Genomic DNA, 209,721 nt, shown 5'->3' on the forward strand with positions numbered 1-209,721 from the left:
GTAGTGGAGTCCCTATCATGCACGCATGAAAAATATCCTCATAGATAATATTAGACGAAATCGAAGACTGTTATTTAAAAATCAATCTTGTTTCACTATTAATACAATCTTGCTAAAATTAAATTAACATTAATGATCGCCATGTTTTACCTAACAATATAAGAATAGGCAGTGAAAAACTGCTAATAACATCAATTTATCATTGACCAATATTGGATTCGGATATAATTAGGGGCTTAAATGATTTGTGTTCCCATTTTGTTTACCCGGTGGACCAGGTTTCAATATAGATCTATAAATATAATTTTGTGCTGGTAATGCAACGTTTAATAAGGCGACAATTTTAATGTACCTTCAAATGATCTTTTAAGTATAGCATAACGAATATATCTCTACAAAATAACACGTATTTTTGTTTAACTGTGACATTCTAATCTTACAAAAATATAATTTTATAGCGATTTTCGTAGTAACACTTGGCAAAAACACTTATTCACAATGCTATTTAAATCAATCCAGCATTTGCTATTTCGTTATTAGGTACAGCAGTAATTTATTTCTCTCCATTGAAATGACTGCCTTACAAAAGTGTATTACTTAAGGACAAAACGAAGGTTAAAAGTTGAGACCTTAAATAACCATTAATTAATGGCCAATAGTTATATCATTAATAATACATACCCACTGTAAACCGATACAAATAAATAAAAAAGTCTATTGTGTACTTTCTTTGTACCCTATTTAAATAATTACTATTTTCGAAGAATTACTGGTAATCCTGAAATTCAAAGCCAGATAGAGAATTAAGCCAAGCTCATCCAAATAGCATCACGTGGAATAGCATTTTCACGAAACGGAATAATCCAGGTACGGCCGCCGCCCATATGCATTTAAAATGCAATCGAGTTATGCGCCGTCGGATTCGATTTTGGTATATCCGCACGTTTCAAATATAATTTCATTCGACATTGTCACGGATCGAATGAAATGACTGTTACATTGTCGAGTTGTAAATTGATGTGCTATTTCCATGCATATATTAAATTTCCAATTTGGTGCTGGTAGGATATATTTTATATCCCGGATAGCCACCGTACACAAGGTATTAAAACCCTTCATATTAGCCCACGTGTGTTGCGTTCCGGGATTGTGTATAGCCGGTTCTAACAGGCCGGCATAATTATATCAACTGCTGGGGGGTAATCATTTCTCGTCATTCGACATTCTATTGGACCCCACTCCATTTACTATCAGATGAAGTGGAATCATTTTCCCGTACACGTATAGTAAAACTTTGTTTTATAGAAAACATCGCTTGCCGTTTAGATGGCATTTACAGAATATTATTTTGATGGTGATCATTGGCATTATAGATACACTGTAGGACATTCAAATAAACACACAGTCCTATAAACATAAAACAACTTGATAACGCTAAATCTTCATGACCAGTTTAAGTAGACCCCTCGGTTTCTATGTTCTTGGGATAAGTGCGTTTTATTCCAACTAGTGTTGTTAAGACCGTTTCCACGCACGATTAGGCACGATTTATAGCGATGCCTCAATGCAGGAAATAAATTGATAACGTTGTTTGTTTTGATTTACAAGCATATTAACGGGAAGCTTGTCATTTATAAGGATACAAAAACAACCCTTGTTTTGGCTTACCAAATACGATTACATGAGCTATCTGAAAATTGTCTTTAAAAAAATTATCTAAAGTATATTTCGCAATGGTAACTATTTTACATTTACCAGTAGTTAACTAGTCGATTTTAAGATCATAAGACGATGAATATCCATTTTATTTATTGCACTAAAGTTGGTAATTATCCATGTTTTCACATTTAGTTTGGTAAGTTGCAAGTCATTCTCTTTGAAGACAATTAAATTCAACATAATTTGTAACACCATAATATTATCAAAAAACGCCATTTTGTATTATCGTATTCAAGGGAATCCCTAACGTAATGTTAATATAGTCGCCAAAACAGGAAAAGGTGATATTTATATTCTAACTGCGAACAGTATAAAAACAGTTATTTACATAATTTTACATTCTAACCACATATTTAAAAGAGTTAACGACCGAGTACTGAATTACCTCAAAAATGGCCGCCACGAATGAAGTCCACGAAAAACAAATATGGCGGTCCAAAGAGGCTTATTACCGAGATTATCCGAGTGGAATGGGATACGCTCGCACACTCCTGGACTCAGGCCAGGGCAACTGATTTAAGTGGCTATGCGTACATGCCTATAGTTTATTAATTGACCAGTTTGCTTTGAGCTTGCATATTTGTCGGGTTTCACTGATAAAGGGCTTTATTGTTTTTGTTTTTTTTGGCACGATGATACTTTTTGGCTGAATGGTTTTCGATTGGAAACGATTCACTTATAAATTTTATTCCTAATTTAAAATGTTCATAGCTATATAAGTTTAATTGTTAGTTAGTAATAATAATTATAATTATTCTTATACATTGTTTACGTATCATAAGTGTAACTTTGTTCGCCTGCGGGATAAATAAAGTATTTTATTTTATTATATTAATATGCAATTTATGCCATATAAATCACAAAGTTTATATAAATTAAGTCTCTTAAAGTATGTTTTTTTGCTTTCGTAATAATATCTATTATATTCACTCCCTTGTTTTCTGATGTTAAAAACAAATACTTATTTAAACTATCATAGTCCAATTTACATACGCAAAACAATTCGCCGAGCATGTTTGAGCAACAGTTGTTCAAAAATGGCAATCGTCGATCATCGTTAGTTCCGCCCGAAGACAGTCGAGAGTTGTGCATGCCATGCAAATGTCCCCTTTATACTCCCGAATGTTATTGGCGACTGCATCACAAGTGAATTGGTCTAACGCTCCGTGGATTTGCTGGAGTTTTTGGCGTAGATTTTTGACAGTTACTTCATTGTAGTGATAATTTTATGCTATTTAAGATGTTGTTTCATGTTTTTCTTTGTTTAAAGCATAGTTATTCTTTCTAACACGCCATTTGTTACCAAAACGGATGTTTAGTAAAACTTTGTACTTAATAAAAAGGGAAAGGTCGAGGGCAGAAGACCCAGAGGTCGAAAACCGAAGAGATGGTCGTACCAGATCCCCATCCGTATCGCCCTTCATCAGGCGACGGATTGAATCAACTGAAAACAGATTTCGAAACGCAGGAGCCCTCAGTAATGAGGGAACGATTAATAAGAAGAACATAATAAACCTAAGTTATTAGATATTTTGAATGATAGTGTTACGCACCTAATAACGACTTCATTGTAAGTATAGTAACATATAGATACATTATACATATGCCTTTTAAATATTCAGTGCTAACTAATAACACGACTTTATCATTTAATACATAGCCTTTATAACTATTATACAAGTTATATTAAAAACAAGTCAAATAATAAAAATATTTCTAAAAATGTCCAGAAAATTATCATAAGCCTATTCTAACATTCTACCCAGTTTATCGTTTAGTTTTGCCTGACACGCTTTCATATATTATTATGTAAAAAAGTATTGATACAGAAAGTAGGTCATGTTATATGAGGAAACGGGGTATACCTAACGGCGTTATATTCTAGCCGTTACAGGAACTATCTTGTGTGGAAGTGAATTTTGTGTTCGACAGAAATTGTTCAATTTCGAAGGATCGGAGCATTTTATTATCGTTGGATTACATTTTAAATTGTCGATTCAGATTGCTCTTTAAGGATTTGATGTTTATTCTTTGAGATATAGTAAGGACTTTATATTTTAAATCATTTTAAATTTTGTGTCTTACATAGATAGCTCTTAGTAATAATAATTATTTATGAATGTTTAAACTAATGTTTTTTTAACACTTTCTTTTTGAAGTAATTCAAGGTTGTTTATCAATGATCGGTCGATCTGAAATTTATATACCTTAGAATTCTATATTAGAATTTCGAAGATATGTAAAGTCTGGTAACCCGCACTAGCCCAGCGTGGTGCCGGCCCTTGCCCACCAGTGGTACATTATAAACGCGGTTAGTATTATTATAAATCAACGAGTACGATAAAATCATAAGATTAATCATTAATTTAATCAAATCATTTATATTACATATTAAGTCCGAGAAAATAGTCTTGGATGAACGCGCCGAACGTATTGCATCAAACTACACTAAAGACGAATAATAATATCTGTAGGCGAATGGTACCCTAATTATTAATACCGAACGTATTGCATCGAACGTTACTACTACACCAAAGGTGTAGGATTCACAAGGCCAATGATAGCTTAACTATTGAATAAATTGATCAGTCAATCAGCCTTTCGCCGTTCACTGCTGAACGTAGGCCTCCCCAAGTGAGTTCCAACCCCGTCTTAAGCACCCTGCATCTATTCACTACCTACCGCCTTTTTCAAGTTGTCGGTCTATCGTGCAGCAGAGTGTCCTACCTAATCTAATCTAAATAATAAAATAAATTATCTTAACTATTATTAATATAAATTATACACAATTACAAGCCCTGTTTGGTGATATTGTTAATAACTTCGCTATGAGACAATGTTGTTACAGAGTGACTGTTTGTTATTTCAATTATAGCGTTTATTGCAAAAACAAACAATCACTACGCGATATCTTCAAATATTCATAATTTATTACTTAGTTCTTGTTGATTGTACGAATTGTAAGTTAGAGCGCTTCCTGATCGCGTGATAAAAATAAATAAATATAATGCTCTATATATCACGTAGGCGAGCATAGTTGCGGTTATAAGTCAAGGTACATGAGAATATTTAATTATTTAATAATTTAATAAAATCGATGGCTCCTACGTATATAATCGTATCCCACAATTTTGCTGTTTTCACTTTTTTGTGTTTTCTAAATGAACTAGATGAGTTCCATAAACTGTGTAAATTTGAAAGTCAAATATTGAAAATTAAGTATTTTAGATTTCCGTTTTCTATCGTATGTTGTTTTTGCATGCGACGTAACTGATCGTATTTACTTTGGCCACATTTTACGGGGGAGAAGGGTCAAGCGTCGCGCGTCGTATGTATCATTTACCGTTCGATACGTTGAGCATACGCATGTTCGAACCTAAAATATTAGTTTAACTCGATGTGAGCATTATTGATTGGTTCTACTAGAAATATGTAATTACATATTTCTACCTATCAAGAAATATTCACGAACACAAAAACTCTGTGTTATTTGCTTGAGGATTGGTTTAAAATGACGACAATGTTTGTAACGTTGTAAATAAAAATGAAGAGGATCATTGCATTTCAAACAATTACACTGAAAACAGGCTATTGGGTAAGTCTTTTGAATTATATTTGTAATATTTACGCAGTTTATTATAAAATACAATTTTTAGTAATGCTTATTAATCAAATTAAGTAAGAATATGGTTAGTAGCACATACGATTATGTACGTTGTTTTTGTTTTAAAATTATATCGCATGTAACACATATTTTTTTACGTCGATCATTATCGAAAGTTATTTATCGTATCTAATACATGCAATATTTTACTTAGTTCGCACAAAAGTGTTTACTATCGTATTTATAACTTAATATAATTTACGTCGCTCTATCTCTTATCGTAACTATCAATACAATAGTATACATGGAACTCAACAAAAATAATGCTGTCTTATGTCAGTTTTTTAATGTTTCAGTCTCTCCGTTACCAGCCAGAGCCGACCTTATTGAAATTTTAGCCCTTTCTGAACTCTTGGGCGAAGATTTTGAAAGTATATCATCAACATTAACGACTTTAACTACTTGTGATATTATCTATGAGGTTATTTAAAAATTCGGTATTATTATTATTATTTTACTATTCATGGATTTTGCATGGTGATTGTTTTTCCCCATACAAAGTAAATGAGATGAATCATGTAAATTTTCTTGATTTTAAGTTGATGCTACAAGATAAAAATTGGTGAAAAATTTTGCAGAGTAATACTGTTCAGTGGTCTAAGATTAAAGAATTAAAACTACTAGCCCTAATATCATTCTACATAAATATGACTGATGAACAGAAGTATATGACAATTGTTGATACCATAATTCTACCCATAGGGGTAGAGAGAGACTATGGATTGCCATTTTGAAAGATGCTGACATACTTCTCTCGCTTTCTCCACCTTCATCAATCTTTTCATGACTTCCCGCCGGTTCCGGGTACTTTTGACCTGACCTATACTAAGAATGTCAGATATCTGACATTCAAAGGTACGGTGCGGTCGACCCCTATCAGCTCTTCCATCCACATTCGCCTTATAGACCGTCTTTGTCAGTCTCTTATCATCCATTCTCTTCAAATGCCCAAACCACCTTAGACTGTATGAAAATTGTGACGAAAATGAATACCCGGCGTCGACAACAAAACAACGTTTCTGTAAATCCAATTTACTACAATTCATTGGCCATACTTAAGCGAAAAAAATGATTTGATTAGTCTTTGTACTAGTGGTGTCATTTTAAAAATTCACCACAGTTTTTACAAAGGCCTTTCATTAGAACCTTCATTCTCTCGATATCGAAAGAGAGACTTATGAGAAGGATTCAGAATAAGACATCATTATATTCTCAAACCGTTATAGAAGATACCGATTGTTCCTTATGACGGTTACGAGATCTCTTTTATTCTTGATTTTAAGATTATCTTAAGTACAGTAAATCATGTGATACTAATCCTTGACACTTAAAATGATCTATGTAATTATTATTTAATTTTTATTTTACACTTTATATACGTAAAATGTGTAAAGGGCATTCTTTACCAGTTAACCTTTGTGTGATGGAGTCATGAAGGCAATAAAGATAAGTGTAAAAAATAAAATATGGGATGAATAAAAATTGTTAAAAATAATAAAATAAATGTTAAATGTTAAAAATGTTATAAATAAAAATATAACTACACGGACATACATATGTTAGGCAACAGCAGTAGAACCTTAGCTTTGGATGCAAAACGATTCGTGGTCGTCCTAATATCGAGTGAGAGTGCATTCCGGAGAAAAATGGATTGATTTGCAAAGAAAGAGGTGAGTAAAGTCGAAACTGTGAGAGGGACACTTAACTAGAAGATGAGGAGCGAAGGTTTTTATTATGAGTACTACTTAGGTACTGGAATTGAGAAGGTAATTAGGAAGGAGACTTGGGATGTGAAAGTATAGAGAAAGTATAGTGAGTGCCCGCAAAGAACGGCGTTGACGTATGGGCAGCCATTTCAACTGTGAGCGGTAGGAAGACACATGGCCATATTTACGGAGATTCAAAATGAATCGAATGCAGTTATTCCGGAGGCAGTCAAGTTCATTGAATTAGTCTGCATTCAAATCAAAATAGCACGCATCACCGTAGTCAATTATAGAAAAGATAACGGATTACACAAGCATTGCCTTAGTTTTGCTATGGAGAAAGTTTTTCAAACGATAAAGAGCACGCAGAGTACTCATAACTTACTGGCAAAAAGAGTTTATTATGTTATGTTTTTTATATGATATTCAATAAGCTTTTAAATGATTTTAGATAGCCATTATTACTACTTTCACGGGTTAATGTTCTTCATGAAAGTTACCTACTAAATCTTTCCCATAACGACTGTTAAAACCTAATTAATAAAAAGATTATTACATAAATTCTGATGCTCAATTATAATACTGCCAATCTATACATAATAAATATCTAGTATATAAATTAAACTTTTATATCTAGATGTCATTGTGATTCTAGAAAATTAAGGGTAATGAATGGGTCACTTTGTTTATTTAAGATAACATTTAGTTCCTTGTGGCATGTACGTAGATAAAAAAATTACCTATACATTGGTTACATACATTTCAACTTGTATACCCAGAAAAAAACGAGAAATTGTGTGTTCATTTCATAATTATCTTTCGCTATTTATTAGTGTATAAGAATAGGACCCACCTAAATACTTTATAATAAATATAACTTAAGGTAAAATTTACTGTTTTTATTTAAACCTATTTTAACTATTAAACTATTATATTAAAAATCCGGCTTATTTAATATAATATTATAATATAAATACATTTTTGATCACCTAATCATCACATACACTAATCAAGTAAGTTTACAATGTACGCAGTTAATTATGGCATGTATGTGTTACGTCTTAATTTTACTTTAATAAGATCATTGTATACTACCGTAACTTTTATATACGATATTTCTATTAAAATTTAAGCAGGCGTAAAAAAATCGTAAGTAGCACTTACTATTTTTACCATATGCATTTCCGACAGAAATCATCGTAACTGCAATATTTAAAAACTACAAATAATTAATATTTTATTCCTACTCTATATTGTGCCTCCCTAGATCATCTATGCATAGATTAAATTTCAAAATAAAAGGGTTAAAATTAACGATACGGTGCAAGAAAACACCTTTAAAGCTCTGTCCTGAAAAAAGTGCAAAACAAACATACGATTATATACGTAGGAGCCATCGAAATGTCTGTAGTTTATTTACCTCATTGGGTGATTTATTTAATTAAAAATGGATGCCAAATGAGAATGTTTTAATTTTAGAGTGTGAGAAATTATATAAAATACTAAAGGGGTTCCATAATATTGTTTCAAATTGAAACAATATTATGGAAGTACTCACATCTATATCTATGTATTTAGGTATGTATAGTTCATCATTTTTATATTTTCTTATTTCGTTTTTATATCCTAACTCGAGAAAGTAAGTAACGTAGTCTAAATAGAATGTCAAATACGGAAATATATTTTTTCAACAATCATAGTAATGCTGCCATACCTATATCCCATTCCAAAGTTCATTCCATCAAATATCCACGCATTATGTAACGATGATTCCTTGAAATAACCTCACTTGAAAATCCAAATGGTTTTGACAAATGCTTAGTGCCCATCTTTAATTCTTGATTTCACGAAGAGAAATGAGATTTCATTAGGCTATCCACACAAATGAGTTTTGGGAATGCTCCGCATTGCCACTGTGCCGTTGAATTCTTTATGCGCTAGACAAAAATATTGTAGGCCGTCCTACCGCTATTTTCAATAAACAATCCCGAGCATCTACGGTTTTTATAGAAAAAGACATTTGTATAAAAACCGTAGATGATTATCTAAATTGGATATTTTTTTACATGCTTACAAATTTATTTATTTATTTATGCATATATTATAACACCATAACAGTTAATATTAATGCGATGTTACACATATTTAATCTTAACAATTGATTTCAATACATCTATGAGCCATTTCTGTGAATTCTGACAGGTTACTTATAAATATATCCAAGCTCTGGAATAAAAATATGACTTAAATTGCTAGATTTTTAAAATCGGATCAAAGACTATTGATTTGGATTGTTAAAAAATCTCTTATTTAATAATTATAATTTTTGTTTTTCTTTTATTAAGGTAGAAATAATTAAAGCCCCCAAAAAATCCTTGACGCGTTAGTTAAAAACCTATTTTTAATATTTTCGATAATCAGTTGGACTTTACTAATGATGCCATGAAATTAATTTAAAAATATTTTTTAGGTTAATAAATATTTTTTTTTGTAAACGGTTTTTCCGATAAATGAACCTTTTGATAAATGAAACTTTTTATAGTATTGCAGTCGAACATTCTATAGGCCGCTCGGATAACTTCGACGATGTAAAAGCTTTTGATTCGAAAAGTATTCATGCATTCGTTTAATAGCGAAGCATTGGCCTATTGGGATACGTTCGGTGTAAAGTCAGAATATATTCTGTAAAAGCTGTATTTAAAAACTGGTTTATACACGAACTGTTACTGGTTAGAGCAAGCTCAACATACAGACTCATTTTGATATTGCGTTCATAAATGAAACCACACACTCGTCTTCACCTCTGCTAATATTGTGCCAAAAATCCAAAAACTCCAAAAAAGTATTCCCAATCATACTTTGTGATTTTTTGATTGTTTTGTAGTTTAGTACGAATATAACGTGTGCATGAGTGTATTTCTGATTGAAAGTATGATGTTACAGCTGCGGTGATGGCGTGTAATATTAAGATAATTTTTATTGATATTTATTTTGTTCGGAACTTATATTTTTCATCTACAGTTCGAATAATTTATTTTAGTGTTATTTTTAAGACGATAAGTATGTGGTTTCATTTCGTAAGGCAATGATAAAATAACCCTGTATTTTGTATCCAACTTGCGAGCACCGATTTAGCTGGTGGTAAAATATTTGTATCCGCCCGGATAGCGACAACCGTACACATGGTATAACCCGACGTAGTGGCCCACATAATTGTGTCAACTAGGACAAATCATCTCTCGTCTATCGATATTCTATATAGTACCCTCTCCTTATATCATGAGAGCCCGTACAAAAACGTGGACTTAGTGAAAAATTTTGTGGCTCTTTCCGGGAGTCGAGTTTTAAGGTCAGATAGGCGTATAATAGAGAGGTCAATTCTGTACATGAAATATATTTCCAAAATAACTATCAGGGGGTGATTAGGGATCGATACTGATGCCAAAAATGCAATTAGTAAAATTTTTGTCTGTCTGTCTGTCTGTATAACCGTTATAGAAACAAAAACTACTCGACGGATTTTAACGAAACTTGGTACAATTATTTGTCATACTCCTGTGCTGGTTATAGTATACTTTTCATCACGCTACAATTAATAGGAGCAGAGCAGTGAAGGGAAATGTTGGGAAAACGGGAGAAGTTACTCCATTTTTAAGCTTCCGTCGCGTGTGCAACCTTAATGGTTAAAGCTACACAGAAATCATGTATGACGGAAATGTTCTCCTTAAAATTATGTAAAAATATCCCACGACAGCATATGTCTATCTTTTATGGTTGACTCACAATAACACGTGTAACTCCCGATAGCTTAGCAGTTCGAAGCTTTCTCATTATATTTGTCTACTCTTACGTTTATAACACTCTCAGTCATCCCTAATTAAAAAGTTAACATTATTAAATATTCCATAAAAAAGAATCATAGAAATCGGTATAGAAACACCAAAGTTATACATGAAATACGCTAATAATAAGCCATCATGCGTGAATACTGAATCATGCTATAAGGATTAAACACAACATCACGCATTTTATCCCCGAAGGGGTATGCAGAGGCGTAACCATGGCACCCACTTTTCGCCAAGTGTGTTCCGTCCCATGATGTGATAGGGGGCGAGCCTATCGCCATATCGGGCACAAATTCCAGACTCCGGGCTGATACTGACCAGAAAAACCCAAATATCACTTTGCCCGACCCGGGATTCGAACCCAGGACCTCAGAGCGCTGCCTTACCGCGCATGCAGTACAACTACGCCACCGAGGCAGCTATAAGGATTATTTTTGTATATATATAAGGTCGCGAACGCACAGGCAGGCGGTTTGCTTGGCACCTAGAGGCTAGCGAATCACCTAGCGAGTAGCTTCGTAAAACGAAGATTCTCGAACGTTCGCGACCGGCTCCATTTTTGAAGTCCGAAATCCACGCGGGCGAAGCTGCGGGCGGAAGCTAGTATATAAATAAGTAATGACTAAAGCGTGTATACTAAAAGTAATAATTATTAAAAAGCAAAATAAATTACTTCATTAAATGCTCTACATATTAAGGTTTTGAACAATGTTTTAATTATAATAATGAACAAATATTCCACGTAAGTTTTTTCCGCTTAAATAAATGTACGTTAAAGAGTTGAGAACTCGGCTAATGAAATTTATTTTAATGTAATAAGTACATTTTATAAATTGAGTACTGCCAGTGGTAATTTACCGCTTCAAGCGTTTAAATCACTATCTCGCGTTTTTTAATTTTATACGTTACTCGTTTAAGATAAAAGTCTAAATCGTTTGCGTTGAGTATTTAATGTATAATAATTGGTGGTGTTCACGGCTTCACTCGTGTGAGAAGAATTTTCTGTTACAAAAGTCACTATATCTACGTTGCCTGTGCTATATTTTTAAGAAATTTTATTATGAAATTCCATAACTTCTGATGAAAGCAAATTTCCGGGATAAAGGTAGCCTATACATTAATGCAGGACATGGTTTACCCGTGTGTCAATTTCATCCAAATCCATTAAGCATTTTATGTGTTAACTTTTTTATTTATATATATTATCAGCTTATTATAATTCCATCAGTCGTAATCCCATTACATTGCCGGGCTATATCCGCTCCACGTTTAGCACCAAACTTCACGTTGCGGTCTACGATCCAAAGATAGGAATAGGTGGTGCTACTTAACACGTTCACTGCGGCTGCGCTAGATTAAAACTTACTGCCAGTGCTGTACAAGTCACATACTTCCCGTATCAAGAATGCCTGATATGCGTTATACGTCTATTTTCCCGTACATAGTCCTGATTTCAAACCCCCACAGAGACATGGAGAGTCCACAGCTGATTTTTTTGCTGTACCAATTAATAGATTACATCCTTGTGTATACACAGCTGCAGTCGCACGGGGTTCTAAGTAATATCTTAAAAGTTACAGGTATTTTTGGAAATGGTTGATTTTACGGGAAAATACTTGTCGTGGCGCATACAACAGTCATATTGCTAGGGATGGGGTGCAATAAGTAAAAAATAACTAAAAAAAAGTAACAGTACAGGTTACCATACCATGAAATAATATAAGCTTTAATAATTCTTTACATAAAATCCTGCATAATCACGACTAATAGAAACTTTTGAGATCTAATTCAGTTATGAATATAACTTTTACTGAAGCCTAAAAGCATAGTGGTAGGAATGCTTAAAATATTTATGAATAAAAAAATATAACGTTTCTTTTAACAATATTAAGTTATGTAAAGTTTTCTCCATAACAAAAGATATCGTAATTATTTATTTGACACAACAATCAACAGAAAAAATGTAACTGAAAAAATAACAATACAGTTGCTACCACATTAATAGGACTTTTGTGCATTATGAAATCAAATGTAGATGGTTTGGGATTCGGTAAACTGAAACCAGTACTCCGCACAATAATGTTTCTAGCTTCTTTACCTCCTGTCTTTACACCTTTCCCGATAATAAGTTTTTTACGTGAACGTTTCATTGTTTATGTACAATTTACCTACTTAGGCGTGACGAATAAAATATTGCGTTCTGTAAAAATGTATTAACTGGGCACAGCACTACGACTAACTTAAGAAGAAAATTACCTTTCTGTGCGTTACGAAAAAATAATTCCCGTACATTTTTATTCGTAAATTTTAATATATTTCAAGCAAGGACACCGGCAATATAGGCGTCTCTTCTTTACGTGTACGAATACTTGAAAAAATCACCCCCGCACGGAGTGCAAAACAAGGGCAACTAGCTGCCGCACAGAGCAGAACTCAATTACAACCAAATACTTCCCGTAACGCAGTGAACGTGTTAATCAAAACAAAGATTACTCCATGTGCAGGGGATCATGACTCTCAGCGACGAGGAAAACGATGCGAGAAGGAGAATCAGCTCATTACACGAGGAAGCTGATATCAATTATGCCAAGATCACGGCTTGATGTTAGATTGAACGCGTTAGCATATTGGGATATGACTCATTCCAGATGAGTCATATCCCAATTCATCCCATATAACTGTACTATAGAGTATAATCATTACCCGCATAAATAATCATTTTCATAATAAAACCATCTGTCATGCATAAAATGTCAAATGCATAATGAAGCCGTTACTAATTGAAGTCAGAATTCGCTTCATTGAATTCTCGGTGTTTGCAATGCGCAGTCCCAAGGCGCTGTAAACTCGACAGCGGATCGACTCGTGCCAGAGGTAAACCGTTTAACTGTATCTGAATGTACAGACGTAATATAATTACAGTGGACGTAAGTGGCCAGGGGTAGAACTAAGTTTAGTTATCCTGCGATTGTCGTCCTTTCGTTGTAGTGTTGTGAAACTAAAATACTTTTAGTAAACGTATTTTTATTTTGATTGGCTTCAAATTTTTGGTTTTACGAACCAAAAACGTCATTGAAAAATGATACCCCCGTCTACCCGTGAAAAGGGGAAGCGTGATGTTATGTCATCCATCCGGAGTGACGGAACATTTTGTAATAAGTAGGTTCATGTTATAATTGCAAAATTACGTTAAATTGGAATTTGAAAAAAGTTTGAGTACAGTTAAATAGTTACATTCATAGGCTGTTAAAATTATCGCCCTTATTTCACTGTGTTTGGATAAAACCAGGTTCAGGTGACTTTCAATCTTATCTCTTTGGTATAAAATCTACGTTAAAAGCCAAAACTTAAAGTGATTCAATTATATCGTCTTTATACGTCGCTAAAGCTCAGTTTCGAAAAGCAATGTGTTCGAGCTTCGCAAAATGCCAATTACTACACGGCTCGCCTATTGAAACCCTTGTACTGATTTTAGTGTAACCATTCGTTAGAGTTTGCAGCTGGTTTTAGAGTCCCGTAGCGAAAAGGTTGAATGTAAATTGTAGCACAATATTTTAGTTGTTGGTTTCAATTTGTTTTTAAAAAAAATGTTATGAATGACTTCTTTGATAAATAACTTGATATTTTGGACGTAAATTATTTTTAATTCCCATAGAAAATATAAAAGATAATTTAAACATTCAGAAAAGTACTTGGAATTATTGGCTTGCGTAGGTAAGGAACCTTTAGTTCAAATTTCTTTCGCACCGGCCAATTTTTCCAATTATGCAGCGTTAGGAACGTAAAATAAATTGCACGGTTTGAAAGCACGGCTGCCAGTTTTTTTACCGAGTGAAAGTTCCATTTCGGCAACAAAAAGTATTCGCACGAAGTTTTCGATTCAGTTTGTTAAACAACAAATTGTTTTGACTGACACTGACGGTTCGACTGGGTTGCGCGTGTTTTTTTTATCTCTAAAACGCTTTGGGACGGGAAACGTAGTTTGTTTTAATGGAACATCCGTATGCTTTCAAGTGCAAGGGATTTTGCTGACAACTTGTTTTCTCTTTGCGAAATAACCTCATATATTATTTAAAAAAAATGCTTACAATTTCAAAATATTTTCATTATAATATCATATATTGTTTTATTTGTATGTTGAGCAAAGTATACTGTGTAAAACGACTTTCCGACGACGAATTTCCCCTGAACAATTGCTATATTTGTATAATATAGTTTACTTGATAGTAATTAATAAGTATTAACTTTTCCGTAGTGGATTATCGGATTTTATGCTTATGACGACATTTAATATACATATAGTAGTATCAGGCGTTTCACGTCGAGCACCACTCGAGTCCAGCTGACTTCTCTATTTATACGTCTAGTGCCTGTGCTTATTGAATAAAATCGAATTAATGGGATGTAACATGCGACTTTATATTTTATTTTTACCTTCGCGTATGTATAATTTCGAGGGTGTATGAAGTCTACCAATTCGCAGTAGGCCAGCGTGGTGGACTAAGGCCTAAACCCTCTCAGTAGTAGAGGAGGACCGTGTCCAATAGTGGGATAGTATATAATATAGGGCTGATATTATATTATTATTATATGTAGGTTTCACGTTTACGATAAATAAGTCAAGGAAAACTAAATATCGGGAGCCACTATTTGTATCCATATTTTCAAATAACAAGCTGATAATTATTGCGCGGTTACGCTCCAAATATAATTGCAAGTTGTCATCCACATCACTATAAGGCAACCTTTTCCTAAACATCCACTTATCCTTACCACTGGCGAAGGGCTACGAACTACGACTATTTTTCGAAAGGTAACGCGAGGCAAAAAGAAATTGCCTTAGTTAACATATCGCGACCAATTTAGCAGAAAACAAAAACTAAGACAAACTTCAATGAACCTAAAAGGGAAGCCGATAGGAATCGGATTGTATGAACGCTACGCCACTGACCCATACTATGTTTATGGTTGCATTTAGTCCTCATATAATAATAATAATATCAGCCCTGTATAATATACTTGCCCAGTGCTGAGTACGGGCCCCCTCTACTACTGAGAGGGATTAGGCCTTATTCCACCACGCTGGCCTAGTGCGGATTGATGGGCTTCACACACCTTCGAAATTCCTATAGAAAACCTCTCAGATGTACAGGTTTCCTCACTATGTTTTCCTTCACCGTTGAAGCGAACGATAAATTCACAAAGAATACACACATGATTTTAGAAAAGTCAGAGGTGTGTGCTCTTGGGGTTTGAACCTGCGGACATTCGTCTTGGCAGTCCGTTCCACACCCAACTAGGCCATCGCCACTTACGTCCTTAACGTCTTCTAAATTCTAAAGATTACACTAACATTTATCATTGTTATGTTCAGCGACAGAGTATACAAAATATTCAAATTCATGCTTAACAACTCGGCCGTAGTCACGTTCGGCTAATCGCGGCTTCTTGTTGAGTCGCTCTCGAGTTTTGTCGACTTCGCAACTTGGACGTCGCGAGCTCTCGCTGTGTCTGAGACCACTTCGTGATACTGAAAATGATTATGAATTCGTGACGGCCATTGTTATGTATAAAGGCTTTGACACCTCATTGATCTGGTGGGAGCGTACTTATGTTGTGGAATTTAAGTAATACTCAACCCATTGAGGAAAAATAATTTACCTGTTTTTTTCTTAATAACCTTAGTTTTGGATTAATTAAGTAGGTGATACTACAGTAGACTTTTTTATTATTATTTAAAGGTGAGTGAGTCTTGAGCGCAATATTGTAAATATAAAGAAATATAGATGAAAAGTTATACTGTGTTTGCTATACTGTAGTATTAAAGTAACAAACAAACCATGAATAAATTTTAATTAAATTACCGATCTTCCTTCGACTTCAATAAACATTTATGTCAACTTTTTATGTTTATATGTAATAACCTCAGTTTGCCCCGTGACCATGAAGGCTACAAAGTCTTGGAAATGTAGGGAGAAAATTATAAAATTAAATTCCCTATAAATCCAAAAACTACTTTTATTTCTATGCCCAATATTCGCGTAAACATGGTAAATCATTAATCCTCAACGATACTATAGATAATATATTTTAATGAACTAATATGTTTAGTATTAAGAATATATGAGTTATTAAAAATAATAATTGCTTTCTTCAATTGCAAAATGATTTTAAACATTATTTAAAAACTGAGGTTTTTCCAAGACTATTGAGGTTAATATGTTTTTGATTATATCGCTATATATAAAAACTAATGAAATGTAACGTGTAGAGCTTAACTCTATATTAGAATTTCTTGCTCGCTTCTAGAATACTTTAAATTTAATACAGTACTAATAGCACACTAATAGTTTGAATATACTGGCTTAAAAATTTCTATGTTACATTAAAATTAGCATCGTAATAATACCGTAGTGTTACTGGCCAATATACACATAATTCTTAAGCATTTTTTTTTCATAGTTTTTATTTGAACAAATTTGTATAAAATATATGGAAAAGCAATGGCGTTTAATTCTAAGTCTCTTTATGAACAAAAAAGAGAACATATACTGTATTCCTATGTATTAAAAGATTTGATATTATGAACATATTTGTGCATTAAATAAATAATTCATTCAATATATAAAAGTTATATTCTTTTACAAATGTAACATCAGCGTATTATTAACTAAAATTAGTACGTGTAGCATGCATTACCATATCCACGTGCATATAATGATGATTTTGTACAGTCAGCCACAAAAGTAGTTGAAAAAATGAAAAACTTTAAAACGCTCCTACATATCAATTTCAGAGGAAATGTTCTTTTTTATTTATCTGAAATAAAGTAAATGCTTTGAAGTTAAGTGAAGAAATATGCTTGTTGATACGGGCACAAAAGTTTAAAGGAAATTATGAAGTCCACCTACGTGCGTATAAAGATGGTTCTCTCCATTTCTAGAAATTTTATTGACTTTATTGCAACAAAAGAACACAGAAATAATAACATGAATAATTACATAAACAATAATCGTTATATCTCAGTTAAGCATTAAAATAATTGTCAGCGGTTCCTAAACTAGGCTATGTCTGTATCTTGGGATACCTACAAAAATACAATTATTTTATTATCGAGCAATACCTATATAAATAGACATGTATAATGTATTCAATATATTTGTGTAGGTGTACCAGTAAATGTACAATGATTTTCAGGCCATTAAATTCTAAAAGCAAATAGCTCTGCGCACTGGCTCATATATCCGGTGATGTTACAAAGGCCATCTGTTGGTAACAGCCGCTGTCATCGTGGGAAGCAGCGGTTTTGTAACCTAACGATTATTGAACATTGTTGGCGTTCGGTTACTGTACTTGATTAAGAAGTGAGGTTAATAATAAATTTATGCACACTTACCAGAAATTGTATTAACGATATTCGAATGAGATTATTTCTAACAAATATTAACATTTTAGTAAATATATTGTGATCTTTGCTGTTGCTTTAAAAGTCATACTTTTGTAAAATGAAATAAAGTTTAGGGCTGTTAAAGAAAAAAAAATATGACGAATCGTTTCAAAGCGAATAAAATTCCGCGAACTAAATATGCTGAAAAAATTGCTTTAATTCCGAGGAACGTTTCCCTTTCAAAGTTTTTATAAATATCTTTTTTATTATGAACTTGATTACGGCCAGCCGGATACGTTGAGTTAAAAAATAAGCTGTACTTGTTTTAACACCGTTTAGTTGGAGATGTGCCAGGGAACAAACCGACTATCGCTGTTGTGGTTATGTAGTACTAAATTAGAGCCTTTATAGTCAAGCAACAATTTGATTATTTTAATCTATAAAATACGCGGTTTTCTCTTTTGGACAGACCTGATAACGGTTGAGAATTTAGATGAAGTCGCTTTTAACAGCTCTGGAAATCTTTGGAGGCCTTTGTTCACCAGTGATTCTATGGCCGATGATTATAAAAATATGTGCCTATGTGTTGCCAGTGCCTCGGTGGCGTTGTTGTACTACATGCGCGGTTCGGTGCCGCTCTGAGGTCCTGGGTTCGAATCCCGGGCCGGGCAGTGATTTTTGGGTTTTTCTGCTCTGTATTAGCCCGAAGTCGGGAATTAGTGGCCGGTATGGCGACAGCCTGCCCCCCCCCCCCCCTATCACGATATAGGATGAAACACATTTGGCGAAAAGTGCGTGCTCTGGTTGCGCCTCTTTATACACCTTTGGAGATAAATGCGAGATGTGTGTGTGTAGTTTTGTCAGTATGTATTTAAAACAATTATTTTGTACATATATTGAATTCGCAATTACTGTACTGACTATCCTTCAAAAATGTTATTCGTTAATGTTGAGCCAACAGAGTGACCAAAACAAACTATTAAGGTTCTCTTAGCACACACGCTGTAACATTAAGATGTGGAGTACACTGCCAGGTCGCGTGACCCTTCCGCCCTACGAAATAAGGTCTACTTAGCGAAATGTAAAGAAGCAATTAAGCGTCGCATACTCATGACTACCGCCAGATAAAAGAGACATTTTCGTTTTTTACCCTCAAGATTCTTTTAAGCGGCCAGTATTTTTGGGACCGTGCTACAGTACTCGGCAGTTAATACATCGAGATGTATAAAAGAACCTGCAAGTCAGCAATAAAATGTAACATATATATTTTTTTTATACGAGCAAAGCAAAGTGAGCCCTGGTAAGTGGAGTGGGGTCCAATAGAATGTCGCCTCACGAGAGGTGATGACCCCTGAGCAGTCGACACAATTGTGCTGGCCTGTTGAAACCGGATATACACAGGCTTATTCCGAAACGCGACACATTTACGTGGGCCACTATGGCGGGTTTTAACACTGCGCAAGGTGGTCTATCCGGGCGGATATAAAATATATCCTACCACCAGTAATATTAGATGAATCTCTATGAAATTAAAGCTTACTTATTATGATCAAACCTAATGTATCCACTGCCAAATTCTATACAGGGGTCAGTCATCTATTAGCTCATGTTTAATACCTATGACATTGGGAGTTGAACCAATATACCTAGACCTCTAGATTTATTATGTAATTTCGCAAGACGTATCCTTCATTACTTTTTAATTCGCTGCTCGAAGGTGAATGGCGGTCTTGCGACGGCATTTGTGTAGCTAATGTATTATTTCAAGTAATAATGGAGTACATTCTTGCATGTAAATTGCTTTTGAATTTGACTGCTACGTATAGAATTTGAATAAGGTTGTATAACGGATTATCACATGTGATTTACATATAAAAAAAATTCTACCATCAAAGGTGACAATATTTTTATATTTATTTTTAACCTATGCCTGATTTCAATACTTGTTTAATATATAAAATTCTATCGTTAATATATATTTGTAAAATAGATTTGTTCTTTGTCATTAATGATTTAGAAATTTCGTTTTGTGCTACCAACTAGGTAGCACAAACTAATTCAAAACCACCTACGTATAATTTTGTACCCTTCATAATATTTTTTCTTGAATCTAAAATAGAGTCTCCCGCCGCGTTTGTCTGAACGAGATAAACTTAAAAACTACCAAACGGATTTCAATGAAAATTGGTATGGAGATAGTTTGGGTCCCTGGGCCTATTATGGACCAGTGGCGAAAGGTGAGATTTTCCGAAAGGTAACCCGACACAATATATTGGTGTTAATATGCATAAATGCAGCCTACAAATTGTTCTAATGATTATAATTGGATTCTATATAAATTCTACATAAAGGGAAGCCGACAGGAATCGAGTTATATGGACTCTTCACCACTGCTATGGACATAAGTTATTTTTAATCCTGGGAAAATATATAGCGGGACTTTTATCTTGGAAAATCTTTCACTTTTATGGCTGACTGAAAGATGAAAATTGTTATAAACGTGCATGTTACGGCAGCATTATAAATGATTGCAATTTGCTTCCTAATGTCACAACCAAGCGTTTGCAAATGAAATCAGTGGTTTTCATTCGTTTTTTTTGTCTTAATTAAATGCATTTCGTTGGCTCACTTAATTATATATATTATATAATTTGCTTCTATATCTTTTTCAGTAAAAATCCTAATAATCCCAAAGAATAAATAAATGGACAACAATGGTATTTTATAATTTATATCAGCATGAAAATTTTAAATCTAATTTGTCCAACATAAATGAAAATTAACAAAGGACCTTGTAACAATGAACCAGCGATTTTTATTTCATGCTTTTATAGTTTAGGACATAAACTCGGCGCTAATTATTTTTATGTCGCCAAAGCTAATTAGAATATATATTACAACACCAACACAGAAATGATAATCATGTTTGAAAATGGCATAGAATTATATTATATCGAACAGAAGAAAACATAATTCACATTTTCTAACAAGTGACAACCCTATCTCACAAAAAAGCGCCAAATCTGGCACATACTAGCCTGTAGTGATAAAACTAAACACGGGTTAAACATCGCAACGGGACCGCAACTTGTAGCGGTGCCAAGACATTGCAGCAACTTAACACCACAAGATTTGGCTCTCATTGGGGCCATTTTAAAATGTCCTTACTGTTTAACACTATGTTATGAGTTTCTATTGGAGTTAGGGTTGAGCGAACTTTTGTTTTGGATATATTTTTTTGTTAAGGTACACTTTGTAGATATTTTATTCAATCTTTGTCATATATAGAGTTTTATTCGTGTGATAAGAGGACATATTATTTGTTTCAATAAATTAAATATTGCATTTAAAGTGCATCCCATTTATGTCTACGTTTTTTAGATATTACGAGTCATTGCATTGTGTCATAATTTACGTCTAATTGTTTTATTACATTTATTTATTTTCATACATAATTTCACTGAACAAAATGTTAAGCTGATTACGTAGGCATACATTCAAATTAATTGAAGTTAACGCTGTCAAATAGCACTTGGAACAACGACTTAATATGGCACTTGCGGATAAATTCTGTTCTTGACTTGTTCAATAATTTGAATTATATTTCTGCAATTATACTTGTAATTAATTTAACACTATAATGCATCAAATAATTGCAACTGTATGCTCATGTAAATAATATTGAAAGTCAACCAATAAAGGAATGTGGGCGAAAATGAACCTACACGTTAAAATAAATAAAATATTTTTTTTGTTTAACAAAAATGATGTTGTATTCTTACGAACTAAAAATCCCTAAATATACTTATAGACTTTTCATTCGACCATAAGATTATTCTTATTATTATTGCAAGGGTTACCGGCTTCACAACTAATCACATAGCTATTTTAAATATTTTATGTTCGCCAAATTATACCATTGTCGGTGTTCGTGACGAAAATTATTCGTGTTTCCGTCATTTCTACCTAATGGCAACCAGGGGTACTTTATTAACTCACTCGACAGTCATACGGAAAGTTTTTTTAATATATTATTATAATTCAACACGCTCACGTGTTTTGCTAATTGCAAAAATGCAGTTATTTTATTTTTTCTGTTAGTTATCAAGCGAATGCTAAAGTTTAAATTGTTTTATAGTGCTTTTTGCTAGCTTAGAGGTGCGTAAGTTTAGTTTTTCTATTGAGTATCGAGATATATATTTTATTGAAAAAAAAAACATGCTTTATTCACACTTCACAAAAATGTATAAAAGTTTTGTTTAACATATTTTATGTATTGATAATTTAGAACGTAATTTTTTAATAAAATATCAACACAATTTTAAAACTAACGTCTAACTCGTAATAGAAACAACTTATTCGGACAAAGTAAACTTTTCAGAAACTTAAAGAAGTTTTTGCGCACTTTTTACCTGCATGTACTTTTAAAACTTTAACTTAGAGGGAAATAATATTTCAGAATTTGGCCGTGCCCTTTATCGAGAGTATACATCCACTTAATAACTAAATTCGTAAAAATATCAAGGACATAGCCAAAAGTCCGTAACGCGGAATGAAAATCGAATTTCGCGTGATCGTACCCTTTAAGACATTGATACCGTCTGCTTTAACCAAAACTGACATAAAACATGCCGATTTGTTCCAAATGGACGTGCAAAATCAGCGTACGGCGACTATTTATGTGGCGTGCAGTTCGATCGTGGCGAAGCAAGGCGCGGAGGAAACGTCAGAAAAATCGAATTTCCATGCCGGCAGTCGACGTTCAGGCGGCGCGGCGCTAACATCGCGCACACAGCGCCCGCGCGCGCCCACGCCACCCGTGCACTGTCGCACGCCGCGCTCGTCGCTCGCCGCGCTAGCCGCCATCCGGCTGCATTCGCCTTCCAAATTCAAAAGTTCAAAAACGCGCCATCACTTTTTAAAAACTGCCAGTTTTGTGTTTTGTGAATTAAAATAAAAGTACACATGGTGGGCTAATTAAGGGATTATGGGTTTGGCAACGGCCGTCCCGATCGCGGGTCAGCTTGTTATACATAAATTCGTGCTTTCTTCGTTATAAGGTGACGTCATTATCGCGCTCGATTACCGAGGTGTAATTAAAATGTTTTAATTAAAAAATAGTTGCATTGTCTCACACGGCAAGTGGTAATGTCTTAGCATAGAATATAATCGAAAGAATAACGGCCTTCGAGTGTTATTGATTATTAAATGTAGAATTCTTGCGATGACTATAAAGTAAAATACTAATGATATGTATCATTTATGTACGATCACTTTGCATATCACTCCATTGTGGCGATCACTACAGGTACAGTGACTTAAGTTTCATTAAATAGAGTTTAAGTTATTTTAAATAGATTCTAGAAAGGAATAAGATTCATTTTTCTTCTAACAAACAATATGTTGGTAGTTTTAAAGTATATCAACACAATAGTCGCCTCAACAAAGAGATTGTATAGCTTCACGTTGCTACTAAAACTAGGCGTTTCGCCATCTATATCTAGATAGCATTATAATAAATTGCCCTCATTGCGTATGTCGACTATTCATAACAAAAAACTACTATCCACTTAGCGTTCTGCCAAAACTGTTGAATATCACATAAATTTATATTATTGCCAATCCATTTCATTGTCTCATATCCTCCTCTAAATAAAGTTATTGAAAGTAACGTTAACAAATATATTAAATTCGTAATAAACTTTTTATTTACGTTTCTGGCCGGTAAAACAAAAATATTTTTTGTACCAAAACTTAATTTACTTTTAAAACTGAAAATGAGTTTTGTTTTATTTAAATTCCTTCTTCGTGGATTTTAATAAAAATTGCAGATGAGAGAAAAAAATACTGGCCACTGTAAGTTGTCCGCTTCCACAAGTATTTAAATAGAAAAAATAAATAAAAGAATGGACTGGGCGTATGCAATTTTGCATTTGAGTGCATCAACATTGTCCCGGTACAAAAGCTTGAAGTTTTTGTCTTGTTTTGGACAATAAACAACTTCTTTTTAATCTGACTACATTCGCCATTTTTTATTCTTTTCATATTTAAAAAAGACTTTTAATTCAAGTTGAAATTCTTGAAGGTGGGTAAATTTAAAAACAATGTATATTGCTCGTTAATAATTTCTATTATTGAATTATATAAAACACAATCAAATTCTAGAAGTGTTACAAATTTCGAAGTGTTACGTATCTCTTTCATATTGATGTATATTTATTTATTAAAAATATTTTACTGTTGTGTCATAGATCAATTTCATCAATATACCGTGTTCACAATAAATAAATAATACATCAAAATACAAAAAATCACATCCATAGTCTTAGTAACATCACGACAGTCTCTAGAGGGTTAGAAATTACGGAGAAAGTTTTGGCCAAAATATTTTCGGGTCACATAAATATTTATCTTAGTGTTGAGATCAGATATATATTTGATGTTTGATTTCTTACCAACTCTTCTTTCCTTAAAGACTATCTGAAGAAGTGTCATTATTTATTCAGAGTCCCTAGTCGCAGTATACATATTACACATGCATTTGTTTTTATTATTTTACTTAAACTATTAAATTGACACATTCTTGAATTCGTTATATAAAAAAAAACAATAAAGCAAGAGTGCGCGGGCACTATGACCAATAAATGAAAGGTAGTGTTAATTCATTCTGAACTAAATTAAATTGCGTTCTGCTGTTTTATTTTCCATATCGTTCATAAAATGAAAACAGAGATAATGTCGTGATAATATGTAAGGCACCGTCACGAATTCGCTGCATCGCGTTTTACAAAACAATTTATTTATTAAATCAATATGGCGGCCTGTTACTCAAACAGCTCTTTTTCCCGCGCTTAGTTTGTCTATGGATTGAATTTTTATTTTTCCAACTTTAGGTCATTTGAATTTCGAACAATATCGGACTGCTATATTTTATAAAAAAAGATATACACTTATATTTTTCTGTTATTTTAGCATGATTATATTGTCATCATGATTTGTATTTTTCTGTCCTTATCCCTTATATTGTGAGATGAGCCTGACTCTCGTTTTATAATTTGACCCCATGATGATCTACTTCTGGGCTAGAAAATGTATACTAAATATTGATGGAACTGAGAACCCTAAACCTGCCAATCCACAGTTTGAATACGCTACCTTTAAACCAAAGAAACATCCATAATCCGAACAATAGTATAGTAAAGTCAATCAAAAAATTCTTAAGCTCATTCTAATAGAAAAGATTTTAAGAATCATACAGAATCCTCTACGTACACACAGTTACAAAAGTAGCTGAACAAATTAAAAACTTCAAAACGCTTCTACACGTTGACTAGAATTGAAATATTAGTTTTTCTTTATCGAAAATAAACAAATCCCTTTAAAGTTTATTTTAGTAAATAAAAAACGATTGTTGATAAGGACAAAAAGATTAGAGGCGATTCTAAATTTTGAATTTGTTCAAGTACTTTTGTGACTGACTGTACAAACTCACAAACATACATATTCTATATGTTTGCAATATTGCGTAGCGTTTGTAATATGCATGAAATCGATACGAGTTAAACAAACTTAACATTCACTCGCACTTTGTATTCAAACCTGTTTTATTAAAGTAATGTGCATAAATATTCAATGTTCAAATTTGTATAAAAATAATTATTTAGAAACCATTTGGATGTATTTATTTTGTATATTTTCTACTTATATGGCTTTATTAAAATTTTTACTATTACAGAGCCTATTTTCTTAATGTGTTATTTACATTGTCAGAGTTTATAATTTAAGATGCGTTTTTATTTGTATATAAATGGTTGATGGCGTAGTTGTATTACTGTAAGTCTGTAATGCTGAGGTCTTGGATTCAAACTCCGGATCGAGAAAGTGATATTGGGTTTTCCATCAGTATCAACCCGTAGTCTAGAATTTGTGCACGATATGGCAATAGGCTTGCGCCCTATCACATCATGGGACGAAATACGTACGGCAAAAAGTAAGTGCACCTCTGTAAGTGCCTACCTATCCCTTCGGATATGAAAGGCGTGTAAATATAAATTACTAGTTTTTTAAATTCAGTTGCGACAATTGTCAAAATAAAAGCAGCTTTTGTTCATTTATTGGATTTAACCATACTCCCGGGCAAATATGAAAGTCGGATTTAATTTAACAGTGAAAACATAATAAGAAAATATAGGCCCCTAGTCACGGGCCATACGATTGCTTAATACTATATCTCAGAACTTGGATATATTTATATGTAACCTGTCAGAATTCACTGAAATGGCTTATAAATGTACTGAAATAAATTGCTAAAATTAAATCTGTATAACATCGCATTAGTTTCAACTGTTATGGTGTTATAATATATGTATAAATAAATAAATAAAAAAAAATAACAGAGTTATTTATACACTCATATTAATATATTTAGTGACTGTCAAGGGCTGATTTTATTTAAAATTCTTGTCATTGAGGAATGTGTAATCAGAATGTAATCCGTTGCTAGATTTACTGGTAGACGGCGTATTCGCAGTATGTCACTAATAAATGTAAAGATCTCGAATATGCTTGGGTGCAGCTGTAAATTTTAATTAGTTTTAATTAACTGCAATTGGCTGCACCTAGTTTTAGCTAAACCTAATTAGGTTTTAAGTTTGATGTAATATTGAGTCTATATAACCATAGAAATACTTACTTATAAATAATATAAACCTATTACTTCATTAAAGATATTTGTATTGTGTATACCTAATGGTGTTTCGAAATAAAACAAATAGAAGTTACTGAAGAAATCCAAAAATTCAAATTATCTATAAGGTCAGGGGTCTGTAGTGTATGTACTTAGTATATAGATTATGTAATGCATAGAATTAAGTTAGTATAATGTGCAGACAAATAAAGAGCCTTAAACCAACAAGTCACAATATATATTCATCCTACATTACAGGGCCCTATTCCGTCTATACGGGTGAATCCGTCTTTTTGCAAATTACAGGCGTTTTATTCGAAGAACGACATTGATAGCCGTTTAGATAACAGAGTCAAAAATCCACTATTTACTTACACGGTTATCAAAGCTCTCCTTCTATTAGAACGCTCATAATTGCAAAAAGACGGATATACCCCCATAGACGGAATAACCCCCCCTTGACCGTACACCTTAATTTTAATAGAAACGTTAATTTTGCTTTGATTATGATAGAGCAAAGTCGTTAGAGTTCATTTTAGAGAAAAACATTTTTGGTTGCTACGGGCAAATAATATAGAGGCCATTTGAAGTTTTGCATTTGTTGAGCAACTTTTGTGGCTTTTACAATGCCCATTCTAGCATTAAATTAGGCTTTAAATACATATAAAATAGAGTGATTTCATTAAAATATAGTGTAATAATGTCGACAAATGTACAATATATTAATAAAATCGCGATACATCATAGTTACAAGTTTATATCTTGTTTCAATTAATGTTATACTTAGTCATTGGAAAATATCCCCGCTCGCCGTTCATGCAGATTTAATTCTTTTAAGAGCATAACACCTATACTAATTAGCAATGGCAACAGCAAGCTTTTCGTGTTTCTCTGAAGGTTTTAAGTTATCAGATTCATTGTCTTCAATGTTACCGACAGTTTAAAACAATGGAGAATTATTACATTTGAATTTTTCGGTTTTAAAAAGCGTAAACATTTTCTGATGAGCCTCACGTGTTTTTGATTACGTATCAGTTCAATGTATATCTAATACTAAGTAGCATTAGGCATAGATTGCCTCGGTAGCGTACTTGTATTGCATGCGTGGTACGACTACCGCGCTTGGGCCTCAGGTTTGAATACCGTATCGGGCAGTGATAATGAATTTTCTGTTCATCATCAGCCTAGAATAATGGCAATAGGTCGGCCTACGTGAGTACAGGACCTAACATAGCTGCTAAAATGAGCGTGTCTTACATCTCTACCTACTCCTAAAAAGGGCTTGATGTTATGTACATTAGCCTACTGCAAAGTCTAATATATGTAAAGGTACTAGGCATTGTTCATTCAGCCTTGAAGAACATTATCAAATAACTGATAATTATAGTGATTTAATGTAGCGCAAGCGCACTGCACCAGCACTTAGTTAATCAAAGTTCTGGGTGTCACTGCAGTTGTTTGTGAAGGCGTGGCGTTCACTATCAAGAGAATGACCTGCTTATTATTTAGTAAAACTTTTGTATATTCTGGGACGGGCGAAATTAGGATGTGATACCTGCCTACCCCTGGTAGGAAAAATGGTGTGGAACTATATAGCATATAGCAATATGCATATATTAATTAACAGTATGTTCTCCGAATTGCCATCAGTGTTATTCTGAGGCGCAACTAGTGTGCTCATAGTTCGCTCAGCTTGTATCCGTACGATGTGGCAAAACTTTATAATGTTTATTTATTTATTATTTATACATATCGACGCTTCAAAAGGCAATGATGTCTAAGCGACAATCAGTAATTTTTTGAGTAAAGTGCTTTAAAGTATTGATTTTAATATTTAAATTCATAAAAATTCAAATAAAATGTTGTGTTCTTTGTATTTTATAAAGATATCTTTATCTAGACCATATGGTCGAATGATATTAAAATTGTCCTAGACCTACAGAACCTAGAACAAATGTCGCAGAAGAAAATGGCTATTCAAAATATTTATATAATTCATTGTCGGTATATTTGTCACTTAGATGAGATTGCCTTTCAAGTGTCGATATATAACACCAAAACATTTGAATCAATGTTTTACAGATAAAGTACATAGGTTGATTAATTAATTAATTTAAAAATATTAATTTTAAAAATAGGTTCCAATACACCCGTGGGTTATGTTTGTGAATTTCCGCAGGTTACAAACAAATATATTTGTTCTGCAATACAATGTTGAGCAATCCTAAGGCCCGTGACAAGGGCGCAAACCTCAGGGCATTTGTTCGTAGTGTTATAGAGTATAAATATAATTGCATAAATTCGTAAAAACCAAGCGCAAAAAAAATTTTTTTTTCTGACAAATATTTGTGCCCAACCTGGAATCACACGGAACGTAACCCACTGTCGCTAGATTATCCGACGTATTTTAATTATATTCAAGGTTGTAAATGCATCAACTGGTCAAAATGTTTTATTATGCCATTTATTTTCTGAACGCTGAACGGTGGAACCTTCAAAAAAATTAATAAAAACGTTCTGATATTGTTTATAATTAATTAAATTTCATTTTCGTGTCATGTCTCTGCGGGGCTGCGCTTTTGATTAATGGCTCATTTGCCTCGGTCGAGTTCCACAAAGTTATCATTGCAATGTTTTACAATGCTAAATGGTGACTTAATAATAGTGGTGGAAGGGTTAAACTCAAATGCACAGAAATCATGAAATATTTGGATAATTTTTCTTGTAGACCGTAGTATGCATTGCTAACAGATTAACATATTTAAATTAATAATTATTTATGGACCATTAGACATGTTGGTGTTTAAAAATTAACGGCATCTTTTATGCACTATGCATGGAAATGAGTTTGGAATCAATACCATATTAGAAGTGGATAAAAGCTGGTGTAATTTAATGTATTCATTCTGTCCGACATCAAAATGGTACATTAAAATTTGAATGTAATCAATAAATAAAATTATAATCAGTCATTAACTAAATTAGTATTTTTGGCTATGAAATAAAAAAAATAGAAGCCAAGGAAGAAGGCACGAATTCCAGATTCCGGGTTGATGCTAAATAAAAAAGTGAATATCACTTTGACCGACACGATGATCGAACCACCTCAGCACTGCAGTATGCAGGATTCCTCAGGATGTATTCCTTCACCTTTAAAGCAAGCGATAATTCACAAAGAATACACACATAATTTTAGAAAAGTTAGAGGTGTGTGCCCTTAGTTTTTGAATCTATGGAGATTCGTCTCGGCAGTATATTATGGGATAGGTCCGTTATAGGTTGTTAGTTATACGATCATCATATTTGAATTCAGTCAATTATTACACACATATCAAACTGCGTAACACCGGCTAATCTCAGGACTTGACTTCTTTATATATTATAAAATAAAGTACTACAACCGTGTCTTTATGTATGAACGCAAAAAAAACAGAATTAATTTTCATACAGTGTCCACAAATAGGCGGGGTGATTCAAGAAAGTTTATGTGTATAATTCATAAATATTTTGTACGACAAATCAAAATGTAGTAGTCTCCTATACATGCAAAGTTGAGGTTGATAGCTAGTATAATAATAGTATGTTTAAAATGTATATTAATAAAGCGAAAGAGTTTGTTTCTTATTATATTTAAGAATGTATTCCAATAAGGCTGAAGAGTTTCTTTGTTTGAATGCGCTGATCTCAGGAACTACTATACCGAATTTGTTTTTTTTACTAGTAGGAAGCTACATTACTCTTGAGTGCTATAGCTTACTTTATATTCCGGGAAAATATAAAGCGAGATTTTTATCCCGGAAAAACTTTTTCACGCGGGCGGAGACGCGAGCAAAAACTCTCGGTAATATGCACCTTAGTATACCCTAATGTCGTTTTTATTTTCTAAAGCTAACGTATATTTACTACAATTTAAAAATGGTAAAATATATATCAACTTACTCTAACACATTTGTAACCTTACATTAACACTATCTCTATATTTTCATGGCAGTGAAGTGATTATTAAAATCTCGTTAGCACACGTTTTCCGTACTTAAATCGGGGCAGTATATTTATTTTTGAAGTATACCGATTTTTCATATCTATTTTTCCCTGATTAATATTTCATCACTCGATAATATATCTTTTTTAAGTTATATTACACGTCACATGTGGTAATTACATTTTGGGGTTTTATCTATTAATAAATTAATTGCGGTTGTTTTTGCAATCGGCAGTTTTAGTTTCACTTCCTGAATGGTATAACAGTGGCGAAAGTAATATAACTGGATTCCTGTCGCCTTTTATGTAAATTTATGTAGAATCTAATTATTATTATAAGGATTTGACCGCATTCATGGGCCCATGCCCAAAAGTGACCCCACTGCACCTGATAGTAAGGGGTGTGGGGTCCAATAGAATGTCGACTGACGAGAGATGATTCTCTCTCGGCAGTCGACACAATTGTGCTGGCCTGTTGGAACCGGATATACACAAACTGATCCTGGATCGTGAGGTATGGGGGATAAATTATAAAAAAATACAATATTATAGTTAGGAGATGTAAGTATTCAGATACTTACCAACTGGGATACATTCCACCACAACAGTGCAGATAAAATCTAGATCAGGATATGCCAGTAAATGCTTGACGCTGATTTTCATCGAGACCCTAGAGCAAAATCAACCAAAAAACACAGAATATGAGAAAACATCTAATGTATCAGAATGTGTAGTCCAATACCAATGCTTTATAGTTCAAAATTCGACTGGTGTTATAATTGTTAATGAGGGTGACGTTGCTTTCCATTAGACGAGCGATTTTATTTTTAATAACAAAATTTATATTATTTTTATTATGTATTAATAAATCACAATAGGTATTCGTTAATTATACTGAAAATATTTCGTCTATTTGACTTTAGGAATGTGTGTTGTTTTATGTGTTTGTGTGGGATCAGAAATACCATTTGTCTGTAATAGTCACAAATTACAAGGCGCGCTCGGATAGCGTGCGGTTAAATTATAATTTCTTTCGATATAAGTGTTGAAATGTTTTCTTTAGAAACTCCTATTATAATACAGAATGCCATGACTGAAATAACGATTACAACAGAAAAGTATGTTTGACATTTGAATAAAGTACGTTTGCGAGGTTTTCAAGACTCGAAAGAGTACTTAGTTTTGAATATTAATATCAGTGCGGCGATTCGATGAAGTTGTTCACCGATTTAATGTCAAAAAATGTCGAACCGTTTTCTATTTTACCAAATCGAATAGTATACGTCTAACTAAAAATAATATTCCTTTTATGATGCTATATAAATATTTAAATTTGCATACGGTAGTGTCCTATGAACGAAGAAGCACGTCACACTACAGGATTTGAAAATGATACACTTTTTTTTATAATATTCCTGAATCCTTTCTTAGCATTCCTTAAATAAATAAATCGAAGAAAAAATGTATAATTAATTTATTTACTAAAGCAAATACGTGAACAATGAAAATCCTATATCCGAATATTAACAATCACTGGAAGAAATTGTATTTATCTAAATTGCTAAAAATGACCATAAAAACCAAAGTAAATTTTTATAAAGGTAAAATAAAATTCACAAAATAATAAAGAAAGAAAAAACGATTTATTAGTAACTACTAACAAGTTGCATCACAAATATAGAACATAAACAAAAAAATTATCATAAAAAAAAAAATTGCTGGTCGCGGCTGCGACTGGTCGGTGTCCTCTCAGCATAATGTGAAACCAGAACAAATATGAATTATATGATACAGGAATATAAACGGCGTCGACCACGAGCGATAACAGTTTTCAAGGAACACTAGAAAACTAGATCAAAGCACTAGAAACTCGCAATAATAGCCTGCGGTTCAACCCTTCGCATAATACAGCTTGGGAGCATAATAGGCTTACGGACTCCTTGTGAGGACCAGATACTAAAATCATGGCGTGTATAATCCCAATTGATCTTCTTTTTCGGTCCAGATGCCTTTACCCTAATATAATTGAATATGCAATTTCGCAATAGGGCACATGACTGAAAATAGAAAAGTTTAGGATATGAAAAAAAAAATACTAAAGTAGTGAAAAAATGTGATTTATTTTTGGGTTCAATTAGCAATAAAAAAATACTGAATTTTTGTTGTTATTTCTTATATTATATATACGTTGCTAGATAATTTATATTTGTGACGTTTGTCCTTTTCGAAATTGCATATTCAATTAGACCAGGTATTATATGTTGAACCTAATTTATGTGATATGCAATATAAATGCAATGTTGTAAATATTTCTGGTCATCATAACCTCAGTCCTCATTAAATATAATTAGAGTGCGATGAATCGGAACATTTGCAATTACTCATTTCATACTTTAGCAGGCTTTAATTAGTTATAAATATGACCGTAATTGCATTATAAATTTGGAAATACATTTTCAAAAATTATAACCGTTCCAAACCATTGACCGCTGAATAATTAAACGCGTACTCATTTAGCTCAGTGCAGGCAAAATAAACAAGCAAAGTCCACACTAAATGTGCTGCAATCGACCGGAAACACATAAATGTTAAATCAGATACAGGGTGGGTTATTTTTAAAATTCAATACGTATGCACAGCCCGGCAACGCAATCCCGTATTAATATCGGCAACAATATCGGCTAGGGCCGAGGGATCCTCGCTTATTGCACTTGAAATTCGAGATGTTTTCGTACGTGAATTTAAATTTAAACATTTTGTAGTAATCGTATTAAATAAAGTAAGAATTCTATCATCAATTCGTAATTGATTTTGTTTAAACAAATTCGAAAATGATTTTTTTTATAAATCTACTGAAATATGTATTAATATTTACCTACCACTAAAAAATATGTTGCCTGTATTAAAAATAATACGGTTTACTATAGATAATTCTAGATTATGCAACGCTGGCAAAGATATGTCATTAAAGAAAATATGATCCATTATATCGATCAGTGGTATATTTAGCTATCACGCTATGACAACACACTGGGGAGCAATGGCGAAGGGTGAAGTTTTTCAAAAGGTAACCAGAGGTAAAAAAATTGCATATCGCGGCCAATTTAAGAGAAAACAAAGACTAAGACACACGTAAATAAACCTAAAAGGGAAGTCGGAAGGTATCGGGTTGTGTGGACGCTTCGCCACTGCTGGGGAGTATGCCTCTCATATACAATCATACGTTAGGTAAAATCGCATTATCTATTTCTCTCGCTAAGCAACAGGGTGTATCGTTGTTACAATTGAGGTGTTAGTAGCGTGTGTTTTTATGAGAGTTAAAATTGTATATTTTGGCTATTGGAGATCCGTGCCACGCAGTGGTTTTTAATTCAAGTCTTTTAGTTCTAATTTCGTCTATCGCAGGGCTAGTGTCGACACTACATAAAATTGAAAAAATATCTACGAAAATTAATTTCAACGGCAACTATTTGTACATTAATTTGTCATGCGATGCAGCGAACTTAATTATACATATGTAAGGGATATCAGGTAAAATATTAACCGCGTTAATTTTTGTTCAATAATTGCAATTATTTCTTAACTTTTACCACGTATAGTAGAGTAATATAGTTCACACTATTGACGGAATAATAACAATTAGAATAAATTAAAAGCGGCGATAGCCTAATTGGTTGTGGAACGGACTGCGAGACGAATGTCTGCAGGTTCAAAACCCAAGGGCACACACTTCTGACTTTTATAAAATTATGTGTGTATTCTTTGTGAATTATCGCTTGCTTTAACGGTGAAGGAAAACATTGTGAGGAAACCTGCACACCTGAGAAGTATCTCTATAGGAATTTCGAAGATGTGTGAAGTTTACCAATCCGCACTAGGCCAGCGTGGTGGACTAAGGCTTAATCCCTCTCAAGTAGTAGAGGAGGCCCGAGCCCAGCAGTGGGACAGTGTATAATATAGGGCTGATATTATTATTATATTATTATTTATCTACGAAAATTAACTCTAACGGCAACGTTTTTGTACACTAATTTGTCATGCGATGCAGCGAACTTAATTATACATATATATATATATATATATATATATATATATATATATATATATATATATATATATATATATATATATATATATATATATATATATATATATATATATATCTATATATATAAAAATGAATTGCTGTTCGTTAGTCTCGCTAAAACTCGAGAACGGCTGAACGGATTTATCTTATCTTGGTCTTGAATTATTCGTGGAGGTCTAGGGAAGGTTTAAAAGGTGAGAAATATTCGAATAATTGCCGGGAAAATCTTCAAAACAGCATTTTTCTATTTCCCATACAAACGTTTTCTAACTAATACGTAGAGTCAATTTGAGCTTTATTGCTATTGTATAAAGTTCACTGTTGTCTAAGCAATGTAGGTGTGTTCCTAACATCAAAGCAGTGTGCGTTGGAGCACAGAATATAATAATGTAATGTCGCGTTCTGAAACTCAACAAAAGTGATATCGCGGACCCGACTAAATTGAACAGTCACAAAATTTAATATATCATTAGTTATTTGGTTGGCTTCACGATATTATTTCTTTTGTTTTACTTTAAAATGCATGTTTTCGTTATGGACAATTTTTGAGCTACTTTTGCATATCTATACTTATAATAAATCTGTAGAGAGGTCAATTCTGTACATGAAATATATTTCCAAAATAACTGGGGGTGATTAGGGATCGATACTGATGCCAAAAATGCAATTAGTAAAATTTTTGTCTGTCTGTATAACCGTTATAGAAACAAAAACTACTCGACGGATTTTAACTTAACTTGGTACAATTATTTTTCATACTCCTGAGCTGGTTATAGTATACTTTTCATCACGCTACAATTAATAGGAGCATAGCAGTGATAGAAAATGTTGGGAAAACGGGAGAAGTTACTCCATTTTTAAGCTTCCGTCATTTCGTGTGCAACCTTAATGGTTAAAAGTTCCTTCGATTTCACCCAGGATCCCATCATCAGACCCTGACCGGACAATCGGACCACCTGCATACCACCATAAATTAAAAAAACATCCCGACAAATTGAGCACCTTCTCCATTTTTGAAACCCGAAATCCACGCGGGCGAAGCTGCGGGCGGAAGCTAGTATTATATATATATATATATATATATAAGGGATATCAAATAAAACATTAACCGCGTTAATTTTTGTTTAAAAATTGCTGTCATTTCATAACTTTTACCTTGTATAGTAGAGTATTAACATAGTTCTCAATATTCACAGAATAATAACAATTAGACGATTTTTTTTGCAGCACTTAAAACCTTATTACACCAACCTTGATCTTTCTACTCGTATACCAAAATAAACGCGACACAAAAAGTGTTGTAACCGTCAAATTGACGTCTATAAAGGCAGATGTCCACGGGTAAGAGTGACGTCATTTGAAACCGTTTAGCCGTTTAACCTATTTCTGCGGTCACGCATTTGCCCGGCCCTCGGTAGCCCCTTCGCTAATCTATGTCTCCAATATTTATTTCGCATTTGATGGCGTTAAATAGTTCTTAAATTGACGATTTTCTATATGCAAAATATCAGCTGATTTAAACAGGCATCTTTGTATCCATAATTTTCTAACTTTTGTTCCAAATTTAAAATGTCTAGATGTTTAATCTATGCTCATATAAAAAATACTCAAATAAAATAAACCCAATAAATCGATACGATTTATGCTGAATAAAACTGCTGCTCAATACTGACCAATTAAAAATCGTTTTGTTGTGCAAAACGTGATTAAAATAACAAATAAAATCTAAAATGGACGTAAAATACACTTAGGTTGAACAATGGAAACATGTAGAGCCGCCATTGTTCCCTGTCGCAATCGCTATGAGAGACAATGGGGACAAACTCTGGCATTTATTTATTAAAACTGTTTCAAACAGTTGGTTTTCAAATTGGAGTTTAGGTGCAGCGAGTGAACGAGGGATTAGGAGAAAAGTTTGCGGGTTTGATTCTAGTATCGGTAGGATTATTGTAAATAAAAGTTTCAGCTGCTTAAAGTCAAAGTTTATTATTAGTTTTAATACTCATCATATAACTGCTATTAACTGAATGTTCTAGAAATCATCTTTTGAATATGGAGTGACAATAAAGTCTCTTATGTTTTCGGCAGAATACGCGATTAATTCACAAACCCTTAATATGAGAAGAAAAGCCAGAAATTCCTCAATTTCAATTATTACAATAAGAAATAATATTATTCGAACGTTACTAAACCAAACAGGCTACATAAAACGGTAAATAATAGTTTCTCTATACAATATACATACCCAAATTTATATTCTTTTGCCGCACCATACGGTACGTATTATGAAACAAGAAACTACTTTGGAACATTACAGTACCTCCCATAAACATAAATACCAGTATCTACAATCGTAACGGCCTCAATAACAATCTACGGCTCAACAGACAGCTATTGTGTGGCCCGTAGCAACCGTAGCACCGTAGCACTGCTACGATTGTGCTACACCGCACAAATTCGCTCTATTTTATTGATGTAGCAACAGTGCTGTAGACATTATTTGATCAATTATAATGTTCATATATTGTGTTATTTTGATTAGCTGTGACTTGATTTGACAAAAGTATAATATCTTCTTAATTTTGTTTATTTTGCAATTATATTTAATTAATAATAATAATCTCCTTTTTAGGTATAAAATTGAAAGTTTTTGTTCACTCAATGCTTTGTAATTCCACATTCAATGTTTATTTTATTTACTACACATTGTTCTCATAAAATACCAAATATTTTTTAAGTGTCTTGTTTGAACCTAATTAAGATTAATAAAATTTCCATCATACCATCACACGTAATGACTAATACATAAAAGCTAAACTTTCATTTATTTTAATTTATTCTCGTAGTTTCAATGGTTCGTAGCTGCACGATATTCCTTTGTTATCGGTCGATCTAAACGTTCTTTGAACTTTTGCCGACCTCAGAATGTTGCTATAAACCAATTCTGAATTCCATTCCTGTTCCTAAACATAAAAGTAATATGAAAATTGCTTCACTTATTGAGTCTTACGCAACTACGTTTTGTAACCGATTTTACTTCCTTGTCTTTATTACAGGCAGCGGTGGGAGGATTTATAGGGAACATTTTGAAATACTGCTTATTGTGATCTTTATTGTGTAATTATAATTATTAATTTATAAATTACTAAACAATAAATTCTCATAATGCGACCAAATATTAGTTTTTTTTGTATAGTTAGTCTTATCTAAATTATATAAAAGTGTAGAGCTGGTGAAATGTGAGTAACCTACTTATCAGTGGCGAAGAGTGAAATTTTCCGAAAGGTAACCCGACATATAGGTACTAATATGTATCAATACGGTCTGCGAAGCGTTTTAATGATAAATAGATTGTACATAAAATACGAAAGTGAAGCTGGTAAGAATCGTGTTATATGGCCTCTGCCACTGCTTCTCATAAGGGGTTCCTTTTTCAGCGCTACTGATAAAAAGCATGATGATTTGCAATGGCGAATAGTTCATATAACACGATTCCTATCGGCTTCCCTTTCGTAATTTATTTAAAATCATGTTATTAGGACGATTTGCAGACCACATTCGTGCATATTAGTATATAATGATTTCTTATGTTTGCGCGAATGTTAGACATTGATATTAAACTAATTTTCGGATTCTATAGCGGTTTTTTGGATTTTATTTTTCTCCTGACGTTTCGAAGACTTTGCAGCCTTCATGGTCACCGGGGGGACTGAGGTGTTGTTTATCCGTAAAGTCAAAGTTACAATATCTACCTACATTTTACAATTATACAACTTTAAAAAAAAAACGTAGTGAAAAAAATAAAATACTAAAAACCGCGATAGAATCCGAAAATTAGTTTAATTTCAATATTAGTATATGTTTATGTAGTGTGGGGTTCGCTTTCGGAATGTTTTACCTTTCGCCATTGGTATATGAGTATATCCGTATAAATTCAGTACGAATTAGTAAACAAAGAACACTGCGTTCGGTGTCCATTAAAACTAATCCCATTTATTAATACCGCAGATAATCCGCGAGCGATCACAATACACAAAAACCCATTAGCTTATAGTGCGGTTTATACGGATTTTCTAATTTTCACGCGTACATAGAACCTTTCTTGTCTTAATGAGGGTTGAATAATATCTATGTATGCGTTAAGGTGAATATTGCAAGCAGTAATTTATACTAGTTTCTGCTTGCGGCTTCGTTTATCTAAAAGTACGTCCCGTGAAAAATTTTGCCTATAGTTCTGAGGCATAATGTAGCGTCCTTCTTTGCTCTCACTTATCTGAAATTATTTTCTAACTAGCTTCCGTCCGCAGCTTCGCCCGCGTGGATTTCGGACTTCAAAAATGGAGGAGGTGCTCAATTTGTCGGGATGTTTTTTTAATGTATGGTGGTATGCAGGTGGTCCGATTGTCCGGTCAGGGTCTGATGATGGGATCCTGGTGAAATTGAAGGAACTTTTAACCAATAAGGTTGCACACGCGACGGAAGCTTAAAAAATGGAGTACTAGGTAACGTAGGTGTTTCCTGAACGGTCAGATGCAGGGATCAAATTCTAAACTCCAGGAAACAGCTACGTTGAACGCTTAACCCACTTGCGAGTGAGCTGCGATGCCCTCATTACACCATGTAGAGTCTAAAGTAATGTTAATGTTGATTCTGAACTCTCTAATTTGTTTTCCAGTAGCAATTTCCACTACATTTACAATTCTCTTTTTTACAAACACCTCACTTTAAACGTAATGACATGGTTATATAAAATCATTGTAATTGCGGTAACATCGATCGGAGTAAGGTAGAGTCGGAAAATGTGGCATAAAGTTGTATTTTTATGCAATATTTTAAACTTTATTTCTTTATTTACTTCAATATTACCAAATAATCAAAATATCCAAACATAACTTTGGGTATATCACAAAATAAAAATAAATAAAATACTTTATTTATCACGTAGGCGAACAAAGTTGCACTTATGATACGTCAAAACAAAGCATAAGAATAATAATTATTATTTCTAAACAACTATTAAAATTACTTATATAACTATGGACATTTTAAATTAGGGATAAAATTTATAATAAAGACAAGGTACAAACCGAAGTAACCAACTTGGGCTGGCAAGTAGGGGGAAATAGAAGGGTAACGCGTCGCGATCCTCACCGGCGAGGACATGAGTCTGAACCTAGCTAACCAACCAGCCCTTCACTAGCTACCTAAGTGATGACACAGAAGCGAATAGTCCATATAACCCCGATTCCTTTTCGTAACTTACATAGGAACGATTTGTAAACCGCATTTATTCATATTAAGTGTACCTATATGTTGTATTGGATTGTCTTTCCGAAAATGTCATCCTCGCCACTGATAAATCATGGTGGTTCATGGTCTCTAGCTTAGAAATTCCCGCAAGCAAACATAATTAAGTAATCTGACACATGTAACGCAAATAGTAGTAACTCATTTACACTCAGTATCGATGTCCCGGGTCACGTGTCATCTGAATGTTAAATTAGGGATAATCCCGGAGGCATTGTACAAGATTCTGTAAACTCTAGTTCGTCATTAATTTAGATTGGCGGTTACTCGACGCAACGACTAATTATAGTCTCGGAGCTCGGGTACCTTCATTTATTCTTTACCGATAAATAGTTTTTAGTATTGATAATGAACAGGATTAATAGATTAGAAGAAGTGGACTTGACTACTTTGATTATTATGTCGAGAAATGGTTCGTTTATTAGGTGCCAGACTTAAAATTTACAAGCGCTGATTAAGAGACAAGAGAAGATAATATGGAGAACAAAGGTCTTACTTTGGAAATTTTGACGTTTAGGTTACATAGAGGAAATTGACATGTTATAACGTAAAGTATAGTAAATAACAAAGAAATATTTGGTTGCGCAGGCAGGCTGGCAGAAGAGAGTCTATGTCACGCCGCGACGATTCTTATTCTCTCTGCACTACGTGCACCGTAGTCAAAAATTGATCAAAATTGTGTTCTGTGATGATTGCGAATATGTTATAGGTAATGTTTAATACTGTAAAAATAAAGTTCGCATGTTTTAAGATAATTAACTACTTATTCAGAAATCCAAAAAATAAGTTCAGATCTTCAATGAAATTAGTATAATTTAATAGCAGAATGTTTCAGATTTTTCTTTTTAATTAGTAGTTCTGGTATTCGTGTCTAGGCGTTGTACAAATTTTAATAAAAACTATAGTAACAGTATATTACCAAGTTAACTCAAAGTTGATTGAACGGCTTGTTTGTGAAATAAATATCTAGAAAATTATTTATTTTAAAAACATTTGTTCCGATGAACTATTATAAACACCTAACGAATACGGCCCACATTAACTTATTATAAAATTAAGCGATTAACCTTAAGGTCAAAGTACGTTGCTTTAAATTACTATTGTTTTTCAACTTAGCATGTAAAAAAATATTTTTGAGATATATCTGATTCCATAAATTATGTTTAATAAATGGAATCGATCTATATAAAGGTATTAATTAGCTTGCAGCTCTACCTGCGCGTGTCATCGCGTTATAAGAGTATCACTATTTATTCGAGATATAAAATCTACGTGTTGATCTAGGACTTAGTTTACTTGTGAACCAAACTTATTCTAAAGTCATGCAGTAGTTCTCTCTTTTTATAATCAATATTCTTCAAAGAGTTTAGAATTCATAATTATTAGTAGTATTAAGAAGTTAATGGTAATAACTCTCCCCCTAGTACATGGGAAGTAACATGGCTGGCGAAAAGTGGTTCTGACCGTTGACGTATATTCTATAGATACGTACGTCCGTATAAAATATTTGTTCATCAATCTAGAGTTAGAACTAATGTCCGATGCAGCGCTAAAACATCAATCGTCATCTAACCAAACTTTTTAAAACATGCAGTGCTATAGCGCTGTAAATAGAGTATAAGTAAAATGGCAACCAAAACGTCATTGTTATAACCTATTTATTCACTTGAATAACAAATAATTGTACTTAATTTAATAATATTTTTTATTTACATCCAGGTTTACACTTAGACTTAAGTTCTTAAATTATCTATTATATTTTTAAATTATGACGCTGTAAATGTTGAAACCATACTAATGTCACGTGTATGGATTGCAGTACAGTTGAGCCGAACACAGTGAGCGTTCGGAACGTCAGTATATAGTACATTTATATCGATAGGTTCCAACACTATCTCTGCCTATCCCCGAAAAAGGAAAGGCGGGACGCCTATTCATGTGAAGTAGGATTCTCGATAACGAAACCTACAACTTAACTAACTCCTGGAGCGAGTCGCTGCTTCGATTGTTTATTCCATTAAACTTATATGGTAGTTCTAACGCAGCGCTAGTTTCAATTTGGTTAGAGTTTGAATTACACTTCACGTACTTACTTACGTGGACTTTAGATGGCTTGCTAACACTACTTAAACTTGAAGTACGAGCTTCTATTAAAGTATTTTGGTATGTGCGAAGTAAATTGCCTAAATTGCATATACTTAGACGATCCGTGATACCAAGCATTAATGTGACAGCACTTTACTTACATTTTGAAAAACATTGTGGCCAGTGTAATTACTTGATATCTATTGATTCGGGATAACGAGCAGAGTTAAGTGACACGCACATTGAGCAATAATGAGACTTATTAGCTAGTAAATATGAACTATACCGTGTGCGTATTTAAGTATGTTTTTAACTCGTATCGCGTGTATAAACGTACCTACCGCTGGGTCGACAATAATTTAATTAATTAAATACAGAACTGGTCCTTCATATTTCTTCATTTTCGATAATTTTAATATTTCATTCATTAACATATTAATTAATATTGTTTATTATATTTCTCTTGGAAAATCTTCGATACAAATGTTGAGAAAACATATTATCCCCTAGTAATATATTGGCTATGTTAAGTCGTCTAGATTCGGATTAATTGACACCTTCTGCGAGATGCCAACATTGGTCGACTCGACTGACTCGTATAAAGACACCTACATCTTATTGCATACCTTTATCACTTACACAAATATATTCTAGATAAAAAATATATTTATAAACATTCAAAAACTTATTCCATTTCTGAACATAATAATATTATGTGTGGTGAGGAATGGTGTATGGTGAATGTAATAATAATAATATCTGTAATTATTTGGGTCATACTAATTTTGATTATGACCTAAATGAACTTCATCTAAATGTGGTTACATCATGTAGCCTGTTTGTCAAGAAACTGCTTTACTACAGGATGGTGATTTTATTCAATATTAACATGCTTGACTGCCGGTAGGCAACAGCTGGACTAAGCCCTTCATATTGCTATAGTTTATTGGATGGATGGATTGGATGTTGGTTACAATCAGACGGGGCACTTGGTCATTTGCCTCCTACGGCGTTAAAAAAAAAACTTTTTTTTTTATGCGTGAACGGCAAAGAAACCCCACTGCACCTGATGGTAAGTGGAGTGGGGTCCAGTAGAATGTCGACTGACGAGAGATTACCCCTCGGCAGTCGATACAATTGTGCCGGCCTGTTGGAACAGGATACACCGGCTGCTCCCGGAACGCGACACATTTATATGGGCCACTATAGGATTTAACAACCTGTGTACGGTGGTCACTATCCACGATATAAAATATATTTTATTACCGAGCTTTATTGATAGCTATTATTGAGTAGGGAGGGTATTCATAAGGTAGTTTAAGCATTCCAAATTTTCTATGTTTGACAGTATGTATGTTGTAGGTGTGCGTGAGTAAGGCACGGATGCGGTGGATGGTGGGTGCGGCGCGCGCCTCTCGCGGCGAGTGCGGCCGCGGCCCGCCCGCCCGTGCGCCCGCCCGCTAGCAGATGCGCCGCGGTAGGTGAGCGGTGCGCGGCGGCGGTGCATGTACGCGGCGGCGGGCGGCGCGTCGCTCGCGGGCCGTAAGGTGAGACTGCTTTAATCTTTTACATCATGATAGTTATATCATCAGAAGTTGAATTATGTCGTGATTATAATCAATAATGTTATAATTCGGGATCCTATGCCTATTTGGAATCGCGCAATAAATGTTTTTCATGCATGTTGCGAAATGGTTTTGCCTAAGTTTTTATGAGCGATTCATGAGAGAAATAATTCAACTTTTTAAAATTCATAATGACCCAAATGAGTAAACATGGTGTTTGTTTGTGTGCAGGCGCGCCAGCACGGCCGCCAGCCCGCGCCGCCGAGCCCGCGCCCGCGCAGTCCGCTCCACCCGGCGCCCACCGGCGTCCGCGCCTACTCCTGCCAGCACTGGGAGTCTCGCCTCCTCGCCCCCCCGCCGTCGCGCCCCCTCTCCGCCCCTCTATCCGAGCCCTCATCGCCATGCGATGTCGTCGAGGTACACTGCCTGTGCTCTTGTCTCAATGTGTGTAGTCTAAGCATGCTATCTATATAAGGAAACGTTGTTTTGGAGCGTGCGTGTGTAGAGGTTGAGAGTTCAGTAGCTGCAGTCATTGGTACGTATTCAATGTTTAGTTATAGCTAGTTGTAAGCATGTGAGACAATGCAACTTGGTACCGTTTGTTTTAATTGCGCTGTTGTCGACGGGTAATCTCTTTGTTGCCTTCCATTGCGTGAATGAAACGATGTCTTGTTAGAATCCAGCAATAATATGTGTTACGTGAAAGTGTTGTTTAGTGAAGTGTCAATAGTGGGCCGGCCATGAAACAGCCCCTGGCAAAGTGTAGCAACAGATGGAAGGTGTCGAAGAGCCAAAGATTGCGTCTCGACGAACGGAACGAAACATGAGTGACGGACATGTGTAGCACAAACATTGTAGAAACAAAAACACGTTAAATTATAATAAACGCCAAATAGCGCTCGCTTCCATAATTCTTCTCTCACCAAACATATCTTAGGCTAAGTGACGACCACTTCGATCAAAGAGTTCAATTAGATTTAATATTAAATATAGTTCTAGCGCCTTTCTTGTGCCTATCTTGATATTCTAAAGCGTTCTAAGTGAGTTCAATCGAAAGTAATAAATTCTGTGATGGGACAACATATGAGTGATATCGGTGTTTGATGTGTATAATATTTCAAGTTTAATTATTTTCGTATAGTACGCTAGGTGTAGTTAGTTATTCGAACGCAATACGCCATACAGTGACATTAAGTGAGATAGGACTGGCCGGTGGTGCTTGGCGTTAGCCTGAGTTTTCTGCTCGCGCTCACCTACGGCCACAAACCTGGCAAGTATGCAGGCAGCTCTTATGCTAAGAGCCAAATCGAGGGAGAGAAGAAAACAGCGCATCAAGAGAGGGATTAAGCACGAACTGCCGAGCAATGTCGCCACGAAGACGATCGCACCGTTCCCGAGATATCCACCTGCTTCATGGGTATGTTCCTCTTGCATGTACTGTATTAGCAGCCAATCTATGAATGTGGCTTCTTTCTTGTATATTTTTAATTGTTTCTATTACATTTCTACTTATTGACGTTCTTAATGTTGTAATCTTGCATAACTACATATCTTGCTAAATGATTATTAATTTACATTTATTTATATCAATGTTATATTAAAATGTCAAAATTGGACATTCCTTACTGTTTTCTTATAACTTAACTTCTTACTTTTATTCAAATGTTACAATATTACATTACAAATTATAGTTAACAACCCGATAAATACACTTTAATGTAAGCGATAAGCGATATTACAGTAACAAATCATACGTACATTTCCTTCAATTGCTGGCGCTTGAAAAACATAAATCTGAACCGTGAACAGTTACAATAAAAATGATTAATAGGAGTTTACTTAGTGCTGGTAATAATTTATCTACGCGCTCCATTCATCGCGTTGCATTGTATCCTGCAGCGGTATTGTGCGGACCTTTATGCCTTTATTCCATTTTATGTCACTGAAAAACTGAGCTCGCGTTCAACGACGCACTTTTTAAATTGACGTTTTGATATTTTAGAGCGGATTTTATTTTCTAATCTATATATAGGTAAAGAGAAGAGATGTTACTCTTTAAGAATATTGCACGCATGGAAAGTGAGATTTGGTATAATTGAAAATCATATAGAGAAGTGCTGAAAAATGAATGTGTCACGTCAATGATATGTCACGAATATATTAAATTCGACGGACGAATTTTTGACACTGGATGGCTACTAGTCATAATTAGTCTGTACATCATAATAAACATGTTTTATTTTAAATAACTAAACCCAGCAGCATTCTTTTATAATGCAGTAAAACATAATATATTTAAATAGATAGATGTATATGAAATATATAAATTAATTAGTTAAAAAAAATCTTAACTTTTCATCATCCCACAAATAAATACATAAATTAAACGATTTATAAAAAACTCATCTCCATAAATAATAATAAATATATTTCTCATAAATATATTTTTACGCTGAAATTTGTTTAAAACCAGGGTGTCAATAAACCAAACACCACAAAGAGAGGTCACTAACGACCTCACGCATGCGTGTGAGTATGCGTATCCAAACACGCACGTGATTAAGGAGCGTGCGTATGCGTGTTTGTGTGCCTATACATGTGTGTGTGTCGTCCTGTGTATTTGTATATTTGTAGGTATAATTCGCCGTGGAAGGCAGGACGTGCCTCCGTTGCATATTCCATCACGCGAAATGAGGCCGAGTAATTAGTGAGAGTAGAATTCCAGCTAAATGGAACTGTATTTATTAAATCACAAAACGTTTTTTAAATGGCTCATTTACTATCGAGCTTTAAACGTTACATTTACATATTCATTGGACGAATGCCAGTGATGCAGCGAGCGATATCACTGGAAAAAATGACTTAAAATTCAGTGCATGGAAATTTTTAAAGGAACAGGAACATTTTGTGTAATTTTTTATAGAACAGACGATCGCGGCATCGATTTTGATCAATATCAAATTGTTCGAAAAAAAACAATTATAAAATATAAATAAATTTTTAAGGTAACCTAAAATAATAAACTCCCAAGCCAAGCGAATAATAAAAACATAACTGGTAAAACGTTGAAAATTTAAACAATTTGGAACAATCAAAACGTTTAAAGGTATCTTTGGAGTTCCGTGTTTGTAAATAAATTCCATTATCTCATTTAGCCTATTAAATTGGAATTGGGGTGCGAAACATGAATCGTGAATTTCTGTTAGCCTTGGTTTCTATCATCAATTTAACTACAGAATTTTTCTTAATAATAATAGTTATAATCATTATTTCACAAATATAAACATTAATATGCAACAGTGTTGTTGAACACCCAAACAAAAATTAACTTGAGTCGTGGATTCCGATAATTTTCCATATTCTTTTGATTAGCATTATACTATTCTAATATTTGGCGCTGATTATATTCCATTTATAGCCTAGTTGGGTGTGGACCGTACACCGAGATGAATTACCGCAGGTTCAAATCCAAAGGGCACACACCTCTGACTTTTCTAAAATAATGAGTGTATTCTTTGTGAATTATCGCTTGGTTTAACGGTGAAGGAAAACATCGTGAGGAAACCTGCATACCTGAGAAATTCTCTGTAGGAATTTTAAGGCTGTGTGAAGTTCACCAATCTGCACTAGGCCAGCGTGGTGGACTAAGGCCTAATCCCTCTCAGTAGTAGAGGAAGCCCGTGCAGCAGTGGGGCGGTATATAATAAAGGGCTGATATTATTATAATATATTAAGTCTTGTGACACGACAATATACTCAAACAAAATATTGTCATATGGACACATTAACGCTGTTTTCGCGAATTCAGCCATCAATGTATGTTAAAACGAATTCTATTTTCACTAAAATAAGAGCTGAAGTCGATAGCCGTCGAAGCTAGTAAAAAAGCTTTCGCTTTGGTTAATAGTGAGTTTGTAAAGCAAGCGGGTCCGTCAGGCCCATTCAGCTATCACACGGAAGCTATTATCGCCTCGACTTCGCACGCGCCAAGTCGTGTAGGGTTGCCAGTTGCCACAACGTTATATTTTTTAATGTTCTAAATAAAATTTTATTTTGTAGTAAAAAGATTTAAAATTGTATTTTTGTGTTGTGAATTTGGTTGTAATTTATAGAATTAAATTTAAAGGTTTGACAAAAATTGCCATCTCCAAAATATTATGGTCAGATTTTTAATTAATATGACAACCTTCCTGTTCAAAACCGCCTGACACAAAATATCTGGTACTGTCCGATATCACGATCAGCCCAAACAGCTCGGCATACTTTGATTATAAGAAGTGCACTTTTGTCTAGCACTTCAGGAATGCACTTCGGTTATGTAATTTGTAATTTTCTTTCTATTTCATTCTACTATATTAATTGATTTAATTTACCTTAAAATTTTAATTATAAAATTTTCCTAATATACGCAATTGCTAACCCTATCTTTGGCACATGTCGGCATGAGACTATAGCTTTATTTTCAACTTTATTACAACGAAATAAAGTAGGTTTCGCGAACGGTAAAACAAAGCCCGATGACACAGCAAAATATTTACTTACCGATCTATTGACCAGCACTTTTCTATGACGATATTTTTATTGGTGTGTTATTAAGGTTGCTGCAGAATATAAAATAAAAAACAGTATTTTAACAATAACAGATTATGTTTTTCAATTTGCTTTCTAAAAATCAGCTGTAAAGGAATTGGAACTGCGTAAAAATGTTACCGTTTTTAAGTACCTAAGCAAAAATACTATTGAAAATAATACTAAAATGTCAAAATAATTTGTCCTTATATAAAAAAAAAACATACAAAACAAATGCACATCATACCATTATGTCGAAGGGTAGACAGAGGCGTAACTGTTGCACTTAATTTTTGCAATTTGTATTCCGACCCATGATGTGGTAGGGGGCGAGACTATCGCCGTTTCGGGCACAAATTTCATACTCCAGTCTGAAATTGAGAGGAAAACACAGTATCACTTTACCCGTCCCGGAATTCGAACCACAGATGCAGTGTAATCTTAATAGTCCATTGAAAAGTTACATTTGGGGTTGCGTTTTTTAGAGGACGCAATTTTATTTTTTAGAAGTGTAGGGGGGGTCAGTGTAAAGCTACAGCCAAGTTTGTGGGGTCGCCACCCTTGTCCCACGGCCGCCATCTTGGGTTGAGATGGTTTTACGATGTATCTCTTAAACTATTAATCTGACAAAAAAAAATTATAAACATTTTTGTTGCAAATTAAATTCTCTACAACGTTGGTCCAGTAACTTTTGTGGTTGGACTATAAATAAAAAAGTTATAAGAAAAAATGTTAAGCAATTGCGTCATCTGTGCCAAAGCGATTCAGGATCCAGTAATTCGCGTACAAGCCGACAACCGCGGGTTTGTGTTGTACGTATTATGAACCTTATAAACACACGTTTTGATGACGTTGCAAGGGACATTGCTTAACATTGAATTTTTTAACATTTTCGCTTATAACTTTTTTATTTATAGTTCTACGACAAAAGTTACTAAACCAAAGTTGTAGAGAATTTAATTTGCAACAAAAAATGTATATAATTTTTTTTTTGTCAGATAAATAGTTTAAGAGATACATCGTAAAACCATTTCAAACCAAGATGGCGGCCGTGGGACAAGGGTGGCGACCCCACAAACTTGGTTTTAGCTTAACACTGACCCCCCCTACACTTCTAAAAAATAAAATTGCGTCCTCTAAAAAACGCAAGGTAAGGCCTAAAAAATGTAACATTTCAATGGACTATAAAATAATATCTTTGAATGAGAACGTTGCATACCTTTTGTAAGCCCAAAATAAGCTCTCATAAAACTATATATATATATAACTAACTGTCTGTACCTGCGGCGGCGTCGTGTGACGGGTCGGCCACTTCCCTACAATATGGTTGAGGAGGCCGATGGCTGGCACATGCGTCATACTCGTGAACGGGTGCTGCTTGTGTGGACTGTTCTGCCCATTTCGCTTACATTTCTAATTTCTAATTGCTAGAGGTGCTGAGAGGAAATAATTATAAGGATAATAGAGAAATTTCATGATTCCTAAGAGGGTTGTGCAGTCATATAAAAAATTAAATTAATTTATTCCTTATTTCACGAGCCTATAAATGAACTGCTCTAAACTTTTTTTTTTTTTTTCTCTTTTCACTTTATCATGTACTGTAGTCTTTACCCTAAACTGATTGAAAAGAGCAACACCAGAGTTTCTTGCCCGTTCTTCTCTGGTGAAAACTGCTTTCCGAACTGGTGGTAGAGTTAATATTGACGGAATCTAAATAATGTATAACATTTTACAGATTCAAATAAATCATTTCATTTCATTTAAAACTCCGTTAAATTCTGCTCCTCGTCGGAGCACAAAATTATAGCTGAAATTCGATCATAACTCGTTTACTTCGCAATCAAAACATTTTTCATATAAATATTTTCCTGCTTAAAAATATATAGAAAAATTAAATATGCCATCGCATTTTTCGTATTGGTTTTCGTCGCTTAGTAAATAATTGCGTTAAAACTGAGTCGTATGAATTTCGTTATGAAATTGTTTTTTTTAGTAGCTAAGGCTGAGTATACCTACTAAAGGACACGCATTACGCATTGTCCAGACGAAGGTTGGCAGGTTTAAAACTTAACGCATAGAATACACTTCAATGACTTACAACCTACGTGTGTGACTTACAATCGAAGGAAATTATTCCTGTAATTTCTTCACATTAATTTCGAAGCTGACTAATCTCCAATCCATAGTACATTTACTATTGCTGGCATAGGAGACTTAGATCTCCATTCTCAGTCGCAGAAATGGCCCATGTCCATTATGCGTACACATATATAATTATACAGGGGCCGTTGCCTGACTTATGACTAGGTTATGTTATTCCCATAATTTTTTTTGATTTTTATCGGCGTTATTGTAGAAGATATATATTATTTTGCTGTTAGTAAGATATATTTTATATTCGTGCGGATAGCGACCATAGTACACAAGATGTTAAACCCCTCAACTCGATTAGATTATGTTTATTCGATTCCAACAGGCGGCATAATTGTGTCAATTGTCGAGTCATCATCTCTCCTCAGTCGGCATTCTATTGGACCCCCCTCCACTTAGCATCAGGTATAGTGGGTTCATTTAGTCGTGCCCGTATTAAAAAATACTATTCTAGGAATGCGTCTTAGCTATGGCCCCAGATATCGCATTATGTGACAGCAAGGAACACGAAACATTGGTGAATTACTTTAAAACCTATGGTTGGGTTTAAAACCAAACCTAGTAGTCACATAGTGTCAATTAGTGTTGCCCAAATGCAAGAACAAGACGAGACTTAGCCAGTCTTGGTCTTGGTCTTGCGCCAATACACCTGATCTTGGTCTTGGTCTTGGTCTTGCGCTCCCAGTCTTGGTCTTGGTCTTGGTCTTGCAGCAAGAGTCTTGCAAGTCTTGCAATTACCTATTAGTCTATTACTATTTATTAAAGTTTACTTTAAATCTTAGAAAAACGTATTAGAATTGGAACATTGTGAGCTTGAATTAACATAGCCATAGTAAAGATCAAGCAGATTAATAAATAACTGAAGATTTGATAAGAAATTCGAAAAATCAACTGACCTATATGTCGTTTTCCATGGAAGTAACTGTTTCTTAATAAACATTTATGATTTATAAGCTTACATTTGTTAAAACATGTAAAAAAACAAATTAATTACAATAACTTGACTGTATTTTAAAGAACAATACTTATCTGTCTAGAAAGAGATTGAACCTTCAACTTATAAGAAATTTAATAAAAGAGTTTTACGATTTATCATTGTATCCCAAAGTAAAAATGAAAAATTATTATTAATATTTCCCAATTGGGACCCGAGTGGGGCCAAAGTGGGAAAATCCCAAAAGTAAAAATGAAAAATTATTGTTAACATTTCCTAATTGGGGCTTGAGTGGGATTTAAGTGGGAAATCCCAACGTTGAAATAGTAAATTATTGCTAATAGTTCCGCTTGAATAAATCTAACTAAGATAAACGAAAAACAGAAACAAATATTAAACATTTAACCGCAATATTAGTAATATCATCTAGTTGATTCGATGTACATCAAATAAAGCGACGAATGTAATATTCCCGCTTGGACCAGTGGTAACGTGAACGACTGATGATCAAGAGGACCCGAGTTCGAGCCCAACTGACGACAAGGATGCATTCAACCAATAGTTCACTTTCTAATCGAAATATAAAGTTATATTACCATCAGAGTCCGTAATTCAAAATTATTTTTGATTTTTTGAAATTTTAGATTTTTTATAAATTTAGATTGGGATCTGATGGGGATTTCCCAATTGGGCCCCATTTGGGATTTCCCAATGGGGGCCCATTTGGGATTTCCCAATGGGGGCCCAAGAGGGCTTTGCGTGACATCCCAAAGTGGGCCCCAAGAGGGAAGCCCAAGAGGGGCCCCATTGGTCGCACTTTTAAATTTCTAGTCGGGCTATCCTTACCATTTTATCCCAATCATAATACTACTTGCGTGATCAGTATAATGTATTCATTTTCATTCTAAGCACTCTGAAACTTATTTATTCTTTGGAACACCTGTAGGTACTCTTAAAATTCGAAATTATTTTGCATGAGTATACCTACGCCCTATGGCGGCAATCAAATAGTGTCAAATGTTATGATTTCGGCGTGGCGGCAACGATTGTTTTAGATTTCAAAAGAAGCCGCCGGCGCGTGTATCATAACCATGTACTTCCGAAAAGCGGCAAATTTCTTTGAGAAGTAAGTACAAAACCTTTGATGCCGCATTATCAAAGTGCCGATGGTTAAAACATAGCTATGCATGCACTCAGTTTGATTTTTAATAGATATTTTTTATTCGCTATGTTTATGGTATTAGTCGTAATGCGCATAGGTCCAGTTTTTCATATTCTTTGATACAGTTTTTGCGTCTCATAGAATTCCTAAGCGTACCTACCTATACACCGAACTGTTACACCTAACTACTCAGTGAAATAGCGCTAAGTCCTAGCTGCAAGACGCAAGAGTCTTGTAGGCTATGTCTTGTTCTTGCTCAAGTCTTGCACGGTCAGTCTTGGTCTTGGTCTTGCTAAAAATACGCGGTCTTGTTCTTGGTCTTGGTCTTGCAAAAACGCAAGAACAAGACCAAGACTGCAAGACCAAGACTGAATTTGGGCAACACTAGTGTCAATACACTATACTAAAATCAGTTTGAATGGATTACAGGTCAGTTCAGTTGAAAACAGTAAATGTTCGGAATGCCAAATCTTACTAGAATTAGTATTACGTAGTACATATATAATATCGATGTTCTAAAGAGTATTTAATGAACACTGGCAACCCAGCAAGGACGCGCGCATAATGTTGCCACCTATAAAATCAGTGTACACAAGACGCTCTGTCGGCATCGTTTTCATTGCTCGTAAATTGTTAATACCCCTCCTATTGGGAGGTGATCTGACGAACATTATGGGAAGGCATTGTCGACATATGGGTATGGTGTTTGTATATAGATGACGTCATAAACGCATTATAGTGACTACGGTGGGTAATATATTTGTGTTTTTATTTAACAATATTAAAACAAATTAATGTTGCACGAAACTTAATGTATTATAACTCGAATGAAGACTTAAAAAATTGTTTCAAACTCCATAACAAAAAAAACTAGTAAAATGAGTTAGCGAAGAACAAAATTATATAAAGTCAGGGGCCCTGTTTCGTCTCAGTGGCATATCCGTTTTTTTGCAATTATGGGCGTTCTAATCGAAGGACACCTTTCATACCCGTATAGATAAATAGGGGAATTTATAACTCTCTTACATATATGGCTATGGATGCTGTCCTTCGAATAGAATACCCGTAATTGCAAAAAGACGGATTCGCCCTTATAAAAGGAGTAGACCTAACCTTACACAAAATTTAAATTATTGTCACTCAGCACGATATATTTATGAAGGCAAATAGCCACCATGCCAATAAGCGTTGGCCTTGTAAGTTGTCTACTATCCTTTACATATTTTTCATCACAAAAAGGCAAGTGAACCAACTCTTCAAAGTTAAATTGTACAGTTTTATTTTTGTTCAATTATTTTTTCACCCATATCGGTAATTTTTTTTATTGGATAAAAACTCACGCGGCGTTTAATTTTTTATTTTAACTGACCGGAGAGCCGAATTGCATTTCTCAATGGTCAGTATAATTATGCTGGGCTGTTAAGTGCATAGCACTATTGTTTCCTATTTGCTTATTTATTTCTTGCTCTATATAGAGCTAGAACTCTATAGTTTTAATATTATTGGAATTCAAAATGTCTTTTCGAAATTAAAAAAGCCGAAAAAAAAGGTTTTTTTAAATCGTGTTAGATGTCTTATTAGATTTTTATTTCGTATTAGATTCGTGTTATTCACGACTCCAACTGCATAAAACACCATTCATACAAAAATAATCTAAGATTATAAGCTTTATTATTCAATGCTCTAATGAACATATGTGCACTAATATATAAAGCTGAAGCGGTTGTTTATTTGAATGCGCTAATCATGAACCACTAAATCGATTTTGATTTTTTCTACTAATAGGAAGCTACATAAGTTCTTAGTGCTATATGCTACTTTTCATCCCGAGAAAATATAAAGCGACACCTTTATCCCGGAAAAGAAAACGAAAAATCCCCTTTTTCACGTAGACGGAGTCACGAGCAAAAGCTATTAAAATATAAATCTATTACATATCCCTAACGTAGGGCACGAGAGTGACAAACGATATCCTTTAAAATCTTAAATTCCAAGATGCATTCTTACCTCCTTTGGATATTGATGACAGATGTCAATCTATATATCATCGAGCAAGATTGTGGTCATTGAATAAATATTTGAGATCTTGAGATCATTTACCCATCTAAGATTTACTCACTTCTCTTGAGAGTGCATAAATTTCTCGCCAAACCGTTAAGCTAGTTTAAGACCTATTTTCTATTAGTTATTTTATTTTAATTATAATAATATTAAATCAGCTGGAAGTCTGGAATTTGTGCCCGATATGGCGATAGGCTCGCCCCCTATCACATGGGACGGAACACACTTGACGAAAAGTAGGTGTCCTGGTTGCGCCTCTGAATACCCTTTTGGGTATAATGCGTGATGTGTATTTGTTTGTTTGAATAAAATCTATAAATTTATTTAAGTCCAAATTTTACTTCTCACTTATATTAGAATTGCGTTTTTGAAAATGTTAAGAAGCTTATTAGAAGTAAACATGAGACGGCTAAATCGATGTAAATGAAATTAAGGGTCCTAAATGAGGAAAGTACATAGTGGAAATTCCGGGAAGACTTTTCACGAACTGAGAGCAAAACCTAGTATCTTCACGTAACCCGAGACACTCAATTTACCATTATGTAATTCAATTAATTAAAATCATTTTTATCGCGTCGACAAATATAGTTGTACCTACTTATTATAATTGAACACACTACACACTTACGCCATTTATCTCCGTAGAGGTAGACAGAGGCGCAACTAAGGCAGTCAATATAACCTATTTTGTACTATTAAAGGTATTATTTTGTTAAGTGGCAACCCTAGCACAATACGAAGCGCGTGTCAAGGCCCTACGCTATGCAGATATCGATGTGCCGATCGATAGCATGACTGATTCGATGACTGCCCGCGATGACGCTACCATGATTATCTCCCATTATATGACATGACATGCTATAATAGAAATATAATCATTGAAGGACGTGATGGGGTTATAGTTTTAAGTATTTGTTTGAGTAAATGTATCTTCGCCTTATTGGCATTAATTGGCCGTGAATCGTGAGGTTCAGTATTCTTTGCCCACGTGGGGCAAAAATGATTAATGGGAAGTTTTCGAAAAGACAATATACACTTTGTTTTTGGGGCATTTTAATTTATCCGTTTATGGTGATACGGTTGACGATCTATCATATAATGGGACAGAAATAAGATCATATATCCGTGGAGATATGAACTGTAACTGTGCTTACCTCCTCCAGGATATGGGTGTATGTAAAATAGGCCGAAGTTGCAATAGCTGAATACATTTTTAAAATAATTCTCTATTCATCCCGTAGGAGAACAAAGTAGCACTTTAATACGTCAAAACACATACACACACTTTATTCCCGACAGTATAGGCAGTGACGCAACTGGTATGTACCCATTTTACGCCAAATGTATTCCCTCCCATGACGTGATAGGGGGCGAGCCTGTTGTCACATCAGGCACAGATATCAGATTCCTGGGTCATATTGAGTAGAAAAACTCAATATCATTGCCCAACTCGGGAATCGAACCCTATATCACCAATACAGTCGTAGCGTAACACAACTACGCTAACGAGGCAATCAAAACAATTTATAATAATTGTTATGATTATTAAATTCATTTAAATCGCTATTTAAAAGGAGCGATAGTCAAACGTCCGTGATTTCTTATATTTAAACGCCTAAACAATCAAACAAACAATTTAAACAACCGTGAACTACTTTCAGAAACAATTTTAACGAATCGTGAATTTTTTGTATTACATTCAGACGATATTTTAATTAAGACCACGTGCGGTCTTTACTATTTTTAACCATTATACGGCATAATGAGTTCGAAAGTGCTCCACAAAGAAGTCTTTCCAACATGGGAGGTAAATTATTTTTTTATTATTTTTATTCAAACGCTTTGTTAGGGCCTATGCAGACGTATTTTATATGATACGAAGACGCGCGCATTTAGTGCGTCATTTGTTTGTATAGGCTCTAAATTATAATTATTTATTAGTTTCATGTAGAAATATATTTATTTATATTTTTAATCATGATTACATTTAGATTTTTGTGTACATCGTTTATAAATCCATAAATATATTAACGGCAATTTCAAAGAGAGTAGAATCAGACCATAGATAAGTTACAGTCATAATTATTATTGTTAAAATTGTCTTTGGTATATCGAAGTATACCTAAGTTTCTCATTTATTTTATTATATGACCAATTCTTAACTTATTTTTATGATTATAGTAAGGAAATGATCTAAGCACTTTATTCAGTGTCATTCTAAAATAAATTTTGAACCATTATAATATAATTAATACACTTAAAGTCAACACAAAATACACAAAGTCTCCCCAATCAACTACGCCAATCCACCAGCGAAAATATTTTGAAATTACTATCAACATTCCCCAATAAAATCCGTGCAATTTTAATATAATCTTATTATTATGATTCGTAACTGTAAAGCACGAAAAATAGCAAATTTTAAACCCTTCGCTATAGGGTCGAACTACGTATCAAATAGCAAAACCTCGATCTCCCTCCTCACTTATGTGATTCATTTGAAAAAAAAAAATCCCTTCGCTACATTCACGTTACATATATTTAATTATGTTTGTAACCGTTAACCCAATTAATGTAGTCGAGGTGTCAAAAGGGCACTTACTTTGTAATGCACTGTAACAAGGCGGTTTGTGAAACTCGACTCAAAGGTCAAAGGACACGTACTTAACAACTTGTTCGATTATTTTCTCGTCATGGATTCAGTTTTTATGTTTTTTGATTTATTTAGGATTCTTTAACTAAATATGTTTAAAAATAGTAGGTAAATTACTTAGGTAGGTATTTATGGACGATATAATATTTATAAATCAGCCTATATTATTATTATAATAAATAATATTACGTTTTACAAATGCCAACGCAAAGGTTAATTCCGGAGTCACGAAGCATATAATATTTTTTTTGTAACTATTTTATTAAATCATTACTTATTTTGCAATACTTCACATCAATTTACAATATTTGTTATAAGTTCAATCTAATATAGAATATCATAGATTATTGTGTCGTTGGTGTTAACCACAAAGTATTAGGTACATTTGGTTATGAACTCATAAAATTAAAGTTTAGGTAGGTATATCATAGAAAATCAATAAATATGTATCGATTGAAATAAATCCATGTGTTGCCCGATATTGAAATTTGGTCGAATGTGGAGATAGTTTCCAAAGCCGTAGGTAAACAATGGCCAAGGTGTTAAAAAATAGGTCCAGTGTGAATAACACAGCCAGTAATGACGGTATGAAAATGTTTCCCGATTTCACTTTTTGATAGGTCCAACGCTTTGTTAGTCCAAAAGGTGGTGAGCTAAAAAGAGGTCCTGTCAGGGTCAGAGAGGTTCGTTGCGTTATACCGCCTAGCTTTAAAGTAGCTTTCGCTTGGTCTCGCTTCTGTAAGGTATAGGCACCATGGGGACACAAATAAACGCGACGAATTACGTATGCATTAATTATATTGCCTACCTTATTGGAGATAATGCCGTGAACTCATAAATGTATTAACAACATACACAAAATGCTGTTTGTATAAAACAAAGTTAGACGAAAGTTGTACTCTCTATTTAGCAATTACATTAGTGTATTTATTGCATTTCAGTAAAATTTTCAATTCCAAGTACTCTGAGAATTAAAACACAAAGCATCAAGTAAATGAAACTGTATAGCGAGCCGTAAGGAGAGTTTATTTTCGGATCATGTTACCACATCTTTGTGTGATGTGAGTAATGAGAAAATATAAGAAACAAAGTATTAGTATGAAGAAGGATTTTTGATTTAAATGAGTTCACAAAATATCAATTATGTAATGCTTATGCATTAGACCGCGTTAAATCCGTTCATGAGATAAAAAAGCGTACAGCTCTCAGGGATATATAGTTACTTATTAGTAAAAGAATTTCGAATCCAAAACAGTTGGTCCAAAGATTAGCATGTGTAAACAAACAAACGAAAAGCTTTTTAAATATCAGTGGAGATTTAGAAACTCTTTAAAACAGTTTTCGACGTTGTTAAAATCATTTTGTATTAAAGTCAGCCTTAAGGTTTCCAGAGGTCTAATTGTTCCTTTCTAATGACAACACACCTATAATTCTTTGGCTGTGTGGGTGTTTATGGGTCATGTTAATTCGTAACTCACATAACTTAAAGCTATAAAAAATTACATTTAAGTATATAAAAATATTAGTGTTTATGGTTCCCCGGTAATAATTGAATGAAGCGAGTAAAAATTGTATTCGTTAAGGTGCATCGTTGTGCAACAAAGTCGACGCGAGTCGCTAATAAAAAACAAATTAATATCGCCGCGCCGCCACTCACTCATTCACTCGCTCACGCATTCATTCATTCACAATGACTGTCGACGTATACCACGACCGGTCAAAAGCTAACGCATAAAGGACCCTATTACGTGCATATACACATCATATTTAACTCAGCGGGGAGGCGTGGTAGCATCCATTGCACCATATTGTCGCATTACTCAGGGTACAATGACTAATAATCTCGACAGGTGAGAACACAATGAGCCTTACTCGAATTATCCTGTATATAGACTTATTAAAGGGCTTATTAACCCCTTAAAAGAAATAGAGGGGTGTTTGTGTGTCTGTATGTCTATTTGAGACATCGTAACTCCCGAACGAATGGAGAGATTTTGATGTATTAATATATAAAGATTTATGAAACATGGGTTTTGTAATTGTCCAATAAAATTACTGTCGTATATATATTTTAATGATGGTCGGTAAAGATTGTTCTTCTTACGACAATTTATTTTGTGACTGTAAGTTCAAATTCTCCAATTTTTTACTAGGTCTTTATTGTATTGTGTATAGGTACGACAAATGTCTAATACGTAGGTATTTCTATCCGTATTATGACTTCTGTGGCTATCGGTTGAATGAAATATATATTCCCGTATTTCTTCTAGACTCCAGGTTAAGAACTTATTTGGATGATGACGGAATAAAGTACAATGCATTTGTTAGATTTGCCTTTACCTTTAAAAGAATATACTCATGACTTTAGAAAAGTCAGCGGTGCGTGACGTTCGATTTTGAACCTGCCGTCATTCGTATCGTATTCGTCAGGATATCCCCACAACTAGTATTAAGTTATATCCGCCTGGATATTGACCTTCAACAAGGTGTTAAACCCGTTATAATGATTCACGTCTGTGTGCTGCGTTCCATCAGACTTATCCGTTTCCAAACAGGCCGGCTCGGCTGGCGAAGGATAATCATCAGTCGACATTTTCAGGACCCCACTTCGCTCACGATCAGTATACCTTCAGACGGTATAACTTCCCCGTTTTACAAAAATACACCGAAACAAGTTATTACAAAAACTCTCGCTTATTTAGCCTGCATTTTTCCATCCTTTCATCATTTATGTTTTAAACGCTCGTTTAAAATCCTCAGCGAGTTGCGAGCTACTCATCTCTAGTGCACTTATCTTTTATTTTTATTCCGTATACAGTCAATGCTATATTATAAAGGTGCCATATAACAGAGTACTGTTACTACGAGTGTAGAAATAAAAACTTTGTGAATAACCTTAAATATGATCGTCTGATCATGTTTTAAATAATGCCGTTACCTTTTTTGGTGGGACGTTGAATTTAATCTAAACATTGTGTATGAACTCATATAGGATATATTTTTGTTTATTCTTTTAATCTTTTCGTTTCCTTCGGGGAATAATCTGGAATAATTTTGTTTTACAAACTATATCATTGTAAACCTTAGAAATTAGTAAATGGTAATGTCTCGTTGATAAATTATTTTAATGCCACAACTAATTGGTACTGGAAACTTTAAGTACCTAATAGGGGCACTAACATACTTGTCTCCAATGGATTCTGCTGATTAATAATAATAATAATATCAGCCCTGTATTATATACTGTCCCACTGCTGAGCACGGGCCTCCTCTACTACTGAGAGGGATTAGGCCTTAGTCCACCACGCTGGCCTAGTGCGAATTGGTAGACTTCACACACCCTCGAAAATTTCTATAGAGATGTGCAAGTTTCCTCACGATGTTTTCCTTCACCGTTAAAGCGAACGATTAATTCACAAAGAATACACACATGATTTTAGAAAAGTCAGAAGTGTGTGCCCTTGGGATTTGAACCTGCGGACATTCGTCTTGGCAGTCCGTTCCACACCCAACTAGTCTATCGCCGCTTTTCTGCTGATTGTAGACCAAAAACTAAGCAATGTTTATCTCAGCTTGCATAGAAGTGGCGAAGGGTCCACATAACCTGATTCCTAAATCCATTTCGTAATTAAGGTAAAATCTTATTATCATTAGAAAGATTTGCAGACAGTATTGGTGCATATTATTTGTACTTATATGTTGTTGGTTCCCTTTTGGAAATATCAACCTTCGCCACGGTTGCTTAGTTGATATTTTTTCATGCTTTGAAATGAAATGAAATAATTTATTTGAATTTATAAAATGTTATATATTATTTATATTCCATCAATATTAACTCTACCACCAGTTCGGAAAACAATTCTCACCAGAGAAGAACGGGCAAGGAACTCTGGTGGTCTTCTTTGCCGATTCTTCTATGTATATGTATATTATATACTAAGTTGCGTTCTATGTTTAATTAACTCAGCCTAGCGAGTTAATTCTTAGCTTAATTCTTGCAACCAACACTACAGCTTCATGATTTAATGTTAGCTCATTATGATAATCTATGAAGCTAATAAACATTTGTCATTATCTGATTCAGAGGCATCTGTATTCTCGATTTTTGTCGAAATATATAGCGGGGCTTTTATCCCAGAAAACCCTTTCACGCGGGCGAACCCGCGAGCACAAGCTAGTATAAAATAAAATGTATCTTAGTAAGAAGGAATATAACTAAGTAAGAATTTCACTTTATACATTTCTTAGTACATTTTAAACGATACGGTCTACGGACTATAAAAAGATTTTCCTTTTTGCACTAGATTGCTTCTGTCATTCGCTCACTTCCTTCCTCTGACCTGGCTGCGAATGCTACGCTTTAACGTAGTGGCCACGATTATGTTAAGGGTTGTCAAAGGTAGATTGAACTGGAAATATTATGTTCATTTTGGAAAAGTATTCATTAAAAATATTTTTTTAAACAGGCAAAATACCGCTTATCATGGTATTATTTTTCGTGTTAACAGTTAAATAAACAATAAGTAGTGCAAGTAGGTAGTAAATAAATTGGCCAATATAGATTTATTACAAAGATTACAGATTATCTTCATGATGTGATGTAAAAGATCACATATATTTAAAAGTATTTTAAGAATTTTATTACGATTTTTTCTTGAATCCATTACAAACGTTTATTTGTTGGTTCACTATTTCATTAAGTCATAAAATTATTTATAGATAAATTAACAAAATCGTAAATAAAAAGCTCCATGGTAATCTAAAAACCCTAATTACACATAAATATTTATTATATAGGGGTGCTACGTTGTTACGTAGTTTTAATAGTCAAGATACGCCCCGAAAATGTTACGATTTTTGATAGATGGGAATTGAACGGACTGCGAATGTAAGGTCCGCAGATTCAAAACTAAAGGCACACATCTCCGACTTTTCGTAAATAGGTATGTTGCACTCTTAATAAAATAATTACTTATTCCAAAATTGTTAATTTGTGGAATTGTCAAAAAACTAATTTCTGTTAGCAACCTTTTTTTCATGCTATTGGTATCATTTTTGAACTATGTTTAATAAGTTTAATTTATTAAACAACTTCAAAAAAAACGTCGCAAACAGAAAAATATGTCGATAACTTACCGATAATTGTCACTCGTTTTAATATGAAGGAAAATATCGTGGGGAAACTTACATACTAACTGAAATTCTCCATAAGAATTTTGAAGGCATCTGAAGTCTGCCAACCCGCATTAGGCCACTCCGGTTGACTAAGGTCTGAACCCTTAGTACCCTATCTTCAGTACTAGAAAAGACCCGTGTCCATTAGAGGGGAGTATAATATAATACAGGGCTAGTGTTATTATTTATAAAATTGATTCTTGATAACGCTCTTAAATATTGAAAATATAATACAAAAGTGCAGTAAACAATGTTTTCATATCTAGTAAAATACACATAGTAAAAACGTATTTGAAGTTTCCTTTTAAGTATATAATGTACTTGTGTTAGGATACTCCGCTCTTCCTTAATTAGATACATTAACAAGATGTGTACTTATTATTAAAGAATAAACAATGACATTATATCACTCTCTGCGGGTATGCATGGCGTGTGTAGTAAATAAATAAATTATAAGTGCGTAGTTAATAAATAAATTATAACAATATTATACATAATCTTATCCAATATCAGAGATGTTTAGTATTATAACACTTTTACTACAGCCATGAATTTACTACACAATGCTTCAGACGTAATAAAAAGGCGCATTAAAATTTTAAATGCCATTATGAAAGTAAATTACGTGAAAAAATTTCATTAAGTAATAATAATTAATGTCCGTCACCGGTTAATGGTATAACGGTCACCTTAAACATTTATTGTGTTACTCGCAAGGGTCGGGTCAGGGTTTGAGACTTGAGTAACAGGATTTAACACAATAAAAAAAAAACAGTTAAATAAAATAAAAATACATATAAAATTTTATTATAAAGCATTTATTAGTAATTATAATTTTAGGGTCCTGTTTTATTTTCTAACTTTTAATTTACTATTTTTATAATACAAGTATTTTTTTGTACGCTTATCTCAAATCTTCCTGAGTTTCTCTAATTGTACCATTGTTTCATTCAACCTTGTAAGATGTGAGCAACGGTATCCATAACACAAGTTAAATGTTTATTTGGATACCGTAGCGCATAAACACCAATGTCAATTTTATTTGTGTACATTTACTATGTTATGATTTTCCGTGTATGTTTCACTTATTGTGGAAATAGAGAATTATTATTATTATTATTATTTGAATTTCAGCTGTACTCAATGAATGTGGTTTTTATACAATTCATTGAGTAGAAATTACCCGTCTACCGCGTCTATTTAAAGCACAATGCATTGCACGGCACCATATTGTTCTAGTCATTTTAATTAAAATCTAGATATCTTGGGAGTACCGTCTTAACCACATTAGGCGCCCGGGCACAAAAAGCAACCTTACTAACAAAAAAAATCATTTTTACAAGGTACAGGTAAAGGTTAAGGCAAGCGGCGATATCCTAGTTGGGTGTGGAACGGACTGCCGAGACGAATGTCAGCAGGTTCAAATCCTAACGGCACACACCTCTGACTTTTCTAAAAAATCATGTGTGTATTCTTTGTGAATTTATCGTTCGCTTTAACGGTGAAGGAAAACATCGTGAGGAAACCTGCACATCTGAGAAGTTCTCTATAGGAAATTCGAAGGTGTTTGAAGTCTACCAATCCGCACTAGGCCAGCGTGGTGGAATAAGGCCTAATCCCTCTCAGTAGTAGAGGAGGCCCGTGCTCAGCAGTGGGCAAGTATATAATACAGGGCTGATATTATTATTACAGGTAAAAAATTGGCCGCTTCTTTTGGCAGCTTACTTTTTTGTGTGGAATTTATTTTGAACCTCAGAGTGGTGTCGTATCGCTCACACAATATGACTACGCCGCCGACAGACTCATTGAGGTATATTTCCATATAAAAGAGACCTAACACGTAGTTAACGTTTGCTAAATTGATTTTTTGACGAATATTGACTACTTTAATACTACTATTATCTATTCATCAGGAAATTATATAATAATATCAGCCTGTCTTATATACTGTCCCACTGACGGGCAAAGGCCTCCTTTACTATTGACAGGGATTAGGCCTCAGTTACAAGTTATAATTCACAAAGTATACATACATAACTTTAGAAAAGTCGAAGATGCGTGCCCTTGGGTTTTGAACCTGCGGATTTTCGTTTCAGCAGTCCGTTCCAACTAGGCTATCGCCGCTTTTTTTCCGTCAGGAAAGACTGGCAAAATTGAAGCAATCATCGAAAAATAAAATAAGTAATTTGTACTTAAGATGGCCATTACCAGGTTCAATAAAAACGGAAACTTCTAAGTCACGAGAGGAAATCTAACTACTCTTGGTCGACCCGTCCCTAGTAAGCATCGTAATAAATTCAACCAGATTAGTTTATCATGATGGGCATGTTGTAATGTGGGTCAGTTGAGGCGTTAGTGACTGACCCTTGTATAAATAGGCATTTCCTTATATTATCTCTACGTAATCGGAGCTATGTATTACTGCTGACGCTTGCAAGTAGAACAATAAACAGCTTATGCTGCGTTAAGACATCGTATTCTTCATTTAGTGGACATCGCAGTTCACGCGCTCTTTTTGACGAAAAGTTTTTTGTGACTGTTCGCGTAGTAATGAAAGAAGATTCGAAATTTAAACACAGAGATCGAAGTTTAAAAACGAAAATTAAAAAAGAAATGATTTACTAATAACGGTTTATTTTTTCTTACAATTAAATTTAGACAAAATACTCATTGGGTCATCACAGATTAAAAATGTTTTTTAACTGAATACTGAGACTGAACATGTCGGTGGATTTAATTAATTATACTAAACTAATTTGCACAAACGAATTTACATTAAAATAAAAGCTATTTATGTGAGTGACTGTTCACATAAGTAGTTGAACATGTACAAAACTTTAAATTGTCTATACACTTATTTATTCTTATCAAACCTTACCTTACTTTATACTAAAAACTTTACTTGTATAGGCAATTTAAAATATTGAACTTGTACAGTTTTTGTGGCTGACTACATATATTGTGGAATTACATAAATTATATCGGACGTTTCCCCGAAATCTGGTTGCAGTGACGCAAATTGATGTAGAATGTAATTGGCTGTTCGAATTGGCTTGAAAAGACCTGAGATATAACATTTACGTTCATGCGCTTCTACTAAGGATTACCTTCATACGAAGCGAAGAGGATTTGTGTCGCGTAATCCAATGCACCTATATGGTTTTTAGTCTAAGGGTTTAATAGAATTTTAAATTATTTTTGTGACTTAGATAGTTGAGTTCTTGTACTCACTTATGGTCATCTTGTGGTGTTATGATCACTTAGGATCGAATAAATAAATCAATCTTACTTTTGGGTAAGATATTACGTAAACACTTAAAAAAATGCTTTATTCATCACGTAGGCGAACATAGTTACACTTATAAGTCAAGGTGTATGAGAATATTTAATTGTTACTTAAATTAAGTCGCTTATATAACTAAAGACATTTTATAATTTTATATTGAACATGAAATTAATGAACGACTAGAAGCTATTTAAGGTATTGGAATATTTTATAAACAGAACTTGAGCTGTCACTTAAGCATCTGTTGTTAGCTGAGTCGGCGATAGTTAATAAACAAGGCTAAGCTGTCAGAATTTATCATGTGCAGTGACTTAAGATGTCATTTGAGATATCGTTTATATCGGTTTATTAAATAATAACCATATTAAGATGCTAACTGTAATTCGTCAACGTATACGTTGAAATCGTACTTGAGAGCTATATTGACTAGTAGCTATTAATACCGCCCTTAGAGTATAAAGTTTGTACCGAGAATCGTACTTCAAACTACTTTAATAAACCCTTTAGTATGTATATGCTATAAATTGTATTATAATAATTTCATTAACTAAATTCAAAGTAGAAATGTTCTATAAGGCTCTCATTTTGTATTTTTTAGACATTAAAATAATTATTTAATTTTGTTTTGCTTTATTTTATATTTCTAGAGTGCGATTTATAATATTAATCAGAATATTATAAAATAATCCACTTGATATTTATTGCAATCAACTTGACTTATTATTGTGTGTTTTGTTTATCTTCTCTGTTTTTTCAATCAACTCTAACTAATGAGTTTTTAATTGATATCAGTTGCGTACTTTTATTTAAAAAGATATTTATTCATAACTTCACTATTCAAATAAATCATAGTTATAATTAAATTTCCCGGCGAGGTAATAAAGTGGTTGTTTGTATTATTTCTGGAAACATATATTTGTATTTAACCATTATGATTTAACATACATTCGTTTGTATCTAAAATGTTTACTACGTGCAAGTTGAGTTAGAATGTACCATCAACAATTTGAGATCGTAAATATCTGTATTGCAGTTTTCATTTTGTATAAACTAGTGGTTAAAACAGTTTCTGAGAGCTTGTTAACCATTTATGTAACATTTCATACTCAACACGCAGATTTATACACATACAGACACTCACGCCTTTTATCATAGAAAAGGTAGACGGAGTAATTAATGCCCTCACTTTGCACTAAGTGTATTCCGACCCATGATATGATTGGAGACGAGCCTGTCGCCATATCCGGCACATTTCCTCCGAAATATTGATTAGATATACAATCCAATAAACACAAATGTAAACAATATTTACTAGGCAGCATTACTTATGAAGTTAACAAGAACTTTACAACCAATCACTGTTTTTACATTGAATGATGAGACGAACTTACCATTCGTTTGATGGTAAGCGATACTACCGCCAATAAACAGTAGAAACACTATACAACACCTTGAGTTATAAAGTATTGCTTCGTATTCCATTGCGCTCACCATAATTAATAATAATTGTCTTATTAGAAACTCACAGCACATCTCCAAGAACAGCGAAAGAAAAAAATTAAAACAGTAAACACAGATAAAAATAGCTTCAGAATATTGATTGCTTCGATTTAAATTACGCTTCCCGATTGAAACAATCAAATAATATGGTAATAATATAAAGATGCGTCTTTGAATTTTCTATACTCCTCGCGGCGAACAAACTCAATTACTTGCCCGACTTGCGGCGACATTGTGGATAAAAATAAAAATAAAATACCTTAGTCTCTACATTTTTCAATAATAATTTGACGTCAATAACTTTATCGGCTTTTACTTCCAAGAGCAGTGTTGAGTTTGTTAAAAATGATTTTAAAATATAAAACACTGACTGAATTTCTATTTTCTGCAGTTTATTGTAATGTTGACTTTACGTTGTCATGCTTATTCCTTTAAGAAAATATTATAATGTTTTTTTTATATACAAAGGATTTTTACCACTATAAAAAATACATGAATCAATAATTTTACTTTGTACACATTAGTTTTCACTGAAAAATTTTCATCATGTACATAGTTCAAATTATTACTCGTTGCCATGTTCAACGTGTAATTTTCCGGGTGTCAAACAGCGGACAGCAAAAATAACTGGTACTGTAGACCAAATATTTTACTATCCCGGGAATGTGACCCCAAATACCTCTGTGGGTGCTGTAATAAAATATTTAACCCTTAAATTACATTGTCGGTTATCCGAAAATTCTTTGGAATGACTATGGAAGTAAGTCTCTAATTTTTTTTTGTATAAGTTGATATTTTATTAGTGTTTAAAATTCTATACGGTTTATTTTACGAATACTCATCAAAATATTTGCCAACTTTGAGGCACAAAGAAATAATTTTCAAATATTTTTAATGTTTTCATTAGTGATACAATGGCTTTTTATTATTAAAATATACACCACAGAAATCGCATGATGGCGTGCGGCGCGCCTACCGTGTAATGTTTTTTGCCGGACATAAATCAACTTATAATAATTTGCGCAAAGAACATCAAATTAACATAGTACACGGTTAGCTGTTGGTTTTCGACGAGGAAATCTTTAATCTTACCCACGTGTTGTAGGTTTACACGCTTGTGTGCATAGGGCGATTTCTTTATAAGCTAGGGTAGCTCTAAGATTATGCGAATTTATAAGTTTTAGGACTTTTAGGCAAAGTAGGCTGAATTCAGCACTCCGTACATTAAAGTTTGTTTAATCTTATATATATAAAAATGAATTTCTATTTCCCTTGGTCATCGCATCACGTGTGAACGGATGGAACAATTTCAGTAATTCTTTTTTTATTGTGTTTGTTATTGTCAGGAGAAGGTTCTTATGAAAGAAAAAAATAAAAAAATTGCGCGGATAATATTAATTTTACATAACTGTCAGTGGTTTGAGATAACTGTCAGCGATCGACAGAATGCGCGCGTGCATATATAGTTAAAACAGGACAACGTCTGTCGGGTCAGCTAGTTCATTATAAATATGTATATTGGATTGTAGACTTAAATATTGTGAAACGAAACGTTCCTTCTTTTAATCTGGACTGCTGGAGGCGCTGAGCTTCTCGCGGCTTCTTCATGTCGCACTATGGTCTGTCAAAAACATATAACTACTTTTTATAACTGTTTCTTGCAACACAACAAGCGATTATTGAAAATCATATTTTATTTATTACAATAATGTATTTCTATATTGCATTATACTTCTCGAAAATATAGTTCGAATTGAGATTTCAAATTTTGAATATAAAGAGGATTTGAATATTCTACATTAATAATTTATTCAGTAACGTTTTCATGGTTTTGCTTTTGTTTGTTCGTGTTAGTCTCAGGAATCATAAAACCCACATAGTTGATAGTAATACCTGTTTCACCGATACAAATAATTATAATTGATAACTTTAATTCCGTGAATATATTCAATTGGGCACAGGATATAACGTCATAATCATTTCCATTTTGTAAAGCACACAGTAGATTCTAAAATATGTTATGCACACCAAAATTGATATGCATATCTGCATACATAATACATGTATTTTAATTTAAATTTAGCAATAAGATAATATGTCTGGTGCGGTAGTGCTATTTAAATAAATAAATATATGAAATATAAACTCGTAATAAACATCAAATTCACATATAAATAATATGAAAATTAAACGTATAAATTTAGGAACCGACATTGTCTTTCTGTGTAGTGAATTTATGTCTTAGCCTTCGATATCTATTACGCACAATCATTTGAGGATTTATAGGCTTTGTTGACCTACTAAGTCGTTGCTTTACATACAACCCGGAGGCACATCGGCTTCAAATGAGAATAAAATAACTATTCAACGAGAAGCTATTCCTTCCTATCGAATTACGTAAACAGTACTTAGATCTCCGGAACGGAATGTCGACAATGTTATACAATCTGTTGTTTTATCTGCAAGGGATGTTTATTGTTTGACATCACAAATACTTATGTATATGTCTTTGTGTACTATTAAAAATGATTCAGTACAATATTTAATGTTTGAAGCACATACTTGGGTAAATAGCATCACGCGTATTCTTCCTTTTCGAGCGTAGGCAGAGGTGTTACGCCCATGCTTTATCTGATATGTTAGGTCCCATGTACTCTAAGTACATTTTTTATAAGTATTCACTTAGTGCTAGAGCGAAAAACGAGCAAATAGATAACCCGGTAAGTAATCATTACTTTTCATACAACTTACTTATTACTAATGGGAGATATGGCTAATGGGGATTGTTACCGGGGTGAAGGTTTGTAAGGGCTTCAGAAATCCGTAAAATAGTACCAGCTATACTAAATTATACGCCTACTCTAATTTTAGACTGCAGTATCTACATTTTATACAGTACTCGGTAGTCATTCATTCATATAAATTAGAAAAAGGGAGTCGGAAATCCGTAACATAATTGTCGTTTTGGAAGCGAAGTTGCTGCTCTGTGTTGAAACTAAACGATTAATTAGAGTAAATGTAAGGTATAGTAATTTTTGCATATCTATAAATAATAATATTTGCTAGTGGTAGGATATATTTTATATTCGCCCGGATAGCGATTAGCGACCACAGGCCAACAAGCCGGCATAATTGTGAGGACTGCAGAGGGGTAATTACTTATATCTCGTCAGTTGACATTTTATTGGACCCCACTACACTTACATCAGGTGCAGTGGGCTCGCTTTGTCGTGTAAGTATATAAATAACTCCATGTATAATATTTTACTTCGAGTAAGTACTTCCCACACTTTTTAAAATACATGCCAACGATCCTACAACTACAAAAAGAAAATGTACTTAACCACAAGCATGTTAAATTTTCTATTTCAGTTAACATAAACTACACGTATACAATTAACTTGATTGTATCGAAAATAACCTTGCTGTTTAACGGTGAAAGTTCCAAAAACTTTTAAAGTATTGCTCAAAACATCGCGTGACGTTAAGTAAATAAATGATACCTGAGAAAAAAGGCACTCAGGATCGATGGGAATGCAGGAATAAATTGTTCCGAAAGTAGTTGATGAATTTAAATCGTTTTCATAAAACAGGATTTATTATTAATGCTGTTATGTATATACTATATAGTGTGTTAAAACAGACGAAATAGAAAATTTCGCCACAATATTTCGTAAAAACCTTTTCGTTCCGTACATATTTGAGAAATATTTTCATACTGTTTTATCATGACCCTACGCTTACTATCAAGCGGGTAACTCAATTTCCTTACAACCCAGCAAATAGCATAAAAACAGACGAAAATCTCCAAACGTATCAAATCACTATCCGAAAATATCGTTTCCAAACAAGTTAAACCGGAACAAGTCGTTTGACGTATCGATGACATCGGATGGTTAGTTTCCGTACGTCGTTCGTAAGCCGGGCTTGTTTATGATCGCTTTTATAGGATTTTTATTAGTCGCAGTGCCCGTCTGTGTACATGATATACTGCGAATGGCCCAATACAACGTTACACCCTTTCCAAATCCACCGGCGATTGGTATATCCATATTTTTCTTACTGTCTACGTAACATAAAAGCTAGATGCTTTGTCATTTGTCACAATTATTGTATTTTTTGGTGAATATTTTTGATTATAAATGATAGAGTACTAGTTAACCCGACAGACATCGTCCCGTCTTAACTATGAATTTGCAGCGCGCATTCTGTCCGCTGACAGTTATTTCAAACAATTGACAGTTATATAAAATTGATATTTTCGTTAAGGTTTCTTAAATTTTTTAATTTTCCGCGCCTTTTTTTGAATTTTTTCTTTCATAAGAACCTTCTCCTGATAATAATTAATATAACAAAAAAGAATTAGCGAAATTGTTCCATCCTTTCACGCGTGATGCGATGACCAAGGGAAATAGAGATTCAATTTTATATATTGGGTTAAGATACGTATGAATAAAAGCCAAATTTAAACATGTGTCATTTACTATTGGTAGTAAAACAGAGTGCCAAAGAGAATTATAATATATATGGAAACAGAGTGCCGTGTCCGCATTATCACGCAAAACGTCATCGAAGTACTCAACCAAATACATCTGAGTAATCATATTATGCTTCGCTGTGGGATTAATTTATACCTTACTAGCTTTAGCTCGTGGCTCCGTCCGCATGTTAATTTTTTACCAGAATAAGTCGTACTTGATATTATGTATTTTTCTAGCAGTTTCCCTTTCTGTTGTTTTAAATTTAATTCGTACTAATTTCCATCAAAATCGGTACAATATATTAGTTGTGAAAGCGTAACGGATAGAGTAACTTTTGTATTTATAATATTAGTATAAATAAGTATCTGTAGATTTGGACGATTTAATATAATTTTACAAATATGTTACTTACATCCATCCACATTACGCATTTCCGTTTCCAAGGGTAGACAGAGATGCCACATAATAGACAATTATCAAATGTGGACAATAGCCTATTTTGTCTACCTAACAATAATTGTAATGTTTATTGTTTATGTTTAAAATATAGTCAGCAATAAATCTTTCTTTTCTTTCAAATAACGGGATTACCTCGTAATCCGGTCATACTCAACCCATATTTAGGTCCTGCAATTGACACGGCCACGGATCACGAGTCCTTCGTTCAGGTCAAGTGGGTGGTGTATTCCAATTACACCACCCACTTGACCACTTGCTTACGTTATCTTAATCATGTCTCCGTTGCAGCGACCGGAGAGTGGTCACTTGACCCACTGCCGCTTTTTGATTATCTTTATGACTCAAAAGGTAACTTTGTGTTGTGTATTTGAAGTATATAATGAGTAGCTTCTGCTCGCGGCTTTACTTAAGGAAAAATCGATGATATACGGTTAGTAAAATATTTTTTAGAATCGGTATAAGAGTACTAGAGTACAAAAAACATCGATAACTATAGATATAATATTAATTTAATTTTGTTAAAAAATAGTTTGTTTTGATTGTGTTTCCGCAGTATGTTGTAAAAATCGTTAATAAATTATTCTGAGCTTACCTCGACATTTGCAGCATCATTAAGCACAAAAGCCCGAGGATTTTCTTGTCAGCGATATAAGCGGCAATTCACACAAGGTTACTTTACCGAGTAAAAAAATTGAGGGTAGCTTTAAAATATTGGTATTCCTTAAAAAAATTACCTCTATATTACAACTACCTTGAATATAGATTTGTATGATTATTGTCCGAAAAATTAAAAAAACTAGGTTCCACCGAGATTTGAACTCGGATCGCTGGATTCAAAGTCCAGAGTGCTAACCATTACACCATGGAACCGATGAGTAATATAATCGAATATAGGTATTGGGCTTTTATTTAAATGTCATATTACACGCATAATATTAGTATATATTTATTATGCATAATATTATATATACAGTTATTAAATCTGTCTTTAATGTTTTATTATTTTTTCAAGGAACCAAATAAAGTATTCAAAACTATTAATAGTTAAAAGTATAACTTAAAAACCTTTTAGTTGGTTAAAAACGCAACAAATAATGTAATCAGTTGTATTTTAAATAAAGAATGTAAACTTTGAGAATATTTATAATTTTAATTTTTAGCGACTGGGTTTTATTTATGGTACATCCCTATTCGATAGATAAGTATGTCTTGGACCCCGTCTATCGGATAGAGTAAGTAAAATACGTAACGAGCTGCCGGTGGATGTCCAGCTTTAGAACTTCACGTTTATCTCAAAGGGAACTTTAATGTGAGGGATTTTAAGTTCAAAGGAGAGTGACTGCAGTGACGCTCCACAGGGTTAAATTAATCCTGTTTATTTCTGTTTTAAAATTACATTAAAAATACCGCGAATGTATGAGCTAGTTTGTTCCAAAGACAACTACTTACAACCAAATAAGTACCTTTGTGCAATGCCAAGTGGAGATATGAACGTACATATATACATAATTGAACATTTTTGGCGGCACTTTGTCACCTTTACTTCTTTCAAATCGTCCGTATTGACTTGTAAGATCTATTGTGATAGGGGCATCTGATTTAATTCCATCAGGTCTATATGTAGCATAAGCTAAGACACCATTAATAGGTATATTATATATACCAGAAGACGAATTCTTGGAAACCTATGTTAGAATATCAGAGTTTGTAATCTATGGAATAAAAAAAGGAGTTTAGACTTCCTTCCGGTCCCTTCTCCCTGTGTTGTCGCGTCATGTAAACAAATGTTAACAAAAATAAACAATACAGTAAAATAAAACGTTTTATTTGTAGACCAGCCATCAGCCAGCACATGAATGTTGCAAATATAATAATAACCTATATTCGTTACACTGGAGATACGGGATACCTACTGATCACCGCACACATGTTATACCCGCCATAATGGCATTACGAGATCAGGTTGTGTAGATATATCCAGTTTTAAACAGGCCGGCACAATTGTGTCGATTTGCAAGGGGTAATTTCTCATCAGTCACTATTTGGACCTTACTCTACTATTATGTGCAGAGGGATCACTTCGATGTACGCGTGTTTAAATTTCCGATGTTTTTCCAGTGCGCAGCTGGGCGCGCGGCGTGGCAGGAGGCGGCGGCGTTGTCGGTGGGTGGCGGCGGCACGGGCGCGGGCGGCGCCGCGCGGCGCTGCTCTGTGCTCGGAGACCATCCGGGCTCCAGAAGAGACCCCAGGGGAAAATGGCACAGGAACAACCGGGTGAGGACACCGTTGTTACAAGTACCGAACTGTTTGACATGCATTACCTGGTCCATCATGCTTCATTAGAGTTGTAAAGGAAACGCGAATAGTCAGTTCATAGCGTGTGTATGTGTAATCTTTGAGCAATGACCATGATGCTTCTGTCTGATGTCTTCTCAAGAACTGGTGTTAAACTAGTACCTTTTAATGACTAAACAAAATTTTATGAGTTTTCTTTTGTAAAATCTATTGACGAGGCGATAATCGCAATCGTTATAATTGCGGTGCACCAGGGCTCGGGAAACCAGGGGCTTGCTGGGACCCTGAACGGTGATAATTTTTAGGCCCCCTTCTATGAGAAAAGTAACAAAGCATCTTACCTACTAAAATATACCCTTGGGAACCGGTATTTTTGTATCTGACTCCTTGGTTACCTAGCGACACCTCTATTCCTACAACGCCCTTCTCAAAACAAAGCCAGCTTACGTTGAACCCTGATGTTCCAGGTTCGCGACGCGTCGTACGGCTCGTCATCGGACTCGGACGGGGAGGTGGAGGGAGCGAACGGCGACACGTGGGGCGTCGCAAGACTGCTCTACGCCGGCCTCGGCACGCTCGCCGTCGGACTCGTCGTCTACTTCGTCGGCACCGGGGACAAGGTACTACACGACCAGTGTTACTAATTTAAAGGAATTCCTCCAAATCGGGAGATTTGAGGAAAAATATACAAGCTAGAAAAAACCAATTACTGCCCTAAAGAACTGTTTATAAATACAAAATAGGAGAGCTTTTTTGACGGGTAATCTTAACTCTATTTTTGTGCGGTTGGACTTTGAAGTGTAGCTTTCATTACAACATTGTTTTATTTTTTCATTATTCTTATTTACGTATTCCTTCGATGCTACCCGTGAACAAATCAATTAGTGTATTTAAGTACTAACGTGATATAACTTTTACTTCTTTTCCTATGTCTACAGACTTAATTTGAACGTTAATTTCCAGGGTTTCAAAACACCAGCGCTGCGGCTGGTGGGTCCTTCGCTCATTGTCGCCGGTCTCGCGTGCTGTCTACTGCGTATTGCCTTTTGCATATTTGCGAAGCCTTGTTGTCGAAGACGGACGAACTACAAGGAGAACAGAAGGTGTGCTTTTTGAATGTTAGAAATAGAAGCATGTTGCTGTTGGTTGCAAACTCCAAATATCTCCTTTGATTTGATTACTCTGAGCAACTCTTAAATTAAATCCTTTTAAGTTCTAAATCTATATGTATTTTCATAGATGATGCTTTATAAAAATATGCTGCTCTTAATTTTTCAGACTGTCCGGGGCCGCAGAGGGGGAAGAAATGCCTCTGGCGGGCACTGTGGGAACGGGCTCACGAGTGGGCCCCGCGCAGTGCTCGCCCGCGCGCCGTCTCGACGCCTCCTCGTGCGACGTGTCGAGCCTCTCCAGCGGCGAAGAAGACGAGCGCATGCGCCGATACCGCACCGCCTCTCTGCAGCCGCCCGCCGTGCATCAGGTAAGTTGTGAGCTGTTGTGTGATAGATTTAAAGATCATTTCATAAAATTCTTTCCATAAATAATGAGATAGGTAGAGAAGTAACAAATGTCGGTTCCGCTCCACGTGGTGAGCAAGCTTACAGCCACACTAGCTTTATTACGGATAGGATAAGTTTTGCAACTTAAATATGCACGAGGATCACGAGTCACAATGTTGGCATTAGACTAATGAGCAACACTAAAGAAAAATAACAATTTCAGGTCACAGCACACCAAAACATCGCGCAGCAAAGCACATCGCAACAGCGGCATTCGCTTGCCAGCGCGTCTGCGCAGACTCCGTCGCCGCAGGGCGCCGGTGGCGCGGGTGTGGCGTGTGGCGCGGTGGTGGCGTGTGGCGCGGGTGTGGCGGAGGCGCGCGCGGTGCCGCAGAGCGCGACGCTGGGCGCGCTGCCGAGCGCGCTGGCGCAGAGTGCCGCGTCGGGTCGACGGCCGCCGCCGCGCAACGTGTCCTTCGCCGGCGGCCCGGACGGAGAGCTCGTCCTCAGCCCCGCGCAGCTCCGCTCCTAACCCGATAAACCCCGCCCGAAGTGACTCACGCGCTGCGACGCTTCGGATATCGGTTATGTGATTACGTGACACTCGTGACTGTTTTAAACGTTTTTAAGTGATTTTCTATTTAAGCTACGAGATTGTCGATTATTTGCATGTTTGGATATATTATTATCGCAAGCTCCTGACGATGTTCGTGAATATATTTTGCTAGTACCGACCGTATCGTGGACGCTTTGCGACTACGTTTAATTTCACCTTTAGATGGAAGTTGGCTTTCAATGTCAGTATGAAGAAAGTTACGATATTTTTCGTTTAGTGCTCTTAGTTTGAGTTATTTAGATGCTCCCGCCATGGTTATACGAAAGGCATCTAGCGAATCGCATCGAAAACTTTTATCTGGTCTGGTCACCATTGGCTTCGACACGAGTGACGTGAGGGTTATCGATAAAGCTCAAATTAAGAGCAGTGTCCGTGCCAGACTGCTTCGATTGAGTGATGGAGCGAGGTTTAAAGGAGCTGTAAGACCAATGAAACGAGTATTATATGCAAACATTCGTGCGGTCTTTCAGCGCCTTCACTATTTTTACCGTAGTACTCGTATCATATACCTAACTATAAGCGTTAATTCTAACTCTGTAGCGATTTAATACTGAATGTGCTAGTTCCATCCATATTGAAGCCAACTGGTAGACACATCTGAACGAGGTATGGTTTTTCGCTCGCCGTTAGCAAATATATCTGAATATACTGTAAATGATATTAAAATTATAAATATATTTTTTGTAGATATTAGGCGTCGCGGTTGGTTGCTTAGCGAAATGTGTAGAGTTCTAAATGAGAAGCTTCCCGTGTCACGTCCAATAAGATATAAACTTACGAGTGCATAGATTTCATTTTGAAACTAATTTATTGCAGCACTCAAAATTTAAGCACAGGATTCTCAACTCTATACCGCTCGCCATACGATGCACGCCTAGTATATAAATTAATTTTGTTATCTCCTTTGAGGATCGCATCAGTCCTTTCGGCTGTGAAACTAGAAAAAAAATCATAATACATATTATCCAATAGGTACGCCATTTCAAAAAAAGACCGTACCTCGTCGCAGTTTGGAATTAAATAGTTAAATATTATAAACAATTATGTTAAAACTGCCTACTAGATGCGAATTTATATTTAAATATATAAAAAAATCATAAAATAGATTTATAACTGACAATAATGATTGTTAACTGATGTATAAAATGTTATGGCGTATGTGCGTTAATTTGGTTTTAATTATGTCTGATTGTATTTGAGTAGTTCACGCGCCGAGTGTCCATATTTGTATCTCAATAATTTATTTTAATTTATATGTCACTTGTATTTACTAAATTTTAATGGAAAAATGACTGACTCTTGATTTAGTTTTAATATTTTTTTTCATTCTGCTAAATTACTATGCATTCCTATTTCATACTTATGTAAGTATATTATTATAAACAATTTTAACAAAATCGTGACAAGTTCATAGCATTACAAGTATCGATAATCTTACCACGGCCGATGAGGGACCTCACTAGTGTGACGTCACGCGGGAGCCGCCCCCGCGCCCCGCCACAGCCCCCGTAGCTCAAGAACTCGCGCGTGGACTGTGTATATTTTGTATCATAATAATTATGCTTGATGGTCCAATAGAAAATTAAGTTCTGGTTGGCCTTTGACCACTTACTTTTCATTGTATTAAGTTAACTAATATCGATGGTACATTGACTGATTTATATTATTTTACTTGGCGTATGAACTACATATAAACACCAAAAATATATGAATATTTACATAGTTAGCTAATAACATAAATGTTGGTGTATAGCTAGTGATACTGTCTGACAGTGATGTTTTTATGTGTAAGTTATGATAACATAATACATAATATGTGTGTTGCGCGTGCGTTGTATATGGCACAGTATAGAAAATACCGTTTATAAATATATTATAATATATTTTAGAAATATTTGCACCTTTAGTAGTGAAATATTAACATGTATATCGCAGATAATAGTTAGATTACTTGATGGCAACACTGAAGTGTCATCGACAACATATTTTGAAAAATTAAGTTTCTATAGACGAAACAGATATATATGTATACATATTGTAAACGTTTTTGATTAGTTTTTGTCAATTATACCTTCGTAATCAAATTAATGTGTAGTTATTTTGAATTGTTTAAATCTAAGAATTGTCAATTACTGATTGTTTTCGGGATAAGATTACGCTGTTTTTCTTTGCTGACCGCGACTAGCACCAACTTTTACGCTTCTAATATCAATGCGTTTATACATACATACTACGTGCTATATCTACTGTCACTGATGTTGTGTGACTCTTGCCGAACAGAAAATCTAAATTCTCTTTAAAATTACACTATTGAAAATTTTATGCGATTATAATATAAAATGAAATTATTTTCAAAATTAAACACCAGAATAGTATAATCGACGTACATAAATAGATAATAAGAAAAATAATGAGCTTCATTTAGACTAACTGGCTTATGTAACAAAGTGTTGTGTACGTTAACGAAATAGATGACATCGTCATTCACAATTCCATTTACTATTTGGAATATTATGTTGACTATCAACACTTTCTTTTGGTTTTATTTTTCATTAAATACGAACTAAGCGCACATAAAACTGGTGACAGGGTTCATTTCATTTTTTCTACTGGCGGACGAATTTTCATTTACTACTTAATAGATTGTTCAGCAGAATATTTAAACGCCATTTCTATTTTACGACCGAAAATTCGTCTGCTTATTTATAAAAATATATAGATCGTTTTATAAAAGTAAATTCTACGTCATTCAATCTTTCGCTTCACCGTTCCGAAGACACCAATGTTTTAAAATTAGTTTACTATCGTCATTTTGTATATAAGCAATGGACATTGAGTATTAATAAGTTTTTATTGGTAAATAATTCGATATTAAGTATTTTGGTTGGATAGGTTGTAAAAATACGCTTGATTTGGTCAGATTTCTTTAACGAATGATGGAAAATGAGCCTAAAAGGCATAAATATGGTGCGATAAAATACCTAAATGGATTATGGAATAGACAATATCAGAGTTGGTTATAGTATGTTGAATCTGAAAATGGCGTAAATGCGAAATTTAATCACAATTTTTTTTTATATACATCGAAAAACATCGCTTGCCTATCGTTGCGATATAGCATTGTTTCAATGTGTGTAGGCCCCACTCATGTACGAGTCGAACGCTGAAAAAAACTTTTCTTTTATTGTAGATCCAGTTTAAAAAAATTATAATTTTGTCTCTACTTTTTGAAATAAAAAAATGTTTTTAGTCGCATTATACGCCATTTGAGACTCACAGTTTATGGTATTTGAAGTTATTATAGAGCATACCAAAACAAGCTATTAAATGGTAACAATGTCAGGAATCTTTATAGCTTTCGTCACACACATGCAATATTAAAATTTGTAATTAATTTTGTACTATTATGTTTGCTCGAAAGAAAAATCTATAAAGTTTCTCGAATTTTCTATAGTATTGGTATGAAAAGCAATAATTGTCTGGGTGCATGTGTGTTGCAGTGGTAGAGAGCTCGGTCAGAATGACGTCAAAGATGGAAATTTTGTGTTCCTTAATTTAGTATAAGTACCCGATGGCTATATAAATATGAACTTTAATTGTGAGTCAATAAGGGTTATTCATGATTTCTCACATAATGTAAAAACATTTTCTTGTATACGTGCTTCCATGATAAGCTTGCATTGACAGTAATGCTTCTTTCGTGTTTCCTAATAAGTGCTACTTCATAGCTTTGTACTAAGTTTATTTGTAAGGTAATTTTAAGTTTCAAGGCCTAATGTTCTGATATCGGGCATTATAGCGTCACAATATAATAGCGCGCTGGAATCAAAATGGATGTATTATGATTGACTAGTAATTTTGTACATATTAACAATATGCAATAGTATATCACTTGAGTGAAGGGATCTAACACTCAAAAATAATAATTTAAATTAATTAAACGTTACATCATTTTTCATTATTTTAAATAGTTTATTTTTATTTTACGCGACGTTTATCTAATTTCAATAGCTAAATGATTAATTAGTCCCAAATAGGAACAATTTTTTTTCGTTATAAAAAATGTAGTTCTCAATGTAATTGAAAATAAATATATTAATAGATTTCGAAATGTCCATTAATATAATATAAAAAAAAACCGCGATAAAATCCGTTTAAATAGTTTTTAGTTTTTATTTCAATGTCTAACATTCGCGTAAACATAAGAAATCATTATGTCCATTAAGAATAAAAATTTCGATAAATGATTTTAAAATTATCTGTGTATAATAAAATGATTTCAGGCAATAATTAAAAGATCCCTTCACCACAGTGACCGTTATGATTAAGTTGCGCCGACCAACGTGGAATATGCTAAGAATTAGATAATAATTTGTATTGTAAAAACTTTCCTTTATTCTTCAGTGGTAATAGTTCTAAGAATAACAATAATTCTTTCTGTGACGGTCTTTCCTGGAGTGCTAACAACTGCTATTTGGAGTACAACTTTCGACTGCTGTCTTGAAGTCGCTGGCTAAAGATTTTCTTGAAAGAATAGTTTTTTCTTTTGACCCAGAGTGAAAATACAGTAGAAACCGGTTACAACGACTCCCGTTATAGAGACGCATCGGTTATAATGACTAAATAGTAAGGTCTCTTTAAATAAATGCATATAAAGAGCGTATCGTTTATAACGACTATCAGATATAGCGGTCAGTGTCGGTGATCCCTACCATTTCGCTATAACCGGTTTTCATCATTTTTAAAACGCAGCTATATGCTTAATAAATTATAAAATCAACGCAGTTAGTACGATTTGAATAGTTTTTCATAATGTTTAAGGCTATCTAGGAAATCGATTTAGTCAGCGACGCGCTTTACGATTATCGATTTATCGACTATCGAACTGCATTTCAACATCGAATAGGCGGTCTCTATGTCTATAGTAAAATATAAGAGTGTACTAACGGTGCAAACACTAAAGATAGAGTGAACACTGTGATTTAAATGTTGTTAATCAAAGCCAAGAATATGTAAGACGTGTTGAGAAAAAATAAATGTTGTTTAATTTCGTATATCGAAATTTGATGTCATTGCGCTCAAAGTTACCTAAAAGTGAATATATGATAGACTTTTTATAACTAAAAAGAGCAATGGTATGTAATATTGTTTTGTTGTGTTTTAATGTAAATAATTTTCGTAATAGCCGTGTTGTTCATGACATCGTTTGTATTATTTATAGGCATTGGTGCATATCATGTGTATAGAGCAGATGATTAATCAAATAAATTAGAACAAAAATATAGTTGATAACAATGTTTTATTTTCTCATCCTCTCTAATTGGGATGAGATGTCGACTCTGAATATGTTTTTAATGCCCGAATAATTAATACGATAAGAAACCATCATCTTTCAATTCCTATGAATGTATTCAACAATACTCAGATATTAACAAAGCTATTTAAGTTCGATTTAAGGGTGTTATTTAAAAATATATAGAGATCAAAATCCAAACAAAATATCAACATGAGATATATTTTATTAAACATCTACAATAGTTTTCCTTTTTTGAACATACAAATACTATTTATTTACATACAAAATTATTGCAATTCTTAAAAAAAAAACATCACAACATAGACAATAATGGCTTATTTTTGACAACAGATTATTTTTTTTATTAATGTATACAACCAATAACAATAAGCCATCCTGCAGACGATAAACATCACAAAACTTTTACACAAATAAATAATTTAAAAAATAATTACAATTTACATATACATATTTTATTTTGCGATATATATAACGTAATGGCGTCGCACTCATTGACATACTACTAAGCCATTTGAAGACGAAATTATAAGATTGCCCACAATTTATTGCTAACTTCGCGTGATAAGTAACAAGGTATTCAAGAAGGAATAATTTATCAATGTTGTACTCTACTTTTTATAGAAAAAAGTTTTAGGCAGAACACTATAATTAAAAACAAAAATAAAATAAATTGCCTTATTAGTTTTGTTAATCAGTGCGACGTTATAAATTATGGAGTTTGTGTCGACAATTTCTATATTAGGAAAATCGATAAAAACTAAAACTCATTTCTTATTAGTATATACTACAAAAAATATTTCAACATTGTTTCAGAACTTTAAAGTCCTCAAATCAAACACAGAGAGGGAATGTATTGAAATTATAATCGAAATAGGGCTACTTTAGAATGACATCACATTATTTCGTATTTTTACAATTCTTAATAATTGTTATTTGTACTTGTGCTATTAAATCCTAAAATCGTAAATATAATATATAAAAGAACGTTGTAAAAGAACTAACATAATTCTTCACTACCAAAAAGTATAATTTCTTGAGTTATGAGAGTCAACGTAGCATCATAATTTATCGACTTACATTCCTTATAGATTTTAATAAAATTACCTACACAAACTCCACCTATAGTGTGCTTAGTGCAAGTTGACAGATTTGTAGGGTGTAGATGGCGTTTTTATCATTGCCAACTGTCAACCATATATTAGATAAATAAAGACGTTCACTCACAAACACTGAGAGCACATGTGTAGTGAAGGCGTCTTTTTTCTACATATTTTCTACATTACATGGACGTTAACAGAGATCCATATTTTCAATTTTAGAAAAATAAAATTGTTTTATTCCATTCTCTATCTAAACTACTCTATAGTTACACATTGTATGGACAACTTTGAATATTTTTTCGATAAAAGTCGATATTCGAAGAAAATACATAATTTGGGAATGTTTTTTGCTTTTGTACTTTCAATTCATCTAAGTCAAAATTTGTTTATGTCCAGTTATAATCATGCAATATTTTTATCGATACAATTATCCAAAATTATCGATACAACTACTACAGTAACTCCTTAAAATTCGAATAGTAAACATGTTAATTTTAGTTCCAGTATTGATTTAGATGACTATTTAAAATTTCTAGGCCTTAGTGCCTTTATCATGTGTTGTTTAGTAGAAAATATTTTATCTTAGGAACCTTAAACTAACGATTTTTACTGTGGTAACTGATAATACTAATCAGGTGCCGATTAAGAAAATTAATTAATTATAGCATGCCGTCAACATTCTTTATCCTTAACCATTGGAATACATCCTTATTGTCTCGGGAACGAGCTTTTAAATAATAAATATTAGTGTGAACAAACCTTTATAGAAGATTTGAATATTTTCTTTAAAGGAATTTATAGGTAAACTAAAAATTTAAGTCTACATACTTTTTTCCATCAGAAATTATAAGTAGTACAAGAAAAAAAAGTTATAAAACATTTTAGAATTTTAGAAAATAAGTAACTTCAAATTCCATGTTAAAAATAGGATATGATTACTAATTTTAACTTTCATCTGTCAAATAAAATTCCGAGCGTATGTCTCATAATATACTAAATATCGATTATGTATAAAATTCAGTAATAACCATACATACAGAGTGAGAAATCTGCGTATTGAATACAAAAAAATATGAAGTCATAATTAAAATTTATCTGGAATTTTCTTTTTAAAAAATAGAGGAAACATAAATGCAGTGTTAATTTGATATAAAAAAAAATGTCAAATGAAAAATTGATTATAGTCAATAAGTCGTACTTCCTGCATTTCTTGTTTTTTTATGAATACCACTCAAGTCCTATTTTCGTACAAAAAGCTGTTCGTCACAATACAAACGCACACAAATACGTAAACGTTTCAAGACATTAACATTCGTTATACAAACACTATCTATTCGCGGACTATACTTTCTTAACAACAAGCCAAACACTTACATCATTACGTCCCTTGCCATAATTATATTTAATTTGTTTGTTATTAAAAATTTTAACATTATTATTTTGAAACCAACTTACTATAATCTATTGAGTCGATAGAATAGTTTTATTTTTTACAACTCCATAAACACCTACACTGAATCGACTTATTTATATCGATAACTACAAGGATTTTCAATTCCATGTTTAATTAGAGATAAAAATTTGAATAACAGTTGTTAATTGATCACCGCTCTTTTCTTACCTGAGGGCACAATGTCGTTAACAATACTTTTTGTATTTACCAGTATCGATATATTTTAGCTGTAGTGTCTGGGTATTTTACTATCGACTATCGATTTCGATAGCAATACTACGAAAGTCCAACGTTATGTTCTGAGGATAACGCTGGTATCTTACCTGTCGCGTTGGAGTTAACCCGTGAGGTAGCTGAATGTTTGCCGGCAAACATTGACAGCTACGCGTGTGACGGAAAAATAACCTTATTATGTAGTATATAAGGTTATAATCCCGTGACACACGCAAATGTCATGTAGCTGTCTTGGCTCGCCGGCGATTCACGAGAGACCAAGAGTTAATATCATATGGTTTCGACTAGGCCTTTCCGCCTGGGTCGAGGAGGCTCGCCAGATATGAACGAGGTCTCTTCTGACGAGTGGGTTGTCACTTTCTGTTGCTGAGACGATGTGCTCGGTTGAATCTGGTAAAAATAATTTTAATTAAGGGACAATTAGTGGTAACTTATCACTACCGACTATAAACTCTAACAAAATTTTGAAAAGCATACAAATTCTTGATTGTCCTAAACCTTTACACGGTAGTGTTCATACTGGATCTGAGGAAAGTATAAGGCGGTCTTAATAATAAATCAAATAACTAGAAGAGGCTTCATTTAAAAGGACCAAAACTTTGCTCACCAGAAATACTAAGTAGAGACCAAAATGGATCACAAAGGCGACGTTTTTACTGAGTGCAGTGGCTATACAGACAAGTACAAAATACATCGAGTATTCTCCCATCCAGTACATTAGAATAAGTATTTGGAAGTACCTGTGGTACCGTGGGCGGTGGCGTGGAGTTGGCGCCGGCTGCGTTCCTCTTGATGTCCTCGAGCGGTATCTCCTCGGAGCGCGCGCGCGGCGAGCCGTCCCTCGAGCCGTCCCTCGAGCCGTCCCGCGAGCCGCCCCGCGAACCGTGCGCGCTGCTGCTGCGGGACACGCTACTGAAACGGTATAGGGAGGTTGCATTTGGAAATTATGACGTAGGTGAGTTAAGAAACAACGATTATGATTAAACCTATTACTAAATTTATCGAATATAGTTTTATTATTTTGTTATAATAAAAACCAGATATTTATATGTTTTCAAGTAATTTACTATGAGTATAATCACACGATGAATATTTTATTTATTAAGGAACGTATCTTCGATGTTAAATTTCATAATGTCTTGAAATCTTACCTTTCTCTGCTTGTAGTCCTTTCTCTGTAAACAACAATACCGTCTTTTAACAGGTGTCCACTGGGTCTTCGTAATCGACGTTCAACTTCGTCACCATCACCACCTGAACATGAAAATAATAAATATTACACATTGATTATTAATTTAAATTATTTCGATATTAAATTATTCAGGAATAATCGCTATTTTTATTATAAATAACAATAGATAGAGTACAGTAAACATCGGTTATAACGACATTGTAGGCACCCCCTAATGTGGATGCTATATCGGATATTCGTTATAAGCAACGTTATTTATTTATAGATGTATTATCTGGGACTTATCCATACAGTTATATAGTCTGATGGGTAGAGTGTGAGTGTAGTATCACGGTTGCTTAATTAATCCCACTTTTATTATATACTAGCTTTTGCCCGCGGCTCCGCCCGCGTTTTAAAGTTTTTCAGGCTAAAGTTTTCCGTTATAAAAGTAGTAGTTTCCCGGGAGCCCGATGTTCTTCCCAGGGTCTAAAACTGTCTCCATACCAAATTTCATCTTAATAAGTTAGGTAGTTTTTGAGTTTAACACGTTCAGGCAGACAGATGCAGTGGGAGACTTTGTTTTATAATATATTTTTTAGAACTGTTTAAGAGGAACAATCCCGTCATACATCATTGTTGCATAACTTTAACCGTTTACGCAGCGCACACAATGGAAGCTCTCAAAACTAATAAATTTTCCCCGTTTTTGCAACATGTTTCATTACTGCTCCGCTCCTATTGGTCATGGCGTGATGATATATAGCCTATAGCACTCCAGGAATAAAGGGCTATCCAACACAAAAAGATTTTTTCAGTTCACACCGGTAGTTCCTGAGATGAGCCATTACTGCTGCGCTTCTATTGTTCATGGCGTGATAATATATGGCCTATAGCACTCCACGAATAAAGGGCTATCCAACACAAAAAGATTTTTTCATTTCAAGCCGGTAGTTCCTGAGATTAGCCATTACTGCTGCGCTCCTATTGGTCATAGCGTGATGATATATAGCCTATAGCACTCCACAAATAAAGGGCTATCCAACACAAAACGAATTTTTCAGTTTAAACCGGTAGTTCCTGAGATCAGCCATTTCTGCTCCGCTCCTATTGGGTATAGCGTGATGATATATAGCCTATAGCACTCCACGAACAAAGGGCTATCCAACGCAAAAAGAATTTTTCAGTTTGGACCGGTAGTTCCTGAGATTAGCGCGTTCAAACAAACAAACAAACAAACAAACTCTTCAGCTTTATATAATAGTATAGATTTAATTTATATTTATTAATTTAATCACAATCAGCCACGGACACCAATCAGAAGGATCTCGATGGTCTCAGGGGAGAGGAAAGCTGCATTTTTTAAAACGTCAGCCGTCACACTTGACTGCCTCGGTGGCGTAGTTGTATTGCATGTCCGGTACAATAGCGCTCTGAGGTCCTGGGTTCGAATCCCGGGTCGGGCAAAGTGATATTTGGGTTTTTTCTCCTCAGTATCAGCCTGGAGTCTGGAATTTGTGCCCGATATGGCGATAGGCTCGCACCCTATCACATCATGGGACGGAACATACTTGGCGAAAAGTGGGTGCCCTAGTTGCGCCTCTGCATACCCCTTCGGGGATAAATGCGTGATGTTATATATGTATGTCACACTAGACAGCTGACACTTCTGCCTGTCGATGGCAGGAACCACAGACTAAACGTTACAGTGAGTGTTGCGTACCGGTGTTGCGGCGCACGGCGGAGAGGCCGGGGCGCGCGAACAGCGGGCGGTGGCGCGGCGCCAGCGCCGGCGCGGAGATGCCCGACACCTCCAGCAGCCGACCGATCTGCTGCATCTTCTTCTGGCGGGATTTTGTGCGACCCTGGACGATAATTATGAATTCTTTGTGAATTATCGCTTGCTTTAACGGTGAGGGAAAACATCGTGAGGAAACCTGCATACCTGAGAAGTTCCCTATAGGAATTTCGAGGGTGTGTCAAGTCTACCAATCCGTACTAGGCCAGCGTGGTGGACTAAGGCCTAATGCCTCTCGGTAGTAGAGGAGGCCCGTGCCCAACAGTGGGACAGTATATAATACAGGGCTGATATTATTATAGACTATAATAACAACTTATTTTTAATTATTATGTTCACCAAATATGCACAAGCTGAGTTCGTTTTGAAATTTAAAATATTTTCTATGTCGTGGTACAAAATTACCCGCATATTATTTTTATCGCTTGAACGGAGTATCGAATCTGGAAATTTCCTTTATTTTCACAAGTAACTTTATTTTCACACAATAACTAGTTTATTCAAACTCAACATGCCTTGGTAAGTCTCTGTTTGGCCGCCATGCTTCTGATGTGGTCGTCGAATTTGAACTTAGCTCGTAGTAGCACCGTCCGGGGCAACGCACCGCTCGCGCCTATCCGCGGCTTGTGGATCGTGAGATGTAGGCAGCGAGGATCTTCTTTGTCGCCTTGTATCTAAAATAAAATCTTATTTTAACGACATAATGGTTGAATATAGAATTTTGTTGATTCCGCCACAGAATAAAGGCAAACCCGTAGTTTAACCCGTCATGACTTGTCAAAATTTTATTTTCAAATATGTACAGGTAGCTGAATGTTTGCCGCCAAACATTGACAGCTACGCGTGTGACGGAAAAATAACCTTATTATGTAGTATATAAGGTTATAATCCCGTGACACACGCAAATGTCATGTAGCTGTCTTGGCTCGCCGGCGAGCCACGAGAGACCAAGAGTTAAAGAACAATTAATAAAGAAGAATGAGCTTTACGATCACACATTTATAGACATGAAATTATGCCGTCTTACGTCAAACCTATCACTGCAACACGTGTAGGGGAGTAGCATGAATTTTGACACCGAGCTCTGAAGTTCGGCGAGTCTTTGATAACACTAATCTAAACCTAAACCACAGCGAAACTAATATATTGAAGGATAAAAGTTAGATAATTAATTTTTCCATATCTAACTAGCTTTTCCTCACGGTTTCGCCCGCGTGCAAAAGTTTACCACGATAAATGTCTCGATATACAGGGTGTCCCAGAAAGTAGTGTCAAGCGGAAGTCCAGAGATAGAGCACCCCTTGGGGTATCCGAATCACCCCCATGTATATTCCGCGATTTCTCATAGTTTTCGAGTTATGAATATTTTTCTGAATTTTTGAGAATTTTCGATTTGAACGATTAAATGTTTTCTTTCTAAAAAAGTAGAAGACTTATTCGAGATTTTTTTATTGCAACTAAATTTTCATTAGTTGTACTTTTTTGCTAAAAACAATCAGCTTTGTAACTTTAATGAAAATTATGAAAATGTTGGTGTAAAGTGAAAAACTTACGTACTATGAATTATAACTTCAATTTTCTTCTTTAAATTGAAAAACTAAACAGGTGACTTCGTGGTTCTAAGGTAGGTCAAAATCTTCTCCAGACTCTCAACTTATATATTCATTAAAAAAAAAATCTTAAAATTTGCTATTAGATTACAATTATTTTTTTTTTACTTCTTATCACTCCTAAGGTTAATTATTTTGTAAACTAACCGAAAATGACTGCAAGAAAGCTATAAGTTAAACATTTGGCATATTCTTGTGTTTAAGTTCATTTAATTTTGCATGATTCGTTATCGGGGTTTAAATTTTGTAAATGTGGGTGTAACTCTTTTACCTGCGATTGCAATGGGCCAAAGGGATAAGATACCGAATTATTGCTATCCCTCTCACTTCAAATAACAATTACTTACTGACTTTTTGTTTTATTTATTTAAATTCAATTCAACTAAAATAATTAAATTAAACCTCTGAAGGTTAATTAAATCTCAGCTTTCCTACAGTCATTTTTAACCTCCAAATGATTAAGTCATAGTTTTCTTGGAGTCATTTTTAGATAGTTAAGAAACTAATTAACCTTAAAAATGATGAAATGGCCAAACAGATGTATGTCCTCATCCATTTCTCAAGGCCCAACTTCGACTCAGGTGAAACGTCGGTTGCACGCTGCCCTTCTTGCCAATAAGAGTGAGAAAGATAGCAACTATTTTGGCTAAAATCAGCCTTAAAAGACACGTTGCTGTCTTTTAAGGTTGATTTTAGCCAAAATAGCTCCCATTAAGGACTATGTTTTTTTAATGAATATGTAAATTGAGAGTCTGGAGAAGATTTTGACCTACCTTAGAACCACGAAGTCACTTGTTTAGTTTTTTAATGTAACGAAGAAAATTTAATTTATAATTCATTCAATTCGTTGTGTCGATTTAAGTTTATCGCGTTCAGAAAGGCAGACAGATGCGGAGAGGGAGGGGGACTTAGTTTTATAACATGTCTAGATTTTTAGGGTAGTTCAAAATGTACTCACGTCTAAGTCCTGCAGACTGCCCACAAGTTTCGCCACGCCCCATCCCAGCCTTTGCTTGTCCGGCTCCACTAGTATTATCTGTATGTTGTCCACGGCTAGAAACCTGTGCTGCCACGTGCCGTCCTTTTGTATTATATCACACGATATGAGATCAGAATCATCTGAAAATAAAAATGGCAAAGATTAAGAACGCAACACGATTATACGTTTTTTACAGTGTGTAGTCAAGTTTGCGCATGAATCAAATAAATTATGACTATTTACAGGAGACCAAAGAACTGTGGATATATCTACTGATCTTTTATGAGAAGTAATTTTGCATTATAATTATATTTAAGCCCTCACAATTAAAGTTTGAGATGATATTATTTTTTCCCGCATCAAATAATGAAATAATAAATCGAAAACAGACTCTGATTATCCCCGTACAATATGAAATATATAGCACTAAAACCATTTTCGGTACATACTAAGGTCCAAAACGTCTCCAACTTGCACAAAAGGCGCTGGGTTCGTCAACGGCAGCTGACTCTCTGGCTTTCCGCTCAGTTTCAGGTACAAGTCTCGGATTAGGAAAAACGTCCGGATCGCGCGTCGCGCTCTCTCCATCTGTAATTATGGAAATGTTACTTCTTAATAGATGATCTTTCTTTTAATTTTATCCGTGGTGCTTTATAACTAACTTATCTAGTTGTATCCTTGAGGTTGAAACGCCTCCTTATAATATCAGCCCTGTATTATATACTTGCCCACTGTTGAGCACGTGCCTCCTCTACTACTAATAGGAATTAGGCCTTAGTCCACACGCTGGCCTAGTGCGGATTGGTAGACTTCACACACTTTCGAAATTCCTATAGAGAACTTCTCAGATGTGCAGGTTTCCTCACGATGTTTTCCTTCACCGTTAAAGCGAACGATAAATTCACAAAGAATACACACATGATTTTTAGAAAAGTCAGAGGTGAGTGCCCTTGGGATTTGAACCTGCGGACATTCGTCTCGGCAATCCGTTCCACAGCCAACTAGGCTATCCGCCGAAACGCCTCCTTAGATCATGATTTTATCACCCGCATTACTGTGGAGGTAAATGGACAATTAATATTTCCAACTCCACCCTATCTTTCTATTTGATTAATTTCGTTGCGGGATAATGACATATTAGTTTTCCCTGAGACCCGCCGAGCTTCACTGCTCGGTGTCATAAAATGCGTGCCACTGCTGATCCTGGCTGACAGGAGTTGTAGTGGTGGGTGTGAGGGCGGGAAAGTCTTTCTTAATAGATGAGGCTAGCGATCCACAAGGTGAACTAATAGTAAGTGCCCATGACCGTCCATGAAACACCTACAATACCATATAGCTTTATAATAAAGACTTCTATATAATATTCTTCTTCCACTTGCCCAAATCAATTCCAATGTGGGATAAGCGCAACGCAGTTTTTCGATCATATTATTGAAAAGTATAGGCTTAGTTTTTATAGATAATTTCATCCACGAAGACGCGCCCCACTACTTTTCCTAATCGCTTGTAGTGTGCGTGAGCTGCATGAGTGAACGCACACTAAGATGGACAGTGTCGGGGAAAGGGTTTGAATGAGTCCCTTTACCCCGCAACACACCCGCTCAAAAGGTGGCGCGTCTTCGTGGATGAAATAATACGATCGATCGTCTACCGTACCGTAACGTGAATTTCTCTGAGAAGTTTAAATTAAAAGCCTATATAACTTTTTAGAAAGGTAAGTAAATGTGTAATCATATTTTTACCCACATAATATTCGAACTATATATATAATGAAAGTAAATTTAACTAATATTATACTCACTTCGCCCCCAGGTAACCGTTTCGCCAGCGCTATCCCCGACATGGGTGTCCTTGTCGGCGGTAGCAATATCGCCGCGTCCATACACAACCACTCCACGTTCAAAGGCCTCTTGCTCATCTCACAGTACCTGTAGTATTAGAAAAAATATAGTACATTGTAAATTAATTTTTGTTGCCAAAAATTTGTCACAAAAACGGTCTAGGCGTTCCAACTCAGGTTGCTATTCAATCAATGGTCCTAAGTGAATACGGATGGTAAAGTATGACTGATTTATGTCGTCCACAGACAAAATTAAACAATAAGTACTCTATAAAATTTATAGTATAAATCTAAAAATAAAGAGAGGTATTAACCCTACAGTCAATAACGCTAATGCGAAAAAAAATATAAACGAATACTCACTCATCCTCAAACATATCCAAGAATATATCGTCGCACTTGTAGAAGTTGCGCGCGAGTGCGGCGGCGCGCGCCCGCAGCGCGTCGGCCGCGCCCACGTGCCGCGCCGCCACCCCCGCGCCCGCGCCCGCACCCGCCACCCCCGCGCCCTGCATCGCCACGCGCATCAGTGTCACGCTCAGCTCCAGCGTCACCAGGCGGACCTTCGACGCTGCAAGTATACCGCCAGTATCTCAAATCATTGACTAAGTAGAGTATGGGACGTTACTGACCTCACAATTGTATACTCTAACCACCTAACACATATCAAATAGTTAACTACTAAGAGTGATTTAATAATGTATCCAACGACGCTCCTACATAGCTGTTACAAACAACGTTATATAGTACTAGCTTTTGCCCGCGGCTCCGCCCGCGTTATAAAGTTTTTCAGACTAAAGTTTTCCGTTATAAAAGTAGTAGTTTCCCGGGAACCTATGTTCTTCTCAGGGTCTCAAACTGTCTCCATACAAAATTTCATCTTAATACGTTGGGTAGTTTTTGAGTTTAACACGTTCAGGCAGACAGATGCAGCGGGAGACTTTGTTTTATAATATATTTTTTAGAACTTTTTAAGTGGAACAATACCGTCATACATGATTGTTGCATAACTTTAACCGTTTAAGCAGCGCAGGCAACGGAAGCTCTCAAAACTAATAATTTTCTCCGTTTTTGCAATATGTTTCATTACTGCTCCGCTACTATTGGTCATAGCGTGATGATATATAGCCTATAGCACTCCAGGAACAAAGGGCTATCCAACACAAAAAGATTTTTTCAGTTCATACCGGTAGTTCCTGAGATTAGCGCGTTCAAACAAACAAACAAACAAATAAACTCTTCAGCTTTATATAATAGTATAGATTAATACATGAAAAAAAAGTCTATATTGAACAATTTGTTGCTAATTATGTAATCAACTTTCCATTATAAAACAGAGATACACAATAAACAAAAACACTTAACAATGTATTTATTATAATCCGTGACGAGTTATTCTAACAACGTGAGGGACCCATAAAACCTGCATCGCGATTTATATCAGTGTCACGCTCTGTGTAATATTACCAATATGACTTTGAACCGGAACAACGGCGGATTTGCCGGTATCTCATCTTTGACAAAATATTTTAGTATAAATAATTTCAACGCTTCATCAATTTATGTTACTTAATTCCTTAGGTTAAGTCACACGTGATATTAGGATGTTGAGTTTCAAAATGACATGACGTTATTAAGAGCTTTACTCTAAGATTATAATGCCACATTTAAAAAATATTAACCACATAATAGACGTGACATAATGTATATCATATGTAGAAAAGAGATGCAAGTATTTTGACGTTAACATGTTAAGTCAAAACTTAAAACCAAAATAGATAGATCGTTATTATGCATAAAAAAATATTAAGAAAACAAGACAAATCCACTAAATAAACTAATTTAAACCAATATTATAATCTTTAAAATCTAAAAACAACTTAGTAATCAAAACATCATAATTTTTTTATTTATAATAAATAAATTAGCAACTTTAAATCGTATAATCAAAAAATAACAAACGAAAAATTTAAAAGATCATAAACATGTTTTATATTCATAACGAGACAAAACAGAAATGTTCAATACAAGAATTACAGATACTTACTAGGTTTACAGCTTAAATTAGTGATCGCCATCAGCTTAGAGATGAGTAACTCATTGAAACTTTGCTTCGGTTTTTTCGCCGGCGACGATGACGCTTCAGATTTACATTCCGAGTCATCATTCTGACTGCTCGAGGCACTTGTGCTTGGTACAATATTATATTCTTCTGACGAACATAGCAATGTGTCTAAAAGTTCTGTGTTCACTCCTTAAATAAAAAATAATGTGTTAATAATATGATTTCTACATTGAAAGTAAATCTAAAGGATAAACACTTACCCACTAGGTGCCCAAGTAAGCGAGTAGATAACAAAAAATAAAATTAGTAAAGATATTACAAGCTGCATAATGTAAAAGATAGTTATGGAAGAATTTAAATCGTACTTTTATATGTTGATATAATCAAAAACTACATAAGTATAAATAGGTAGTATAGAGTTAGGATACGAAACGTGATGCAAAGTGATGCCCGTACAATACATTATTCGAGAAAGACTTTCAAATAATCGATATAATGATTCTATGAATTTATGATAACTCACCTTTATTATTGATCAATGCAAATAGTAAACACAGCGCAAACAGCGCTTTATAGTCATTCTCGCTGCAATCCAGCGAATCAAAAATAGTTTTCAAGAAAGGTCTCTTTTCTATATCTCGACTTTCTTTTTCTAATATGCTTTCTAAGGTTGCCATTCGTTCACTCGACGTACTTGGTGCAACACCTAACAATTTCTGCTTCTCTTCATCAGTTATATTGTTTAACTCCTGACCAGTTTTAGCAGAACTTAATTCTACGCCATCGGGTAGCGGCGAATCAGGCATATTTTCATTAGCAACTGTACTTGATTTCACTGTGTGTATTTGTGTAACCAAGTCTTCAGTTGAATCGTGTCCTATACTCGAAGTCTCGCTTATATGGGAAGTGGACGGAAGCGACGTCGACACCAATTCTGGATCAAGATCGCAACTCGACTGATCCGTATCTTTATCATCGTATCCAAAAGATTTACTGCCATTAAATTCGGGCGTGGTGTAATCTCTATCGCTCGATGTATTCTCTAAAGCCTTCTCTAGACTTAATTGAGGCTTCGAAAACTCCAACTTGACAATCGGTTTGGCGTTCCGTATGTACATTTCTAGTATCTTCGTCGCCCCGTCCTCGAATACCGATAAGTCCGATTGCAATATGATCCAGGCCAACGCGTGCACGATGGGTCCGTGTGTTATTATCAAAAAGACTTGCGATAACAGAAATAGGGCGACCACGCACGAGACAGACGGTTTAGATTCATCCTCAGACTCCGCTCTTTGTCTTGCGAAGGTCATGCGCGTTGGTGATACTTCGCTATTCTTTCCTTTTAATATTGCTTCTAAGTTCCGTGTGATCACTTCTATGCTTTGTATGTGATCTCTGTTGTATGGTGAGGATGTAGCTGAGCGTTTCGTGGTTTGTGAAGTGAGAGAATATATGTAGAGAGGTATTAATAGTTTGTGCAGCAAATGCTCTGTCAAGACATCGTTTAAATCAGGAATGTTTAGGCATAGGATGTCGTTTATGTAGTGGAGGTGGTCTAAGTGTTCTGCCACGAGGTCATCCAGCTTTTGTTGTGATTGACGGCTATATAAAAAATGAATACATTATAACCCGACCCGAAACCATTGAAAAATCATAAAGAATTAATTTATAAGTTAATTTAATTATTAAGTATGTTTACTTACTCAGCATCGTTTCTGACGCATGCGTCTAATTCCAAAATGTGTTTTCCAATAAACCAAACTAGATTACTAAAATACGGTGCTGCCGTTCTGAAAACAAAGCTTTTTTAATACCAAAGTCGTCTAATAAAATAAATCAAACCGGTTGAATAAGTTTCGGATTCTTGTCCGACCTCATTTTAATATATGTTTATTATTAAGTTGTTTTTATTATGATTTACAGAATCCAAACATTATATATTTCAAGATATTTTTTTATATCTTTACAACCAAAATAAATACTGTATAAAGGCAGTCAAACTTTAGAATTAAATATAAGCATTATATTTGATATTATAATTATTATTTGGAAACTTTTCTAGTTCCATTGGTGACTACAATATGATATATATTAATATAAGTTTATTGAACAGGAGATACACACTTTTTTACTGATAAAAAATAAAATATAATTTATTAGAAACTTACCTATCCCTTATAAATCTAAGCATGCTCGCGTCCTGTACTCTATATACATTTAACGTAAGTGTCCTTACTGCGATTCGCACCATCGATTCAGAGTGATTGAAGAACTTTATAGCTTCTGTGTACAACGGGAAATCTTTCGTGTGCTGCAAATAATTTGAATTTGGAATTTAAGTCTGCATTATTTATGTATACATTTTGTATGACATTGAATCTTGTTTAATTTTCTTCCTAGTTAAAATATAATTAATATGATTTAAATTATTATTTATTACTATTATTAAATTTAAATATATTCCAGGGTTACATATTATAGTAATAAATAATATGATTAAAATTATGTTTTGTACTCGTATATTATTATTATTTTATTTAAATAAACTCCAGGGTTATTGAACGCAATAGCGTACTAAAGAGGTCGCGCGCACTTACAGACTGCTTTGCATAGACAAACGCAAATCGGCCAATGCCAAAGTTAAAAACGTGATTACGTTCGGATGGCTCTTATAGATTACACGTGTGTCTTTTTGATCTTACTGCATGCTGTGACTACCTTAGTGTGGTTGTGCATTTAGCATAATTTATATTTCTTATCTTTTTATAAATGTTTCAATGAGAAATAAACCACTATAAACCTTCCGCATAACACCTAAGGAAGTTTAAGAGTGGATGAAAACCAGCGCTGCTCGGAACTACTGTCCCCGTCAGCATAAGCTTAGCTGCTTCCTTTTGCCATTATAGTTATACAATTTTACTGTGCTTTATAATAATAGATGTAAGTAGATAGATAGGGCAATAAACGGATTTTTATTTATTTAATTATTGTTGGTAATCCGAATAAATAAAAATAAAATAATAAGATGTCGTACGATCCGCTCGAATATGCACAAATCATAAGTGACATCCAATAACAAAAACAAACTCATTAATATTATTTTATAAAATTCATAGAGTAATATTATCCCAGGAGTTCAGCACATCGACATTGTATTATCTTCATGCAATTCCGCGAAACCAATAAACACTATGGAACTTGTTTCAAAGAAGATTTTCAAATTAAATAGGTTAAATAGATTGTTCTATTTTCGACTGTCTCGGTGACGTAATTGTATTGCGGTACGACTGCAGTGCTGAGATCTCGGGTTCGATCCCCGGGTTGGGAAAGTAATATTGTTTTTTTTTACTCTGTATCATCCTAGAGTCTAGAATGCTCGCCCTCTAATGTCGTATACGCACGGTGATAGTAACTGCACAAGTTGCACCTCTGCCTACCCTTCCGCGGATAAAAGGCGTGAATATATGTGTGCATTATTTTCCGGCATAGATTAATGAGAACGAAGTTCATGCTGTGACAGAATTCATAATTAAAATCTAGAATCTATTTCCTTCAACAATGATTCACATTCAATCTTGTCATTTGAACTAGTCAAGTTATTTTTATTGGAAATTAATATTATTATTAAAAAAAAAACGTATTATAATGTAAATTGATTCGCGACAACCCAAACATGGACAATTTAATTAATAAATTTTATATTGTACGATATTTCATAAATGATGTAGGAAAACAAAAAATACGATATAATATTTTTAAATCTAAATGTTATGCTTTGTTCGATGCACGTGTAAAATCGATAAACTTGATAAACTAGTATTTCTTGCATAAATTATTTATATGATAAGTGATAAATAGCCGTATAAATTTGTCGGTTGTGTTTTTATCATATATTTAACATATTATACCAAAGTCGATATGTTTTGATACGTTTGGCTAATAACTAAGAATTCGCGTAAATATTACAACTATAAGCAGAGTAGCCCTATTGACCTTTTTAGAACACGAAGCATCACGCCTTTCTGGCGTAAGTAGTAAGAATACAGTACGGGTTGATACTCAGCATGAAACCTAAAAAATCTCAATACCGTTTTGCTTGACCCGGGATCCGAACCTGTTACCCTCAGCACGTAGTCGTAAAACACGTGATATAATTACGCTATAATCAAATTTTTAAAATAAGAATAGCCACAAACACCGTAGCCACATAATTTCACATACAGAACACATGGTAATGAAATGCTTGTGAAATTTTTGTCAAGGTTGTAGACATTTACCAACGTCTGTGGCCTTAAACTTAAATGTAGTGTGCAAAATTCATGTCTCTTTACTTTGACTTATATCTGGTGTCCACGAAACAGTAGGTATATCTTATGAACAGTCGTGTTTAAATACATAATATTCTTTGGTTATGTCTATACTAATATAAGGCTGAAGAGTTTGAACGCTTTAACCTTAGGAAAGACTAAACCGATTTTGATTTTTTTTTACTAATAGGAAGCATTAGTCTTCGAGTGCTATAGGCAACTTCTTTTCGGGGATAATAATTATACCGGAATACCTGTTTCACGCGGGCAGAGTCGCAAGAATAAGCTATCGAAATGATGATAAAAAACATGGCCATCACCTTACCTGTTTTTCTTACACATTTTATTTTTTTAATGTGATTATATTTTTACTACCTGCCAGTAATATACTTTTTATGAGGGATAACAATATCAAAAACAGAAGGGTCACTCACCTCATTATAAAAGAAGTGAATTGTGTGGTTATTCAATTTTAGACTTAGGGTCTTGAGAAACGATATGTAGTAAGCCATCACTTCTTCATCAGAGAAATCAAACTTGTGAACAATTATTGAGTTTACATGGTTATTGCTTAGTAGGTAATCTGTAAAGGAACATCTTTTTTAGACACAAACTTATTTGAATATACAGAAATAAAATAAGTAAAGGTCACACAAAACTTATTTTTATATGTCACATAGCAAATAATTTTAAATGATAATTAGTATTAATTGGCACAAATATAATAGTAATTCCTTGTAACAATATCAGCCCTGTATTATATACTGTTCCACTGCTTGGCATGGGCTTCCTCTACTACTAAGGGGAACTAAGCCTTAGTCCACCACATTGGCCTAGTGCTGATCGGTAGACTTTACATACCCTCAAAATTCCTATAGAGGTTTCCTTACAATGTTTTCCTTTACCATTGAAGCAAGCGATAATTCACAAAGAATACACAAATAATTTTAAAATAGCCAGAGCCACTTGCCCTCAGGTTTTGAGCCTCCGGACATTCATCTCGCAGTCTATTTTACACCTAACTAGGCTATCGTCGCTTTTAGACACCTATTTCCTTAGATTGCCATATTTCATGTAAAATCTAAACTGAATACCTTTGTGTTCACTTTTGAAACTTGTTATTGTTTCTATTTATGTTTAATAAATTGAACTAAAATTTTTAAGAAAATAACTAGAAGCAAAAATAACTGAACTAATAGATAAATTCTACATCCTGTTCGATTCTATTTTTAACTGAAAGAGTGATATTATTTTTATCTCTTGCTATAGAAATTATACATCAATCACTATTTATTTACTTTGGTTTACAAGATAACGTTACCAGGGTATATTAAAAGGGCATTAACATTAATAACATGTAATTAAACACTGATTGAAACACAGACCATGTCTATACTACAACTGACCTGTTTATCAGGTGTTATATTTTTACTTCATTAAAATTATATGGTCAATTTATTTTGTTTGGAAAAGATATTAATTGGGAAATGAATGTAATCACAATGAAACTATTTTTCGGATTTTATCGTGGATGTTTATATTATAATTATCTCCCAATTTTGGGAAAGTATTGTGTTCTCAATGATGCCTAGAAAGTGACAATAAAATTACCAGTAACAATTTTTTTATTATTACCAGTGTTTTCAGGTTAAGTGGACTACTGAATTCTAATAGTTATATTACATTCTTTAGGATTTAGCTATAATGAAATTGAAACAGTCCAATGTCTGTTCATTATATATATTGAATAAAAAATGTATATGGGGAGTCTTTATTAACGCAACATAAGCTAAAACAGTTTTTAGAAATTTTGTCAGTTTATTTGATTGTTTGTTAACATTGAATTGAATGCAGTTATCACAGATTTATTGCAAAAGACCCATCTTAAATTATAGGCTCTATTTTATCCCAGGAAAATATAAAACAGAGCTTTTATTACAGAAAACCTTTGTCGCAGGCAGAACTGCAAGCAAATACTACTTTTAAATGAATATAAACAAACTGATAATTGTGTCAATCTTATTAATGAGTTGTTTTATTTCCTTGCACTTGCCTATAAATATAGTTACTATAACAACAGGTGACATAAAGAAAACACAATATCAACTGGCTTGAAGCAGTCATTATCTATGTATATCCATTGCTTTGAGTTATAACGTAATTAATTTATTTCCCAACATTAAATGCAAAGTACCTGTGAAGTTATGTTCTTTATCATTTCGTAATATAGCAGCAATAATAACTTACATAAGGACGTCTCGTTCCTGATGTTTTCAAATAATATATTGAGAGTTTGTAGCAACTGCACGCACACATATGATGATCCTCCACATTTCTGTCTCATAATCCTCAGGAAGTATGAAAGCATATTTTTCTCAAGGAAGAAACTATAAGAGATGAGAATTATTACATAAAAATGGACCTACATTTTGTCAGCCGTCAAATATTTTAAAGATAAATAGTCATTATTTCATGCCCATTAAAATCACTCTCAAAGAGCTGTCGGCAGCTAATTATCACTTAATCAATAGATAAGTTGGTCTTCTAATAAGCAGAAATTAGCCTTCTTAGTTTTCCAATATATGTAATAATATAATATAGTATGAGTTATTTTCTAGTCATTCATTCAATTTACTATGGCTTTTCATAAAAAGGAACTAAAGCTTAAGTTATATAGTAACATTCTGATCATCATTATTTATCACTCTCCTAAGTGGAGTTGGCAAAGTTTTTTGAGCATGTTTTGAAAACAATTTAACTTAGTCCTAATGTCTGATGATGATTGATACCAAAAATATTATTTATTTATGTCATGAATTACTCCCATAATTTTCAAATTCTTTTACATGAAAATTTATTTGCTAGAATATTAGTCATGTACAAAATTAATCTTAGAATACTATAAATCAATTAAATGTAATATGTGTGTAACATAATCAGGTAATCTTATCAAGAACATTTAATGTTGTAATTACAATACAAGAACTCTAATGATATGAGATATTAGATTTTATATGGGAAGGAACTGTTCTCCTTATATACAAGTTTACCTTAGTTTAGGACACAGAGTTACTTCGATATGTAATCAATTTTGTATCTAATAACTTACTAATATACTTACTCAAAGACTGAGCTGTCATTCTGATCACCCCATATCAATATCTCTGCTATACATCTCAAGGACTCCACTAATGTACCTCGATTACTCTCGGACACTGTTGTGTTCTTACATAGAATGTTATGTAAATATTTCAACCGTTCCAAGGAATGGGGGTTTTTAGGCCGCCCCCATGTGGCGCCAAACCAACTTCTGCTACGGAACATCACGGCACTAAGCACTCACGGCGGTTAAACAACACAAACACTATTCATTTTCGCTTATTCTCCTCATATTACGCACATCGACATTCGATACCAATTAGTAAGGATCATCCACTTGTTTTCACCTTAATGAATACGATTGCACCAGTTTTTGTTGCTTATGAACGGAACGTACGACGGAGGCGTGTGTTTTGTGGTTTATTCCTTTTTTCCAATTCAAATGAGGTGTTGGTTGTTTTATTTTTTCTATTTTTTTGTGATCCACTTACTCGTTGTAATTTTGACACTTGTGACAACTGACAGTGACAGCAGCGAGTGCTAGTTTTGACACTATTGTCGTTCAGTTATACGCATAACATTTTCGATATAACAAGTAACTTAAAACGCTAGTAATTAACTAATAAGTCATAACAGTTCTTTTTTAATGATGAAAAGATAGTTTACGTATGTAAAAACACGTTCCAGGACTTCTATATTGTAATAAGGCGAATCTATAGCCATTTATCGGGCATAATATTTCATTATATTTCATTATTTCAGCCTTTGAGCTGATACTGAGCAAAAAACTCAAAAACACTAGTTCGACCGAGGATTCGAACCCGAAACTTTGCCACATTCGTCATAACCCGCATGCAATATAATTAAGCGGCTGTAGCTTGTACCTTCTTTTTTTAATTGACTTAGTAGGCAAATAAGTGGGAAGGTATGACGTATATAGTACGCATCACTATCTTCCAGACTTTGATATTGCTAGAGGTATTTACAACTAACCCACTGCCTGCCGAAAAATCGAAATATTTTTTTGTCGAAACCCATAATAACTGCTTTATGAATGCAAATAAGTTTTGTTACGAATTTGTTATTTCTTTGTAGTAGGCACTTTGAATACCTATGGTTGAGCAAAGAAAGTAATATCATAATGTTTTTTCATATTAGATATTATTAAAACTATGTTTGTACATACTTATTTAACCTGTGGGTCTACTTTAGTTCATAGTGCGGTCCGGCTGTAAACTGAGAGGTTCTTAGTTTTATTTTCAGTTTAAGTAACAAATCATATTTTGAACGTTTTGATATAAAAAAAAAAACATACGCATTGTTCGTAATTTTAATTCATGGCTGATATTGGTAAGCTTGTCTTTTGCACATAATGAGTCGGATACAATCTTATCGGAGTTAGGTTCCTTTTATACTTGTCTTTTCGAAAAAAAAAACCTGATCATAAGGTCAGGCTATTATCTATATATATAAAAATGAATTGCTGTTCGTTAGTCTCGCTAAAACTCGAGAACGGCTGAACGGATTTATCTTATCTTGGTCTTGAATTATTCGTGGAGGTCTAGGGAAGCTTTAAAAGGTGAGAAAAATTCGAATAATTGCCGGGAAAATCCTCAAAACAGCATTTTTCTATTTCCCATACAAACGTTTTCTAACTAATACGTAGAGTCAATTTGAGCTTTATTGCTATTGTATAAAGTTCACTGTTGTCTAAGCAATGTAGGTGTGTTCCTAACATCAAAGCAGTGTGCGTTGGAGCACAGAATATAATAATGTAATGTCGCGTTCTGAAACTCAACAAAAGTGATATCGCGGACCCGACTAAATTGAACAGTCACAAAATTTAATATATCATTAGTTATTTGGTTGGCTTCACGATATTATTTCTTTTGTTTTACTTTAAAATGCATGTTTTCGTTATGGACAATTTTTGAGCTACTTTTGCATATCTATACTTATAATAAATCTGTAGAGAGGTCAATTCTGTACATGAAATATATTTCCAAAATAACTGGGGGTGATTAGGGATCGATACTGATGCCAAAAATGCAATTAGTAAATTTTTTGTCTGTCTGTCTGTATAACCGTTACAGAAACAAAAACTACTCGACGGATTTTAACTTAACTTGGTACAATTATTTTTCATACTCCTGAGCTGGTTATAGTATACTTTTCATCACGCTACAATTAATAGGAGCATAGCAGTGATGGAAAATGTTGGGAAAACGGGAGAAGTTACTCCATTTTTTAAGCTTCCGTCATTTCGTGTGCAACCTTAATGGTTAAAAGTTCCTTCGATTTCACCAGGATCCCATCATCAGACCCTGACCGGACAATCGGACCACCTGCATACCACCATAAATTAAAAAAACATCCCGACAAATTGAGCACCTTCTCCATTTTTGAAACCCGAAATCCACGCGGGCGAAGCTGCGGGCGGAAGCTAGTCATAAGATAATAATATTATGACATTAGTTATAACAGAATATCATATGCGTTGAACATTAAAATAACACATAACCCAATGTCCTATCGAAATAGCTTACAAGGTCGACGACTCTTTCTTGAAAAGTTCAGTAACTGCAAAAACTAGAATATAAGGAATAAGTACTATTTCCTAGAGCTTTATTTTTCCACTACTGAAAATATAATCCCAAAATGTTACTATTTTTTATTAGTTACTTGCAAAGCAAGAGTAGTCGCAGATCTATAAATTTTTAAGGTAAGTATCTAGTCTAATGTAAGTACTTACATAATATTATTTTTTGGAATATTAGGTATCTACTTACATAAGTTTTTATTTGTCTACGATCTGTGTATTTCGTAAAACAAAGTTATAGGTCTTTAATGTGTAAGTATGTCTGACTGAGTAGTTGCTACGATGTCTATTTCTGCCACAAGGCTTCACTTCAAGCCCTGTTGTGTTCTGTTTTGAAGGACATAGTAACCAATGTAACTACTGGGGATTATGAGGCTTAACATCTAAGCTTATGTCTCTGGATGACGCCTGACGGACGCAGGGCAATACTTACGACATTGTACTTCGTACCTAATCCAAAGTTTATATGATGTTGCTTACCATCAAGCAAGTGATTCTTTAGCCAAACACAGGTAACGCGTTTAAAAAAAATAAAACACTCGTAAATAGGCAGTTAGAATTTTTTTATTAGATTTTATTTTGTTACTTCTAATTGAGTATCAAAAATATAGACTATTATCGGACGGATACTTATTCGATATAATGCTATAAAACTATATTAAACTAAATTTATTGTGACATTAATTGACTACAATATCATGATTAGGCATAGCCTACGGTCATAGCAAAAATATTTAAAATACATTTATTTATTTTACATTAAAAGTAAATAAATAGCAAAAAGTATTTATTTACAAACCCAGGCCAATATGAAGTTATAAACGTATACTAATGGGTACAATTAATTAATTCTTATACGTCCCTACATTTTTCTTCCCATGCCGATATTTTTTTCGGCGTCAACAGAAACTTCAACTTTCATGTTTATAAATATTGAATACATATTTATTTTGTAGCATAAATATAATTTCTAGCATATTATGTCCTTATAAAAGTCATGTATGCAGTTTACAAACTTTATGAATTTTACAACAGTTATCCTGTCGATTCTATTCAATCGCACTTATGTCGATCGAAAAAAATAGAGAGCTCTGTATTGTATTAAACACTGTCAAAAAATAATTACAGTCATGGTTTGTGATTAAATAATTTCAATACTTTATTAATTATTTTGGCAACGTGCACTTTTTCAAATATATATCCATGTAATGGCATAAGTATTCCTAAGTTTCATGTATGAGTGATCACAAAACGCGGGTATATAGTTTTGTTCGGCGTCTGTGATAGTCTGTGGGCCACTATTTTGACATATCTTTAAATAAAAATACTTATTATTTAGGTACTGTATACAGTTCCTAATCTGAGTTTATAATATTGATTATATTGATAATTCAACGTTTAAATACCAATTTGTTTTCGATAATTTTCAGTAGCGATGAAATTTATTTTTGACGCTAATAAATAATACTTATATATTTTGTTTAAAATACATGTGTAAAGTTTTAATACAACCTTATAAACATGCATATTGCTGGTACATTGTATAATTAAATCTATTTTAAAATAACTTAAATTATAATAAATATTACCTATAATAATAAATTACTAATTAACTAAGCACTGACTCAATTTCCTATAAATGATTGATTCTAGTTACATAGCGAGGAAAACTAGATTATTCATATCTATTACGGAATCTAATTACGTAAGTTGTTTTAAGTACAGTATAAAAATAAATGCAGGCAAAATATTAGTATATAACTTTATAACTAGTAAGTAATATGGGCATTAAATATTAAATAATATTGCAAGCATACAAATTAAAATACAATACCTAATAAAATAACCACAAAATAAAAGTTACATGAACTAGAGAGGTCTTGATACATCATTAGTATTACAGGCATTCGTAGCTTACGCACACACACAGTCATGTCTTTTATTCCCGAAGGAGTAAGGGGTTACAGGTGCACACACTTTCGGCCGTGTGGATTTCGTCCCATAATGTACTAGGGGGCGAGTCTATCGCCATATCGGACAGATATTTCAGACTGATAAAACTCAATATTTATTTTCTCGAACCGTGACCAAATCCGAGACCTCAGTACTGCAGTCGTACTGTAATACATCTACGCCATCGGGGCAGTCGTAACTTACGACACTAAATAAAACCGTTTACCATTTCAGGTGTATTTATATGGGATATTATTTACGATGTAACTTTTGCTTCATGGGTAACTACATTATTTATTATCAATTTCCAAAACCGTTTAGACGACTGTAATTAAGTTCATGCTAATCATAAGGTTGATCTCACACCACAAAATGTGTATTTCATTTCACCCAGCCCCGTATGCGGTAAGTCATGTGAATAGCTAATTATTATCGATTTCTCGCAGTTACGTGTGTAATTGCAGTTTGGATGCTATAAAACATTGCACAATGTCCGTAACATCGCGACTTTCTTCCGAATAATTTAATTTCCGATTTTCCATACAAATTATTTTACAACTTACAAGGCAAGTTGGTCCACATGTTACTAGCTTACATCGACTCGATACGAGTCATTCCTATCTTAATCTAATACAGTCACTTAAGGGTAGAAGTTTTGAAGAGCATCCGAATAAATTGAGTTGTACGTGTCTCTGAGCACGTACACGTTTTCGCCAGGTTTGCCGTTGAAAACGTACTGGCCTTTCAAATTGGTCACTTTAGAGTTAGATGGTACGGGTTTGGGCTTCGGTTGGTAAGTAGGGACGTTGTAGCTTGGACGGGCTGGCATCATTGGCTGACCGTAGCCAAACGGATCGACTGGCATTTGAGGGACTTGTGGGTAAGCAGGAGCCCCACTCCACTGGTAGACCCCAGTTGGCTTGCCATTCGATACAAAGTCGATTGGCAAGTTGATGAACGGATCAGCGACTTGGGGTGGAACCGGTTGTGGCATTAACGGAGACATAGGAGGACCAATGCTGGGCGGTTGAGAAACGTAGCCTAAACCTGGCACAAACATGTACGGAGTAGGAGGCAACCGAATGTAGAAAATGGGAGAGTTATCGTATTGCAAGGAGTTGATGCTATCGTTCGGGTAAGCATCTCCGTTGCCATTCTTCTTCTTATTCTGCTGACGGCGTCTGGTAGGAATAGTTCGGGATATCTCCTCATCTTCAAAGTTTTCGTCATTGACGGTGAAGTTTACGTCATCATCATCATCAGCGTAGTCGAAACTTGATGTTAAAAAGGAAGGATAGTATCCAAAAAGGTTTAAGGCCTTGTTTCTTCTGTTAGTTGGCACCGATTGCGTAGTGGTAGTGGCTTCTTTGAATTCGTCCTGAAGTTTGCTATCTCGGCTCGTCTCTTCGGGTAGTTTTGCTGCTCTTGATCTCCTCGGAGCGCATTGCGAGTCGATGATGAGGCTTAAGAAGACCGCTGCCAAAACCAAGTGCCTTAAGTACTCCATTGTCAGTCTGAAAAAGAGAAAATAATATAGTTTTATTTCTGTTTTACAACATATTTACTTATTAACTTATGTAACGTGGGCAAAAATACTGGAAAGGGATACATAACCAAGAGAGAAAAAAAATAATACAAATTTATGTAATCATATCACGATATTAGTATATTTTACATGAATATTTTGCACAACGTTTCCTTAATTTAAGCTTCTTATTCTGAGGCATATAACAAAGATATTAAACACGCAAAAAACTCTAATCTCGATCGTATGTAGAGAAGACAATTTATGTCACATGTCACATTACAAAAAGAACGTTGCAGAGTTCTTATGTCAGGCGCCTTCCTGGCATCAATCCCCACTATGCGATCCAGTCAAGAGCAAATCGGGTTAGAAATATCTAAGATTCGACCAAGCCCCTGACACAGAAAGTACATATTTTTTTATCTTCATTTGTAGTGTTCGAACATTTTCCTACACAGTAAGCCTGTCGATTTTTTTTAAATCTTATTTTTTTGTTCGAACACTTTCCTATACATTTTCGATAAAGGTCAGCATTATCATATATGAATTGTCATTAAATTTAAAAGAATCAATTCTGCTATAAAAATATCATTTAAAAATAAAAATTACCTCGCTTGTCTCTTTGAACGCCATGCATTAAAACTTAATGGAGTTGTCAGAAATAATTATGATAAAATTTCTGATAATAAAAAGAGAAAATCATCTTTTTCATTAATATGTAAAATACTATTGTGTGTGATATTTTTGGACATATTTATTTGTACGATAGACTAAAAACTAAAGTTGATGCAAAAAGCATTTAAAACACCGGCCATCCAAGACAAACAATTACGCGACATCCTATCCATTTCAGGAAAAAGAAAGATCGCGGAATACATAAAAAACAATTTTTAAGTTTTTAAAGGCAAATTACTTATGAAATTTACAAAAAAAGTATCTAGTTGAACGCCTCTTGTGACACCCATAACACAGAGTTATTTATCTGTCGGTGACAGTAATTGAAACGCTACATTTGCTATGATTAATGATCTGTCAGTGGACTGTTCGCAAAACATCTCATTTACAGTGGATGCTGTTTTTATTGATATGTTTTTGTTAATAGTATGGAAAGTAGGCTTATCGGACTAATTCGTTCTATATTAAAGAAATAACGTTCATGTATTAGAAATAGTTTTTTACTATGCAACGAACATCAAAAAACATGATCGATGTACTTTTATAATCAGCTAGGTGCGTTAATCGCATTTTCACATTTCTTGTTCATAGACAAGAACAAGTAGAGTAAGATAAGATCTAGATTGTAATTTTTCTGGATTCTCACATTCCATGTTAAGTTTTCTTCTTTATTTCAATATGATAATACGCGGTTATTCTTTATAATGCACATTTATTAATTCCCCAAAAATTGATAAAACAAAAAACATAATTTTCATAAAGATTCCTTTGCTCTGTTTGTTTATATAAAAATAAGATATGACTTAAATAATAGATATCTAAATGTAGAAAACACGTGAACAAAAGCACGTAATATCGTATCCGACATAAGTTCACTGTCTACATATCACCTGCCTACACAGCTCACACTAAACTGGACATCCTTTTTAATGACCCAACAATACATTGCTCCTGTCCTGTTTTATAAACGGGGTTAAAATGTGTCACTTTACCACTCTATTTTTAGCCCCTAACTAGTATAAACAAGATAATTTAAAAAAGGACCACGCCTTATATTACTTGTGGTTCTACAAGGCGGGTCCTTGGCCTACCCACTTAACCGACTGTTAATCTACTTATTCTTAATGTTTACTTAAGGAATCTCTCTGTAGCCTAACATTAAAACTTACGATATCGATACAAGATGATTATATTATCGACTAGCTTTCGCGCACAAGTCCATTCGTATGAAAAAGTTTTCCCGCGATAAAATGGAGCCCATACTTTAAGTTAGACTTCTAACAATAGATCAGTGAAAATTGAATTCAATTCCATGCAGTTTTTATTAGTTGATGCGCTTAAAAACGTACATACAGACAAAAAATCTTAAAACGTGTTGATTTCTGTTGGTCTAATAAAGTCCTCATAGTAGTTTTTCTTCAATATCTATAATGTGCAGACATCGGTCTACTGCAATTTTATTACATGTATAAAACTTAGCCGATTTTGTGGTTAGTTACTCACATAGTATTAGAAAAAGGCATTTCTTATTCACTGTGAAGACTATAAGGACCGAATGTGAAATGAAAATATTATACTGAATAAAGCTATTGAAGCAATCTTCCGGCACATAGGCCCAAGGGATTTATTATGTTTCAAGAGGTTTTGCTACCTGATTCCTCCGCACTGCGTGTAAAACATTTTCCCAAAATGAAAGTCATAAGGATTATAATACATACATAACATCACGCATTTATCCCCGAAGGGGTATGCAGAGGCGCAACTAGGGCACCCACTTTTCGCCAAGTATGTTCCGTCCCATGATGTGATAGGGGGCGAGCCTATCGCCATATCGGGCACAAATTCCAGACACCGGGCTGATACTGAGCAGAAAAACCCAAATATCACTTTGCCCGACCCGGGATTCGAACCCAGGACCTCAGAGCGCTATTGTACCGGACAAGCAATACAACTACGCCACCGAGGCAGGCATAAGGATTATTGAGGATCTAAATAGAGCAATGTAGGGCTAGGAAATGTGTATTTTTTATAACACGGCAAGTGACCCCACTGCACCTGATGGTAAGTGGAGTGGGCGCTAGAATGTCGAGTGACGGGAAATGATTACCCCTCGACAGTCGACACAATTATGTCGGCCTGTTGATACCAGATATATACAGGCTGATCCCGGAACGTGACATTTAGGTGGGCCACTATGGCGGGTTTCAACACTATATGTGCGGTGATTGCTATCCAGGCGGATATAAAATATATCCTACCCCTAGCAAAGAAAAAATGTATGTAAGTTCTGGTATTTTAACTTATTATTGTTATGGAAAAGGGTGCGCTTACTCGTCATTCATAGAATACATTTTTAAAAACTCCTTTTTATGATGTTAGATATACCCTAAATTAAGAAAAGTCGGCTTGATTAGAAACTTTATTCACCATAATACATAATTTATAGCCAATTTTTAGTAATCCATGCCCAACATAAAATATTTAATATATCTACATACGAATATTTACGGTCTCACTAAGACTTCCTGCATTATCCTTCGCCATTATCGTGTTCAATTTGTTTTTCAATATCCATAGATATTTTTACATCTCCATAAAACACGAATGATTGCAAACCTTTACTTACATGATGGCTGTTAAACGAATAATAATATAGACGTCTTAACTAAAAAAAATATATAAAGTTTATGGATATTTAATGGTCATTTTTTTATGCACATTCATATTTTTATAGCATCTCAGTTCTCGGGATAAATCCAAGTATTTCTAAAGGTGTAGTAACCTTTGTAAGTTTTGTTGCTTAAATGTTGTTAATTATGTTATTAAGAGAATTATCATATTAAGGGAATTTTAATGTTTGCAATCATAAATTGGAGCAAGGGATTATTTTTAGCGGTAAAACAATTTAAAAAGGAATAAAAACAGATGCAGCAGTAATGTACTTACACATATCTTATAAATATTTTGAACAAGAAAATTTATGAAAATGCTTGAATGTTTGTTAAAAGTAAATGCAGCAAATACTGAAATTTGGCACACAGATCTCCTGTATCCTTATTTAACATATAATCTAATATACAGTATTTCGTTCCAGGAAAGGTTATTTACGCAAAGCCGAGAGTAACATATATTTATAGATAAAGAGTTATATGTCAGTCATAGTTTTATGTCAGTTTAATTATCATACCTCCACCACGAGTAATTAGCAAATCCTCTTAAAAATGCTTTCTAATTTTTATTACGGGCTGAAACAAATTAGTCAATAAAATATAAATGGTTTTTAAATATTCTTTTGGACGATTAGATACTTAGCGGCACAAAACGTTTTTATGTTAAGTGTAATAATAACAAATTACTTACATTAGCCAAAATGGAAAGTAAAGACATTAAAATACGATTTACATATAGTAGGAAATGAAAGGGGATTTTTTTTTTATAACAAATTGCTCACTTTAAATTTTCACATAATCGTTTCTCGAGCGTCGTGTGATTTCACGCAAAACATAAAAATTGCTTTTAAAACCTTTCTAATGTCTAACATTTTACACTATACGCTAAGATTAGTTGGTTATAGTCAGAAACGTCTAGATGACGTGTATACTCTAAGATTTACAATAAAAATCGAATACTCTGAATGAATCACTTCTAGCCGAATTTTGGCCACGGCGGCCAATCGCAACAGAGATCAGCCAGGTACGCAGGATATATTATAGTGCTTAAGTGTGCGCAATACACAGGTAATTAATACTCTACAACAGTAGCAGAAGGTGAAATTTTCCGAAAAGGAATCCGATACAACATATAGATACTAACGCATGACTGCAGACTGCAAATAGTTCTAATGATAATTAGTTTCTACATAAAAGGGAAGCCGGCAAGAATCGGGTTATATATATCCTTCGTCACTGCTCTACAATAAAAGTGCGATTATAGGAGCAAATTCTAAAGATTATTATATGTTCATAGTGTGTTATTAGTTCTTCTAATGCGAGGCTCTGTGTAGTAGATTTTACGAGACGTTTTATCCAATTGCCAAAAGACGGTAATGATTTTTCTTGGCTCCCCTTGCAAGCACAAGAGCTTTCGAAATGCGAAGCCCTCGGCAGTTGTCTCGTTTGCTTGTCCCTAAGGCTACCAAGATATATTATGGTAACCCTCCTAAGAATAAGATGTCGCGCAAATGCTATAAATTGCCGAAATACCGCAATACTGTGAAATTGACAGTTGCTTATGCAATTTTAGGGAGCAAGCAAGTCGACAACGTCTGCGCAAACCCTTAATAATATTTACGATTATTAACATTACTATCGCAAGGAACATACGCTTTATTACTGAATAAATTTAATAAGCATTCACAAGACTGATATACTAAACAAGCCTATCTATACATTGATCAGTCTAAAATAGTTTTAAAGCGTGTTGCGGCCCTACAAATTAACGCCTTTGCTTGTACATAATTCATAATGTAATTAAGGTGCGTTTCACAACACTGCAACTGCTTTTCATCAGATCAGAGAGCCCATCAGGCTCAGCGCACTGTAATCATCTCACATTTTATAGTGTACCGAAATTAATATATGGCTAGCCACTTTGTTCGGCCCATTTTGTACTGTGACGTAATATTTTAAGGGCTTAGGTTGAAGAAAAAAATATATTATGTTATGTCGAGCCAGAATTTTAAGAATAGTGACAGGGCTAAGTATTTTATTTATGATTTATTTAGAAAGTACTAAATAATAAAATACTAATTAATAGAATCAATTTTAAAAATAGATTTCTGGGCTAAACTTTCTTTTCTCTTTACACACATCTAAACTATTTCAAGAAAATGTAACAAGCTGTTTTAATTAGTAATAGCAAGCGACCAAATTGCTGCCAGTTTGAAGGTTGGGTAACCATTCCCATAACTTAGATATAGGTCGGTTCACTAAAGCTAAACAGCACTCACAACAATGTACTTTTACACAGTATGTTAAAAAGTTTCATATTACATATTATAGTTGAAGGTACAAATGCGTAATTGGAAATCTAACACCCTATAGCTTTTGAGTTTGTTGGTGCGTGACCATTGCGTTGTCATGACGACTGACGTTTTATTCACAGACACTACACATTCGCAACATATGAATGTGTTGAACTAACTTTAGATAATCAACTTATAGAAACTAAACTATAAATGGAAAAGATTACCTCAGTCATTTCAATCACATTTTACCTCCAAAAATGATGTATTTCTAACGCAAAGTATTACAAGAATATAAAACATTATTTTTTTATTAATATCAAACAAAAAAATAACATCCATTATACACTATCTACTCACATAAATTAAAAACTAAAACAAAAAAGAATAGTTGATGCTTGCCAACCCTAATCACTCATACCATTATCATTAGGCGATACCTGACACTTAACATTGTAGTTATACCAATTTGTACGCGATATTTTACTGGTAATAAAATTATAATAAACGGCTGCTCTAGAGTTATGTAACGCTACGTACATTGGCTTCGAATGTAATGTGTAAAAAAGTACTTTGTTTATTACAAGACAGATCATAAAATAGGAATGCTTATGGCGAAATTAGATATTATGGGTCTGTATTTTAGGTCGAAGTTTACATTTAGGTAATATAATTCATGCAGTAAATGGAGTTAAATAATTTATTATTTATAAAATTATTTCATGTTAATAACATTTAATTTTATTGTGAGAAAAACTGTAAAAATATTACGAATTTGAAAATAATATGTTTGCCTCCTGGGATTTATTCTTATTTTAAAAATAAGTTGCACCTCAATATTTACAAAAGAAATGTTTTTAAATAAACCTTGGAACAAATATTGTTACTTCTTCAAATATGATTGGAAAGTGTTATGAACATCCAACGTATGACGTAAAACGTTTTAACGTAGATCTATTAAACGGTAATTGTATGAGGAAAATACATATATTTAAGTCAGTTTTCTTTTAATAGCGAATAAACATAAACTCCCAATGATTCATTTACTGAATGGAATAACCATTTTTAGAACACTTCGTCTTGGCACAAGAAACGTGTACTCAGAATTAAAATATTGATCATAATTCGTTGAATAACATTTATGCACTGAATTTATAAAAAAAGTGTCAATTACTCCAGTTTTTCCTATTATATTACGCATCGATCAATTTTAAAGTTCTTTGAACCGTTGATTCTGACATAAACTAATGGGAACGTACGTAGTACATACTATTTGTAGCTATTTAACGCAAAATAACGTACATTATTTATTACAATAAATTAATTTTTAAAACCGACAAATTCTATCAAACAATTCCAAATTCAAATAATTCATATTTTAAAATTATTAATGAACCTTGTCATATATTCGACGCAAATGGAAATTGGCATTTTATTTGTAACAATAATTAATTAATCTATTTGAAACATTTTTTTCTATCGCTAGCTTTAATTCCACGCGTGGGTTTCGTTCATTATTCACTTACTTAGCGGTTAATTTGACGTTATGACAAATAACATCTATCGATAACAGAATTTATAATGTGGGGTCAATAACTGGCGATGTCAGATAATTGGAACTTATAAACAACCAATGGTTATTCATTTAATAACCTGAGCAATATTTGCAACGATTACAAACAAAAAGTTTTCTACACGCCCAGTATTTGGGGCTCTTTGGTAATGCTAAACACAGTTTTATTTTAAATTACACCTATAAACTTAATAAGCATAATTAGATGCCAATTTAAAGAAAATCATATTAGGATGTCGATGACTGGACTCAGTTTCATAGCGATGATTTAAAACGTATCGTTTTGATATAATTGGCTCATAAACTCTTGCGCACGTCGTTTGCGTCATTACCATGTCTCCTGTTCCGTTTCGAGATAATAAAACAAAACTCTCAATAGCTCTAATAAAAGCAGAAATAGCAGAATCCTGTGGTTAATTATAATTAGTCTCCTACCTATGTAGAAAAATAAGAAACTCTGAGTATACCAATTACGTCAATACGTCAGATGGGCATCAATTCTTTGTAGAATATTCGTCATATCCTTTGTTTGTATTAAAAGTTATAAATATTTGTATTACCGTATTAGGTGTCGCCGTGGTTCTAAGGTTAATAAACCTTTTGCGCGAAACAATACATGTTGGTATAGGGTAGATATTGTGTTAATTCAGCACAATGTAAATGGTCTACGTTTGTGCCAAATTTCATCCAGATTAACTAGATTTTTTTAAAATATATAATCGTTACTCATTGGTTTCATATTTTTAGTACTTCATAATTTTATTTTCTAACTCATTATTATGTTTTAGATTTTAATGAAATATGTTGTTAGTGGTAAATGCTGTGTTCACCTTTTAGTAGCACACATATCAGATGCTGTACCTTATTGCTTTTTTTGTATTGAATGGTGTAATATGAAGTGCTGTTGGTGTACCTTGTGACAAATAAATAAAACATGAAATAATCACTAATTTTTCAAATTATAAAATGGCACTCACTTGGGGAGGCCTACATTCAGCAGTGGACGGACACAAAGTGATTGATTGATAACATTTGAAAACCAGTAGCGAATCAGCTAAAGCATAAGTCACGGATCAATTTATCCTTGTCTGCTCTTATTCAAATGTGATGTAACTTTTATTGTAATCAAATCTATTTTGGACAAAACTCAGAAACAATAGTCGTTGTGAGCGATGCCCTCACGATTCGAACTTTAATAGTCAAATCGTGATATTTAGCGGATCATGTTGAATGTTAACTTACAATTGGTTGTTTAACAGCCGTTTTCAATAGACGATCTCAATCTTCAATCTGATTTCGAGGATGAACCAATTGAAATAACTCATTTGTAAGCTTGTTAAATATAACTTTGTTCTGATTGGACCATTTTCGAGATAGATCGACAAAAGAGATTAGGATCGTTTATTGACAATGTAAGTGTAAGTTTTGCTAACGCCTGAAATATATTAATCGATATCGATCGATAGCAGGAATTTAAAGCTGTCCAATAAGAGTTTTGAATTACTTACTAATACTTATTTTGATTGGTATCTGCAGTTAACTATCGGAATTGTTTATTAATTCGACTAAAAATGTCGCGAATTGAAAATATAAATAAAATAAAGATTGAAGTATATGTCCCTCATCGATGGGTAATGATAAATGAGCCATCATCTATTCTTAAAAACAATAAAATACAAATCGTGTGTTATTACAGCCATTCTTAAACAGTGGCGAAAGGTCCATCACGATTCTTGCCGGCTTCCCTTGATATAGAATCTAATTATCATTAGAACGATTTGTAGACCGTAATTATGCATATTAGCAGTGGCAGCCCTAAACGACGCGAGGACCCAGGCGAAAGCAAAAACAAACAGACGCGAGGCCCCGGACAGAGTAAAAAAACGGTCCCCTTTTTTAACAGTTTCGTCGGTAAGAAAATAAAAAAAAGGTCCTGCGAGGCACCGCGCGAGGCCTCTAAGCACGAGGCCCCGGGCGGTTGCCCGGTTCGCCTCCCCCAAAGGCCGCCTCTGCATATTAGAATATGTTATGTCGAGTTTCCTTATAGACAATTTCGCCTTTTACCACTGACATGTAAACTATAACCTTACAGATAAACATAATTAAATAATTAAAGCGAACTCGGAAATGATGTCTGCTTTCGTACAAATCAAGACTCATATAAAAGGCAAGTACCAATTTACGAGTTAACGAGACTTCATCAGAAGTTAGCTTTGTCAAGTGGGACAGGCCATTTGCGTCGTCTAATACGATTTCACGCGAACAGTAAGGCTAATCTAGTTCAGAAGTTAGTATTTCGTTTATAACCATCGTTAGTTGTGCAGTTTAGTTAATGTATAGCATTTATTATGCAAAGCAGCTACTTTTACAAATATTTTTGTTATTTCCTAACCTATAATTCATTTTAGGTATTGATTTGAGGACATCTTAAGAATTACTAATTTAATTTGAAATATATTTTATTTACGCCGCGATGGCGTAGTTGTATAACGATATGATTGCAGTGTTGAGGTCTCAGGTTCGATCCCCGGGTCGAGCAAAGTTGATGTAGGCTTTTTCATAGGCTCGCCCCCATCACATCATGGGACGGAATACCTACGGTGAAAACTGAATGCACTCTCTGTTGCGTCTCTGCCTACCCTTTTAGAGAAAAAAAGGCGTGAGTGTTTGTATGTATAATTTTATATTTTATTCGGATGTCAAGAAGTCCATCGACTTCAACAATGGATGTCATAAAGCAATGAAAAAAATTATTAATGATTTTTCTCGCCTTGAATAGATAGTGTGCGCAGTGGTTAATTAAGACTATCTAATAATATGTTATTATGATCTGATTACAATTTAATCTCACACGGCATAACAAACGAACAATGAGACACGAAGTATAATTAATTAATTAGAATTGCACGTGATATAAATAAATTATTTTCAATTTTTAGTCTAGGCATGCATGGTTTTGTTTATCATAAAAAATGTGCCATAATCGTGTTGTTACTTGTTTTTAATTTAAAATGAATAAAAAAAAATCATTCTTTAGTCTTATTCCTTTAAGTTATTATCTATTTTCATCTGCAATATTCAAAACATTTCATTTAATATTAATAATAATAAAATAAAATAAAATACTTTAATTATCACGTAGGCGAACAAAGTTGCACTTATGATACGTCAAAACAAAGAATAAGAATAATTATTATTTCTAAACATCTATTAAAATTACTTATATAACTATGGACATTTTAAATTAGGGATAAAATTTATGCAAAAGACAAGGTACAAACCGAAGTAACCAGCTCGGGCTGGCAAGTAGGGGGAAATAGACTAGTTAACACGTTTTATTGTTACAAAATAATGTCCTATACAAAAATCTATATCATCGAACATAAATTAAACGATTTCCAAAAGTACTAAAATAAAGAGTTAGGCATATTCAATGGCATGTTTGCATAAATAATGCAAGCGTTAAAGCTAACACTTCACTGCCCATATTCAAACTGGCTATTATTTAAATTATTCAGTCTATAAGTCGAGGTTCGATTAAAATGCGCCGGCGCCAACCGCTACCATATTGCAGTTGTCTTCAACATTGTTGCAATCATCAATTAACTATTGTCATCATGCTTGTCGTACTACTCATAGCACGCGACTTTATAGTATGTCCTAATAGTGATTAAGCAATTATTATTATAACATTATTTATCTTTTGGCTTGTGATCAATTTTAAGCAGATAGTATTTTATATTATAATGATCTAGCTTTTGCTTGGAGCTTCGCCCGCGTGATTTTCCGAAAAGTCCCGATATATATTTTCTCGGGATAGAAGGTAACTTATAACCTTCCCAGGGTCTTAAGCTATTTCCATACCAAATGTCATAAAAAACTGTTAATTAGAATTTGAGAAAATCGATAACATACAGATAGACAGAAAAGGGGACTTTGTTTTATAGTATGTATAGATAATATTAGTAGGTAAGTAATTATTTTTTAGTAATTAACATTTGTGTTAATTAACCTTAAACGTTAAGTTTGTAAATGAAATAGGTAATATGCTTTTGAATATAAATATAAAGTAAGGCATTATTCATACAATTTCAAAAAATAAACTCATGTAAGTCAGGATCGTGAATAAAAATGTTCCCGATCTATGCATTTCAAACAGGCGACAAATAAACCGGGCACCTTTCGCACGCGTTCAAGATAAAGCACATTACACCCGACAGGTGATGCGAAGAAAAACGGCAACGCAACAATTTATAGGCATTTTAAAGGTTACGAGAGAAAAAAGGTTTTATATTAAAAGGAATCATAAACAACACTTACTTTTTAAATTTAGTTTTTAATTAAAAAATAAAATTAAAGTAACATATTTATTCGACTTAAAAAATATTTGTAAATGCACAATGATTAAAATATTTAAAATTTGATCTATGCTATTCCAATTTATTTGACAGGCGAGAATTCAATTTTAAATTATATTTTAACAATATTAAACACTAGTTACAGAAAGGTTGTTAATAAAGAGAGATATTTGTAAAATATTCTAAGCAATTGGACTTACAATTTAACGTTATTATAATATTATGACACTGGAACCTATTGTTTGACTGCACAAACTGTTATAGCGGGAGAGATTTTCTATGCAAATAGGAGCTTGGGCGATGTGGAGCGCGCCGTAGCTTAGTAGGGAATCCATGAATGTAATTCCAATTACAGAATTTACAACGTAATGTTGGAATACGCGTTATATGTTCCCATTCAAATGTTTACATGTCTTCCATTCGACTGATTCTATTCGATTACTGTATAGATAAACATGTAATCGAAATCGATTATTTCCAGGCTTAAATAAGTTTATAGAGTATGGCTATAGTCAGTATTCGATTATGGTTGATAGAAATATGAAATCGATTATTTCTAGTCTTTATACACAATATGAAAACTTCATAATATAACGACGACCGTATTAGCTATTTGTTTTTGCCGATTTACTATTTAGTATTCTGTAGGCACAAATGTAGTACTTATAGGGTAGGGTCATACAATAGTATGTGTAATCGTTTTGTGGTGAAAAAATCTATAACAAAGTAGAATGATTTTATACTAGATTAATTAATTAATCGATGTTCAGAAAAATATTTACAAAAATAGCAATTTTCATTGTTGTCATCACGCAAAATAAAAGTTATTGTTAAGTTTTAAAAAATGACACGCAGAAATAACTCCAATCACAAAATATGAAACACTGATCTTTAAAATATATATAGAAATAATTGATGATAGCAAACGTAATTCAACTTTATTTAAGCCTAACGTTTTACTGGCAAGAATAATAAACTTTATGTATAAAGTTTATTAAACGGATATAATTGTTGCCCTTAAAAATAACTTCATAGCAAATATACTTATTTTATTCATATTATTAATCTTACATTTCATTTTATTTAGCAAACTTACAACGCCTTGCTTAGAGACCATCATAAAATAAACTATCGAGTGCCTTTAAATATTCCATTATTATCGTTTATACCTATTAATGTGTTACAAAGTTTCTATTATGATACAAAAATTATAAACTAAAATATATATAACATCGTAATTAGAAAACCCGCTCCGCCTATGAAATAGCTCTAAACTCACAACCACTGCATCAAACCGTAGCGATGAATATCAGGCGCATAAATCCGTAGTACCGCTTAGCTACTATAGTCAAACCAGCTACTGTAGCTAATTCAACTTAGTTCACCAACCGCTTCAGGTGATGAGCTGTGTACTGTACAAATTGTCTACGTTTGGTTTCCACGAAACCCATCTAATCGCCTTTCGAATTTCGTCTTATTAGTTTTAATCCGTCATTAAAATCTTAGAGGTTATGAATTTAGGTAAAATATTGATTATTTTCCTGCGTCGTTTAACTTAGAATTTAATATTTCGATTTAATTTGAACTACGTAGTTTATGATTCATTAAGTTCAAACAGCTCTTACATGCCTAAATATGTAAATATGACTATTCCGAAAAAAATCTGGAAGGTAAAAACAAAGGAAATAAAGCATTACGTCAAGATTCATCCACTACACTTACAAATACCTTAACGAACGCTACAACAGCGCCCAAGACGAAGTTTAATCGAAATAACTGTTCCTTACATACCTTAGATGTAGTTCAAGGTAGTAAAATAACAATATGCCAAGAAATAAATAGACCATCAGACAAAACACGTAGACACCAGACGGCTACTGTTTAGATGTAATCAACAGACGCTAATGGTTCGACCCAACACCGATTAACAGCGTGCGGCGAAAGGAAAAGGTAATAATGACAAATACTTGATGCGATAGAATGCTGGCTTTTAATTTAATTGGAGTAACTGAGATAAATTATGAGTGTGGAGTTGATGAGGTTAGATAAGGTATTTACAGCACGTAAGTATTGAACCAAATTCAAGTAGTAATGTAGTTAAATTCACAAGTAATTCATTGACATTTTCTCATATTATCCCCTTGGATCAAATATTTTCAGAGATAAACGAACCTTAGTAAACCTGATTGCTATAATTATGATGATGAAAACAGTTTATTAATATCTAAGGCTCATAATTAGTGAAGTAATTTGGACGTTGTTATTTATTTACCTAATTACTGTATTCATTAACTTTGTATTTAATATTATTTGTATTGTATTTAATTACTTAGTACTCAATGATTCAATTGACGTTAGATAAATCAAAATTTCTTTTCACATAAACACAGTATCCAACCTTCCAACACAAATAAACTGACAAATACCGTTACTCTACAAAACCTCACAAGAACTAATACATTTTACCACAATAATATTTAGTCATTGAATATTGAGACTAAATTCCCTCTTTGCAAACAGTGTTGCCCAATAAAACCCGTAACAAACGACAGTTATAATCTCAAAATCAAATATATTGAGACCAATAAAGTTACGAGTAAACAGTGCCGCAAATCCGAAATTGCTTTCTGCAAACAATTTGCTTGTATTCTATTATGGGTTGGAAGATATAAATTGTCCGGTTTGTGACTACTGTTCGCCGGCTGATATGAAAGCAAGGGTTTACCTTTTGAAGTACTCTTTATTCCCGAAGAGTTAGGACCGTGGTGCGCATGTGCAATTTTAGTTTGGCGCGTTTATGCGTTCTATGACATGACAGAGGCTGACCTTATAACTTTAATCAACTCCAGTTCTAATCACGGGCAACTCATATATATCTTTTCGAAGATAAAAATGTTAATAATGTCTATACACATGCCGTGATTTATAATTTGTAAAACGGAATAAAAGACGGTGTTACGTGTGCTAGGGCCAAATTTTGCTTATTTAAGTTGCCGATTCGAAACAAAATACATACGAAATTTCGAATTATCAGTATAGATTCATTCATTTCGCTATTTTTGTTTTCAATAAACATGCATTAAGACTAAAAAAAAAACAGGAAGTAAATAAAATTCTAAACAATCGTAAAACCTTTTAGTCAGCAACACAACAAAGCAAGTGGAAAATTTAACTAAAAACCAAATGGATTATTCGTGACAATGTAATGAGTTTTTACGAGGATGTGTGTGTTTTTGCTGTTTTCAGTGAATAAACCCGTGGTAATTATCATTAATATAAAATCATTATCAAAACGCCATTATGGACGAGGCATGCAAATGCGGTCGTGCTCCGGAACGAATAAGAATTAGGTAAATTTGAATTATAGCAAAATGGACTTTATTTGGATGCATGTTTTATTTACTGCCTCGGTGGCGTAGTGACTGCCTCGGTGGCGTAGTTGTATTGCACGTCCGGTACAATAGCGCTCTGAGGTCCTGGGTTCGATTCCCGGGTCGGGCAAAGTGATATTTGGGTTTTTCTGCTCAGTATCAGCCCGGAGTCTGGAATTTGTGCCCGATATGGCGATAGGCTCGCCCCCTATCACATCATAGGACGGAACATACTTGGCGAAAAGTGGGTGCCCTAGTTGCGCCTCTGCATACCCCTTCGGGGATAAAATGCGTGATGTTATGTATGTATGTATGTTTTATTTAACTTAAATAATAATTGCTGTGTAATTTAATATTAGACCTAACTATTAATAAAAGATCTAGGCTATATTATGAAGAATTTGCCACAACCCTGCACCTACGCAGCAATAAAACGACGAAGAACGATAAATCACTTTGTTGGAAATAAGCATTATTGCTTATGTCAAAACATGATAATATTACTGAAGACTTACGGAGACAATTTGCAAAATTATTTCTACTAACATGATTCACAATAAATTTACACACTTGAACAAATGGAAGCTTTGGACTATTCATTTAAATACAGTTGTATAGATCTTGCATTAAAATTATAAACATACAGCTTAAATCATTTTGATACGAAAGTTGTTCAAGATTGTCTGTGATTCCAATTCCCATAATTAAATTTCTTTTAAATCGCTACCTTTTCAATAACAATAAAATAGCATGAAATTAAGCAAATCACTCCAAAAATACCCGTATATCTGCATGCTTTCTTTCAAAATTAGTTCCAAAAATAAATATTAATAATGTGAACATGGAAAAGCGAAGTAGAAAGCGGAACGTAAACGATTAATTCGATATTACAAACAAGAGTTACATTAGTAAGAATACAGAGTGTGACTATCTGTTGTCATCTAATTTTATCATGATTAATTTCTTACGAGTTGATAGTTAGTTCCGTATGTTCATTGTTTATGGTTTTGTTATACCACCAGTTTCTTTAATATCAGTACCGGATAAAGTTACTGTTAGTTTAATAAAAACTGTGAAGTTATTGTTGTGGCAACTCACTTGGCTTTTTATTCAGCGATGTTTGTGTTTGGGTTTTACTCCACTGTTATCTACACTAACAGCTCATGTAGGAATTGGATGTTAACGTTTTTGACATTCTTTGTAATGTACAAGAGTTCAATTATCTTCTTTTCTCCCATCTAGGTTTTATTAGTTACCTTGATGAGTCATTTAAACCTTTGTTGTAAACTTTTTATTGCGGTTACAGACTTTAGTTTTGACATTAAATATTCCTCAGTTCCCACTTCTACATGTCTTGCGTGTTACCACCTAAGTTAAGCCCTTAGGGTTGAAACGTTTAAAAAAGTTACGTGCCTCAAAATAACTATGTCTAGAAGCAGTGGGACACGAATAATTATTGAACTTACAGAAATGGTTTGACATGACAAGCCTAGCAAAAAGTATAATGGATGAATAAGGTGTTATTACATGGACTAGTTCCAACAATGTTGCTGAATAATTTGTTGTTTATTCTTTAAGTTTACATAGTTTACGTACCTTTGTTAATAGTTGTAGGTTGTGAAGTATCTTCGTTGGTATCTGAAATTAAATGTGATAATTAAAATAAGTTCTAGTAAAAAAATTTGATGTTTTATAACTACGTGTGTTAGCCGTCATCCAGATGAACCAATCGATTATAAAGTTGGGAAGATTTTCCTTGATCTTTAAACTATCTCTAATGATTTCTGTAGAATCAACGGGCCAATGTAACTCACCATTATAATAATCTGGCCACTAAACAGTATTATATTGAAGATGAAATAATGTTTTTCCGGGATAAAAGTTCCGATGTATATTTTTCTAGGATAAAAAGCAGCCCATGTTATGTTCCTAGATTAAGGTTCCACTATACAAGATAAAAGTAGCCTATGTCATGCCCAGAGTCTGAAACAATCTCCAAACCAAATTTGATCGAAATCCGTTCGGTAGCTTTTGATTTTATCGCGTTCAGACAAACATAGTCGGGGCGGGGGATTTTGTTTTATTGTATGTAAGGAAAGTATTTTCCCTTTTTATTAGGTGATTTTTACCCTAACTGTAAAAATCTAATCCCAATTAAGACGCAGGAAAATGGTTGCGTTTTAATCAACAGATTCGCATCAGGAAAATAACAATGCGATGTAAACGTATAAGATTGTACCATTATTACGATTGTAAAACGAATAAAACGCATCTCGTATTAACGAGGTACAGACGGAAGTCTTGAGTAAACACAGATTAAGCTTATGTCCAGATTTAGAGAGGCAAAATACTATAGCATGGGATTTTTATACTAAGGAAAACAAATTTCTAAAGAAATTAAGTATAATAAGTATGACCATGTTTAATTAATTATAATTACAACCATTTTTGGTCGTGACAAGCATATGCGACAAATTGGCTAGAATTATTTATGTTCCAAATACATGTATGTTTGTTCCTCTTACGTCTGTGGTTGTCCATTTAGATTTTATAATTTAAATATAACAATAAGTCATACATCACATCACATCACACACGCTTGCCACCCCTAATAATTTATGTTTATGATTTATTTGTTATGAAGCCGTATTATTGTTCATTTGCAAGATAAAGAATAGGTATGAAAAAAGGAATTATCAACGCAAAGATAATAAAAGAATATATATTTATCATAGTCGTCTCCCTCTCAATGCGGGCATATAACTAAAGCAAATGGTGTTTAATAATATGTGTACGAGCTGTAAACTTGTAAACAGGGAAATGTAATGAACTGCGAATATAGAAAAGGATAATGGCACGTAATAAAAACGATAGTCTAAGGCAGGATGCTAAGCACTACAGACAGCCGCTTCCTGTCTCGTAATGATATTTATTTTCTTTACAAGCGTGTAAACATTACTGGAATACGTTAGACCGTTTTAAATAGTCTCCTTAGTTCTGAGTGTAATGCAGTTGGTTGATCGAGCTTGAAAAAGTAGTTCGGGGATGGGTTAATAGATGTCGCTATATTCAGTTTTTACAAATTAAAAAATAAATGCAAAATATTTATTAAGTAATTATTGCAATTTAGTAATCCAAGCGTATAGAAATTATTGAAAAGTGACTCAAAAATAATAATTTATATTTTGATAAAAATACATCTTTCAGGGGACACCCGGGTTTGAACCGGGGACCTCTCGATCTGCAGTCGAATGCTCTACCACTGAGCTATATCCCCGATATGAATCATCAGCTATAAGAACAACACAAAGATTCAATTTGTACAACAAGGAAGGACCATTTCACAGCCAACAAACAATAATGGTGTTATCTTCAAGATAAGATAGCGATAACGCAATACTGGCTTCCCATTAGTGTTTATGTGCACCACCGTAGCTGGTGGCAATTAGTGCAGTTGTCCAATGTGTAGGCCGGGATAAAATGGTTCCTAGATTTCCTGGTCAAAATCGTTTCGTTGTATTGTGTCAGGACTCAGTTGTAAACTGTATTTGAACCTCAGGGCAGGAAAATTGATTGGATTGTGTATCGAAGGCAAAAGCAAACGCATGAGAGTATAAAATCGCTTGTAAAATATTTATATAATCGTTGAACTGTACGTGACGTTTTCGGAGATGCTTACGTGGACTTAATGTGTTATAATAATATTTTTAAAATTCTACATTGCACTGGTATCAATATTGTCCAAGACCTTCAATAAATCTAGTTTTTATTTTTTATTTAACCCATTATAATACGCTTAATTATTAAATTAGACATGAATCCGAAACATTAGAATAACTTCGTATTCCATGAAAACTTAAAATTGTTTATAACTTTTACTTATATAATAATAATAATATAATAATATCAGCCCTGCATTATATACTGTCCCACTGTTGAGCTCGGGCTTCCTCTACTACTGAGAGGAATTAGGCCTTAGTCCACCACGCTGGCCTAGTGCGGGTTGGTAGACTTCACACATCCTCGAAAATTCCTAATAGAGAATATCTCAAGTATGCAGGTTTCCTCACGGTGTTTTCCTTCATCGTTAAAGCAAGCGATAATTCACAAAGTACATTTTTTTACTTAGTCGAACGAAATAAAACAAAGCACTTAAGGGATGTTAGTTGGTTTTCTTATTTCAAAATCCAATTGCAGCCCTAGTACAAACAATGCATATCACTTATGTCGCCAATCGGGACGCGATGCTCTGAATATTTTAACTAATACACGCCCTAGAAATTTCCAATTTGATAACGTAGCTTCCGTGTTCGAACTAATTCGATTATGCTGCCCTTAACAGGGTTACCATTTCGCCGGAGTTAGATATCTCGTAAGTTATGGATGGCAGGAACAATTAAGATTTATTGCGGAACAATGCCAAATCATATTATTATATGCTACTTCTGTGACAAAAATATGTGTCGTGCCATCGCCCACTATATTAAATTAAGATAAATATGGGTAAATGTAGAAGAAAATAATAATTGATCTGTTTATATATAGTGTAAATAAAACTCCGAAAAATACAGCAAGAGCATAGTACGACAAAATATATATTTTGCATAACAGACTCTCATAGCCTCACGCTATGCTTTACTTAATGCAAATTTATTGGTATTTATTTTGACTACCTTCATTATGACGTCTTAATCCACAGCGGGTAACGGCACTTCGCAGATTGGTAACAGAAGTCGTGTAAGGAGGCCCTAATTGCTGTATTTACATTTAAATCGAACGTGCTTCGTTGGGAGTTGTTTAGCGTAAAACGATGTTAACACGGCGTCTGCGCACGCAACGAAGATTTACTGAGGTAAAGACAGGTTAAACGCAAGCCGTGCTGATATGAATGGGTCAGTTTGTGACAATTTATACGATATTGTAAGCGATACAGATAATGTCAGGCAAACATGTAATGGCCATTCCGTTGGGTATAGTTACGATAAGTTAAAATAATTTAAATAAAAATGTATATATGTGTATCTATAGACCGTAGCAGCTTAAATTTAAAGTACAATTTTAAGGTTATAGCTTAAGGTCCATTTTCATACATATTGTTTCACCTTTAATCTGGGTAACTAAACAAGTATTGACAAGTAAAGAATTTAAATTCACGTCTAGTTAGTGATTAGTTCTCGCAGTTGAAAGAAAAACGTAAAAATAATTAATATGCATGGATATTTCGGCCTTTAAAATTTCGTCATATTAAATTTTAAAGGCCGAAATATCCATGCATACTAATTATTTTTACGTTTTCATACATTTTGTTTCACCTTTAATCTGGGTAACTAAACAAGTATTGACAAGTAAAGAATTTAAATTCACGTTTAGTTATTAATATATTATATTATTTAAATTTAATACGACGAAATTTTAAAGGCCGAAATATCCATGCATATTAATTATTTTTACGTTTTTCTTTCAACTGCGAGAACTAATCACTAACTAGACGTGAATTTAAATTCTTTACTTGTCAATACTTGTTTAGTTACCCAGATTAAAGGTGAAACAAAATGTATGAAAATGGACCTTAAGCTATAACCTTAAACAAGACTCCGGGCAGACGTTAAAAACTTCTGGTAAAAGTTAAAGCAAGTTTCAGTTTCATAGTAGTGTAGTCTTTTCGGAATCAAATTAACAGCGTCTACGCGACGCCTAATTAAATAGCCAAAATAAAATCAATATCATCTAAACTAATGAACTCGAAAACACTTCAAAGGACGCATCCGGGAAAAGTGAACTTCGCTTCGTAAACCAATCAAACAATCTTTAGTTAAACAATTTCACCGTCTTGCTTTACTGTCAGCACAACGCGACCCGGCGTCCCGTGGCGTTCGATTTAGACCGAGAGTTCGGTATCAGATTAATATCAACTATATCAACTACTTGATTTGTAGCTTAATGTCAACTAAGGTGGCTATGAAACCTTAGGGAAAATGTTAATTTATGGAAAGGCGTTATAATTGTAATATCTATAATTTATGAATGTTTGGATAGGTATATAATTATCAAAGTAAAACTAATTCATGGGTTTAGACATCTTTCTTTAAAGTCTACTAAAGCTTTCCTAAAAAGATACTGTAGAAATATAGCACGTAATAATACGAAGCATGTCCACGATGTTTTGCCTTTGCCTAATTGTGACTTAAATGCCTTAGATACGAGTAAAATACCGATTTGTAGCTGATATAAAATAAACTCTCCTGACGTAACGTTATGCGCTAGCGGCTTGTCACCGTTGATCATTGAAATAATAGTGATAATTTAAACGTTTTACACTGACCACATCAAATACTGATGGAAAAACTCAATAGATAATAGTTGCTAAATTGCTGTTTGAAATTATTGCTGTCTTTGAATAAATGTGTTCTACTATATGTGATCAAGATAATGCAATTTAATTTCATTGATTCCTACGTGTTTTAATGTTGGTATATAATTAAAAACAAATTTAGATTCATGCATCGTTAAATTCATCGTTTTCCTTTACTAGCATGAACAGCAAAAGCAGGAAATATATTTTAGGTAGTAATACGGAATTGAAATAGCTTACATTTACCTATTTTCTTGTCTATTGACTCAAGAGAATGTTTATTTCCTCTTTTGACGATAATCCAGTTACAAATAATAAATTGTGTCTTATGTTTAAGCAGCGGAAATGTAATTCAATTTTATTTATCCGTAAAATATCTCAAATCGAATCATATTTTGTACTATTCTTTTCTCTTATAGATAAAAAAATCCACTTGCTTGATGATTTGATGCTGCATATTAAAATGCGAAGGGCATAGCTCTGAATACTAAAAAGTTGATGAAATATACTACTACATTACACAGATACAGCAAATGAATCTTAGGTTCTTGGAAGGAACTTGAATCAGTCGTACACGCAACTGTCACGCGTTGCTGAATAAACGTTACCTCAATTAGCGGTAATACAAGCGGATTGACAAAAAGAAATACTCATCATTAACAGTATTGATACGTACAATTCTCGTTATACTGTAACCAAGGCGCGTGACGAATAATGTTTTATGTGTTTCTTGACCCGGCTTGAAGTTCCTTATTAAAATCTAGATAGAAGACGGATCCTTGTGGCATTGAAGATGTCGTCGTCCTCGGGTAATTACGTAGTTAAATATAGAATTATTAACATATAAAGTATAGGTACTTTAGGATTTTTTTATCGTAATAAAATATATGAAAGATATATACGATATTATATGCTCTGTTACTATATAATATATTTCACATTACCCCTTTGTAGTTTTTCCTATAATATTGAAACTGGCGAATGGCGATGGAATTTACTTTGTAATTAAATACAGTTGTCAATTATAATATGTCTTTAATATGATTACAACTCGCAGCAATTCATGGCTAATAATAATTAAGACTAATTAACAGTTTAACTATTATTTACCTTTTGTACCAGATACGTAACGTTGTACTGTTTTATATCAGGAACCAAATTAGTTGGTATTGCATAATGATATTTTATGTCAAGTGATTCCTTATGTTCTTATGTTAGTAGGTATTCTTAATTATTACAAGGTAGTAAGAAACAATAGAATGCGTTCTCTCCATAACTTAAATAAACAAGGCAAATTAAATAAAATTTTGAACATAAAATAAATTTTATTTATTTAAAGCAAAGCTCCTCGCCTAAAATTGACCGAACCTCGATCAAAACCAAATCTAACAAATAAGATATCTCTAATCAATCGGTCTCATTATCACGAACGCTTTATTCAATTATACGAATCAATTGATTCAGGTCGGTGAAACGTGGGAGTCCATAGAAATTATGGTTTCTAATGATAAAATACAGTTGTTAGCCGTATGAGCAGTAAAGCGCAAATACGTAATTATATGCTCTATTTATTGGTTCTTGCTGAACTTTGCACTTGTTGTCTAGGAATTGTCTGCTGACATAATTATTATCTATCTATCTATTAGTGTTGGTAATGATCATTTGTATAGAGTTTATAATCCTACTAGCATCTCGAATATTATTCAAGCATTAAATAATTTTCTATGAATATAAAATGTTAATCATGTACTTAGACGCGATTGGAATCAGTCTTGGTATTTGAAAACAATATAAATGTAAGAAAGGCGTGAATAGTTAGGCTCTAACAAAATTAACAAACTGGATGAAAATGATTACTAAGAAAAGCGAATCACAATATCGACCACAACGTATTGAAGGCCGTAAAAGGACGCGTTTACATACCGAGAAAATACTCTCATACATACATATATATGTACATATATATATGTACTACGTACTCTCAAATCATATTTTGCCCATTGTTTCCTTATGTCACGTAAATTACCGGTCAGTTTGTTAATAGTTTATATACGTTATAAGTTATTTATAAAGGAGAGTAGGTAAGCCAAAAACATTTTACTCTTATTTTCATTTTTATCTGAGCGGAGCAAACGAGATTTGGGTATTTTTCAAATATAACACAAACAAAAAAAGGCAGATGAGACAGCAAATTTCGCACCAATATATCGTTACGTACATTTATTTTAAGGAGTACTAATTACAATTCTAAACACTTTCAGAATGACGCACGAAATTCTACTCAATATAAAAGTGAATAATTAGTTCTTTGGCTACAATTTCATTCTTTTTCCTCTCAAATAACATAATTCATTCAAATTAAGTAAAGGATGTACTAATTCCCATTCATATTCCTCAACAACTGACGAGAAACGCAAAACCTGTTCCTAATACTATTTACGATACAAAGGGCTCGATAGAAAACCTCCATTTGGATGTTCGTGTTACAGAATGGAAGTAATGGCGTTAGTACAGGTTACTAAATTACGTGTTAAGCTACCAGATTCCAAACCAACAGATTGCTAGATTGCCAATTTGCCATTAGAACCGCAGGTTGCTATGTAATCCAAATGGGATTGCTTGCCACTTACGTACTATAAATGTCTTGTGTAATATAAAACATCTCAAGGTTAATCTCAACAATGCAGTAGAAGAATAAGAAGCAAGAGAACGTGAGTATTAAATAAATTCGAATGTATAAGATATTGTAAAGAGAGTGGATTTGATTAGAATGTGAGATAATTCGTCTAAAGCTTAATAAAATATACTACACAAGTAACACAACTTACGGGCGTTTTTAATAAATGATCTCATTCTTAATATACAATCTGATCCAGAGAATAAAACAAATAACACGCAACATATGTAAACATGTCAAAAAAAGACGGCTGTGATTGGTGCATTTCCACGATGGATCGAAAAAGCGATTGAGGTCGTTTATCGAAAACGGCGGTAGTTTAGGATATGAGTAGATAAAAGTATTTACAAGGATAAATGAAGATCTTCCAATAAAAGGAAATAAAATTCAATTAAAAATATTAATAAAGGGATTAATGGAACTTTAATAAAAAAGACGTCAAAGGAAGCGAGGAGACATCATTAAATCAAATCACGCGTACATTTCTAACTCACAGAACTGCGACTATTACCGCGTGTAGTTTCTTCGGAACACATGCAATTACAGTTTAAACACATGACTTTAATGTAATATACTTTTTTCATTTGCATCCCGCACTGACGTTGTGGTGTATTTCATGATCGGTCGAATTGCTCTTAATATTCTAAGCGTTGCAATTACTGACACGCTGAGGTAGGGTGTTTAACGGATCCCTTCTCGTTCAACGAGCGAGATGTTTTTTCATAGTGTATTTAGGTTCCATTTTTCTTTCATTAAATGCTGTACGGCTGGCAATAAAGGTTCATTGTACTCCATCGTAAAATAAGATTTTGTAATTAAAATGTTTTGATTGTTCCTGCAGCGTTTTTGACATTAATGTTAAACATTTATAAGTTCTCATTATTCACATCTTCGAAAATGTTAATTTTTTTATGTCTTTTTCTAAGGGCATGTCTAAGTTTCCACTGCACGTGATGGTAAGTGAAATGTGATTCAGATAGTATCGACTGACGAGAGATGAGTATTTCTCGACAGCGAACATAATTTTACTGCCCTGTTTTAGATCGGGTAATCGTCAAAACAATGACAATCAAATCATAATGAGTTATTGAATATGAATAACACACCATCAACATTTACAAAACCCTTATAAAAGTAACCTCAATTGTGACTACACATTATTTGTGAAGACCAACACCACAAAAAGGCAGATTAAAACTAAAATCTTATTAGTGTTTTTCGAATTAATTTTCCGTTCCAAATACCAATACGATGTCGCTCGGACGATCCCAAAAAAAGCAATAGCACGATGTCGACCGCATTGTAATCATTATGTAGTTGACAGTCAGCAAAAGAAACTTACAAATTGGCCGCCAATTTAATTTCCTAATCATCAAATTAAATTTCGCCGTTCTTTGTGGTTGAGAGTGAGAGTCTCCGTTTAAAGAATTGAAACGTACTGTAATAACTGTACGGCACGTGACGGACTAGACCGCAGCAAATGAGGTTGTATTATCAATTGGGATTCGTTTTGGTTTAAGAAATTTGAAGTTAGCCGGACTTTCTTTTATATTCTAGTTAAGATTTTTGGGAAGGGTCGAGAAGGCGATAATGTATGATTTCGATTCAGTAGTATCTAAAGCTGAATCGATATATGACAATGTAAGATAAAAATAAGATGGACCACATCGTGTCTGTTTTCGACAAGGCCAGCAAAATTATGTCAACTGGCGAGGGATAATCGTCAATCGATAATCGAGCGGACATCAGTTTACTTACAATCAAGCTCTAGCTTTGTCTTACCCTCACTTATAATAAAAATATACTTTAGAATGCCTGTTCTGTTTCAAACATTAGAAAACAGTAAGATGATTTACAGTTCCCAACTGGAACGCTTTATTTCAAAACAAAAATAGTTCGTTAATAACCTACCGGTAACAGCAGGAGTCAGTAATGACTAGGTACTGACTCGCATACTTATACAGTTTTATATATGTAATAACACCAAACAATATATTTTGAGTTGCACAATCAAATTTCAAAATACATTCAACATCCCATTATTTGGCTCTAGATATTTCGAAAATTATTCTTCGTACCATGAATTACTCCAAACAATATCATTTTCTTTACAATTACTGCGTGATAACGGCATTTAAAGGAAATCGATCTGTACGTCGATTTCTCTGAAGAAAAACGGGTGCAATTTCGCTATTCATTCACAACCTAGATATTATTATTAGAAACACTGATTTCTTATTGATATATGCGTAACAAAGAAGAAGGGGTTTGCTACTACTGTATCAGCCCTATCAATTATACGATATATGGGCCCTCGAGTTCTAAGGGCCCCTCTAAGGGCCGTATTAACAAATGAAACTCACTTTTGAGTTCATTTACTAAACCAAGCATAAGCTGTCATTTAAGTTGTTCTCTGGGGCCTTATTCTTTATCCTGCACGTTATTTTAACAGTGCGTAACAAGCACGTAACACAACGCGTCATGTTTAGGACTATAGAAATTTGGCTTACAGAATACCATTCCACGCACATTTCTCAAAGATAACATGACACGGCCGCGTTACGCGTTTACACTATCATACAGAATAAGGGCCCAGTTGAGTCACCGCTTTAAATAAACAAAACACAGTTGTTAAAATGTGTCACATGTGTGACTTAAGCTATCAGTTGAGATGTTGTTGATATTTGCTTATTAAATAGCGCTGATCTTAAGATGCTGAATTTAATTTAACAGCGTCTTAGCGATATCGCACTTCAGAGCAAAATTGAATTGCATCTATGCACCTATACGGTACCATCTATACGGTAATCTGAAGTGGTTACTCAAAAGTTCGGTAACTTTTTTTTGCTCCCGCACATTAGGCGCCTGCTATATGCAGGGCAACGCAAACTGAGTGGCTTATACGTAAGGACTAAGAAAAGTATAAATCCGATGCTGGAAGAACCCTTACGATTTTTGATACATGTCCCTCTATGGCAAGCTACGTCACTGCAATACTATAAACATCCTGTTGATGAAGTATTTAACTAGATACTATTTCCAAACAGTGCTAGACTTTTTGTCGACGTCGTAAAAATTCCCTGTCCTATCAAGAAATAAAATATTACGTAAACTGTAATTCTACTTACTAGTTCCACCTCTGCTTAACCCTCAAGTTATAAAAGTGAGTTTATAAAATAAAACAAGTTTTCCGTGTTATAAGGTAGGTATAAATATTGGATTTAAAATAAATATTAAAGTAATTCTACATATACTCTTTTAATTGATTGTTAGAAGCAATTAAAATGAATATAATCAAGCTACGATACAAAATCGGCGAATAAAATTCATACCAGTTTAAAGTCACGTAAGAAAAAAGAAAAATGCGACGCAATTAATATTTTTGCAATCGGTAAATAACACCATTTTTCAGTGTATCTATCTAGATAATCTTAATACCTTAAAATTGGAATATATTTTAATTAAACAATTAACAAGGCGACTGATTTTTTTCTTTACTTCTATAATGGATGGAGTAAAAATGTTCACAGCAAATTATTCAAAGTTGCGTTAAGTTTTTAAGGGGCCGCTTCGAGCAAAGGGCCTTGAGCAAGTCGTTCAATACGAGACGGTCCGCAACTCACGGGTGGGAATTTTCAAAGATTTATGAAGTATCACAGTAAAAATAAATGTTAAGTCTTTTAAAAATTTTTAGGCCTACAAAATATTTCTTATTAATTTTTCTATCCAATTTTGTGGGTTGCTAAGAAAAATTATGGAAAGGTTATTAACGGCATTTTCATCATGACAGTAAAGAAAACATAACCACATTATTAAAAAAAAATAACAACCAAAGTGAAGATAAGATATTGCAGAAATATTATGTGTATTTTTTTTATTTAGAATAAAACTTTTAGAAATGCCTAGAGCGCTGTATTGGTTGAGGCACCGCCTTAAGCCTGAGCTATATTGTAAATAAGTTTTTTCATCAGTTTCAAACAGCTGCATAAAATGGGAGCACACTCTAATTAAGATTAATTGTCCGAGATACTTGTATGTCTTTACGCGTTATTTATCTATGTTATTAAATCTTTTCACCTGCTCTTATCCTACTCCGATGTGGATCGATGTTTGACGGTTTTTCCAAAACGTTTAGGTACTGTTTTAGTTATAATAATTGTGATGTTTCTTTTAGTATATTTCAATCCTTATGCTATCGGTTTTTTCCATTCACAAACAAGAAAAATAGCAAACATAAAAAAACGACAAAAAAAAAAATACAGTCGAATTCAGAACCTCCTTTTTTTGAAGTCGGTTCAAAATTAAAAAATCACCTTGTATGATTATTTCAAAGCGAACATAATAATAATGCATACATAATTACGTTAACAACATTACAAATGTAATTCCAATATTTCAAATCGAAACGCAAACCGTTTATCTCACTGTACGTGAAGTGTAAAACAAAAACAAATGAAAATGTAATTGAAAATACTCTAAAATTACAAGATAACATACCATAAACGATCTTTGGCCAATAATGATACCTTGTAAAAATACTATTTATTTAAACCCAATCAGTGTTGCCATTCCGAGAAACACTTCAAAACAATTGAATATAATGAACGGGTTAATTTGTTCTTCGCTGTCATTTTAAACGCACATGTCAAATGAACGTAGAGTGAACGAAAATGGAATGGAAAAGAGCTGTACGTAGGGTGTAAATTATTGTTAATGGGAACTATGTTGCGAAAGGGTCTGAGAGGATCCCGGTCATTCAGCTTCAACGCGCAGTGTAGAGAAAAATATCAGATATTACGAGTTAGAAAATGAAAATTTGCTATTAGACTAGAGTAATATAAGTACTTTAGTTTAAGCGTGACTATTAGTTAAAGAGGATAATTTTGTTTTTGCGTGGCCAACAGGAGGAATGGTTTAGATGCTTTCGAACTAACATAGAAGAACTTACTGGATGAAAGTACGTGAAAACATATTTAAATAATTGTTTGTTATTTATTATAGGTACATTCTAGCATTGATTATAATATAACCATTCGGGAAACAGTGCTTTGTGATTCAAAGTTCTAGGCGGAGTTGCTACAATTGTCGATAAAAACGAATACATAGCAAATTAGTCTTAAATTTTTAAGTTAAATGCAATCTCTATTTATTAAAAAAATTCGTGTGAAAGCGCCTTTATAGTCTTCTCTACCAAATAAGTGACGTAAGTATAGATTGTCTATGTTGTCTCTGCGCTACCCTGCTCTGTGCGATGCCAGTCGGTAGTTGCTAGTTGTGGGTGCTGTATAAATAGCGCGGTCGACGGCCGGCCTCCGCGCGGCCTTCACTTTGAACTGCCAGCCGTCACTACATAAGGTGCTGTACACACCAACCGCGTGGCGCTTGTGACCGCAGGTTTATTTTTGTGGATTGATAATCATAATGCTTTATGTCACTTTAGGACAGAATGGTTTTAAGACAATTAAGTGTCATTAAAGGAGTTTGGTTTTTGTTTTGTTTTGATGTTCTCATAGAGATTAAATTATAGACGTAATATAAGTAATTACGAAAAAATAGAAAGATACATTAATAGGATATTTAAGTAAAAAATTAAGAGATCAGTTTTGAATAAAAACATTGGTATAAGTACCAACATAAATTAACTTGATAAACTTTTACGTTCATCAATAACAAACGGTACCTTATATTTATACATTACATAAGATACAAACACCAAATTGTCTATATGTTATAATGTACAAACGCCTTTAACGCGCTACCGTGATTTCACGTCGGAAAGAGATATCACTATAAGATTACCAAGTTGCATCTGCGCGCACAAAAAATACACAATTGCCGCAACGAATTATCGGTGGTTGCATAAATCGGCATGTTCATGCGTGAGGTTTATTTGCATTGTAAAAAATATATTACACGTTTTGTGTCTTAAAAAAGGGTATTGAAGTCACGTTGCACTGCCGTATATTGTTCCGCGGGTGATTGCGCACGCTGATTTACTTTGCATTGCAAATGCTTGAAGTATATTGGGTATAAATAAAATAATCGATTTGTTGTTCTATATTTAAATAAGGAAACTGGCCAGTTATTTTAAAAAATGTGTGTTCTTTCGGATTTAAAAGATGTCTATGGTATTTTGTGTTCATGTTTATAAAACCTCTTTTGTTTTTTAACACATTTTTTTTATTATAACTGGCCACTATGTAAAATTTTCGCGGCCAAAATGATAAAAGTTAGGTATTTCTTAGGAGTGATAAACCGCTAATTTTTATGCGTAACTACCTTCAATTCCTGGTTTTTATTCCATTGTTGTCTGAACAATCCATGACTAACACTTGAATTACTGTGGTTTGCGGTATTCTCTAAACAATTCAACCTTCTTGTAACATTCAATCATTCGAAAAAATAAAAATTCAAACTTAAATCAACAACGAAGCACCGATAAATAAGTAACCCTTGACAGACTAATACACGAACTGAATTTACCTAATCACAGGGAACGTAAATTCCATCAAATGCCAACCCGTTTGGAAGTGGTTTGTGTGAAAAAATGCATTATTTGATGGGAAGATATACGTGGAGATAAATTAAACCCCCAGGGCGCCCGTAAGTCAACAGTGCCCGTTTATTGGTTGATTATATGATAATTGAATTGGAAACGCATGTAAATGCGATATTCAAATACTGACATCGTAAATCAGCGGGTATGATGAGGTATGGTGATGAAAAAATCCCTTTTTAACACTATTTTTTTTTAAATATTGTTATAGTGTATTTAGAATTTTATACGAATAAAGTTTTTTTTATTGTAAATTTATGTTTAAATGCTTTATTATTATTATGAATAAATAATGATATTGAAAATAGAATAGAAAATATTATGTCATAAACTGGGCACTGAAACTTTATATATTTTTAAATTGTTTTATAAAATAATAATTCATGAGTAAACGCAATTAATTTTGTGAGCATTTTCGTAGCATCATTAGAGTTTTTAACTTTAGGTTGGTTTTTGTATTTAATACTTAAATCTCTGCGAAACTAAAGTTATTCAGACAATGTTAAAGCAACAAAAAGGCATTGCATTCCCATTTTCCTAATTTGGTCTGCAGCTGATAAAATCGGTGTGGACATTCGTAGATTTATCAGTGGAGATTTATGTTCATCATCTTAGGAATGGAAGGAGGCAGGCTTACGTGCTAACAACCTAGATCGCAAGATATATAGCTACTTTGTAAACGATTAAAAAAACTGCGAAAACATTACTAATCTTGCGTAAGTTTGCGACTTTCTATCGTTTGTTTTGCGCTTGACCATAAAATAATATTTTGCGTTATTTTGTTCTATACAATTCGTTTTAACTGCGGTAGATTTTCACTTTGACTATTTGAAATCACGTTTGTGTGTGAATACGCCTTGTGTTAGGCTTTTGAAGTTCGTATTTAAGCATATATTGGAGAAAAGTAGCGGATCTACTGATAAAATACTATATTAAAAATATTTATTTCGTCAATAGTCGTAGTGGGAAAATTGTATACTATGTATACACTATGTATATATATGTATTATATTATTATGAACCTGTCAGAATAATAAGAAGGCTTAAGAAAATCTATAAAAATTATCAAATACAATACGAGGACAGTAAACATACAATTGACAAACAATCTAAAACGAATACATATACCTTTGCATAATACTTTACCTTTGTTAAGGATTCCAAATTTAAAAATTAGAAAAGAAAGTTTTTATCAAAGAGTAAGTATTTCGAATTATATTAACGATTAAAAAATGTTTAATTGATGACTATAACATAACTACCTAATTAAAAATAAACAATAATAAAAAATAGATTATGTGCCATCTTTTAATATATTTTTGTGAGAATCAATAGTAAATCATAGACAATGCTCGCAACGTTCTTTATTACGCAAAACTACTCACTACACAAAGCTTAATTGAAAATATTCCCAAAGAGAACTGATCAAAACGTTTTATAATTACACGGCGGCCGTCCAAGTCTGGCTGTTAGTTTTATTAATTCAAACAGATTTATACACACGAGTTAAATGAAACATGCAACTGTTATTTATCTTCATCTATTCTTATTAACGTAAAGCGGTATGGGATTAGACGGACAGGAGCGGATGCAGTAAAGGTACAATAAAGGGGAAGGAACCAGAATGCACGCCATGTTCTTATTCTTACAAGGCTGTATGAGCTACTCTAGTGTTCATGGAGTTATGATCGACTAGCTTTTATTGGATTTCGATATGAGCGCGACTAGATTGTTTATTAATATTGTTAACTGGCTATTTGATGACTATCTTAATACACGCCTATGATAAATAAGTATATGTCATAGTATTAACTATAGGAAGGTGCTGAGATAATTTAAATGTGCCTCTTTTTTAAACAAAATAATCTTACTTTTTGTTGATCTATAAAGCTGAAGAATTTGTTTTTTATTTGAACGCACTAACCTTTTGAAATACTAAACCGATTTTGATTTTTTTCACTAATAGAAAGCTACAATACTCTTGAGTATTATATTATGCTTCTTTTTATCATGGGAAAATAATTATCCCAGAAAACTTTGACACGCTGGGAAAACGCAGGCAAAAGCTAGTACTTATTATTTTTATAAATGGTAAGTGAAGATCCATGTTTGGTAGTAGACGATGCAACGACTAAACGGATTTACATTAAATTTGCCACATATTCCAAGTCAGTTAGTTTGCAATTTCCTGAATTATCGCATTACTTTTGTCCTAGGGAGGGGTTCACGAGGACAAAATCGCAAGTAAAAACCGGTTTTGTCGTAAGTGAAGAAAGTTCTCGTAAAAATAGTGTCAAAATACTTCAACTATAAACACGAAATACATCTCTGCACAGCGCATGATTCCGTAATTGGAGTCTCATTTTTTAAATCTCTGACGCAATATTACATACACTAACTAATTACTGACATGGAATGGACATAATAGTTGTAATGACAGTATATTACACGTGTAATAGTAGATGGAAATAGTTTGTCGGCGTTTTACCCTCGAGATTGATTGTAGAGTAAAATAATCAATTTTAGGACCGGATTGTTACTTCACATGACAGGGGAATAAATAAACAACTTTAAAATCGTGGCTGTATGAGTTCAGCTTCCTTTGCAAATTCTTCGACAACCATACTGTTATGTAATTAAAAATTATATCTTACCATTCTTGACTTGTATTTTTAAATTTGAAAATTATGTAGCTAAAATTTTTTATTCAAAAGGTATTTCATTTTTAAATTACAAGCAAAAGAAAATGGACTTTAAAAAAATGTGTTTGTTATACAATAATTAATTAGTTTTAACTGAAAATTAAAGTATTTTTGAGATCGTTTACTATAAAATTAATATAAGTTCTTATTTATATAATTCCCTTTCCGTTCTAAATATATTATAAAACTAGCTTTTGCCCGCGGCTCCGCCCGCGTTATACAGTTTTTCAGGCTAAAGTTTTCCGTTATAAAAGTAGTAGTTTCCCGGGAGCCTCTCAAACTGTCTCCATACCAAATTTCATCTTAATACGTTGGGTAGTTTTTGAGTTTAACACGTTCAGGCAGACAGATGCAGCGGGGGACTTTGTTTTATAATATATTTTTTAGAACTTTTTAAGAGGAATAATCCCGTCATACATCATTGTTGCATAACTAACTGTTTACGCAGCGCACGCAACGGAAGCTCTCAAAACTAATAATTTTTCCCCGTTTTTACACCATGTTTCATTACTGCTCCGCTCCGATTGGTCATAGCGTGATGATATATACCCTATAGCACTCCAGGAACAAAGGGCTATCCAACACAAAAAGATTTTTTCAGTTCAAACACGGTAGTTCCTGAGATTAGCCATTACTGCTCCGCTCCTATTAGTCATAGCGTGATGATATATAGCCTATAGCACTCCAGGAACAAAGTGCTATCCAACACAAAAATATTTTTTCAGTTTGAACCGGTAGTTCCTGAGATTAGCCATTACTGCTCCGCTCCTATTGGTCATAGCGTGATGATATATAGCCTATAGCACTACACTAATAAAGAGCTATCCAACACAAAAAGAATTTTTCAGTTCGAACCGGTAGTTCCTGAGATTAGTCATTACTGCTCCGCTCCTATTGGTCATAGCGTGATGATATATAGCCTATAGCACTCCACGAATAAAGGGCTATCCAACACAAAAAGAATTTTTCAGTTTGGACCGGTAGTTCCTGAGATTATCCATTACTGCCCCGCTCCTATTGGGTATAGCGTGATGATATATAGCCTATAGCACTCCACGAACAAAGGGCTATCCAACGCAAAAAGAATTTTTCAATTTGGACTGGTAGTTCCTGAGATTAGCGCGTTCAAACAAACAAACAAACAAACAAACTCTTCAGCTTTATATAATAGTATATAGATGTAAGTAATAAAACAAATGAATACAATTAACTATGTTACAATACTTTCACTATTCATTCAAACGTGAGAACTAGACAGGTGACAAATCTTGGTCAAATACTCGTATGATTTCTAATTAGTGTTAAATCTTATTTCGATTCACATTAATTAAACATACTTATGCTTTCACGACTATCAAACAACTTAAAAGCAACAAAGAACTGTTCTGTCCCGTTTTATATCTTCGATTACACAACTATGGAATCTGTTCCTGACACTACATTTTTTATTACATTCCGTGAACGCTGTATGGAATCTAATTGTTCGCGTTGTAATGGAATCAGTTCTATAAATGCCCCATTTTACCTTAAAATCCGTCGCTATTTAGCTTGTTAATTACTATTATAGCAGTTAACTTAGCAGGTACAATTCTTCTCTACCTTCTATCTCAAATCACACTCATAATGATTAAAATATCACCAGCAGTCTCCGTGTCTAATAAAGCTAACAAAAATCAATAAAAAAGTGTTAGTGTCATTGAAACTTGAAGGCACAAGCCTCACGGAGTCATTTGAGCGGTGCCGCGAAGAGAGTTTAAAGGAAATACAAATTAACAGATCCTAATATTCCCAGGCACACGTCAATCAAACTAGAAAATAACACATTGTACAACAGTCTAATGACACTTGCGTTTTTGTTCCATTTGCCGAATGTAGCCGCAGTTTATGACATTCAAACTGACACTTATTACTAACCACACACATTTGTGTCAGTCCCTTAGGTTTTTTTGTAAGGTTATTCACAGCGGTATTGAGTTTTCTGACATCTGTTACGTAAAGTTACAAAGAAAAATATTTGTTGATGATTGCATTGTTGCTTTCATGTTACGTATTGTAGCTTTTTATTGGATTTTTGAAAAGTAATAATTACCCACTTAGATATTTTACCCGTCTTAAACATTGTAACAGGATAATGGAAGACAATATTTTATTTTTATAAAATAATAGTGTAAAATGAACAGATAACTCGCTTGATAGTAAGCTGTCAACGTCTTGGACACCTGCTAAGCCTGTGTTGGATCTAAAAATATTCTACAGCATTTTCTGAACTTATTACAGCAACCAGCAGATGTTTTATAAAGAGTGACGACTCGCATTTACTGCCAGGTAGTGAAGCACATTTATTAATAAAAATGTAGACTTTCATCGTATACGTAATAGCAAATTGATTATCAAATAGCTTAACAACCCAAATGTGACATACTCTTAACATAAGCTTTGGCGCATACGAGGCAATTCTCACGTACATACATACCTACATAGATACATACTTTATTTCTTCCACTAAACCCCCACACCATTTATAAAGAGTATTTAAATAATTGCACCCATATTCGATTTCAGTTCAACGCACCCAGTATAGTAAGTATGTATATGTAATATAAACGTAAATGTTAGAATACGTCAAACTTAGTTCGTTATTATTGTAAGCTAATCGACAACACGTCAGCTATTACTCCAGCCAGCCAACACATCCTCTAAGTGTATAATTTGCTTGTAGTACTCTCGCCTGTTTAGGTTTAATTTCTATTGCCAGCGTGCAGAATTCTGTTTTAAATTATTCACGACTTGTCACACCACGGCTTAGTAGCGTGTTCTACTATTACTAGATAGATTAGGAGTTGTTTTGTATGGGTGCAGTATATTGGTGCAAAATTCATAATTGTTAGAAGTAGAGTTCACTTATCTGCCTTATAGAGGGTCATTTTAACATTGCATTGCTAAAGGAAACCACATCTTATCTTTTCGAAAATAATAATTTACAGTTTATTCAACTCGTAAATGTATTATAAAAAGTGTAAGTTTCGAACAAAATAAATATACCTAATGCCACTACTATTAATACTCTAAGAGAATTTGTCGTGGCGGCGAAGTCACATTTTCAATCAAAAATACACTCATATACACGTCATATTCACACTAATCTACAAAATGATAAAAATATTAGAAACGTAAAATCGGCATTTTGATGATAATATTGATTATTCTTGGATAATTTTCGACACAATGTTAACATACACAAAGACGAGTATGTGGTTTAATTCATTAACGCAATGTCAAAATGACCGTGTATATATATAGAGTTTAAATGATCCGTTTTTTAATAAATTCTTTGAATGTAAAACGTTTAATACACGTTTAAAATTAACTCAATGCTCACATTTCTCTGAATTTCTTTATGATAAGCAATTATCTCTTCATTATACGCAATTATTTACATTTTTTATGCGCTCATTAAGTTTATAAAATAAGCAATTAATGCCTTCAAAATGATTAACATCAGATAATGTACATCATACAAGATAAACATATGATCAGTGAAATCTTGTAAAGGTCGATCCCTTGTCAGATGAATCCTACCGAGTGACCCACTAACGTGGCGCCAAAAAAGAAAGTTCATGCCATTACGATGTTATGATATTGAGAATAATATATCATATACATTTTTATGCGATTTATTCCTTCAAAACTCAGAAAGAAAGTATCAGTTTTTATAAAATGGATCAAAGGCTTTGCTATAGTTTTTAACAGTCAATAATTATAGTAGATAAGATATTATACACGTTACGGGTTTTTTTATATAAGTAATAAACCATCGATAATATTTTTAAATATACGACCACTAATAATTTTTTATTTAAATATCATTTGTTTATTTTTATTTAGCCTCCAAATAAGATTTTGATATTACTGAAATATAATGCAGACACATTCTGCTTAGAGCCAAAATTCCTACAGTATTATTTCCTGCAGTAGCGCGGTCTTCAAGCGAGGAGAATGCGCAATGCATTCAAATGCGACATCTTCCTTTGTACAAGTCATTTGAAAAAGTACTAACAATGATTATTTACTTAGCATCCAATAACCCAGAAGAAATTAGCTAAGCCAAATAATTAAATGTATAAAATGCAGAGCGAACGATTGTGTACAAAGTGACGTCAGATTTGATCACAGCACGGACTTGGACCTCTGATTTTTATAGATATGCAATGTACATGAATTACATAATTATTAAGATACCTTTTTCTTATCGTAAAAAAAACTGCTCACCGTCTCAAATGCGTTTATTTTGTAAATAATGTATGCGAACTCCATCAACCCGCATTAAAGCCATCAAGTTTGTTGGAAAAGAGCCACCCCGTGTAACCGCAGAGAAAGCCCGGAGTCAGTAAATAATACACGGCAAATCGTATCATTTAAATTCAAACACATTAACACCAACACTATAATGCAATTAAACGGAACTGAATGCGTGTACATATTAAATTAGAATTAAACGCAAGAAGTGGCATGAAACCAGCTTAGCTTTCCCGAGCACCTGTGCATTTAATTCCTACAAACAAGATTATACAAATTGCAATTCATATGACGAATACTTCCGTTTTGTAATGTACTAATATGCATGAAATCACAGTGATTTTACTTCCTAATATGTCAGCAAGCAAAGATAAATAGGTATCTAGAATTTTCTCTTTACATTTTCTTTACAAAATACTATACAACAGTATACCCTGTGAAGGAGCCAGTATGTATTTTAAGTTAATACAAGACTTCACGCATGAACTTCGGACCTTACAGTAAGTCACAAGTATTGTGTCGTGGCCGGTGGGTATTAGAAACGGTAGGGACTAGCGGTATTAACACCTAGACGCAACAAATATTTCACACACAAACATTGTTTTGGTGCGAGAATGTAACCCGCGGCCTCACATTTACAAAATTCCCTCATTTAAACCCGAAACATGCTCTAAAATTACCGAACGAGAATTAAGCAAACCATGCTATTGTTAAAAAATACTTAAATAAATTTGCTAAAATTACCAAACGAAAATTAAAAATAAAATCTCGCAACTCTTAACACAGAGTTATAAGCCGGAAAAACGACTCAATATATATTACCAAGGGACAATTTAAAAATAAATTCGGTATTTTAAACAGTTAGGAATGAAGCTGTTAAATACGAATCATGTCACTGTATACAGCCTTAATTTACAATCTCGTTTCACAATCAACGCACTTCCCACTGCTTCCCAAAAGTGCTTGGGACAAAAAAACTCGATTGTTTTCATTCATGAAATCATTCATTGGGTTCGAAAAAATATAAATTATACAGGCCATTTGGTTTTCATGAGGCAGATTGGTTTCCTCAAATGATTAATTCGTTGTTTAAAAGTTCATCGCCTTGTGAAATACTGTTTGTGTTTGAGTACATTAATATAATTTTTTATCGTTAAACGTAGCGATCAATTGACCGTAAATTGTCGGTTTTATAACAAGATTTTGTTTTTTACCTTTTATTAGTTGAAAATTAATTTAGATCAGTTTCAATAACATTTTTGTAGTATTTACAGGCAAACTGAAATATATTATTTTTGTATATTAATTCTTACTGTTTTCGTTTCTTTTTTACGAATTTATTCACTCTTCACGACTTCGCCGATATAAAAGCCTATCTTATACTAAGTATAAGGTATCATAAATGGCTAATGAATAGCCATTTTTTATTATCATTTAAATTTTACTTTCTGCTAATAAAACTATTTTAATAACGATTTTAAAACAAAGTTTGATAAGACTAGAAATTAGAAACTATGTTCTGCTTTCATTGTATTCGAGTATCTACTAAATCGAATAAGGCAAAGTACTTAAGCCAAGTATTTAAGGCAACAGGGCTTTTAAGAACAATAGCGCGTGAACACTACTTGCGTACTGAAAGTTAGAATTTCTAAACTGGCATTTAGTTCACTCTTGTTAGTATTATTATTGTACAGGCATTTTGCACGCATCTGCTGAGCAATTTACTTACAAGGAAAGTCTGTACCTTTACGACATAGAATATTCAAATGCTAGGAATTATATTATGTACGCGGCTTCGCCCGGATAAAGCCTGTCCCGCTAGAACAAAGAAAGGCTAAAGATGATGATGATTACTCCCATATCTTTACCACCGTCATCTTCATTCTACCGCTTTAAACTATGAAGTTATCAAAACGTTTATATTTAAAGGTTTAATTTACTATTACAGCTGACACAAAGAGCATCATAACTAAACGCTAATATAATATACATCCAGAAATAGAAATGAAGTCCCGAGATAGTTTCCTATTATAATGTAGGCGAGACGAACGAAAAATAATTTGAAATAAATGCGTATTCACCCTGTGACGAATGTTCTTTGAAATTCTTCAGATGTAGTGTAATCCGACATAATCCCAAGATCATGAGGATTTTTAGATAATTAAAAGTGCTTTTGCTATCTGTAATATGATTTCATGTCTCCGTTTAAATAAGTTTTATAATGCATTAAATTGGAAAATATCAATCAATAATTATAAATTTTATGAATAATTTATATACCAAAGGAATTCTCTGCAAAATAAATAATATGAACAAACAAAATAAACACAACATCATGAACCATTTAGAAGCAAAGAACATTACTCTTGAAAGCAATACTTTGAACAAAAATAGACCAACAAATTAGTAGGTCACAAGATCTAAATACAATTTGATTAGTCATTACAAAATACGTTAATGCACATTTCAGTGAAAGCGAAACCCAAATTCGGAATGAAAGAGTTGGAAAAAACATGCCCTCGAACATGACTTCGTGCGAGCGTCATTACAGACAACCGTAACAATTAAGTTAGGGTTTTTTAAACATATTTTTTGTCTGTCCGATAAATTGTTAACTTTTTTAACGATGAAAGTGTTTGAAAAACGATCATTATGTCAGCATGGTTTTGTGTTGCCGTCAGGCTTAATGGCGGCCACTATGTCCGCTCTGTGTATATTTAATCACTTTGCATGCATCTAATTTACTCTACAATAGCATTCGGGTTACCAAAAAGTTCATTCAAATCTACGCCTAAAGTCGTCACACCATAATGTTTCGAAAACACTTTCTAAAGAAACACGGGTTCTTTGAATTGCGTGCGCTATAAATGGGATAATAACACGAGGAAATTCATTTAACGAGTATATCAGCTTTTACTTTTATGTCACTTGTTTTAATTTCCAAGAAAAGGCCAAAAATGATCACGAAAATAGCAATTCAATTTATAATTTCCGTCGATGCAATATCAAATCTATAATCGAACATCGACTACCATATTGTTTTTAGAGAGGCATAGATCATACCGTGCAGTACTCCGCCCCGCAACGCAGTGGGCCTAGTCGACACCTCTCCGCCATTGTTACTTCAAACGCTAAATTTATGTCCGATTCACACCTTGTGAACTATCATAAATGTTTGAAATTAATGGAATCCCCCGATCACCTGGCCGATATGTCCAGCTGAATTGACGTGCATGCGACAGGATGCTTTATGAAGTCAATGGATACCAAACGTGGAATAATGTTATGGAATGTTATTCAAGACGGAAATTTTGTAATAATCTTTATGTAGTTAAGCAGTGCGCAGAATGTAAGAAAACTAGAAATAAAAGAATTAAATTTAAAAAAGCTAGATCTAAGTTACGTTTACGTATAATTAACATTCATTGGTAATAATTTTTACTGGCTTTAACAGTGATGGAAAATATAATTTAAAACTATCCCAAAAATAAGTATATAAAAAGCAAATAATGGGGTCCGAACCCCGGATCGGGGGATAGGAAATGTTTCCCATTGAACTCTTTATATTTTTATCTTAATAAAAATTAAGATGCTAAAATACGATACCGGGGAAATTAAAAAAAAAAACTCAAAAATTAACCTCACATTAAAAAGCCTTATTCTAACGATCATTTCTTAGTCTATGATATCTTGGTCTTCCTACTGCTAAATATATTCATTTATTTATGATTCCCAACTCAAACGTACCAACATAGATTAAAATGAATAATTCTATTGCGAAATGAAAAACATTAATTCTGAAGCGTTATTTAGCTTACTGTTATACACGTTAATAGAAACTGGAAAATGATTTCCTACTCGTTTATTACCCTTTCAGTTATATTTGACACAAATGTGTTTACTGTAGTGGTTAAACGTCTGTTATTGACAGTCTGGTTATGGTTAAACGGGATGTATATGGTTAAAAAGTAGAATTTTATTACTTTACTGTTCATTGCTAAATCAAACGGCAGTTGAGTCTTTATATTTTTGGCGTAATAGTTTTCACTGAATGGTACGAAATTATTTTGTTAATTATAGTTTAAATAATATGGTTTTTGTATGTCAAACGTATAATGCTTTTAATTTGGCCACAAAACTCTCAGAGGTTATAACAAATTAATTAATAAATACAGTTAAAACACAATCTTCGATTTATAAGTCTAAGCTATAGTAACAGATAGTTTTATTTCTTAATATAAAAAAACTGCAACTGCATTTGGAGACCAAATCGAGTTTTGAAATCCACAGCGAGCTAAATTCGACTTTGAAAAAAATTACTTACCAACCACAAGTCGCATATATCAAAGCCAATAGGACTTCAAAAACATTTATCGGAACCGTAATGCCGATTTGCAAATAAAACAAGCTTATACATCAGTCACAACTGTGAGTCATGACTGTCAAGCGGCTTGTCAGTTTACTACCAGCTTTATATGTCGTCAGCGGTTTTTATGGCCTGTCGGAGGCAAGCGCAGTTTATTGCATGATCCTTAAACGAGAATTTATCAATCGGCTTGTCCTAGAGGTGGTGAAAATAGACATGGGTAAAATTGTATTTCCTTATAGATAATGTGTTTTATCGTGGTATTTTAAATTGAGTATACATACATGGAAAATTCTTCGCTCTTTGTAATATTTCGTTGTCAGCATAGATCAGAAGATTAGCTTTACTTTTTACGAAACTTAAGTACTATTTGTTGTTTCTATAAGGATTTATTGAGAATAAATCTTACTTCTTAATAATATTATAAATATATGTAAAAATGTTTAGATGCCTATTTGTCAGAAATAAAAGGAGAAACTGTTTGAATTTTGTTGAAATTTAGTACAAATGATTTCCAAATGATTTTGCGACGTAAAAGTACAGAACACTTATACGTCGCAAAATACACAGAGGATTTTAATCCGGGAAAGTTCTTAAACGAAGGCAAAGCCTCGAGCAAATTCTAGATTATCATGAACGCTAGTCATTTATAAATTGAAACTGAAAGGAATACTCATGGAACAATGTTAGATCGCGTTTGAAATCTCTGATTCCCCGTTAGTACAAACTACTATGTTAGTCGCAGATTCTATTACTTCGTCGATTATCTTTATGGTCACATTAGATAGAGCGATATATAGTACTAACCAATACTTGTCAGATTAAAAGTAGAATACAACAAATCTAGAAAAGCAAAAGGAATGGATGAGTGGAAAGCAAGACCAATCACAAGTCAAAGCTTGAGATAATATATTCATTGAATAGGGAAATGTATGATCGTTGTAGATTTTCGAAAGTATGCAGTGAATCTAAGGGGCTTGCTTAATTCTTTTAGCAACTATCTTTTTTATAAGTCGGTTAACGAATGTTGACACTTACCCTAATGCAATTTTACATAGCGTGTTAATATGTTTGTTATATTATAATGTAATCTTATCTTATATTTAAGCGAATTTTAAACATAAAAATATAACTAGTTTGCGGATTTATTCGCGGTTTTTTATATTTAAATATATATATTTAAAATATATTTGAAAAATTGTTAATTAATTTTAAATATTTAATATAAAAAATCTATAATTGTAAAATGTAGATATTTTAACTGACTTTTCGGACGACCTACGAAGGATTAGAAAAAATAAAATGTATTAAAATATCTATATACTTATCAAGTATCTCTATTGTATTCCACGTTATGTTCAGAATTGAATAAAATACATATTTGAAATAAGTTTTTTTCTCACAAGGTATAAGTGTTCACTGATTAAATATTATTAGTGATCTTTACTCGTTAATTAAACACATTTAAAACAGCACCAGATTAATTATATTCCTCGTATAATTTGTGCTGTTACAATAATCTAATCTCGTTAAAGTGGCTGCCCATTAATTCACATGCTGGCTGAATAACAATATATCCAGAGGCGACGGACGCATAAGAAAACAGCCAGCCGAGTAATCGGTCATCTGCCTGTGATTAATCTATGTTAATGTTATCTTAGTTTTTCCGAGTATGAATCACTTGTCTTTCTAGTGTATAAATTATGACTACTGGCCACGTTGAGATAATAGATTAGATAATTTAACCATTGTGGTTAAGTATGTATGTATTTTATAGCGTTTACCTCCAGGTAAAATAGCAATGAACTGCGTGAGTAAACTGGATACCTAAGGTATTGTATCCAAGCGAGAAAATCGCGAAGATTCCGCGCTTTTTTTTTATACATGTAAAGTGACCCCACTGCATGACTCCACTACCCTGATGGTAATTGGAGTGGCGGAGACGGAGACTGGCAACTGACGAGCGTTGATTACCCCTTGATAGTCGACACAATTATGCCGGCCTGTTGGAAACACAGGTTGATCCCGGAACGCGACCCACTTCGTGGGCTACTATAGCGGGTTTAGACACCTTGTGTACGGTGGTCGCTATCCGGGCGGATACAAAAATATACCTATAAATGCTACCGCTAACAAAATCGTCGGATAATTTAAGAACGAGGGATTATTCTGCTAGCTTATCATCGCGATTAGTAACGGAATTGTCGATTCCCCGATGAGGCATTGTGCAATAGTTTGGTAAAAGAGTTAGGAGTACAAACAAAAAAAAATACTAATTTGTCAGGATGCTGATCGTGCAGTTTTACGCAGTAGTTTGTACTTTAATGGTGATGGTATTGTTCGAGTTCAGTCGTGACTTAACATTAAATCAAGATGTTGATAGTATAACCAACAATTTAAACATGTAATAATAAAAATACATAAGTATGTAGTTTACATTTGCATGCTAATGATAAAATCACTGAATAAGATTTTGTAAATACGATGACATTACAATTACATAGTGAACCACATTTTCCAAGAATTTCAGAACACACAATATAAATTTAAAGATACAAAGAATAAATAATGCATGTAATAAAATTTCTTAAGAGCTAGTTTTCATATCAAATTTTTGTAAATTTTAATCAGGCTACTGGATTTTACTATTCTGTAAGATGCTATCGAAACAATTAATGATAACAAATTTTATTTAAATTCTTCTGAATTTCTTCTATAAAATATTATGGGAGGCAGACGTATTTCCAGGACGAGAAATGTCCATCGTAAATATCATGCTGTCTTCAGAGTGAGGTCGAAGACCTTATGAATAATTAACAAATGTCTTTTACGATACATTCGTTTAGTTAACCTCAGTTCCAGCTAACATGGGACCTAGTTTCATATTATGTTAAAATTAATATCAAAGTAGATTCCAGATCATAAAAAATAGAATAATAACTTAGATGAAAGAATAAAAATTCTAAAGGAATAATATTACTTAATTATTTTTTGCGTTTGAAACCAAGGATTTAACAGCATGCATTTTAAAACATATATTTTTAATTTAATGTAATCAAATTAAAACACATTAATTATAATATATAAATGCAAAAAGCGGCGATAGCCTAGTTGGGTGTGGAACGGACTGCCGAGACGAATGTCCGCAGGTTCAAATCCCAAGGGCACACACCTCTGACTTTACTAAAAATCATGTGTGTATTCTTTGTGAATTTATCGTTCGCTTTAACGGTGAAGGAAAACATCGTGAGGAAACCTGCACATCTGAGAAGTTCTCTATAGGAATTTCGAAGGTGTGTGAAGTCTACCAATCCACACTAGGCCAGCGTGGTGGACTAAGGCCTAATCCCTCTTAGTAGTAGAGGAGGCCCGTGCTCAGCAGTGGGCAAGTATATAATACAGGGCTGATATAATTATTATTATTATTAAGAATCATATATATGTATGTACAATGTATATACTGCTAATGTTTTGACTACCGATTTACAAACTTGAGCACTCGAAGTTATGATAAATTGTGCACTTAAACATTTCATCGCATAAAATCAATAACAGCAAATTTTACAAGTCCAATACCGTTATTAGATAATACAAACAGTTTATTTGATCACTAACAAACGTTGGATGGCAGTTATGACAAAAAATCCAATTCATCTAAATCCATAGCTTACGGGTTTCATTATAATCTCCGTTTCCCAATTTGTCAAAAGACAAATGTATGCCATTTGTCTAGGGGTTATTGACATATCTTACTAGGATAGTATTCTGGCAAAAACAATTCATGCTTTGTTTTACGTGGTTTAAATAGCAAATCGCCACTCTATCTCCATTCATTTATCTTCTACTAACGAATCTAGGTTCAGTGGACTTATTAAAATTAGTGTAACCTTAACTTGCATTTAAAGCTTATATTCCTAGCAAAATATCCATGATGTAAGGTATATTCTTTAAGGCGCGGAGAGCTTCCAAAAAAAACCTCCTGTCTAACTTTACTCATATGGAGCTGGCCAGACCTCGAGTGATACTAAGATTACAATTAATCAAATGTCCTCCGTTTTACTGGCCCACGTACCGCTTCTTATAACAAACTGGGAGCATTAGTAGCATTTAGTAATTATTATAAAAGCACGCCAACTATACAGGGAAAATGTCTAACGAAACTACCAAGTTTCCCACAGTGGTTATCATACTAAGATTTATGGTATAAACCTGCCTTTATAGATAACTTAATTAATTGCGTGGTTGTCCAGATATTGTACTCTCGGCTTGATATCTCCTTTAATTTCACTGTCATGATAAACTAAACTTTCTTGATCTAAATATATAAACACTGGTTTTATATTTATCATAATATCTAAAAATAGACCATAAAAGAACTGGCCAATACGGTAACACCGTTCTTACATTTGAGTAGTAAACGCTTTGGGTCAAATCGAAAGTTAAAGTAAAGATTTTCTTGTACGCGAGCTCTCTAGAGGTCTATAAAACCGCTTTCCTACGTAATCCTCTCTATAACTACCATATGCACAATTATTTTTCATTGGTAAGTGTTTTTGGACAAGTAATAATGATTTAGATTAGATATCTGAATATCCTCTTCTACTACAATAATATAAAAAACAATTGTAGAGATACGTCACTAGTTGAAAATTTATTATTTTACTATAAATTGAGAGTGGTTTACAATTAAAACAGATAAATTCGGATCATGGTAACATTACGAAAATCAATTTCAACCTTATATTCAGAATACAACCATAAATGTGTTCTAAAGATAATTATGTGCAATCAACGGGCTACCCGGCAAGTTTTGAACATCGCAATAAGAAATTACTTAGCTGATTCCACACCATTCATCAAAATTAACTTTGTTCCGCGGAGGCGTTGTTTAATTACCGTTACCATACGTAATTTGTTTTTATAAATGATGCGCTATAAATAAACACAAATGAGAATTTTCTATTCGAATTTCAAATGATATCTAAAACAGTAGATGGTAATGACATTTTGCTAGAAATATTTCCAATTTAATTGCTGTAAGTTTCGATCGAGACAGGGCATGTTTCTGAATGTTCAAGTAAATGTTTTCTACCATTCCACGTTATTATACGGATAAGGGAGATATGAAGTTGGATCAAGTAACATTGGACAAAATAAGACACTAGAACTCTCTGAGACTAGACTCCTGAACGTAGGGTAAGGGAGCACTACGCTGTATCGAATTTCGGAAATAACTAATAGTTGATATTAAGCTAGTATATGCTTTTAGAGCCGTTTTAGCGATTACTGTTTCAAAGAGTATCGTGTATGACGGGCCCCTTAAAGTACATGTGATCCCATTGACATTTTTTTCCCATATTAACTAAGTATAGAAACAAAACACTGCTTTACAAAAATCCGCTATAATTCCCTTAATTAAAGTACAAATTCTCACCTCAATCTCGTTATCTCGAAATCTGAAACAGATAACAACAGGTTAACAATAGTTTAACAGTGGCAAATGGTAATGAGGCATTCCTGGCCCATTGTAAGCATGGGAGATGGGAGTCTATTTGTAAGTTGTAATACATGTTTATAATATGATTTTAGTCTGAAATTAAAAATAAAATTTGTTTCATTTAATTATTATATTAACTTTTACGTTTATCAGTCTAACTTATAAAAATTTCGCAAAGCTATGCGTACTTAAAACACAAATTTACTTGATCAGCTGTAAGTCAAAACCCGCCATCTTGCCTCTTAATATGGTTTAACTAGGAACCGGTGACGTTTTTGACAGCTATTTAAACAATTCTTAACCACCTCTTAACGCTAAACAAGTGTATAAGTAAGACTGTATATTTAGAGAATATAACAAACGAGCGATTAGAATGTATAATATTAATTAATGTATTATTTAGCTTTTAATTGAAATATTTCGTATCATGACAAAGAAACCGTTAGAGGAAGTTAATATTCATGCATTCGTACACTCCAAATTTTTATGCACGAAGACTCGCACAAATTATTCGTGCAATTTTCTAACGAGAGTATTACACGCCCAATTTATTTTAAAGTAAACGTGTGAAGTATAATCAGAGCATTTCGTGGTACCGTTTAGTGGACACGCAAAATTCTAGAGTAATTTAGATAAAAATATGTATAAGTTGTGTCATTATGATATATTGTTTGAGAGATAGAGATCTACGACGCCACGACTCGTGTGTATTCTAATTGTTTGTAGATGTTTGATAAGGTTTTTATGGAATAGAAGATGCTTGTATTATGCTTATTATTTAATACTAGAATAAAATATATGATAAGGTTTTGTAATATTTTCAAACAGTAAATCTGTTTTATGCGTACTTAAAAAAAATAAATAAATAAAGTCTCTTATGGTATTATATTAAAAAATCGTATCGTCATTTCATGCCGTAATAAGTTACATGCAAATTTCACGAATTATACAATGTAATTTATTAAATGTAATAAGCAAACATTTCTCAGTTGTCTCTGTTTACATAATCGTGAAGAAAGGTTCATAAATATTGATTATAGTCAAAGATTTCTCCCGCGGCTGCGCTATGATTTAGTGGCAATATTTCACACTTAAGTGACATTTTAATTGGGTCCACTTTGTTTCACAATTATAAAGGTTATAATGTAGTAGGCGTGGACATCCGTGCAATTCCCGACGGAGTAAGTTGCAGCACACGATCGCAGTAAAGGGCAGTGCGCACGACCACAGCAAAGGGCAGAGTACACAATTGCACTGAAGGACAGTGCATACTATTGCATTAAAGGACAGTGCACACTATCGCAGTAAAGATTAGTGCACATCGACGGGTGAAAGGCTAATTTACTTAAGCGACACTAAGTTCTATACATATTTAAAATCAGCTCTATTTTCTACATGTTTTTAAATTAGTTAAAATTTTTCGAAAAAAAGAAATCGCTTAATCCAATAGGCTTTTCAACCGTCGACATGATCGCAGTAAAGGGGAATGTTTGCTGCAAATCCTAGAAGAATCTATTAGCTACTAAGCGTTACGTTCTCGGGGTAAAAGACCGCTTTCAATTCAATAGTGTTATACGAGTTTTTGTCGATTTAATTGTGGCTAGCCTGTTAGACTACGGTCATTTAAATTGAATGTGAAGTTAGTGAATATTGGATTGTTTTTTTACTGTATAATCAATCACGGTAATATGGTCTAGCCAGAATAATATTTAATGAATGATTGCAAAAACATCAGAGATTAAGTCATTTAAACTCGTAATGACCAATAGTGCGTAAACTGTAGAAGACTCAACTTTGATTGGACCGACGGCATGGCAACGGACCCTTCATAAATACAAATTCAAACTAATTGCAATTACTATTCAACGATATTTACAAGCCGAGAAAATCCTAACTCTTTTAAACTAACGAAAAATTGAATTTGTAATACAATCCTTATCATTTCAATTTTAAATATAATGTCGTAACATTGTGTGTCGTTCTGCTAGTGGACACCTGGCCTAAGACATATATTCGATACAAGATCTTAAAAAATATATCAACAAAAGAACAAAATTTTTGTGCACACAATTTTGACGTTATTAGAACCATTTTTAAATTTAGAATCGTTTAATGATCGCCGTCGGATGTAAAAAGTACGGGTCATCTCCACTTAATTTTTTGTCATACCTGAACGTGAGAAAGTCGCTTTAGAATACTTGATTTATTCCGTAGTGTCGCAAGGTACACATTATAGGGACATGGTCAATTATCATAATAACTTAATTTCAGGTAGGTCTCACAAATCGGCACTTTCACAAGGATGGTAATAAATACAATGTTATCGACGTCTTGGGGACATAATTTAATGAAGTATTAACGGATGCGTGTACCCTACATTTGTAAAAAGCATATTTCATGCAACGCGAAATTTTGATAAATCGATATTTTTCCGATGATATATGAATTGAATCGTAACTTCACTAAGTTATAGTGTAATTCTAATTATATTGAATTATAACCAAAAGGTTCGCATATCGTATAAACGTTGAAACTAATTACATTTTCTACAAATTACGTTTCTGAATCTAGAAATAGATTCAATAACTTACATAAAACTATAAAATCTAGTAAGTATTATACTTAAATTAACATAAATTTTTCATTACAATATTTATTACAATGTGAAGCATACGGTACCAAATCGTTGTCGGCAGGTTTAACGATTATATGCACTTACTTGTTAAGTATTAACAGTAGCTAGTGTAAAAACTGTGAGATAACTATGTTGCAGAAAGCACCGACTTTATAGAGAAAATCGTTTTATGCATATTCCATTCTCGTATTGGAATTTATGACGAATTTATTATTCGGGTCAAGTTCGAAATATGAATTTTCAATTAAGGAAATAACTGAATCCAATAAGTATTTATCTGAAATTAATTTTTAAATATAGAATTATTCCTTAGAGAACATTTTCTTTAAAAATATGATTACACACAATCTGTCACGGCTTTTATCCCCAAAGGGGAAGGCAGAGGCGCAAATTGGTACACCCACTTTTTGCTGTGCGTATTCCATTCCATGATGTGACAGGGAGCGAGATTATCGACATATCAGGCATAAATTCCAGACTCCAGGCTGATACTCAGTACATAAACCTAATACCACTAGACCCGACCTGGCATTGGACCCAAGACCCCAACGGCCAAACCGTAATACAACTACGCCACTGAGGCAGTCTAAAATAATTATTGTAATTTCAAAATTAATATTTCCTAAACCATCAACAAATATATTCTAAAACAGAACTTAAAATGAAATACTAAATCGCACAGAATACATACGTATTCGCCATTCAAATATTTATTCACCGAATTCGTCACAATAAATATCAAACTAAAATCGATAAATCCAGGATGCTCTAAAGATGGACAGTATTCACTTTCATTTATATTGTTTATGGCATATTTAATCAACACAGGTATCTCATTTGTAAACCGTGTACAGGAAACATGGTTGGCAATTAAAAACGCATTCATTAATCATAATGTAGTATTCAAAGTCGTCAATAGGCGCCACATTCTAATTACATATCGCTTTCAATTTTAATTTAATATTTATTCTATTTGCTACTTATATTTTCATACAATAGACAACGGAAGATTTTAGAGAGGAGCATCACGAATATGAAATCAATTACGTATTACTAAGAAATCATAATTAAACAGCAGTTTCGACTCTACATTCTAATAAATAAGAGACTTTTAGTCTCATCACACGTTAGACAAATATTCGTCTCGGCATTCGAATCAAACCCACACATTTTAGACCTATCCCATTTCAGTTTCAGTAAAAATGTACTGTTAATTAACACAAATCTAACACAATTTAGAAAAAAAAATAGGTTTATATATAATATTATTACTTTATAGTGAAGAGCTAGATAATTTTTTGTACGAAATATTAAATGTTTTGATACTTGGTTAATAAGGTCATATAAAGCATTATTCCGATAAGTCCGTGTGTTATAGACAGTTTTGGTACGTTCGTATTCCGCTTTCCACGACAGTTCCTTGTACCCTGTCTCCCTTACAAGGAAACAAGGTTTGTGATCTAGATACTGTAATACCAACGAGGACAGGGGAATAAATCAGAAATAGTATTGGAAAATTTTGAAGCTGAAATTCCCGTGTAAGATTTAATTGCTTGAAAGAACTGTATTTGAAAGGTACAACGTTATGTACATACCAGTAAGGCGTCTGACAAAATGGAACAGTTAATTTTTCATACGTTACAATACGGTAAATTATATTAAAGTGGAGTTTGCTATTCTAACATGCGTAATTATAATTTTCAGAGAAGAAAAAGTCAGAGGAAACTATTAAGTAAGACGGCAATAAGCACAAATTCTGCTATTGACCCAGCGCTATTCTTAGTAATGCCTTACTATTCTTTAAATCACCTCTTAGACCAATGCCTTTCTGGAGTTAAAGTATACTTAAACCAATGATGGTATACATAGACATCTTTCTACAAAGCAATGTGTGACAAAGAAAGAAAGAAATTTGAAAAAAGTTTTTTTTTGCACAATAGCCCCACATCACTCTTTTTTATTTATTTGTGATGTTATATAAAATGTGACTGCAATGTTTTTTAATATTATTAAAAAGGCAAAAACCAATATTCTTATATATTTTTACCATGATATAATTATTAGATAATTTTAATGTTACCGCGTAAGAGTTGCCGTGATTAGTAAAGATTCGTTACTGGTAATAGCTGTAATTAATAAGTAGGCAATTTATAGTCAATCTACTGTACGCATGATTGAGTTGTGCGATTATGAAAGACCACGTTTCCTGGATAACTTAATTGATTGTTTTTATATCGATAAATGAGCCTACACTCTATACTTAATTTTAAATAATGTTTAGTAATATACGCTGTGTTTAAAGATACAGCCTAAAAATTTAATAGACGAAATAAAAATAGCAAAATTCAATAATAATAAATCCATAAGTATTGTAATTAACAGTATATTTTTTAAACCAAGATCTTTACAGAAATGTCCACGATATTCCAATAAATTATTTTCGACTGAGAATAAGCCTGAAGCACACTTTTGAATCAGAGAATCTTGTTTTGCGCAAGCGCCTTTTAATTGTATATAGTTGTTAAATTTCCGATGCCACTTTTTCTACTTCAACATGTTATTATTGTTATAAATAAGCGTGCAGTTAAACATGAACACTTAAGTTGCCAATTACGTGACAACAAATAATTTTCAAGAATGATATAAATATCGATCGGATTGTACTGGTTTTACACTGCATATAATAATAATGCGTCACATTTGTGAGATGAGAAACAAAATATTTTCAGTGTTGTGTAAAACCATAAAAGTCTTACTGTTCTTATAAATTTGCCAAGCCTTGAAGTTTTTTAATTTATTCATTTATTAAAACAAAGAATCATATCTCGACAAATAACTTTGAAGCACATTCTTGAATATTTTTAATATATATCTAATACAAAGTTGGGATAAACGACCATTAAAATACTGGATAACAAATAATAAGTGATCACTGCCACCTATGAACATGGAACACCTACAATGTTCCAACAGTCCCCCTATTAACAAAGCTTCATTATAGCTCCTAGAAATTATTTTATTTAAAAAGAATACAATAACCAGTGACACAAAATTATTCCAAACTAAATCCTAAACTTTAATTAGTGACGCGCCGTAAAATTGCTAATTACAAATATTAAAAAGGTTATGCACCTATAATTTGTTTTTGACTCCCAAGTTGGCAGAAAACGTGCCTTCATAGTTTATGACATGGATAGACGTATCCGGTGGATCTTCAGACTTATCTAACATTGTAAGTGAAAGTCATCACGATATCTGTCAACATGGCATCATGGAGCTATCAGTTTTTTATTTAATGGAAGGTAAGAGATACAATTCTAATAGTCGCTGATCATGTAACATTGCCGGAACTGATTGTTTGATGTAATTTTAAATCCGAAAGTGAAGAGGCTTGAAACGTCGGAAGTAACAACTTTATTCGCGAGAATCGTCAATCACTAAATGAAATACGTGTATGCATTCACAAATTGTAGTAGTTAGCAGTATATTAATAATAAAAGACTTAATTCACTGACCATATATACAACAGGTTCAAATTAGGTTTGTTACATTTAAATCTAATTTAACAAAAAACAATTAATCAAAAATGAGTTTACAAGTTTTTCAACAACAAATTTATTGGCTAGTTTGGCCTTCGACATTGGCCTCTCCTAGTTTTTTCCATTCATCACTGTACGAGTAAATCTTCTCCATCTTTTTGGCTGGTCAAATATAATAAAAACAAAAAAACTGACTTTGAATTATGAAAATTATGGCGCCAAATTAGTTGCGATAAGTTCTGATATAAACTTTTCAACTTTATTTTTAGTTATTCACATCCTTTAATCTATTTCTTACCTAATTACCCTATCATTTGTCGTGAATACGAGACCAGTGGTTTAATTAGACAGATTTGCAGCTGCCTTCCAAGATGTTCAGTAATGAAGTGTATCAACATTGTAAGAAGACAACCTAACATTTGATGTTGACATTGATGTAGAAATTATGAAATATTAGCACGTCAAAACTCCGGCCACTCATTTATATAGGCTCGCATAGATACTTAAGTTTGTCGAGAAACATATTATGATATAGAATTCAGCAACTTGATAACTATAAGTTTTATATTAAAAGTAATAAACTAAAAAAAATATATATATATATATATATATAAATTAATCCCTATTTCCCTTGGTCACGCCATCACGCTTGAACGACTGGACCGATTTCACTATTTTTTGTTGTTGTGTTTGTTATTGTCAGGAGAAGGACCTTATGAAAGAAAAAATTCAAAAAAATGCGCGGGAAATTATAAAATTTAAAAAAACTTAACGACAATATTAATTTTACATACTTAACTATCATTGGTTTGAAATAACTGTCAGCGATCGACAGAATGCGCGCAAGCATACATAGTTAAGACAGGAACAACGTCTGTCGGGTCATCTAGTATTTTATAAATAAATAATGTGTGCTTTATTGTCTGTAAAGTAACTGTACTTTTCCGATAAATTACGTTCATGACTTTTTGATTGTTGGCAACGTAGTTCCTGTAGTTAATCGTGTTAGATTGTTCGCTTTAGTGTTTAAAGATTTATTTCCTGTAATATACATTCATAATATTAGTATGTCGCGCTTTTATCATATAATTCTCTTATAAATAGTATGTTTGTATAGTATCAAATACAATTTGTTATTGTATTTGATACTATACAAATATCAAATGTATATTGTTAAATAAAATTTATAAATTATAGTGATGTATGAGGTATTATAAATTTTGATGTTGAGAATTCAAATTAAATTAATGCTTTGTAATGTGAAATATGTATGCGTTTTATTAGGTAAATGTAACTGTAATCTAAACGCTTCTCTTGATTAAAAGATAAAATAATCAGAAGGAAGATCGCAACAACTTTATACGTCATTTACAGTTCCGCGTTAATTTAATGTCTTCATCCATTACACTGTCTAGAAAAATATATGGCTCTAACAAGTCTGATAGCATCCAGACTCTACATTATTTAGTTTTTCACGCAATAAAGGGTGTGAAAACAAAACGCTAAGACTAACCCGTGTGAAAGAACTTTACAATACACACGCCCTAACATGCAAGTAGCTATTCTTTATGCTATAATAGTCATTATACTTATAACTTTTAAGAATACAATCGCTTATACACTGTAATTATTTAATTTTCCTAGCAATTACATGAAATCACTCGAGCGTGGTGTAACCGAGATTATGTTACCATCACATTTTCTATGTGGATTTTGATGCACAGATTAGTTCTTAATGTCATCACGCACTGGTTACTGATGTAATTATAATATCGTTTGTAATTCAGGATTAATTACCCCATATAGTAATAATAAATGGTCTTAATTATGCTCCATAATTAGATTATAAACATCCTTGCAAAAAACGCTAATTTATTTTAGCCTTATTCACTAATCGTGAAATCTGTTTTTAATTTCAAGTAATTCACGGATATTTACGTCATTAGTTTTTTATTTCCTTTTGTAGTCTCTATTTCTTGTTTCTCATTTAATTTTTAATTTAAAATAAAACAACCGCAACATGGATTCGCTTTGCAGCCTGTTAATAGATTAGGATCTTGACTCTGTATTGACAATGTAATTTTAATTATATAAATATTGGATTATTATGGTGTCCAATATACTTAGTATATGCGATAATAAACTGAATATAGTAATATACATCAAACTTATATAAGTATCAATGAAGAAAGCTTTCAAATCTAACAATTAAGGAACTTGATATTTTATGCCATAATCATACATTAATTTGTAACTCAAATCTCTACAGAATCATAATTAAAATAAATTATTTTACAAATGCCTAAATGTTAGTTTAATTGCCAATTAAGAATAGCAACTAATAAACATAATTATTAGCAAAAATTATGTTAATAACTTTATATAGCATAACAAAGTGTTTTTGTTGCGCCTTGTTATTTTAATGTACGGCAGACGAACCGTGAAATACTTCTATAATTAATGTTAATTAGGTATATAATTTTGGCACTTTATGTATAACTGTTTTCGACTTTCACCACAATTACAAAAGGAAGAATGTACAAAACGGCACTTTAAAAGAATGTTTTCGCAAGCGTATAAAATATAAATCCAACAATATTAAAAGGATAAAGTGCAAATCGTAACATATTATAAAGTAAATACGTGATTTACATTTTATTAGCGCCAAAGAAATAGCGAAGGAAACACGCATTCAGCCACGTCGGCGCCATAAATATTTGCACTTGTAAGCGTGAAAAGGCGAAGGAAGCTATTCGTTCGGCCACGTCCACAGATGTTTTTTAAATGGATATCGAAGGTTGGTAATCACCTATGCCTGCACAGGATAAAGCCCTGCGGCTAGTTTGCTTATAACTTCTAACGGCTGCCGGTAATAACCAGCAACCTTTATGATCTTCTTATTCGAAGCAGTTTCAATGCATTTATGGTAGACTACTCTGAACATGTCATTGGGTACCGATGAATATAATACAGCTGCATACTGGAATTTTTATTATGACATCCAAGGCACCTTTTGTTGCGTAGTTTGAGTAGCAATTGGTCAATGTACCGAATAACTAGATAGTATTGGCTGTAATATTTTATTATACTAAAGTCGACTTTATAGTTACGCGCTAATTAGCTCTAGATTTACTTGTTTCACCACTTATGTAGGGGTAACTGGTTGAACAACCAGTGAAATCATATGACAACGTTTTAGATAGTGAACGAGTTTAAAATTATATCTATAATACGACCCTATCGGCAATTTTATTATCATAATAATATTAAAAAAATATTTTCATTGATATGTAAGATATATTTAAATTAAATTATTTTACGAATTTTATCGCGGTTTTAATATTTTACTATTCTCCCGACGTTTCGAAGACTTTGCAGCCTTCATGTAAGATATATACAAAAAAAAAAAAGAGTAATTTTCAAAATAGGGAGTTTATAATATAAAAAATGCGAAAGCTTTTAAGATATTTTTGTATTTGTTGTAAATAAATACCAAATCCATTGATCTGCATGAAATTTGGCACTTAAATCAACATCTTACCATATATTAACACATTCAATTATACTTAGATAATGTGACCTTATATAGCCTGGTTCCTAACCTGGTCCACGTAATATGTTTAATATTTTTGTGATGTAATGGAAAATAGTACAACACCTTTTTATTAGTTCTTTTCAATATTGTAATATATCGAAATATTTCAATTTAATCCATGGTTCTTAGTTATTTTTCTTCATAAAACTATTATATTAAATTTTAAAATTAAGTGGGCTATCAATAGTTCCGTTACTTCCGTCTTTATTCTGGAAAAATACAATTGAATTGAGCACCCCTTTTTTTAAGTCGGTTAAAAAGTACAAAATGATTTTTTATCCCAGCATAAGTATTTTACAGGGATGGACCGTTACGCATAATTTACATAATATTTTAAATATTTGAAAAAAAAACTTAAGCTCATCTAACCGGCGATTAAACGTAAACCTCGATATTCTCAGCCGTTATATAGCTAGACTAATGAGGCAATTTACAACGTTTATTACATGTTCAATGAGCGGGTGACAGGTTTTATAAGCATTCCTTTAAGTATCAAAACTTCGTCATAAACTAGGGATTCATTCTTATATATTAAATAATCAACCAATCTAATTATAATATAGGTTCCAAAAACGCACGGAATTTTAAGGAATGAAATGTAAATAATACTTAAACTAGCCCATCTAGACATAAAAATTAAACTATCCGAAAAATATTATACCTATTTCACTATAGCAAAAAAAAAAAACGCCGATAATCCGTTGAAAATACCAAATCGCCCAGCCACGATCACCCAGTACCCTTAATTCGTGTCAAATCGAATAACAAATCAATCATGCGCAGTTCGTGCGTGCCTAACCAATGGTAAAAACCAACGGAACTGATGAACAACGCACTGTTCAACCATAGAACACTTTTTCACCAACTGAGTTTCTCTGGGTGCGCTTATAATTAAAAGGAGTTCTTAAATAATATAGAGCGGGCATTGGGAAGATTGTCATACAAAAATTTTGCACTCATGCGATCGTTGTTCAATCTACCGTGATATTTCACAACACCAATGTAAAACACTTAATTTTTCAATATGGTGATTTTCACATTTTTAATGTGCATATTAGCACATTTTATGTAAATATATTGTTTTTGTATTAATAACTGAGGACGTTGTGGCATTAAGATCCCATAGACATTTCAACGACAACCTCTCATTACCAATTGACAATAACTTTTGGAGCCCAAATTTAGTTTTGATGTCCTATCTAACTAAACGGTTAGACGCTATAACATCTTGTCACAGCACGTTTCAAATAAGACAAAGGCTTGTTACCAGTTGGTAATAACTTTTGGAGCACAAATGTTGTTCTGTTATCCGGTCTAACTTTAATGTCTGTTGATTATTAGAGCCGGTAGGTGATTTCGCGTTGTTCGATGTTTTTTCTGCTTAGTATCAGTCCGTAGTCTAGAATTAGTATCCGATATGACGATTGAGTTACCTCATATCACATCATGGGACCGAATATACCAAGTATAAATATTCAATATTCATCAATGGAATATACATGGTAAAAATTGGGTTCACAAGCTTTGCCTACCACTTTGGAGATAGAAGCCGTAAGTGTGTATGTCTAACAGAACATTCTTGAACGTACATGAAACACTTTACAAGGCGTTAAATCGATGCAAATACAAGTATATGGGTTTCCATGAGATTCTGATTCCCATAGCGTTGGGAATATTAAATTCGATACAATGTACACTGCATTACAATGGCGAATGGGCAAAACACGTTCGATATTTGTTGTGAATGATTTTGTGCATTAACATGCTTAGCATGTAGTCTGTTTAGAATAAATATTGCATATCTTCTATGTGGATCAATTTGTAATGTTCAATTTCATTTGCTTTGTTAAATTTTTAAGCATTACGTAAATGTACTTTTTTATTACGATTCCCAATGGATAGCAATATGGCGATTTCATACGTTTATAAAATTGTACTAGGTAATTAAGTCATGAAATAAATTCCATGTCTAATTGTTATATTATTTATTTTCTAGTTCTGTTTATAATTAAATATTTATTTATTTATTATGTATATATTACGTATATTATATTAGTACCGGTTGTACCTTATTTATAATTCCATATATATTATACAGTTATCCAGGCACTAGGGCAACAAGATCTTATTCAATAACAAATTATTCATGAAACTATCAAAGACCGTTCGTGAGTACAATGTGAATATTTTGAACTTGTCAAATGCCCTATTGGGAAATGCACGCGGCTAGTTAAAACTAGGGATGAGGTTATGAAACGCAGTATAGAGAAAATAAATCGGAATTCGATTTTCAATTACTTATTTATTTTCTTATGAATAGAGAAAATTAGACCTTGAAACTAGTTTAAAAATGTTTCTAATACTTAGAGATTTAACATACATCTTTGATCACATAAATGCATGATTAACTAGCATTTAAGAATTATATTTCAAGAATCCTACACCATTCTGGTTAAAAAACATATATATTTTTTTGTATCACAAAATAACTATGAATGTACTTAATCGTGATTGCTATTTAATACATTGAAACAAATTAATATCATATGCGATACTTAAATTGGCTTTCAAAAATAATATTAATTCAGTACTCACAACTATATTAATTTTTTATATGAGCACTGTTACACTACTGCACCTGATGGTAAGTAAAGTGGGGTCCAATAGAATGTCGACTGATGAGATATGACGCTTCAGCAGTCGACACAATTATGCTAGCCTGTTGGAAACGTCAAATTAATATCGATTCGATTATCGTCAGCACTGAAAGCCCCATCCCTAGTTCAAACCTTTCGAAGGCATAAGATTATCAGGAGTTGTGGCCTGCGGAGTCTGTATCAGTTTGGCTCACAATCAGCGTCACGTTTATACGATATGTCGATTGTCGCTTAGTTATGCGTTATATGACACTGATAAACGCAGCCTGTCATAACCACGGAATATTTATGGAAATGAAAATCAGGTACCGGTTTACATTTTATCAAATTACATATCGGATTTGGTTGAGATTTCACTTGTCGCAAAAATTGCTTTTGAAATTGATGGAAGTCAGTCGAACGAAAACGATGAGTGGTGAGCATTGTTATGATCATTATTTCACGAAGACACTGAAAATATAACCCTTGGCTAAGGATTGCATGGGATGATTCCCGGATATAAAATAAAATTGTGTTTTATTTGACAGTTTATGTTAAGGAACTCTCCTAGTTTATATGTACCATAACCAATCAATTGACTGCCTCGATGGCGTTGTTGAAATGCGTACGCAATACGAGTATAACTACAGCGCTGAGGTGCTGAGTTATACTCGTATTGCGAAGCACCTAAAAACATTGGTTCTGCGCTCTATCTCTCTTCGATCATGTCGGATAGCCGTTTCACCGTTTGTGAGAGTAAAGGAACAGCGAATGCACTTGTGCATTACGCACACATTTGTGCACTATAATATCACCGTTGAGATTTGCCGCCGTGGCCGAAATTCGGCGAGTAGGGATTCAATTAAATAATAAATTTTTATCTTCTTTGTACACTATCTTGTCTTCTGACTTTACACTTCTCACTATCATAGAATGTACTTTTACACAATCACTTTTTCATTGAAGATGCGGTAGACCTATCTAGAGGGGCAAAGACCCTGCCACCAAGCAAAGCAAATTGTGCACTATTTTCTATTCAAACTTTATAGGTTCATAAGTTTTATAGTAACTACACTAAATATAAAAAGAGAGCACTAGACACAGACCAGATTATATTATAAAATTTTATGAAATTAATGGGCGCTTGAATTAGAATCCTTGTTATAAAGAAAATAAAATTTGCTAGACTACCGTCATTCCAACATAGGGTTTGAATATTTAACTTTTTATAGGCCACTAAACATTTACTGTTTGAGACTTCGGAACGCACCATTTTATTAAAAAGTAATAAACAACACCGTTTTATTTTTCGTACAGAAGGTCTTTTGAATTTTATTTATCTAATTTGTTCCGCCATGTTTTTTATGCAATAATAAAATTGGTATGTTCATTTACGCACTCAAACAGGACTATTTAAACAAAGCAATAAGAAAAATGCATGTTGAAAATTGTTATTTATTAGTCGAACAAAAAATATACTTAGTACATAAATTAAGTAATTAATTGCTTTCGTGATCCCGATTTTATAAATGGTCTAATATGAAAGAAAATGTGGACATTTAAGTAAATATTTAATAACAAGTTTTAGTACCATAAACATTTTATAACACTTCATAATTTTAATTCCTATACTTTCTTAACAACGCTGTTAAATAATAACAAGGAAAATTATATAATAAAATTATAAAAGTTATTATACGCATAATTTGTTAAACGAGTTCATGTTAAAAACAAGGCATTTATTATTATGATTGATTGTCATTTCTAGATTTGCGTTTCCTGACGCCTACATGAGCCAGGGTTTAATGGGAGAGTCGAGACGCAATTAAACCACTTTTATGAACCGTGACAAATCTTTCAATAAATAATATATGACGGGAAAATCATTGCATCTCGATTTGTGATATATTTTACTACTTGGTTAATGGTATTTAAGGGATTCATGAGAACTAGTATTAATATCTCCATGTTTTGTACCACTTGCTGAGTTTCAAGTCGTTCAGATATTGTACAAAAACACACCTAAGCTTCTTAATGGGTTTTTAAGACAGTAAAACCCGCCATATTCAGCTAGCTGAATGGTTGACGGAAATAGGATCACGATTCTCTTGATTGCAGTTATCAGTGACCTAATATTTTTATGGTAATTATATATACTTTACCTATGTCCATTTTTTGTATCCTTTTTAGTCTACGTTTATTAATAAATACACAATAATTTCTGCGTGCCAGCCCTACTGATCCGAAATGCAGCCGAGATATTTCCCACGTACATAGTTGCGCCAAATAAATTCGGTTCTGTGCATTGTGCATGCTAATCTCACCTTATTTATTGGCTTCGCATACGGCGCACGCATGCATATTGCATACAATAAGAGCCAAGCAAATGAAGCGATAATTATTTTTCCCTTTGTGTCAAAGCATTTTTTTACCGCATATTTGAATATGCAAGTATAAAATAAACCAATGAAGTGATATGTAAATGTTTCCTTTGTATAGACAAGAGGACATAAAATTGTTTTAAACACTCATAGAAATGTAAACATGGTTACCGTTATGGTGGTCAGACTAGCGAAATTTCGAGACGCATTCTAAATCAAGGTGTGCTTTGAATTAATTTTCTTAGCTATAAAAGCGCCGTATGTATTTACGAGCTACATCGGTATTGATCGTCAGCTTTCCTTTAGCTTTAAATTAGACGTGATTTCGCCTGTAACAATGAGTATCCATGATTCCTTTCATGATAAAATATCGGATATATGAGATGGATTTTTTAGTTTCACTTCAAGGTATGGCGTATTGCAGGGCAGTCATACCTACCTACTATATTTTCTTCAGGTATTGTATTATTGGTTTGTGTTGTTTTATTTTTCTAGTAACTAGAAGATACTTAACTTTCCTAACAAAATAAATGAGTTATTTTGTAAAAAAAATCTGACAAAAAATAACTTAGCCCCGTTATAATCCCATAGTAAAAACGTCTTTACATAATCAAATTATACTTTAATAATACATTTTTGTACTGCACTTTGCAGATAGTAGATAAACCAGCCAACCGTGAACTGAAGAACATAATATCGACAATCCAATTAATGTTTACTGTCTTTAAGTTAAAATCAAAGCATTAGTATCTATTCGGAGTAATTTTTCATGTTTGTAAAAATAGCCTATATTATAATATTAGTAACCTACAACTTGAATGGGATACGATTTGATAAAGTCACTTTTTATTTAATATATCTTGATTATAATTTGTTATGTATACGTGAATGTTAAAATTTTGGTATAATTGTAATATGTAGGTCTACCTAAAAGTCAAAGTTATACTATCTATATTGTAACTTTGACTTTTCAGACTTTTTGACTCAGTCCCGTAAGTGACCATGAAGGTTGCAAAGTCTTCGAAACGTCGGAAGAAAATTATAATATAAAATACCGCGATAAAATCCAAAAAAAGTTTTATTATTTGAACTAAGCAGTTTACTTTCAACTGCTCAACTTGCAAATGAATGAATAACTATTATGATTGTTTTATCCGCTATCTCCTATGCCAGGGACCCCGCGTGCTCGCGTGTTGGAATCTAATGAGCCAGCGCGGGCGCCGCAAATGTCGTATGCCCGCAAAAACTCAATTCAATAATGTATTCAGATTAAGGATTCACTTCTCTTCCTATCGCTTCACATTACGTGACGATCTTAGCAATGAGAATAAAAATTTGCATGGGAAAAATAATAGGGCGGGTACTTACTGGGTGCATGAGATGTTATTGTGATAAGGAATACAGTGACTGTCAAACGAGCGTGATTGTTCGCATTAAATTGAAAAGGAATAATTAAACGGCCTTCGCACGCTGTAGTATACTCACGACGCGACCAATTTGAATCAACCTGCGCCACAGATAGTGTAATGGCATATATATTTTGTAAAATGTGACATACAAAAAAACATTATGATTTATTTGTTACTTGGTAAAAAATATTTTGAGTAAGTTCTTAAATCATTCCTATTTAAATTAGTAAGCAAGGTGGCTTATTTCTTTACTATGTTCTGCTGGAACTTCATATTCAATAGTGCAAGAATCTAAGCAAATTATTCTCTATTCCTTTGATTTTCAAAACTGAATAATATGTTTTACGTAGTCTCAGTAAGTCTCCCTCTTTAAATCCAAATGACGATTCCTTGTGAAACTCATGCAACATTTAATGTACAAAAATGCAAAATAGTTGTTTGCACGTAAGATTACGTATGTTTATACTGAGATGTTAATGTTTGGTTTTGAAACCATAAAATTAAGCGTCTAACGGTTTGCGAATTTTCTGCCTCAAAATGCTTATTCATTGTTTGCTCGAGCAATTTCGTGTATGCTCTTATTCTGAGTGCTTTTTTGCCGTCCTTTTTGTAACAGTTCTTGTATAGTTTATACTTTAACTGTTGAATTTGTGTTTTATGTTTAGTCAATATTATTTTTGACGTAGTTTTGTTGCGTACGCGATATGACTACGCGTTGGGATCCCAGCTTTGGATTCAGGGTCGGGCCAAAAACATTGTAACTGGGTTTATTTCTCTTGATAGTTATTCAGTCGCAGCTTGCAGTCAAGAAGTAGGCGGTGTGATACTTGTACCTGATCTTTCCGGTCTAATCGGATTGCCGTCTCATTAGACTACCAATGTAAAGGAACAGAGAGAGAGAGAGAGAGCCTATGTCAATACATATGTGTGTAATCACACACACTTGTGCACTATTTTGTCTCCTGAGTACCAGCTGATCTCATTGAAACTGGCCGCCGTGGCCAAAATTCAGCTATGTGGGATTATTTTTTTAATTATTATTTTAAGCATGTTTAAACAGTCTGAGTAGATCTTCAAATAGTAAATACAGACGCTATGGTATCGGGAGAGGTTACTGAACTTATTTATTATTAGACTATTTACTATTGGCAATACACAATAAGTCTAGGGGATGAAATTTAATTCCGTAAATTATCGGTACTTATGCGGAAACGCAACAAAACACCTAATAAAAGAAAGCATACCTCATCTCTTGAAACACAATGTCACTTAATAAAGCCTAGCAAAGCGCATAATTTAAATTAATATTTATTTCCAAAGATATTACGAATCAAATTGAGCGTCGGAAGAGCTCTACATTTATGATTGCTTCATACTATCCATTTTAATATTGCTTTATCGGAAAGTGTCAAGTGGCTTTCAGATTACAGTAATAAAGTCAAATTACAGCCGTAATTCGTCTCCGCTGGAATGTGCTAATCATGCAACTGCCTCTGGCTTCATCATCCGTGATTATTGAAGTACAGTCCCGATTAGTGACCACCAGGAGAGCAGGGATAGTAACAGTAATTTCATTACTGCTTGGAATTGCAACACTGTATAGCCAATAGAGGTTTAAACTCGGAAATGGAATTGGAAATAAAATTCTACAATGTCTCGAGAACACGAAACAAAACGCTGCAAATCTATCGAGAATACTTAACAAAGGAATTACGGTAAACTATATTCTTATAATTAGATACTTAGAATCGTAATTTATCACAATTCAATTTCAAATTTTTACTATTTTGTCAAATCGTTTCAAATTACTGTAAAAGACGACTGCACTTGGCAACATGAAATGACCGAAAGCAAAATAATTACATAATAAGTAATCATTAGTAGGACGTCGCGTTCGCAAAAGACTATTTGGTAAAATACAATGGACTGATCTGGACTTGAAACTACCATCTGTAAAAACTTCACGTAGCATCTGCTTTACAAAGAGAATTATTGCGATAGGCATTTTTTTCTAAAGACTAATTTTATCTACGCCAAAAATCTTATTAATGTGTTCTTTGACTGTAGGGAATTGTTTTCCCGTAACTTTCTTACAAATTCAAACGTGAAATAAACTGATTTATTTAAACTTGTAAAATTATATATTATTGTGATTCCGTCGATATTAATTCTATCACAAGTTCAGAAAGCAGTACTTACCAGACAAAAACGAGCATGAAATTCTAGTGTAGTTCTTTTCGAAATTAGTTTAAGGTATAAACTACAGTACAGAAAAAATATAATGTGTCTTGCTAGACCTATGTTCCTTTCAGAAGCTCTATCACAAGGAAACAGAAATGTTAAAATTATTAAAATGAAATGTTTTACTATAATTAAAAATAAATTTTCGTGACATTATCATATTAGACCACGTGACATGAGAAGAACATAATTTTACAAATATAGACCATCAGATCGAATATTTTAGAGCATGTTAAATCGAGTGCTATGTTTTTGCTGGACTTCCCTGCACTGGAGAATAAACAAACACAAAAACATTTTTAGACTAAATGGTATCAAACATCATATTTTTCAGAGTAACTAGATTGAAATTTTATTGAGTTTATACTTTTTGCTGCTGTTTTACCCTCTTTGGTGTAATGAAATGTACTTGTAAACCGTCAGGCTATGAATTCCATTTCCAAGTCAACAAAAAATTTCTTCGTGGACTTTTCAAATAGAAAAAACATACCACGTTGCCCACCGTTGGAATCTGTGCTCGCTGTATCAACAGACTTCCCCCTTCATCATATCACGGGACAATTAAAAAGTGAGCGATATATAGGTAAATTAATTCCGTGTCTACTTCACTGTTCAGAAACATGGGCCTGAACTAGAATACGTTAACAAAACACAAACACTTCACGCCTTTATCCCCGAATGAGTAGGCAAAGGTATCCACTTTTCACCTGTATATTCCGCCCTATGATGTTATGACATCTATCTCCATATCGGACAGAAATTCCATAATCCGGCCTGATACTAATCAGAAAAAACCCAACATCCCTTTGCCCTCCCCGACATGCGAACCCGGGACCTCAGCTATTTCGCACCGCGCACGCAATACAACTACACCACCGAAGAAGTCACGACAGTAACTGCCTACGACTTAACAAGTCCGTAATTAGCAACATTCAAGCATACATAAACATTAACTTAATACCCAACACGTAAAAAGTAGTAAACAAATGAATATGCTGATGTAATGAATAAGTATTTTCACGAAAAAAAACAAATTTATTACCACTGTACAGTTGTAAAACTAAGATTAACCAATTTTTTTGTTTATAAAACGCACATTATGGTGAATCAAGCAAGAAGTGGAGCTAAAAACTGAATGTCGCTGATTACTGAATTAATATTTTGAATATCTTATCTTGTTAGTATTATAAATGCAAATTATTGTTGTTTGTGTTATATTAGGATGTTTTTGGAGTAAATATTATAAATCGCTTAACGTAATGGAAAAAGTTGTAAGTAATTGGTTATATGTTCTAAGTTATTTATAAAATTAAGTAAAAACATGTGTTATTGACACGAGTGTTTATTTCAGAGTAAGTAACTAAGCAAACAAAACAACAACATTCAAATATCTATAAAAATAGAACACATAAAAAATAATAGTCACAACAGAGGTTACATTCTACAGCAATAATATAGGTTACTTTTGGTCTAGATAATTTGCTCCTGTGTAGAATATTTGATTTTTTTTATTTGTGGATGACCCTATGATCCTTGTTTAGGAACTTTTGTAGCGGTAAAGATTATTTATGCGAACGAAGCCGCGGGCAACACATGGTCTTCAATAGATTCTTTAAATTCACCTCTCGAGAGTGATGACATGAGTAAATTTGTCGGTGACGACTTATGGCTTTTCCTACAATAAGTAATTATAAATTCAGTTTGATAATAAAATCGTATTCTACAAAATTATCTTTACTCGTAATGAGTTATTGAACATCTTCAATTTGAACGATGGAAGTAACTGCTGGAAACGTTAAATTGCTATTTTAACCGACTTCCGAAATAAGGAGGTTTTCAATTCGTATTATTCTTAGCTCACCTGCAAACCAGCTGTTAAATTACTATTTAAAGAAATCTCCATCACTCATCATCAAAAGAATCTTGCACGCGCTGTTCTAAGTGCCGGAATAGCTCAGTACCTAATTATTTTCACTTATTCGTATCTTTAAGAATATTTTTTTCTCTCATTTAAAATGTCAATATCGCGTTAACAGTCAAGGTGCCGCGAAGCATACCACATAGCCAATTTTATTATAAGTAGCAATTACAATTAATGACTTAAACGTTCGATAGTATGTCCATTGGTATTCAGCGAATTAAATTAATTTTGAGTAATCTAAAAGGAATTTTCTCGAATATGCCATTGTTTTACATGAGTTTTTTTCACACGTATTGACGATGTATTTCGAATAACGATTCGAAATATATTTGGTATATTCTTCTGACTTATGCGTGTAATGTAAACTCAATATTTTATATAACAAATTCATATTTTTTGTTCATTTTTATTCCATATTAGTTAGATACAGGCCGCTTCCAATAGATCGATCTAGAGATCCTTGTGGGAGGCCCATGTTCAGCAGTGGGCATCCTGGGGCTGATGATGACTAGTTTGCCCGCGACTGCGGTTGCGTGAAAATGTTTTCCGAACTAAAAACTACCCTATATCACTCAGGAATAATATAGATTCCTATTAGTTAAAGAATTTTTAAATCAGTTAAGAAGTTTTAGAGATTAGCCTCTATATACCTACAAACTCACAAAATTTTCCTCTTTATAATATTAGTATAGATTGATTAGTCTCCCATGTTAAATAATACGCTACTTACTCTGTGGTCCAGTGGCGAAGGGTCCATATAACTCGATTACTGTCGTAATTTATATAAAATTTAATTATCGTTACAAAGATCTGCAGAACGCATTAATGTATATAAGTACTTATATGTTGTGTTTTGTTGCCTTTCAGATTTCACGTTTCACCACTACTATGGTCTTCCATTACAATCATTATTCTGCTACTATGTCATGCATGCATGCAATGCAATGCAATGCATGTTAAAGTGGCTGACATTGATGCTTGACACGTATCTTATAGATCATTAAAATTAAACTATTATTCGAATTTTATAGCGGTTTTTTATATTTTAGTTTTCTCCCGACGTTTCGAAGAAGAAGACAGAAGACTGTAGCACTTGTAGCTCTTTGTTGAACAATCCGGTACGCCAGAGTATGTAATCACTACGTTATATACGAGACCATAATTACAATTAATTTTATATCGTAAAAATATAATGTGTCTGATCTTGCGACAAAGGTCAGTCCATAATAATCCAATTAACATCTTATGAGGTTATTTTTGTCCTCATTGCATTATTTTTGTAATGACAGCTTGGTATGCTGCGATTCGTTGGATTCACTGATTTGTGAAGTCCTAACATACTTATTATATTCAGTTTTTAATTATTAATAAAGTGTTATGGAATCAAATACATTCAGTCCTTGTCGGACATATTGTGTGAAAAATATACGCATTCGTCTACGCGTTTTCAATTTGGCACAAGAAATGATTTGATTACAATGGAGCTGATAGTAAGTGTTTGTGTACACCGTAGTTCAAATATGAAGTCGACAAACGAGATGCCTTGATGCTCGCAAGAAATATACCCATCAAACTAAATACAGACCAACTGACTCCGAAATCATGACAAAACAATATATATTTTTTTTACTATAAATACAGTGGTTGGTACGCAGTCAAGTGCAAAATGTATCACGCACACGATAAAGCTTGTAATTTTCAAAACGTTAGCGTCAAATGTATATCTAAATAGCCTTAATGTATGTAATACTTTCCGTATGTTTACGGCCGGTTCCGGACAATCTGACCTCTTTTATTGCGCGTAAATTTTCATCTATTGACTGTTGAACGCCGCAACAATGTAGAAATATATTGATAACATACAGCTTAAAGACCAATAGGCATTGTCGTTTAGATCTCTAAACTTTTACATAGGTTTTATGTGGGTACATGTAAAAAAACCGTTAAATAACGTGTTAAAATCACACTGAAGCAGTTAATTTAATTTAGACCAAGACCACAACAATAAAAAAATACTACGAAATATATTATGGTATGTAAACTATGTTAATTGCCGTCCAATAAAAAATACAATTAAAAATAAAATATAAAAATACAAATAGTACAGACGATGAAAATGAAAATGACAGCTATTTATATTCTAGGTTGAGGCAGTAAAGAAAGTGTCAAGCCGAGTTGCGACGCCGATAATAAAAATAATACTTTTATTACAAAAAATAATTGTGACACGCCGTGGGTCCCAAACACGTTGCTTTATTTAAGTCTTGTTATTTCGAGATAAAGTATATTTTGCCGATGGTTGGAAGTAAATGAATAGTATCCCGCTGCAGCCGATCACAGATTTTTTTTCTGTCTTTAGTTCAGTATCCAATTAGCTATACTTATTTACTGTATTGCGAAGATCGTAAACACTATTTACTTTTATTTTACGGTTAAGTTCGATAAACTTTAAGTCGGTACAGTATCTACTAGCCGCCTATTTAGATTCAATTAAGATTTTTCAACGTTGTTATTTATAGCGTCCGTTACTTAATCAGCGTGGTTTATTAGCGTAAGACCTAAAATACAGGCTTCGTTTTCGATAAATTTGTTAAATACTTTTTCAAGATTATAATTTGAGTTTAAATTACTTAACTGTTATAACGCTATGAAAAATACAGCTGTTGCACAATTTCATTGCCTCATTGTCGCATAAAATTATTCTAAGAATCTTTTTTTGAATTTAGAACTAAGTATTACAATTTTTTAGAGGAATTAATGGAGTGTAACAAATGTATTCGCATTTAAAATGCATCAAAGTATAATGATGGAACATTATAAGAAAAACATCGCTGTTAGAATGTGTCATATATTTAAAATTTATATGCACAAAGAAACTTCGCTAGCAACTGCTCTCGGATAGATGAAAAATAACGACAAAAAGACAGGGAAAGTAGTCGACAAGACTAAGCACGGTTATACGTTCCGATAAACACGATAAATATTTAACATAACCAGTAACCATACAGGCACAGCCTAGGGATAACAGGCGCATGGCGAAAGGTGTTTAAGACACTCTTAAAGTAATAAAAAACAATGTGCATAATTTATTTGTTATTTCTTTTTAAATGTAATTTATATTTTTTACGACTCGGGCGATATCGTTTAAGTTAAGAAAGATCTTATGAAGACTGAATTACAAAATTAAGAAATACAGAATTACCTTTCCGTATCCCTATCCCTATGATATGCGTCGGCGCAATACACACTTTCAAGGATGTTGCAGAAAAATGAATATGTTTTTTATCCAGTCTGCCTGATAACACTTCAAGGAATTTATTAGATACATTTACTCATAATGACATCATCACATATAGGTTAAATATCATGTAAAGTGACTGAGAAGTAACATAAAACATAATGACCCTTACGATCAAGTATTGAGCTACTAATAACTACCACAAGGCTTAGAAAACTGCAATAAACCAGAGAAGAATACTGTACTAACTCCTTGTAAGTAAACACTAATGATTCTAAGGTAAACAATCGAAGTCAAAGGTTGTAAACCCAAAATGGGACTGAATGAATGTCAAGTCAAACAATTTGAACTCCAATAAAACAAACTAATGAACACTGATTTAAAATAAATATACAAGCATCGTAAGTGAATTTATTTGCAGGAGGAAATCTGTAAAATAACAGAATTGTGACAATCGTTCGAGCATATTTATCTCTTGGCTGTCGATATGTTTGTAGGCATTTCTTCCCTTACCTTAAGGTGCAGTGAGGTCACTTCTCAGTATCGTCAAGAGAAAAAAGAAAAAACGGGTTTCAAAAATTCTTCGCCTACTATTAACCTCCCCTGTTCTTGAGAAACATTTTGCTTAATTTTATTATGAGAAACGATTTCCATGCGAGAGAGATTACAAATAAATACTAGTTATTTAAAAATTACAACATCCTTGCGCTTGTATTTTTTATAAAGTAAGCAAAGGAGTGAGGGACCAAGTCATTGAAAAATTCAAGGCAGTATAAAGCCTTATACATTTTCAGATAACATGATGAAGCATAAAAATTCTCGGCATGCTAATTCACAGCTACCATGTTATTAAAAAAAATCGATGCAGAATAAAGCATACGAATAAAAAAAATAAAATTGATTACTAAGTTATTGAAAAAAATCGAAGTAGAATAAAGCATATAAATAAAAAAAAATTGATGAAGCATAAAAATTCTCGGCATGATAATTCACAGCTATTTAGTATGTTTTAAAAGAAAAACGAGTCATTACCGTCTGGTCTCAGTCTATCAATTAAACGAAACGAGGTTAACAATTGTAACACCAATTAATCGGTGATTTAGATCCATCTTTCTGTTGAAGATTTCCGGAAAAATTCACTGAAGCGATTCCTCGATTTACAGTATTTCGTGTCAGTTTTTAATAAATATTTAAATGCATTTAACAGTAGAAATAACATTTTATAAATGAATAAACTAGTAAGCCATTTTTCGTGTCAGTTTTCAATAAATATTTAAATGAATTTAACAGTAGAATTTTTTGTTTTAACAAATCCACGAGCTAGCACGTTACTCTTTCAATACGCAACAAGACTACCCACAAGCTCTCGCCTGTGAGTAACACTTGCCTGGATTTTGAATTACTGAAGTACTAGATAGCACTGCACTGGCCTGGTTACCCTGAAATAGCATGTTAAGGTGTTTCACGATGTCTGAGTAAAGGTTAATAAAGTATGATATAAGGCGACCAAATACAAAAGTCAACCCCCGAAGTAATTCTTGTGCGCTCGATCTCCACACCGAATTCACGCCCATGCACGGGGCCACATTTGCAGCAGCCATAGGGACACAGTTCAGTGTGTCTCTTGGTTGTGAATATACATTAAGAACTATGAGCGCTCGCAAATAATTCCTGGTTTTCTCCTCTCTGGCTATCGTAAGAGGGTATATTGTAGGTTATTCATTCCTTTTCCCTCCCCCACACTTTCCTTCTCCAGATTCCCCATCCCAACTTTCCTCCAGGCCCTTGCAGTCGCCAAGCCAGGGGATGCCAGTATCACAAAAATAAAAAAACAAAAGTCAAGCGCCTAAATAAATAGTAAACAAAAGAGTATCTTCAGCATTAGATGTCTTATCGATTTACAATAGACCATCCCAATTTAAATCTTCAATCTGATTCTTAGAATACGCCAATCAAAATAACTCAGTAGTAAGCATGTCAGAAAACAAAGGTTCTGATTGGTCAATTTTTGTGATAGATCGATAAAAGCGTTTCTTGAAAATGGCAGTTATGCGTTAACTGGCAGACATTTACTTGTACATTGTGAAACAGGCTCTAACTCTTATAATGTCTTGATCTCGTTATTGGCAGTAATTTTTTCTTTATTGACTCGACATGATCCAGTATGTTATGAATCGGGTCGCTAATTAGTGGTTTCAATTCACATTGAGTTTACTAGTTTGTGTGCTACAAATAGATCCTTTCAAGACATCTTGCAGGACGAGAATAATAAATCCGAATATATAATGCAGGAATAAATTAATTTTAATTATTAAACATGTTATTATTGGGCTCATTTCCTTGTTAAAACCTTATTAAACTAGTAATATTATTATTTAGTATGTGGTATAGTCCTAGATTAAATCTCAATATCATAACTATAAATTAGGTTTTTACTCCAAAATATCATATATATCAAGAAGCGATGTGGATTTTTGATAGCGTCGATTTATTGCCCGTGTGATGAGAAATTGCAACTCTACGTTGTGTACCGCATTTATTATATCGTAGCTGGCCCTTTCATGGAAAAAATACACTATAATTTAGAATTCAAAACCTTTTTAGCACCAACTACAATAAAAAAAAATGGCATCACATAATGCAGCAAATATCACAAAACAAATAAGTGAAAAGGGTCTTTTTCAAATCTAATTGTTGACCTAACTTTATTAATATTCCTTCGACAAACAACCACAAAACATGATTAAAACAACACCTATTTGCTAAATCAAAAACCAAATATTCCAAACATCCGCAGTAGACGCATGGCGAATAAAAATAGCTAAGATGGCGCCGAAGACCAAAATAAACTGAAAGATAACAGCCCCGGTTTGTCCGCATAAAAGCATAATTGTCCCTCATTACTTTATTCATTCCCGGTGTATGCATTAAGACATAAATTATAAAAAAATAATACCGATGAAACAATCGCGAGTGAATCGTTAAGGTGATAAATGAAATCTGTATTTTCTGATATCATGGATAAAATTGTTTGTTTTGTTATTTTTAACCGACTTAAAAAAGGAGGAGGTTATCAATTCGGCGTGAACTTTTTTTTAAATATATATACCTCAGAACTCGCTCATTTATGAACGGATTTTGAAAATTCTTTCTTTATTCGAAAGAATATACTTCTAGATTGGTCCAAGTATTTATCTAGCTTAACTAGCAATTTTAATTAGGTATCGACTCCAAAATTGGTATCGAGTATATACATATTTTGTGAAATTGTTTTTTTCATCATCCTTTACAAATGACACCTTGCCTTATGTGTTGGTGGAAGTTGTGGAGAGTCCCCATTATAGGATCCCATCTGGCTTACTTCTTTAAAATTTATATAGATGCCTCTTACATAATAATTTTAAGAAGTTAGCGCCGCGTCCGCAGTTCTTAGGAACATGTTGATCCTTTGCTACACGTATATAAAACTTATAAATAATTCTACAGTGTGCAAGTTTCATTGTTTGTTTTATTAATTTAACTTCACATGAGAGCGAGCGATAATTCCCAAATGTAATTTGAAATCCAATAGGTTCGTTTTTAAGCATAGTTATATGATTTTGAGCTCAAGAATTACGAATCAAAGCTCATTTATTCCATTAGCTAAATTATCGGTGCTTAGTAAACATATTGTTTCTTCAATTTCAATCAGTTCTCATGACGTAATCGATTTCAATTGAAAATCCCATAGAGAAGTGTGGTGAATGCTTGAACATACACATTACGGTATGTCTCTATGACGTTATGAGGCATGCACATCTACTGTTATGCATATGGCGATAGACATTGGTCTTTGTTAATATTAATGAGCTGCAGGGACGGATTTGCACAGCTAAGAAAATGTCAGATTTTTATAGCCTTTAAATTGTTTGTTGCAAAACGTCTCAAGAATGCTCGATGCAAAAATATTTAGCGTTTTGAAAAATTTAAGAGTTGCTGAAGACCTATAATTCTTTAACCTGGTCTGCATATTTGTATTTGTGTCAGGCATCATAAGAAGAAAAAATGTCTACAAAGTATTTAGACTATATTACATGTGTTGTAGGTGAGAAGCATTTTTGTATTCGCAAAAGAAGCTTCGCAAGAAACACCTTTAGTAAATTGCAATATCTTATTATGATGTAAAACATAGGATAGATCTACTTGATTATAATCTATTTTATATTAAAACCTCGATCTATATTCAATTCAACAACAAGTATTTGGCATCCTTTTTGTTTTTGTCTAATGGCGAGAATGATCATGGTAATATTACAACACAAAATGCAACCCTCGATTCTGTTTTAATATTCACTTATTCAAACATATATGCCTGCTTTAATCTTTATAAACCAATTAGCTGGACAAAAAACTATTTTCCTAGAACCCCCTTAGGGTCTCCAACCACCCTTATCCGCCTCTCAATACCACTCTGTCCCCGTCCAAAGAAGCCCGCGACTCGCTGGCGGGCCGGCCGTGTGAACTGAAAATTAAAACATCCGTAATGCGCGCGTGAGCCGGCTAGTTAAGTGTGTAACTGTCGTGAGGCCAGTAGAACGGCGGGCGCCACGAGATTTCGACAGAGATTTGATTGAGAAAAAGTATTACAGTAGGCGACCTAGGAATACTAAACGTTACAAATCTGTTAGATTGCATCCGCCTGGAGTGACCATACATATTTCATAAGTCGTAATTTTTGTTTCACTTGTAGAATATTAAAAAAATATTCATTGACTAAATATGCAAAGCACAATATGTTGGTATTTAGTAGTGCTCTATTCTATCTAACATATCCCCATTCCAGATTTTGTTACATGTGTGAAAATACAACAGTACAATATTTTATTAAAATTTCCTGCAAAATCGGGTCTTATATCTGGCCACCACGAAGGTCGTAAACTAGTATCATATCGATTGTAATTTCGAAGTCAGTAAAGGCTAATTAAACGCTGTTAGAACCACCGCCGCCTTACACAGATTTATGTTATTACTTAACGTAGTAACATGCGGAGTTGGACCGAGTTTGCATACTAATAGCCGTGTACTTCATTACCTTCGTCAGTATGGGACAGCATGACTTCTAGGTCTAGTTGGTACCGCTAGTCTGACACAATGGGTGCCCTTTTACTGAGGAACTTAGTTTCGGTTTTAGAAGTAAAGATGTATGACTAGAGTGACCTTTACTTTGAAGGGAAGACATGTCAGTAATTGGTGATAATGGATTATAGAACTCGTCAACGAGAAAACAGCCTGGATAAGATTATGATCTAAATCTTAAAAATATATATTTATGCACAGCTCAGAATAATGGCACACACGTAAATAAATTCCGTTCAAAAATTACTTTGAAAAAAATTTGTTCCCCGACTATGCTAGAAGTAGATATAATATTAGCCCAGAATCTGGAATTTGTTCCCAATATGGTGATAGGATCGCTTTTTAGCATATCTAGGACGGAACACTAAGATGAATAGTGGGTGGCCTAGTTACACCTCTGCCTACCCCTTCGGGGATAAGGCTTGAGTGTATGTACTATTCTGGAAATATAAAAAATTTTAGACAGTCATATTAAACTCTAAACACAGAAACGATATAAGTTTTACGAAACAAAACTAATTGTTGATGCAAATGACACCTCTTTCACCGTTACCGGATTGCGCGTTGAATGAACGACTTCGAAAGTAATGACCCGTGAATTACTTTCCATAATAGCATTAATACGTAATAATAGCCAATGAATGTTTAAAGTGCTAGATTCTATATGTGATTCGACGCTCTTGGTAGTTAAAAGGTAAAAGTTTATGGATTATAATAACTTTAATTTTCCCAATTCCCAATGACTGGCATACTTCTAACTAATGCTTTGGCTTCAACAATTGTATATTGTTCTATTAAAATACATAGATGATACATAATTAATGCATATTGTAAGAATTCTTTACTACACGTCTTGAGACTCCTTCTATATCAATATAAATTTACTATACGACCCGAGCATCCTTCTTTATTTAGAAAATGTAAAAGAATGGAGAAGTGTTATGAATATGTATTATCTTAAAAGGAATTCTCCCATTAATTTACTGACTTAAAGACGAGTTAAAATCAAAACTATATTAATATCCTAATAATAAAATAACCCATTCGCATTCATGTCGAGGAATAACACAAAACGATTGCAATAACTAGATACAAATTAAATTAGACGTTTGTACCAATAAAAATCTGGTACAAACCAATAAATAAAATATAACAAGGTTACTTTTACTGCCAAAAAAATAGTCTTCGAACAGAAAGTCAAAACAAAAGCTGAACTCTAGCTACCACTTAACAACCATTTCCTGTAATAAAATGAAATGATGCCTACGTGTTAATAAGATTATGAAGCAATTACGATAGATCCACTATCATTACGTGTCAAAAGTCACTGGTCAAGAGTTCAATAAAACATCCATTTTGCCATTATAAAGCCATAAATATAACGAAAGTGATATCTTTATAATGGCACTGACAGTTCCCCGCGGCTTTGCGTGAACAGCATTAGATGTATTTAGGTGGATGTTGAGAAAGAACCAATGGTAGCTTTTTTCAATGTGAAACACATTTCGGTTTAGTTCTGTTGTTCTGATTTTATGATTGTGAGGAAATGATTTGGTAGATTTAGAATGTTGTTGGGGTTGCCACGCATTTGTAGTGCATCTTCAATGTTTGCTAACGCTCGTTTTGATAGTTTCCATAATGCATAAAAAAGCTGCATGAATAACATCCAACCTTCGTGGCAGATCTTCTTAAAATATTTGCGGAGCATTATAGCCGTTTTTTACAAGAGGTCTAGGTGAGACGACGTAGTTAATTCTTCAAATACTAACATAATATAGCTTAATTCGCTTTTGTCCTTAACACTCCTAAAGAATTTTCTTCTGAAATAAATTATATTTTTAAAGCAGGAGATAACTTTTCCATACACCGTCCTATTAAAACAAGCTTTCGATTGCAGTACTTACTTTGAGAGATCACTATTCCCACCGCAAAATTCGATGATGTATCAAATCTGTATGATTTGTTATGGCCAATGATCACTAATGAATCAATTGTTCATTTCCTTTTCTTCTATAAGAAATAAGAATCTTCTATAATTTTATAATATTCAAAACTTTTACAACTAATCTTGCCTTTTAAATTATTTGTTATGACTTTCAAATTTAATATAACCTTTTGTCACTAACTACCTAAAAGTCTTTAGAGGAATAATCCTTATACCTAATTTCAATCTCAACTAGACTGCAACGTCATATCAAAACTACAGACACCTCAATACGTATAAATTCCGTTATAGTCGCGTGATAGTAAACTGGAGTACCGAATTCGATGTATTACTATCGCAAAACCTATCGCCAGACGATCTGTTTTAAGGTAATCAATGCCACTTTCATTTTATCGGATGTTCCGAATGTGAGATCTCACCGTTATTGTTCTCTGACGTAAGATTTATAAGGGTCTGCGTAATTGGAGACCGAATGTCGTTCCTGATTTAAGATTAGGGCCTCATATTTCGTTGTAAATCCAGTAACAAAAGGCACCAGGTTTGTGATGGTCCAATTTTAATGAGATCCAGATGTCAGATTGCTCTGGAGTGGGGACCGCGTCTTGGCAAAGGTAGCATTGACGCCCCCTTTTTTGTTTTCTCGGAGAAAGTCCCTTATTACTACCGCTCAGCCTTCATGGGGGGCGACTGAGCGGTTATGCTGGGGTAACTGTGCCTCTAGCCAGATGGTGGAACGACTGATACAAGGGGCTACAGCGACTGGATGCATAACGCAGTAGACCGGGCTCTGTGGCGTACCTCGGGAAAGGCCTATGTCCAGCAGTAGACTGCAACAGGCTCATGATGATGTTGATGTAATGTCAGATTGACATATCAGTACGTCATCTTGTGCCACATTGATTGGTATTCATTATTTTACCTACATGTGCTTAGTAGAAGATAAACAGGATTCTTTCTAGAAAAGGAACGATGACTATAATCTCGTTAAGATATTCATAGAACGAAGCTTATAAATACATCATAAAACTACGCATTTCTTGGCAAAGCCTTATCATTTGTCGGCCACTAAGCATTTATAATAACTCATATATATCAGTGTCAGCACTCATAAGCAATAAGGATTTCATCGAAAAATCTTATGTACATCAATATATATGTTTGTTTGTTTCTATATTTTTTCGATGATTGTATCTCTGTTGGTATGGTAAACATAGGTGCAATCAGAGCACCCACTTTTTGCCAGTGTGCTTCGTTCTTTGATGTGATGTGCGAGCCTGTCGCCTTATTGGGCACAATCTTCTGACAAAGTACTGAGTAGAAAACTCATTATTATTTTCCCGCCTAGGGATTCGAACCCGAGATATCAGGGCGATATCGTATCGCACACGCAATACAACTACGCCACCGAGGCAGTCTCAAAATATTTACCTGATAACTATGCCTACCACAAAAGATGTAGCAGCGACTTAGAAAACAAAGCTTCTGCAATAAATTGATGAGGCAAGTTTAGTGTGGAAGTTACCTGACTTCATCATACCACTCTCTAATTGACTTTGTGCCAAACACAGCTCTTATACAATGAATACTAATATTTTTGCCGAATTCTAAATATTTGAATCCGGTTCGAATACATTTAATCAGGAAAATGGAACGGATTTAACTGGTAAACTTTTGCAGCCGGCTTTTATCTAGCCTGGAACTTAATATTTATTGTTTATACTGGATGCAAAATGGCTTTGGTTTTTACCCGAAATACTTTATTACAAGTATTACCAATTTCATACTATAATTATAACAACTGAATCGTTTGAATCTTGTTCATATCTTTCTTTCTTGTGGTTTAAATAAACCCTAAAGAATGATCTCGAAGTAAAAGTTCAAATTTCGAATTCTTTCCATTCGAATTCCAAAATAAAAAAAAACACACAGAATACCTTAAAACGTAATAAATTTATCACTGTCCAGAAATCATCCATATTAACCTTTCCCATTATGGCACAACAGCTTACCGTGAAAATGAACACGAAAGCGCTTGCAGCGCTGACGTGATCAGCTCGTTTAGTGTGGATATCTTGGCGCTTCTAACGACATCGTAAACCGCTGCCATTCCGCGTCCAATTACCGAAGGATTTATTTACACGACCACCTATCACGTGCGCTTCGAGATCATAGCCGGGAAGCGTTACTGTATTCTTAAAACTTGATGGCTCCTTACGTATGGAAGAAATATGATTGTCGGTTTGCTACATTTTTATACTTAGCCTTTTTTACTTTATTAGACACAGCATCAACCACTTATTATTAAAGCGTGCAATTTCTTAATGTTCAATTATTAAACATTTTCTATTCTTTCGTAGTTTGACTGAACAGGGACTAATCAATAAATTTCAATACAAATATAGTTAAGTTTTCAAGGAATAGTTACCACCACATATATGGTGATAAATCTGTCAAATGCTAGTACCCCGAGGCCAATCAGCCGCGTCTACAAGGTTGGTATAACAGGAACTATTGGTTCTAATTTAAAAAGCATTTTAGTGTTTGATAGCCCATCTATCGTGGTGGCTATATAACATCGCACTATAACCAATAAAAGCAGAGCATCAATAATTTTTTTTACAAGAACGGGGAAAATGTACAGCGCATATTTGGCAATTGTTGAGAAACGCACCATCTCTGGTTAGTCAACATTATATTTAGAATTTGAATCACACTATCTTTACTATCACGTCTAGTGTGGTCACTTTTCAGTGCCAGGATAGAACAGCGTAGATGAAACCATGCGTAGGAGCTTGTTCCCAGGATTAAAAAAAACAGAGCGGACGAACCCGTGTATAGGAGCTTGTTCAATATTTTCGATTGCAATTGTATGGCAGTTGATGTGTACACAGTTATTTTCTGTTTTGTGGTGTGGCACGATTGCGCCTGACCATATTTACAATCGTTTTTAACGGAATAGAACAAGATTCATGTAATGGTATTGTATTGTAATTTCTAGTTATTATTACATTTGACCGCCTCGGTGGCGTAGTGTTGAGATCTCTGGTTCGATTCCCGAGTCGGGCAAAGTGTTATTTGGTTTTTCTACTCAGTATCGGCCCGGAGTCAGTGTCTCTGATATGGTGATAGGTTCACCCCCTATCACATCATGGGACGGAATACACACGGCGAAGAGGCACGCACCAGTTGCGTTTTTTCCTCCTTTTCAGGTATAAAAGGCGTGAGGGTGTAAGTGTGTGTATAATATTTATATAAATAGCTCATCGACTTAAATTATTAAGATCAGCTGTCTAATTTCACCTAAAATATAATTGCTAACTTTCCTACTTATTTCCATTGTTGTGTTTTTTTGTACTTTGCATGGGCTGGCTGAACCTGCTATGGTCCAATAGCGCTGGGTGAAATACTAGCTTTAATATTGCGTTTCGAACAGTCAGCGACTGGTCTACTTCGTTCAATCGCTTGCTCTTAAAGGTAATGCACAATTCTTCTACACGAGTATTCATATCCTAAATTGATAACTTATTGTATTTCCCGTTTCCAGTAATACACAATTCTTCTACATGAGTAGTCATGTCCGATATTGATAAATTATTGTAATCGCCCGTTTTCTCAGCCATGTATCATAAAATATACTCTAACAACATCCTGGAATATCCTTGGTTTCGAATGTTAACATTATCTCAAAGCATACATGTTTGGATTACTCCTTAGTGGTAAGGAAGTCACGTCGGCTTTCACACATTTGTTAAACAAACCTCTCTCACGTACCTTGGTCAATACAGAAAAATCTGATTTTGAATTTACGATACATCAAATCTTAAAATCGATTTGATGTTACGTTCTTAAATATACTCATAGTCAGTTTACTGTTGTGTTTATCGCGAATCGACGATTTAAGATGTTAGTGCTCAGCTGAGGTTATTTCAATAAAATATTATATTATATTTTTTACTCTGGTTCTGTTAATGTATTTTGATGTGCGTTTGAGTAATTAAGAGTTATTATAACGCTTTGTGTGTGTTTAGATCAGTTTTTACAATAAAACAATCATTAAACTGTTAATGAAAGACGTGAAATTCTCGTTATAAGAAATAAGGGGATTTAGAGAAAATATTTGTCCATACACTAGTCACAAGGTATAAAATTAACATCCACATTTTGTTTACACTTAAACGAAAAACTGAAATGACATAACGACTGATATGACTTGAATGACACTGCAGCCGTATATCGAGTTTTTCTACTAATTAAACATTCCCTCAATATTTTTATTGATGTGGAAATATGTCGATATCATAAAACGGAACAAGTATAAATAGTAATCATACGCCGCCATACATATATGTCTAGGATACGCGCATTTAAATTCTTGGACATGCAGACTAAATTTAATACATCCTGTTTATGACCACTCAGGACCCATTAGGCAGATTCGTGATGACGGTGTCCCGTATTGCTTGTAGGGTTGGTAGACATCCTTATACCCCGAATGTCTATATTGGGACGTAAGACCGGTGAAACTAACAACAATACCTCACTCCCCAGGTGGCGGTAGCGACGAAGCGTTTTTTCCTCGCGAAATAAAAACATCCTTAGGGAACCAAACTTAGATTTTGGTTTGGTTTTGGTTTGAATTTAGATTCAGGCAATAAAGTTCTAGGAAAAAAAGAATTCCTACCAAGTTGATTTTGAAGGTTTGGTTACTAGCTTAGTAGACAAATTTATCTGCCAGTATTTTTATACTGCAATCAAATTAATAAGATTTAACTTTATTGAGACTTTAAGCCAAAAGGGTTCCTGCTTCTAGAGATAAATAAAAAAATAAGTATCGATGGTTCCACTCCGGTAAAGATACATTAAATCGATGGCCTGTACTAGTGTCTAAAAGAACTATTTATATTTGTCACACTTTAAGGAAAACAAAATGTATTACACCGGTCCTATCTTAGGTCCAAATTTAAATATGATGACAGTAGCATGTTATTTTTATAAACTCAATTAAATTCCAAAATTCTGTCAACCCTAAGTCCTCTATTGGCGCCCAGTCCTTGATACCGTAGCATGTCTAAATCGGGCGAGCGCTGTTTTACTAGGAAAATTATTAAGCTATGAATAGTGTTGAAAGGTAAAAAGTAATAACTGCTTATTAAAACTGACAAATGATACGTCATTTTACTTAAATATGGTGCTTGAGCGGCATATACATATTTTTCTTTTATTTGAAAATTTGTTTGCGGAATTTTTCTACTAATAAATAAGGGTAGTTTTAACTTGTTAGCTGTTTTTATACCATGCTACACATGCGCGATAGCCAATGCCAGGGAGGGCGAATCAATGACACACGTGTCAACGATGGCTCGTGACAAAATAATTTAGGCACATGAGTAATATGCCAAACATTGTATATATATCTTTCTTTGGGCTTCACTTTACTTAAAATCAGATGCAATGAAGCCACTTTAAGCGCCGATAAAAAAAAAACATAGTTGGGTCATAAAAATGTGGCTGAAAAGGGGCACTCAGATAGATAAAACTTGTCCTGGATGGCACGTTACAAGGCATATATTTTTTTTAATAAATAATGGCACGTTATACTTTAACAGTTCGTCATCCCTAACCTATGTAATATTTGTTTACAGCATATTGTATAAGCCGACTTAGCCAAGCTAGTGTCACTATAAAAAACTAGCGTGAAGTTGATGGCCCGTCATTGCATTTCATATAATTTTCGCCGGTTCAAACAACCCTTTCCCCTCACAATTTTTATCCCCCTGTAATGTCGGCAGCATGTTTATTATTGTTTCTTAACATCAGATGACCTTCTTATCCGTATGCCGGCTTACGGTATAAAAATATTTCCAATAGATTATAACTATTAAAAATGCTACGTCATCACCTCTTAGGTATAGGTACACAAATAATGAATCCACGGATTTTAAGTCATCCCATGATAAATAGCTGATTATAAAATTACAAAGAAATTATAAAAGAAAACTGACTCAACCCTTAAATCTCTTAGCCAAAAACATTTTTATTACGCTCTGCCATTTGAATAAACATAATATTAATCTTACAAATATATATTGAATGTTAACATTGTTGATTAATTGCACGACATTATCGAGTCAGTCCGAGCTTTTAACTGCCGGTTAATTTATATCTCGTGCATGGGGCATAACTTGTCCACTACGATATGCTGTAAAAAGAACAAGAAATCTTAGCTATAATTATTGTATGAGTTATGCAATTGGTTTCTACGCCTGAGATTTTTTTTTACCTTTTTTTTGTATTTTGACTTTTCTTTAATACTTCAACAAGAAAAAACTCTGGTCATAGGTAGTCTAAGTACATACTAAGTAATATAGTCTTAATTATGTTTACTGGTGATAGGTCTCTTATATGTAAGAGTCGGCCTGTGTAGGTACCACCACAATGTCTATTTCTGCCGCCAAGCAGCAGTGTAGTCACTGTTGTATTCCGGTGTGAAGAACGTTGTAGCCAGTGTAAATACTGGATATATTAAGACTTAACATCTCATGTCTCAGGATGGCGAGCGCAGTGGGATACCAAAACAATACTTAATAATTCAAGGTGTTACTACTGTTTATAGGCGGTCGTATCGCTCATCATCAGGCAAACGGCAAGTTCGTCTCGTCATTAAAAGCAATAGAAAAGATTTTTTTTTAAATATTTAGGTATAAAATCACATAAAGTAATATTATTTTATAAAATGAACGCAGATCTGAGACTATTTCGACGATGCGGGTTTCTAACAGTCATCTTTAATAGTTAAAATCGGAAGTCTGCATCAAAGAACAAATTAGGCTAGAAAATTCAATACTAAGCTTATGTCACACATTAAGCATACTAAATACTACAGACAAAAGACTATGATGCTGACCCTACAGTATTGTAGGTATAAGAAACACCAAAGGGCAATACTAGACACAACCCACAATATTTACTTACTCAAACATTTAGCACTGAGGTCCCGGCCTGTCGTTTCACAAACACTTAAGACCGCTACGTTGTAAAGTTGCAGTTATGAATAGAGAGTTCCAAAAACCGAATCACACGAAAGAAGATTAATATGTAATAGCATCTATAAATTTACTGGTGGGGCCCTATTCCATATATGGGGGCGAACCTGTCTTTTTGAAATTACGGGAGTTCAAATCGAAGGAAAGCTTGAATGCCGTGTAATTTTTTTTTTTACTCTTTTACCTATACGGCTATTAAAGCTGTCTTTCAATGAGAACGCTCAATAGAAAGACGGATATACCCATGAAGACGGAATAGGGCCCTCTGATTATACTATAGTTAACTTTGACATTGGCAAAATCATCGTCTACTTAGTCTGGCCATAAATACTGTTACACTTAATTATAAAAAAATATTACATTTGAATTTCGAATCTGTCATTTTTATACGATTGTTCATTGTGTTTTCTCATTTTGGCGCCAATACATTGTAAAATATTTTGCGATATTAAAATGGTGTGGGGTGATAAAGAGAACCGAATCGCTGTGATAGCATTACACAAAGTAGGTATGGAGCCAAATGCAATTTTTAAAACTCTCCATACACTTGGTATTAGTAAAATGTTTGTGTACCGGGCTATTAATAGGTACAATGAGACCTCCTCTGTTTGTGACAGAAAAGATCTGGCCGTCCACGTAGTGTTCGTACGAAAAAGGTGGTCAAAGCAGTAAGGGAAAGAATTCGAAGAAATCCTGTCCGAAAGCAAAAGATTTTATCTCGGGAAATGAAGATAGCACCTAGAACCATGTCGCGTATTTTAAAAGATGACTTAGGACTTGCAGCCTATAAGAGACGCACTGGCCATTTCTTAACTGATAATTTAAAGAAGAATAGGGTGGTAAAATCGAAACAACTACTGAAGCGGTACGCAAAGGGAGGTCACAGAAAAATTTTGTTTACGGATGAGAAAATTTTTACAATTGAGCAACATTTTAACAAACAAAATGACCGTATTTATGCTCAAAGCTCTAAGGAAGCTTCCCAATTAGTCGACAGAGTGCAACGTGGACATTATCCGACTTCAGTGATGGTTTGGTGGGGTGTTAGCTATGAAGGAGTGACTGAGCCATATTTTTGTGAAAAAGGTATCAAAACATCGGCACAAGTGTATCAAGATACCATTCTTGAGAAGGTAGTTAAGCCCCTTAACATCACCATGTTCAATAACCAAGTATGGTCCTTCCAGCAAGACTCGGCGCCGGGTCATAAAGCTCGGTCCACGCAGTCTTGGTTGGAATCGAACGTTTCGGACTTCATCAGAGCTGAAGACTGGCCGTCGTCTAGTCCCGATCTTAATCCGCTGGATTATGATTTGTGGTCAGTTTTAGAGAGTACAGCTTGCTCTAAACGCCATGATAATTTGGAGTCCCTAAAACAATCTATACGATTGGCATTGAAGAATTTTCCCATGGAAAGAGTGCGTGCTTCTATTGATAACTGGCCTCATCGTTTAAAGGACTGTATTGCAGCCAATGGAGACCACTTCGAATAAGCTTTTATATTTTTAATTGTTTTATATTTATGTATTAAACTGACACACTGTAAAAGTAATAAATGTTATTTGCAGTTAACAATTTTCTTTTTTCTTTATTACAATATTTATGGCAAGACTAGGTATATACTATGGAGCCACAATGTAAAAACTGAATTAAATTACTATATAGTAAAGTAGACTAGCCTCAGTACTATGGGACCTAAAATAGGTGATGAAATTATCTGTGTTCTAAAATGAAAAAAATCCGGGATGTTATATTTACAGTAAATAAAACTACAGTAACACGAGTAATTATTTGCATGGCCACGCAAATATCGGTACAGTTCACAAAATCATCACTTTCTACGTGGCCACACCGCTGTCCGCGCCACCGTGCCCACTTTCACGGAAACCCGCGTAAAACGATTTCTTAATCGATTATAGTCAAAACGGTAACGTTCATGAATGTAGAATAATTGATTTCAAATCACATTTTTTTTTCATTCATAAAGCAAAGATAATCGATTGGAATAATATCAGACAGTGAACTAGATCATTTAGGTTCAAAAGCTTTGAAATGTTTCAGAACTCGGTACGGAGTTTTGAAAACTGGAAAATTTATTGTGATTCAGCATTTTATTGTGGTAAGAGGAATTTGTATTGAGAGCGAGTTTATTAAAATTATAGACGCAGAATTTAAAAGTAGATTTGCATTTGTTTTTTTGTGGTTTTTGCTGCGTATTAAATTTAATCTGAAAGAATTATGTACTAAATATTTGATTTACGGAACAAATAACTATTCGTAAGTAATATTTGTCGATTAAACGAAAAGTCGTAATTTTTTTTCAACTAAGACGTAATTAAAAGAAAACATTTTTTTATTACAAATACGATATCTCGTTACGGACCATTAACTATACTGTAACAAACATAAAAATCCAACCAACGAAACATAATTTACGTTTTCAATTACACAAATTAGGTATGTAAATGATCGCATTTAAAATTTTTCATCATAAAAGAAATGATATCGTCATAGCTGTCTAGTTACAAAAGCATGAAAGGCCACCTGTCCACATAATGTTGATTGGCCTTAAACGTACATTCGTGATGACTCCGCAACGATGATTAAAGTCGCTCCCTCTTGTAAACCAAGAGGGGCCGAAGATTTTCGTAATGAAGATATTCTACTAAGGCTTTGCATATGTTAAAATTTATGTTCAGTAATCAATGTTGTCATAAAGAAACAATTGACAGATGAGACTTCAGGGAAAATTGCCAAATTGTGTGTACACACACAATTTGGCAATTTTCTTAACTTAACCTGAATTTGGCGTATTTTTTTATATGAACGTTTTTATTTATCTTTCTGGTTATTGCTTTTTATGTATGGTCTAAACACGCAGCGTGAGTTTGATAATTTCGTAGTAGCATATTTTTTTAACCCGTAAATAAGTTGTAATTTTGGTAGAGTTTAATTTAATATTGTTTTAAATTTCATTTAATTATATTATCGATAGTTTCATTTATATTTCGATTGTCATGTATTTTTAACCGACTTCAAAAAAAGGAGGAGGTTATCAATTCGACGTGAATTTTTTTTTTATGCCTATATTCCTTCGTTTCTATTACCGACGTGGTATAGTAGTATTGGTAACGTATACCAAATAATCCTTATAATTATTTCTACAATCCTAAAAAAATAACTCACCTCAAAAACACCAAAAGTGGACCACCTAAAAAAAATGTGTACGAATCACAAAAGTCAACACTCCGATACACTGTCCGTGCGCGTGCACTGCGTGCGATACGTGCGGTACGTGCGGTCCGTACAAGTCGTGGAGTCAGGTGCGCGCGTGCGCTGCGCCGAGCTCTGTCCGAGTGGCGCGCGACGACCAAACCACTTGCTTATACAGCCACGACGGCTGTTGCACTTTCGCTTTACGACTAGGGAGGCTGCATTTGAGGGTTGATGTGCCTTGTTGCCAAGGACCTGTGGAGCGAAATTGTCATGGTATGTCTGACCGGTGTAATGTGACGTGCTCTAACGAGATAAATAAATTGGATCTGAAATTCCATTTGGAAGGAATACCGACGCGACCAATTTTCCAGTGGAGCTCGGGTATTGCAAATCAAGGTTCTACAAGTATCAATACATATGTAATTATTTTTGCGATACATTGAATTTTGAAATATAAGCGAGTGAAAACTATAATTTAATAAATTTTGGAGTTTACAGCCAATACTACAGTAAATCTTTTTTTTTTCACCAGATGGAGCAAGCAACAAACCCAGATCCTAAAAATATAATGAACGCCTTCAACAATACTTTTTTAATTAACGCACCGTTTGGCGCGAACAGCTACGATATAAAAGTCATGTAGTTTAATCCCGTGGAATACAAGGAGAATAATGCCCAAATAGTGTGTATATGAATCCAATCAAAATCGCGTCATTGTAGGGTTAAATCCATTATTATACCCATGAAAGTAAATCCCACTATGGGATAAGGACTATATATCTATTGCGTGTATATAAATCTAGAGCAGGTAAAATTATTCCACGATTTAAATTTTCACTTTATGATTTCTAGTTCAGACCTCATGCAAAGTATCTGTGCAAGAACTAAACTGGTTGAAAATTATCTTATGATTTAAATTTCTAGTTATTCGATATTCTATCTAATATATATGTTTTCGATGAATGTAGTAGATAATTTATAAAAGCTGAAAATTATAATATTAGTATTACAACCCACAATCGGTACATAGTTAAAATACAAAGCATCTCAAGTCTAATTCATGCGTAAATTGGCCGTAAAATGTAAAATCTTTGATTCAGAAGGACAGTTGCTTTCAAACTTTTGATCGCAAAACATGATTTTCTTCTTAATACGCTCGATATTAATTGTAAAGCCTGGTTAAGAATTAATATCGACACTATATACCGCACAATCACGTCTATGTGTGAATACGAGTGTATGTTGTTGTGACACACATACACACTCACGCATGATTACCCCGAAGGTAAAGGCGTAACTGGTGTACCCTTTTTTCTTCGTGTGTATAGTCCCATGATGTAGGGGGTGAAACTATCAATATATTGGGCACAAATTTCAGACTTCGGTTTGTAATTGTGACATTTAGAGGATAAAATAAACTATTTTTCATATTTTATCGCGTTTTTTATATTATAATTTTCTTCCAAAAATGTGGAACGCTTCACAATTTGCGTGTGATCCTTGCGCAGGGCCATGTGATAAAATCCGAAAAATAGTTATATATCAATGTCTTACATTCGTAAACATAAGATATCATATTATTGTTTCATATTGTCATGTTTAAACGAAATTATTGTAAGATATAAAAAAGGTATGGAGTCTACAATTATTAATTTTAATAAGACAATACCGTTAAATATTTGAGTTAAGAGGAACAAAAAACTACACCAAAGAAATATTTTTCATTTCCCAAAATTATTCTTAGTCACGGTTTTGCGGAATTAATGTAATTGTTCAATTATACATCACGATTATCCCTTTTATGCTTTGTGTTTATGTATAATTAACGCGAAATAGCAATAAATTTCTCGAAATATGACTCGTCTTTACGTTGATAATGGTACATACGTCGATATATATATACTACGTACTAGATCTGGCGTTTCAAACACTCACTGTGTTAAACTGAAGTGTACTGCAATCCAGTATTGTTTGCCATTTCCTTATACTCTACTTAAAGCGTTTTAGCACTGCATGTTCAAAGTTTGGTTAGACAACGATTGATATTTTAGCGCTGTAGCGAACTTTAGTTGTAACTCCAGATTTTGAACAAATAGTTTATATGGACGTTCGTGTCTATAGAATATACGTCAATGGGTACATACTATTGACTGCCATATAAAACATCTTTACGAATAACATTACTATAAAATATTTTATCTTCTTCCCACAGATTGGACTATATAAAAATACTAAAGAACCTAATGGAACGTTACGCGACATAAGTACTTCATACAGACTGAATAACAATCACAATAAAGATATAATGATAAGTTTATTCTGCAAATATGGCTAAATAACGATGACCAAACATGAGATTCTTCAGAGTAATCATATTTAACCAAAAGATGGTATGCAAAATTATATTTTCTCCAAGAGTATAATATAATAATTTTTCAAAGCATTTATGTCACAAGCATGCACTATCTTTATAGTAATAAGTAAAATTATATTAAATTTCTCTACTCTGGATACTTTGGATTTCTTATTTGCTGATGATAGGATATATTTTATATCCGCCCGGATAGCCACCACCGTACACAAAGTGATAAAGCCCATAGTGGCTACATAAGTGTGTCGCGTTCTGGAATCAGTCTGTGTATATCCGGTTCCAACAGGCCGGCATAATTATGTCGACTGTCGAGGGGTAATCTCATCTCTCTCTCTCATCAGGGTTATGCTCAATATGGCGATAAACTAGCCCCCTATAATATCACTGAACGGAATAAACTTAAACAAAGGTTGGCCAGTAATTGCACCTCTGCCTACTCTTTCGGGGATGAGATGAAATGTGTGCGTGTATAGTATACAAACAACATATTGGTCATTGTGGCTCATTGCGTCGCGTTAACTTCCTGGGGTCAGTTGGCATGCTTCCAGTGACGCAGGGCGGTATTACATATTTTTTGTTTGGCGGCTTGTGGCTACTTATAATTAGGCATAAAATCACTACTACCATTGTAAAAGACAAAAACTTAATTGATTATAATTGCTACTTTATATAAATAAGGCGATGAAGAGTTTATATTAAAGTACTTACGACTTGAGAAGTTACAAGTATATGAAACATTCGTCTTACATCAAAAAACGGCACTCCACAACGTATTAGCGATTCGTATAGTATTGCGGGTGTTTGTGGGGGACGATGACCATCAGGTAACCCACCTGGTCGTTTTTCCACTACATAAAAAAGATCGACAAAGATTCAATATATTTTATCCTACATTTTTTAGTTCAATGTGGATTATCAAACACTTTTTGTTACATAAAACAATTCACTATAAATAGTATTAGTACGTCATATTAATTTTATTCATGCAATAACAAGTCGTAAAACACAACATAAAATGTTATTGTTCCTTTTATAGTCCAGTAAAAGATTTATCAATAAATATCTATATAAAGTGGGTCTTCTATGGCTGCGATTTTTATGAATAACTATAGCTTCTGCTCGCTTCTCGGCCCGCGTCATTTTTCTATCTTGGAAAAAGTCGATTAATGCAATTTTTCCGTAATCTGATGTAGCTTTTATTAAAAATTTTCAGGGCTTAGTCTATTTGTGTATTAAATTTGGTCTCAGTCTGTTCGAGGGTTTTTGCGTTCACATGTTACATACAAACATCTTCACAAACTTTCGCCTTAGTCGAACTAGGTACAGATTTTTCAAACCAAAAGGTGTTAAGATAATTTTGGAGCGTACGATGTAACTCGTGCGTTGAAGTTCGACTCAAATATATATAGGCTGCAATGAAGCAAAAATTATGGTAATAAAAAGGACCTATTTTTCGTTACTTAGATCCTCAAAATTTTTTACACCTTCTAAAAATCAGAAAGTGTCTAATAATAATTATGTTTTCAAAATTCTTTCCCTATATACCTAAAAGGTGCTAAAGCAACGTTTATGAACGCCTATTTTGTATGTTACATTAACAAAGTAGAGCTGCGCAATTATGAAATGCCTATAAACGATATCAATTTATAATTCCGCCAAATGATTCGATAAAATAATCAGTTGTATTCGCTGACGTTTCGTCATTAATCCTCTATTTACATAGTTAATTTCTCACACTACTTAAACCAACTTTCAGATGGATCTTTAAAAATTATGCATCGTAATTGCACATTGAGTTTCCCAAGGAACTAGTATATCATTTAATGACTAGGAGCGGACCGTTTTATGACGCGGTCCTGTGGGACTTCCTTTTGCGCCGACGCCGGTACCTTGTTCCCATGGTAAACCTGACATACTTTATATTAACACGGTTTAGTTAGATTACCTACTTTTTGGAGTCTTTTTGTTTGAAAATTACTAGTTTGGAGATAATTATTTGTTTGTAATTACGTATGGTATCCGTTTACCACGCTTGGATGGGATTTAATTTAACAAACCCATGCCTCTGCCCGTAGGAGTTGGTATACTTGTAATTTGTGTAGCTGGATCTTGTCGCTTATTTCCATCTTATTAAGTGCCTAATAGGGGACGATTGTACTAATTTATCGGCGCAAAAATCTGGTAAAATGGAAGTTTAAGTGCATTTATTATGTTAAAGAAGGTACTCAATTTTGGAAAAAAAATTGGTAATTGAATTATCAACATGTAACAAAATTATAGGATATTCCATGCCTGTATAATAACTATTTGTAAAAAAAAAACACTAGTAAACCGCGCGGGAGTGTTCTGTGTTACAGAAAGATTTTTTTGGGGTATAAGAAGGTAAGATTGATCCAAGTCTACATAGACGAAGTGGGCACAGCTTGTATAAACTATAAACAGCACCTTGGGCAGTCCAATGACATTTGTAATATCAACGTCAGAGCGCGGCGGTGGCCACAAGCTCGTTTGCTCACGAAGGCCATAAAAATCAGTTAACTTTAATTCAAAGATGAGAGAATTCACTCACACTGACGTTTATTTGCATAATAGCTTTATAATAACACTTAAGTAAAAAAAGCTTGTTGAGAAAGCGAAATGGTTGTACAAATTGGCCCAGACAGCCATATAACATGGATACGGCCATTAAACATCTTAGAGTTTGTCAATGGGGGTGGCATGATCATGTCTAATCAAACCCTCCTTATTATTAAATAAAGATAAAAAAAAAATACTTAGTTATAAATGCTGAACTCTATCTGTCTATTAAGCTTTTATGGCTAAACTACGGAACTGATTATGATAAAGGTAGGGGAGTAATTTTGAACCCTAAGAAAAGATAGGTATAAGGTATATTTTGTTGGCAAACCAAATTCCACGGCGTAACCGCAGTCAAAGCTAGTATGTTCGTTGATAAGCCCTATGGAGTAGTATAAGTGTTAGCTCCTGGAGCCGTAGCCAAATGCCTTTCTATGGTCACTAAGGCTGATATAAAACAGATTTTTTTTATTGCTTTGAATGACGAGATGAGCTTGCCGTTCGCCTAATGGTAAATGATACGACCGCCCATAAACAGTAGAAACACCATCTAACACCTTTTTAAAGTATTGTTTAGTAGTCCAGTGCTCTCGCCATCCTGAGACTTGAGATGTTATGTCCAGTAGTTACACTGGCTTCAATGTCCTTCAAACCGCAACACAATAGCGACTACACGCTGATGCTTGGCGGCAGAATAAGACAGTAGTGGTAACTACCCAGGCAGACTCACATACGAGGGACATATAGCTAGTAAATATGTAGAAATACCTGTTTTAATGATAAGTCTATCGGTAAGATATGACATTCTCATACATAACCTTACCGTGTACGATTGTAGGCATGTTGGCAACAATCACTGTTACAAATAGGTTGTATTTAGATATCATTATAATAATATTGATATTAAACAGTTACATATTTTATTAATGTGGGTACTTTTTCTTGGAGCGAAAGGAGGTACGAGTATTCGCGAGTGTAAATCTGGACTGTGAGGTATATATAGCTTCAATACTTTGTTTATTGGCTATGGTGCAATTATGACGTTTCAAGATGATGGACTTTATAATCAGCGTTTAATGATGATACATCTTTGCCTGCCACTAAAGTGGAAAAGGCGTGAAGGTATTTAATGAGGATTTAAGACTTTTTGAATACGGTATAATACCAATTGCCATGCAACACTTTGTAAAATTCCTTGTATGTTTCGGACAGTCGTGAGAATTCCACAGCCGGCCCGATTATGTCGACTGGCAAGGAATAAATATCTCTTGTCAATCAACGTTCTATCTGGATTCCATTCCGTTTGCCAGATTTTTAAACCAAGTGGAGTCTATATAGAATGCATCTGATGATGCAGTGGGGTTTGCTGTGATCTTTTAAAAAAAACTTATATTCAGGAACTAACTGCCCTAACAAATGTAAAAAATGAAAGTCTGCTCGCTTGCATTGTCACTAAATATTATGTAAATGTCAGTTAGATCATCTTACTATTCAATTATTTTGTCTCTGTTACTATACGTTCGTTTATATTTATAGCATATCGAATAAAATATTATCGCTTATAAACATGGCTACCCATAATTTTAACACGGTGCGTCATAATTACTTCGATATAGATGTAATTTGAATCCACCGTTACTTTTAAATCCAATTATTTTGCAATTATATGTAAACAAAAATAAACTAAATAAACAGAAACTCAATAAAAACATGGCTTTACGGCTAATTTTATTTTTAATTATCCTAACCAATGGCAAAAAATCAATTGGAATTAACTGACGGAACGCATGATGTGAGTGTGTGGGTTGCTATTAGCTTACCTTCGTTATTACGGATATTATCTCCACGCGTGACATTATGTCGACCGCAAAATATGCTCGCAATATATTCACAGACAAAAAATGTTCATCGAAACTCCCTTATAGAGTGTGGACTTATTAAGTTATTATATACGAGTGCAATTATTACGAACAGTATTTATACCGCGAACTGTCTGCGGCTTAATTCAAAATAGGTGTATTTCTACAAAAAATACGTTATCGTCTTTAATTCGAATGTTAGATGAATGTTAATAGACTGATGAATGATTTGAAAAAAGAACAATAAATAGTTAGTTGACCTCGTTCCGTTTGTGAAGTTGATGAAGATAACCTTATTGGATATAACACTTTGGTTTGATTTTGAAGACAAGATTTTAACACGACAAAACTTTATATCATTTAGAAATACCGTAAGAATACCAAAGAGATAAGGACGATAAAAAATAAAATATATTTAACAAAAATATCTCAACCCAAATTTTCTTTAATACACAATGCTTTAAAGAGAAAATTGATTTTAAAAGTTTGGAGACCACACTACGCGCACATCACAATTAGAAGCAACAAGCCATTGAATCCATGGACACAATATTGGCCTCAGGCGTCTCATTCAGATTGTATACAAACACCGACAAGATAAATAAAGAATAGCTCGGTAAGCTAGCCCTCTAGCTAATTCAAGATATCCTATAAACAATACAAATTGTGATGAAAAATTTTAAGAATCTGAGCCAGTTGAACACTGTCTCCGCCATGTTGGAATCAAAGAAGTAACAACATTAATTTTAAAGTAACTTATCAATCGGTTACGTTCAATGTCACCAAAAATGTAAAAGCGTGCTAGCAGAATTTGCCATTTATGCATTTTAAATGTATTACACAATCCTTAGATGTCGGTTACATTAAAGTAATTTCCCCATAATTCTATAAAAATGACAATCTTACTTTACTTTCCAATCCCGTCTTCCCCATTCATCGTGTGTTCCCGGTAATATCCCTGAGCCCGTCGCAACTCACGTACACAGATTATACATAGCTTACTCAAGACTTATTTGCAATTTTGTGTTCGAGATATTACAGCAATTTGTCGGGTTTATTATCAGTACGTTTTAGAACGTGGGGCTAGCGATGACTTATTAATATAAATCACTCCATAGAAACTACAACTCCGTCTAATGTACCTGTAATCTTCACACCAGTTAGAATGACAATAACAGATGGTATATGGTTGCTTCGTAACGATGGGGCCATTATTCTTCTAGGAGCATCTTTTTAGCCGTTAGAAATTTGTAGTGAACTTTAAAAAAAAAATCTGAAGTGATAATGTTGGCTTAAACAAAAGATTAGATTCAAGAGTTTGTCGAGAAGCTAAACACGATTATCAAGCAAATAATGTCAAATGAAAACAAAGTAACATTTCTGCAACACAACCGCTAGACACTAGTCCAATATATGAAATTAATTAAACACTACAAAAACACGAAGAAAACCCACTTAAGGATTGATACACGATCTAACTAACAGTTTTCAACAAATGCTAATAGCATTACGTGTAATTATTGAGATTGGAAAAAACATAAGCTATAAAACAAGAAGCCGTGACGGCGGTACTTGCATAAGCCATAAATTTAAGCGGCAGCATCAATAATCTATTACCTGGAATATCTACCGTAAGGCTCGTAAAAGATGCAATCAAAAATTTTAAACAGAGCATTGTACTTCAATCAGTATAGACCTGAATATGTCTTATTGTTTACCTTGAGTTGAAGGAGCGTGGCCCTCGATTGAGGAATTGTGGACTGTTTGGGGTCAGTTGTCCTTCTTTTAATGTTGTTAAACTTATCTTTTCTCAAGGATGTCGCAGTTTACATTGGACAAAATCTTTCGAAATTTGAGAATATTTTTATGCGTCTTATTTTCGGAATATACAATAATTACATTTCTATAATTGCTTTGACCAAATTGTAAAAAAATATCCCTATTTAATTAAGTGAATTATGAATTGCTTGTCGTTCATTAATAAAGATATATTTCCAGATAATAATTATTGTAAGAAACTTTGGATTAGTTGAGTTTGAGAAGATTCTTTGTCTTTTACAACGTCATTGTTCTTCACACAATACACTTGACCAAAGGAAACATAGTTTACTTTAATTGCTTGCATATCCTGAATTACCATAAAAGAATTGTCTTTGACGGAAACCCACATTCAAGGTATAAAAAAATTTGCATTAAGACAATGGTCGGCAAATGTTTGCAAATTTGACGGCGGTACAACACAAATGAAGGACAGACTTTAAAATGAAATTAGGAATATGCCACACATCGGTTTATTTCTTTATATTTAGTTATTGTGTATAAATTAAATGACAATCCAAAACAACTCATGGTTACTCGATAAGCTTCACGGTTTAGTTCATTACAACTGTATTTAATTGTACATAAATTATTTCTTTGTTTTTTGAGGAAGTAAATACATTATTACAACTAAAAGTTATGTTTAAAATATATTAATAAATTCACGAGACAATAATACCTCTCCCGGTAGCTTATAGTCCTTAAGACATATCACATGTGATAAAACTACATGACTTGCTTTTATATTAAAAATGCCACTAAAATCTAAATTCAACGCCTCTTACGGGGCGTTTATACAAAGCTGGCACGTTCACAGAACTCACACAAAAACAATTTTACGCACTATATTAAAAATATATTTCATATTATTAAAATTAAATTAATTACAAATACATCGATGACCTAATAAAAATCTTAAAAGAAGAAATCTTGTTGACGCGTGAACAGTTATCATCGCGACTGACGAATGTTCATTAGCGTGTTGTACGCCAGCTTTTATTATTCGATCTATACACAGTAGGTCCTGTAACTGAACTGATAATAATAAAGTATTTCCTTCTCATTTCTGTGTCACACAAAGTGAAATCAAGAATTGTAAGTAAAAGCCAAACCATTTTGAAACTTAATAAAATTAAGGTTTATTTATAACAACATTTGGCTTCAAGTCCAATTGGGTATGTATGTATATTCTATGTATGTGTATACAGTATTCGTTATAATGTCAGATAAGTAGAACAGTTTTTGCACGACCAAAATAGAAACATTGTTAACAAAATTCGTATCTAAATTCGATAGACATTTTGAGGAAACATCCAAATATAAAGTGACACTCGACACAGATTCTTTTGAAAATAATTCATTCATTTTAATATAATGGTAAAATAGAAAAATAGACAAAATGCTTTCGCATTCATAACATTAAAAGTATAGATAAAAAACCGCGTGAAAAATTTGCATAAAATGGTGAACAATATGAAAAAAAACATAAATAGAATACTTCGATTTTATTGAAATTAAATTGCTCTTATAAAAATAAATTTATGGTAAAACACAATGGCGCGTGATGAAAATCAATTGCAATTTACAAAATTGCATAGAATGAAAGGCGATCTCAAATAATGTAATGAAGAGAATAGAATATTTCCAATAGAAAAAATTATAAACTGTTAGCGCCTTTCTATCAACGCTAGACAGCCTCGAGACGAATGTTTTTATTGTAATCAATTGCATTTTTACTTCTTAGAATAATAACGCTATTACAATTTATATTTATTCAATTTCTGAGAAAGCCAGTGGTGCAGTTTCAGTCAGTAATTTAAAATGGTTAATTTTCCTCGCCTTGTCTCTTAAGCCTTATTCCAGTATAATCTGTCGTCTTCTAAACTTATATGCACACAAACCATGTTTATGGTTTGAATTTCTCCTACCGTTACTTACCTTGGAATGAAAATTAACTGTTGTAGAGTTTTGTACAGTAACTGATAGCCAGAAGACCAAGTAACCACTCTCCCTGGAGGAGTCCAGATTATTTATTACGACCTACTTATCTACAAAAATGCTTTCTTATTGTGATTAACACATATACGCCTTTTACCCCTGAAGGGATGGACAGAGGCCCAACTGGTCCACCCACATCTCGCCATGCGTATTCCGTCTTATGTGATAGGCGAGTCTATCCACATATCGAGTACAAATTCCAGGCTCTAGGCTGATACCAAGTAAACATATTCAATATCACTTTGTCGGACCGGGGCATCGAACCTGAGACCTTCAGCACTGCTGTCGTACCGTAATACAACTACGCACCCGAAGCAACAAATAAGGCAATGCAAACAAGTTTAAGTAAGTCGATTACGTATATATCAGTTTTTAGTTTCGAGGTAGAATATAGGACATACTCATTCTTTGGTGTGTGTGCCCTATATTTTGACATAGAAACAAAGTTTAAATAATGACACCATAATTAAATAAACCACGAATCAACCAACATTATCAGTATTTTTACATTTCAAAGTTGAGTTTTTTTGATTACCTGATTTCAATCTCTTTGTTTCTCTTATTATTACTCGACGTTGGCGATATTATCTTCTTCTATCTTCTATACTTATAATAAATCTGTAGAGAGGTCAATTCTGTACATGAAATATATTTCCAAAATAACTATCAGGGGGTGATTAGGGATCGATACTGATGCCAAAAATGCAATTAATAAAAATTTTGTCTGTCTGTCTGTCTGTATAACCGTTATAGAAACAAAAACTACTCGACGGATTTTAACGAAACTTGGTACAATTATTTTTCATACTCCTGTGCTGGTTATAGTATACTTTTCATCACGCTACAATTAATAGGAGCAGAGCAGTGAAGGGAAATGTTGGGAAAACGGGAGAAGTTACTCCATTTTTTAAGCTTCCGTCGCGTGTGCAACCTTAATGGTTACAGCTACACAGAAATCATGTATGACGGAAATGTTCTCCTTAAAATTATGTAAAAAATATCCCACGACAGCATATGTCTATCTTTTATGGTTGACTCAAAATAACACGTGTAACTCCCGATAGCTTAGCGGTTCGAAGCTTTCTCATTATATTTGTCTACTCTTACGTTTATAACACTCTCAGTCATCCCTAATTAAAAAAGTTAACATTATTAAATATTCCATAAAAAGAATCATAGAAATCGGTATAGAAACACCAAAGTTATACATGAAATACGCTAATAATAAGCCATCACGCGTGAATACTGAATCATGCTATAAGCTTCCTTCGATTTCATCAGGATCCCATCATCAGACCCTGACCGGACAATCGGACCACCTGCATACCACCATACATTAAAAAAACATCCCGACAAATTGAGCCCCTCCTCCATTTTTGAAGTCCGAAATCCACGCGGGCGAAGCTGCGAGCGGAAGCTATCAATAAATAAACGGTGGTAGCCATAATATAAAAGAAGAAGAACATTGTTGGTAAAGGAGAAGGCTAACGTATCTATTTAATTAGGAAACAAAAAACCTGTTTCAAACATTCGTGACAACGAATTAGCGTGAACAAACAACACGGTAATGATTGACTACCTACCCACTTTTTGGAAGAGCACGTTCCATTATTTTACACAATTTGCATAATTTGATGATCATGAATACGGGTATTTGAATTTAGATTCGGTTTCGATCACGCATGTTTACTTTACTAGAACTGCTTACCCTTAACTGCTAAGCAGTTCTAGTAACTGCTTAGTTCTAGTAGTTTTTTTTATCTTTATTTAAGGAGCTTGGTCGTAATTTTACGACCATGTCGCTCCATACGGCGGCTTTCACGGATGCTCACTCTCTTTTCACTATATTTATTTCTATTTCTAGTATGTTATCGCTACGAGAATATGTAAGTAAATCTGTCTGTAATTAAATTGTATATAAACCCAAAGTAATATACACTACTAGTTTTTGAATAACAAAACTAAAAAATATCGCTATGCTGTCGTTACTGAACACATACTTAAATGACAAAAAAATACAATATCATAAAATTATAGTAAAAAAAAAAATGTGATCAAAGGTTACATTGATGCGTAATTCTACGTATTGTTTTGTTAAATGAAGGATTTATGAAAATTTTAACTCGTCATAGATTTGTCATTTACGTATAAACAAAAACTGACTGCACAGTTATTATAAGGATCTATTCTACATGCCCCGTCTCTTTTCTTTTGGATAATTAAAAACTATTAGCGTATAAAATATTTGAGCATTTATACATGTTTATAATAAAATTCGATTCACTCTCCGCAATGGGCGCTTAAAGTCTGCTGAATTGAGCCTGTCGTAGGTACTCAAAGATAGCATGAAACAATCGTTTTTTTTCAATATCAGAGTATTGATGTAAGAATTAACGTTCAAAAACCAAGCAATAACCTCAACTATATATTGATTTAATTAGATAAAATGAACATTATTACTAAACCAATAACTGCAATAAAGATGTTAAGACAATAGTCTTTCTGAACTAAAATCACGGCCAGTATCAAACTTCTGCAGTGGAAAGTGCTACCGCGATCTGACAGCCACACTCTAGTTCTCAGCCAGTCTAATCGTTTTGATCTTGTGAATTCACAACGATAGTATAAGGCATGCCACGAATTTCACACGAAGAAAACGCACAGCAGAAAACATAGTGCTAATTAACTTTTGATTAACATCTGTAATAAATGAGTGCTATTTAAGAACAGGCGTTAATAAAAAGCTCGTTACAGATACTGCTTGGTACAATTATACAAATGAGTGTTTTATTTTTTAATCCCTATTTGCAGTATCGGCGACACATAAATTTTGACCCAAATATATTAGGAAAAATGTGTAGGATCTGGTGTGTAA

General features: G+C 33.7%; 3 protein-coding genes and 2 non-coding genes across 9 annotated transcripts; 1 reads left to right on the plus strand and 4 right to left on the minus strand.

Annotated features, from left to right (window-relative positions):
- The first annotated feature begins 43,972 nt into the window (after positions 1 to 43,972).
- On the plus strand, positions 43,973 to 80,704 carry LOC115451021. Its single transcript, XM_037437917.1, has 7 exons — positions 43,973 to 44,014; positions 44,264 to 44,449; positions 74,582 to 74,737; positions 75,226 to 75,378; positions 75,722 to 75,861; positions 76,037 to 76,238; positions 76,481 to 80,704. The coding sequence occupies exons 1-7, from the start codon at positions 43,973 to 43,975 to the stop codon at positions 76,787 to 76,789; spliced, it is 1,188 nt and encodes a 395-aa protein (XP_037293814.1). The 3' UTR covers positions 76,790 to 80,704.
- Positions 73,262 to 73,333, minus strand: Trnaq-uug. Its single transcript has one exon. It is a non-coding gene; the product is annotated as a tRNA-Gln (tRNA).
- A 1,670-nt stretch (positions 80,705 to 82,374) lies between the features above and the next one.
- LOC115451022 (protein CLEC16A homolog) lies at positions 82,375 to 102,375 on the minus strand. 5 transcript variants are annotated; one of them, XM_037437788.1, is made up of 18 exons: positions 101,869 to 102,375; positions 100,995 to 101,134; positions 99,182 to 99,330; positions 96,609 to 96,751; positions 96,144 to 96,230; positions 94,964 to 96,042; positions 94,701 to 94,703; positions 94,423 to 94,629; positions 92,739 to 92,946; positions 92,337 to 92,463; positions 90,985 to 91,123; positions 90,515 to 90,675; positions 88,462 to 88,620; positions 87,872 to 88,013; positions 86,129 to 86,231; positions 85,718 to 85,889; positions 85,246 to 85,367; positions 82,375 to 85,084 (listed from the first exon to the last, which is right to left on the minus strand). In XM_037437788.1, exons 1-17 carry the CDS (start codon positions 102,069 to 102,071, stop codon positions 85,248 to 85,250), a joined length of 3,342 nt encoding a protein of 1,113 aa, XP_037293685.1. In that variant the 5' UTR covers positions 102,072 to 102,375; the 3' UTR covers positions 82,375 to 85,084; positions 85,246 to 85,247. The 5 variants fall into 5 exon arrangements, with proteins under 5 accessions (XP_037293685.1, XP_037293684.1, XP_037293682.1 ...); XM_037437787.1 differs by having other exon boundaries at positions 85,718 to 85,886; positions 92,739 to 92,961; XM_037437785.1 differs by having other exon boundaries at positions 92,739 to 92,961.
- Positions 102,376 to 104,997: 2,622 nt separating this feature from the next.
- On the minus strand, positions 104,998 to 196,386 carry LOC115451023. Its single transcript, XM_030179215.2, has 4 exons — positions 196,194 to 196,386; positions 155,247 to 155,268; positions 124,460 to 124,501; positions 104,998 to 107,912 (listed from the first exon to the last, which is right to left on the minus strand). Exon 4 carries the CDS (start codon positions 107,903 to 107,905, stop codon positions 107,039 to 107,041), a length of 867 nt encoding a protein of 288 aa, XP_030035075.1. The 5' UTR covers positions 107,906 to 107,912; positions 124,460 to 124,501; positions 155,247 to 155,268; positions 196,194 to 196,386; the 3' UTR covers positions 104,998 to 107,038.
- Trnac-gca lies at positions 126,069 to 126,140 on the minus strand. The gene has a single exon. It is a non-coding gene; the product is annotated as a tRNA-Cys (tRNA).
- Positions 196,387 to 209,721: the final 13,335 nt, after the last annotated feature.

Source organism: Manduca sexta, chromosome 12 (genome assembly GCF_014839805.1).
Source record: "Manduca sexta isolate Smith_Timp_Sample1 chromosome 12, JHU_Msex_v1.0, whole genome shotgun sequence".
Taxonomy (NCBI): Eukaryota; Metazoa; Arthropoda; class Insecta; order Lepidoptera; family Sphingidae; genus Manduca; species Manduca sexta.

What these genes read in the sequence shown, in the direction of transcription:
- LOC115451022 (XM_037437785.1), bottom strand. Translation starts at nt 102,071, where the DNA reads ATGTTCCGTAGCAGAAGTTGGTTTGGCGCCACATGGGGGCGGCCTAAA. An exon ending in CTTAGATTTATAAGGGATAG is followed by an intron (nt 96,231 to 96,608) that starts GTAAGTTTCTAA and finishes CTTTGTTTTCAG; the next exon opens with AACGGCAGCACCGTATTTTA. An exon ending in TTGGATATGTTTGAGGATGA is followed by an intron (nt 92,464 to 92,738) that starts GTGAGTATTCGT and finishes CTAATACTACAG; the next exon opens with GTACTGTGAGATGAGCAAGA.
- LOC115451023 (XM_030179215.2), bottom strand. Translation starts at nt 107,905, where the DNA reads ATGGAGTACTTAAGGCACTTGGTTTTGGCAGCGGTCTTCTTAAGCCTC.
- LOC115451021 (XM_037437917.1), top strand. Translation starts at nt 43,973, where the DNA reads ATGTACGCGGCGGCGGGCGGCGCGTCGCTCGCGGGCCGTAAG. An exon ending in CGCCATGCGATGTCGTCGAG is followed by an intron (nt 44,450 to 74,581) that starts GTACACTGCCTG and finishes ATGTTTTTCCAG; the next exon opens with TGCGCAGCTGGGCGCGCGGC. An exon ending in AACTACAAGGAGAACAGAAG is followed by an intron (nt 75,862 to 76,036) that starts GTGTGCTTTTTG and finishes TTAATTTTTCAG; the next exon opens with ACTGTCCGGGGCCGCAGAGG.